The sequence below is a fragment of the Elephas maximus genome, chromosome 20, assembly GCF_024166365.1.
Source record: "Elephas maximus indicus isolate mEleMax1 chromosome 20, mEleMax1 primary haplotype, whole genome shotgun sequence".
NCBI classification, from domain to species: Eukaryota; Metazoa; Chordata; class Mammalia; order Proboscidea; family Elephantidae; genus Elephas; species Elephas maximus.
The window spans coordinates 17,829-306,186 of record NC_064838.1 but is presented as its reverse complement, the minus strand read 5'-3'; the positions used below and the strand labels follow the sequence as shown (position 1 = coordinate 306,186).

The 288,358-nt window shown below is 39.6% G+C and overlaps 2 protein-coding genes across 4 annotated transcripts in view; both read right to left on the bottom strand.

The window, feature by feature from the left end:
* Positions 1-86,031, bottom strand: part of PTPRN2 (protein tyrosine phosphatase receptor type N2) — a 1,957,978-nt gene extending 1,871,947 nt beyond the window's left edge. Inside the window, exons 1-2 of one of the 2 annotated variants that reach the window (XM_049861881.1) lie at positions 85,998-86,031; positions 85,364-85,619 (exon numbers count right to left, since the gene is read on the bottom strand). In XM_049861881.1, the coding sequence (XP_049717838.1) occupies positions 85,364-85,493 (130 nt within the window). In that variant the 5' untranslated portion in view covers positions 85,494-85,619; positions 85,998-86,031. Of the gene's footprint in view, positions 1-85,363; positions 85,751-85,997 lie in introns of those variants that run through there. The other variant, XM_049861880.1, reaches the window with a different exon arrangement.
* A 52,293-nt stretch (positions 86,032-138,324) lies between these two features.
* NCAPG2 (non-SMC condensin II complex subunit G2) lies at positions 138,325-259,206 on the bottom strand. Of its 2 annotated transcripts, none has more exons than XM_049861878.1 (28): positions 258,754-259,206; positions 257,040-257,159; positions 251,360-251,548; positions 250,831-250,945; positions 249,058-249,212; positions 243,685-243,819; positions 241,918-242,012; positions 239,260-239,329; positions 232,207-232,293; positions 230,637-230,732; positions 229,782-229,907; positions 214,466-214,645; positions 212,803-212,955; positions 210,647-210,869; positions 210,308-210,411; positions 191,562-191,735; positions 189,686-189,756; positions 187,850-188,003; positions 186,806-186,979; positions 184,024-184,140; positions 183,790-183,930; positions 183,240-183,339; positions 170,288-170,475; positions 168,333-168,473; positions 155,343-155,446; positions 154,425-154,525; positions 152,904-153,003; positions 138,325-144,316 (listed from the first exon to the last, which is right to left on the bottom strand). In XM_049861878.1, exons 2-28 carry the CDS (start codon positions 257,115-257,117, stop codon positions 144,265-144,267), a joined length of 3,423 nt encoding a protein of 1,140 aa, XP_049717835.1. In that variant the 5' UTR covers positions 257,118-257,159; positions 258,754-259,206; the 3' UTR covers positions 138,325-144,264. The 2 variants fall into 2 exon arrangements, with proteins under 2 accessions (XP_049717835.1, XP_049717836.1); XM_049861879.1 differs by having other exon boundaries at positions 259,118-259,206.
* Between the last annotated feature and the right edge of the window lie 29,152 nt (positions 259,207-288,358).

Genomic DNA, 288,358 nt, shown 5'->3' with positions numbered 1-288,358 from the left:
CGAAATAAGGCAAACTGCAGAAAAAGCCAAGGAACACACTGATAAAACTGTTGAAGAACTCAAAAAGATTATTCAAGAACATAGTGGAAAAATTAATAAGTTGCAAGAATCCATAGAGAGACAGCATGTAGAAATCCAAAAGATTAACAATAAAATTACAGAATTAGACAACACAATAGGAAGTCAGAGGAGCAGACTCGAGCAATTAGAATGCAGACCGGGACATCTGGAGGACCAGGGAATCAACACCAACATAGCTGAAAAAAAATCAGATAAAAGAATTAAAAAAAATGAAGAAACCCTAAGAATCCTGTGGGACTCTATCAAGAAGGATAACTTGCGGGTGATTGGAGTCCCAGAACAGGGAGGGGGGACAGAAAACACAGAGAAAATAGTTGAAGAACTCCTGACAGAAAACTTCCCTGACATCATGAAAGACGAAAGGATATCTATCCAAGATGCTCATCGAACCCCATTTAAGATTGATCCAAAAAGAAAAACACCAAGACATATTATCATCAAACTCGTCAAAACCGAAGATTAAGAGAAAATTTTATAAGCAGCCAGGGAGAAAAGAAAGGTTTCCTTCAAGGGAGAATCAATAAGAATAAGTTCAGACTACTCAGCAGAAACCATGCAGGCAAGAAGGGAGTGGGACGACGTATACAGAGCACTGAAAGAGAAAAACTGCCAGCCAAGGATCATATATCCAGCAAAACTCTCTCTGAAATATGAAGGCAAAATTAAGATATTTACAGATAAACACAAGTTTAGAGAATTTGCAAAAAAGAAACCAAAGCTACAAGAAATACTAAAGGATATTGTTTGGTCAGAAAACCAATAATATCAGATACCAGCACAACACAAGGTCACAAAACAAAACGTCCTGATATCAACTCAAATAGGGAAATCACAAAAACAAACAAATTAAGATTAATTAAAAAAAAAATACACATAACAGGGAATCATGGAAGTCAACAGGTAAAAGATCACAATAATCAAAAAGAGTGACTAAATACAGGAGGCATTGAACTGCCATATGGAGAGTGATACAAGGCGATATAGAACGATACAAGTTAGGTTTTTACTTAGAAAAATAGGGGTAAATAATAAGGTAACCACAAAAAGGTATAACAACTCCATAACTCAAGATAAAAGCCAAGAAAAACGTAACAACTCAACAAACATAAAGTCAAACACTACAAAAATGAGGATCTCACAATTTACTAGGAAAAACGTCTCAGCACAAAAAAGTATGTGGAAGAATGAAATTGTCAACAACACACATGAAAAGGCATCAAAATGACAGCACTAAAAACTTCTTTATCTATAATTACGCTGAATGTAAATGGACTAAATGCACCAATAAAGAGACAGAGAGTCACGGACTGGATAAAGAAACACAATCCATCTATATGCTGCCTACAGGAGACACACCTTAGACTTAGAGACACAAACAAACTAAAACTAAAAGGATGGAAAAAAATATATCAAGCAAATAATAAGCAAAAAAGAAGAGGAGTAGCAATATTAATTTCTGACAAAATAGACTTTAGACTTAAATTCACCACAAAGGATAAAGAAGGACACTATATAATGATAAAAGGGACAATTGATCAGGAAGACATAACCATATTAAATATTTATGCACCCAATGACAGGGCTGCAAGATACATAAATCAAATTTTAACAGAATTGAAAAGTGAGATAGACACCTCCACAATTATAGTAGGAGACTTCAACACACCACTTTCGGAGAAGGACAGGACATCCAGTAAGAAGCTCAATAGAGACACAGAAGACCTAATTACAACAATCAACCAACTTGACCTCATTGACTTATACAGAACTCTCCACCCAACTGCTGCAAAATATACTTTTTTTTCTAGCGCACATGGAACATTCTCTAGAATAGACCACATATTAGGTCATAAAACAAACCTTTGCAGAGTCCAAAACATCGAAATATTACAAAGCATCTTCTCAGACCACAAGGCAATAAAACTAGAAATCAATAACAGAAAAACTAGGGAAAAGAAATCAAATACTTGGAAAATGAACAATACCCTCCTGAAAAAACACTGGGTTATAGAAGACATCAAGGAGGGAATAAGGAAATTCGTAGAATGCAATGAGAATGAAAATACTTCCTATCAAAACCTCTGGGACACAGCAAAAGTAGTGCTCAGAGGCCAATTTATATCGATAAATGCACACATACAAAAAGAAGAAAGAGCCAAAATCAGAAAACTGTCCCTACAACTTGAACAAATAGAAAGTGAGCAACAAAAGAATCCATCAGGCACCAGAAGAAAACAAATAATAAATATTAGAGCTGAACTAAATGAATTAGAGAACAGAAAAACAATTGAAAGAATTAACAAAGCCAAAAGCTGGTTCTTTGAAAAAATTAACAAAATTGATAAACCATTGGCTAGACTGACTAAAGAAATACAGGAAAGGAAACAAATAACCTGAATAAGAAATGAGAAGGACCACATCACAACAGAACCAAATGAAATTAAAAGAATCATTTCAGATTATTACGAAAAATTGTACTCTAACAAATTTGAAAACCTAGAAGAAATGGATGAATTCCTGGAAAAACACTACCTACCTAAACTAACACATTCAGAAGTAGAACAACTAAATAGACCTGTAACAAAAAAAGAGATTGAAACGGTAATCAAAAAACTCCCAACAAAAAAAAGCCCTGGCCCAGATGGCTTCACTGCAGAGTTCTACCAAACTTTCAGAGAAGAGTTAACACCACTACTACTGAAGGTATTTCAAAGCATAGAAAATGACAGAATACTACCCAACTCATTCTATGAAGCCACTATCTCCCTGATACCAACACCAGGTAAAGACATTACAAAAAAACAAAAATTACAGACCTATATCCCTCATGAACATAGATGCAAAAATTCTCAACAAAATTCTAGCCAATAGAATCCAACAACACATCAAAAAAATAATTCACCATGATCAAGTGGGATTTATACCAGGTATGCAAGGCTGGTTTAATATCAGAAAAACCATTAATGTAATCCATCACATAAATAAAACAAAAGACAAAAACCACATGATCTTATCAATTGATGCAGAAAAGGCATTTGACAAAGTCCAAAACCCATTTATGATAAAAACTCTTACCAAAATAGGAATTGAAGGAAAATTCCTCAACATAATAAAGGGCATCTTTAGCCAACAGCCAATATCACTCTAAATGGAGAGAACCTGAAAGCATTTCCCTTGAGAACGGGAACCAGACAAGGATGCCCTTTATCATTGCTCTTTTTCAACATCGTGCTTGAAGTCCTAGCCAGGGCAATTAGGCTAGACAAAGAAATAAAAGGTATCTGGATTGGCAAGGAGGAAGTAAAGTTATCACTATTTGCAGATGACATGATCTTATACACAGAAAACCCTAAGGAATCCTCCAGAAAACTACTGAAACTAATAGAAGAGTTTGGCAGAGTCTCAGGTTATAAAATAAACATACAAAAATCACTTGGATTCCTCTACATCAACAAAAAGAACACCGAAGAGGAAATAACCAGATCAATACCATTCACAGTAGCCCCCAAGAAGATAAAATACTTAGGAATAAATCTTACCAAGGATGTAAAAGACCTATACAAAGAAAACTACAAAGCTCTACTACAAGAAATTCAAAAGGACATACTTAAGTGGAAAAACATATCTTGCTCATGGATAGGAAGACTTAACATACTAAAAATGTCTATTCTACCAAAAGCCATCTATACATATAACGCACTTCCGATCCAAATTCCAATGTCATATTTTAAGGGGATAGAGAAACAAATCACCAATTTCATATGGAAGGGAAAGAAGCCCCGGATAAGCAAAGCATTACTGAAAAAGAAGAAGAAAGTGGGAGGCCTCACTCTACCTGATTTCAGAAGCTATTATACAGCCACAGTAGTCAAAACAGCCTGGTACTGGTACAACAACAGGCACACCGACCAGTGGAACAGAATTGAGAACTCAGATATAAATCCATCCACGTATGAGCAGCTGATATTTGACAAAGGACCAGCGTCAGTTAATTGGGGAAAAGATAGTCTTTTTAACAAATGGTGCTGGCATAACTGGATATCCACTTGCAAAAAAATGAAACAGGACCCATAGCTCACACCATGCACAAAAACTAACTCCAAGTGGATCAAAGACCTAAACATAAAGACTAAAACGATAAAGATCGTGGAAGAAAAAATTGGGACAACCCTAGGAGCCCTAATACAAGGCATAAACAGAATACAAAACATTACCAAAAATGATGAAGAGAAACCCGATAACTGGGAGCTCCTAAAAATCAAACACCTATGCTCATCTAAAGACTTCACCAAAAGAGTAAAAACACCACCTACAGACTGGGAAAGAATTGTCAGCTATGACATCTCCGACCAGCACCTGATCTCTAAAATCTACATGATTCTGTCAAAACTCAACCACAAAAAGACAAACAACCCAATCAAGAAGTGGGCAAAGGATATGAACACACACTTCACTAAAGAAGATATTCAGGCAGCTAACAGATACGTGAGAAAATGCTCTCGATCATTAGCCATTAGAGAAATGCAAATTAAAACTACGATGAGATTCCATCTCACACCAACAAGGCTGGCATTAATCCAAAAAACACAAAATAATAAATGTTGGAGAGGCTGCGGAGAGATTGGAACTCTTATACACTGCTGGTGGGAATGTAAAATGGTACAACCACTTTGGAAATCTATCTGGCGTTATCTTAAACAGTTAGAAATAGAACTACCATACAACCCAGAAATCCCACTCCTCGGAATATACCCTAGAGAAACAAGAGCCTTCACACAAACAGATATATGCACACCCATGCTTATTGCAGCTCTGTTTACAATAGCAAAAAGCTGGAAGCAACCAAGGTGTCCATCTACGGATGAATGGGTAAATAAATTGTGGTATATTCACACAATGGAATACTACGCATCGATAAAGAACAGTGACGAATCTCTGAAACATTTCATAACATGGAGGAACCTGGAAGGCATTATGCTGAGCGAAATTAGTCAGAGGCAAAAGGACAAATATTGTATAAGACCACTATTATAAGATCTTGAGAAATAGTAAAAACTGAGAAGAACACATACTTTTGTGGTTACGAGGGGGGGAGGGAGGGAGGGAGGGAGAGGGTTTTTTTATTGATTAATTAGTAGATAAGAACTGCTTTAGGTGAAGGCAAGGACAACACTCAATACATGGAAGGTCAGCTCAATTGGACTGGACCAAAAGCAAAGAAGTTTCCAGGATAAAATGAATGCTTCAAAGGTCAGCGGAGCAAGGGCGGGGGTCTGGGGAACATGGTTTGAGGGGACTTCTAAGTCAATTGGCAAAATAATTCTATTATGAAAACATTCTGCATCCCACTTTGAAATGTGGCGTCTGGGGTCTTAAATGCTAACAAGCGGCCATCTAAGATGCATCAATTGGTCTCAACCCACCTGGAGCAAAGGAAAATGAAGAACACCAAGGTCACACGACAACTAAGAGCCCAAGAGACAGAAAGGGCCACGTGAACCAGAGACCTACATCATCCTGAGACCAGAAGAACTAGTTGGTGCCCGGCCACAATTGATGACTGCCCTGACAGGGAGCACGATAGAGAACTCCTGAGGGAGCAGGAGATCAGTGGGATGCAGACCCCAAATTCTCATAAAAAGACTATACTTAATGGTCTGACTGAGACTAGAGGAATCCCAGCAGCCATGGTCCCCAGACCTTCTGTTGGCACAGGACAGGAACCATCCCTGAAGACAACTCATCAGACATGAAAGGGACTGGTCAGTGGGTGGGAGAGAGATGCTGATGAAGAGTGACCTAATTATATCAGGTGGACACTTGAGATTGTGTTGGCATCTCTCGTCTGGAGGGGGGATGGGAGGATAGAGAGAGAGGGAAGATGGCAAAATTGTCACGAAAGGAGAGACTGAAAGGGCTGACTCATTAGGGGGAGAGCAAGTGGGAGTACGGAGTAAGATGTATGTAAACTTATATGTGACAGATTGATTGGATTTGTAAACGTTCACTTGAAGCTCAATAAAAGTTAAGAAAAAATAAAAACCAAAAAAAAAAAAAAAAAAAGCACCTGAAATTCTAGCATCCTATCCCCCACTCAGGCAGCCCTCTGCCAGCTCTATCACAGCAAAGAGGTGGCAGGAAGTTCACTGCCAACAAAAGCAGAGACAATCTGCCGCAGTCACTCGGTACCAGACCAGCATTTCCAACCCGATCCTGGGACACTAAGCTTGGAGCAGGGCCAGTCAAAGAGGGAGTGAAATGTGTGTGCCGTCCCAAGTCCAGCCCCTGCACCATGAGTTTGCACCACGCTAGCTTGAAGTGTTTCCTTCCTTTGCAATTCCTGATTCTTTCAAGGAAATAGATGAAAGCACAGTGACTTTCCTCAATAATCTCTCCCTGGGTATGAAACATTGGAACCCAGTAGAGAGAACAGCAAATACTCCAGCGACTACCTGGTAGGTGACTAGCTTCATTAGACTTCATTTATTGTCTAGCACAGATTGATTTACAGCCAAAAAATAAGGATAATGCCTTTACATGTCATTTGTGCTAGTCATACCTCCACATTAGACTGCACTGATCCTTTTCTCTGTTCCTCCTTAACCACCAAACCCACTTCTTTCTGCCAATTAGGTATACATTTTTAGGATGTGATCCAAAAAGACTGCTCATCGATGGGTGCATATAAAGATGCCTGAGTGTGTGCTCCTTGGGAAACTCTCAGGCTCATACTACTCTCAGGATGCCCCTACCCTCCTTCATCAGTGAGCTTCATCCCATTAACACCAGCTCCGTGTCTGAATGATGTTGTTGTTGTTAGCCGTCATAGAGTCAGCGCCAACAGAATGAAACCTTGCCTGTGCCATCTTCATGATCACTGGTATGTTTGAGTCCATTGTTGTCGCTATTGTGTCAATCCATTTCATGAAGGGTTTCCCTCATCTTCACTGACCCCTCTATTCTACCAACCATGATGTCCTTTTCTAGTGGTTGGTCTTTCCTGATGATATGTCCAAAGCCACAGAGCTGGAGTTAGTTCCTCAGAAAAATGGTTGGCTCTCCCTAAACCTGGGTGCTTCATTCAAGCCTAATAATTCCCAAAGGCGAATGTAATGGTCAGGAGACATCTCTCACAGTACAAAGAGTTCTGGATCAGCCTTGGCCATGGCTGTGGTAGAGTCAGCAATGGGTAACCAAGTTGGCTTAGGGCACAACTCGGGAGGGCTGGAGTGGGGTGGGGAATATCTATAAGGTGCAGCAGAGAAAGGGAATGCTCAGTGTTGTCTGATTTGACATCCTGTGAGATTCTTGGGTCTGGGAGGGAGAATGGAATAAAATGCACTAAGTGCTGACTAGTGTCAGGCACTGTGCTCCAGGTCAACTCACATTACTGTCAGACTGCACAGCCAAGACTCAGAGTGTTCCCCCAGGGCCCACTGGCCACTTTGTCTGTTCCAGACACTTGTGAGCCCTGAGAGCCCCAATGATAGGACACGATCTTTACTTCCCTACACAAATGCTCGTTTTTGCCTTTGCAATTTGATTCTGACCCACACACACCACTTTTTACTCCTGGGGGCAAAGAGAAAGAAAAGGGCATACTGCATAGGCATCTTACAAAGCTGCACATGTTTTCCATGGGGAAATGGCTCCTGTTTTCAGTAAGTATTGAGTTTCTTCCCACAGGGCGTGGAAGCATCCAAGGGCCTTCATTCTTTGCCATGTGGACTCACTACTAATTTAATCATATCTTTCCCTCAACCCTAAAATAGTGCAGATTTTAACTCTCCAAAGCCCTTGGACTCTCACATATAAGTCTCGCAACACTGCAGTGAAGAAAACAAATATTCTCACCTCCATAAAGGAGAAGCTGATGCCCAAAGCAATGAAACAATTTGTCTGAGGCAGCCCATGGTAATAACAGAAACAAGAGCAGACCCGTGGCTTGGCCGCAGGCTTGAGCTCTTCCTTTGATGCTGAACCCTCTTCTCAGATCTCTTACTTCCTCTTGGTCAGTGCCTCTTGGCTCCTCTTGGTCTAGTCTCTAGCCACCTGCCACAGCTCTTCTTAACTAGGGTCCCCTCCCTGGTCAATCTCAGCTCCTCTTACAACTAGAACTACTACCTGGACATGGGCAGTATCCCAACCTCTACGTCCAGGTCATAACTCACTCCCCGCCACCACAATGTTAGATAGCAAAGAAGTGAACAGTGTAGGTTTGAAGCCCAATTCCACCACTTGCTGTCTTTGTGAGCTTGGGAAAGTTCTTTAACTTCTCTGTGCCTCAGTTTCCTCATCTGTATATTAGGGATAAGGATTAAATGTGCTGATATATGTAAAGGATTTAAAATAGCATCTGGAACAGAGCAAGCACTGTGTATTAGCTATTTTTTAGAATTATTATATGTCTAATTACCTGCTAAACATCTTTACCTGGACATCCCAGTGACACTTCAATCGATAGTCAAAAATGACCTTTACCATTTTCCCTTCAAACCTATTTCCCCTCCTGTGTCACTCATAATAAGATTCTGCTATATCCTTCTCCCCAATAATTAAATTCTGAGCTTTTCACCCTGAATTAATTGCTCCATGAATAAAACTTTCTTTTTACCTCCCACTTCTGTTATTCACTATTATTTCTCAAGTACCCTAGTAAATATTTGTTAGATGAATGAATAAATGAAGGAATGCCACTGGCCCATCACCTCCTTCCAAGACACTAGCCAGAGGATGAACCTCTTCTCCTTCCACCATCAGCTTACCCTCTCAAATCTGACCTCTCTACCACACCCCAGGACAAGTGGGAACAGTCACCCCGTACTTAAACCTGCTATACCACCCCACCCCACCTCCATTCTTCCCTGGGACTGGATTTAGGTCCATCTCATCTTCTTTTCCTATATGCTCTGCCTGGCATTTCATACTCCAGCAGGACCAACCTACTCATCCTCCCCCAATACCCCATGCTGCTGCTTCTATCTCTGCTGAGAGTGCCCTCCACTTCTGTCTCACCTGTCACTCCACCATCTTTTGAGATTTTCTCAGAGCACCTTCTCTGCTCCCACCAACATCTGTGTAACAGCTCCATGCAACGTAAGAGCCATGAAGGCAAAAACTGTGCTCTCAGCATGGACTATGCCCCATTCATTATCTGTTGACAGGACGGGTTGAATTTTAACTATTCACTAGGGACCATCCTTCTAATAGAACGTGAGCTCAAGCAATAAAAAGAAACAATGGGTTGCTCATCTTCTTGCATCAGCACTCAGCTCAAATCCTGTTTAGTGCTTCTGTTCTACCTCCTAGTTAAATTAAGAAGTGCCTGGGGTCTTAAAAGCTTAAAATGCAAGTGGTATTAAAAGTGCAAGCAGCCATCCAAAGTACAACAACTGGAACTTTTTGCTGTTTGCTTCAGTGGGAAATTCTCCAAAACATTTAGAGAAGAATTGACACCAATCTTGTTTAAACTTTTCCAAAAGATACGAGAAGGAAGGAATACTCCTTAATTCATTCTATAAAGCAGACATAACCCTGATACCAAAACAAAACAAAGACACCACGAGAAAACTATAGTCCAATATCTCCTATGACTATAGATGCAAAAATCCTCAACAAAATACTAGTAGACAGAATCCAACAGCATAATGAAAGAGTCATACGCCATGACCAAGTGAGATTTATTCCAGGAATGCAGGGATGGTTCAACCTTAAAAAAATCAATCAATAAAATTTGCACCACAACAACGGAACAAAGGAAAACAACCACATGATCATCTCTATAAATGCAGAAAAAGCAGTTGGTAAAATTCAACACCCTTTCTTGAAGAAAATCTCAAAAAGATTAGAATACACGGAAATTCCTCAATATAACCCAGGACATATATGAACAGCCAACATTATACTTAATGGAGAAAGACTGAAATTGGGAACAAGACAAGGGTGCCTGCTCTCACCACTTCTATTCAATATTGTATTAACAGTCCTAGCCAGAGCAATAAGACAATAAAAATAAATAAAAGGTATATGGATTGAAAAAAATTACTTTTGTCTTCACGAGCCACATATGAAATCTCCTGTTCAGCTCTTTTACTTCATCATTTCTTCTGTTCACTTTAGCTACTTGATGTTCAAGAGCAAGTTTCAGAGTCTCTTCTGACATCCATTTTGGTCTTTTCTTTCTTTCCTGTCTTTTTAATGAGCTCTTGCTTTCTTCATAGATGATGTCCTTGATGTCATTCCACAACTCATCTGGTCTTCAGTCATTAGTGTTCAATGCATCAAATCTGTTCTTGAGACGGTCTCTAAATTCAGGTGGGATATACTCAAGGTCATACTTTGGCTCTCATGGACTTATTCTAATTTTCTTCAGCTTCAATTTAAACTTTATATTGATGGTCTGTTCCACAGTTGGCCCCTGGCCTTGTTCTGACTAATAATATTGAGCTTTTCCATCTTTGCTTTCTATAGATATAGTGGATTTGATTCCTGTGTATTCCATCTGGTGAGGTCCACATGAATAGTCACCATTTATGTTGTTGAAACAAGGTAAGAAGTCATTAGTCTTGCAAAATTCTATCATGCGATCTCCAGCATCATTTCTATCACCAAGGCCATATTTTTCAACTACCGACCCTTCTTCGTTTCAAACTTTTGCATTCCAGTCACCAGTACTTACCCATTCTGACTGCATGTTTGATCAATTTCAGACTGCAGAAGTTGGTAAAAATCTTCAATTTCTTCATCTGTGTCCTTAGTGGTTGGTACCTAAATTTGAATAATATTCGTATTAACTGGTCTTCCTTGTAGGCCTATGGATATTATCCTATCACTGACAGCACTGTAAACAGAAAATGTTCTTTTTGACAATAAATGCAACACCATTCCTCTTCAATTTGTCATTCCTGGCATAGTAGATCATATGATTGTCTGATTCAAAATGACCAATACCAGTCCATTTCAGCTCACGAATGCCTAGGATATCAATGTTTATGCATTCCATTTCATTTTTGACTATTTCCAATTTTCCTAGATTCATATTTCATACATACCACGTTCCAATTATTAATGGATGTTTGCAGCAGTTTCTTCTCACTTTGAGTCGTGCCACATCAGCAATGAAGGTCGCAAAAGCTTGACTCCATTCACATCATTAAGGTTGACTCTACTTTGAAGAGGCAGCTATTCCCTAATCGTATTTTCAGTGCCTTCCAACCTGAAGGGCTCATCTTCCGGCACTATAACAGACAATGTTCCACGGCCATTCATAAGGTTTTCACTGGCTAATTCTTTTTTTTTTTTTTTTAATTTTTATTGTGCTTTAAGTGAAAGTTTACAAATCAAGTCAGTCTCTCAAACAAAAACTTATATACACCTTGCTACATACTCCCAGTTCCTCTCCCCCTAATGAGACAGTCTGCTTCCTCCCTCCTCTCTCTTTTCGTGTCCATTTCACTAGTTTCTAACCCCCCTACCCTCTCATCTCCCCTCCAGGGAGGAGAAGCCAGTATAGTATCAAGTGTCCATCTGATCTAAGAAGTTCACTCCTCACTAGCATCCCTCTCCAACCCACTGTCCAGTCCAATCCCTGTCTGAAGAGTTGGCTCTGGGAATGGTTCCTGTCCTGGGGGCCATGACCACCAGGGTCCTTCTAGTCTCAGTCAGACCATTAAGTCTGGTCTTTTTATGAGAATTTGGGGTCTGCATCTCACTGCTCTCCTGCTCCCTCAGGGGTTCTCTGTTGTGTTCCCTGTCAGGGCAGTCATCGGTTGTAGCCAGGCACCATCTAGCTCTTCTGGTCTCAGGCTGATGTAGTCTCTGGTTTATGTGGTCCTTTCTTCTCTTGGGCTCATAATTACCTTGTGTCCTTGGTGTTCTTCATTCTCCTTTGATCCAGGTGGGTTGAGACCAATTGATGCATCTTAGATGGCTGCTTGCTAGCTTTTAAGACCCCAGATGTTCACTGGCTAATTCTTCTCAGACGTAGACTGCCAGGTCCTTCATCCTAGTCTATCTTTAGTCTGGAAGCTTAGCTGAAGCCTGTCCACCGTAGATGACCTTGCTGGTATTTAAATACTGGTAGCATAGCTTTCAGCATCACAGCAAAACGTAAGCCCCCACAGTATGACAAAGTGGATTATATGAAGAAGAATGCAACATCAGGATTGGAGGAAGACTCATTAACAACCTGCAATACACAGATGACACAACTTTGCTTGCTGAAAGTAAAGAGGACTTGAAGCACTGACTGATGAAGATCAAAGGCTAAAGCCTTCAATATGGATGACACCTCAACATAAAACAAAAATCCTCACAACTGGACCAATAAAAAACACCATGATAAACAGAGAAAAGATTGAAGTTGTCAAGGATTTCATTTTACTTGGATCCACAATCAACACCCATGGAAGCAGCAGTCAAGAAATCAAACAACACATTGCATTGAGAAAATCTGCTGCAAAAGACCTCTTTAAAGTATTAAAAAGCAAAGATGTCACTTTGAGGACTAAGATGTGCCTGACCCAAGCCATGGTATTTTTGACTGCTACATATGAATGCAAAAGCTGGACAATGAATAAGGAAGAGCAAAGAAGAACTGATGCCTTTGAATTATGGTGTTGGCAAAGAATACTGAATATACCACGGACTTCCAGAAGAATGAACAATCTGTCTTGGAAGAAGTACAGCCGGAATGCTCCTTAGAAGCAAGGATGGTGAGACTTCGTCTCACATGCTTTGGACATGTTGTCAGGAGGGATCAGTCCCTGGAGAAGGCTATCATGCTTGGTTAAGGAGAGGGTCAGCAAAAAAGAGGAAGACCTTCAACAAGATGGACTGACACAGTGGCTGCAACAATTGGCTCGAAAATAACAATGATTGTGAGGATGACGCAGAATCGGGCAGTGTTTCTTCTGTTGTAAACATGGTCACTATGAGTCGGAACCAATTCGACAGCACCAACTAATAAAAACAGACTGGAAGAAAAGAAATAAAATTATCTGTATTCATGGATGATATGATCCTATTTATAGAAAATCTCAAAGAGTCTGCAAGAAAACTTACCGATCTAATACAGGGATTTAGCAAAGTTTCAGGGTACAAGGTGAACAAACAAAAATCAGTTGGGTTTCTATGCACCAGCAATGAGAAATATGAAAGGGAAATTAGAGAAACAATTCCATTTACAAGAGCATCTAAGAGAATAAAATACCTAGGAATAAATTTAACCAGGGATGTGAAGGACTTATACAATGAAAAGGAAACAACACTGCTGAAAAAGATTACATAATACTTAAATAAATGGAAACAGCTCCCATGTTCATAAGCAATAACTCCCATGTTCATACGCTGGAAGAGTTAATATTGTTAAGATGTCAATACTACTCAAAGAAATGTATAGATTCAATGTGATCATGATCAAAATTCCAACAGCCTTCTTTACAGAAATTGGAAAACCAATCCTCAACTTTATATGGAATGGCAAGAGGCCCTGAATAGGTAATGCAAAGTTGAAAGAGAAAAACAAAGTAGGAGGACTCACACTTCCTGATTTTAGAATATATTATACAACTACCGTAATCAAAACAGCCTGGTACTGGTATAACAATAGACACATAGACCAGCGGAATAGAATTCAAAGTCCACACATCTACGGTCAACTGATTTTTGACAAGGGTGCTAAATCCATTTGATGGGGAAAGAAGAGTATCTTCAAAAACTAGTGCTGGGAAAATTGGATTTCCACATGTAGAAGAAGGAAACAGGTTACATGCCTCACACCATACACAAAAACAAATTCAAAATACATTAAAGACCTAAATGTAAAAACTAAAACTATGAAATTCTTAGAAGCAAATGAGAGTGCAGGGCTGTTGGGCCTAGCTTTTAACAATGAATTATCTAATAGCAAAAGTACAAACAGCAAAAGGCTAAATAAATGGGATCTCATAGAATTAAAAATTGTCCATCAGGAGACTTTACCGAAAAAGTGAAAAGACAAGCTACTGACTGGGAGAATATCTTCAGATATATCCAATAACGAAAAAAACCCATTGCCATTGAGTCAATTCCAACTCATAGCAACCCTATAGGACATAGTAGAACTGCCCCATAGGGTTCCCAAGGCTGTAATCTTTAAGGAAGCAGACTGCCACATCTTTCTCTCACAGCGTGGATGTTGGGTTCGAACTACCGGCCTTTCAGTTAGCAACTGAGCACTTAACCACTGCACCACTAGGGCTCCATATAGGGGACAAGAATTTAATAACTAAAATATATATATATAAAACTTTGACAACTTAACAACAAAAAGACAGATAACCCAATCATAAAATGGGCAAAGGATTTGAATAGACATTTCACCAGAGAGCCATCAAACACATGAAAGATGCTTAACATCATTAGCCATCAACCAAATAAAAACCAAACCTGTTGCCATTGAGACAGTTCCAACTCACAGCTACCCCACAGGACAGAGAGAACTGCCCCATAGGGTTTCCAAGATGTGTGTGGTGGATTTGAACTGCCTACTTTTTGGTTAGCAGTCTAACTTTCAGAGAGATGCAAATCAAAATCACAATGAGATACCATTTCACTTCTACTAGGATGGCTAAGATAAAAACAAAAAACAGAAAATAACAAATTTTGGTGAGAATGTGGGGAAATTGGAACCCTTATCCATTGCTGGTGGAAATGCAAACCGGTAAAGCCGTTTGCAGAAAACAGTGTGGCGATTCCTCAAAACACTGAAAATATAACTACTATGTGACCCAGCAATTTCACTCCTAGGTATATATCCAAAAGACTTGAAAGCAGAGATTCAAACAGCTACTTGCATACGAACTTTCATTTCAGCACTATTCACAATACCCAAAAGACGTAAACAAGCTAAATGCCCAAACAAAATGCGGTACGTACATACAATGGGACACTATTCAGCCACCAAGATAAATGAAGTCATGATACATGCTACAGTGTGGATGGAGCTTGAAAACATTACGCTGAGTGAAATAAGTCAATCACGAAAGAACAAATATTGTATAACCTCACTTACAAAAGACAAGAACAGGCAAATGTATAGAGACTAAAATACACTAGCGGTTACCAGGGGTGGGAAGGAGGGGAAAGGGTGGGCTATTTCTTATGGAGCACTGTGTTTCAGTTTATAGTGATAGAAAAATTGCATTGATTAAGGATAGGGTTGCACAATCAATGTCATTGTTGTCAACAGCTTGGACACCTGTAAAAAGTTGAGTTGGCAAAACTTGTGCGACAGATATATTTACAACAACATCAACAAAAACCAAAAAAAGAATAGCTGCTGCTAGGTCATATACAACCAAACACCTCATGGGATTTGGTTCCTTGGTCTGGAGCTTTAGGGTTATGGTTTCATGGGCCATCACAGTTAACTGGCCTAATATTATGTCTACTGCTTCTGTTCTCCCTCCTAGTTCATTGTGTAGTACCTGGGGTCTTAAAAGCTTGCAAGAGGCCATCCAAGGCACAAGGATTAGTCTCTGTTCACCTGGAGCAACAGAGGAAGAAACAGAATCAGGACTAGGGGAAGGAACTGAAATTTGTGGCTAATCACCTCCATCACCAACTACCCCCTTTGCCACGAGACAAGAACTGGATGTGCCCAGCTACCATTACTGAACATTTTGACCAAAGAGTCTACTGAAGAATCCTGACCAAAAGGGGTAAAATGCAGAACAGAATTTCAAATTCTCGTGGACTCCAGACTTTCTGGACTCATGGAGGCTGGACGAACCCCTGAAATTACTGCCCTGAGATAATTCTTAAAACTTAAACCAAAAACATCCCCTGAAATCTTCTTAAAACCAGAGTTTAGCTTAACTAGTGAAGAATGTTTGCTTTGACATTGTGCTCTTTTAAAATCTATCTATATGGGATCAAACTGACAACAGCAACTCTAATGATCAGACAGAAAACTTAGGTGGGAGTGAGTTTTATATTAATGGGATAGGAACAACTTGGAAAAGGAGGTTGAGAACGGTTGCACAACTTGAAGAATGTAACCAATGTCACCGAATCGTGCACGTAGAAATTATCAAATTGGTGTATGTTCTGCTGTGTATGTTCTTAATAACAACCAAAATAATTTTTTTTTTTTTTTTTATATATGATGGCTGAGGGATCCAGGACGCCCAGGTATCCGGAACAGTCTCCTCCTGTATACCCAAAGCTCTGAGCTGGCCACTATACAGGTGCCACAGAAAGTGAACCCATGTCATTGTATCCTATCAGCTAGCATGACGACCCCAACCCGGCCCTCACCACCTACCACCCCAACATAGCCCCAACTCCCAAACTCCACCCCCAAGCTTCTGGTTTAGGTTGGAAACAAAAAACAGAAGCATTTAGTCAAATACCAGATGATATGTAAGCACCAAAGAACCAGCCTCTTTCATTTGGAGATTCCACTTCCCCAACAGTGGCCACTTGCCATCCCCATGTAACCCCTCTGAAAAGTCAGTCAAATCCTATTCTCCAAGGCGACTAGCATGAGATACAGCTTCTGATTGCTGAGCCTGGCCTGTTATTAAATCAACATGACCATGAGCCTCTTTCTGAGCAGCACACGGACTATAATAACAGCAGCAACTTTGCAAGGGCCCTGAGGAGCAATACAAAAAAATAAACACAACAAGGCTCCCTCTTGTTTCCCAGGCAGCCAGGTCTTACCCCTTCACTGCTTGCTTGCCCTTCGCCTCTGAGAGCGATTTCCCTCGGGAGTTGTACTTTGATTTCCCTTACATAAAAAGTTATTTTTTTTTAATGGTGCGTGTACCAGGAAAGCAGAAGTACATAACAGAACACTCATGCCTCACCCTCCCTCCCCAGGAGATTTCTCTCTTCAGATCCAATTCCACTGGAAATCATACAAGGATGATGGATTTTTAAAGGCCAATAAACTTATAGACTATAAGGAAAACCCCAGTGAAGTTTTGTCTGAAACTGATACCTAGACAATGTGCCTGCGTACCAAGACGACGTGCCTGGGTACCAAGATGACGTGCCTGGGTTCTGAGACAGTGTGCCTGGGTACCAAGACAGCATGCCTGGGTACCCAGAGGACGTGCCTGGGTACCAAGATGACGTGCCTGGGTACCGAGACCACGTGCCTGGGTACCCGAGACCACGTGCCTGGGTACCGAGACCACGTGCCATGTTATCAGTTTCAGTAAGAGCATGAAACCAAGTATAAGCAACCAGAGGGGGAAGAGCCAGCTGGGAATGAAGGCAAAATAACTGGTTTCTACCAGGTTCACCAAAACATATGAGTACTATGTTCACAATGCATTAGCATCATGCAGGTGCCAAGAGTCCTGAGGCAGAGATCAGGCTCCAGGCTCTGCTGCAAATTCACCCAAACCAGCAATTACCAAGCACCAACCATGTACCGGGCACTTTGCACAAAGATCAACACAGAGTCCCTGCCTTCCAGAAGCTTCTAATCCATTGAGGGATTTGGAAGAGTATACAGGTAATTACAATTGTGATTAAAATAAATTACAGTTACGACTGACTGTATTTTATTCTCTTTGGCTTCCAAATACCCTATAGTGCCTAGAATGTAGCAGTGGGTTCAAAACATGAGGGGTGGATACACAGATAGATTGAGACAGTCTGTGTCTCACAAAGCCCCTCAAGTGACAGAAAATGGGGAGCCACTCTGGGCGAGAAGGTGGAATGAAGGGCAGATCCATGAGATAGGGGCTCAGGATATGACAAGCCTAGCCTCCCACCAATCACACATTACCCGACAGCCACAAACTATAAGGTAGCCAGCAGGCCTTCTTCACTCTCCATTTCCCCCTCATACTTCTGAATCAGGGTTCCTTAGTTCTGATCAATTTTTCAACAAATCCCCTCCAACCTCTCTGCAATTCTCAGTTTTGGAGGATGGTGGCCACTTGTACAAAAAGTAATCACTCTATTCTTTCCAGCCCGTGGGCTGCTGCCAGTCAGCAACTGCAGGGAAGGAGGCAGAGGCCCCCGCTGCAGGGCCTCAGGGACTTCGGCAATTCCCTCAAGCCTTGGCCTAATCAGTGCACGTGAAAGAAATGCAGAGTTCCCACAGCAGTGTTTTGCTTTCCTAGACTGAACTGTAACGATCCCAGTTGTGCCAAGATGGCTAAGCTTCTAAGCAGGAAATTAAACCAATAGATCAGGAGAAGGAGGTAAAAGTGCTTTAGCATCTCCCTTGTCAGCTGACCTCTCTCTCTTTCTCTCCCCCATCCATCCCACACCCTGAACCCTATACCCACTTCTTGGCTGTACATTAAGGCAGTAGCAGCATCATATTTAAAGTGCCAAGCCATATTGTTCAAATATAACTGGCTTGGGAAAGGTGCTTGAACGGCTTCCATAATTAAGACTGCAATTTCCAAAATAACAGCATCTTTTTTATGCAGGTCAGCTGTTTTACTCCATAGGCAGGTGATCAGGAAAACGTCAGCTTTTCAGGGAGACGACAAGCCCATACCCCCAGCAAGTCTGCGGTGAGGAAGAATATCTTGGAACTTTGCCTGGCTGTGCCTCTCAGATCCTGTGTGGCTTTTGGCAAGTTTCTTGACCTCACTGGGCTTTGTTCCCAGGAATATACCAGTTCTTATTAAGAAAACACGAAAGGAAACAATGAGTTATTTGAAGATGGGTGTAACAACTAATCTTGAAGTATGGTACGCAAAACTACTGGGTCATGCCCTAAAGTGCAAACAGGGAATGTTCAGTCCCATCACACAAGCCTCCACTGGCAAAGGAGCTGTTGTGCCTGAAGTTGGTTGGGGAGGGTGCTGCACTCCTGGCCTCTCAGCCCAGTGTGCTCAACACCCCCCATCCAAGATCAGACAGCAGCTCTTTAGACTCTTGAGTACTAATGCACCCTGACAGAGCCATGTCCAACTCCCTCCTGCAGCAACGCCCTTGGATTCTAACGTCCTTGTTTTTGCAGGAACTAAAAGGATATGAAAGAATAATCCTAAAGAAAAGGCATAATTCTGTTGATGGAGACTAGAACTTAGAAGGAACAATATGAGAACCAAAGAATGTGTCATTACGAACTAAATTGGGTGGTAAGGACAGTACATGCTGAAGCAGTTCAGAGGGAGAAGAGCTCGCCTGTGAAGTGGGCTCCTCCAGAGCAGTCACCCAGCTAGTCAATACTCACTAAACCTGTATGAGGTCCCTCTGAGCTAGGAACAGTGCATACAGGCCTGGTAAGATGTCCATCTCACAGGACGGTTGTGACAATAAATGGAACAACGTATATAAAATGTCTTAGCACAGTGTCTACCACACAGTAAGCAGGCTCCGTAAACATTAGATCTCATCACCATCACCACTGTCCGTTAGCGCTCAGTAGTTCTGCTCCTTGCTAACACACCCTCCTCTGATGCACTCCTGTGTTTGGGATCATTCAGACACTTCTAGCATCACCAACCTTGTTGGTAAATAGGTCTTCTCAAAGAATACCTTGGATTATATACTGTTTAGAAAAATCTAGGCACTGAGCATGCCTGACATACTGTATTCTGATTGCTCCCACGTAGTACATGACAGTCCCTATAAACCATTTCTCAGTATCATCATAGTCATGGTTCTGTCACTAGTTTAGCTAGTCCACGAAATCAACAGACTTGATTTTATCCAAATAAGCTTATACATTCTGGGCTCTGGCCTTGGCTTCTAGTTTTTCTTCATTCCTATTTCTCTCTCTAAATATTGAAAACTGGTATCACCTTCTTGCCTCCCCCTTTCTTATTGTATAGCTTTCTACAGTTATTTCTTTGAGTTTTATATCTTTAAAATCCCACTAATAATCTAGAAAACTACTCAATTAGAGAGACTTGAAAACATTTATCCCTAGAAAATAATAGTACTCATATTTTTCAGTTATACGAAGTCTTTGTTGTTCTTGTTGTTACTTGTAGTTGCCATCAAGTTGATTCTGACTCATGGTGACCTCATGTGAACAAAGCAGAACTGCTCCATAGAGTTTTCAAGGTTGTGACCTTTCAGAAGCAGATTGCCAGGCCTGTCTTCCAAGGTGCCTCTGGATGGACTGAAAATGCCAACCTTTTGGCTAGTAGTTGAACACTTAACTGTTTGCACCATCCAGTGTCTCTACACAGAGCCTAGCGTTAGGCTCACCAAGTACAACAATAAGGATGGTTTGGTATTCTCACATTTATATATGTGAACCTAAATAGCATGTTCTGTGGATAAGCTACCACCTCTTCCATGTCTCCAGTGATCACATTATTTGACAACTTGGTAAATAACCCTCATATAATAATTAACTTTATCCCAGGTACAAACTCTAAATTAATAGACTCAAAATTGATGAAGTTTGATTGTCTTTAAGCTAAAGCCACTGCCTGTTTGTTACACAATTCAGTTCCTCTTCTCTAAATCCTGAAGCCCAAGGGCATGGCATTCTGGTTTAAACTTGTGTTCTCAGTGCACCGTGCCCTGCACAGAGGGTGTCTCTGCAGCAAGCTCAGTCAACCCACCAGCTGGTCCCGATTGAAGGGCTTTGCACCTGCATCCAGAGGAGTCCAGGGGAGGCAGAGAAGTCTCCATCCAATATTTTCAGGCACCAAGTGGCACGCATATCCAAACAAGTGGTACATGTTAGAAAACAGCTGCAGAAATGAGAAGTCCAGCAATAAGGCTTAGAAGTGGAGTTTGTAATTTGTTACAAAAGGGAACAGACTTTCCCTGTTATTCATGCCAACCCAGGCTGAGTTCTCTATCTAGTCCCTTCTATATACATCAATACAAGACCCCCCAAAAAAGAAAAATAGCAATTTCTGGTTCACCTGTACGTTAGACTATAGCACCAAGATATAGGCATCTCTGGGTGATGCAAAACAGTTAAGCAGCTCAGCTGCTAACCAAAAGATGTGAGGTTCAAGTCTACCCAGAGGTACCTCAGAAGAAAGGCCTGGCAATCTACTTACAAAAAAATCAGCCACTGAAGACCTAGAGAACACAGTTCTACTGTGACACACATTGATCACCATGAAATCAACTGGATGCCAACTGGAACCAAGATATGACACCCAGAAGGAAGGAAATAATTTAGTTTGACAAACATCTTTACATACATTAGCTCATTTAATCCTCATGACAAACCTAGCATTTGAATATGATTGTTCTTTCCATGTTTCTGATGAGGAAAAGGGATCACCAGGTCAGGGAGCCACTAGTGTCAGAGCAGCACTACTGGCTCTTAAACCTAGAGCCCTAATGGGCCCACAGCCTAGCCTTGTACTTCCATAGAGCCAAAGGAACCCACAGGGCTGGTACCACCAGCAAATGTCAGCGGGAATTGGTATGGACCTTGAAGATTTTTTTCTTGCATATTTTCTTTGTGCTTAATAATCCCATTAAGAATAAAAATTAATTTCTATTGTTTTTATTACACAATGTTTCATAAAAGAAAAAAGAGAGAAGCAAAAAGAATAAAACAAAGTGTGCAATCAACCCTCTGTATCCGCAGGTTCCACATCCATGGATTAAACCAACCAGGAATCAAAAATATTAAGTTAAAAAACGGAAAGTTCCAAAGAGCAAAACTTGAGTTCACCACCAAGCACTACACTGAATCTACCCAAATGAAGTGACATGTGGGCATCCCCTGCTGCAGCCTCTTACCATCTCACAGATCCTCGGTCTCTCTCCAGCACTGTAATTTGAGCACTGTTCACCTCCTATTCTTTCCTACTTATGTTGTGTACACCCTTTGTTTCTGTTAAGAAATGGCTCCTAAAGATGGTGGAGGACACTTCCAGCAATCCCTCTAACAACAAAGACCAAAAAAAAAACAAGTGAATCAATTATATATATGACAAGCTAGGAGCCCTGAACATCAAGGGCAAAGTTAGGAAATTGGACTGGGCGGCAGGTGGAGGGAGAGACGGTTCAGAAGTGGCAAGGAGTTGCTGGACATGACTCAGTGGGAACAGGCGTCCGTCAGGCACGATCAAGGGTAACTGGTGCCTCCCAGTCCTTCAGCTAAAAGCACTGGGTGCCCATGGACTGGCTGCAAAGCTCACCCACCTATGTGCTCTAGGGAACAGGGACACACTTTCCTCACAGACACTCGAGGGACAGTTGTCAGCCCCCTGCCTTGCTCAGAGCGTGAACCCCTACTGCAACTAAATGCTTGCTCCTACACCAATCACCCCTGCCCCTCTAAGACTGTAGGAGAGAGCCTGTACCACACACTTGGTGACCGACTACCTGGATACCTGAGCTGAATCCATACAAGAAAAGTGAATGGACTCCTAGGCTCATATACCTGGTAACAGCTCTAGCCATCTGCAGACAGAACTTCAAAGGCACAAATAATCAAACTAGCTCACTCAAGAAGCCTATTTGGGTATATCGAAACAAAACAAAGCAAGAAGCTAGAACACAGTAAGCAAGCATAAAATAAATTAAAACGATCACTTATAGATGGCTGGGAGACAACAGTCAATATCTAATCAAATAAACAAGCAGACCATGATCACTTCAACGAGCTCTCAAAACAAAGAATCAAGGAATCTTCCAAATGAAAAAATATGTTCCTGAAATTACTAGAGGTAGAATACAAAAGGTTAATATACAGAACTCTTCAAGAGATCAAGGAGATCAGGCAAAACACAGAACAAGTCAAGGAACACACAGATAAAGCAGTTCAGGAAATTCAGAAGGTTTTTCAAGACCATAATGACAAATTTAATACACTGCAAGAATCCACAGAGACAGCAATCAGAAGTTCAGAAGATTAACAATAAAATTTCAAAATTAGACAGCTCAATAGAAAGTCAGAGGAGCAGAATCAAGGAAATGGAACTCAGAATTAGTGAGACTGAAGATAAAATGCTTGGCACCAATATATTTGAAGAAAAATCAGATAAAAGGATTTCAAAAAATGAAGAATCACTAAGAATCATATGGGACTCTATCAAGAGAAATAACCTACAAGTGATTGGAGTACCAGAACAGGGAGGGAGAACAGAAAATACAGAAAGAATTGTCGAAGATTTGTTGGCAGGAAACTTTCCTCATATCATGAAAGATGAGGAGATATCTATCAAAGATGCTCATCAAACTCCACATAAGGTAGATCGCAAAAGAAAGTCACCAAGACATATTATAATTAAACTTGCTAAAACCAAAGATAAAGAAAGACTTTTAAGAGCAGCTAGGGATAAACAAAAAGTCACCTACAAATGAGAGTCAATAAGCTCAGACTACTCAGCAGAAATCACACAAGTAAGAAGGCAATGAGATGACACATATAAAACACTGAGGCAAAAAAAATGCCAGACAAGAATCATGTATCCAGCAAAACTGTCTCTCAAATACGAAGGCAAAATTAGGACATTTCCAGATGAACAGAAGTTTAGGCAATTCATAAAAACCAAGCCAAAACAACAAGAAATATGGGAGCTCTCTGATTAGAAAATCAGTAACATCAGATAACAACACAAGACTAGAACATAGGACAGAGTAACCAGATATCAAGCCAGACAAGGAAATCACAAAAATAAATCAACATTAAAGAAAATGCTTATAACAGGGAAACAGAGATATCATTATGTAAAAGACGACAACATTAAATCAATAAAGAGGGACTAAAAAATGTACTCATCGATCTTTCATATGGAGAGGACATCAAGGTGATATAAAGAAATAAAAGTTAGTTTAAACTTAGAAAAAAGAAGTAAATATTAAGGTAACCACAAAGGAGAATAACAATCCTACACATCAAAATAAAATACAAGAAAAACATAAAGACTCAGCAAAAACAACAGCAATGAAAAAGAAAACACAGTATATAAAGAAAAACTACTCAGCACAGAAAATTAAGTGGAAAAAAGAAACTGTCAAGAACACACACACAAAATGACAGCACTAAACTCATACCTATCCATAATTACACTGAATGTAAATGGACTAAATCCATCAATAAATAGACAGAGAGTGGCAGAATGGATTAAAAAAAAAAAAAACAAACACGATCCATCTATATGCTGTCCACAAGAGACATACTTTAGACTGAAAGACACAAACAAACTAATCAAAGGATGGAAAAAAAAAAATCAACCAAACAACAATCAAAAAAGAGCAGGCATGGCAATACTCATTTCTGACAAAATAGACTTCAAAGTTAAATCCAGGAGCTTCCAGACAACATGTGCCATAGAAAGAAGCACCATGCTATCCCTCCACAGCAAAGACATGAAAAACTAAGTAAAACAGAGACAAACGGCACTCCTGGAACCCGAAATGTCAAATGAAGAGATAAAGAACTCTGCCAAGGAACAAATGGAATAAAAAAACCTACAGAGACAGAGAGCAAGGAGAGATACATGCAGAGGTTCCCTATCAGCTAATGCAGCACAGACCTGCCGTCTGGACTCCTGTCAGAGATTTGCGGACAGGGAGCACAGGAAAGCAGCTTCTCAGAGCTCCCAGAAGGAGACAGAGCACCCAGGAACCAGCGACACATGCTTTCCCACCCCCACCCCCCGATCCTCTCCCCACTGTTCTACCTTTGAGCTTCCCAGCAGGCAGTAGTGGCTCTGCAGAAGGGGAAGTGCAGCGTCTGTGCTCCCTGGGTTCACCCTGCCCACCTCAGAGATCGGCGGACAGGGAGTACAGGAAAGCAGCTTCACAAACTTCCCAAGAGGAGACAGAGCACCTGGTAACTAGCAATATACCCTTTCCTAACCCCCACCCTTCTTCACCACCACCACCCACCACTCCAGGCCTCCTCTGCTTTCCACCAGCTGCAGTCTCTTGGCCCAGAGGCAACTGCTTCCCCCTGGGCTGCTTAGATTCACCCCACCCACACTGGCAGGCTAAATGAATGCCATTTTTCTGTTGCTGTTTCTTTTGGTTTCTTCTGTGCCTCCCACCACCACCCCCATCCGCTTTGCTCTCGAACACCTGGCTCTGTGTGCCATCTTTGCTTTTTCTTGAAAGGCTGTAAAGCACCGCTCAACTGATAAAACACTCCCCCAGCCCAAGACACAACACTGGTGGGATTCTTGGGGCTTTTTTGGGTTTTTTTTTTTTTTGCTTTGTTTTGTTTTGCTTTGTTCTGTTTGTTTGTTTTCTTCTTCTTCTCACAGCTTGGATGGCCGTTGTAGCCAGGCAGCACTGCACAGCTTAGGAGCCACTTTCGAAGTTGGTGGGATCCCTGAGGGCATTTCTTTCTTCTTTCCTTCTTTTTTTTTTTTGTCCACTTTCTCTTTATTCCTTTCTTTCTTCATTTCTCAGTTCTTGTCTCTCTATACTTACCTTCCTTTCCTATCTCCTGAATACCTAGCACTGTGTGACATCTATACCCCCTCGAGTCAGGCTATATTGCACAGCCTGGGAGCCATTCCCTGGTCTTTACAGCCAAACTGGTAGAAGCTGTGGGGACTTTTCTTTTCTTTCTTTTTTTTTTTTTCCTCTTCGAATTTTTATCTAGTTACTTTTTTTTCTTTTTCCCTTTTGTCTTTTTTTCTCCTTTTTTGTTTTTCCCCACTTCTTGGTTTCTCATCTTTCCACTCTGATGACAAGTTCCCTTAGCACTCTTTTTTTTTTTTTTCAATTGTTTGTTTTTGGCCCCTATTCCTCTCTCCACACTCTCCTCTTTCCCACATCCATATTAGCTCCACATATCACAATATACCCACTCTTTCCTGTCTACCTGCACTGTGCACTGATCATCACACCCCTCAGCGGCACAGGCACAGCCTACCAGATGCTGCCCAGCACTGATTCCCAGCCACCCTGTCAGCCCTAGTATGTGCCACAAACAACCCATCCCAGCCCCTCCCCTTCAGCTGGAACTGCCCTGCTATACCATAGCTGAGTGACTAGGCCTGCCCATTGGATGAGATGAAAACTATCGTGATCACAGAAGCAAACAACAAAGAATGCATAGCCCCCCTGCTCAGACATAACCAAGTAAAACAAAAAATCAAGACGAAATAAACAGATCTACAACCAATAAATCAAGAAAATAACTACTGAATGTCTCAAAGACAGCAGACAATACCGAAATATATTTTTTAAAAAAGGACAAGATGGTTCCAGTCAGCATGCAAAATAAAACACCAGATGACTTTCCAGTAGAAGAAAAGGCACAAGAACTACCTGACAGGGAATTCAGATGTCTACTATTCAGAGATATCCAAGAGCTGAAGCATAATGCAGATGAAAATGAGGAAAAAACAGACAAATCCATGGAAAAGACAGACATATTCATGGAAAATATAGACAAAAACATGTAAAAATTCAGGAAAATAATATACAAACAAAATGCAAAATAAATTCACTATTAGAAATCATACAAAAACAATTGGAAATCCAAAAGATAAAAAACAAGATGTCAGAAATGGACAGTATCATAGAAGGGCTAAGGAGTAGGTTTGAAATGATGGAAAGCAGGATAGTGAAATTTCAGACAAACACATGGATACAATTCTATTTGATGAAAAATCAGAAAAAAGAACGAAGAAATATGAGGAAACCCTGAGAATTATGTGGGATACAATCAAAAGCAAAAACTTGCAAGTGATCAGACTTCCAGAACAGAGGGATAAAATGGAAAACACAGACATAATCATTGAAGAATTGCTGACAGAAAACTTCCCTAATATTATGACAGATAAAAAGCTGACCATCCAAGAAGCTCAATGAACCCCAAATAGAAAGACCCCAAAAGAAAATCACCAAGGCATAATCACACTGCATAAAACCAAAGACAAGGGAAAAATTGAGAGCAGATTGAGAAAAGCAAAAAGTGACATGAACAGGAGACACAATAAGACTAAGCTCTGATTATTCAGAAGAAACCATGAAGACAAGAATGCAATGAGAAGACATAAATAAAACCTTGAAAGAAAAAAATTGCCAACCAAGAAGAGTATATCTTGCAAAACTCTCATTCAAGTATAATGGTGAAATTAGAACATTTCCAGATAAACAGAAATTAGGGGGACATGTAAAAGCCAAACCAAACTTACAAGAATTATTAAAGAGACTCCTTCAGTCTGAGAACAAACATCAGACCACATCCTAAATCTATGATGAAAGACTGTACCAGCCAGATATTAACCTAGGAAATTAACCCTTAAGGACTATCCAAAACCAAAAGAAATACAACAGAGAATCAGACAGATTAATCTGTAAAGGACCACAACATCAGAACAATAAAAGAGGAAATAAACACTATGGATATAGAACTTTCTGATGGAGAGGAAGGCAAGGCAATACCAAGTAATAATAGACCAGTTCAAACCTAGGAAGATAAGGATAAATTTCAAGGTAACAACAAAGGAAGTTAACAAACCTACTCATCAAAATAAAGAAGAAAAACATAAAGTCTCAATAAAAATGAAATCTTCAAAAACAAAATAAATAAAAAGAAATCCACAAACAAAAGGAATTCGGGACAGGAGAGTAAGAATGAAGAAAAAGTCAGCACCACAAAAAAAAAAAAAAAACTACACAATGACAGCAATAAACTCAAACATATCAATAATTACACTGAATGTAATGGCCTAAATTCATCCACAAAGAGACAGAGAGTGACGGAATAGATTAAAAAAAAAAGGATCCACCCATATGCTGTGTAAAAGAGACACACCTTAGAAACAAAGACAAATTTATTAAAAATCAAAAATGAAAAAAATATATACCAAGCAAACAGCTACCAAAAAAAAAGCAGGAGTGGCAATGCTAATGTCAGACGAAATAAAACAAAATCCACCATAAAAGACAAAGAAGGGCACTATACAACGATTAAAGGCAAGATTGATCATGAATACTTAACCATAACAAACATCTACACACCCAATGACAGGGCTCCAAAATACATAAAACAAACTTCAACAGCACTGAAAAGAGAAACTGACAGTTCCACAATAATAATAGGAGACTTCAACCCACCACTCTCAGTAAAGGACAGAACATCTACAAAGAAACTCAACTAATTGCAGAAGACCTAAAGGGCAGAATCAGCCAACTTGACCTCATAGATATATAGAGAGCACTCGACCCAACAGCTGCAAAGTACACATTCTTTTCCAATGAACATAGAACATTCTTGAGAATAGACCACAGCTTATGCCAGAGAGCAACCCTCAAAAATATCCAAAACACTGTAATAATACAAAGTCTCTTCTCTGACTCTATTCCAACTCATAGCAACCCTATAGGACAGAGTAGAACTGCCCCACAGAGTTTCCAAGGAGCACCTGGCAGATTCGAACTGCTGACCCCTTGGTTAGCAGCCATACCACTTAACCACTACACCACCAGGGTTTCCATATAGGGTAGCTATGAGTTGGAATCAACTCAATGGCACTGGATTTTTTTTTTTTTTCTTTTGCTTCTATGACCACTCTGCCGTTAAAGTACAAATTAATGACAGGAAGAGCAAGGAAAAAAAATTAATTACATGGTAACTGAATAACACCCTGCTTAAAAACCACTAGGTAATAGAAGAAATCAGAGATGGAAATGAAAAAATTCCTAGAATCAAATGAGAATGAAAACACATCATACCAAAACTTTTGGGACACAGTAAAGGCAGTCCTTAGAGATAAATTTATAGCAACAGATGCACACATCAAAAAAGAAGAAAGGGACAAAATCTAAACTTTAGCTACACAACTTGAACAAATAGAAAGAGAAAAGCAAAAGAAGCCCACAGCCACCAGAAAAAAGGAAATAATAAATATCAGAGCAGAAATAAATGAAATAGAGAATAGAATAACAGTAGAAAGAATCAACAAAACCAAAAGTTGGTTCTTTAAAAGGATCAACAAAGTTGGCAAACCCCTGGACAAACTGACAAAAGAAAAACAGGAGGGGATGCAAATAACCTAAATAAGAAACGAAGTGGGGGATATTACAACAGACCAAGCTGAAATAAAAAGGAGCATAACAGAGTATTATGAAAAACTATACTCTAACAAATTTGAAACCCTAGAAGAAATGGACAAATTTCTAGAAACACATTACCGACCCATGCTAACACAAAATGATGTTGAAAATCTGAACAGACCCATAACAAGAGAAGAGACTGAAACTGAAAAGTTAAAAAAAAAAAAAAAAAATCCCCTCCCCCCAAAAAAGCCCCAGCCCACATCGCTTCACTAGAGAATTCTACCAAACATTCAGAGAAGAGCTTACACCAGTACTATGCAAACTATTTCAGAACAAAGAAAAGGAAGGGATACTTCCAAATGCATTCTATGAAGCCAACATAACCTTGATATCAGGCAGAGACACCACAAAAAAAGAAAATTACAGACCAATATCTCTTATGAACACAGATGCAAAAATTCTAGCCAACAGAATTCAGCACCATATCAAAAAAAACAATACACCACAACCAAGTAGGATTCATCCCAGGTATGCAAGGATGGCTCACATGAGAAAATGAATTAACATAATCCACCACATAAACAAAAGGAAATAAAGGAATCACATGATCATCTCAACAGACGCAGAAAAGGCATTCGACAAAGTCGAACACCCATTCCTGATAAATAAAATAAAACAGGTATACAGAAGGAAAATTTCTCAACATAATAAAAGGACATCTGTGCAAAACCAATGGCCAACATCATTCTTAATGGAGAAAGGCTGAAAACATTCCCCTTGAGAACAGGAATCAGACAAGGGTATCCTTCATCACCACTCCTATTTAACATTGTGCTGGAAGTCCTAGCTACAACAATAAGGCAAGAAAAAGAAATAAATGGCATGCAAATTGGTAATGAAGAAGCTAAACTGTCCCTATTTGCAGATGATATGATACTATATATATATTTATATATCATAATTTTTATATTGTCTGTGGTTTCTGATGTGTATAAACACTCAGAGTAACACATAAATGTTTTGACTTAGCTAGGAAATAAAACCGCTAAGTGAAAGAGGAACCGATACTTATTGAGAAGCAACTAAGTGCCACACTCTTTAAACAAATAATTTTCTTAATCTCAGATAAGCATGTGAGATTAGTATTACTGATACCAGAGAATGGCCTCGGTTCTTGTCTTTGGTGTAGGAAAGAATTCAAACACTGAGACAAACAGTGCCAAGGAAGCAGAGGTTTATTAGCAAGCAGAGGGTTAGTAGTAAAAGCACACTTGACTAGGAAGTGTCAAGCAGGCTACTCAGGTAGAGAAAGAATCTGAGTGCCCTGATAGTCGTTTTCTTAGGGTTTTATACCCTTCTTGTCTCTTATCTCTCTCTGTTAACGTTGAACAGCCAGGACAGGACCCCCTATGGAGACTATTTCCTTGGCTTAAAGGTTTAATTACCAAGTTAGGGACCTTATCAAGTTAGGGACTTTATCAAGTTAAGGATTTTATCAAATTAAGGACCCCTGTAAGGATCATTTCCTTGGCTTAAAGCTTCACTATGTAGGGACCATCTTATTGAGGAATGTCACCACGCCCGTCTCTTCCTTTGTAGGGACTGTCTTATTGAGGAATGTCACCACCCCCATCTCTTCTTCTGTGGGGACCATCTTACTGAGGAATGTCCACCCCTTATCTCTTCCTCTTCTCGAGTGCAAGCTCTCCCCCTCCCTCTTACCTTACCATCTCCATTTCAGCCATGCAGAAGCTGAGGCACAGGGAGGGGCATAACTTTTCCAGATTTATACAACGGTAAGGGAGGGCACCTGGATCTGATTCCAGATGCATACCCCCAAAACCCACAGCTCTTGCACTGCCACCCTAGTGATAAGGAGATCTTCCATAAGAAAAGGGTCATGTGTACGTGTCATATAACAGGCGTCCCATCTCATAACACTCAGTCTACTAAAAAGGCTCCTCACAGAACTAGAACGCAAGCATTAAACTGCCCAGCGGCATTTTTTTTTTTATTAAGCAATTAGATATGTAGTTTCTCATTAAACCTTAAATCAAAATCAATTTTAATAGTCTCTAGATTCTACCAAGTTTACTTAAAAGCACAGTTAAAACTAATGAAAGGGACTACCACTTAGATTTGCTGAAACCTGCTTTCCAAACTTTATTTTTTACACAATTTCAGGATATGGATAGATTTTCTTAAACACGTCATATTGTTTTATCACTCATTTATTAATCTAACAATTAAAAGGGAACTATATCCACCAGGCACTCCTTGGAAACCCTACGGGGCAGTCCTATAGGGTCGTTATGAGTCGGAATCAACTCAGCAATGGGTGTGGGTTTATATTCAATATGCCAATATTATTTCAAAAATTAATCTTTTAACTGATGTACATGTACTCTACCTTAAGCCCCTTGTTGATAAATTTTGTAATCAAGCAATGTGTTATTCAAACTCTGTCAAACACTTAGAGAGCAATGATGAATAAAAAACGCCTAAGGCTTACGTACAACATGCAAGGTGCTCCTCTAAGCACTTTACAAGGATTATTCATTTAGTCCTCAGAAAAACGTTTTGATGCAGGTACAATCATTAACCTCATTTTGATATGAAGAATTCTACTTTGTGCAAAGGTTTTATTAGGCATCACAAAGCACAAAAATACACAGCTCTACACATGAAGGCATTAGAGAATTAAAATCAATAGGTGCAAACTATATTATCCCAAAAGTTACAGCTGAAAATATCTGGTTTGCCAAAAATATAAACAGAGAGTGGCATCTTCAATCTCATTAAAAGAAATTCAGCTGTTCTAACTTCTGCATCCTCCCAGCTGGGCAAATAACATCAAGACAACCAATTCAGGATTTGTACTAAAAAGGAAATCTCGCCCATGTTCTTCTTTAGGGTGGGGCTGCGCATTGATTAATTAATTCAATTTTTGTTGTTCATCCCTATAAAGAAGGCTCATTGACACATGCCAGTGAAACTGATACATGCCTGGCACACAACAAGCATTCAGTAAATCGTAGCTGCTTTATTTTTTTATTGTGCTTTAGATGAAAATTTACAGAACAAACTAGTTTCTCATTAAACAATTAATACAGATACTGTTTTGTGACATTGGTTGCCAACCCCACAATGTGTCAACATTCTCTGCTTCTCAACCTTGGGTTCCCCGTTTCCATTCAAACAGCTTTCCTGTCCCCTCCTGCCTTCCAATCCTTGCCCCTGGGCTGATGTGCCCATTTAGTCTCCTATATATGGTTGAGCTGTATTTATTATTGTTTTGTGGGCCTGTCTAATCTTTGGCTAGAGGGTGAACCTCAGGAGTGACTTCAGTACTGAGTTAAAAGGGAGTCCACGGGCCATACTCTACGGGTTTCTTGAGTCTCTGTCAGACCAGAGAGTCTGGCTTTTTTTGTGAATCAGAATTTTGTTCTACATTTTTCTTTAGCTCTGTCTGGGACCCTCTATTGTGATCTCTGTCAGAGCAGTCAGTGGTGGTAGTCAGGAACCATCTAGTTGTGCTGGACTCAGTCTGGTGGAGGGAGTGGTAGTTGTGGTTCATTAGTCCTTTGGACTAATCTTTCCCTCGTATCTCTGGTTTTCTTCATTCTCCCTTGCTCCAGACAGGGTGGGGCCAGTAGATGTATCTTCCATGGCTGCTTACAAGCATTTAAGACTCCAGAGACTACTCACCAAAGTAGGATGTAGAAAATTTTCTTTATAAACTATGTTACGTTGATTGAGCTAGATGTCCCCTGACATCATGGTCCCCAGACCTCAGCCCAGTAAATTCAGTCCCTCAGGAGTTCTGGATGTGTCTATGAAGCTTCCATGACTTGCTTTGCTCAAGTTGTGCTGACTTCCCCAGTATTGTGTACTGTTTTACCCTTCACCAAAGTTACCACCTATCTATTGTCTAAACCAAAAAAAAAAAAAAACAAAACTCATTGCCATCAAGTCAATTCTGACTCATAGCAACCCTACAGGACAGAGCAGAACTGTCCCACAGGGTTTCCAAGGAGTGCCTAGTGGATTTGAACTCCTTAGCATTTGGTTAGCAGCCGTAGCACTTAACCACTACGCCACCAGGGTTTCCACATCTATTGTCTAGTTAGTGAATTTTCCCTCATAACCATCAAAGATTGTTTCTTTCTGTGTGTAAACCTTTTAAGTTTTTATACTAGTGGTCTCATACAGTATTTGTCCTTTAGTCACTGACTTATTTCACTTAGTATAATACCCTCCAGATTCGTTCATGTTGTGAGATGTTTCTCAGACTCATCACTGCTCTTTATTGTTGCATAGTATTCCATTGTATGTATGTACCATAGTTTGTTTATCCATTCATCTGCTGATGGGCACTTAGGTAGTTTTCATCTTTTTGCTATAGTGAATAATGCTGCAATGAACATGTGTCTGTTCATTTGACAACCCTTATTTCTCTAGAACATATTCCCAGGAGTGGAATTGCTAGATCATATGGTATTTCTATTTCTAGCTTTCTAAGGAAGCACCATATCATTTTCCAAAATGGTTGTACCATTTTGACTTCCCACCAGCAAGCAGTGCATAAGTGTTCCAATCTCCTCGCAGCCTTTCCAACATTCGTTATTTTCTGTTTTTTTTGATTCATGCCAGTAATGTCAGGGTGAGATGGTATCTCATTGTAGTTCTGATTTGCACTTTTCTAATGGATAGTGATCATAAGCATTTCCTCACGTGAATGTTAGTCGCCTGAATGTCTTCTTTAATGACGTGTCTGTTCACATCCTTTGCCCATTCTTTGGATAATTTGTCTTTCTACTGTGAAGGTGTTGCATTTCCTATAGATTTTAGATTAGACCTCTGTTGGATTTATAATAACAAAGAAATTTTCCCTGTCCGTAGATTATCTTTTTACACTCTTGGTGAACTCTTTTGACGAGCATAAGTTTTAGAAGATCCCAGGTATCTAGCTTATCTTCTGTCATTTCTATATTGTTAGTTATGGTTTGTATCCTGTTCATGCCGTGTATCAGGACCTCTAGCATTGACCCAAATTTTTTCTTCTATGATCTTTATAGTTCATAGTTTAAGAATGATGGTGGTTGTTGGTTTTGTTATAGATGCCCTTTATTATAAGGAATTTCCCTTCTATTCCTATTTTATTGAGAGTTTTTATCAGGAACTGGTGTTGGAATTTATTGAATGCCTTTTCTGTAAAGATTGAGATGATCACATGATTCATTTCTTTTGTTAATCTATGTGGTGGATTACACTGATTGATTTTCTAATGTTGAACCATCCTCGTATACCTATTATGAATCCCATTCAGTTGGGGTATATATATATATATATATATATTTAATATGGTGCTGAATTCTGTTGGCTAGAATTTTATTGTAAATTTTTGCATCTATATTCATGAGATATACGTCTTTTTTTTTTTTTTTTTGTATCTGTGCCTGCTTTTGGTATCAGAACTATGATGACTTCATGGAATGAATTTTGAAGTAACCCTTCCTTTTCTAAGTTCTGAAATAGTTTGAGTAGTGCTCATGTGAGCTCTTCTTCTCTGAATGTTTCTTAGAATATGGGTCAGGGTTTTTTTGTTGTTGTTGTTGGGAGTTTTTTAATTATCTTTTCAATCATTTCTCTTGTTATAGGCCTGTTCAGATTTTCAAATTCAGTTTGTGTTAGTTTAGGTAGGTGGTGTGTTTCTAGAAATTTGTCCACTTTCTCTAGGTTTTCAAATGTGTTGGAGTGTAATTTTTCATAGTACTCGTTACGATCCTTTTTATTTCATTTGGATTTGTTGTACTATCCCTGATCCCATTTCTTATTTGGGTTATTTGCTTCCTTACCTGTTTTTCTTTTGTCAGTTTGGCTAATGGTTTGTCAATTTTGTTCATCCTTACAAAGAATCAACTTTTAGTTTGGTTGATTCTGTTGTTTTTCTATTCTGTTTCATATTTATTATTTAATAATATGAATTGATATTTAATATTTAATAATATGAATTTTCATGAAATGAAAAGTTTATTATTTAATATTTATTTCTGCTCTGACTTGTATTAATTCCTTCCTTCCAGTGGCTGTAGGCTGTTTTCTTCCTATTTATTCGAGTTGTATAGCTAATGTTTGGATTTTTTTCCCTCTCTTCCTTTTTGAAGTGTGCATCTATTGCTATAAATTGACCTCTGAGCACTGCCTTTATTGTGTCCCAAAGGTTTTTGTATGATGTATTTTCATTCTTGTTTGATTCTAGGGATTTTTACATTCCATCTTTGATTCCCTCCATTACCCACGTGCCTGTCAGTTTGTCGTATCGTGGGGGCTTGTGTGTTGCTGTGACGCTGGAAGCTATGCCACTGGTATTCAGATACCAGCAGGGTCACCCATGGAGGGCAGGTTTCAGCTGAGCTTCCAGACTAAAACAGACTAGGAAGAAGGACCCAGCAGTATACTTCTGAAAAGCATTAGCCAGTGAAAACCTTATGAATAGCAGCAGAACATTGTCTGATACAGTGCTGGAAGATGAGCCCCCCAGGTTGGAAGGCACTCAAAAGATGACTGGGGAAGAGCTGCCTCCTCAAAGTAGAGTCAACCTCAATGACATGGATGGAGTAAAGCTTTCGGGACCTTCATTTGCTGATATACCACAACTCAAAATGAGAAGAAACAGCTGCAAACATCCATTAATAATAGGAACCTGGAATGTACAAAGTATGAATCTAGGAAAATTGGAAACTGTCAAAAATGAAATGGAACACATAAACATCGATATCCTAGGTGTTAGTGAACTGAAATGGACTGGTATTGGCCATTTTGAATCGGACAATCATATAGTCTACTATGCTGGGAATGACAACTTGAAGAGGAATGTGTTGCATTCACTGTCAAAAAGAACATTTCAAGATCTATCCTGAAGTACAACACTGTCAGCGATAGGAAAATATCCATATGCCTACAAGGAAGACCAGTTAATATGGCTATTATTCAAATTTATGCACCAACCACTAGGGCCAAAGATGAAGAAATAGAAGATATTTATCAGCTGCCACAGTCTGAAATTGATCGAACATGCAATCAAGATGCATTGCTAATTACTGGCGACTGGAACACGAAAGTTGGAATCAAAGAAGGCTCAGTAGTTGGAAAATATGGCCTTGGTGATAGAAACAATGCCAGAGATCAAATGATAGAATTTTGCAACACCAACGACTTCTTCATTGCAAATACCTTCTTTTACCAACATAAACAGCGACTATATACACATGGACCTCCCCAGATGGAACACACAGAAATCAAATTGACTACATCTGTGCAAAGAGAAGGTGGAAAAGCTCAATATCATCAGTCAGAACAAGGCCAGGGGCTGACTGTGGAACAGACCATCAATTGCTCATATGCAAGTTCCAGCTGAAGCTGAAGAAAATCAGAAGAAGTCCACGAGAGCCAATATATGACCTTGAGTGTATCCCACCTGAATTTAGAGACCATCTCAAGAACAGATTTGACTCATTGAACACTAGTGATCGAACACCAGACGAGTTGCAGAATGACAGCAAGGACATCATCCATGAAGAAAGCAAGAGGTCAGTGAAAAGACAGGAAAGAAAGAAAAGGCCAAGGTGGATGTCAGAGGAGACTCTGAAACTTGCTCTTGAGCGTCGAGCAACTAAAGCAAAAGGAAGAATTCATGAAGTAAAAGAACTGAAGATTTCAAATGACTGCTTGAGAAGACAAAGTAAAGTATTATAATGACATGTGCAAAGAGCTTGAGATGGAAAACCAAAAGGGAAGAACATGCTCGGCATTTCTCAAGCTGAAAGAACTGAAGAAAAAATTCAAGCCTCAAGTTGCAATAGTGAAGGAGTCCACGGGGAAAATATTAAATGATGCAGGAAGCATCAAAAGAAGAGGGAAGGAATACACAGAGTCATTATATCAAAAAGAATTAGACGATATTCAACCATTTCAAGAGGTGGCATATGATCAGGAATTTGATGGTACTGAAGGAAGAAGTTCAAGGTGCACTGAAGGCATTGGCAAAAAACAAGGCTCCAGGAATTTGATGGAATGTCAATTGAGATGTTTCAACAAACAGATGCAGCACTGGAGGTGCTCACTCGTCTATGCCAGGAAATATGGAAGACGGCTTCCTGGACAACTGATTGGAAGAGATCCATATTTATGCCTATTCTCAAGAAAGGTGATCCAACCAAATGCGGAAATTATAGAACAATATCATTAATATCACATGCAAGCAAAATTCTGCTGAAGATCATTCAAAAATGGCTGCAGCAGTATATCGACAGGGAACTGCCAGAAATTCAGGCCGGTTTCAGAAGAGGACGTGGAACCAGGGATATCATTGATGATGTCAGATGGATCCTGGCTGAAAGCAGAGAATACCAGAAGGATGTTTACCTGTGATTTATTGATTATGCAAAGGCATTTGACTGTGTGGATCATAACAAACTATGGGTAACACTGCAAAGAATGGGAATTCCAGAACACTTAATTGTGCTCATGAGGAACCTTCACATAGATCAGGGAGCAGTTGTTTGGACAGAACAAGGGGATACTGAGTGGTTTAAAGTCAGGAAAGGTGTGCGTCAGGGTTGTATTCTTTCACCATACCTATTTAATCTGTATGCTGAACAGATAATATGAGAAGCCAGGCTACATGAAGAACAGGGCATCAGGATTGGAGGAAGACTCATTAACAACCTATGTTATGCAGATGACACAACCTTGCTTGCTGAAAGTGAAGAGGACTTGAAGCACTTACTGACGAAGATCAAAGACCACAGCCTTCAGTATGGATTACACCTCAACATAAAGAAAACAAAAATCCTCACAACTGGAACAATGAGCAATATCATGATAAACGGAGAAAAGATTGAAGTTGTCAAGGATTTCATTTTACTTGGATCCACAATCAACAGCCACAGAAGCAGCAGTCAAGAAATCAAAAGATGCGTTGCATTGGGTAAATCTGCTGCAAAGGACCTCTTAAAAGTGTTGAAGAGCAAAGATGTCACCTTGAAGACTAAGGTGCACCTGACCCAAGCCATGGTATTTTCAATCACATCATATGCATGTGAAAGCTGGACAATGAATAAGCAAGACTGAAGAAGAGTTGATGCCTTTGAATTGTGGTGTTGGCGAAGAATATTGAATATTCCACAGACTGCCAAAAGAATAAACAAGTATGCCTTGGAAGAAGTGTAGCCAGAATGCTCCTTAGAAGCAAGGATGGCAAGACTACGTCTCACATACTTTGGACGTATTATCAGGAGGGATCAGTCTCTGGAGAAAGACATTACGCTTGGTAAAAGAGGGTCAGAAAAAAGAGGAAGACCCTCAACGAGATGGACGAACACAGTGGCTGCAACAATGGGCTCAAATATAGCAACAATCTTGAGGATGATGCAGGACCGGGCAGTGTTTCATTCTGTTGTGCACAGGGTTGCTATGAGTCAGAACCAACTTGATGGCACCTAACAACAAAAACAACAGGTCACTCTACATCTCTTTACGGGTGCATTTCTCCGTTCCATTGCTATCGAGTCAATTCTGACTCACAGCAACCCTATAGGACAGAGAAGAACTGCCCCACAGGGTTTCCAGTAGTGGCTGGTGGATTTGAACCGCCGACCTTTTGGTTAGCAGCCTGAACTCTTAACCACTGTGCCAGCAGGGCTCCCTATGGGTGTATTTAAGCCATTTATATTCAGCATGATTACTGATAGGTGTGAGTTTATCGCTGTATTTTTGTAGTGCTTTTTTTGGTGATGCTAACATTTCCTTTGTTCCTCTTACTCTCCTGTGCTGAATTTCTTTTGTTTGCTGATTTTTTTGTTCAGTCGTTTCTTTCATTTTTGTAGATTTTGTGTTTACTGAGACTTTGTTTTTCTACTTTATTTTGATAAGTAGGTTCGTTAACTTTCTTTGTGGTTACCTTGAAATTTATGCTTATCTTCCTAAATTGAAGCCAATCTTTTATTACTTGATATCACCTTGACTTCCTCTCCATTTGAAAGTTCTAAACCTGCACCGCTTATTCCCTCTTTTATTGTTCTGACATTATTGTCATTTACAGGTTCAGCTCTCTGGCTCACTTTTGTAAATCTTTTAGTTTTCATTAATCCTTGAGCATTCATTACCTAGGTTGGTGTCATGGATTAAACTGTGTTCCCCAAAAATATCTGTGAACTTGGCTAGGCCATGGTTCCCAGTATTGTGTGATTGTCCACTATTTTGTCATCTGATGTGATTTCCCTATGTGTTGTAAATCCTATCTGTATGATGTTAACGAGATGATATTAGTGATAGCTATCTTGAAGAGACTCAATCTACAAGATCAGGTTGTGTCTTAAGCCAACTACTTTTGAGATATAAAGAGAGAAGCGAACAAAGAGACATGGGGATCTAATACCAACAAGAAACAAGAGCCAGGAGAACAGCAGAACCTTTGGGCCCAGGTTCCTGAGCTGACATGCTCCTCGACCAGGAAAGATTGACGGCCAGTGCCTCCCCCAAAAGCCAAGAGAGAGAAAGACTTCCCCTGGAGCTGGCACCCTGAATTCACACTTCTAGCATACCAGACTGTGAAGGAATAAATTTCTGTTTGGCATTTCTGTTATAGCAGCACTACATAACTAAGACCGTTGGTATCTGGCTGATGCTGTCCTGTGTCCTAGATTCAGGCTGTTGTCTAATATTGTTGGTTCTCTATTTGAATGGCTCCCTTTAATAATTTTTGTAAGTTTGGTTTGGTTTTTACATATTCCCTTATTTTCTGTTTATCTGGAAATGTCCTAATTTCACAACCACAGCTGAGCAAGACTTTTGTAGGATATATTATTCGTGGTTGGCATTTTTTTTTTTCTTTAGAGATTTTATATATGTCATCCCATTGCCCTCCTGCCTGCCTGGTTTCTGCCAAGTAATCAGAACTTAGTCTTATTGCTTCCCGTTTGTATGTGTCTTTTCACTTTTCTCAAGCTGCTCTCAAGATTCTTTTGTCTTTGGTTTTGGCAAGTGTGATTACAATATGTCTTGGTGACTTTCTTTTGGGGCCTATCCTATGTGGGGTTCATTGAGCTTCTTGGATGGTCAGCTTTTTATCTTTCATGACATTAGGGAAGCTTTTTGTCAGCAAATCTTCAATGATCCTCTCTGTGTTTTCTATTTTCTCCCCCTTTTCTGGAACCCCAATCACACACAGATTTTTGTTTTTGATGTATCCCACAGGGTTCTCAGGTTTTCTTCATTTTTCTTCATTCTTTTCTCTGATTTTTCCTCAAAGTGATATCCAACAATTTGTCTTCAATTTCACCAATCCTGTCTTCTATTTTTCATATTTGCTCCTAAAACTTTCTATTGCTCTGTACATTTCTGAAATCTTGTTTACCTTTGGGATTTCTAATTGCTGTTTTTGTATGATTTTTAGTTGTTTATTTTGACATCTTGTTTCTGTATTATTTTTCTGAATTCTTCCATTGCTTTTTCTGTGTTTTCCCTGGTTTTGTCTATATTTTCCTTGATTTTGTCTATTTTTTCCTTACTTTTATCTGTGTTTTCCTTCCTCTCTTTCCTAATTCCTTAAAAAAAAAAAAAGGCCCTAAATATCAGGCTTTTGAATTCCCTATCAGGTAGCTCTTGTGCTTTTTCTTCTATCAGAAGGTCATCTGGTGTTTTATTTTGTTTGCTTTCTAGAGCTATCCTGTCCTATCTTTTTATATGTTTTTGTATTGTCTGCTGTCTCCAGGACATTCAGGAATTATTTTCTTCACTTATTTTGTCCTGTTTTTTTGTTTTATTTGGTTATGTCTTGGCAGGCAGGCTGGGCGTATTTGTTGCTTTCTTGTCTGTGGGCACGATACTTCTCACCATCGTTCAGGTGGGCAGGGCCAGTCGCTCAGCTATGGTGCAGCAGAGCAGGTCCAGTGGGGGGAGGGAAGGGCAAGGATGGGTTGTTTGCAGCACAAACTTGGGCCGAGGGGGGGGCTGGGGGCCTAGGTGTCTGCACTGATGTCACTTGGGGGCACAGCACTTGGCACATGGTGCAGTTAGGCAGGAGGGAAGGGAGAGAATGTGATGTACAGAACTAAGTGGGTGAGAGAAAAGAGAGAAACAGAAGCAAAGAAAAGCAAAAAAAGGTAGGAAAATTGCCAAAAAAAAAGTAAATAAAATGGTGACACAGTAGGATTCAGTGGGTGGGAGCACTGCAGACCCAGGAAGGCCATGTGCTGGTGACTCTGTAGCCAAGCGATGTGGCTTGGCCTTTTGTGAAGGGGCGTGGGCAATGCCTGGGGCTAGGTGGGCAGGAGAAAGGAAAGGAAAGAAGGGGAAGACAGAAAAGAAACAAAAATAACAACAATAAATATGGTCTCAAGGAAGCCAGTCACTGGGGGCAGGGTGGAACTGGGGTAGTGTGGTGAGCTGATGTCACTCTTGCTGAGCAGCATGACACTACTCATCAGGAAGGGACGGAGACAGTGCAGAGCCTAGGTGGTAGAGAGAAGGAAAAGGGAGAAGGAGAAAGATAAAGAAAAACAAAAAAAATATGGCACTGAGAGAGCCAGCCTGTTGGAGCAGCACAGACCCAGGGAGGCCATGGTGCACCACACCCACCAAGAAGGGAGGGGGCGGTGTACAGGCTAGGTGGGTGGGACAAAGGAAAGAAAGGAAGAGAGAGAGAGAGATTAACAACAAAAAAAGAAACAAAACATGGCACTGAGTAAGCCAGTCAGTGACGGCAACGCAGACCCAGGGAGGCCATGTGCCAGTGGCTCTTTACCTTAGCAGTGCAGCACGGCCCTTCAAGAAGGGACGGGGGCAACACACAGGGTTAGGTGAATGGGAGAAGGGAAAGGAAGGAAGGGAGAGAGAAGAAACAGAATAACGACAAAAGAAAAAACAATGCAACCAAACTAAAAAAATATGGCACTGAGGGTGCCAGCTAGTGGGGGTAGCACAGACCCACAGAGGCTGTGTGCCAGTGGCTCTCCAGCCAAGCAGTGTGGTAAGGACCTTCAAGAAGGAGCGGGGTCAGCACTCAGGGCTAGGTGAGCAGGAGACAGGAAAGGGAGAGAGAAGGAAGCAATAAACAAAACAAAAACAAACAAAAAAATATGGCACTGAGGAAACCAGCCAGTGGGGGGAGCACAAGCCCAGGGAGGCCTTGTGCCAGTGGCTTTCTAGGCAAGCAGTGCAGCACAGCCCATCAAGAAGGGGCGGGGACAGCACACAGAGCTAGGTAGATGGGAGTAAGGAAAGCAAGAAAGGGAGGAGAGAGAAGAAACAAACAAACAAAAAACATGACACTGAAGGAACCAGTTCGTAAGGGTGGCATGGACCCAGGGAGGCCATGTGCTGGTGGTTTTCTAGCCAAGCAGTGCAGCACGGCCTGTTGAGAAGGGGCGGGGACGGCATACAGGGCTAGGTGGGTGGGAGAAAGGCAAGGAAGGGAGAGAGGATGAAGAAACCAAAAAAAGCCAAAGGAAACAATAACAACAACGAAAGGTGCTGGACGAGTTGGCCAGTGGGGGCAGGGCAGACCTGGGCAGCACTGAGCTGGTGTCTCTCCAGGAGAGCGACCATGGCCTGTGGGAAAGCAGCACAGGCCAAGTAGAAGGAAGAAGGGTGGGGGGTAGGAAAGCATGCATCCCTAGTTACTGGGTGCTCTGTCTCCTGTTGGGAGCTCCGTGAAGTTGCCTTCCCATATTCCCTGTCTGTGTTCCTTGGTGGTTGTAGTTCAAGATGGCGGCTCTGGCCACATTAACTGGTAGCAGACCTCTACTCCGTAGCTCTCTGCAGTCTCTGTTCTGTCAGTTTCTTATTCCATTAAGTGCCTAATCAAGCTCTTTATCCCTTCATTTGACCCTTAGGGTTCCAGGATTGATATTTGTATCCGTTTTACTTATTTTTTCAGGTCTTTGCTGCAGAGGGACGGCATGGTGCTTCTGTCTATAGTGCCATGTTGGCTCCGCCTGTGTACTGCTTTTATTAATATGGTGAAAAGAGCCAAGGTCTGGGAATTGGTAGCCCTGGGTTCTAATTTCACTAAATTTCACCACCCTTGTGAACATGATCAAGTCAATAAATCTCAAATTCAGAGAAATTAAGTGAATGGGGCTTTAAAGAAAACAATTTTCATAGTTTCTTGAGGCCAGAACTATCCAATAATTCTAGAATTAATGAGCCCAACAATTCTGATTAATATTTCAGTGTATTTTTCAAAATTAAACATTTGTAACACTTATTGCTATAGCAGGATCACTGGTGGTGCAGTGCTTAAAAGCTCAGCTGCTACCAAAAGGCTGGCAGTTCAAATTCACCAGCCGCTCCTTGGAAACACTACGAGGCAGTTCTACTCTGATCTATGGGGTCTCTATGAGTCGGAATCGACCCAACAGCAACAGGTCTAGGTTTGGTTTATTGCTGTAGGAAGATAAATCATCTCGGGCCTGAAAAACAATGATTGGCCTAGTAAAATCTGTCCTTGACAATTCTTTGGGGTATGGAATTATCAGTGTAGTTCTTCTGTAATATTAAGAAAATGTCTGCTTCCATCGGACTAAGGACAATCTCAAATATCTGTACATTTTCTCAATGAATACAAAGAGACTGTTTAAAAAAAGAGCAACTGGCCATACAAGCACACACCAGAAGGTTTGGGTTTATTTTATTTTTACCAATCCCCAAAGCAACATGGGGATTTTATTGCTTAGTTCATCAGCTGCAATATTGTCAAAGACCTCGCTACTCTAAGTGTGACCTCCCAGACCAGTAGCACTACCTGGAAGTGTGTCAGAAATGTAGAATCTCAGATGTAAACCCAAATCAGAAACTGCATTTTAACAAGTTCCCAGGTGATTCATGGGCACACTACAGTTTGAAAAGCCCTGCTGCAGGATACAATACTTCTCATGGGGGAGAGAGCACTCCCTTTACACCAGGACCAGACCCCCCTACTAGGTAAGGAAGCAGTCGACTTTCACAATTGCACTGGCTTCCCTAGATACTGATTCTCTGCTGCTACTCCAAAACTTGGGTCATGTTTGCAACCAAATGAGTGAGATCACAAAGGAGTGCTGAACGGAAGCTAAAGTATAGAAATTTCCTTTAGAAATATATCAATCAATTTGAGTCTTTCAATTCACAGCTCTTCTCTTACTGGTGCTGAATGGATTAATAAAAAGACAAATGAAAATGTGTCTTCTAAAATGACAGAAAGCCTTAATGAGATGGAATGACACAACAGCCACATCAATGGACTCAAACACACCAACAATCATGAAGGTGGCACATGACTGGGCAATGATTTTTTTGTACATAAGGTTCCCATGTACACAAGGTAGTTTTGTACGTAAGGTTGTATGTAAGGTTGCCTCAACGTCAACTAACAACAATAGGCGATCTTATGACCTCCAAATAAAGTCTTCTGAATTTGGGGAAAGAGGACATATAGCTCCACTCCTCCATCTTCCCTTAAATAAGAATAATAAAAATGATGACAACAGCAGTAGCCAACAAAATACAAATCGATGCAGTGACACCCCAGGGCCTGTCTGTATTAAGATACCCAGGCTCCATCTCTCACAAATAAATTCAGCGTTGTATTAAAGTTACCTATTATTAATAGTCCACTTAGCATTTAAAAGCTCCAACGGAGATCCTAACACAGATGCCCTATATACTTGCTCGGGAAGCCCGAGGAAGAAGAATGTGTTGAGTAATATACCACGAGAGCTAAAGCTCTTCAATTACCAACCATCCTTAATAATTCATGGTATATCTTCTGTTGTACCACCAAACCCTTGCTGCATTACAAAAGAATTGGAAGGTTGGCAGCTGGCAATTCTGGATCGATGACGTGATAAACACTGCTGGAGGCACGTGTCAAAACATAATGGGACCCAGTACAAAATCCCTTATATGGAAAAAAGTGGATTAACTAAAGACTAACCTGAAGACATAAAAAGTCTTTATTGCACAGAGCACAGTACCTTTAAGGACAAGAAATGTTCTTCCCATCTTTCCCAGCATCAGCAAATGGCAGAGAGGCCTAGAGGTCAGTGTTTTCCACAGCAATAATTTCCTAGCAGGTGCTGGGCAAGCCCACACAGAGGAGCTGAGGAGTAGGCCTCTTGGCTTCAGAGGGATTCTCAAACATGAGCACACCCTTATCCAAAGAGCACCTCCCCACTGCCCTGCAGGCCCACATACGTGCAAGTAAAGGAGGCTTCCATTAACATGGTATGACTTGAGAAGGAAGGTCTCCACCTAAAAACCTGGTCCCCAAAGAGCCTGAAATACCACCATCCCTTTCTACCAAAGCAGAAATTGCAAACTTGCAGCATACAAACATGGGGTTGGTTGTTTGTTCATTCGTTCATTCGTTTGTTCGTTTTGGCCTGACTTGAAAAGGAGAATATGTCATATGAAAATAGAGACATCCAGATATCCAGTGTCTTAGGAACAACCAGGAGATATGCCTTAAATGAACCTATACTCCCTCATGACAATGATCAGCTAGAGGTCAGTGGCTTCCCTTTGGAAAAAGGATTGTATCTTGAGTTAATCTCTTTTGAGATATAAAAAAGAGAATCAAGCAGAGATGACAGGGACCTCCTTACCACTAAGAAAGAAAAGCTGGGAGCAGAGTGTGTCCTTTGGCCCAGGGTCCCAGCACTGAGAAGCTCCTAGACCAGAGAAAGACAGACGACAAGGACATTCCTCCAGAACAAACAGAGAAGAGAAAGCCTTACCCTGGAGCTAGTGCTCTGAACTCAGACTTCTAGACTCCTAAACTGCAAAAGGGTAAATTTATTTTTGTTAAAGACACCCACTTGTGGCATTTCTGTTATAGCAGCACTACATATCTAAGACAGAAGATCTCCCTTGAGTCAGCTATTTATAGCAGGGGCCACAAATTCAGGGCCAGGTACGCACAGCAGGTTGGACAGGGACTATGAGGACCTCGTGAGGGATGTTCCATCTAAAAGGGCTGGTGCTTCTCAGTACTGCCAGGAGGAATGAAGTATCAACGGTGTAAGATCTTCAGGTTTTTCAAGAGAAATCATAAATCTGTGTCTTTAAGTGAAATTTCAAGATGATAAAATATTGACTACTAATTCACATTTTTTAAAATCACTATAAGAATTAAACTAAATGATCAATAGACAACCACTTTGTGAGCTCTGATTCAAGTTTCACATATGGTGGCTGACAGGTTCCACTCCCAGGCATAGTTGTAAGCCACATCACAGACTGTGAAATAGAAGTCTTTATACCTTGTGTACACTGGAGCACACAAGTAAAAGAGAGATGGTCTCAGTTGAGTTGCGTTGGGAGGTTCTCTGAAATTATACCACCTGGACAAGCTTCTTGTGCCTGCATCCTAGCAATTGTGTAAGCTTCTAAAAGTCAGCGATACGTCTTAAAACTTCCTCCCATTAGCTACAGCCTGGTCTCATAGCAGGTGCTCAGCTAATACTCAGCAGATTTCATCAGTACTTAAACCCTTTCTCAGTCAAGTATCCCTTTCTATCCATTAATTGAATAATTAAAAGAAGCAGGCTCAGCACCCCCTGACACTCAAGGAATGTTAACGCAAGTCTTGGGCCTGGGCAGGGTCAGACGACACCAGCTACTTCTCTTCCCTCAATCAGGAGCAGACCATCTGGAGACCCAGACTTGTTTTGCTACACACCTGTGGTGAAAGATCCTCACAAGTCCACCAAGTTTATGTTACAAGCTGAAGCTTGAGAGGTGAGAACCATCTTACTGGCCATCTAAGAAACATCCATTTTAAACCACAGCTGATGGAGCAGATATTGCAAATATGAAACAGGAGATTTACACGTTACAAAGTTAACTCTGGTGGCAGTAATGGAGAATGAATCAAAAGAGGTAAAATCAATAATTCAATAATGAAGATATTGCAATAGTGTAGGCAAAAGCAATGAAGTATGATACAAGAAATTTTGTGAAACTGGGTGTAGGGTGATACCTTTCAATGATAAAGGGAATATGGGAAAAGGATTAGACTTGGGGAAGGATAAGGAATTCAGTTCTGGATATGCTGAATGTGATGTGGATGTGGGTCAGTCAGACGAATGTCCTGTAGACACATGAATAGATAGATCTGGAAGTTATGAAAGAGTCTGAGTTACAGTACAGTTTTGAGACGAGCCAATGCATGCAAGTAACTGAAATCATGGCTTCATATAAGATTGCCAAAGGACAAAGAACAGAGTGAAAAAAATGAAGATGATCAAGTAATCGTGAAAACACTAACATTCAAGACGCAGGGGTGAGAGGATCCAGAGATGAGGACTAAAAGGGTGGGTGGGAGAGAGGGAGAAGGTGAAATGGGGCCAAGCGCTGCTATGGAATCCAAGGGAAGAGACGCTGAGAATTAGAATGTGGTCAACGGCTTCAAATGCCACACGGAAGGCTAGGAAGATATGTCCTAAAAGCATCTGTTGGGTTTAGTGGCTTTGAGGTCATTGGGGGTTTTGTGTGGCTTAGCCAGTTGCTGTCAAGTAGGCCTGACCCCAGGTATGTCAACGTAGAACTGTGCTCTATAGGGTTTTCAGTGGCTGATTTTTCAGAGGTAGATCACCAAGCCTTTCTTCTGAGGCATCTCTGGGTAGACTTGAACCTCCAACCTTTCAGTTAGCTGTTGAGCACGTTAACCATTTGCACTACCCAGGGACTCTTGGTGTGGTTTAGCCTGTAAGAATCACAGGCATTCAGAGAAGGGTTAAGAGCTTTGCCTTGTGTATTCTGAGGTGACTTCCTGAAAAAAGAGAATTGCGTCTATTATTTAGCATTAACACTTTACCAATGGCCTTTTGTTTAAAGTAGAAAGCAGGAAGCACCCAAATGGAATATATATAACGTGGCATCAATAAGGATCAAAAGCATAACAAAATTCAAGGCTTATTTCATACAGCAGTTTGTAAATTGGCTATGATTTTTCATAATCTGAAGTTTGGGTGAGGTGATGTCAATACCCAGCTGGTGCAAGATGAAAAAACAATCAAGCTGGAAATATGACTTGATGAAAAGAATACTTCTCCCAAGCAGAGCTAATCACACAACATTCAGCTGATCCCAGCCCACTCAAATAAATGTGTTTGATGCGCAGTCCTCAAACATTTGGGCTTCCTCCTAAGCTCAGGCACAACCCTTCCTCCAGAGCCCCTCAGCCTGAAATTAGACAGAGCGTGAGCACACGCATGAAGACAGGAGGAAGGGGCCCGTGACCTCCCCTGAGGAATCATCGTAAGGGCCACACAGTCTAACTGCCCTTCCCCTTTATCTCATAATAAATTTTGAAAACATGGATGAGATCTTTCCTAAGATGTCCATATCTTAGTGAATGCTCTCTTCTATGGATGGGATATAAGTATATATTTATTTAAAAACCACAAATGCAGATCATTCTTTATACCTGGATATATACTACAGTGATTAAGAGCTCGGGCTCTGAAGCCGAAGTAGCTGGGTTCAAACCCCAGCTCTACCAGGTACTCTTAATGCTATTTTGGGCAAGTGACCTGACCTCCCCCTGTCTCAGTTTTCTCATCTATAAAATATACATAATAACAGTTCCTAGCTCATAAGGCTATTGTGAAGATTAAACAAGATAATATAAATAAAAGGAGCACACTAGTGCAGACACACAATAAGCTCTCAGTGTTAACTGTTATTATTATTAACCATCTATCTAGAGATTGTTCCATATCACCACATACAGATCCGCCTCATTATTTTTAACAGCTGCAAGATATTCTACAGTATGAGTACAATGATATAGTTAGCCATTATCTTACTTATGAAAAATTAAATTGCTTTTAGTATTATTTTAAAACAAAATAATGCAGCAATAAACTTCCTTGTGCAAACATATTTGCATGTATGTGCAAGTTATCTGTAGGACAAATTCCTAGTAGAATTTCTGGGTCACAAAGTTGCAAATTTTTTCATAAACCAGTGCCAGTTGCAGTGGAGTTGATTCCCACTCACAGCGACCCCACGTGTGTCAGAGCAGAGCTGTGCTCATGGGGTTTTTCAATGGCTGATATTTTGGAAGTAGACCACCAGGCCTTTCTTCCAAGGCACCTCTGGGTGGACTCGAACCTCCCCTTCTGTTAGCAGCCAAGTGCATTACTGTTTGCACCACCCAGGGACTCCTAGATACTGCCAAACTGCCCTACTAAGAGGCTGATCTGGTTTCCACTTCCACCAGCAGTACATAAGAGGCCTGTTTATGCCATGCCCTCTCCAACGCCAGGAAGGTCGAGCTGTGGGGTTGTCATCCCACCTAAAAGCACAGGAGCACACAACAAAAATGAAACATTCCCTCAGCATCCAAGGAGGTCAGTGAGTCAACAAGGAGTGGGGGAAGTAATTGCATGCCAGGGTCATACCCCTAGCTCTCTCTGAATCCAGCCTGTCCACCCTGGTGCCTCTGGAAACATCTGTCTTGATATAATCATCTCTACACTGCATCCTAAATCTCCATTTAGACCAGTCCTGCTTTAGCAAGACAGCTTCCCCTGACACAGGTTTATAATGCAGTTAAGCAATTGTCCGTGATAAGGCACAGCCCAAAAGACCATTGATAGTTCTTCAACCTGAGGAAATGGCTTCATGGCCTAAATCAGCCATGAAAATAAAGGAAAGTGAAAGCCTTGCTGGGGGCTGAAAAAGAAATATGTGTACATCTAGGAAGAATTATGCAACAGGACAAGTAAGGGCTGGTGTCTTCCCTTTTCTGAGTTTGCTTTTTAATGGGATTTGCATTTATGTGAAACTACAGGGAGTCCATTGGTTTGGGCCCGTCTACACAGCATCTTATACAAATTAGAAAAAGTACTTCTTCTGGGCTTGTATGGCCCCAAGAAGGCTGATATGATTTGAGAAATCGTATTGTGGGGAAAGAGTCAAGGATAGAACAAACAGGGCATTTCAGGCTTCTCCTTTATAAAATTATGAGGTTTCTGGGGACATAAGATACCATGTATTGCATCCAGATCTGAATATCAGAATCCAGTTGTTTATGGATGCCTGAGGTTAACTTCTGAGTTGCAACTTAGAAAAGCAGTATTGAGGCTACGTAAACACAAATTATTACAACTAAATAATTTACTTTCCAATACAACTACACCAGATGGGGAACTTTGCAAATTACAATAACATATCATGAGTTGAGGAGGGGAAGACTACAACACAGGTTCACAGAATAGATAGCTGGGCCACTGACCCTGGCATTCTGACCTTATTTGTCATGGCCATTTTGTGCTCTACCTCCGTAAAGCTTGCAGCTTTGGAGCACCACAGTGGGCATGTTGCCAAGAGAAGGGCCTCTGGTTCAAAAGGGCCACAAACGATCTCTGAATGTGAGAACCTCCAATTTGGGCGCCAAACTTCCCGTCTGCATTCTTCAAGCCTCATCAACAGTCAAAACACCAGTGAAAAAGCCCCACTGGGATCAAATTCATTTAGAAAGCAAAGGCACTATGGATTTTGAGGGGAGCGGATGCCTCCATCCATTATTTTATAACTCTGACTTATTTTTTCATACAGTAAACAGAAATAATAATAACATCACTGCTTATTCTACAGAAGAATCCTGGTCAAAAGGGGGGAAATGCAACATGGAATTTCAAACTCTCATGGGCTCCAGGCTTCCTGGAGCCATGAAGGTTGGATGAACCCCTGAAACTGTTGCCCTGAAATAAGCTTTAAACCTTAAACCAAAAATATCCCCTGAAGTCTTAAAACCAAACAATAGTTTAGCTTAACTAGTAAACAATGTCTCCCTTGAGAATTACGCTCTTTTAAGAACTATCTATATGGGATCAAACTGATAATAGCAACTCGAATAATTAGAGGGGAACCTTAGAGGGCAGTGATTGTATGTTAATGCGGGAGGAACAACTTAGAAAAAGATGAGAATGGTTGTACAACTCAAAGGATGTAATCAGTCACTAAATGGTGCATGTAGAAACTGATGAATTGGTATATGTTTTGCTGTGTATATTGTCAACAACAACAAAATAAAAATTTAAATGATAGATATTAAAAAAAATTTTTTTAATATCACCATTTATTGAGCACTTGCTAGGTGCCAGGCACTGAGTGCTGATAGAGTAGGTACATAGGTAGCTAGATGGAGTAAGTAGGTAGGTAGCTGCTGCTGAGCTGACTCCAACTCATGGTGAACTTATGTACAAAAGAACAAAGCATTGGCTGATTCTGCATCAACCTCACAATCACCAAGACATTTGAGTCCATTGTTGTGGCTACCGTGCCAATTCCTCTCACCAAGGGCCTCCTATGTCTTCACTGGCCTTCTAAGTCACCAAACCTGATGTCCTCCTTTAGTGATCAATCCCTCCTGATGACACATCCAAAGCAAATAAGTCAGACAGTGTTCTGCAGTGATCCATAAGGTCTTCATTGGCTAATTTTCAGAAGTAGACCACCAGGCCTTTCTTTCTAGTCTTAGTCTAGAAGCTCCACTGAAACCTGGCCACCATGAGTGACCCCTGCTGGTATTTGAAATACCAGTGGCATAGCTTCTAGCATCATAGCAACACACATGCCACCACAGTACAACAAACTGACAGACAGATGATAGAGTGCTTATAAGGGTAATCTAATTTAAGCCTAACAATGACCCTCTCAGACAGCCACTATTATCAGTCCCATTTTACAAATGAGGAAACTAAGCCAAGGATATGTTATAGTTTTCCTCAGGTCACACAATTAGAAAGCAACAGAGTCTAAGGATATGAACACAGGTTACCTGACCCTAAGCCTGTGGAATTAACCACAATACTATATTCTAAATATCTGGGATAACTAACCAAAAGGAGGAGCCCTGGTGGTGCAGTGGCTAAGAGCTTGGCTGATTACCGAATGGCTGGCAGTTCGAATCCTTCAGCTGCTCCTTGGAAATCCCATGGGGCAGTTCTACTCTGTCCTATAGGGTTACTATGAGTTGGAATCGACTCGAAGGCAGTGAGTTTGGTTTTTATACTTTTTTTGTTTTAGCCATTTTCTTTCCTTTAAAAATCTCTTCCTGAGATTATGAGTAATTTTTATAACATTGAAGATCGACAAGAAAAAAACTTATTTTACGCTAGCAAGCAGCCATCTAAGATGCACTAACTGGTCTCAACCCACCTGGAGCAAAGGAGAATGAAAAACACCAAAGACACAAGGTAATTATGAGCCCAAGAGACAGAAAGGGCTACATAAACCAGAGACTACCTCGGCCTGAGACCAGAAGAACTAGATGGTGCCCGGCTATAACCAATGACTGCCCTGACAGGGAAGGCAACAGAGAACCCCTGAGGGAGCAGGAGAGCAGTGGGACGCAGACTCCAAGTTCTCATAAAAAGACCTGACTTAATGGCCTGACTGAGACTAGGACCCTGGAGGTCATGGTCCCCAGACTTTCTGTTAGCCCAAGACAGGAACCATTCCCGAAGCCAACTCTTCAGACAGGGATTGGACTGGACTATGGGATAGAAAATGATACTGGTGAAGAGTGAGCTTGGATCATATAGACACATGAAACATTGTGGGCAGCTCCTGTCTGGAAGAGAGATGAGAGGGCAGAGGGGGTCAGAAGATGGCTGAATGGACACAAAAAGAGAGAGTGGAGAGGAGTGTGCTGTCTCATTAGGGGGAGAGCAACTAGGAGTATACAGCAAGGTATACATAAATTTTTGTATGAGAGACTGACTTGATTTGTAAACTTTCACTTAAAGTACAATAAAAAAATTTTAAAAAATCAAATGAAATGAAACAACATTTTTATCCTCCGTTGAACTGTAAAATATATATATATATATATATATATATATATATTTGTTTTATCCACAGACATTACAAGGTTCCACCAGCCAAGTTTAGCTCTGCGCAGTTCAAGAAGAGAAAGTAAGAGAGAAGGGTCATGACTGAGGCTGTAGAATCTCTCTCCAAGGAGTCTCCAGGCAAATGGAGCAGTCCTGGGTGGGCCAGAACAAAATCCCACCCACCCGTCACCCCCAACCATGAGCTGTCTATCTTTCACCCCACAGCACCACAAATACAATGTGGTACATGTGCTATGACCTTGGAACGGATAGGGAGCCCTGGCCTAGAGAAACTGGGACTCATTTCTGAATTTGAGTTTTCTTTCTTTAAAGGTCTCCAAAGGAGAAAAGATTTTTCATTTTCTTCATTATCTTTTTCTGGTAGAGAAGAGGATGCAGAAAACAGCTTCCACGGGAGAAGCTTAGCTTGCTGCCTTTCTGAATTTAGTTCTCCACTTTTCACAAGTTAAATGACAGTTCCTGTTAACATGACTCGTCTACTAACAAACATTAAAATCATGAAAAAGATCAAAAATTAAAGGGAGCTAAATTGCTCTCATCCAACTAAATGAATGAAACAGATCTTGCACTGGATATTTATGGTGTTTATTCCAATATTTTCTAGGCAAGAAAATTCTTGAGCTCACCATGGCCCTCCTGTCACTGTGACAAACAGGCTTGATGAGGCCGGGCTGTGCCTGCAGTTACATTTTCCATTCTCCAAACAGAATGCATTAGATATTATGCAGGCAACATTTATTTTTAGTAAGGCTTTTCATTACAGAGATGTAAAATGTCAAGGCTGGAGCTCATCAGGCTCTGTCTAGATCTCCAACATTCACTCATTTATCTAACAATCGTACAGTGAGTTCAGGCCACGTGCAAAGCCCTGTGCTGGGCCACACCTCACAAAGCAGGCCAAGACTGAACATTAATCATTAATTAATTGGGAATAAAATCAGTAAACCAAACAAGCTGCCATCATGGCAACCTCATGTGTGTCAGAGTAAAACTGTGCTCCTGGGGTTTTCAATAACTAATTTTTCAGAAGCAGATTGCCAGGCCCTTCTTCTGAGCCACCACTGAATGGACTCAAACCTCCAACCTTTTGGTTAGTAGCTCAGTGATTAATGCTTTTACCCAACCAGGGACTCCTAAATGTAATACAGGGAAGCAAAGATGAATCAGATATGGATGCAGCCATCAAGGAGTGAACAGTCCAGAAACAGGCGAGAAAGGTAGGGATGTTGTGCTAAAAGGGGTCTAGATAATGAGTTCCAGGGAAGTTCCAGAGTTGCTCTAGGAGGGGAAGGTTACTGGCAGCAAGGAACAGGGGATCAGGAAAGATGTGCAAGGGTCCAAGTCCACAATGCAGGCAGCCACTGTCCCACACCAATGAGGAGAAGGCCGTGGGAACCCAGAGGAGAGAAAAAGAAGACAAAGAGGGGGCAGCTCTAGATCTCCTCACACCCTGTCCTTCGCTGTGCCTTTACTCCTTTTGGGCTACATCTGAGAAAAGGGAAAGCCCCAGAGGTGTGTTGCGACAGGCGAGTCATTCTGACCTCACCAAGTCGGAACTGGGTGCAGAAATAACATGACATGCTACAGGCTACAGTCACAAACTGAGGCTAGAGTGTACATGAAATGTGCAAGGATCCTTCTATTTATTAAAACTATTAAATATTATCATGTTCAACATCTTTATTTCATAAATGAGGAAACTGAGGTCCAGAGAAAGTTGGTGATCCACCCAAGACTCACACAATATAATGAAACCCCTTACTTTTACACTACTCCCAGAGATTGTAAGAGTCCCAGGTTTGGGAGGAAAAAAAAAAAATTGAACCACTTTTAGACCTGATTTCTTTTTGCTAAAATACAGGCATACCTCATTTTATTGTACTTTGCTTTACTGTGCCTCACAGATACTGTTTTTTACAAACTGAAGGTTTGTGGCACCTTGCCTCAAGCAAGTCTATCGGCACCATCTTCCCAACAGTTTGTGCTCGCTTCCCTGTCTCTGTGTCACATTTGGTAATTTTAGCAATATTTCAAAACTTTTTTTTTTTTTATGGTGACCTGTGATCAATGATCTTTGATGTTACTATTGTAATTGTTTTGGGGTACCACAAACCACGCTCATATAAGACAGCTAACTTAATCGATAAATGTTGCATGTGTTCTGACTGTTCCACCAACTGGCCATTCCCTCTTCTCTCCCTTCTCCTCAGGCCTCCTTATTCCCTGACACACAACAACATTGAATTTAGACTACTTGATAACCCTACAGTGGCCTCTAAGTGTTCAAGAGAAAGGAAGAGTTGCACATCTCTCACTTTAAATCAAAAGCTACAGATGATCAAGCTTAGTGAAGAAGGCATGCTGAAAGCTGAGATATGCTGAAAGCTGGGCCTCTGGTGCCAAATAGTTAGCCAAGCTGTGAATGCAAAGGAAAAGTTCTACCAGGAAATTGAAAGTGCTACTCCAGCAAACACACAAGTGATAAGAAAGGGAAACAACCTTACTGCTGATAGGGAAAAAGTTTTAGTGGTCTGGATAGAAGATCAAAGCAGCCACAACATTTGGCTTAAGCCAAAACCTAATCCAGAGCAAAGCCCTAACTTTCTTTAGTTCTGTGAAGACTGAGAGAGGTAAGGAAGCTATAGAAGAAAAATTCGAAGCTAGCAGGGGCTGGTTCCTGCAGTTTAAGGAAAGAAGCCGTCTCCATGGCATAAAAGTGCTGATGTACAAGCTGCAGCAAGTTATCTAGAAGATCTAGCTAAGATAATTAATGAAAGTGGCTATACTAAACAACAGATTTTCAATGTGGATGAAACAACCTTACAGTGGAAGAAGATGCCATCTAGGACTTTCACAGGTAAAGAGGAGAAGTCAATGCCTGGTTTCAAATCTTCAAAGGACAGGGTTACCCCTTTGTTAGGGGTTAATGTGGCTAGTGACTTTAAGTTGAAGCCAATACTCATTTACCATTCTGAAAATCCTAGGGCCCTTAAGAATTACACTAAATCTCCTCTGCCTGTGCTCTATAAATGGGAAATGGAACAACAAAGACTGGATGACAGCATATCTAAATATTTTAAGCCCACTGTTGAGACCTACTGCTCAGAAAAAAAGATCCCTTTCAAAATATTACTGCTCATTGATGATGCACCTGGTCACCCAAGAGCTTTGATGGAGATAGACAAGGAGATTAATGTTGTTTGCGTGACTGCTAACAAATGCAACATCCATTCTGCAGCCCAGGGATCAAGGATTAATTTCAACTCTCAAGTCTCACTATTTAAGAAATAACTTCCTAAGGCTACAGCTTCCGTAGACAGTGATTCCTCTGATGGATTTGGGAAAAATAAACTGAAAGCCTTCTGGAAAGGATTCATCATTCCTGATGCCATTATGATCATTTGTGATTCATGGGAGGAGGTCAAAACACCAACATTAACAGGAGTTTGGAAGAAGTTGATTTCAACTCTCATGGATGACTCTGAGGGGTTCAAGACTTCAGTGGAAGAAGTAACAGCAGTAACAACTCACTGAAGGCTCAGATTATGGTTAGCATTTTTTAGCAATAAGGAATTTTTAATTAAGGTATGTATATTGTTTTTCAGACATAATGCTATTGTACACTTAATAGACTTAAAAAAAAAAAAAAAACCCGTTGCCGTCAAGTCAATTCCAACTCATAGCGACCCTATAGGACAGAGTAGAACTGCCCCATAAGGTTTCCAAGGAGCAGCTAGTGGATTCAAGCTGCCAACCTTTTGGTTAGCGGCCACTTAACCACTGTGCCACCAGGGCTACTAATAGACTACAGTACGGCATAAACATAACTTTTATATGCACTGAGAAACAAAAAACTTCGTGTTACTTGCTGTATTGAGAAATTTGCTTTACTGAGGTGGTCTGGAGTCAAACCTGCAACATCTCTGAGGCGTGCCTATACTGAGAAAATTTGCAGGAAAAGGTTTTCAAATATTGATGTAAATCATATGCCATGATTTATATTGTACCAAGTTGTGAGCTTTACTACAAATATACTAGACAAATATTCCTGGAGAAGATATGGTGGATTTAATAGAAATATTCCTTAAGATGGTGGATTTCTATTTTTTTTTTCAATTAATACACTTTATTTATTTGTTTATTTGTTTATTTATTTTAATTTGGGGGAAACTGGGTGGCATAATAGTTTGCACGTGACTATTAACCTAAAGGTTGGCAGTTTGAACTCACCCAGTGGCACTGTGCAAGAAAGGCCTGGCAATCTGCTTCCATAAAGATTACAGCCAAGAAAACCCTATGGAACAGTTCTCCCCTATAATATATGAGGTCACCAGGAGTTAGAATTGACTTGACAGAAACGAGTTTGGTTTTCTTGGTATATAGGCTTTCTGTCTTAGTCATCTTAGTAACAGAAATACCACAAGTGGGTGGATTTAACAAACAGAAATTTTATTTTCTCACAGTTTGGAGGCTATAAGTCCCAGTTCAGAGTGCTGGCTCTAGGGAAAGGCTTTCACTCTCTGTCAGCTCTGGAAGAAGGTCTTTGTCTCTTTTGAGCTTCTGCTCCTGGATGAACTTCATGTGGAATTACATCTATCTTCCCCATCTCTGCTGCTTTGCTGTTTGTTTAATCTGCTTTTATACATCAAAAACAATTTAAAACACACCCTACATTAATACTGCCTCATTAACAGAAAAAACGTATTCCCAAATGGGATTATAACCACAGGTATAGGGGTTTTTTTTTTTTTTTTTTTTTTTTTTATAGGGGTTAGGATTTACAATACATATTTTGGGGGAACATGATTCAATCCATAAAAGGTGTCAAACCTTTATTTTTTCAATTAAAAATGTTTAAAGCAAAAACAAAAGAAAGCCTATCACCTGTTTTCAGAATCACTTCTTAAAAGAAAAAAACACTAACACCAAAAAATATATATGATCTCAGAGTAATAAGGTTTTAAACTGAATAAATCTGACTTTATTAAAATAAATAAAGACCACCGCACTGTCCTTGTTTCTCTCTGCTGGCTGTGTGCTGGCCCTTGGGAGACTGGCTCCCGGGACCGGAATCCACGGACCAGCCTTCTAACATCCACGTCCTGCTTCTCCCCCCCACCCCCACCCGGCTTCCAGGTCCAGTCCTCTGGAGGAGAGCTCCACACAAATAATGAACACAGGTCATCCCATGGATTCATGTCTCATTAAGCTAAATACTAATATTCAGGTTATATGGTGGGCTTTTTCAAGGGAATGTGAGTTGAATTCCTAGAGCTTGATCAGCACTAGGCGGCCCAGAAAAAAAACAAGTGTGGGCCTCCACAAAGCCAAGGAGGGACCCAGGTGGAGCTCCCTCCTCTTAGCTTCTCTGAGGAGCTAAGGGACCTAGCCAAAGGTTTATCTCTGTAAGGTTAAATGCACACGCAGCTGGGAGAGACCAGAGGTAGAAGCTGGGTGTAATAAGCCTGAGAAATATTAGCATGTGTGTATACATTTTATATATATATACACCCCATTTGCTTACAGAGAAAATATGTGGCCATATACTAATAAAAGGAGACAAAAAATAGCACTGTCAACTATTTACGGCAGGGAGGAGGACAGGTATCAGACTCCCATGTTGATAAATGTGTTTGTTATCCCACGGGGGATGCTGCCCCAAAACTGCCCCTGGCTTGGAAAAAATGTTTATTTTATTAGCAAAAGCCAATAACGCAAGAGGTTTCTGAACTTTTCTGACACTTTCCTGATCACTCCAGTTGGTAGCGATCACTGGATCTGACTTCTGTGGCACTTGCTTCTTTCCCATTCATCAACATAGCAATACTCCTGCCGCTAATAACAACACACAGAACCCTCACCATGTGTCAGGCACTGTGCTAAGCACTCTACATAATGTTTTCTCATTTAATCCTCCCAACTCCACATCATCATTTTATAAAAGAGAATATGAAGGCAATTTGCTCACGTTCATATTGCGGTTAGTTCCATAACTATCTCACAAAAAGAATCTCTTCTTAATCACAGTATTATCTTGTGTTATAACCATTTTCTTTACGTAACAACTCAATAAGTCATGAACTCAGACAGACATGGCTGTGGCCGCATGCTTGTTCGTTTTCCCATTCTCGCCTATTCTGTAATATTCTCTGAGCTTGGGCAGACACGGCTGTGGCAGCATGCTTGTCCATTTTCCCATTCTTGCCTATTCTGTAATATTCTCTGAACTTGGGCAGACATGGCTGTGGTAGCATGCTTGTCCGTTTTCCCACATTTGTTCTGTAATATTTCCTCAGATTCAGGCAGACATTAGCCCTGGCAGCATACTTGTCCGCTTCCCACTTTTGTCTTTTTGAATACATGCCGAATGAAGCTTTCTTTGTGCTTTACTAAACTTTGTGATGTTTTTTACCCTACAACACCTTCCAAGGTCTTCCAGTTGCCTAAAGTCGCAGGCATCTCCTCCATCCATGGCCTGTGTCCCCACCAGCAACAGCAGGCCTAGTGCCTGGGGCCCATGAAAGTCATAATGCTGTACAAACTTGTTGCTGAAAGTTGTGGCTATAGTAGAAGACAGGGTGTCCTGACTTGTTTTAATCTGTCATTAAAATAAATAAATAAATAATAAGGCATGGCCTCCTGAAGGTAAGGACATTTCCTTATACTTTCTTTTGAGTTTGAGTGTCTGGACCCTTGTAAGCCCTCAATAAATATTTGTTAATGACAATGATGATAACGTCCATTTTATCATCTTAAAGTTCTCATCCTAAAACTTCTCCCTACTAGGTAACTGCACAAGAATGCTCTGCTAGGAGGACATGGAAGGTAGACATACAGAAATGTTACACTGCATTTTTCAGCTATGGCAATGAACAGGCAGGGCCAGTGTCACAGCAACGGGCTCTTCCGCACCACTCTGCCCACTGTATCAGAGGTAGGATGCTTACATTTCAGACTCAGATTGCTGTAAATAACACAGGGTACATACTCAGCACTTCTTTTAGTCACGATGAAAACATTACAATATATATCTAGTATATGAAGTTTATTTAAAAGAATCACGCCTCTCTTCAGATTACTCTTTTGCAAAACATGTATCCTCCTGCCTAGCGCTGGCTGGCCCACGGCAAAACTCCCTGGTGGTACTCCTTGAAAATAAGTAACTGAACCTTTCCACTACCTCTTTCTTGTTTTCTTAAGCCTTTAAATAGATCACAGAGGATAAGCTGTTAGTCTAACTCCTCCAATGTCATCTCATACCTTGCACACCTGTCAGGTTCTGTTTATTGTCCTCACACTCTCAGAAAATGCAGAGTGCCAGACACTTGGAAGAGGAGAACAACACTGGTGGAGAGAAATCCCTAGATTCAAAGATCAAGCAGCATTTGGCATGCAATGATCTTTCTTTCCTGTCCTTTGGTTAGAAGGAACATGTTTTCTAGAAGTAGTATACAATGAGCCCAATTTCCAGGGCCTTAGCTGATCATGAATTAGGTAAAACTGATCTTTCTTGACCCTTCCACTTTCCTACTTGGTTACACTCCCCTTCAGCTCCCCAGTATGCCCACACTACTCCACCCAGGTCTTACCATAGGGATGTTCTACCCAGATCTGGAACCCCCTACATGTATGTGCATTGTGGATTCTTTGGATCAGTGAACAAAATGCACAGTTCCAGGCCTCAAATACAATCAAATAACAATCAAGTACTATTAGATCTTTTTGCTACTGTTGTTAGTTGCCATCGAGTCGGTTGCAGCCTTATGCACAACAGAAAAAAATTTACCCAGTCCTGTGCCATCTTCATGATTGTTGGTATGTTTGAGTTCATTGTTGGGGCTATTGCATCAATCCATCTCTATGAGGGTTTCCTTCATTTTCACTGACCCTCTACTTGACCAAACTTGATGTCCTTTTCTAGCGATTGGTCTTTCCTGATGATGTATCCAAAGTAAGCAAGACAAAGTCTCGCCATCCTTACTTCTAAGGAGCATCCTAGCTGTACTTCCTCTAACACTGCTTTGTTCATTCTTCTGGCAGTCTGAGGCATATTCAATATTCTTTGCCAACACAATTCAAATGTGTCAATACTTCTTAAGGGTCCTTAAAGTCTGCCTAGTTCAATTCCCTCATTTCACAGCCATGAAAAAGTGGCCCAAAAAGGTTACCCGCAACTTACCCAGCATCACACAGCTAAGGTGTGGCCCAGTCAGGACAAGACTTCAGCTCTGCAAACTTTCCTTGAATGTTCTTGCCCCTGCCTCACACTACTGAACATGCTGACTCTAGTCAAGAGTCTTTCCTTTTTTATTTTTTCTTTTCTACAAATTTTTCATTTTCAACTTTTCCCAGTTCTTAATTTACAAGACATCCCAAACCAAAACCAAACCTATTACCATCAAGTCAATTCTGACTCATAATGACCCTATAGGACAGAGTAGAACTGCCCCACAGTGTTTCCAAGTAGCGGCTGATAGTTTTTTACTGCTGACCTTTTGCTTTTCAGCTGAGGTTTTAACCAGGGCTCCAAAGAAGAAGGTAAAATTTATCAATTAAAAAAAAAAAAAAGCTATTCAGAGCACAGAGCAAAGAAGATAGATAACAAACTTACATACCCTTAAATTCATCACTAAGTGGCAAAAGACATAAACAGATTGGTATTATTTATCCACAGATGGCAATGGGTTTGGTTTTGGTAAAGACAACAGGTCACATTATTAATGATTCAATGGTGATCTACAGAAACACATTATAAACTGATAAAGAAAAACTGTACTTTGGGCTAAGAAAATAATTCATAGCACAGAACCCTACAGGACAGAGTAGAACTGTCCAATACGGTTTCCAAGGAGCACCTGGTAGATTCAAATGCAAAACACCAGCGTTTCCATAGCGACCCTACAGAGACCCTCAATGAGAGGGTTAGTCAAATCATTACCGGGAACAGAACTCTATTCTCAATCTCTGGTGTAAAAATTGCTTTGGATTTTGTTCTTCAGTAGGCAGTGATTAAACTGATATAGGAACAGCAGTTTCCAAATAGAGAGCATGACACATGTCATTCATCCCACTGATGTTGCCAATATAGTAAGCTTGCAAATATGAGTTTATATTTTCTGAATGGCTTATACTTTATTACAACTGAATAAATAACTCTTACCCACTGACATCTTCTAAGCTGAAGAATAGTCCTTAAGTTATTGTGAAATGTTCTTAGACCGAGAGTACAAATTTAACAGGGCTGTTGCGGAGGTTCACATGACACGTGGTCAACAGTAGTGAGTCTTCTAGTGCTTACAGTTTAGAAGTGTACTTCCTCCCCTCCTTTCACTTTTATAAAAATCCATGGTAGGAATTAATGATTGTTCTCTTGTACAGAATGCCTCATCTGATAATTAACATTCCTTTGTATTTCATTAAAATTTTATACCAAGCTAAAAAACTTGAAATGTTCAGAGAAATTGTGGACTGGGGCATAGAAAAGGGCTCTGCTTCCTGCCTAGTAATGCAGAAAACATCAGCCCTGGATGCTGATGAGATCAGAACAGATTTTCAGATACACAGTCAGGCAATTTTCAAAATGAGATTATGTTATTTGCGAAAATAGTGATTCTTCAGTATCACATTTAAAAATAGTCAACATAAGGGTTTTAAATTCAATCTTAGAGTAACCAAGCTGGAGAAGATTCTCAAGGAATACTGGTTTCTGCCTCCTGACTTCCAGCAAGTGCTTGCCCATGCTCTTTATGGCCGATAATGTTTTTTTTCTTTTCTTGAAGACATCCAGAGCAAAAAGAGGGTTTCCATAGCCTTCCTCAGTTTTTCTCTCTAGTGAGGTTTACAAGACTAAGAGACCCAGGGCATGTCACTTGACATCCCAAGGTCTGAAATTCCTTATTTTTAAGTTCTTTATAAATTCATGAAACTAGACTAGGGAATCTTCAAAATCTTATCCAGCTGTGAAAGTCTATAATTGATTTATTCATTTATTCAGCAAAAAGTAATGAGTGTATTATACACACATACATACAGAGAGAGAGAGAGAGCCCTGGTAGAGAAGCGGTTAAGAGCTCAGGCTGCTAACCAAAAGGTCGACAGTTCAAATCCACCAGTCACTCCTTGCAAACACTATGGGGCAGTTCTACTCTGTCTTACAGGGTCAGTATGAGTAGGAATTAACTTGAAGGGAACAGGTTTTGTTTTGTTTTTTTGGTTCTTTATATATGAAACCCTGGTGGCATAGCAGTTAAGAGCCATGGCTGCTAGCCAAAAGGTTGGCAATTCAAATCCATCAGGCGCTCCTTGGAAACTCCATGTGGCAGTTCTACTCTGTCTTATAGGGTTGCTATGAGTTGGAATCAACTTGACGGCAACAGGTTTAGTTTTTTGGTTATATTGGCCACAACAATGGACATATCACTGATCATGAAGGTGGCATAAGACCAGGCAACCATTTTGTTCTATTGCATATGGGGTCATCATGAGTCAAAGCCAACCTGATGGCATCTAACAACAACAAATGTTAGTTCAGTAGACCATATATACAATTGTTAAAGAAGTATATATACTTAATAAATAAATATATATTTCTGTTGAGATATACTATAAAAAATTTGGACGCTACTGGATTAGAAGTAGAGGGTAAAGCATGGTCAGCAAGAGGGAAGGCTAGAGAGTATGCAGGAAGGAGAGGATGGTAAAGAGTCTTGCATGTGGATTTGGGCCTTACTCAGAAGGCAATGGCGAGGTTTTAAGCAGAAGGGTGATACGATCAAATTTTTATTTATGATAATCACTTTGGCCAGAATTGTAAGATAGATAAGAGGAGAACAAGACTTCTTTCTATTAAAATGTATTCTACTACAATTTAAGCTGATTTCTTCCTCTACACATGTGAAGACCAAGTGTGTGACAACTCCCTCCAAAAACTCTCCATCTACGTCAGGGTCTCTCAACACTGGCACTACTGACATTCTGGGAAGAATAATTCTTTGTTGTGAGGGGCTGTATTGTAGGATGTTTAGCAGCATCTTGACCTCTACTCACTAGATGCCAGCAGCACACCCATCCTCAGTCATAACCATTGAAATGTCTCCATACACTGCCAAATGTCCCCGGAGGGTACTCCCAGTTGAAACCACTGGTTTATACTCCAGGATAATGACACTTCACTCCCTCAGGCTGTAAATTAAAACAACCTTCATTCTTTCTTCACAGGGTGTTTCTATTTCCTCTATTCATTTATTTTTCCCAGCAAAGTAACATCTTTTGATACTCAGGAAGGACCAATACAACATTTGAAATATGATAACAATATACCCACACCTGTAGATTCCTTCAAAATGAGGCTTAGATTTTGGAGATAATACCTGTTTAATCTGACACAGTCTTTGTGAGACATGTTATTTTATACACGATCACCTCTAATGTCTGGAACATTGGTTTTTCCATAGAGTTTAACTTTAAATTTGCCTTGGACATTTGGCGTTCCTCCAAAGTTCCTATGAATAACATTAATCATTGAACCAATACTATTTATATTCTTATCAGTATCAATTGAAACTGAACATACCACATTTTAACATCGCCAACAGACTTGTCAATTAATGTGCTCTACTGTCAATACGACAGCTTACTAGCACCCTAAAACAAGTTTTAAATCTGTATTTCACGTCCTCAAACCCTCTGGAGAAGAAGAACAGGCATAGCTAGAAAAATATACACATTTTCAGCATCGAAGCACATTTTTGTTCTCTCAGCATAGCACTAAATCAAAATGTTCTTTGAGAACTGCATCTCACTCCCAGAGACAAGATAGATGTAACCAAGCAGAGTCTTATTGCTTAAGTTTGATATTCTTTCATCCCTTACACATTTGCTAATTTTTTACTAAAAAGTAAACTATTCCCAAACTATTATTTTAATATTACCCTCATCCTTTCTCCTTGACATTCACTTGTCATATAAAAATCTAAAATTACCTTCTAGTACCTTAGCATTTCTAGTTATTTGATCTGTATATATCCAGCCACAATCTCTATTACTGAGGTAAATTAAAATCTAGGTTCCTTATATGTTAAAAATAGAAAACCATGAGAAATTATAATAGAAATGAAAAAATAATGGATCCTGCTTCTTAGAGGACTAAACTAAAAATCTAATCCTTATTCTTTTACTCAGCGATGAAAAACTCATATAAAAAGGTATTTGCTGGATTTTTAACATTGACATTTGTTGTGACCGTCAATGCTTCCACTTCATGAAGTGCTTGATTCTTGCATCAAACAACACAAAAGCTAATGCAATGACAAGGCCCACGTGAGGGACTCTTTCCTGGTGTGACCACTTAAATGGAGGTGTGTGCTTGGTGATCACACTGAGTGTCTTAATTATCTAGTGCTGCTACAACAGAAATAATACAAGTTGATGTATTCAACAAACAGAAATTTATTGTCTCACAGTCTAGGTGGCTAGAAGTCCAAACTCAGGTGCCAGCTCCTGGGGAAGGCTTTTTCTCTCTGTTGGTTCTGGGGGTAGTTCCTTGTCATCAATCTCCCCTGGTCTAGGAACTTCTCAGCACAGGGACCCTGGGTCCAAAGGACCTGTTCTGCTCCTGTTTCTGTTTTCTTGGTGGTACGAGGTCCCTCTGTCTCTCTGCTAGCTTTTCTCTTTTATATCTCAAATGAGATTGACTCAAGACACAACCTAATCTTATAGATTGAATCCTGCCTCATTAATATAACTAAGTCTGGGGAGCGGAGCCAACACACAGCAAAGACCCAAAAAAAAAAAGTAAAACAGAGACAAACATCAATCCTAGAACCCTAAGTGTCAAATGAAGAGACAAAGAGCTCAACCAAGCACCAAATGGGATAAGAAACTGACAGAGAACAGAGAGTGAGGAGAGGTACGGAGTGGAGGTCCCCTATCAGCTAACATGGCATAGATTCACCATCTTGGACTCCTCAGCCACCAAGAACAGTGGACAGGAAGTATAAGAGGAAAAACTCAAGGAGCTCCCAGCAGGAGACAGAGCACCCAGTAAGCAGCAATGCAGGCTTTCCCACCCCCCACCCTTCTTCCCCCGCTCAGACTCCGCTGCCTCCAAGCAGGCTGCAATTGCTCAGCTGGGGAAACGTCAGCTCTGTGTCACTTGGATTAGCCCCATGGACACCAGCTGGATCCTTCAGTGCCACTTTTTTGTTGCTGTTGTTGCTTTTTTTTGTTTCTTCTCTTTCTTTCACCTCCTTCCTTTCCTTTCTCTCAAACACCTGGCTCCGTATGCCCTCTTTGCTCCTTCTTGACAGGCTGTGAAGTGCCTCTTGGCTGGGAACCACTTCCCCAGTCCATGCTGCCACACAAGTGGGATCCCTGGGGGCACTTCTTTTTCTTTATTCCTTCGTTTCTTGATTTCGTGCCTCTCTCCCCTTTCCTTCTTTTCCTGTCTTCTGATTACCTGGTGCTGTGTGCCATCTCCACGCCTTCTAAATGGGCTTTGCAGTGCTACCAAGCTTGGAAGCCAATTCCTTGATCTGCACCACCAAGCCAGAGGGCTCTCTCGGGGATTTTTTTTTCTTTTCTCAATTTCTTATCTCTCTTTACCATTCTTCCCTTTTTTTCTCCTGAACACCTGGTGCCATATGTGAACTCTGCTCATTCTAGATGGGCTGTGTAGTGCAGTGTGGCTGGGGAGCCACTTCCCCAGTCCATGCCACCAAACCAGTAGGCTCCCTTGGGTATTTTTCTTTTCTTTCTCTCTTTTTTACTCTCGATTTCTTGTCTCTACCTTCCTTCCTTACCCTCCTCCTAAACACCTGGCACCATCTGCCATCTCTGCTTCTTCTGGACAGGGTGTGCAGCACTGCTCAGCTGGGGACCCGCTTCTGGTGGGCTCCCTTGGGGCATTTCTTTTTTTTTTTTTCCTTGGTTTCTTCTCTCCCTACCTTCCTTCCTTTGCTTCCTCCCAACCACCTGTTTTTTTTTTTTCTTTATTTTCTTGGTATCTTGTCTCTCTACATTCCTTCCATTCCTTTCTCCCAACTACCTAGCAGTGTGTTCATTTCTCTTTTTTTTCAGTCAACTTCTTATCTCTCTTTCTCGTGCTTTCTTCCTTTAATTTCTCCTGTCAACCTAGCTGCGTGGGCCATATTTTCCCCGTCCTGATGGGCTGTGCCTCACCGCCTGGCTGAAAGTCACCATCACATAGCTTCCCTGGGTCTCCACCACTCCAGCAGCAGGCTCCCTCAATACTTTTTTTTTTATTCCTGTTTCCCTCTCCTCTTTCTCTTACTTCTCACATATACTTAGCTCTACACATCACAACCTCCTCCTGCCTATCTGAACCATGCACTGAGCATCACTCACACCCCTGAGCAGCACACACACAGTCCACCAGAACCTGCTCTGCACTGTCCCATGACCTTATCCTGTTGGCCCCAGTATGTGCCACAAACAACCTATCCCAGTCCCTCCCCTTCTGCTGGACCTTCCCTGCTCCACTATAGCTAGGCAACTGGCCCTACACATTGTACAAGGTGGTGAGAAGTATTGTGCCCACAGATAAGAGAGCAACAAAATACACCCAGCCCACCTGCTCAGACATAGCCAAATAAAACAAAAAAGCAGGACAAAACAAACAAATCTACAATCAATAAATAAAGAAAATAACTACTGAATGTCTCAAAGACAGCAGAAAATATCAAAAAAAAAAAAAAGGACAGAATGGTTCCAGTAGACGTCCAAAATAAAACACCAGATGACTTTCCAGTAGAAGAAAATGCACTGAAACTACCTGATAGAGATTTAAATCTCTAATTTTCACAGCTATCCAAGAGTTAAAGGAAAAAGCAGCCGAAAAGACAAAATCTTGGAAAAGACAGACAAAACAATGGAAGAATTCAGGAAAATAATACAGGAACAATATATCAAAATAAATTCACAACTAGAAATCATACAAAAACAGCAATTAGAAATCCAAAAGATAAACAAGATTTCAGAAATGGACAGTGTCATAAAAGGTTTGATGAGCAGGTTTGAAACGGCAGAAGACAGGCTCAGTGAAACTGAAGACATATACTTCGAGACCAATTTGTTTGAGGAACAATCAGAGAAAAGAATGAAAAAAAAAAAACAAAGAAACCCTGAGAACGATGTGGGATACAATCAAAAGCAAAAATTTGCATGTGATCAGACTTACAGAACAGGGGGAGATAAGGGAAAACACAGAGAGGGGTCATTGAGGAATTGCTGACAAAAAGCTTTCCTAACATCATGAAAGATGAAAAGCTGACCATCCATGAAGCTCAACGAAACCAAAATAGGATAGACCCCAAAAGAAAATCACCAAGGCATACCATAATCACAATCCCTAAAACCAAAGACAAAGAAACAATCTTGAGAGTAGCTCAAGAAAAATGCAAAGTCACATACAAAGAGGAAACAATAAGACTAAGCTCTGATTACTTGGCAGAAACCAGGCAGGCAAGAAGAAAATGGGATGACATACATAAAACCTTGAAGGAAAAAAATTGCCAACCAAGAATAATATATCCTGCAAAACTCTTGCTCAGATATGGTGGTGAAATTAGGAGATATCCAGATAAACGGAAATAATGTGAGTATGTAAAAACCAAATGAAACTGACAAGAATTATTAAAGGGAGTCCTTCCATTACAGAACAAACACCAGACAACAGAATGACTCTAGGACGCAAGGCTGCATCAGCCAGATACCAACATAGGTAATGAACTCTAAAGGATTAATAAAAAATAAAAGATTTACAACAGGGAACCACAGAAGTTAATCTGTAAATGACAACAACATCACAACAATAAAAGAGGGAATAAATAGGTATACAATTTTCAAATGGAGAGGAACACAAAGCAATAACAAGTAATAAAAGGCTGGTTCAAACTTAGGAAGATAAGAGTAAATTTATCCAAAGAAAGTTAACAAAATACTCATCAAAATAAAGAAGAAAAACATAAAGTCTCAGTAAACACAAACTCTACAAAAACAAAAGAAATGAAAAAAAATCCACAAACAAAAGGAATTGAGCACAGGAGAGTAAGAGGAAAAAAGGAAATGTTAGCACCATAAAAAAAAAGCACTACAAAATGACAGCAATAAACTCACACCTATCAGTACTCACACTGAACATAAATGGCCTAAATACACCCATAAAGAGACAGACAGTGACAGAATGAATTCAAAAACAGGATCCATCAAGATGCTGTCTATAAGAGACACACCTTAGAAACAAAGACATAAATTTATTAAAAATCAAAAGATGGAAAAAAATGTATCAAGCAAACAGCTACCAAAAAAAAGAAAGAGTGGCAATACTAATCTTAGATAATACAGACTTTAAAACAAAATCCACCACAAAAGATAAAGGGGATTCTATAATGATTAAAGGGGCAATCTATCATGAAGACATAGCCATAATAAATATCTGCACACCCAGTGACAGGGTTCCAAAACACATAAAACAAACTCTAACAGCACTGAGAACAGAAATTGACAATTACACAATAATAGTAGACTTCAACACACCACTCTTGGTAAAGGACAGAATATCTCGAAAGAAACTCAACAAAGATATAGAAGATCTAAAGGCCACTATCGGCCAACTTGACCTCATAGATGTATATAGAATAATTCTCCCAACAGCTGCAAAGTACACACTCTTTTCCAAAGCAAATGAAATAGTCTCCAAAATAGACCACATCTTAAGCCACAAAGCAGCCCCCAACAAAATCCAAAACATGAAGATAATACAAAGTATCTTCTCTGATCAAAATGCCATAAAAGTAGAAATTAACAACAGGAAGAAAAAGGGGAAAAAAATCGAATACATGGAAACCCAATAACACCCTGCTGAAAAACAACTGGGTGAGAGAGGATATCAATGATGGAATCGAAAATTTCCTAAAATCAAACAAGAATGAAAATACATCATAAAAAAAAAAAACCTTTGGGACATAGCAAAGGCAGTGCTCAGGTCAATTTATAGCAACAGATGCACACATCAAAAAAGAAGAAAGGGACCAAATCAAAACATTAGCTACATAACTGGAACAAATAGAAAGAGGACAGCAAAAGGAAGTCCACAGCCACCAGAAGAAAGAAAATAATAAAGATCGGAGCAGAAATAAATGAAATAGACAATAGAAAAAATCAGCAAAACCAAATGTTGGTTCTTTGAAAGTATCAACAAACCACTGACAAAAGAAAACAGGAGAGGATGCAAATGACCCAAATAAGAAATGAAATGGAGGCCATTACAACAGACACAACTGAAATAAAAAGGATCATAACAGAGTACTATGAAAAACTACACTCCACAAATTTGAAAACCTAGAAGGAATGGACAAATTTCTAGAAACACACCATCTACACAAACTAACACAAAATGATGTTGAAACTCTGAATAGACCCATAAGAAAAGAGACTGAAAAGGTGATCAAAAAAAAAAAAAAAAACTCCCAACAAAAAAAATCCCTGGCCCAGGTGGCTTCACTGGAGAATTCTACCAAACATTCAGAGAAGAGCTTATACCAGGACTACTGTATTTCAGAACATAGAAAAGGAAGGGATACTTCCAAATTCATTCTATGAAGCTAGCATAACCCTGATACCAGAACCAGGCAAAGACACCACAAAAAAAGAAAATTACAGACCAAGATCTCTCATGAATATAAATACAAAAATTCTCAACAAAATTCGAGCCATTCCTGATAAAAAACACTCAATAAAATAGGTACAGAAGGGAAATTTCTCAACATAAAAAAAGGCATACAAAACCAACAGCCAACATCGTTCTTAATGAGGAGAGGCTGAAACATTCCGCTTTAGAACAGGAACAAGACAAGGATACCCTTTATCAGCACTCCTATTTGAACCCCGTGCTGGAAGTCCTAGCTAGATCAATACAGCAAGAAAAAAGAAATAAAGGACATCAAAATTAGTAAGGAAGAAGTAAACCTGTCCCTATTTGCAGATATGACCTTATACATAGAAAATCCAAAAGACTCCACAAGAAAACTACTGGAAATAATAGAAAGATTCAGCAGAGGAGCACGATACAAGATAAACATACAAAAGTCAATTGGATTCCTACACAACAATGAAGAACACAACAAAAAGAAAGTCAAGAAAACAATATAATTTATAATAACCCACTACCACTGTCGTCGAGTCAATTCCGATTCATAGCGACCCTATAGGACAGGGTAGAACTGCCCCATAGAGTTTCCAAAGAGCACCTGGCGGATTTAAACTGCCGACCTCTTGGTTAGCAGCCATAGCACTTAACCATTAGGCCACCAGGGTTTCCATAATTTATAATAGCCCCTAAAAAAAAAAAATACTTAAGAATAAATCTAACTAGGGATGTAAAAGACCTATACAAAGAAAACTACAAAACACTACTGCAAGAAACCAAAACAGATCTCCATAAATGGAAAAACATACCATGTTCATGGACAGGTAGACTCAACACTGTGAAAACGTCAATTCTACCCAAAGCAATCTAGAAATATAATGCAATCCTGATCCAAATACCAACCAAAATAATAAAAACCAAACCCATTGCCATTGAGTCAATTTCAACACATAATGACCCTACAGGACAGAGTAGAACAGCCCATAGCATTTCCAAGGAGTACCTGGTGGATGTGAACTGCTGATCTTTTGGTGAGCAGCCCTAGCACTTAACCACTACGCCACCAGGGTTTCCCAAATACCAAAAGCATTCTTTAAAAAGATGGAAAAATTAATCATTAACATTACATGGAAAGGGAAAAGCCCCTGGATAAGTAAAGCACTATAGAAGAAGAAAGTAGGAGGATTTGCACTACCTGAACTCAGAACAGCTATGATAGTCAAAACAGCCTGGTACTGGTACGATGACAGATACATTGACCAATGGAACAGAATTAAGAGGCCAGGTGTAAATCCACCCACCTATGATCATCTAATCTTCAACAAGGGCTCAAAGTGTATCAAATGGGGAAAGGACAGTCTTTTAAACAAATGGTGCTGGCAAAACTGGATGGCCATCTGCAAAAAAACAAAACAGGACCCATACCTCACACCTTACACAAAAACTAATTCAAAATGGATAAGAGACCTAAATATAAAACCAAAAACTATAAAAATTATAGAAGAAAAAATAGGATCAACGTTAGAGACTCTAATACATGGCATTAACGGGACACAAAACATAACCAACAACACACAAACTCCAGAAGATATGCTAGATGTCTGGGATCTTCTAAAAATTAAACACCTATGCTCATCAAAAGCCTTCACCAAAAGAGTAAAAAGAGAACCTACAGACTGGGAAAAAAGTTTTGGCTATGACCTATATGACAAAGGTCAAATCTCTAAAATCTAGAGGAAAATCCAACACCTCTAAAACAAAAAGACAAATAATCCAATTAAAAAATGGGCAAAGGAAATGAAGACACTTCACCAAAAAAGACATTCAGATGGCTAACAGACACATAAGGAAATGTTCAGGATCACTAGCCATCATAGAAATGCAAATCAAAACCACAATGAGATGCTGTGTTAGTCATCTAGTGCTGCTATAACAGAAATACCACAAGTGGATGTTTTTAACAAAGACAAGTTTAATTTCTCACAGTAAAGTAGGCTAAAAGTCCAAATTCAGGGTGTCAGCTCCAAGGGAAGGCTTTCTGTCTCTGTCAGCTCTGGATGAAGGTCTTTCTCGTCAGTCTTCCCCTGGACTAGGAGCTTCTCTGTGCAGGAACCCCGGGTCTAAAAGACACGCTCTGCTCCCGGTGCTTCCTTCTTGGTAGTATGAGATCCCCAGCTCTCTTGAGCGATAAAAGGTGGTGCAGGCCACACTCCAGAGAAACTCCCTTTACCTTGGATCAGGGAGGTGACTGAGTAAGAGTGATGTTACAATCCCACCCTAATCCTCTTAACATAAAATCACAAAATGGAGGACAACCACACATGGCCTAACCAAGTTGATACAAGCATTTTGTGGGGGACATAATTCAATCCATGACAGATACCATCTCACCCCGGCATTATTGGCATGAATCAAAAAAACAAAATAACAAATGTTGGAGAGGCTGTGGGGAGACTGGAACTCTTATGTACTGCTGACAGGAATGCAAAATGTTACAACCGTTTTGGAAAACAATATGGCACTTCCTCAGAAAGCTAGAAATAGAAATACCATATGATCCAGCAATCCCACTTGTAGGAATATATCCTACAGAAATAAGAGCCGTTACACGAACAGACATATGCACACCCATGTTCACTGCAGCATTGTTCACAATAGCAAACAGATGGAAACAACCTATATTCCCATCAACAGATGAACGGATAAACGAACTATGGTACATAAACACAGTGGAATATTACACAACAATAGAGAACAATGATGAACCTTTAAAGCATCTCACAGCAGGGATGAACCTGGAGGGCATCACTCTGAACGAAATAAGTCAATCACAAAAGGACAAATATTATATGAGACCACTACTATAAAAATTCATGAAAAGGTTTACACACAAAAAGAAACAACCTTTGATGGTTACGAGGGAGGGACGGAGTGAGGGCAGAAAATCACTAAATAGACAATAGATAAGTTACGATAAAGTAACTTTGGTGAAGGGTAAGACAATACACACTGCTAGGGAAGCCAGCACAGCTTGTCCAAGGCAAGGTTACAGAAGCTCCACAGACACACATAAACTCCCTGAGGGAACCAATTATTGGGCTGAGGGCATAACATAGTTTATAAAGAAAGTGTTCTACATCCTACTTCAATGAGTAGTGTTTGGGGTCTTAAAAGCTTGTGCACAGCCATCTAAGATACTCCACTAGTGTCACCCCATCGGGAGCAAGGTAGAATGAAGAAAACCAAAGACACAAGGGAAAGATCAGTCGAAAGGACTAATGGACCACAACTACCACTCCCTCCACCAGACTGAGTCCAGCACAACTAGACAGTGCCCGGCTACCACCACCAACTGCTCTGACAGGGATCACAATAGAGGGTGTTAGACAGAGGTAGAAAAAAATGTAGAACAAAATTCTAACTCATAAAAAAAGACCAGACTTACCAGCCTTACTAAGACTGGAGAAACCCCGAGAATTACGGTCCCTGGACACCCTTTTAGTTCAGTAATGAAGTCACTCCTGAGGCTCACCCTTCAGCCAAAGATTAGACAGGCCCATAAAATAAAATGAGATTAAAGGGGTACACCATCCCAGAGGCAACCACTAGAAGCAGGAGGACAGAGGAAAGCTGGTAATAACAATATGTGTACTAATTGTTTAATGAGAACCTAATTTGTTCTGTAAACCTTCATCTAAAGTACAATAATAAAAATAAAAATAACTGCCTCTAATTTTGCCTCATTAACATCAAAAAGGTGGGACTCACAACACACAGATAAATCATACCAGATGACAAAATGGTGAACAATCACTCAATCCTGGGAACTGTGGCCTAGCCAAGTTGACACACATTTCTGGGGACACAATTCAATCCATACACTGAGTAAGCAGCATGCCAGGCAGGGCTGGGGTGCTGATCCACTCTGCAGGAGGACCATCCCAGGCTCAGGCCAGAAACACATTTTCAGTCCAGACCTGGTTCTGCAAAAAATGAAAGTTTCTGCAGGATTTGCTTTTGATATCGTGGCTTCTCTATTTCAACTCTGCCTCAAAGTCTTTTTTTGTTTTTAAAGCATGTTCTAGGTCCCAAGGTGTGAAGTAGGTATTAAGGGCCAAAGCCTCAGTTGGTCCGTGTGGAGCAAGTTCCAGGCTTTCCTCCTGCAGCACTGGGCTTTGTGGGCACAGCCTTCATAACTGGAGACCTTGGCCTCTCCTGTCTGACACCCCTCACCCTGGCAACCCAGTGGCACCTCTGCCTGCAGCCTCTTCACAGGTGTCTCTGCTTTTTCTCTGGGGGAGGAATGTGTTGCAGACATCAACAAAAATAAAATAAACACCCATACAACACAAAATTTTACCAACACCAACATAACAGGGAAGGAGCCATCACCTGATGCAATGGACTTTAAACCTGGCGGCCAAGAAAGAAATAGAAGACTCTTGAGCAAGGTGGAAACACATAGGGTGGCTCGGCTTCAACCTCTTTGGAAGAATAACATTAAATAAATGTTAAACAGTGTAGTCATCATTAGTCATTTTCATTATTACAATATAGTCAGGCCTGCATCCTACTTAGGTGCACCTGTTTTTAAAATATGCTTATTAAAAAACATAAATGATATTACTAGTTAATATATAATTGCAATGCTTTTGCAAAAATCTCAACAGTTGATCCAGCTGAGACTTGGACTCTAAAGTGATATTAGTTTCAATAATAACATTTCTTTCCGTCTCCCTACCTACTTCCAGGCACAATGGGAAAAATGTGAAGGTTCCAAGAATAACAACTACTAGGACTTGTGGGGAACTTTTACCATTACAAAGGACTCTCCCATCTCTCTCATTTAGCCCTCTCAAAAACATTAAGAATTTGGTTTTTTGCTCATAGTATAAATTCAGAGAGATTATAATACATGAAGTCCTATCATTTCTATTGATTTCTAATAAGTGCACACTGTAACGATTCCAGGATTATAACTTTTCAGTCAACATACTGCACTAAAATGTTACTATATATTTGTCATGTAATTTAGGCCCTGCACCCACTTCTACACATACCCCACCACGTTTTCAGAAATCATCTGTAGTTTCTACCTCTATTCTCTTTCTATTCAAACACGCCTAGCCCACTTCCTGTTATTAAATGACCAATAGTTACTTGGTATTAAGCACCAGAGCACCATGGCAATATAGGCACAAGGACAGGAAAGCTCTTTCCAAAGAAGCTAATATTTATACTTCCCCAAAGGGCCTTTCAACCATAATGTTTATGTTTCTGCTTATGCAACACTGAGTCAGATGGAAGTTCGATGATCTTAGCCCTTAGCCTACTTTCAGGCAAAAGTAGAGAAAGAGATTCAAGAACCACGGATTTTTTTGTTGTTGTTGTTAACAGTAGATGTGCCTTTGTGGGAAAGAAGAAAGACTTGAGGTGGGAAGGCTTTTGGATGGCCACTCATTCTGTCTCTTCACCTAGATGCCAACCTCTGCCTGCCATGGAGAAATTAAGCTGTCACTGGTGTGCGAGCTCTGGTTCCCTTAAGACAATGCTATTTCAGAGGACATACAAATCACTGAATCGGCTTCAAATCATACCACAGCTTAACTACTGCTTTGAACTGGATGAAAGCCACTGCCTGAAATGGAAGAAGCATTTCGCCAACTTTATCGGCTGCTCCATCCATTTACAAGTTGGATGTATTTTGCTGTCGGAATCAAAATCGACTTGAGCCATTAATATAAGCTACCCTTCCCTTTGGAAATCAGGTCAGCCTTTCTTCGGAAAGTTCCTCCCACCAAACAAGTCATTTCCCAACACATCCTTTGTACTGTATATAGGACATGGCATCAGAGACTGAAAGGGGCTTTTAGAACCACATGGTAACACAGAATGCCCATGTCCCATGAAGGAAATTTTCATTCCTTCTACCTTCTATCTCTTACATACATAAGCTTCTACCAGCATACTTCAGAAAAGAATAACATGTAACTAAATTGAGTCATCCTTTTACCTGTTTGTTACTCTAAATGTCAAGCTCAAATGGCACTTACTCTTAAAGTTTTCTTATGAAAGTAATCCCTCCTTTATTCCTTACCCTGAAGTGGGCCCTTTGTTATAACAAGTCTGATATGAGAGCTAGCTTCTTTGATGTTTGTATTACCACATTAAAAAAAAAAAAAAATCTGATGGAAACACAGCAAGCATTCTGAACATAAGAGTTTTTATGGACATACCAAGCAGTGAATTCTATTGGTGGCATTTTCATTCCCTGCCATTACAGGACGTCTAAAGATGTCCAAAAATAAGTCATCCATTTCCACATATCAAAATTCCCTCTGAGAGGCAAACTAAATAACTGAATCTGACACCCACAACAAAACCCAACTCAGAAAATCAAAAAGACACATTCCCAACCCTTAAATGCTAAAGGGTATTTTAAAATTCTCTTGGAACCAACTAACAATGTCTAGAGGTTCTGAAACTCCATAAGGGAAGCCAATTTGGCAAGTGAGAAAAGTATTTCTGTTCCCTAAAATAGTAAGGAGTAAAAGTTCTTGTTCCTATAGAGTTAGAGAGGTGGTATTCAAAAACATGAATAATCCTTATGCTGGGATTACACCCTAGAACATCTACACCTACCTACATTCTGAAATCCATCTACTTGGGGAAAAAAAAAGGAGAGGCTCTGAAAACCAAGAGACCTCAAATCCAATCCAAACTCTTCCATCTACTTAATGGGTGTGCAATAGGGCATTTTTTTTTAACCACTCCAGCTGAGTTTTTACATTTATAAAATGGAGATAGAAATGCTCATCACTCAGGGTTGTTCTGGGGAAAACTGTAATTACAAATAGAAAGCTCTAAGACTAGTAGTTTCCAGGTGTTAAGGGAATTGGAACAGGAGTATCACTACAAAGGGACAGCACAAGGTAGTTTTGGGAGGTGATGGAACTGTTTTGTATCCTCATAATGGTGGTGGTTATCTGAATCTATACATGTGTTAAAACTCGGAACCATGTTATGGATTGAATTATTGTCACCAAAAAAGATATATCACCCCTGTACTAGCTAGTGAATGTGACCTTGTTTGGATATAGGGTCTTTCTTTGAAGATATTAACAGATGAGTAGTTAACAAAGTCCTATTGTTTTTTTTTTTATCTTTTTTTATCAGAGTAGGGTAAATCCTATTCCCTTCTGAGTGGTATCTTATAAAAGGATAGAACAGACACAGAGTCAGAGTCACAAACGCAGTAAGGCTATGCATCTAGATTCATCTAAAAGGCAAGGAACTAGGGCTTCAAACCAGTTTGAACCAGTTCAGTCATGGACAATGAAGCGAAACCAGAACAATACCAAATTTTTACAATTTGGCTGATCCAGAACCATAACTGGAACAGGAAAAACTACAAGTCGAAGCCCTAAAATGGGAGACTCAGAAGAGGTATACTGAGCCTTTTCAGGAACCTGATGCCTGAAGCTGAATTACTGGAAGCACTGAAGAGAGTGACACACGTTTGAAGCTGCACGGTAGGCCACCATCTTAGAGTGGGTACTGCTGTTTCTGACTCGACTCAAAATCCGAAAGGCAAGAGATTTGGTTGCTATGCAACATGTATGCTGCCCTTGTTTTCTAAGAGGGAGATTAGATTTCTAGCAGAGCTTCGACCCATAATTTTTCCCATTCTAGTTATCATTCCGGTTCACCCAAATTTTAAAAATCTGAGTCTGTTCTGGTTTCGCTTCCTCCGCCATGACTGAACCAGGAAAACTGGTTCAAAGAACTGCAAGGAACACCAATAAATGCCCAGGGCCACCAGAAGCTTGAACAGACAAAGACGGATCTTCCCCTATAGTAGACAGAGAGAGCATGGCCCCACCCGACACCCCGAATTCGGACTTTTAGTCTCCAGAACTATGAGATAATAAATTTTCTTTCAAAACCAAGCAGTTTGTGGTATTTAGATATGGCAGCCCTAAGAAACTAAGACAAATGGTATACCAAAAAAAAAGTCAATTTTACTGCATGATATTTTTAAATAAATTTTTTAAATTCCACAACCTGTTTTACAAATATTAGTTCATCCTCTACCACCCACCCCTATGCCCTTGAATTCACTCTCACAAGCACCGTTACTACTCACAAGTGCTGAAAAGAGAGTATCCTTGCGTTTTCTGAATAACAATTAAAACTACTGGAGGGAAAAGACTAAAAACAGAAAAAGTGAAATGCCTCTCTTATCCACTTCCATAGATGAGAGTTAACACATGGTGATCACTGTAAAACACTAAACCTCTTCCACATTTCTCTACATCATATGCACAAATGCCATTAAAGACAGACGTGGTCCTGATGTTTCGCACATAAACACGTAAAATTCAAAGTTCAGTTTCTTAGACTGGTGTGAGAGTCACCCGTGTCTCAGCTGCAAAAAGTAGACTAACAAACAAGGTATTTAATATGTGAACAAGTAAGTGTTTCCTGGAGAACCTCACCTGTTCTTAGTTCCTGCCTTGGATATTTAAATAGTGGTAGGGCTGTAAGAGATAGCACGAATCAAAAGAAAAAAATTTCTTTCACCTTTCAGCAAACTCTGTTTCCATGCCATTTCCAGGCAGCAAAAAAAACTAGATGGACTGTTTTTTTGCTTTTCAGCTTTTCTGGCCTTCTACCAACCAAGATTTAAAAAAAAAAATAAGTCCAGCTGGCTCTACATTTATGAAGGTCAATTTAGGCTAATGTGAAAACAGCTGCCAGGTGCTTTTATGTGGAGCGGAGGGTTATCAGCCATGAATTCAGCTGTTTGCTTTCTCAGGGAAATGGAACATCTTGTCAGAAAAGATAAGATAGGTTCTTAGTTGGGTGAGTCTCATTTGGTCTTCGTCTACCAGGATACATCTGGATGGAAACTCTTTTTGTCCATTTCTTAAGCTTTTTTTCAACTCCCCACACTTAAAGATTTCTTAAACTAGCAATATTTGCGCCTGCACAGGCATATCTTAAATACCTGTGACCCAAAGTCAGAGAGTTATTTTCAGTTTAGGCCACATTTAGTTACAAACACCTTTTTGTAAGAATTTTGAAATTCTAAAGAAATGCTCCAAGAGGCAGTGATAGTGGAAACCTTTTAAAACAAGGCATTTGTAAAGACGGCTCAGCTGACCCCAGTCTCTCCATCACTCTTTGTTCCTCTTCTCCAAAGAGGAATGGGCGAACAGCTTCATTCACAAATAAGATAACACTACATGGAAAAAACAGAACAATATAAACCCAAGATGCAGAAATGAATGCTCATGTAAAAGGACCAATTATTGCACTGCAGCACTATTCACAATAGCCAAGAAGAGGTAACCACCTAAATGCCACCAACAGAAATGGACCAACAAAATGTGGTACATACAATGGAATATTACTCTGCCATAAAGAGAAATCAGTACATACTGATACATGCTACACATGCATGAGTCTTGAAAACATCATGCTGAGTGAAATAAGCCAGTTACACAAGAACAAATATTGTATGACTCTGCTTAAATGAAACTGGCAAAAGTTCATTAGAGGTGGGAGGAAGTGAGAAAAGGGCAGCCATTGCTTAGGGGCACTGAATTTCTGTTAATGGTGATGGAATAATTTTGAAATATACAGTGGCGATGGTTAATAACATGATGAACATAATCAATGTCACTGAATTATACATGTATAAAATGCTGAATTGGCAAATGTTTTGTTGTATATATTTTTACCACACACACACAAAAAAAGGAATCAATGACTGCTGCAGAATTCATCAAAAGGTAAGCCCCTAGGATAAGGCACCTTCGGTTACATGATACAACCTAACTCAACCTATCATGCTGCTATAACCCTGTTCCTCATGGGAAATAGGGAGTCCAACAAATCTATACATTTCACTACAGAAATTCCTGGCATGTATGCCATGCCTGGAGCCCTGGTGGCGCAGGAGTTAAGAGTTCAGGCTGCTAACCGAAAGGTCGGCAGTTCGAATCCACCAGCCGCTCCTTGGAAACCCTACGGAGCAGTTCTGCTCTGTCCTATAGGGTCACTACAAGTCAGAATCGACTCGACTGCAACAGATTTTGTTTGGTTTTTATGCTGTAACTGGGCCCAACACCACCGCAGAGGAAAGCAGAAAGCAGACGACTGCAGAAGATTCTGCCGATAAATAGAGCTCAGCCCCTTGCCTCTAGAGTGGGTACCAACGAATGATGACTTTCATAACCAGGTGCAAACACAGATCAGTTTTAAGAAGAAGAGTTTTAAGATGTTGAAACGCACAGCTCAGCTTAGCACAGAGAGGAAGCCATTTAAAAAAAAACTCTTATTCCCTGCACTATTCCTTCTGAGCCTGTCACATCTAGCTACCATCTCTGGGCACAGGAAGCAGCCACAAACCTTCCACCACCCCACAATTCCATCCAATGCAACTGGTTTCATGGAGGAGCCCATTGTCCTGACACCTCCTTTACTCTGCAGCTGAGTAAAGCTGTGAGCCTGTCCCCTCTGCACAGGAACACCAGCACCTGAGGCTGGTGAAGACTGAGAGGCCAGAGGAGAAAGAAACAGGCATAGAAGCACTATAGACTGCAAAAGCAGACTGTGGGGGTGGAGGCAGGCTTCTCATGACCATAAAGCCAAACAAAATCAAATGGTCAGGACCCCAAGAAGCAAAGATGGATTTGTGCTTTTGTGGCAGGAAGAATTCTTGATTTAAAAGTAAACAATCACGCCATCCAGTTGACAAAAGCAAGCCCGACTCTTTCTCCTATTTTCTGTTTCTCAGTTCTGTGTGGGCTCACTGGTGAATGAAAAGTATATGTAGGCAAGTTGGGAGGAGAAAACAAGAGAGGAATATAACATGCTACTGTCCTCAAAGCCTGGTGTACTGGCTAACTTAGATTTCAGATTCTCCAAGCAAAATTTTCATGAAAGGTTGACTCTACCCTTTGGCAAATGAAATTCATGGTTCCTTAGCAAAAGGCTTATGAATCGGAATCACCGGCGACAACAACAGGTTTTTTTGGTTTTAGCAAAAGGGGAGAGGCCCCTTTCCGTGGCTGCCCCTTAATGTGAGGACTGTCTGTCCAGCTTTCACAAGCTGGCCTACAGAGAATAGAAGAATGGATTAAAGACAAAAGGCTTTTGTTCAAGTGAGACTTCAGAAAAAATGCTGAGAACCTGGACAAGAGGGTGTCTTGAAATTAAAAAGAAAAGTACATGTGGAGGAGGCTGAGACAGGGAGCAAAAGAAGAAACAAAAACGCCAAGTATAGAAAGAGAAGAAAATCACAAAACTGTCCTGGGCAATGCTGCCTAAACCTCAAAGCAGCAATACTACTTCAGCTGTGCCGTCGAGTCAGTTCCAACCCGTGGAGACCCCACGTGTACAGGGCAGGACTGCTCCACAGGGTTTTCAAGGTTTTCTTTCTCTTTAATCTCAGGGTGGGTTTTAACTGCCAGTCTGTCTGTCAGTAGGTGGGCCTCAGCCATTTGTGCCACCGAGGGTCTCCTTATTTTTATTATAAACAACACTGAATCGTATCATTAAAGGGGGTGCTGTATTTTCCACTCTGTTCCAATCTGATAATTGTATCATAGAGGACACTGGGTGGTGCAAACAGTTACGTGATTGCTAGTAACCAAAAGATTGGTGGTTCAAATCCACCCAGAGGCTCCTCAGAAGAAAGGCCTGGCAACATGCTTCCAAAAGGTCACAGCCATGAAAACCCTACAGCGCACAGTTCTTACTCTGATACACACGGGGTTGCACTGAGTCAGAATCAACCCAATGGCAACAGTTTTTTTTGTTTGTTTTTTTTCATGATCATAAGGGAGACTTTAGTGCCAGAAAGACGCAGGCAGAACGAGTGATTCAAGGACAACATGAAGTGATTAAAGCAGAAAAGAATCCTTTCGAGGGAAGTGTAAAGGAATAAGGCCAAGAGCTAGGTACCTCCTGGCAGCTACAATGCTGAAAACAGAATGTAAATAGTTGTTTTGGAAATAAGTTAGTACCATGACAGTAAATTTAGTCATAGTAGTTTTACTGGCCCTGGGTTTCATCAAGAGCAACTTCACTGTCAAAATATAAGAAGCCCCCTAGCTCAATGCAAGGTGTGCTACACAAAAAGAATTGGTGTCTATGTCTTGGTAACATCTGACTCCTAGCTCTTATCTACAAGGTTCTTTAATGCAAGAAAGGAGAAAAAACAAAACAAAACACTGATCTCCTTGAACTGTATGTGTTCTGAAGACCTTAACCTGATATTGAACGTTAACAGCTAAAAAAAAAACAAAATAAAAAGATTACAAGTGACATCAGTGGCGTAAGATCTAAACCCCATATGCGCATCTTCAATCCTGTACCATGGTTTGGAACAAAATGTACGTGAAGTCTAAGAATAGACAGCAATACTCTGAGTGAAGACAGTTCAGGGATAGAACGCTGGGTGGAGGGGCCCTCAGTTCCCTACCAGCTCATACATGCAGACAAGGCTCCATGCTACCGCAGGTTAGGTTCACAAATGGGCAGACCACACTTGCCATTTGCTATCTCACTATATGGCTGGAGTAGTTTCCAATTATGTGGGAGAAGGTAGCAGGTTATACTTATCACCTAGGTCTCTGAAACAATTCGAATGAAGGCTGGGTCCTTAATGTTAGTTATCTCACAAAAAAAGTGGGTCTATAAGGCTCCCTTACGGAACAGAATGTCCCCTTATCAGAGACACCATTATGAGAGCTAGACAGAGTGGGAAAATGGCACCACCTTTTCAGTGATATGATTCAACATTGCTCAAAGCCAAAATAACATTGCTGCCTTAGGCAGCATTGCCCAGGACAGTTTAGCAATTTTCTTCTCTTTCTATACTTGCCACTTTGGGTTTTCCTTAGCTCCCTCCCTCCTCCTCCTTTCTTTCTCTTTAATTTCAGAAAAAATGCCACCAAATGGCAACTGTAGTAGAAAAGAGTAGTCAAGTACCAGGTTCCACTCACACCCTAAGAAATCTACCCTCCCCAGGAACACCGAGTGGGCCAGTGGCAGTGCAATCCTACTCTCCCTGATCTGTGGCAGGCCTGTGTGTAGATGGAGGGCGGCATTTGGTCAGTCACCAAGCAGCTCTCACATGAGGTGATATGCCATTCAAGCCAGACGAAGGAAAGAATACAACCCCAGCAAAAGTCTTCCTTGCTGATTTGGAGCTAAGCCCAGAAGGTCAGAGGCAGAATGAGCAAGACCCCCAAGTCTCCACAGGGAAGTATGGAATAGTGTACGGTAGCTTGGGGACCCTGACTGTGCACTGACCACCAGTGTGCACAGGGACTCTAGCAACAGCGTCTTGGGGTGTGGGAGACCAGGACACAACACTCCAGCCCAGGGCTCTAAGGCCAGGATAGGATCTCTCCTCTCATGCCCAATTTTCCTTCTGTGGCACCACGCTGCCAACCAGATCAGGGTGTACATGAGGAGACAAAGCAGGGAGAAATTCAGGGGGAACCTGGCCCTGCATTAACCCATGAGTCAAGGGAGACTGTGTGAAGCTGCCTCCTTTCTTGCAGCTTTTCCTTGTTTGGAGCTTAGATGGATTAAGTGCCACTGGTGACAAGAAGGGCAAACCAGACTGTCTACGGCCACTTCCGGAGGCAGGGAGAGAGGGAAGAAGAGACTGCTGGAGCTGAGCCTGAGGTCTTGTCTCAGGCGGAGACTCACTGTAACTGAGGTGCTGACTCCAGCTCTGAACCAACCCCCTTGGACCTCTCTTTGCACTCACTCTTAAAAAAGCTGATTCTAATCTATTAGGTTTAGGAGCGCTGGCATTGAAGTTGCCTATGGAAACATTGGTTTTATGGTAAATCTTCTTGACAAATAGTATTAGCATGGGGGGAGGTGCCTTGGAGACTGAATGTTTGCTGGTTTTCTGTTCGTTTTTCATTCTGATCTCAGAAAGGAAGCTAATTTTGCTCTCCCTCCCGCCTTCCCTCTCAAGAAACATTTCACCACTGCCTCTTCCTTCTGCTTCTGTCAGGGAAGGAAAATGTCAGTTGGTTTTGAATGATACTGATGGAGGGGTTCCTATAATAATGCGGTTGGAGATCCAAGGTTGAGGCTGAGCTATTTGTGGGGAGGAGGGCTGAGGTGAGGTGTAAAGACCAAAAGCGCAAGTATCTCCCCTTCCAGGCTCGCTGGCCCACCGCGAAGTCATCCAGGCACTTTCTCTCCACGCCCTGTCTTTTCCCTGATGCCCGGCCCTCCTCAGCACCTACTCTGAAGCACACGCGCCACAAACACACCATGGGAGAAATGCCTACATGCCCAAATCAAAAAGGAGCGGGGCAAATATCCGTACTCCCAAGGTCTCTAGCACAGCAACGCGGTCCGGAGAAGAGACTGAGTAGTGGGGCTTGTCTCTGAGGACAGAAGCGACCAGAGCGATCCGGGCTGAGCTCGTGGAGGAGGGCCTCGGAAAAGAGGGAAGATGCGACCAGGGAGTGTCTGGGGCTGTCCGCGGCCAGGAGGCGCGCTGGCGGCAGGCAGGGCCCCCGCAGCGGATGTACGAGGCGGTCGCTAAGAAGGAGGCCAGGTCGCCCCAAGAGGAAACTGAGGCAGTGGCTCGAAAAATGCTTACATCTTGCATGAAACGGAAGCGGGTGCCGTGACGGCCGAGGCTAGGGGCTCGGCGCCAGCGGAGGAGCGACGAGCTACCTCGGCCAGACCCGCACCTGTAACACGGAGCTCGCGCCTCCCGGCTCCCCCGAGACCCACTCACCTAAGCGCCCCGGGAGCTGACGGCCGCGGGCCAGGGGCACGAGGGCGGCAGGCGCGACGGGCGGCGGCAGCAGCAGGAGCAGGAGCAGCGGCAGCGGCGACCGTGCCATGGCGCGCGGCGGCGACCCCATCACCGCGGGCCCATCCCAGGCTGGTGCGCTCCGGCTCGGGCTCGGGCTCCGGTTCGGGCTCCGGCGGCGATCAGTCCGTGGATGCGCTCGGGAGCGCGGCCGCGGCGGCGAGCAGAGGGGCGCGGGCTGCAGGCGCGAGCAGGCGGCGGCGGGGAAGGCAGGGCTGAGGGGCGCGCGGCCACCGGCTCCGACCGCCAGGCGCCTATCTCCGTGCTCCTGCAGCAGCCCCAGAGCCCGGCGCCTCAACACCCGGGACAGCGCCGCCATCCCCGCCCCCACCGCCCCTGGCCACGCCTCCCGCCCGCCGCCGCGCCCGGAGGCGCCCCGCCCGACTCCCGCGCCCCCGCGCCCCGCCTGACTCCCGCGCCCGCCTGACTCCCCGCGCCCCCACGCCCCCGCGCCCCCGCGCTCCCCTCCCCGCGCCCCCGCGCCCCCGCGCCCGGCCTGACTCCTGCGCCCCCGGAAGCCCCGCACCCTCGGAGCCCCCACGCCACTCTGCCCCACCTGCCGGCGCTGAGCTCTCCCCTGATCCGGCCCGCCCGCCGTTCCCAGCCCCAACGCCCCAAGCCTAGTCCCGGGGTGCCTTGAATAAGAAAGCTGGGAGTGGGTGTGGCTTTGGAATTCCCAGACCTTGGACACCCTCAAGGTTGTCAGGTTTGGAAGCAGGATTCCTTTCCCTCCATTTAAAATATTGGAGATGGAGGGCTGACAAGCCCAGGAGCGTGCAGAGGCTGCTCTGGGACATTGACACCTCACCACCCTTTAGGACCACCTTGGCAAGATGGCTGACCAGGGTTAGGGGCATGGCGGAAGGCCTTGGCAGAGTTTTCCCTTTTGTTTGGCTTTCCAGTGAGAAGCCTAACTAGCATGTGCCCTAAGGCACTGGAGCGAGTGGTCACACTGTTCCCCGTGGGTCACCGCCTTTGCGGGGCAAACACCCATGTGGGAGTCCCCAGAGTAAATGGTTAAAATTTAAAATGCAGGTGATGGAAACGGCCCAGACTTTTGAGAATCTTGCATGCTCTGGCCTCCTAGGTCAGGTAGTCTACACCTGCGCTGTCTACAGGGCATTCACTAGCCACGTGTGGTTATTGCGCGCTCTGAAATATGGCACTGCACCTGAGGAACCGAATTTTTATTTAATTTTATTTAAGTTTAATTATCCACATGTGGCTAGTGACTACCATATTGGATAGCGCAAGTGTACACTAAAGTCAGAAAGTCAACTGAAGCTTAAGACGGTTTTGTGAAAAGGGACCTTTGAGCTCACACAGAAGGAAAAACTCATTGAAGACCGGGCTTATTTATAGAACTCTGCAGAAGTGCACTACATTCAGAGGGGCAGTGATGGTGGAGAGGTGGGGAGGACCCCTTACCTCAACCAGGAAACAAAAAGCCCAGGAGTCTCAGGTGGAAAAGTCAGCTGGCTACAAAGAAGCCAAAACCAAAAAGCAAACCAGTAGCTGTCCAGTCTCCGGACCCATAGAAACCCTATAGGACAGAGTAGAACTGCCCCATAGAGTTTCCAAGGAGCACCTGGTGGATTCCATCTGCAGACCTTTGGGTTAGCAGCTGTAGCTGGTAACCACTGTACCGCCAGGGTTTCCACAAGGAGCCTGTGGAAGCCAAAAAAGTGCTGCCTACCAGATCACCCCTAGGCAACCCTGGGAAACTTGCGCAGACTGAGTGCTGGGTGGAAGCCCTGACTGAATAATCTGATGCCCTTCCAGGCGGGGTCAGTTCTAGAAAAAATTGTGACATGGGCGGTCTTCCTGGGATCCTTCCATCCTCCCCACAGCCTGTCCCTCTGCTGGCCCTGCCCGTTCCCAAGTGTCTTGGCTCACAGGATCCACTCCCCAGGGAGGAAACAACCCAATGGACTATGGACACTGGCTTCCTGGGGACTTTATGTAATACCCCCTCGGGAGACTTTTTCTAATTTATAAAAAGACCTGGGTCAAAGTCTGTGAGGAGTATTTAATGGTAGAATTTTATACACCAGAAAGGGACTGTGTGTTCACGGTACATGTTATGAATTGAATTGGGTCCCCGAAACTATGTGTTGGAATCCTAACCCCTATGCTTGTGGGTATAATCACACTTGGGAATAGGGTTTTCTTTGTCATGTTGGTGAGACTGTATCAGTGTAAAGCTCGTTTTAAACCTAATCACTTTAGAGATTTAAAAAGAAAGATTAGGCACAGACAGAACCCAAACTGAAGCACTTGTGAGACCCACCATGGAACCCAGGAAGGCCAGGGTTACAAAAGTTGAGACAAGAATCCTCCCCCAGGGCCAACAAAGAGAGAGCCTTCCCCTAGAGCTGGTGTCCTGAATTCAGACTTCTATCCTCCTAAGCAGAAGACCCTGGGTGGCACACAGAATTAAGCACTCAACTACCAGTGTGAAGATTGCTGGTTTGAATCCACCCAGAGGCACCTGGGAAGAGAAGCCTAGCGATCTGCTTCTGAAAGGTCGCGGCTTTGAAAATCTGTGGAGCAGTTCTACTCTGCACACATGAGTTGCCATGAGTCAGAATGGGCTGCACAGCACATAACAATAGCCTCCAAAACTACGAGAAAACATATTTCTGTTCTTTAAAGCCACCCTTTTGCGGTATTTCTGTTACAGCAGCAATAAAACCGTGTACTTCCCTCAAATCGTAACACCTTCTGCCCTGATGTATACGTAACCACTCCTGGGCATCCTGGATCCTCGCTTTAATATTTGACAAAGTGGCCGAGCCCTCCTTCCAACCACTGGGAAAGGTCCATGCTCTACTCTTTCAAGGTCATCTCTCACTCCAGGTTCTCTTTCTGCACCTCACTCCTGCGGTGAGTTTCTTTCTGCCTGCATGCCCTTCATTAACCCATCACTCCCACAGAGGCTCTTCCTCCCATTTCCTTTACCTACACTGGCATAAGTCTGGCTTGTATAGGAAATTTTGTTGGTTTGGAAGTGACAGAAAGGGAATTACATCTCAACCTAGCACATCTACAATTAAAATTGTCCTGAAATTCCACTCCTCGCTGACCTGGAGAATTTTTCGCTGACTTACCCTTCCCTCATCATTCTGATACACCCCTCTTATCTCAGTTCCCAAAGAAAAAGTTTTTCTTTGTCTCACTCTCTCCTCCAGGCCTTCCTTACAAAGGTCCAGAGAGTTATCTCCCTAGGAAAAGAGCCCTCCCAAGTCAGAGGTGAATGTCGCCCAGACCCTAGACATAGCAGAGGACAGTAACTGTTTCCTACGCACCCATTTTTTCTCCTCCTGTTACACATATATAATCAGGCAGGTTTGCAACCTACCAGTGCTACAGAAGGATGGTCAACTGGTTAAGAAAAATGATGGTTTGAGAAATGTTTTAGTAGGTTTTAGGTTTCTTGTTTTACTCATCGCATTATTTTTAGTAGCCTGGAATCTGGGTTATTACAGTGCTACTCTCACCTCAATGGCAAGTGAGAGCCTTTGAAGTAGAAATTATCGATGAGATGATTCATTTGCAGACTCCAAGAGAGGCTACAAGAGACAGTCATTCTTCAGCTTGATTAGAGTAACATGCAAACCAGGGCGTGTGCAAGTTGCGCTTATTCCAAAATGTGGATTACATGGTATGGAGAAATAAGCTTCAACAAAATTGGTAAGGGCTTTGCTGTGAGAGACTAGGCAGACAGCCCTGGGAGAGAGAGAAGCACTATCAGAGGAGAACGAACCAAGGTATGCTTCGATGAATGAATATATTCTCAGAGGTCCTGAAAACCATCTGGTAATAAATTTGGTGACAGAAACGACAGGAGAAGAAAAAAAATTAAGATCAAGTTCAGCTAGTAGAAGGTGAAGTTTATTCTTGACATGATCACAGATGAATCAGAAGCGTCAGGGCAGGACATGTAACTCTTTTAAATAACATTACTTTGTGATTCAGAAGAACCTATTCTCCAATTGTAGTTGGTTGCTGTTGAGTCAATTCCAATTTATGGTGACCCCATGTGTGCAGAGTAGAACTGCTCCATAGGGTTTTCATGGTTGTGACCTTTCAAATGCAGATCACGAGGCCTGTCTTCCAAGGTGCCTCTGGGTGAGTTCAAACCACCAACCTTTCCGCTTAACCGTTTGCATCACCCAGGGACCAGCCTTAATCCTATTTCTCTTTTATAGATGAGGGGTCTAAGTAACCAAACATTGCCTAAATGAGAGTTACTAAATTTACATTGCCTCAGAGTCATGCCTCAATAAAATACGTTTACCCTACAGTCATACTAGCCTAATTGCTCTTTTGATAATTTGGAGGCCATTTTGGAATCCAACCATCTGAAATATCCATTGACATTGGTAGTGGGTATTTGAAGGACCCAGCAAGGGTTTAAGAGGCCACTCTGAGCAGACGTCCTAGAGAACTGTTTATTTTTTGGTTCTGTGGCACGTCCTGTTCCTGATTATAAGCCTTGTTTATTGTTAAACAAATCTTGGGCGGGAAGGGCCTGGGATTATTTGCACTCTCATTGCATGACTGGGAGCTAAAGAGCAGTTTCCTGATCAAGGTCCTGTTCCCCTCGAAGTGCCCTCAACGTGATTTCAAATGCAGGACAGGGGTTCTGACAGCATCCAAGTAAAGAGAGGAAAAACACCCCAAGGAAATTGAAAGCGAAAAATCTCAGACACACAGGAAGAATCAAAGGGAGTCTATCACTAACAAAAGCGCTGGGAAGGAGGCACAGAACCTGCAAGACACTTAACAGACCACGGTATAGGCAGCACTGTCTGCTTCTTTCTCTCCGTTGTCAGGCATTGAGCATTCTGAGTACTGATTCTGCCTAGAACAGATCAATCTTGGGCTTTGCTTCAAATATTCACAAAACCTTAGCTCTGCTAAAACAGTACAAGAAAATAAGGCAAAAAAAAAAAAAAAAAAACAAAGTGTGGGAGGAAGAAAGAAAAATATTATTTACTAACAATAAAGCCCATGCTAGAAGAACTCAGTCTGAGGTAGCCCAAACTTCTGATCTGAAAGAAGGCTATGCACTGCTCCCTCTGGAGCACCAGCCAGATGATCACTGCCTGACACCACACATGCAGAAATGCATGTGGAGCACATACGTGTATATACATACACTGGCACATACACTTGACATATGTATGTGTGCATATGTATATGTATGTGTGTACATATACATGTGGAAACTGGTGGTGTAGTGGTTAAGTGCTATGGCTGCTAACCAAAAGGTCGGCAGTTTGAATCCTCCAGGCGCTCCTTGGAAACTCTATGGGGCAGTTCTACTCTATCCTATGGGGTCGCTATGAGTTGGAATCGACTCGAGGGCAATGGGTGGATTATATATATATGTATGTGTGTGTATATGTACATATGTATGTGTGTATATGTACATATGTATGTGTGTATATATATGTGTGTGTATGTGTATATATGTATGTGTGTGTATATATTGGTGTGTGTGTATATATGTGTGTATATATTGATGTGTGTGTATATATGTATGTGTGTATATGTGTGTGTTTATGTGTGTGTATATGTGTATGTATGTGTGTATATATGTATGTGTGTATATGTGTGTATATATGTGTATATGTATGTATGTGTGTATGTATATGTATGTTTGTATATGTATATGTGTATATATATGTACGTGTATGTATATGTATGTGTGTATATGTATGTGTGTGTATATATTGGTGTGTGTGTTATATGTATGTGTGTGTATACATGTGTGTATATGTGTATGTGTATATATGTATGTGTGTATATGTGTATGTTTATATGTGTATGTGTATATATATGTGTGTATATATATGTATGTGTGTATATGTATATGTGTGTATATGTATATATGTATGTGTGTATATGTATGTGTGTATGTGTGTGTATATACTGATGTGTGTATATATGTATGTGCGTGTATGTATGTATGCGTGTATGTATGTATGCGTGTATACGTATATATGTATGTGTGTATGTATATGTGCGTGTGTGTATGTATGTGTGTGTATATATTGGTGTGTGTATATATGTATGTGTGTATATATGTGTGTGTGTATATATTGATGTGTGTGTTATTGTATGTGTGTATATATGTATGTGTGTATGTATATGTATGTGTGTATGTATATGTATGTGTGTATATATATATATGTATCTGCTGTATAAACAGTTTACTCTTGGGTGTAACCTAAAGGCTGGCAGTTCGAAACCACCCAGTGGCACCCTGGAAGAAAGGCCTGATGATCTGATTCCATAAAGATTAAAAAAAAATCTGTTGCCATCAAGCTGAAGTAGAAATGCCCCATACAGTTTCCAAGGAGCGCCTGGTAGATTTGAACCACCAACCTTTTGGTTAGCAGCCGCAGCACTTAGCTACTACTCCACCAGGGTTTCCCCATAAGGATTACAGCCAAGGAAATCCTATGGAACATTCCCCATAAGGATTACAGCCAAGGAAATCCTATGGAACATTTCTACTCTGTAACACATGGGGTCACCATGAGTCAGAATCCACTTGACAGTAATGGGTTTTCTGTATGTCTATGTACCAAACCAAAATCCACTGCCATCGAGTCGATTCTGACTCATAGCAACCCTATAGGTCAGAGTAGAACTGCCCGATAGAGTTTCCAAGGAGCACCTGGCGGATTTGAACTGCCAACCTCTCGGTTAGCAGCCGCAGCACTTAACCACTACACCACCAGTGTTTCCAGTCTAAGTACAGTCTATGTCTATGTACAGCATTCATAAATGTTCTTATTCCCTAAACCCTTTAGATAGGGAACGTCCCCTATATGTACTTATGCATTGTATCTTTTCACTTGTAAAGTTATTCAATCCATGAGCATCACACTTGCTCATATTTAAATCCATTATACACTTATAGCACACCAGGGTCTTTATACAATATAGTCTTGCAGTTTACAGTGTTTACATCCTCAGGGAAATAAGAACATATCCCTGACATTTGTAATCATGGTTCACTGAATAACTTCCAAAAATATTTTCAAGATCAACATGGCCCATCTCCAAACAGGTCTCCTCTCAAGGAGCTCTCCTCAACCTAAGAAGCCAATTAGAGAATGAGTTCCTGAACTAGATGTTGGATGTCCCGTGGAAAACACAAGTGACTTGGGGTCAGAAGGTCAGGATTCAAATATCAGTTCTGCGGTGTACCAGCTCTGTGACCTTGAACATCGCTACCAAAAAAACCAAACCCACTGCCGCTGAGTCGATTCGAACATGTAGCGACCAATAGGACAGAATAGAACGGCCCAACAGAGTTTCTGAGGAGGGCCTGGTATATTTGAACTGCTGACCTTTTGGTTAGCACCCGAACATTGCCAAATGGTAACAAATACTAAACTGTATTTGTCCACTCAGATGGTGTTATGGATTGAACTGTGTCCCCCAAAATGTGTGTCAACTTGACTAGGCCAAGATTTCCAGTGTTGTGTCATTGTCTACCATTTTGTCATCTGAAGTGATTTTCCTATGTGTCATAAATCCTACCTCTATGATGTTAATGAGGCAGGACTGTTGTTGTTGTTGTTAGGTGCTATCGAGTCAGTTCTGACTCATGGTGACCCTATGCACAACAGAAGGAAACACTGCCTGGTCCTGTGCCATCCCTACAATCATTGTTACGCTTGACCCCATAATTGCAGCCACTGTGTCAATCCATCTCATTGACGGTCTTCCTCTTTTCTGCTGACCGTGTACTTTACCAAGCATGATGTCCTTCTCCAGGGACTGATCCCTCCTGACAAAGTACATAAGACACAGTCTCACCATCCTTTCTTCTAGGCACCCTGGTTGTACTTCTTCCAAGATGGATTTGTTTGTTCTTTTGGCAGTCCATGGTATATTCAATATTCTTCGCCAACACTATAACTCAAAGGCATCAATTCTTCTTCCGTCTTACTTATTCATTGTCCGGCTTCCACATCCATATGATGAGATTGAAAATACCATGGCTGGGGTCAGGCGCACCTTAGTCTTCAAGGTGACCTCTTTGCTTATAGGGTCACTATGCATAGGAATCGACTCGACAGCAAGGGCCTTTGTTTGTTTTTTTTGGTTCTTGCAGCAGATTTGCCCAACACAATGCGCCTTTTGATTTCTTCACTGCTACTTCTGTGGGTGTTAATTGTGGATCCAAGAAAAATGAAATCCTTGACAATTTCAATCTTTTCTCCATTTATCATTATGTGGCTTATTGGTCCAGTTGTCAGGATTTTTGTTATCTTTGTGTTGAGGTGTAATCCATATTGAAGGCTGTGGTCTTTGATCTTCATCAGTAAGTGCTTCAAGTCCTCTTTACTTTCAGCAAGCAAGGTCATGTCATCTGCATAACACAGCTTGTTAATGAGTCTTCCTCCAATCCTGATGCTTCGTTCTTCTTCATATAGTCCAGCTTCTCTGATTATTTGCTCAGCATACAAATTGAATAAGTATGATGAAAGGATACAACCCTGACACACAACTTTCCTGACTTTAAACCACTCAGCATTCCCTTATTCTGTTTGAATGACTGCCTCTTAATCTATGTAAAGGTTCCTCATGAGTACAATTAAGTGTTCTGAAATTCCCATTCTTCACAATGTTACCCATAGTTTGTTATGATCCACACAGTCGAATGCCTTTGCATAGTCAATAAAACACAGGTAAACATCCTTCTGGTATTCTCTGCTTTCAGCCAGGGTCCATCTGACACTAGCAATGATATCCCTGGTTCCACATCCTCTTCTGAAACTAGCCTGCATTTCTGGCTGTTCCTTGTCCATATACTGCTGCAGCCGCTTTTGAGTGATTTTCAGCAAACTTTTGCATGTGATATTAATGATATTGTTTGATATTTTCCACATTCAATTGGATCACCTTTCTTGGGAATAGGCATAAATATAGATCTCTTCCAGTCACTTGGCCAGGAAGCTGTCTTTCATATTTCTTAGTATAGACAAGTGAGCACTTTCAGTGCCACATCCATTTGTTGAAACATCTCAGTCGATATTCCATCAATTCCTGGAGCCTTGTTTTTTGCCAATGCCTTCAGTGCACCTTGGACTTCTTCCTTCAGCACTATCGGTTCCCGATCATGTGTTACCTCTTGAAATGGTTGAATGTCCATGTTGACTAATTCTTTTCGGTATAATGACTCTGTGTATTCCTTCCATCTTCTTTTGATGTTGATGCTTCCCGCGTCATTTAATATTTTCCCCATGGAACCCTTCACTATTGCAACTCGAGACTTGAATTTTTTCCTCAGTTCTTTAAGCTTGAGAAATGCCAAGCATGTTCTTCCCTTTTGGTTTTCTATCTCTAGCTCTTTGCACATGTCATTATAATAGTTTACTTTGTCTTCTCGAGCCGCCCTTTTAAATCATCTGTTCAGTTCTTTTACTTCATCGTTTCTTCCTTTTGTCCTAGCTTCTTGACGTTCGAGAGCAAGTTTCAGAGTCTCCTCTGACAACCATCTTGGTCTTTTCTCTCTTTCTGTCTTTTCAGTGACCTCTTGTCTTCTTCAAGGATGATGTCCTTGATGTCATTCCACAACTCGTCTTGTCTTCGGTAACTAGTGTTCAATGCATCAAATCTATTCCTTAGATGGTCTCTAAAATCCAGGTGCGATATACTCAAGCTTGTATTTTGGCTGTCATGGACTTGCTCTGGTTTTCTTCAGTTTCAGCCCGAACTTGCACATAAGCAATTGGTGGTCTGTTCCACAGTTGGTCCCCATCCTTGTTCTGACTGATGCTACTGAGCTTTTCCATAATCTCCTTCCACAGATGTAGTCAGTCTGATTCCTGTGTTTTCCATCTGGCAAGGTCCAAGTGTATAGTCACTGTTTATGTTGGTGAAAAACGTGTTTGCAATGAAGAAGCCGTTGGTCTTAAGAAATTCTATCATTTGATCTCCGGCATTGTTTCTATCACCAAGGCCATGTTTTCCAACTACTGATCCTTCTTTGTTTCCAACTTCTGCATTCCAATCACCAGTAATTATCAATGCATCCTGATTGCATGTTCGATCAGTTTCATAGTGAAGAAGCTGATAAAAATCTTCAATTTCTTCATCTTTGGCCTTAATGGTTGGTGTGTAAATTTGAATAACAGTCATATTAACTGGTCTTCCTTGCAGGCATATGGATATTATCCTATGACTGACAACTTCAGCATAGATCTTGAAATGTTCTTTTTGACAATGAATGCAACACCATTCCTCTTCAAGTTGTCATTCCCAGCATAGTAGACTATATGATTGTCTGATTCAAAATGGCCAATACCAGTCCATTTCAGCTCACTAATGCCTAGGATATCCATGTTTATGTGTTCCATTTCATTTTTGACAACTTCCAATTTTCCTAGACTCATACTTTGTACATTCTAGGTTCCAATTATTATAGGATGTTTGCAGCTGTTTCTTCTCATTTTGAGTCGTGCCACATCAGCAAATGAAGGTCTCGAAAGCTCGGCTCCATCCATGTCATTAAGGCCAACTCTACTTTGAGGAGGCAGCTCTTCCCCAGTCGTCTTTTGAGTACCTTGCAACCTGGGGGGCTCATCTTCTGGTGTTATATCAGACAATGTTCTGCTGATATTCATAAGGTTTTCACTGGCTAATTCTTTTCAGAAGTGGACTGCCAGATCTTTCTTCCTAGTCTGTCTTAGTCTGGAAGCTGAGCTCAAACCTGTCCTCCACGGGCGACCCTGCTGGTATCTGAATGCTGGTGGCATAGCTTCCAGCATCACAGCAACACACAAGCCCCCACAGTACAACAAACTGACAGACACGTGGCGGGAGGCAGGATTAGAGGAAGTTATATTAATAGGCAGGACTCAATCTACTAGATTAGGTTGTGTCTTAAATCAATCTCTTTTGAAATATAAAAGAGAGAAGCAAGCAGAGAGATGGTGGAGGGGCTCATACCACCAAGAAAGCAGCAGCAGAAGAACAATGCTTCCTTTGGACCCAAGGTTCCTGTGCTGAGAAGCTCCTAGACTAGGGGAAGACTGATGACAAGGACCTTCCCCCAGAGCCAACAGAGAGAGAAAGCTTTTCCCTAGAGCTGACACCCTGAATTTGGACTTCTAGTCTCCTAAACTGTGAGAGAATAAATTTTCCATTGTTAAAGCCATCCACTTGTGGTATTTCTATTACAGCAGCATTAGGTAACTAAGACAGATTGTTTGTTGTTTTTGGTGTTGCTAGGTGCCGTCGAGTTGCTTCCAATTCATAGCAACCCTGTGTGAAACAAAACGAAACACTGCTCAGTCCTGCGCCATCCTCACAATTTTTGTTATGCTTAAGCTCATTGTTGCAGCCATGTGTCAATCCATCTTGTTGAGGGTCTTCCTCTGTTTTGCTCACCCTCTACTTTACCAAGTATGATTTCCTTCTCCAGGGACCGGCTCCTCCTGATAATATGTCCAAAATATGTGAGATGAGGTCTTGCCATCCTTGCTTCCAAGGAGCATTCTGGCTGTACTTCTTCCAAGACAGATTTATTCATTCTTCTGGCAGTCCATAGTATATTCAATATCCTTCACCAACACCATAATTCAAAGGCATCAATTCTTCTTTGCTATTCCTTATTCATTGTTCAGCTTTCACATGCCTATGAGGCAATTGAAAATACCATGGCTTGGGTCAGGCACACCTTAGTCCTGAAGGTGATACCTTTGCTTTCCAAACACTTTAAAGAGGTCTTTCGCAGCAGATTTTCCCAACATGATAGACACATTGCCTGATTTCTTGACTGTTGCTTCCATGGATGTTGATTGTTGATCCAATAAAATGAAATCCTTGACAACTTCTATATTTTCTGAGTTTATCAAGATGTGCTTATTGATCCAGTTGTGAGAATTTTTATTTTCTTTATGTTAAGGTGTAATCCATACTGAAGGCTGTGGTTTTTGATCTTTATCAGTAAGTACTTCAAGTCTTCTTCGCTTTCAACAAGACTGTGTCATCTGCATATTGCAGGTTGTTAATGAGTCTTCCTCCAGTCTTGATGCCTCATTCTTCTTCATATAATACAGTTTCTCAGATAATTTGCTCAGCATATAGACTAAATAAGTACAGTGAAAGGATACAACCCTGATGCATACCTTTCCTGAAGTTAAATCATGCACTATCCCATTTTTCTGTTTGAACAATTGCCTCTTTGTGTGTGTAGAGGTTCCTCATGAGCACGATTAAGTGTTCTGGGATTTCTATTCTTTGAATGTTGTCCATAATCTGTTATGATCCACACAGTGAAATTCCTTTACCCAGTCAATAAAACACAGGTAAACATCTTTCTGGAATTCTCTGCTGTCAGCCAAGATCCATCTTATATCAGCAATGATAACCCTCATTCCATGTCCTCTTCTGAATCTGGCTAGAATTTCTGGCAGTTCTAGTTGATGTACTGCTGCAACCCCTTTTGAATGATCAACAGCAAAATTTTACTTGTGTGTGATATTACAATATTGTTTGATAATTTCCGCATTCTGTTGGATCACCATTTTTTTGGAATGGGCACACACATGGATCCCTTCCAGTCAGCTGTCCAGGTAACTGTCTTCCAAATTTCTTGGCATAGACGAGTGAGAGCTACCAGGGTTGCATCTGTTTGTTGAAACATGTCAATGGGTATTTGGTCAATTCCTGGAGCTTTATTTTTCGCCAGTGCCTTCAGTGCAGCTTGGACTTCTTCCTTTAATATCACAGGTTCTTGATCATATGCTACCTCCTGAAATGGTTGACTGTAGACCTATTCTTTTTGGCAGAGTGACTCTCTGTATTCTGTCCATCTTCTTTTGATGCTTCCTGCATCATTTAATACTTTGTCCGTAGAATCTTTCGCAATTGCAACTTGAGGCTTGAATTTTTTCTTTGGTTCTTTCAGCTTCAGAAATACCGAGCATGTTTTTCCTTTTTTGGTTTTCTAAGTCTAGGTCTTTGCACATTTCATTATAATACTTTACTTTGTCTTCTCAAGCTGTCCTTTGAAATCTTCTGTTCAGCTCTTTTAATTCGTTCTTCCATAAACGTTAGCTTCTCTACGTTCGAGAGCAAGTTTCAATGCATCAAATCTATTCTTGAGATGGTCTCTAAATTCAGGTTGATATACTCAAGGTTGTGTTTTGGCTCTTGTGGACTTGTTCTAATCTCGTTCAACTTCAACTTGAACTTGCATGTGAGCAGTTGATGGTCTATTTCGCAGTTGGCCCCTGGCCTTTTTCTGACAGATAATATTGAGCTTCTCCACTGTCTCTTTCCACAGATGTAGTCAATTTCGTTTCTGTGTATTCCAGGTGGAGAGGTCCACGTGTATAGTCGCTGAGTCTGATGATTTACACCATATTAATCAGTTGTCCAGATTATATCACAGTTGATCAGTATAACTGTGGCATGTAGTGAGCACCTTAAATTCTCTGTGTTAAAAAAAGAAAGTCACATAGGTGCAGAAGGACGAAATGAGATAGTGTACATGAAAGCCCTGGAATATAATAGGTACTCAATTAACACTCTCTGAGCCTAACCATGTTTGCTCTTTATTGTGAATTCCCAAGGCTTATGCTTTGTCAAATAGTGTCAGTTATTTCCTATATTGTTTTTTCCTTTTTCAAGTTGAAGGCTAGGGTTTTGATTTTTTATTTTTAGTGCCCACAGTTGGAAATATTCATTTGATCAGGAATAGCTCTATGAAGAAGGGAGAGATATGAGGTAAACTTTTAAGGCAAGCAGAGAGATAGTTTTGGCAAGCTACATGTATGTTACCAAAGGAGTCTGAACATATGCTAGCATACCTACTCAAAATTATTCATTTTAGACATATTTTGGTAATCACTAATTGACATAATAGTTCCAGTCAACTGTGATGAAATTTGGGTAATTGATTAAAACAGTCAAAACTGCCAGATTGGCCATCTTAAATTGGATATTTTTCATCATTCAAACACAGCCTGAGTATCAATTAGAATGGCAAACTAGGATATTAGTCACCTAGTAGTCTAATTCTATCCCATGAGGTGGAAACTGGGCCATCAAAACACCACTGAGAAGGACGTTTCCTGAGTGGGTCAGTCACTTGTCAGCTATGACATTATTGAGCCCAATCTAGAGAGGGGAGGGAGCAAATTTTTCCCTACCCTTACTGCTACAGAGAACAGACCACTACCACTAAATATTCCCACTTAGCAAAGAGAAGTCACTCAGGAAATGATTCACCACTCCTTGCAGCCTTGTCACATTGTGGAAATTGCCTAAATTCACCTGTGTAGCCAACACAGTTTAAAAAGTGTAAAAAGCAAAAATGTCACTTCAAGAAATAAGGTGTGCCTGACCCAAGCCACAGTGTCTTCTATCACCTCATATTCATGTGAAGGCTGGACAATGAATAAGGAAGCCTGAAGAATTGATGTCTTTAAGTTATGGTGTTGGCGAAGAGTACCAAATATACCATGGACTGCCAGAAGAATGAAAAAATCTGTCTTGGAAGATGTACAGCCAAAATGTTCCTTGGAAGCATGGATGGTGAGACTTGTCTCACATACTTTGGACATGTTATGAGGAGGGACCAGTCCCTGGAGAAGGACATCATGCTTGGTAAGGTAGAGGGTCAGTGAAAAAGAATACCCTCAACATGATGGATTGACACCATGCCACAAGACAAGGCGGTGTTTGGTTGTGTGGTACATAGCATCACCACGAGTTGGAACTGACTCTACAGAACCTATCTTAGCTCTCTAGTGCTGCTATAACAGAAACAGCACAAGCGGATGGCTTTAACAGAGAGAAATTTATTCTCTCACAGTTTAGGAGGCTAGAAGTCCGAATTCAATGTGTCAGTGGTAGGGGAAAGCTTTCTCTCTCTGTTGGCTCTGGGGGAAGGTCCTTGTCATCAGTCTTCTCCTAGTCTAGGAGCTTCTCAGCACAGGAACCTTGGGTCCAAAGGACACATTCTGCTCCTGGAGCTGCTTTCTTGCTGGTATGAGGGCCCCCTGTCTCTCTGCTTCCTTCTCTCTTTTATATCTCAAAAGAGATTGATTTAAGACACAACCTGGTCTTTTAGATTGAGTCATAGAGGTAGGATTTACAACACATAGGAAAATCACATCAGATGACAAAATTGTGGACAATTACACAATACTGGGAATCATGCCCTAGACAAGTTGACACATATTTTGGGGGGACACAATTCAATCCATGACAGCACCTAACAACAAGACTCACAGAGCACACTGAGCCAAAAAAAGAAAAAGAAAAGTTCTGCCTACCTACCCAGTACTTTCTTTATACCAAGCTCTTCTTTATACCAAGAATATCTACAGGCTGGGCTTCATCTCAGTTCTCTAACCTGTTCTCCTCTGGACCAGTTGAAGCCAACCATTTGCAACCTGAATGTGTCCTAAATGCGCCAGTTAAAGCCTCTTTGGGACACTTTCAATTAGATTAACTATGAGTGCCGCCATCTGAATTTCAGAACCAGAGTTTCCACAAAGCAGGGACTCATTGTGCTCATTTGCAATGTAAAAGCCTCCTCATTTACAATTTGTCTTTCAACCTGAGGACTATAAGGAACCAAACAAGCCTTAATTAATTAAACTATGGCCCCCTTTGGAGAGGCAAGTATCTCTCGGACCAAATGTAAAAGAGTTAGACCACAGGGTATGGTCGATTAAAGCTCCAAATCAGAATTCAAATGATGCTCATTGGCTGAGCCAAACTAACGCAGTTTTCCATCTGACTTGAACTCTTCATTCCCAGTGTGAAACATTTCAGAATCGAGTAACTTTGTGGGTGGGTGTCATAGTCATCTAGTGCTGCTATAACAGAAATACCACAAGTGGTTGGTTTTAACAAAGAGAAATTTATTCTCTCACAGACTAGCAGGCCACAAGTTCAATTTCAGGGCATCCATTCCAGGAGAAGGTTTTCTCTGTTGGCTCTGGAGGAAAGTAATTGTCATCAATCTTCCACTGAACTATGAGCTTTCCCTGGTCCAAAGGATGAGCTCTGCTCCCGTTGCTCCCTTCTTGGTGGAATGAGGTCCTCAGTCTCTTCTTGCTTCCCTTTCCTTTAAATCTCTTGTAAGATAAAACGTGGTGCAGGCCCCACCCCAGGGAAACTGACTTTACATTGGATCAGTGATGTGACCTGAGCAAGGGCGTTACTTCTCACCCTAATCCTCTGTAATCACAGGCAGAGATTACGATATATAACACATAGGAAAATCAGAAAATGGAGGGAAACCACACAATAATGGGAATCATGACCTAACCAAGTAGACACATAATTTGGGGGGACACAATCCAATCCATGACAATGGGGCATAAAGGAAATTCCAATTTGAGTCTCATGAAATCTTACTCTCCACTTAAAAACATTAATATTACTTCCCTGTAAACCACTTTAGTGACCACAGCCGTCTGTAAGTTATCAATGGTAAGTGGTCAGGATGCTTCTACTCAGCAAAATATTACAGTGGATATCAAGAACTATCCTCTGAAATATGGAAAAAGGAATATATTTGTTAATGCCTCTCATTCCAGGTGCTTCACATCTGATACCCTGTTAATGTGAAATGAGTATTATCCATTCCAATTTTGGAGATGAGGAAAGTGAGTTTCAGAAAGTGTACATAACTTGCCCACACCTCACAAGTAGTAACATGCTAAACCATAATTTTAACTCAGATTTTTCCAAATGCCCATGTCCTATGGGGCAGTTCTACTCTGTCCTATAGGGTTGCTATGAGTCAGAATTAATACAAAGGCAATGGGTTTGGTTTTGTTTGTTTGATCTGTTAAAGATATATACCTAGATATTAGGTGAAATTAGGCAAAGTCTAGAATTTGCTATAACATAGTTCAAAAGCAACAACAACAACAAATTGAAGATTAATGAGGTTTGTTGTACTATTCTCTCAACTTTTTTAAGTTTTTAAAAATAAGTGCTTTAAATGAACTAACTGGGGCAAATAAAATGATTAGCACACAATAAGCTCCAATTGGAGTCCCTAGGCAGCACTGAATAGTTAACTGAGTGTTAATGGTTGGATGTTTGAGTCCACCCAGAGAGGCCTTGGAAGAAAGCCCTAGAGATCTAGTTCTCAAAGATCACAGCCATTGAAAATCCTATGGAGCACAGTTATACTCTAACACATTGGGGCACCATGAGTCAGAATTGATTTGATGGCACCTTTGTTTTATGCTGTAAATAAACTCTAGCCTCTCTGGCTGGCAATAAAAAAATAATAAGTGCTTTAAGATTGAAAAAAAATTATGACCAAGGAGATCCTTTTCCCAGAAATGAAAGGGTAGCTCAACATTTTAAAGTCTATTGATAGAGTAAGTATGATAATTCTTAGAAATAGCATTCAGGTGCTCATAACAGAAAACAAAACGACAGCCTTATTGTTAGTTGCCAGCAAATCAGCCTCCAACTCATGGGGACCTCATGATGCCCAGTCCTGCGGCATCTTCATGATTGGTTGCAGATCTGATTGTTGTGATCCAAAGGGTTTTCACTGACTGATTTTCAGAAGTGTGTTGCGAGGTCTTTCTTCCAAGTTAACAGTAGCTTAAACAAATTAGGAATTTTATTTTTCTCATGTAACAGAAGTCTGGAAGTGGGCTGGCATGCTCTCCAATGTCATCAGGGACCTAGATTCTATTGATCTTTCCATTCCATCAACATTAATCTATGCTTGTTGCTTGTGTTCACAAGATGGCCAGTCTATCTCCAGCATCAAGTGCATGTTCTTACATGGAAGAAGAGTAAAGCAAAGTGTGTAACGGAATGTGCCAACTGAACCAGTCCCTTCTAAAGAGCTTTCCTACTAGACATTCTGTTGCTTCCCACTCACGTCTTATAACTGTTTCAAACGACTGGCTCTACCCTAAGGGAAAGCTGGAAAACGTAGTTGTTTTTTAGCTATATACATTACCACCCTAAATAAAATCAAAAGTCTCGAGGCGGGGCCAAGATGGCGGACTAGGTGGACGCTACCGCGGATCCCTCTTGCAACAAAGACTCGGAAAAACAAGTGAATCGATCACATACATAACAATCTACAAACTCTGAACAACAAACACAGACTTAGAGACGGAGAACGAACAAATACGGGCAGACAGCGATCGTTTTCAGAACCAGGAGCCAGCTTACCAGCTGATTACCTGGAAAAACTAGTTTCCCAGTGATGGCTCGGAGACAACAATCCATATCAAACCACATAAAGAAGCAGACCATGACAGCTTCTCCAACCCCCCAAACAAAAGAATCAAAATCTTTCCCAAATGAAGATACAATCCTGGAATTATCAGACACAGAATATAAAAAACTAATTTACAGAATGCTTAAAGATATCACAAATGAAATTAGGCTAACTGCAGAAAAAGCCAAGGAACACACTGATAAAACTCTTGAAGAACTCAAAAAGATTATTCAAGAACATAGTGGAAAAATTAATAAGTTGCAAGAATCCATAGAGAGACAGCATGTAGAAATCCAAAAGATTAACAATAAAATTACAGAATTAGACAACACAATAGGAAGTCAGAGGAGCAGACTCGAGCAATTAGAATGTAGACTGGGACTTCTGGAGGACCAGGGAATCAACACCAACATAGCTGAAAAAAAATCAGATAAAAGAATTAAAAAAAATGAAGAAACCCTAAGAATCCTGTGGGACTCTATCAAGAAGGATAACTTGTGAGTGATTGGAGTCCCAGAACAGGGAGGGGGGACAGAAAACACAGAGAAAATAGTTGAAGAACTCCTGACAAAAAACTTCCCTGACATCATGAAAGACGAAAGGATATCTGTCCAAGATGCTCATCGAACCCCATTTAAGATTGATCCAAAAAGAAAAACACCAAGACATATTATCATCAAACTTGCCAAAAACAAAGACAAACAGAAAATTTTAAAAGCAGCCAGGGAGAAAAGAAAGGTTTCCTTCAAGGGAGAATCAATAAGAATAAGTTCAGACTACTCAGCAGAAACCATGCAGGCAAGAAGGGAATGGGACGACGTATACAGAACACTGAAGGAGAAAAACTGCCAACCAAGGATCATATATCCAGCAAAACTCTCTCTGAAATATGAAGGAGAAATTAAGATATTTACAGATAAACACAAGTTTAGAGAATTTGCAAAAACTAAACCAAGACTGCAAGAAATGCTAAAGGAGATTGTTCGGCCTGATGACCAATAATATCAGGTACCAGCACAATACAAGGTCACAAAACAGAATGTCCTGATATCAACGCAACTCAAATGGGGAAAGCACAAAAACAAACAAATTAAGATTAATTCTAAAAAATGAATAAATAAACAAAATAATACACATAACAGGGAATCATGGAAATCAATAAACAATCACAAGAATCAAAAAGAGGGACTAAACATAGGAGGCATTGAACTGCCAGATGGAGAGTGATACAAGGTGATATAGAACGATACAAGTTAGGTTTTTACTTAGAAAAATAGGGGTAAATAATAAGGTAACCACAAAAAGGAATATCAATTCCATAACTCAAGAAAAAAGCCAAGAAAAACGTAACGACTCAACTAACATAAAGTTAAACATTATGAAAATGAGGATCTCACACTCTACTAAGAAAAACGTCTCAGCACAAAAAAGTATGTGGAAAAATGAAATGGCCAACAACTCACATGAAAAGGCATCAAAATTACAGCACTAAAAACTTATTTATCTATAATTACGCTGAATGTAAATGGACTAAATGCACCAATAAAGAGACAGAGAGTCACGGACTGGATAAAGAAACACAATCCATCTATATGCTGCGTACAAGAGACACACCTTAGACTTAGAGACACAAACAAACTAAAACTCAAAGGATGGAAAAAAACATATCAAGCAAATACTAAGCAAAAAAGAAGAGGAGTAGCAATATTAATTTCTGACAAAATAGACTTTAGACTTAAATCCACCACAAAGGATAAAGAAGGACACTATATAATGATAAAAGGGACAATTGATCAGGAAGACATAACCATATTAAATATTTGTGCACCCAATGACAGGGCTGCAAGATACATAAATCAAATTTTAACAGAATTGAAAAGTGAGATAGACACCTCCACATTTATAGTAGGAGACTTCAACACACCACTTTCGGAGAAGGACAGGACATCCAGTAAGAAGCTCAATAGAGACACGGAAGACCTACTTAACAACAATCAACCAACTTGACCTCATTGACTTCTACAGAACTCTCCACCCAACTGCTGCAAAATATACTTTTTTTCTAGTGCACATGGAACATTCTCTAGAATAGACCACATATTAGGTCATAAAACAAATCTTTGCAGAATCCAAAACATCGAAATATTACAAAGCATCTTCTCAGACCACAAGGCAATGAAGCTAGAAATCAATAACAGAAAAACTAGGGAAAAGAAATCAAATACTTGGAAAATGAACAATACCCTCCTGAAAAAAGACTGTGTTATAGAAGACATCAAGGAGGGAATAAGGAAATTCATAGAAAGCAACGAGAATGAAAATACTTCCTATCAAAACCTCTGGGACACAGCAAAAGCAGTGCTCAGAGGCCAATTTATATCGATAAATGCACACATACAGAAAGAAGAAAGAGCCAAAATCAGAGAACTGTCCCGACAACTTGAACAAATAGAAAGTGAGCAACAAAAGAACCCATGAGGCACCAGAAGAAAACAAATAATAAAAATCAGAGCTGAACTAAATGAATTAGAGAACAGAAAAACAATTGAAAGAATTAACAAAGCCAAAAGCTGGTTCTTTGAAAAAATTAACAAAATTGATAAACCATTGGCTAGACTGGCTAAAGAAAAACAGGAAAGGAAACAAATAACCCGAATAAGAAACGAGAAGGACCACATCACAACAGAGCCAAATGAAATTAAAAGAATCATTTCAGATTACCACGAAAAATTGTACTCTAACAAATTTGAAAACCTAGAAGAAATGGATAAATTCTTGGAAAAATACTACCTACCTAAACTAACACAATCAGAAGTAGAACAACTAAATAGACCCATAATAAAAAAAGAGATTGAAACGGTAATCAAAAAACTTCCAACAAAAAAAGTCCTGGCCCAGATGGCTTCACTGCAGAGTTCTACCAAACCTTCAGAGAAGAGTTAACACCACTACTACTGAAGGTATTTCAAAGCATAGAAAAAGACGGAATACCACCCAACTCATTCTATGAAGCTACCATCTCCCTGATACCAAAACGAGGTAAAGACATTACAAAAAAAGAAAATTTTAGACCTATATCCCTCATGAACATAGATGCAAAAATCCTCAACAAAATTCTAGCCAATAGAATCCAACAACACATCAAAAAAATAATTCACCATGATCAAGTGGGATTTATACCAGGTATGCAAGGCTGGTTTAATATCAGAAAAACCATTAATGTAATCCATCACATAAATAAAACAAAAGATAAAAACCACATGATCTTATCAATAGATGCAGAAAAGGCATTTGACAAAGTCCAACACCCATTTATGATAAAAACTCTTACCAAAATAGGAATTGAAGGAAAATTCCTCAACATAATAAAGGGCATCTATGCAAAGCCAACAGCCAATATCACTCTAAATGGAGAGAATCTGAAAGCATTTCCCTTGAGAATGGGAACCAGACAAGGATGCCCTTTATCACCGCTCTTATTCAACATCGTACTTGAAGTCCTAGCCAGGGCAATTAGGCTAGACAAAGAAATAAAGGGTATCCAGATTGGCAAAGAGGAAGTAAAGGTATCACTATTTGCAGATGACATGATCGTATACACGGAAAACCCTAAGGAATCCTCCAGAAAACTACTGAAACTAATAGAAGAGTTTGGAAGAGTCTCTGGTTATAAAATAAACATACAAAAATCACTTGGATTCCTCAACATCAACAAAAAGAACACTGAAGAGGAAATAACCAAATCAATACCATTCACAGTAGCCCCCAAGAAGATAAAAGACTTAGGAATAAATCTTACCAAGGATGTAAAAGACCTATACAAAGAAAACTATAAAACTCTGCTACAAGAAATTCAAAAGGACATACTTAAGTGGAAAAACATACCCTGCTCATGGATAGGAAGACTTAACATAGTAAAAATGTCTATTCTACCAAAAGCCATTTATACATATAACGCACTTCCAATCCAAATACCAATGTCATATTTTAAGGGGATAGAGAAACAAATCACTAATTTCATATGGAAGGGAAAGAACCCCCGGATAAGTAAAGCATTACTGAAAAAGAAGAAGAAAGTGGGAGCCTCACTCTACCTGATTTCAGAACCTATTATACAGCTACAGTAGTCAAAACAGCCTGGTACTGGTACAACAACAGGCACATAGACCAATGGAACAGAATTGAGAACCCAGATATAAATCCATCCATGTATGAGCAGCTGATATTTGACAAAGGACCAGTGTCAGTCAATTGGGGAAATGATAGCCTTTTTAACAAATGGTGCTGGCATAACTGGATATCCATTTGCAAAAGAATGAAACAGGACCCATAGCTCACACCATGCACAAAAACTAACTCCAAGTGGATCAAAGACCTAAACATAAAGACTAAAATGATAAAGATCATGGAAGAAAAAATAGGGACAACCCTAGGAGCCCTAATACAGGGCATAAACAGAATACAAAACATTACCAAAAATGATGAAGAGAAACCCGATAACTGGGAGCTCCTAAAAATCAAACACCTATGCTCATCTGAAGACTTCACCAAAAGAGTAAAAAGACCACCTACAGACTGGGAAAGAATATTCAGCTATGACATCTCAGACCAGCGCCTGATCTCTAAAATCTATATGATTCTGTCAAAACTCAACCACAAAAAGACAAACAACCCAATCAAGAAGTGGGCAAAGGATATGAACACACATTTCACTAAAGAAGATATTCAGGCAGCCAATAGACACATGAGAAAATGCTCTCGATCATTAGCCATTAGAGAAATGCAAATTAAAACTACGATGAGATTCCATCGCACACCAACTAGACTGGCATTAATCCAAAAAACACAAAATAATAAATGTTGGAGAGGCTGCGGAGAGATTGGAACTCTCATACACTGCTGGTGGGAATGTAAAATGGTACAACCACTTTGGAAATCCATCTGGCGTTATCTTAAACAGTTAGAAATAGAACTACCATACAATCCAGAAATCCCACTCCTCTGAATAGGACCACATGAACCAGAGACCTACATTATCCTGAGACCAGAAGAACGAGTTGGTGTCCCGCCACGATCGATGTCTGCCCTGTCAGGGAGCACAACAGACAACTCCTGAGGGAGCAGGAGACCAATGGGATACAAGAGCCTTCACACAAACAGACATATGTACACCCATGTTTATTGCAGCTCTGTTTACAATAGCAAAAAGCTGGAAGCAACCAAGGTGTCCGTCAACGGATGAATGGGTAAATAAATTGTGCTATATTCACACAATGGAATACTACGCATCGATAAAGAACAGTGACGAATCTCTGAAACATTTCATAACATGGAGGAATCTGGAAGGCATTATGCTGAGCGAAATGAGTCAGAGGCAAAAGGACAAATATTGTATAAGGCCTCTATGATAAGTTCTTGAGAAATAGAAAAAATGGAGAAGAACACATACTTTTGTGGTTACAAAGGGGGGAGGGAGGGAGGGAGGGAGAGGGTTTTTTATTGATCAATCAGTAGATAAGAACTGCTTTGGGTGAAGGGAAAGACAACACTCAATACAAGGAAGGTCAGTCTAATTGGACTGGACTAAAAGCAAAGAGGTTTCCGGGATAAAATGAAAGCTTCAAAGGTCAGCGGAGCAGGGGCTGGGGTCTGGGGAACTTGGTTTGAGGGGACTTCTAAGTCAATGGGCAAAACAATTCTATTATGAAAACATTCTGCATCCCACTTTGAAATGTGGCGTCTGGGGTCCTAAATGCCAACAAGCGGCCATCTAAGATACATCAATTGGTCTCAACCCACCTGGAGCAAAGGCAAAGGAAGAACACCAAGGTCACACGACAACTAAGAACCCAAGAGACGGAAAGGGCCACATGAACCAGAGACCTACATTATCCTGAGACCAGAAGAACGAGTTGGTGTCCCGCCACGATCGATGTCTGCCCTGTCAGGGAGCACAACAGACAACTCCTGAGGGAGCAGGAGACCAATGGGATACAGACCCCAAATTCTCATAAAAAGACCATACTTAATAGTATGACTGCAACTAGAGGAATCCCGGAGACAATGCTCCCCAGACCTTCTGATGGCACAGGACAGGAACCATCCCTGAAGATAACTCATCAGGCATGAAAAGGACTGGTCAGTGGGGGGGAGAGAGATGCTGATGAAGAGTGAGCTAATTAAATCAGGTGTGTTGGCAACTCTTGACTGGAGGGGGGATGGGAAGATAGAGAGAGAGGGAAGATGGCAAAATTGTCACGAAAGGAGAGACTGAAAGGGCTGACTCAATAGGTGGAGAGCAAGTGGGAGAAGGGAGTAAGATGTATGTAAACTTACATGTGACAGACTGATTGGAATGGTAAATGTTCACTTGAAGCTTAATAAAAATTAATTTAAAAAAAAATCAAAAGTCTCTTAGTATAGAAGAAAAGAAAATTGACATTGGATAGACAGCTAGCAGTCTCTGTCACAATTACATATATTCAGTGGAACCTTATGAAAGTTCTGATATTTAATCGTTTTGACCTACAAATGTTTATATGAGTCAATCTAATATAGCAGATTGAAGAAGAAAAGCAACATATTGGGTTGGCCTAAATGAAATTGCATCATTGTAGGTCAAAAAGAAGCTGAATATTGGCAATTTCACAAGATTCAAACTATTAAATGTCACCAAAAAATTAACAGAATCAACTGACAAACAATTGTAAGTAATAAGAGATTTCACTAATTAAGCTGGATACAATATTGGCATATAAACATATATATTGTTGTTAGGTATCATCGAGTCAATTTCAACTCATACTGACCCCATGTGACAGAGTAGAACTAACGCATTGGGTTTTCTAGGCTGTAATCTTTACAGGAGCAGATCTTCAGGTTTTTCTCCCATGGAGCTGCTGGGTAGGTTTCTGGAACTGCTAACCTTGTGGTTAGCAGCTGACAGCTTAACCATTGCACCACCAGGGCTCCTAAATATGTATATATATATATAAAAAAAAGTTAATTAATAATAATTAATTAGAAATAATAAATAAATAATTAGAAATAATTAATTAGAAAGCAAAATAGAAAAGATTCCACTCTCAGTTTAAAAAAATGTAAATATAATGTGCTTAATAATAAACATAACAAAATAGAAAGACATCTATGGGGAAAAAAAGCAAAAAACATAGGACTTCCTTGAAGCAGATTTGCCTTAGTCATCTAGTGCTGCTATAACAGAAATACCACAAGTGGATGGCTTTACAAAGAGAAATTTATTGTCTCACAGTCCAATAGGCTAGAAGTTCAAATTCAGGGTGTCAGCTCCAAGGAAACGCTTTCTCTCTCTGTCAGGTCTGGAGGAAGGTCCTTGTCATCAATCTTCCTCTGGTCTAGGAGCTTCTCCATGCAGGAAACTCAGGTCCAAAGGGCGCACTCTACTCCTGGAGCTGCTTTCTTGGTGGTATAAAGTCCCTCTCTCTCTTTTACATCTTTTACACTTCCCTCTTTTACATCTCAAAAGAGATTCACTTAAGACACAATCTAATCTCCTTGATTGAGTCCTACTTCATTAATTTAACTGCAGCTAATTCCACCTCATTAACATCATAGAGGTAGGATTTACAACACATATGAAAATCACATCAGATCAAAAAATGGTGGACACTTTTGCTGGTGGGTGGGAAATTTTGCTGATCCAGGGGAAGCATCTGAGAGACTGGCCAGTACCTTTGACAGCCTCACATAGTTAGAAGAACAAAAATTAGCTTGGAGCCCCCAAGGGCAGGGAGGAGGGCAGTCCTAGTAAATCCCTCTTACATGGACTACAGCCTGGTTTCAAATTATCTGAGTGGTCCCAAAAATCTCAAACCTTGAAATGATATTAGAACATTCTTGGATTGCTAGTTTCCTAGGGAATAAATATCCTCTCTAAAGGAAGATATCATCCTAGACAGCAAATATTTTTCAAAGACAATACTCAGCTCAAAATCAAACACAATCTGACCATGAGGAGACAGGAAACATGAACAAGAACCAGCATTGAGAATGAACAGAAATAGACCTACAGATAGCGTAATTATGCTCTAACAAATTTGTGGTACGGTAAATTGGAGTAACATGGGAAACAGGAGCCAGGGAAGCCATGAAAAGTAACTAGTTTTATTATAGTCACAGTTCTCAGATACAGGAAGGCACAGCATGCCATGACACGAAGACAAGGTAACAACAAACTGAAATTGTAGGATACACTTATGTACAGCAAGCAGAGCGGAGTTAGCTAGATTCCTGGGGACTGGCCATTTTGAGTAATTCAAGCTCAGGAGCCTTAAGGACTGTCCCTAGTTGTTGGGTTCCTGGCCCTGAGGCAAATAGGATAGGTGGCATACTGGCCAGGAGTGTGAGATCCTGATAAGGGGAGTGGGTGGAGAGTTGACTTAATATGCTGCTCAGTAAGGGAAATGGGTCAGCCTACAGAGATACGGCCTCAAAACTGTCAAGACAGCATTTTAAGAAATTGTATTACAAATTACCAGATGAGATTGTTGTTGTTCTAACAATGCTTATTATTCTTATGGAGATAAAAAATAGAATTTCACATTTTCAGCAAGGAACTAAAAACTACAAAAAAAAAAAAAAAGATATTGCATATCAGAAAAAAATTATAAATTCTTGAAATGAAAAATACAACTGCAGTTAAGAATCCTGAGGCTAGTTTGAAAAGGTTAAACACAGGTGAAGAGGTTATTCATGAATTGCATGACTGTCAGAAGAAAATACGTAGAATAAAACACGGGCAGGTAAAGGGTGTAAAAAATACAGGCAAGTAAGTCCAGAGATAGGTCCAGAGAGAAAGTCTAAGATACACTTCATTAGAATCCTAGAAGGAGTGGAGACACTGAATGGATAAAAAGTATTTTGAAAAAAATAATGACCCAGAATTTTCCAAAACTGATGAAAGGCATATATCCACAAATTTGAGAAACCCAAGGAAACCCTAAAAAGATTAAAAAAGAAAATCTATACCTAGACACATCATAGAGGAACTGCATAAAACCAAGGACAAAGAGAACATCAAAAAAAAAAAGTAGCAGGGGAATGAGGTAGAGGTAATGGGAACAGATTACCTTCAAAAGAGGAACAGATTAAACAGATGGCTTGTCAACAATACCGATGGAAACTAGAAAACAGTGGAATATATCTTCAAAGTATTGACAGAAAACAATTGCCAGCCTAAAATCCTATCCCAGAAAAAAGATATCCCTTATGAATGAAATAAATATTTTTATATAAACATCAACAACTAAAACAGAGAATTATCACCCACAGACCCACACTAAAAGAAATACTAAAGGATTTTTTCAGGCAAAAGGAAGATGGTCCCAAATAGAAGATCATAGATGCAGGACACAGTGAGGAGCAATTAAAATAGCAAATATATGAATACCTATAAAAACACTGAATGCATAAAGCAATAATAATAATACCTTGTGAGAGTTAATGTAACATAGAATCAAAATAAAATACAAGGACAGCACACAAGTCAAGAGGGTGTTGGCTAAAGAGGCCTAAAATCTTTCATCTGTCCAGGCAAAGGATAAAAGTACCAATCATCACTTTCCTAAATCAAGAGTGTTCATTGTAATTTTCAGAAGAAACTTTTAAAGAAGATATAACTTCCAAACTAATAGGGGATAAAATGGAATAATAAAAAGTAATAAATCCAAAGAGGACCAAAAGAAAAAAAAAAGAGCATAAAGAAAGCATGCAGTAAGATGATATTTTTAACCCTAACTATTATGAGGAAGGAAACCCTGGTGGCATAGTGCTTAAGTGCAATGGCACTGGGTTTTTGGTTTTATTATGAGGAAACCCTGGTGGCATCGCGGTTAAGAGCTACAGCTGCTAACCAAAAGGTTGGCAGTTCAAATCCATGAGGCGCTCACTGGAAACTCTATGGGGCAATTCTATTCAGTTCTATAGGGTTGCTATGAGTCAGAATCAGCCTGACAGCAATGGGTCTAACTATTATCAATATGGAGCCCCGGTGGTGCAGTGGTTAAGAGCTTGGCTGCTAACCAAAAGGTCAGCTGTTTGAATCCACTAGCCTCTCCTTGGACACCCTATGGGGCAGTTCTGCTCTGTCCTATAGGGTCATTATGAGTCTGAATCAACTCATGGGCAATGAGTTTGAGTTATCAATATTACATCAAATTTAAGTAGCTAATTATTCTAGATGAAAACATAAGTGGATAAAAATCAGATCTTAAAAACATAGCAATATGCCATTTTTAAGAAACATATCTAAAATATGAGGATACAGAAATGTTGAAAGTAAAAGGGTAGACAAAACAAGCACTAACCAAAATAAAGCTAGTCTTACTATATCAATAGCAAAAATAGGCTTTAAAGCAAAAAGTGCTACTAAAAATAAAGACAATAGAAGATTTATATCACCAAATAGATGTAACAATCCTAAAATTGCATGTACCTAATAACAGATTTAAAATATATAAAGCAATTAGCATAGAGTTTGTGTTGAGTGAATCTCTTTTAAGATATAAAAAGAGCACATTAAGCAAGGAAGAAAAGAAGATGGGGGAAGGTGGATGCCACACTACATGAAGTTCACCAAGAAGCAAAAAAATAGAAGCTGTAGAGACAAGGACATTCCCCCAGAGCTGACCAAGCAAGACTGCCTTTCCCTAGAGCCAGTGCCCTGAATTCAGACTTCTAGCTTCCTAAACTGTGAGAAAATAAATTTGTTTGTTAAAGCCAATATTTGTATATACATATATGTATATAGGAAACCCTGGTGGCGTAGTGGTTAAGTGCTACGGCTGCTAACCAAAGGGTCAGCAGTTCGAATCCACCAGGTGCTCCTTGGAAACTCTATGGGCGCAGTTCTACTCTGTCCTATAGAGTCTCTGTGAGTCGGAATTGACTCGACGGCACCGGGTTTGGTTGGTTTGGTACAGAGAGAGAGAGAGCCCTGGTGGTGCAGTGGTAAAGAGCTTGGCTGCTGACCAAAAGGTCAGCAGTTTGAATCCACCAGCTGCTTCTTGGAAACCCACCCTATGGGACAGCTCTACTCTCTCCTATGGGGCCACTATGTTTCAGAATCAACTCGATGGCAATGGGTTTGGTTTTTTTGATATATATATATATATATATATACATGCACACTCACACATACACACATATATATATACACACACATACGTATCTATAGCAAAAAATAAACTAAAATATGAAAAAGAGAAGAAGCATAATGGTAGATTTTCATACGTTTGATTGATAGAACAAGCATACCTCATGTTGCCCTTTTATAGTCATACCTACTTGCCTCCTGCCTCCTCTCCCTTTCCTCACCCCCTATAATTCCTGACAACTATTAATTTGTTCTTCATTTATTATGCATTGAATTGTGTCCCCCCAAAACATGTGTTGTAAATCCTAACTTCTGCCTGTGGTTATAATCCCATTTGTGAATGGGTCATGTTTGTTATGTTAATGAGGCAAAATTAGGTTATGTCAACAAGGATTAGGTTATGTCTATTATGTTAATGAGTCAGGATTAGGGTTAATCTCTTTTGTGATATAAAAGAGGTTAAACAAGCAAGTGAGAGGAGCAGAGATGGGGAAAAAGAGATGCCAAGCCACATGAAGACTGCCCAGGAGCAGAAACTCAAAGAGACAACGACCTTCCTCTGAGCCAACAGAGAAAGAAAGCCTTCCCCTAGAGCTGGCACCCTGAATTCAGACTTGTAGCCTCCTAAACTGTGAGAAAATAAAATTGTTTGTTAAAGCCACACACTTGTGGTATTTCTGTTATAGTAGAACTAGATAGCTAAGACAAAATTTGTACCAGGAGTGGGGTGCTGCTCCAACAGATACCTAAAATACGGAAGTGGTCTTGCAATTGCATAATGGGTAGAGGCTGGAAGAGTTTTAAGGCGCCTAATAGTAAAAGCCTAGATTGCCTTGAAGAGACTGTTGGTTGAATTACGAACATCAAATTCGAATCTGATGAGGGCTCAGAAGGAAGCGAGGAGAGCTATACAGAAATTCTCCATTGTTCTGGAGAATATATATGGTGCCAGCAACAGAAGGTTGCTAGAAATGCGGATGTTAAATGTTCTTCTGGTGAGGCTTTAAAAGAAAACAATGAACATGTGATTGGACAATGCAAGAAGGGCAATGCTTTTTATCCAGTGGCAAAGAACTTGTCTGAATTACGTTCAAATGTTCAGTGGAAGTTAGAACTTGTAAGTGATGAAATTGGATATCTGGCTGACAAAATTTCCAAGTAAGATCTTAAAGGGGTCTCGTGGTTTCTCCTTGCTGCTTATGGTAAAATGCAAGAGGAAAGAAATGGACTTAAAAATGAACTGTGCAAAATGAAAACAAAGCTTAAAGATTTGGAAAATTCTGTTTTACAAACTAAAGATATGTGTCCTAGAATTTTCACCAAAGATGTGGCTACACAAGCTTTTGTTAAAGAGATTAAGTCTGTGACTAAATGATCTAGCCAACTACCACAGCAGAAAATCCATCAGTTTAGACTGAAGGGACAGAGAAAGAATGAAAGGAAAGAATGCTGTCTGCCTCTTGGAACTCTACGGGCAGGAAAAAATCAAAAGAGTTACATCTGTTGTCCTCTAAGAAAAGAAAAAGGCCATCCCTGGAGCAGCTCAGAGGTCAGCAGAACTGTTGGAAGGAGCACAGAAAGCAGGGCTGCCTCAGTCTCATAGAGTGAGACCATGGCCTCCGGGGTTTCAAAGGTCAGGGCCAATGTCTCCTGGTTCTCAAAGGATGGGGCCACAGTTTCAAAGAGTAGGATCTTTGCCACAGTTTCAAAGAGTAGGATCTTTGCCAACCCTGTTCCAGAATATGAGGTTGCCGTTAAACTGTGTCAGGGGGATGAGGCTGTCACCCAAAGCTGAGGGGCAGAACTGCCATGCCCAAGAGGCAAAAGAACAGGGCCTGCTAGGGCTGAGGGAGTGGAGGTGCCTCTCAGATAGACTAGGATAATGGAGCCACCCAAAGGCAAGGGAGCAGAGTTGTGGTTCCAGTGGGCATGGAAGGTGGAGCTGAAGCCTAGGGCTGAGGGGCCTCCACCCAGAACCCAGAGAGCTTGGCCAACATCCAAAGTCTGGAGGGCAGGGCCATTGCCTAAATGGTCTCAGAGAAGAGAGGATTTTTTTCATGCCTTGAGAGCTAATGTAATTTTTTTCCGCTAGGTGTTAGACTTGCATGGTGTCTGTTATTCCTTCTTTCCCTCCAACTCCTTCCATTTGCAGTGGAAATATCTACCTTATGCTTGTTCCACCATTGTATTTTGGAAACAGATAACTTGTAGTCTAGATTTCTCAGGTTCACAAAAAAGAAATTTCGACCCAGGATGGAATGCACCTAAAATCTCACCAAGGTTTGATTTAGATGATTCTGAAGATGAGATTTTGGACTTGGAGTTGATTTAAGACTTTTGGGATGATGTGATGGGGTGAATGTGTTTTATGTGTGGCTAGGACATGAATTTTGGGGGGCCAAAGGGTGGAATGTTGTGGACTGAATTGTGTCTCCCCAAAATATGTGCTGGAAATCCTATATACTGCCTGTGGTTATAATCCCATTTGTGAATGGGTTGTGTTTACTATGTTAATAAGGCAGAATTAGGGTGTACCTTGAGTCAGTCTCTTTTGAGATATAAGAGATTAAACAAGCAAGGGAGAGAAGCAGAAACGGGGGAAGAGTGATGTCAAGTCACATAAAGACTGACCAGGACCAGAAACTCAAAAAGACAAGGACCTTCTTCTGAGCGGCAGAGAGAAGAAGCCTTCACCTGGTGCCAGCACCCTGAATTCACACTTGTAGCCTCCTAAATTGTGGGAAAAAAAATTTCTGTTTGCTAAAGCCACCTACTTGTGTTATTTCTGTTACAGAAGAACTAGATAACTATCACACCATTTATACAATGTTGTCATTTCAAGAATGTTATATAAATGTAATCACATAGTATGCAACCTTTTGGACTGGCTTTTTCATTCAGCCTAGTTCCCTGATGATTCATCCAAGTTGTTGCTTGTATTCAAGTTTGTTTGTTTTGACAACTAAGTCATATTTCATGGTATGGACAGACCACACTTTATCCATTCATCTCTTGACAGACATATAGGTTGTTTCCATGTTTTGGCTAATACAAATAAAGTGATTATAAATATTTGTGTACAGGTTTTTGTATGAATATATGTTTTCATTACTCTAGCATAAATCCCAAGGAGTGCACTTGCTAGATCATATGGCAGCTGCATGTATAGTTTCCAAAGAAATTGCAAAACTGTTTTCCAGAGTGACTGCAGTTCCTACATTCCCACTAGCAATGTATCAATGATCTAAATTCCAGCATCCTTGACAGCATTTCATGTTGTCGCTAATTTTTATTTTAGCCATTCTGATAGGTATGTAGTGATATCCCATAGTTATACATTGCATTTCCCTAAAGCCTAATGATGAACATTTTTTCACACACTTATTTGCTATAGATCTTCAATCATTCCATCACTATTTGTTAAAAAGTCTATTTTTTCTTCATTGAATTGCTTTCAGACCTTTGTCAAAAATAAGTTGAGCATATTTGTGGGGGTTTATTTCTGAATTCTCTATTCTATTTCATTGAGTTATGTGCCTATTTTCTGCCAATACTATTCAAGACTAATAAATATTGGAATTGAGTAGAATGAATCCTTCCACTAATTTTTATTTTCCAAAATTGTTTTACCTTTTCTAGTTCTTTGCCTTTCCACATAAATTTTAGAACAATTTTACCTATATATCTACAAAAATCTTGCTAAGATTCTGATATGAATTTGCGTTGAAACGATATCGATTTAGGGAGCACCGACATCTTTTCTATGTTGAGTCTCTCGATCAATGAAAACAATATGTCTCTCCAGTTATTTAGTTTTCCTTTGATATCTTTCATCAACACTTTGAAGTTTTCAGTGTACAAGTCCTTTAGGTTTTGTAGATTTTTTAGTAATTACAAGTGGTCTAGTATTTTTTCATTTTGTTTTCCATGTGTTCATTGCTAGTATATAGAAATGGAATTGATTTTTGTATGTTGATATTATGTTTCCAAGAAGACCTACCAATCCTATGTCTTGCTGAGCTTATTACTTCTAGGAGTTTTCTTGTATATTTCTTGGGTTTTTTATTTATTTTTTATTGTGCTTTAAGTGAAAGTTTACAAATCAAGTCAGTCTCTCACACAAAAACCTATATACACCTTGCTACGTAGTTGCTGAAAGTGAAGAGGACTTGAAGCACTTACTAATGAAGATCAAAGACCACAGCCTTCAGTGTGGATTACACCTCAACATAAAGAAAACAAAAATCCTCAAAACTGGACCAATGAGCAACATCATGATAAATGGAGAAAAGATTGAAGTTGTCAAGGATTTCATTTTACTTGGATCCACAATCAACAGCCATGGAAGCAGCAGTCAAGAAATCAAACGATGCATTGCATTGGGTAAATCTGCTGCAAAGGACCTCTTAGAAGTGTTGAAGAGCAAAGGTGTCACCCTGAAGACTAAGGTGCGCCTGACCCAAGCCATGGTATTTTCAACCACATCATACGCATGTGAAAGCTGGACAATGAATAAGCAAGACTGAAGAAGAGTTGACGCCTTTGAATTGTGGTGTTGGTGAAGAATATTGAATATACCATGGACTGCCAAAAGAACGAACAAATCTGTCTTAGAAGTACAACCAGAATGCTCCTTAGAAGGATGGCGAGACTGCTTCTTACATACTTTGGACGTGTTGTCAGGAGGGATCAGTCCCTGGAGAAGGACATCATGCTTGGCAGAGTACAAGGTCAGCGGAAAAGAGGAAGACCCTCAACGAGGTGGATTGACACAGTGGCTGCAACAATAAGCTCAAGCATAACAATGATTGTAAGGATGGCGCAGGACCAGGCAGTGTTTCGTTCTGTTGTGCAAGGGTCGCTATGAGTCGGAACCGACTCGATGGCACCTAACAACAAACAACAGCAACACATACTCCAAATGCTCTCCCCCTAACCAGACAGCCCACTCCCTCCCTCCACCCTCTCCCCTTATGTCCCTCTCACCAGCCTCTAACCCCCTCTACCCTCCCATCTCCCCCCCGCCCCAGGAAGGAGATGCTAGCACAGTCTTAAGTGTCCATTTGATCCAAGAAGCTCACTCCTCACCGGCGTCCCTCTCCAACCTATTGTCCAGTCCAATCCCTGTCTGAAGGGCTGGCCTTGGAAATGGCTCCTGTCCTGGGCAAACAGAAGGTCTGGGGGCCATGACCACTGAGGCCCTCCTAGTCCCAGTCAGACTATTAAGTCTGGTCTTTTAATGAGAATTTGGGGTCTGCATCCCACTGCTCTTCTGCTTCCTCAGGGGTTCTCTGTTGTGGTCCCTGTCAGGGCAGTCATAGGTTGTAGCTGGTCACCATCTAGTTCTTCTGGACTCAGGATGATGTAGTCGCTGGTTCATGTGCCCTTTCTGTCTCTTGGGCTCCTAATCACCTTGTGTCCTTGGTGTTCTTCATTCTCCTTTGACCCAGGTGGGTTGAGACCAATTGATGCCTCTTAGATGGTGCTTGCTAGCGTTTAAGACCCCAGACGCTGCTCTCCGAAGTGTGATGCAGAATGTTTTCTTAATAGATTTTATTATGCCAACTGACTTAGATGTTCCCTGAAACCATGGTCCCCAAATCCCCGCCCCTGCTACGCTGGCCTTCGAAGCATTCAGTTTATTCAGGAAACTTCTTTGCTTTTGGTCCAGTCCAGTTGTGCTGACCTCACCTCTATTGTGTGTTGTCTTTCCCTTCACCTAAATTTAAAGTAGTTCTTATCTACTAATTCGTGAATAACCTTCTCCACCTCTTCCTTCCTCCCGCCTCTTGTAACCATCAAAGAATACTTTCTTCTCTGTTTAAACTATTTCTTCAGTTCTTATAATAGTGGTCTTACATGATATTTGTCTTTTTGCAACTAATTTCACTCAGCATAATGGCTTCCAGATTCCTCCATGTTATGAAATGTTTCACAGATTCATCACTGTTCTTTATTGATGCATAGTATTCCATTGTGTGAATATACCATAGTTTATTTATTTATCCATTCATCCATTGATGGGCACCTTGGTTGCTTCCACCTTTTTGCTATTGTAAACAATGCCGCAATCAACATGGGTGTGCATATACCTGTTCATGTAAAGGCTCTTATTTCTCTAGGATATATTCCAAGGAGTGGGATTGCTGGATTGTATGATAGTTCTATTTCTAGCGTTTTGAGGAGGTACCAAATCAACTCCCAAAGTGGTTGTACCATTTTACATTCCCACCAGCAGTATATAAGCGTTCCAATCTCTCCACAGCCTCTCCAACATTTATTATTTTGTTTTTTGGATTAATGGCAGCCATGTTGGAGTAAGACGGAATACCACTGTAGTTTGATCTGCATTTCTCTAATGGCTAATGATCCTGAGCATTTCCTCATATATCTGTTAGCTACCTGAATGTCTTCTTTAGTGAAGTGTCTGGTCATATTTTTTGCCCATTTTTTAATTGAATTGTCTTTTTATAGTTGAATTTTTGCTGCATCATGTAGATTTTAAAGATCAGGCGCTGACTGGAAATGTCATAGCTAAAAAATTTTTCCCAGTCTGTAATCTTTTTACTCTTTTGGTGAAGTCTTTGGATGAGCATGGGTGTTTGATTTTTAGGAGCTCCTAGTTATTTATTTTTCTTCTGCATTGTTCGTAATGTTTTGTATACTGTTAATGCCATGTATTAGGGCTAGTAACTTTGTCAATATTTTTTCTTCCATGATCTTCATCGTTTTAGATTTTATATTTAGGTCTTTGATCCATTTTGAGCTCATTTTTGTGAGCTCAAATAATTTTTGTGAGTGAGGTATAGGTCTTGTTTCATTTTTTTGCAGATGGATATCCAGTTATGCCAGCACCATTTGTTAAAAAGACTGTCATTTCCCCATTTAACTGTTTCAGGACCTTTGTCAAATAACATCTGCTAATATGTGGATGGGTTTATGTCTGGATTCTCAATTCTGTTTCATTGGTCTATGTATCTGTTGTTGTACCAGTACGAAGCTGTTTTGACGACTGTGGCTGTATAATAGGTTCTAAAATCAGGTAGAGTAAGGCCTCCCACTTTGTTCTTCTTTTTCAGTAATACTTTACTTATCTGGGGCCTCTTTCCCTTCCATATGAAGTTGGTGATTTGTTTCTCCATCTCATTAAAGAATGTCATTGGAATTTGGATGGGAATTGCATTAAATCTATAGATCGCTTTTGCTAGAATAGATGTTTTTACAATGTTAAGTCTTCCTATCCATGAGCAAGGTATGTTTTTCCACTTATGTAGGTCTCTTTTGGTTTCTTGCAGAAGTGTTTTGTAGTTTTCTTTGTATAAGTCTTTTACAACTCTGGTAAGATTTTTTTCCTAAGTATTTTATCTTCTTGGGGGCTACTCTAAATGGCATTGATTTGGTGATTTCCTCTTTGATGTTCTTTTGTTGGTGTAGAGGAATCCAACTGATTTTCGTATGTTTATCTTGTATCCCGATACTCTGCTGAACTCTTCTATTAGTTTCAGTAGTTTTCTTGAGGATTCCTTAGGGTTTTCTGTGTATGAGATCATGTTATCTGCAAATAGACATACTTTTACTTCTTCTTTGCCAATCTGGATGTCCTTTATTTCTTTATCTAGCCTAATTGCTTTGGCTACGACCTTCAGCACAATGTTGAATAACAGCAGTGATAAAGGGCATGCTTGTCTGGGTTCCAGATCTCAAGGGGAATGCTTTCAGGCTTTCTCCATTTAGGATGATGTTGGCTATTGGCTTTGTATACATGCCCTTTATTATGTTGAGGAATTTTCCTTCAATTTCTATTTGCTGAGAGTTTTTATCATGAATGGGTGTTGAACTTTGTCAAATGCCTTTTCTGCATCAATTGATAAAATCATGTGATTCTTGTCTTTTGTTTTATTTATATGATGGATTACATTAATTGTTTTTCTAATGTTGAACCATCCCTCCATACCCGGTATGAATCCCACTTGGTCATGGTGAATTATTTTTTGGATATGTTGTTGAATTCTAGTGGCTAGAATTTTGTTGAGGATTTTTGCATCTACCTTCATGAGGGATATAGGTCTGCAATTTTTTTAGGGGGGGGGTGTCTTTACCTGGTTTTGGTATCAGGGATATGCTGGCTTCATAGAATGAGTTTGGGAGTATTCCGTCCTTTTCTATGCTCTGAAATACTTTTAGTAGTAGTGGTATTAACTCTTCTCTGAAAATTTGGTAGAACTCTGCAGTGAAGCCGTCTGGGGCAGGGCTTTTTTTTTTTTTTTGTGTGTGGGGAGTTTTTAAAATTACCTTTCAATCTCTTCCTTTGTTATGGGTCTATTTAGTTGTTCTACCTCTGTTTGTGTTAGTTTAGGTAGTTCTTCAAGTTGTAGAGTTAGGCTGTTGATTAGAGATCTTCTTTTTTCATTTAGGCATTTATTGATGTAAGTTTCCCTCTGAATATTGCCTTTGTTTCATCTCATGAATTTTAGCATGTTGAGCTTTCATTTTTCTGACTCTAAGAAATTTGTGATTTCTTCCTTGACCCATTGGTAGTTTAATTTTGTCGTTTAATTCCCGTATCTTTATTTTTCAGTTTTTTTGTTACTGATCTCTAACTTCATTCGATTGTAGTCAGAAAATTTACTTTGTATGAATTCAATCTTTTTAAGTTTATCAAGACTTGCTTTGTGACCTTATATGTGGCCTATCCTGGATAATCATCTATGTGCACTGGAGTAGAATGTCTATTGTGCTGTTGTTGGGTGGAGTGTTCTGTATATGTCTGTTAAGTCTAGTTAGTTATAGTGTCACTCGGATCCTCTGTTTCCTTGGTCTTCTTTCTAGATGTTCTGTCCAATATTTGAGTGGTATATTGAAGTCTCCAACTATTATTGTATTGCTATCTATTTCTCAGGTATTCTGATGTTGGATGCATACATATTGATAGTTAAATCTTCTTGAATTGAATGTCCATCTTTATCTCTTCTAATAGATTTATCTTAAAGTCTACTTTGTCTAATATTAAAACTGCCATCCCAGCTCTCTTTGGATATTATTTGCATGGAATATTTTTTCCCCCATTTCATTTTCAACCTATTTGTGTCCTTGGGCCTAAAGTATGTCTTTTGTAAACAGCATATAGTTGGATCATGTTTTTTCAATCCATTCTGCCTCTCTCTGCCTTTTAATTATAGCATTTAGTCCATTTACATTCACTGTAATTACCAATAAGAAGTGACTTCTGCCATTTTGTTGTTTTTTTTTTGTGTGTGCCTTTAGCCTTCTGTGTCTTTGTCTTTTACTGTTTGCTTTTATGTTTAGTTGGTTTATTGTAGTGAGCCATTTTGGTTCCTTCTGCTTTCCTTTTGTGTGTTTTTATTTTGATGTTTTGTTAGTGGTTACCATGAATATTACATTTAACGGTTTGTATATATAACTTCCTAGGGTTAATTGGCACCAATTTAACTTCAGTAACATACAAGAGATTCTATACCTATATCATTCCTCCTCTCTCCCTCATTTTGTTGTTGCTATCACTATGTCTTTATATTTCATGTGTCTCATAACACAATTTCATCCTTGCTTTTTATTCATGTCATTAAAAAGCAAAAAGGACAAAACAATTAGAATTATCAAGCTGAATACCTTATTACTAGCCCTTATACTTGTCCATGTAATTCCCTTTATTAGGGACCTCTTTTTATATATGGCTTTTAATTACTTTCTAATATCCCTTCCCTTTTCATCTGCAGAACTCCCATTAGTATTTTTTTGTAGGGCCAGTCTGGTGGGTATGAACTTTCTCAGCTCTGTTTGTCTGGGAATGTTTTAATTTCACACACATTCTTAAAGGACAGTTTTGGTGAGTATAGTATTCTTGATTATTTTTCACTTTCAGCTCTTTAAATATATCATTCCATTGTCTTCTGGCCTCCAAGGTTTCTGAGGAGAAATCAGCACTTGATCTTATTGGGGATTTTTTGTATCTGACTGTTTGTTTCTCTCTTGCTGCTTTCAAGATTCTCTCTTTATTCTTACTTTTTGAGAGCCTGACTATGTTGTGTCTCATTGTATATCCCTTTGGGTATATCCCGCTTGGAGTTCTTTGAGCTTCTTGGATTTGTAGATTCATGTCCTTCATCAGGTTGGGGAAATTATCTACAATTATTTCTTCAGATATTCTTTCCATCCCTTTTTCTCTCATCTCCTCCTGAATTACCATAATGCATGTATTAGGTCCCTTGATGTTGTCCCATAATTCAATTAAACTGTGGTCAGTCTTCTTGAGCCTCCATTCTTGTTGCTCTTCAGCCTCTGTAATTTCAACTATTTTATCCTTTAATTCTCTGATTGCTTCTTCTGTTTTATTAAATCTGTTAATTCCTTTCATTGTGTTTCTCATTTCAGTTATCGTCCCTTTCAGTTGCAATATTTCAGTTTAGTTTCTTTTTATCTCTTTTTGAAGATCCTCATTTTGTTCTTGCATTGTTTTCCTTATTTTAGGGCTTTGTCTATGTGTTCTCTTTACTCTTTAATTATATTTAATGCTGTCATATTATGTTTTCCCATTCTTTTCATTATTTGATCTTCCTTAGAAGCACTTTCGCTCCATCACGTTCATTTGGATGGGCCATCGTTTCTCTTTTTTTGTGTGTCTTGTGGTGTTTTGGGGGATATTAGAATTTCTGAGGCTGTTAACTATCTCAGTTCTCCCCAGTATTTGCCTGCAGTACTTCCTGCAAAAAACTGTTAGGCTAGCAGAGCCTTTGTTCTTTGCTCACCGTTTCCTCTCTTCTGCGATAGCTCCTTCTCCCTCCTTGGCTTAATTAGGATTTGAAAGTTCCAGATCTTGGCTTTCAACTTTCAACATCTCTCAAACACACCACAGTACATGCTGTGATCAATCTGTCCACCAGCGGGCACTCAGGTGAGATACCGCGCACTAATCAATCTATTCACCTGGAGGCACAGTCTTCTGTCTCTGGTTATTACTTCCTTTCTCTGTTTCTGCAAACATGTTTTCCATTGGAAAACCCACACCCAGTGAGCCTCCTTCAAGGCTGGTTGTTGCCCTCTAGTTTGGCTCAAGGCTTCCTTCCCTGCTCTGTGAGGCTGCTTATATCTGAGCAGACATTTAGGGGAAGCACAGACTTTTCCTCATTTCAGGAGGAGGAGGGACTGGCACTCCCTAGGACTTCCAAGAGATCTGTCTTGTTGGTTTCAGAGCCCCAGTGGCCCTGTGGTGGCTGGGGAGCAGTCTCCACATAGGTAGGTGACTTGTTACCTGGCTCCACTGTAGGGAACCCTCTGTGGGAGTTCGAATCAGTCCATGAGCTAACAGCTATCAGGTTGGGGAGGGGTTGTCATGCTCTGAACGGACTCCCAGGATGGTCTGTCTGCCTTGTTGCTATCAGAGCCCTCTCCCCACCCAGTGTAGTATGTTGGCTGTGGGTGTAGCCTCCACTCAAGACACCCGCTTCCTAGCACAGAGCAGCTTCAGTCAGCAGTCCTCATGGCCAACCAGAAAGGGGAACAGATACCCAAACTGATCCCCAGGAAGTCTGTCATCTTTGATACACCTGCCTGGGACATGGGGTGCACAGGGAGGCAGGAAGAGTGCTATGGGACCAGACTCCACTGCAGGATGCCTTCTATAGTAATTCTCAGCAGTCTGGCAGCTGCCCATGACTGGTGGGTGGAAGATCTGTCACACTTCAATTGGACTCCTAGGGAGGTCTGCCTTGTTGCTATCAGAGCCCGCTGATAGATTGTTGGCTGTAAGTGCAGCCTTCACTCCACTCTAGACACACTTCCTAGCACACAGCAGCCTCAGTCAGTAGTTCTCTGCACTGACCAGAAGGGGGTACAGATCCAAACAGACCCCCAGGGAGGTCTGCTCTGTTGATTTGGGGGGCTTGAATTACAGGGTGTGAACAGAGGCAGGTAGAGTGCTGCTTATGGAAGCAGACTCCACTTCAGGGGACCTCTGCAGCGATTTGCAGCAGCCTGACAACTATTAGCTACCAAATAAGGGAGGGGCTGTCATGCACCTATTGGATCCCCATGGAGCTCTTAACATGTTGCTATCAGAGCCCACTCAGTAGCTTATTGGTTTGTGAGGGCAGCCTCTACTCGACACCTGCTTCCTAGCACACAGCAGTCTCAGTCAGCAGTCCTCAGCACCGACCAGAAGTGGGGGCTGATGGATCCCACCTGACCCCAGGGAGGCCTGTGCTGTGGTTTTGAAGGCCTGAGTCGTGGGGTACACAGGGACACAGGTAGAGTGCTGACTATGGGAGCAGATTCTACTGCAGGACACCTTCTGCAGCAACTCGCAGTAGCTTGGCAGCTGGGTGGGGGAGGAGCTGTCACACTCCAAACAGATCCCCAGGGAGGTCTGCCTCTTTGCTATCAGTCCCCATCCCCCACCCCGTAGTATGTTGGCTGTGGGTGTAGCCTCTATTCAAGATGCCTGCTTCCTAACAGAGCAGCCTCGGGCACTAGCCCTCAGTGCTGACCAGAACTGGGGGCAGACTGACCCCAATGGACCCCCAGGGAGGCCTGAGCTATGGGTTGTGCAGGGAGGCAGGTAGTGCTGACTAGGAAGCAGATTCTGCCCTAGGGTGCCTTCTGTAAGAATTAACAGCAGCTTTGCAGCTGACAGGTCTGCGTGGGGAAGGTGTGGCATGCTCCCAACACATCCCTGGGGAAATCTGCCTTGTTGATTTTAGAGCAGAAGCTTGGGGTCCTGTCTCTGTACAGGCAGGGGGTGTGGTGGTTAGGGAAGCAGAGTCTTTTGCTGGGGTCACTTTCCACTTCACAGCAGCAAGTGGTCTGCGTGGCCTGGGGGAGGGGCAGGGATGGTGGGAGAAGAAATGTTCCTACCACATGTGACTTGTTGATCAGTTAATTCTTGTCTGCCTGCAATTACCTGTTGCTTGTCCTCTGCTCCCGATTCAGAGTCCCTCACGGCTGAGCAGCGTTTTGTTGAATTTTTGTTATTTGTGGGGGAGGGTCAGAATGCTGGCCTGTTTATGTTGCTATCTTCCCAGAATCTATTTTTTCTAAGTTTTGAAGTGAAGTGTGGAGGAACTGGAACCGCCATCCTTTGCCTAAATTATGAACATAGACAAAATTTGTGATGCTTTCAGCAGAGAAAAAGTTCCTTATGGACTCTGATTAAAGAAGGACGAATCAGGATTCAAACAGGTACTTGTACACCAGTGTTCACTGCGAACAGCCAAAAGGTGGAAACAACCCGGGTGTCCATCAACAATGAATGAATAAATTGGTATATACAGACAATGGAATATTACTCAGCCATAAAGAAATGAAGTCCTGATACATGCTGCATGGATGAACCTTGAAAACATCATGCTGAGTGAAATAAGTCAGACCCAAAGGGACAAATATAATACCATTTATATGAAATATCTAGAGTAGGCAAATGCAGTGCCAAAAACCTATTGGTGGTTACCAGGGACTGGGGGGGGGGCAAGGTTGGGACAAAGAATGGGCAGTTACTGTTTCAGGGATACTGAGTATCCACAGTGGTTAGAAGCTCAGCAACTAACCAAATGGCTGGCAGTTCAAATCCACCAGCTGCTCCTTGGAAACCCTATGGGCAATTCTACTGTGTCCTGTAAGGTCGCTATGAGTCGGAATTGACTCGACAGCAGCGGGTATGGTTTTTGGTTTGGAATTTCTGTTCGGTGATGAAAACTTTTGAAAATAAATGATGGCAATGCGTGTACAACATGATGAATCTAATTATTGTCACTAAACTGTACACTTAAAAATGGTTAAAGTGGCAAATTTTTGTCATATATTTTTACCACACACACTTTAGGTGGATTGAAAGAGGTCTAACAATTCCATACTTCAAAATAAAAACCAAGGTAAACATAACGGCTCCACAAAAATAAATTCAACTACTATGAAAATGAGGAACACACAATTTACAAAGAAAAACTTCTCAGCACAAAAAAGTGGAAAAATGAAATTGTCAACAACACACAAAAAAAGGCATCAAAATGACAGCACTAAACTCATACTTATCTATAATTGCACTGAACGTGAATGGACTAAATGCACCAATAAAGAGACAGAGAGTCGCAGACTGGATAAAAAAGCACGATCCGTCTATATGCTGCCTACAAGAGACACACCTCAGACTTAAGAGACACAAACTAAAACTCAAAGGATGGAAAAAAATATATCAAGCAAACAACAATCAGAAAAGAGCAGAAGTGGCAATATTAATTTGACAAAATAGACTTTAAAGTTAAATCTACCACAAAGGATAAAGAAGGACACTACATAATGATTAAAGGGACAATACACCAGGAAGCTATAACCATATTAAATATTTATGCACCCAATGACAGGGCTGCAAGATACATAAAACTAACAGAATTGAAAAGATAGACACCTCCACAATTATAGTAGGAGACTTCAACACACCACTTTCAGTGAAGGACAGGACATCCAGAAGAAGATCAACAAAAACACAGAAGATCTAATTGCCACAATCAAACAACTTGACCTCATGGACTTATGCAGAACACTCCACCCAAAAGCTGCAAAGCATACTTTTTTTTCTAGTGTACATGGAACATTCTCTAGAATAGATCACATATTAGGTCATAAAACAAACCTTTGGAGAATCCAAAATATCGAAATATTACAAAGCATCTTCTCAGACCATGAGGCCATAAAAGTAGAAATCAATAACTGAAAAATCAGGGAAAAGAAATCAAATACTTGGAAACTGAACAATACCCGCCTGAAAAAAGACTGGGTTATAGAAGACATTAAGGAGGGAATAAAGAAATTCATAGAATGCAACGAGACTGAAAACATTTCCTATCAAAACCTCTGGGACACAGCAAATGCACACATACATAAAGAAGAAAGAGCCAAAATCAGAGAACTGTCCCTACAACCTGAACAAATAGAAAGAGAGCAACAAAAGAATCCATCAGGCATCTGAAGAAAACAAATAATAAAAATTAGAGCAGGATTAAATGAATTAGAGAACAGAAAAACAATTGAAAGAATTAACGAAGCCAAAAGCTGGTTCTTTGAAAAAATTAACAAAATTGATAAACCATTGGCCAGACTGACTAAAGAAATACAGGAAAGGAAACAAATAACCTGAATAAGAAACGAGATGGGCCATGTCACAACAGACCCAACTGAAATTAAAAGAATCATACCAGATTACTATGAAAAACTGTACTCTAACAAATTTGAAAACCTAGAAGAAATGAATTCCTAGAAACACACTACCTACCTTAAACTAACATGATCAGAAGTAGAACAACTAAATAGACCCATAACAAAAAAAGAGATTGAAAAGGTAATAAAAAAAAATTCCCAAAAAAAAAAAGGCCTGGCCCGGACAGCTTCACTGCAGAGTTCTACCAAACTTTCAGAGAAGAGCTAACACCACTACTACTAAAGATATTTCAAAGCATAGAAAAGGATGGAATACTGCCTAACTCATTCTATGAAGCAAGCATATCCCTGATACCAAAACCAGGTAAAGACACCACAAAAAAAAGAAAATTACAGACCTATATCCCTCATGAACATAGGTGCAAAAATCCTCAACAGAATTCTAGCCAATAGAATTCAACAACATATCAAAAAAATAATCCACCATGACCAAGTGGGATTTATACCAGGTATGCAAGGTTGGTTCAATATTAGAAAAACAATTAATGTAATCCACCATATAAATAAAACAAAAGACAAAAAACACATGATCTTATCAACTGATGCAGAAAAGGCATTTGACAAAGTCCAACACCCATTCATGATAAAAACCCTCAGCAAAATAGGGATAGAAGGAAAATTCCTCAACATAATAAAGGGCATTTATACAAAGCCAACAGCCAACAGCCAACAACATCCTAAATAGAGAGAGCCTGAAAGCATTTCCCTTGAGAATGAGAACCAGACAAGGATGCCCTTTATCACTGCTCTTATTCAACATGGTGCTGGAGGCCCTAGCCAGAGCAATTAGGCTAGACAAAGAAATACAGTGCATCCAGATTGGCAAGGAAGAAGTAAAATTATCTCCATTTGCAAACATGATCTTATACATAGAAAACCCTAAGGAATCCTCAAGAAAACTACTGAAACTAATAGAAGACTTCAGCAGAGTATCAGGTTACAAGATAAACATACAAAAATCAGTAGGATTCCTCTACATCAACAAAAAGAACATCGGAGAGGAAATCACCAAATCAATACCATTTACAGTAGCCCCCAAGAATATAAAATACTTAGGAATACATCTTACCAAAGATGTAAAAGACCTATACCAAGAAAACTACAAGATACTACTGCAAGAAACCAAAAGGGACCTACATAAGTGGAAAAACTTACCTTGCTCATGTATAGGAAGACTTAACATTGTAAAAACGTCTATTCTACCAAAAGCCATCTATATATACAACGCACTTCCGATCCAAATTCCAACAATTTTCAATGCGATGGAGAAACAAATCACCAACTTCATATGGGATGGAAAGAAACCCTGGATAAGTAAGGCATTACTGAAAAAGAAGAACGAAGAGGGAGGCCTCACTCTACGATTTTAGAACCTATTATACCACCACAGTAGTCAAAACTGGTACAACAGACACATAGACCAATGGAACAGAATTGAGAACCCAGATATAAATTCATCCACGTATGAGCAGCTGATATTTGACAAAGGCCCAGTGTCAGTTAATTGGGGAAAAGATAGTCTTTTTAACAAATGGAGCTGGCATAACTGGATATTCATCTGCAAAAAAATGAAACAGGACCCATACCACACACCATGCACAAAAACTAACTCCAAATGGATCGAAGATCTAAACATAAAGTTTAAAATGATAAAGATCCTGGAAGAAAAAATAGGGACAACATTAGGAGCCCTAATACAGGGCATAAACAGAATACAAAACATTACTAAAAATGACAAAGAGAAACCAGATAACTGGCAGCTCCTAAAAATCAAACACCTATGCTCATCCAAAGACTTCACCAAAAGAGTAAAAAGACCACCTACAGACTGGGAAAAAATTTTCAGGTACAACATCTCTGACCAGTGCCTGATCTCTAAAATCTACATGATACTGCAAAGACTCAACCACAAAATGACAAACAACCCAATTAAAAATTGGGCAAAGGATATGAACAAGCACTTCACTAAGGAAGACATTCAGGCAGCTAACAGATACATGAGGAAATGCTCAGGATCATTAGCCATTAAAGAAATGCAAATTAAAACTACAATGAGATACCATCTCACTCCAACAAGGCTGGCATTAATCCAAAAAACACAAAGTAATAAATGTTGGAGAGGCTGTGGAGAGACTGGAACACTCTTATACACTGCTGGCGGGAATGTAAAATGGTACAACCACTTTGGAAATTGATTTGGCGTTTCCTTAAAAAGCTAGAAATAGAACTACCATACGATCCAGCAATCCCACCACTTGGAATATATCCTAGAGAAATAAGAGCCCTTACACGAACAGATACGTATACACCCATGTTTACTGCAGCACTGTTTACAACAGCAAAAAGATGGAAGCAACCAAGGTACCCATCAATGGATGAATGGATAAATTATGGCATATTCACCCAACGCATCGATAAAGAACAGTGAGGAATCTGTGAAACATTTCATAACACGGAGGAACCTGGAAGGGATTATGCTGAGTGAAATTAGTCAGTTGCAAAAGGACAAATATTGTATAAGACCACTATTATAAGATCTTGAGAAACAGTTTAAACTGAGAAGAAAACATTCTTTTGTGGTTACGAGAGGAGGGAGGGAGGGAGGGTAGGAGAGGGGTATTTCCTAATTAGATAGTAGATAAGAACTACTTTAGGTGAAGGGAAGGACAATACTCAATACAGGGCAGGTCAGCACAACTGGACTAAACCAAAAGCAAAGAAGTTTCCTGAATAAACTGAACGCTTCAAAGGTCAGCGAAGCAGGGGCAGGGGTTTGGGGACCATGGTTTCAGGGGACATCTAAGTCAATTGGCAAAATAAAATCTATTAAGAAAACATTTTGCATCCCACTTTGAAGTGTGGTATCTGGGGTCTTAAACGCTAGCAAGCGGTCATCTAAGATGCATCAATGAGCCTCAACCCACCTGGATCAAAGGAGAATGAAGATCACCAAGGACACAAGGTGATTAGCAGCCCAAGAGACAGAAGGGGCTACATGACCTAGAGACTGCATCATCCTGAGACCAGAACTAGATGGTGCCCGGCCACGAGCAATGACTGCCCTGACAGGGAACACAACAGAGAACCCCAGAGGGAGCAGGAGACCAGTGGGATGCAGACTCCAAATCCTGATAAAAAGACCAGACTTAATGGTCTGACTGAGACTAGAAGGTCCCCGGCAGTAATGGTCCCCAAACCTTCTGTAGGCCCACGACAGGAACCATTCCCGAGGCCAACTCATCAGACATGGATTGGACTGGACAATGGGTTGGAGAGAGATGATGATGAGTGAGCTACTTGCATCAGGTGGACACTTGAGACTATGTTAGCATCTCCTGTCTGGGAGATGGTAGGGGGTTAGGAGCTGGCAAAATGGTCACGAAAAGAGAGACTGGAAGGAGGGAGCAGGCTGTCTCATTATGGGGAGAGTATTTGGGAGTTACGTAGTAAGGTGTATATAAGTTTTTAAGTGAGAGACTGACTCGATTTGTAAACTTTCATTTAAAGTACAATAAAAATTATTTTAAAAAAAGGTAGGTGGATTGAACATAAGCAGTTACATCTTTACCATGTAAATATTTTACATACTTTGAAAATACAGAAAAAATTGATGGTAAAATTAAACAAATATAACTGATTATACATCCAGTATGATCAGAATCAACTTGACAGCAATGGGTTTAGTTTATTTTGGTGGCAAAATAGTCACACAGAAAGAACTTTGTCCTCCTCTAATATACATACCTTAAGGACAAAAGAACTGCAGCGAAATGTTAAGCTATTTTCAGGAATCATTGTTGGTGATAGTGTGACTCAGGTGGGTGTATTGTTGGTTCAATTAAATGAGAAATCATATTGGTGTCATTAAGAGCTCCAACTTTTGGCCTGGTTGATAGGATATACATACATAAGATCAAGGAGGTTAAGTTAAAATCCTGAATTTGAATTGGAATGACACATATGAACTCATATGGTTATCTTTAAAAAATATATGCATCCATATATATATATTTACATACACACACACGCAAACATATGTATATGTATTGCCCGCTCAAAGGAAGTAGAAATTCTCAGAAAAATGACTGATTTCAAGTTAGGAAATATGCAAGATGACCCTAGAACTACTTGTCACATTAGAAAGCAGGAAAGCAAAAAAATTAAGAAGCCAACTTGAATGAGTTCTTACTGGCTTGCTGGTGAGAAAACGTGAGCATCAATATGGATAATAACTGCAATGGGTTGAAACACATCAAATGATACTATTAAAAACAATCTCATTAGCTAAGTGACCAACTTCAGTATTTTGAAAACTGAATAGAGGGATAAAACTCAGCATTTTCCCTTTTCTCAATCTATACAACCAATCTAATCAAATGAAATATTCCAGCTGATGAAAAAAGGAATACTAGAATTAGAGTATTAGCTTTTGCAGTCTGTTATGAATTAATATCTAGGCAATTACCATCCATAGCTAATAACATCACAAAAACAGACCCTCCAACAGTATGCACATCCTAAAGGAAGTACCCAATATCACTGTCGTAGTTTCTTCAGGTTGCCATAACAGAAATACAACAAGTGGGTGGTTGTAAAGAAGAGAAATTTATTTTTCCACAATTCAGGAGGCTAGAAGTCCAAATTTAGGACACTGGCTGTAGGGAGGGGTTCTTTCAGCTTCTAGTAGCAGCCAGCAATTCTTGGAGTTCCTGAGCTTGTAAACTTTTTGCCTCTTTTGTCTTCAGATAGCGTCTGTCTTCCCCGTGTCTGCTTGCTTGCTTCTGTTCCTAATTTCCTCCTTTTATATCTCAAAAGTGATTAGGTTTAAGACACACTCTACACCAATATGGTCTCACTAACATAACTCCTTATTTCCTAATGGATTACATCCATGGTTAAAATTCCAACACATATTTTTGGGGACACAATTCAGTCCCTAACAACCGCCTATGAAGCACCTTACCAAAGAAAAGAAAATCTGAATCTTATCAAGCTTCAAGACCTAACTACAATTGAGAGGAACAAACATTAAATGGTGCCACAGGGATGCAATGAGCATTCCTGTAACACTACAAGACAAACAAGAAGTGTACATAGAAATTTAAATGAAAAGATGGAGGGGGAAACTACTGTATGACCCAGCAATTCTACTCCTAGGTATATATCCTAAAGACTTGGTGCAGGGACTCAGAGACTCCCACACCAATGCTCCCTGCTGCACCAGTCACAGTATAGGCAGTTCCCAGGTTACGAGCGAAATCTGCTCCTAAGTCTGTAAGTCCAATTTGTAGGTAAGTTGGAACAGATATAGATACATACCATTCATATTTAGCTTACCATCAGTTAATCAAATGCTTGTCTTAGTATATAGTATATATTCTACCTTTCTATGCATATAAAACATTTAAGAAACACTCCCAAATACACTAAAACATCTTAAACATAATAGGGTAGTACATAATACAGTAATAAAACTACATACAGTACTGTACTGAAGAGAATCTGTGTGTCTGTTGATATGCAGTACTGTAAAAAAAAAAAAAAAAAAAAAGAAAGAAACAGGGCTTAAAAGTTTAAATAGAAAAGACCATGATCAACAGTTAACAGAGCTCTCCTTCTATCAATGTCCTGCATGGTGGAAGGGGCATTCCTGAGGTAAGATTATGATACCGTTAGTAAGCGGATGATGCAGATGACAGATGATGGGCCTGCTCCTGGGTGGGAGGGGGTGGTGGTGGTTCACTCCTGGAGGCAATTCCTTGAAGTAGGCATCAAGGGAGGTTTGCACAGAGCTTTCCTTTTTCTCGACATAAATGGCCTTGTAGCAGGTGATACCCTTGGTAACTTTACGGCAAACTATGGTGAACCTCTCTGAATTAGGATCTTGCTCCTCTAGCTCTACCATCCCTGCTTCAACGAGACGAACAACTTCAGCTCTTTCATCGTTTTCCTTCTCTTTGATGTATCACCAGTACTTGCATCGGATTTACGTTTTGGAGGCATGGTTACAAGTTAAATAAGAGGGAAATCGAAGCCAAATACAAAGTTACACACTCAGCAGAGTTACTGGCAACGTGATCTGACTTAAAATGGCAGATGGCGTTCTCCTGCCTTGAGCCTGCGAACCACTGAAGCCGTGCAATATTTTCATGGGTGTCACAAAGGAGTGTTTGTTATTACGAAGGAACCATTGTGTTTACCTCAAATTTTAAATACAACATGCTTTATGGCAGTCATTCTTAAGTACAGGTTGTCTGTAAGTCGAATGTTCTTAATCCTGGAACTTATTGCAGCCAAAATGCAGAACAACCTAAATATCCATCAACAAATGGATTAAAAAAAAAAAAAAAAGTGGTATATACATACAATGGGATACTAAGCAGCCAGTAAGAGAAATGGAGTCTTAATGTATGCTACAATATGGATGGAGCTTGAAGACATGCTGAAAGAAGTCATTCACAAAAGGACAAATATTGTATGACTTCACTTATATAAAAAGACAAGAAAAGGCAGATGTATAGACCAACGTTTATTAGTGGTTACCAGGGGTGGATGGGAGAGGGGAAGGGGGAGGTTATTGCTCACAGAGTACCGAGTTTAGGTTTACAATGATGGAAAAAAGGCATTAAGGGTAGGGCTGCACAGTCAATTAATGTAATTACTGTCAATTAAGTTGTACACCTGTACAAAGTTGAATTGACAAAAGTTGTATGACAGATTTACAACAACGTTATAAATTGAATTGTGTCCCCCCAAAGATATATGTTGTAAATTCTAATCCCATTTGGGAATGGGTTGTTCTGTTAACGAGGCAGTATTAGTGTAGCATGTGTCGTAAGTCAATTTCTTTTGAGATATAAAAGAGCAAGATTAAGGAAGCAGAGAGGAAAGCAGAGATGGGGACAGATAGCTGCCATGACACATGAAGACCACCAAGGAGCCAAGGATCAGAAGCTGAAGAGACAAGGACCATCCTTTCCCCCAGAACTGACAAAGAATGGCTTCTCCTGGAGCAGACACCCTGAATTCAACTTCTAGCCTCCTAAACAGTGAGAAAATAAATTTGTTTGTTACAGCACCCATTTGTGGAATTTTGTCATAGCAGCACTAGATAACAAAGACAAATGAAAAAAAAAGAAAAAGAGTAGCTGATGAGGCTCATGGGTAGTTTGTGCTTTTGGTGTCCTAAGAATGCTTTGCTTACCCTGAGACTGTGAAAAATTTTCTCTTATGTTTCTTTCAGAAATTGTATAGTTGTAGGACACAAAAAGCACAAACTATAAGAAGAGACTTCAGAAATAGACCCACACATGGATGGTCAACTGAATTTTGACAAAGGTGCAAGGTACTTCCATGGGAGACAGGATAGCCTTTTCAAAAAATGGTATAGAACAACTGGATAATTGTGTTAAAAACACACTCACATAAACTGAACCTTGGCCCTACACTACACCATACACAAAAATTAAAATGGATCACAGGTCTACTCATGAGCTAAAACGGTAAAACTTCTAGCACGTTTTCTCATCATCACACTACTAACATTTGGGGCTGGATAACTCCTTGGCGGGGGGGCGGGGGGAGTCCGTCCTGTGCATTGTAGGATGTTTTGAAGCAACTCTAGCTTCTACCCATCAGATGTCAGTAGCACTCTCCCCTCCCATCCCCCGCCCCCCCAGCCCAGTTCTGACAACCAAGATGTCTCCAGACATTTGCAAAATAAGTGCTAAAGAGCTCCTAGTTGAGAACCACTATTCTAGATGAAGGCACAGAGCCACAGGTGTGTCATGCAGTTAATTAACAAAAATACTATGTTCTAAAGGTACAGAAGGAGCCCTGGCTAAGTGCTTGGCTGCTAACAGAGAGGTCGGCAGTTCGAACCCGTCCAGCTGCTCTGTGGGAGAAAGATGTGGCAGTCTGCTTCTGTAAAGCTTCCAGCCATGAAATCCCTTGTGGCAGTGCTACTCTGTCCTATAGGGTCACTACGAGTCAGAATTGACTCCATGGCCGTAAGTAATGGTACAGGGACTACTGGCTACTGTACGGCAAAAATCCAACTCTACCCTTACCTCATGTCATACAGAAAAATTAACTTGAAATGGATCATGGACCTAAACATAAAAGCTGAAACTAAAATTTCTAAAAGAAACACAGGAGAAAAAAATTTCACAATTTGGGGTAAGCGAAGAATTCTGAGGACACAAAAAACACAAATCACAGAACTATAAACTGATAAACTGGACTTAATTTTTTTTTTTTAATTCTGGTTTTTGAAGGACACCATTTAAATAATGAAAAGGCAAGCCACATACTATAATACATTTAACTTAAGAAGGCTTGTATTCAGAGCATATAAAGAAGTCTTACAACTCACTAATAAAACAAGGCAAAAAAACATGAAGCAAAAAACGGACCAGAGATTTGATTAGTATGTCACCAACAACGATACACAAATAGCGTAGTGTGCAATGCTAGTCATCATGGAAATGTAAATTAAAACTAGAATGAGTTGCCATTACACACCCAAAAGAATGAATGAAATGAAAAACACTGAAAACCATTTTGGGGGAAAATGTGTAGCAACTGATAGGAATGTAAAATGTTACAACCACTGTGCAGAATAGTTTGCTAAAAAGTTAAAGGTGCACTTTACACATTACATAGCAATTCAACTTCTAGAAATTTACCCAGGATAAACGGCTACAAGAGCTGTATACATGAATGTTCGTTCATATCATCTTTACTCGTAATAGCTAAACAACCCAAATAGCCACCAACAGGTGAATGAATACACAGAGAACCATGTACGAATCTCAAAAACATGCTGAGTGATCAGTTAGAGGTGGGGCCCAGCAATCTGTATGAACAAATGGTCAGATAATTCCGATGCATGCTGAAGTTCGAGAACAGTGGATCCAGACAATTGGAACTTAAATTACAATTATTGCCATTTCTTTTGGCCACCCTGCATCGGATTATCTTCTTGTTTGGAGGATCTCCCCACTTGAGTCTTGGTGGGTGACAGAATGTCTTCATTATAGTAATTTAAATGCTAGATATTTGCTTTCCCAGCCATACAAAGTTTGTTAGACTCTGACGTAAGTCTAAAGCAGTCTTTGACATAAGTTAATGGCACAAATGGGAAGGGACAGATCTGTTTTCAGTAAAGGACGGGGCAGCAAGGTAGTATAGAAGTGATATTGGTGCTGGAAGTGAGAACACAGCAGTAGAGAGGAGTTTGAGGCAAAAATGCTAATTAAAATGTCAAGTGCCCGATTGTGATGGCAGGGATCCATCGTCAGACTAGTTCAAGTCATGCTTCGGGACTTATTTTACGCCCAATTCTCTAGGTCTCCCATAGATAAAACCAAAAACCATACCCATGGTCATTGAGTTGATTTTGACTCATAGTGGCCCTTTAAGACAGAGTATAACTGCCCTATAAGGTTTCCAGGAAACCCCGGTGGCATAGTGGTTAAGTGCTACGGCTGCTAACCAAAGGGTCGGCAGTTCAAATCCACCAGGCGCAATTTGGAAACTCTGTGCGGCAGTTCTACTCTGTCCTATTGGATCACTATGAGTTGGAATCGACTTGACGGCAACGGGTTTTGTTATAGGGTTTCTAAGGAGTGGCTGGTGGATTTAAATTGCCAACTTTTTGGTTAGTAGCCATAGCACTTAACCACTGTGCCACCACAGCTCCCCTCCCATAGATATTGGGGCATTAAAAAATGTCAGTGTATAAATGTAGAAATCCAGATTCCCTCTAGCTCAAAACTATACTGTCTGTATGACGTGGTCTTATCTTCACAGTCCAATATGGCAGCTAGAGCTTGATAACATTTAATTTTACCTAAGCCCTGTAATCATGGAAATAATCCCACTCTGGTGTTCTTGAAAACGGCTGAGCAAGACAGCCAGCACTGACATTCCCCTTAGTTAGACTACACTTTAGGCAGGCTTCTTCCTGACTCTAGGCCTCAGATCTCTCTTTGGCCTTTACAGATCTAGATGGAACCTGTCCATCCACTCTTAACAGTAACTTCAGGGGGTAACTCCATGTGATCAACATACCCCACTGCTTAATCTCCCCTAATAGTATTTTTCTACTCACACACTTCAGCCTTTAAAACTCTTCTTGGCTTCTGCTTCAGTGGAGTAGGAACTCAGTTCTGGTCTCTCTCCCCACTGCAATGCTCTTTGCTTCTCCTCCATTACCATAATCCTTTTTGTATAGACTATCCTTATCTGTTTTAACATTGTCCAGCAAAATTTTTCCTTGACAAGCTCCATCTACCACAACCCCATTCCAGGCAGAATGTTAGAAAGGCGAAGATGATATAACGCGTATCTTTTAAGTTGCCACATGACACTTTTGCTAACATCTTATTGGGAAGCATTTAGATACGAGATCACACTAGGTGCAAGGCTGAGAAATGTGGTTTTTTTTAAAAACCATGTACCCAGTCAAAAAGATCAGAGGTAGTTACTTCTATGGAAAAAAAGGAGAATGAATAATCGGAACAACTAGTAATCTCTCCCTCAAATATTCAATTAACTGACAATCTTAAATGAATACAAATCCTAGCAAAATGAATTTGATTTACCAATAGTGGCAGAAATGTATATCAATATCATTTACTAATACGGAATATGTTTTAGTTAGCAAAGATTCTTTAGTTATATTTTCAAAATTAGCTGAAATAAACTGCAATAATAATCCATATTCCACTTCTCATTTCCCAGATATCCCTTGGTAAAACCTTACTCTTAATACTCATAACTACATTAAGTAGTAGTCCATTTCTTGTACCTTCCTAGAGGGAAATATACCCGTTGCCGTTGAGTCGATTCCGACTCACAACAACCCTATCAGGCAGAGTAGAAGAGCCCCACAGGTTTTCCAAGGCGGCTAGTGGATTTGAACTGCCGATGTTTTGGTTAGTTAGCAGCAGAGCTCTAGGGAAATATACATATATACATATATAAAACAAACCCATTGCCGTCGAATCAATTCCAACTCATAGCAACCCTTTAGGACAGGGTAGAACTGCCCCAAAGAGCTTCCAAGGAGCGCCTCGTGGATTTGAACTGCCAACCTTTTGGTCAGAAGCTGTAGCTCTTAACCACTATACCACCAGGGTAACACAGGCACTGAAAAACGGGCATTTCTTTACTTTTTGCTTAAGATCTGAGGACAGAATGAGAGAATGACCATGAGATTTCAATAGCACTGACCTTCCATCTGTTAAAAGGGCCACAGGTTGCAGAATCTGCCAGGTAATCACAGGGTGGGAACAATGGGGCCACGGGTGATACACAGAGAAGGCCTAGACCCCGTTCCTCCTTCAGCACCCTGGCGCCTACTTTGTCTTCTGTAACTGCGACAGCTCTTAGAAATGAAAGATAAAATAACAGAAATGCTTCAGGCTAAACTAATTTCTTTGCTACTCACATTTATAGCCACAGGACCCAAGCCTCAATATCCAATAAAGGCATCATTAAGACAAAAACGGGAGTGTGCCACGTTATTTTTTGGAAACTCTGGTGGCAGAGTGATTAAATGCTATGGCTGCTAACCAAAGGGTTGGCTGTATTCAGGAACACAATAAAAAGAGCTGCCTCTGAGCTCTCTCTCTTGTGCGCCTAGCATCAGCCTCTCTGCTTTTGCTATCTACTTTATTCTCCTTCTACACAAGATAGGTTTAAAGATACAGGATTAATCTAAGAATCAATCTTTGCCCCTAAAGGGAAAGACACATATTAATATTTTGGAATAAAATATAAATAGATGTGCCGTTGCTTTGTTACTTAGAGTTTGCAAACAATACATATATGACGACTACCGGTACCATACTTATTTAATCTATACGTTGAGCAAATAATCTGAGAAACTGGACTGCACAAAGAAGAATGCAGAATCAGGATTGGAGGAAGACTCGTTAACAACCTGCAACATGCAGATGACACAGCCTTGCTTGCTGAAAGCAAAGAGGATTTGAAGCACTTACTGATGAAGATCAAAGACTAAAGCTTTCAGGATATGGATTACAACTAAACACAAAAACAAAAATCCTCACAGCTGGACCAATAAACATCATGATAAACAGAGAAAAGATTGAACTGGTCAAGGATTTCATTTTACTTGCATCAACAATCAAAACCCACGGATGCAGCCGTCAAGAAAACAAATGACACATTGCATTGGGCAAATCTGCTGCAAAAGACTGCTTTAAAGTGTTCAAAAGCCAAGATGTCACTTTGAGGACTAAGGTACACTGACCCAAGCCATGGAATTTTTAATGTATGCGGAAGCTGGAGAATGAATAAGGAAGAGGGAAGAATTGATGACTTTGAATTATGCTGTTAATGAATAATACTGAATTTACCATGGACTGCCAGAAAAACGAATCTGTCTTAGAAGCATAGCCAGGATGCTCCTTAGAAGCAAGGACAGCAAACTTCATGTACTTTGGACTTGTTATTAGGAGGGACCAGTCACTGGTTCTGCACGCTTGGTAGAGGGTCGGTGAAAATGAGAAAAGCCCTCGGCGAGATGGATTGACAGTGGCTGCAACAATGAGCTCAAGCACAGCAACGGCTGTGAGGCTGGCACAGGACCTGGCAACGTTTTGTTCTGCTGTAGGTAGGGTTGCTCTGAGCCACAGCTGATTCCATGGCACCTAACAACATATACAGGTGTCACTTTATCTCCAGGACAGTTCTGTGAAATAGGACATTGTGTGAACACCTGGGTCAGCAGCGCACAGGGGTCCTGGGTGCATGGCCTGGGGGCCACTGTGGGGCAGACGGCCTGGGCAGCTCCCGCTTTCTAAGCCTCCAGTGAAGGCTCTTGGCTGGGTTCACCTGGTGCACACCCCCACAGCCTGTTAAGGTCATGGAGGGGAGACTCTAGGTGTGGGCCTGGGAGCAGGGTAGTGATCTTAGTGACTGACCTGGTGTCTCTGCCCTGGCCAGGCCTGGGATGCCTGCCAACCCTGAGTGCTTAGGGGCAGGATCGGGCTCCCGCTCCTCCCAGTGGCAGCGGCCTACCAGTGGGTAAGGGGCGGCAGGGTGGGTTCACTGCCAAGTGGGGCCGTGGGAAGGTGTTCAAAATATTAGTATGTTTAAATTGTCAGGGACCCAAAGTTGTCACCCTAAAGCAAATACAAAGCCAAGGGAAAACGGAGAAACAAACCACTCAGGGCCAGGGTGACCTAATGCACACCAATGGTTTTAGTCATTTATGGCTAGGCAAGATTAGTGACTCGGTGCCCCAGAACTGTGAACTGAGCACGAAACAGCAAACATTGGCTCTTTACAGCATATTGTAGTGGCGCAATATGAAAGGACGGGCCGGACTATAAGAGGCGAGAGTCAGCCACAAAAATCGCTTGCCGGCATTTTCTCTTCAAACTGGCCTGGTTAGATACGGTATTTGAAGAAAGAAGGCATGGGTCAATAATCAACCTGCACTTTCTCCTCCACACTGCTGACACAACTGTTGCCATTCTGCTAAGCCAGCAGCAGGGAAGGCTAGCTCTCCCGTGAGAGCCTGCCCGGTGAGGGTAAGGTGTAAGCCAAGGCGGCCAAGGGTGCCCGAGCCAGGACCGTGGTGCCTGGCGTGCATACATTTCCACTAGCACCCTACAGGACCACACCAGCAAAAAATGGGGATGAGACCCATCGAGTCGCAGGAGCCTAGGGGGACCAGGGTTGGGAGTCTGGGCCTGGGACTCCATCACAGCAGACTATGTGGCCTCCAGGCTGCACACAGCAACTGGGCAGAAATGGGGCTCTGACCTCAAGACGAGGGGTCTGGCTCTCAGACACACAGACACATAGATGTTAAGCTATGTATATCTCTCTGTGTATGTGTGTGTATATGTATATATATATACATATATGTCATTTTAAATAACCAAGTTTTCTAGGAAAATCTGTCCTTTTTGTTTGCACCATTGATTTCTGCACCACTGATAACCATCTGGGCTCTTATACATTAAATAAACAATTTATGCAGGTACCAGGCAAATTTTAAGAACTTTTGAATTTTCTACTAAAAGCTTCTCCCCAATACCCACCAAAAATCCCACCCCTTCCCTGTTACATGGCTTATTAAAAACACTAGGAAAATAAACATTCATTTCAAATATTTTCTATAAGTCCTTTTTCTCTAGCTCTACATGTCCGAAGATGTTTGCTTGGTTATGAATTCAAAAGTTCACCCAATGTTTTCGTTGATGATTCATACAGAAATCTAAAACATAAAGAAAGAAAAAATTAGCTACTAGAAAAAAAAAAATGTAACCTAATTATCCAAATGTACTTTTTCACAAAATACAATCTAAAATTGGTTTTCAATCAAATGCACTTAAAAGAAAATTGAAGTAACTTGTAATTACTTCACTATTTCTCACATGTAAAAGGGAATAAAACATTCTATCATCGCAGGGTTGTTATAAGGTGGGAATTAGGTAATACACAGACAACATGTAGCATAATACACAACACAGTTACTGAGCAAGCCCTCAGTAAATGGTGACTATTGTCATCTTCCCCGTGGTTATCATGACTAGCAAGAATATGAGATGTCTTTCCATTTATTTAGGTCTTCTTGAATTTCATTCGGCAATGTTTTATAACAAGTCCTGTGCCTGCTTGAATTTGTTCCTAAGTATTTTATTCTTTTTGTTATTATAAATGAAATTGTTTTAATTTCCTCTTCAAATTGTTCATTGCTAATTTTTGTGTGTTGACGTGATCTTACGGGAAGCATACTTTTAAATGAACTATAAAAGTAATCCAGTATCAAATGTATTTTTAAAAAAATTGCACACACCAGAATAAATGAAAACATATTTCTTAACAAAAAAAAAGGGGCCAATTTTTCAAGGAGTACTGCATTTCTTCAAGGCCTGATAACAAGGTTTAATGTTGATGACTGTATTATACTACTACTAAAGTTGCCTATATAAACCTGAACCAAACCAGCTGCCATCGAATTGATTCCAGCTGACAGTGATCATATACGACGGAGTAGAATTGCCCCACAGGCTTTCCAAGAAGTGGCTGGTAGATTCGAACTGCTGACCTTTTGGTTAGCAGCCAAGCTCTTAACCACTGAGCCAATAGGACTCCTGCCTATATATAGGTGTAATTAATACTGGCAAGTAATCCAATTATAATATGACTATAATTCATTTACTCAGTGAGAAAAATTCACGACGTAACTCAAACTTAAGAAACATTAACAAATACCTACAGTTCTCTTAACTTCAAATTACAAATTTATTGCTATCTTTAAAAGTAATAAATATAACATGTTTGACATTTAAATGCACTGGTGAATTCGTCCTGTTCCTCATGAGAAAATACACTCAGTTTACAATATGTTATACTGGGTAAAGAGATTCAAGTGCAATGAAAGCATTTTTTAAAATTTATCACCCAACAGTTCAGTCAACAAAATGCTAACTCAGCTGGAAAGAAAAGTAGATTAATTGTTAAGAAAACTTTTGCTTCTAAACTAATGCCCCATTGCCTGAAAGATTAATTGTCCCAAGGGGTTCCCAGAGTCTTAATGTTGTTTTTCTTGCTTTAGAGTCTCATGCCCAACATTAAATCAATAATATTTAAAAATACAGCCTTAAATCCTAATTGTTTCTCTTTCATTAGATTGATTTTTCAGACACTGGTTTCTCTACAGTTTGCTTCTTGCATATTTAAGCAAAAGCCAATATTCCAGAGTCCTACCCGATCATTTTTCAGGTTGCCACCTCCTTAAAGGGAAGAATCTCCCCCAATCTGTGCACCAGTGTAGCAGAGAGGATGGCACAGTTGCAGAATCAACACATAGTTGTAGAAACAATGTACAAAAAAAAAAAAAAAAATACATGCCTCGTTTTAAATCCTTTTCTTTCCCATAGTGTAAGTTTTGAAATCCTCAACCCATTTTCTCTCAACATGAACTAATATACTTCAAGTACTTACCTTGAAACTATGTGCAAGTAAAAATGAAATTCCTAACAAGAAGCAAATGTCCCTCTTTCCTTATATCTTCAGAAAAGCATGCACAATTCTACATCCAAAGAAAAAAACTGTTCTTGCAAATATTATTTCTAACAAGAAATCTTATAAAATGCTTGGACTTCTGAGATTGCCACTATGTCCTGTAAAAATAACTTACGATTTACATAGTTGGTAATTCCGACTGATTTTCTTATTCAATAAGTTGTTGCCTGGTAAAACATTTTAAATTCCCATAAGTTTTCTGAAATGTATAAAAACTTCCTACTTTTCTTTAAAGTCAGAAGAAGAGCGCTGTTGCCTCCCTCTTCTCTCACGTGCCTTTTTTCCCCCACACACTCACAACCTTGGTACATCCAAATCCTACCCACCTACTTCAAGGCCCACTTTCCCTATTTCATCCAGGTAAGAGGTTAAGCCTTGTCTGTAGAGGGCACTGGTGGGACACTGGAGGGGGCAGGGGTTGTCTCTTCCAGGTTCTGGTTCCCGCAGAGTGTATTTTTTTGTCCACCGTGAGGCTCTTAATGCTAGGTTCCTGCAGAGCACAGCTTTCTCCAGCACTTGGCTGCCCCCTTCCTCTTGTACTTGACTCGGGGCATGGCAGCAGTCCCAGTCAGCACAGGTATGCTCCCCACACCTTGCCCTTACTTCAGTTCCAGATGTGCATGTGCACAGCAGGGACCCTATAGGGCTGGCTGTTCAGAGGGCAGCCACCAGGAAGTCATACAGAGAAATACACTGGACTCCTAAGGAGGGTTCTAGCAATGCGAGGCAGCCAGAAGCTTCCTCCAGCATCTAGCTAGTTCTGAGGCACAGCACATCTCCCTGTGGACTGCCTTTCCCAACACCCCAGAGAGCAGATTTGAAGCAAGTCCCACCAGCAAGGCACCTCAACAACTTCTCTATCCAGACAGCCAAGGGGGTCTGGATCTCGGCCCTGGCGGGGTAGGGTGTGGTTGTGTGGGGGTATTCTTCTGGGGAGGCAGGGGAAGGTATCTTCCTTGGGTGCTCTATCTCACCCTAGGAATGGGGCTGCTTCTCTTTAACTCTTGTAGCCAATTCTCCATTACTACAATCCCCTAGATTTGAACACAAATCTCTTTGTAACAGAATGAAAAAAAAAAAAAATCAGTAAGGATATAGAAGATTTGAGGTAACACAATGAACTTGACCTAATTGACAAAGAAGACAGCCCTCAACGTCTACAAAAGACATATTCTTTCCCAGTGCACATGGAGTATTTATAAAAATTGGCCATATGCTCAACGAAAACAATAAACAAGGAAGAATGTTTTGCTACAGGGAAAAACATGGATGAACTGCATAAACACAATGTTGGATGAAAGAAGCCTGACATAAAACAACACTCCTCTATACTCCGTTTACACAAAGTTCCAACAGACAAAACTCATCGGGTTAATAGGTACTTTCAAGGGTTAGAAAGGAGTCGGTACTGGGCGATGCATGTGGGGACTCCTGAGATAATGTATTTCTTGATTTGGGTGGTGATTACATTTTGGTCATTAATTAAGTTGTACATTTATTATTTACTTACCTTTCACATGTAATTTTAAATGAAAAAATTCTATTTAAAATTAAAATTAGAAAAAATACTTTAAGCTACATAATGCTAAGAAATTTGAAAATCTAAAAAAAATAAAAATTCAAAATCTGGATCAATGTATAATTTTATAGGAAAATATAAATTACAAAAATTTATTCGAGTAACAGTAGAAAATCAGACCAGGCTAATAATATGAAAGAAATGGCTGGGGCAGGGAGGTGTTTTTTCAGGTACTTTTCAACAGCTTCAAAACACAAATACAATCTGTGAATTTTCTGTCACACTGGAAATGGGAGAAAGCTATCAGCTAATGCCGACAGCAAAACAGATGCAGGTTCCCCACATCACACACATAAATCAAAACAAAACAAACAGCAAATAAAAAAAAACTATTAAAAAAAAAACCCAGACCCGTTACTGTAGAGTCAATTCCGACTCATAATGACCCTATAGGACAGAGAACTGCCCCATAGAGTTTCCAAGGAACACCTGGCAGAAAAACGAAAAACAAAAAACTATAGATCAATCTTACTTCAAGTGTAACTCAAAAATTCTCAAAATATTAGCAAATAAGATACAAATGATATTTTATAATAATAGAACCCACTAAATTATGCTAACAACGTTCAGCATTAGCAGATTAACAAGGACTCTTTCATACCCCTACCATCAAATACCCCATAAATTTACATATCCAAAGGAGTTCCAGCTTTCTCATAGCTCATGTTATTGAAAAACATTTCTGGAATTCTACTGGAACTGCTTCCAAAGTTAGCTGATAGCTATACAACAAAAATTAGTCTCATCGTTTTACAACTCAACTTGTCTACTTAGTCTTCTTCTCTTCCTCTTTTCCTGTTATCAACGCACTTGGGTTACAGCGAGGTTCTACTGGGCCTCGTCTGAGAATCCAGAGCCCTAGGGACAAAGAGGCTAGGCACCGGGAGCAGGCCTGAGGCAGGGAGAGGAAGATGCACACAGAGCTCAGCTGAGTAACTATCTGTATGCCAGTGTGAGTGTATAGCCCAGAGAGGTGAATTTGTCTAACACAAGACAGGCTACACGGCTTTACTACTGATACACAAGGTGACAGTATTACCCATAGCTTAGTACCAGTTTTTACATAACACACAATAGTAATTCGGGTGTTTTGCCCGTGATACATGTTCAAATTAAAATATCACATATATATTTTGTTTCGTTCTGTTGTGTATACGGTCGCTATGAGTTGGAACCGACTCAACGGCACCTAACAACAACCAATTTTCTAAGCTCTTAACAACTGCGTAAAAGACTAAATGATTTTTTGGTTTCTTTTACTTTTGAAATAAGTTGTAGTTAAAGAAAGTAGGTTTTGTCATTTAATTTTTAAGAAGCATTCACAGTAAACAAAAGGTTGGCAGTTCAAATCCACCAGGCGCTTCTTGGGAAACATATGGGGCAGTTCTACTCTGTCCTACAGGGTCGCTATGAGTCGGAATCAGCTTGGCGGCAACGGGTTTTGGTTTGGATTCACAATACTGCTAAGAAGGTCTAATTTCACTAACAAAAAGATTGATTACAACTAGGATAATAGGTGATTAAAATGCAAACAGCAATCCTTCAGTAAACAAAAATTTCCTAGTAAAGAAAGCATTAAATATATCTGTGCCTAAACACAAGTCAACAATCTATAAAAAGCTACACTTTACAAATTTATTCATAAATTAGCAATTTAGGATTTTGAAAGCCTTCTCCAAAGGAGAAAGTAGTTATAGAATGTGGTTTGCCAGGTATATATAAAACAACTTTTTTTTTTTTTTTTAATAAAACAACTAGTATTAGCTTACCTAGTTCCATAACACTTAACCTTATTTAGCCCATAAAACAGCAAGAAAAAAATTGTTTTATGGCTAATCTGAGAGTCGAACACAATTTATAAGAGTTCACAGGAAAATACATTGCATGTCAAAACCAGTGCATAGCAGCAGAAACACCTGAATGGAAAAGTAGCTCAAAGGACACATTCCTAGCCAGCAGTACCTGTGACAACAATCTGCCACCCAGAAAGAAAGAAAGAATATTTCTTCTGAGGCTCTGGAGGGTACTTACCTTTCCTATTCCTGATGCGGATGTTTGTCAACTAGGTATTTATATCTTAGGAAATGCCTACGGTTACAAAATCATAACTAATCACAAAAAATATCTGTCTGCTGTTGTTAGGTGCTGTCTAGTCAGTTCTGACTCACAGTGACCCTATGTACAGCAGCACAAAACACTGCCCAGTCTTGCACCATTTTCACAATTATTGTTATGCTTGAGTTGATTGTTGCAGCCAGTGTGTCAATCCATCTCACTGAGGGTCTCCCTCTTCTTCACTGACCATCTACTTTACCTGACAACATGCCCAAAGTATGTGAGACAAAGTCTTGCCATCCTTGCTTCTATGGAGCATTCTGGTTGTACTTCTTCCAAGACAGATTTGTTCCTTCTTCTGACAGTCTGTGGTGTATTCAGTACTCTTCACCAACACCATAATTCAAAGGCATCAATTCTTCAGTCTTCCTTATTCATCGTCCAGCTTTCACATACATATGAGGCAACTGAAGACACCACGGCTTGGGTCAGGTGCATCTCAGTCCTTAAAGTGGCATCTTTGCTTTTAAACATTTTAAAGAGGTCTTTCACAGCAGATTTGCCCAATGCAATGCATCATTTGATTTTTTGACTGCTGCTTCCATGGATGTTGACTGTGGATCCAAGTAAAATCACTGACAACTTCAATCTTTTCTCTGTTTACCACTATGTTGCTTACTGGTCCAGCTGTGAGGACTTTTGTTTTATGTTGAGGTGTGATCCAGACTGAAGGCTGTAGTCTTTGACTTTCACCAATGAGTGCTTCAAGTCCTCTTCATTTTCAGCAAGCAAGGCTGTGTCATCTGCATAATGCAGATTGTTAATGAGTCTTCCTCCAATCTTGATGCCGTGTTCTTCTTCATTCAGTCCAGCTTCTTAGATTATTTGCTTTGCATACAGATTGAATAGGTATGGTGAAAGGATACAACCCTGACACACACCTTTTCTGATTTTAAACCCTGTAGTATCCCATTGTTCTGTTCCAACGGCTGTCTCTTGGTCGATGTACAGGCTCTTCCAGTTGATTGGCCAGGTAGCTGTCTTCCAAGTTTCTTGGCACAGATGAGTGAGTACTTCCAGCGCTACATCTGTTTGCTGAAACATCTCAAAAGGTATTCCATCAGTTCCTGGACCCTTGTTTTTTGCCAATCCCTTCAGTGCAGCTTGGACTTCTTCCTTCAGTACCATCAGTTCTTTATCATATGCTACCTCCTGAAATGCGTGAATGTCGACCAATTCTTTTTGGTACGGTGACTCTGTGTATTCCATCTTCTTTTGATTCTTCCTGCATCATTTAGTATCTTCCCCATAGAATCCTTCAATATTGCAACTCGAAGGTTGAATGCTGAGAGTGTTCTTCCCTTTTGTTTTTCTACCTCCAGGTCTTTGCACATGTCATTATAATACTTTGTCTTCTCAAGCCACCCTTTGAAATCTTCTATTCAGCTCTTTTACTTCATCAAGTTTCAGAGTCTCTTCGGACTTTCTTTCCTGTCTTTTTAATGACCTCTTGTTTTCTTCATGTATGATGTCCTTGATGTCATTTCACAACTCATCTGGTCTTCGGTTGTTTGCGTTCAATACGTCGAAGCTGTTCTTGAGACGGTCTCTAAATTCAGGTGGGATATACTCAAGGTGGTACTTTGGCTCTCATGGATTTGTTATAATTTTCTTGAGCTTCACCTTGAAGTTGCATACAGGCAATTGACGGTCTGCTCCGCAGTTGGCCCCTGGCCTTGTTCTGACTGAAGACACTGATCTTTTACATTGCCTCCTTCCAAAGATGTAGCCAATTTGATTCCTAAGTATTTCATCTGGTGAGGTCCACCGTGTATAGTCGCCACTTGTGTTGCTGAAACAGGGTATTTGCAATGAAGAAGTCGTCGGTCTTGCAAAATTCTATCATGTGATCTCTGGTTGTTTCTATCACCAAGGTCATATTTTCCAACTATTGTTCCTCCTTCTGTTTCCTGCTTTTGCATTCCAATCAACAGTAATTATCAATGTATCTTGACTGCATGTTTGATCAGTTTCAGACTGCAGAAGCTGGTAAAAATCTTTAATTTCTTCATCTTTGGCCTTAGTGGTTGGTGTGTAAATTAAAATAATAGTTGTATTAACTGGTCTTCCTTGTAGGTATATTGATATTATTCTATCACTGATAGCATCGTACTTTAGGATAAATCTTGAAATGTTCTGTTTGACGATGAATGCAACTCCACTGCTCTTCGAGCTGTTATGCCTGGCACAGTATACCATATGACTGTCCAATTCAAAACGGCCAATACACAGCCATTTCAGCTCATTAATGCCTTGGACATTGATGTTTATGTGTTCCATTTCATGTTTCTTCATAAAACCATATAAAATAAGTGTGTACGCCCTTAATTTTTCGAGAGCAGAATTTTGCAAATGACCATTTTGTTTCTGAAGACAGAATTAGTAAGTCAGTTAAACACATACTGCAAAGGCTTTTTGTAAACAGAAACATTACTGTCTTTATGTGATGGCTAAAGTTGTATGTCAGCTTGGCTGGGCCTTGATTCTCAGCGGTTGGCAGTTATGTAACGATGCAGTCATCCTCCATGATGTGACCAGCCAATCAAGTTGTCCGGGGAGTTTCCTGCATCCAATAGATAAGTGTGTGTGTATATACAAGTGTGCATATATATGTGTATAAAGTTCTCTTGCTTTGGATCCTGCATCCTTCTCATCACCATCTTACCTCTGATTCTTGGGACTTGAGCCAGCAGCCTGTTGTATCACCTGCCGATCTCAGGGTTCTGCAGCCCGTGAGCCAGCAGCCGAATGCCTTACTGTCTGATCTTGGGTTCATTAGCTCGTGTGGCTACGTGAACCTGGAGAAAGCCTCCAGCATTACACCTAATCCACGGACTTGGGACTTTCCAGCCTCTACAACAGCATGAGCCGTTTCCTTGCGATAAATCTCTCCATACATGTACGCTTCACTAGTTTTGCTTCTCTAAAGAACCCAGCCTAAGACACCTTAAAATCTTCAAATTTTCTAATCACCTGGCTGTAAAAAGCAGAGTGAAAACTCAATTTAAAATATACTTAAGCAATAACCACTTTGCGGATAATTGCACTACTTTGCTACATAATTTATTTAGCTCTTTACCTTTCGATGCTATCCTCTTGCAAAGTTATTTCCATGAATGTCTTTAGTTTTTTCTGAACAATGGCTCCAACCTCCTTCACTTTTGAACTCTTATGTTTGCCTATTGGAAAATTATATTAAAAGACAGAGAAAAGATTTTAATGAAAAACAAACATACTTTCCATACATTTGGATACAATTTCTATAAAGCTGAGCTTCCTTATACTTCCCTTTTGAGTTAACCTATCTATTGATCTGTGGAGTAATAATCAGCTCCTTCACAGCGATGTTGTGAAAATCAAATGAACATATATGAAAATACCTAATTGGCTGTCAAGTACAGTTCAAGTGTACATTATTATATCAAGTTATTAAGAGAATCTTTCTGTTTATGCCATCACAGACTTAACGCTCATGTATGCCTCTATCAGAAAACGACAACTACTACTTCAGAGTCATTCAATTGTTTGGGAAATATTTATTAAGTACCTATTAAGTCCTAGGTACTCATTTGCATCCCAACTACCATGTTCACATCTTTATCCTTTTTCACTCATTCTTTAGATATAAACTCAGTGGTCATGCTCTTAGGAAAAGTTTTTCCTGATGCCCTATCTAGGTCACTCTAGTTAAAAAATGTTATCAGAAATCTGCAGACATGCTACGTTATCAGGATTATGGAAAGAGCTTGTTTCTGTAAGAGTACCATCATCTGTATTACCTTAGAAAGTATTTGCCAACATCAGCAAAACTGAGCAAAATATATACAAACTTAAAGGTAGTCAACCTGCAAGATGTTACTGTATCTTTCACCAAGGTGAACGTTTTTAGGTACCTCCAACTGTTTTTCCAGTACTATTTCAACTGGCTGTGATATGCAGAATAGCCAAGGTTAAGGCTTAAAAGAAACAGTAGTTAGATTAAATATTACCACCAAAACATGTCATCATTAGCAAAAATAAAATCAAGATTTTAGAACACAGGTATGACAGATCAATAGAAATTCAATGCACCAGCAGAGAATGGAGATACTTATACAGATCCAGTGAGGAAAGAAGAAAGAAAGGAAACGCATTCCAGAAAAGCTAGCGGTATGGAAACAAGTACAGAATTAGTCAAGTAAGGGAAGCACAGGTAGAATGCACTATGTTCAAAGAACATGAAGAAGCACGGTTTGTGAAAGGAATTTTACGAAGCTTGGCATGACTGGCGAGTCAAACAGGGAAGCAGTCAAACATAAGGAGTTGAGTTTCCAAACGCTCCATGATAGTTTTGTTTGAGGTGTTGTTGTGTACCACTGAGTGGATTCCAACTCACAGCAACTCTACAGGACACAGCAGATCTGCCCCATATGGTTTCCTAAGTTGTAACCTTTAATGGAGCAGACTGCCAGGTTTTTCCTCCCACGGAGCCACTGGGTGGATTCGAAATGCCAACATTTTGGTTAGTGGCTAAGCAGTTAACTGTTGTACCACACCAGGGCTCCTTGTGTGAGGTATACCTAACAATATCTCAGATTATATGAGAGAAAAGTTTACCAACCTTTATTAATAACCAAAATAATATGCATAACAGCTGTCAGACATACAATGCCTTCAATATCATCAGAGGTAACACAGGCCTTTAGTTCATCTAAAAATGACCTGTAAAAAATTAACAAATACCTGAAATTAATGAATAGTATATGCCTTAATACTTTATAGAAAGATAAATAATAGCCAAGGTTCAGCAACATGAGATGTTGATTAAACTCTTTCCATACTTTTCACTATAAATGTGCCTAATCATATAGGTAAGATATTAAAATTAGCTGATGTTACTAGAAAGAGAGCAGGAATGTACTGGTAAGTAAATAACCAAACCTTTACACCCCACAATACACACAAAAAAGGATTTAATATATTGCTGAAAGATAATTTTCATAGTTACCAAAGATGATGCTTTTAAAAATTTTAATTGAACACATTTGCTATTAAACTTTCAAAAGTGGTTAGATAGCCACAAAACTATTCAATTTATAATCAGTCAGTCCTGTATGGCCACAAAAAAAAAAAGCTACAATTTTAGTCAAGTGGTATATGGTTCAAGAAATGAATAAACAGTTCTGTGTTGAATGATTATACTGGTGTTTAACCTAGTTACGTGTTTTGAGGGTATACATAATAAGTATTTTACTGCACATCAACATTTTAAATGTTTCCCTCTAACTGAATGCTATAGGATGATAAACACTAATCAGAGAGTATTCAGATGAATATATTTTATAGAAAATTAGAATTTCTCTTTGTATAATTTTAACGTAAACAGATTGGTGATGAACTGAGAAAAAATTCCATGAAATATTTTTCCCACAGAATTGAACCTTTAAAAAATATTAAGAGTAAAAAGAATAAATAAAGCAAAGTTGCTGAGAGGGTTTAGAGCCAAAATAAGTCTTGGGACAGTAAAAGTGAAAACTACCTGACCACATTCGAAGTTTTTATTATTATTCCTATTAAACATCTTGAAAATGGTGGAAGGTCTGCAAGACACTCTGGTGGGGTAAGCTCTTCGATATCAGAGGCCTAAAAAGAAGTTTCAAATCAATTATTTGCAATCAGAGACTGGGTCAATTACTCAGTTTACACTGCTTTGGGTTTTCTTCAACACTTGAGAAAGGTCTTCTAGAAACTTAAAACAATGCTCTTTATTAACTGTTCAAATGGTCACAATAATTATGAATAATTTATTATTATATTGTGATTTTACACTAAGCAAATTTAACAGGGTTTCTTAATCAAGGCATTAGTAACATTATGGGCTGGGTACTTCTTTGTTATTGGAGCTATCCCGTGCATTGCAGGATGTTCAGCAGAATCCTTGGTCTCTACCTACTAGATGCCAGTCATGCCCCCCGAGCTATTACAACCAAAAATGTCGCCAGACACTGTCAAATGTGCGGTGGTGAGAAAAATAGCCCCCGGTTCCTACTGCTGGTCTAGATTCAAAGGATGTACTACTTGGATCTATACTCTTTATTACAGACCTTACAAAATTATATAGGTTGTTCATTATTTATGAATGAACTTCACATACAAATGTCTCCTGGAAAGGTCTAAATCCAGAATTCCTGTTCTAGGAGGAGGATTATATCTTGTTTTCTAATTCATAATACCTGAGGAGTATGTGCATCCCACTCTCTCATATCTCCACCATCTTTTGCCTAATTCTTGGTTATTTTAGGTAAACCAATCACATAGCCATGACTAGACAATACTTCTAATAAGCCTTTTATTATATTTCTAGGGTTCATAACACAAATCTGAATAATCAAGTCAACTGTCATATTATATGTGAAACTAAACTAAAAAACAAAACAAGCAGTTGCTGCTAAGTCGACTCTGACTCGTGGTGACCCCATGGTGCTCCACAGGGTTTTCGTGGCTAATTTTTGGGAAGCAGATCACCAAGCCCTTCTTTCAAGGCAACTCTGGGTGGGCGCGAACTTCTACCCTCTCAGCTGGCAGCTGAGTGTGCTCACGGTACCACCAAGGGGCTCCGTATGTGAACTACGATTCCCTTAACGGTACCACCGAGAGGCTCCGTATGTGGACTACGGGATTCCCAAACACATGAAACTAAAATCGACAGAACTCAAAGAAAAACAGACAAATCCACAACCACAGTGCGAAACATCTATTGACAGAGCAAATAACAAAAAATCGTCAGAGGATAGAACAGAAGTTGGCAAACTTTTTCTGTAAAGTCAAAGAGCAAATATTTAAATAAAATAGTAAATATTTTATGCTTTGTAAGCAATACAGTCTCTGAAACAACTATTCAACCCTGTTGTGGCACAAAAGCAGCCACAGACAGAACACAGATGAATGAGCGTGGTCGTGTGCCAACAAACTTTATAAAAACATACGGCTGGTCCCTAATATCGGCGATCTGAAAAACGCTACCGATCACCGTGACCTTGCAGACATTTACACAACTCCACCCACGAACGGCAGGATGCACATTCTTTGCGAGTGAAACTTTCACCACGGAGGACCATACGCCAGGCCAAAAAAGAAGGAACAATAAATTTAAAGGATTGGCATTAAATTAGAAAAAAATAACGAGTTAACCAGAACATTCTCCACAATTAAGAAATTACACGACATACTTCTAAATAACCCATGGGTCAAAAAGAAGTCATAAGGCAAATTTGATCATAGTTTAAACTGAATGATAGTGAAAACATGTCATGTCAAAATATGTAGGGTGCAGCTAAAGAAGACCACAGGGGCAAATGTGTACATTTAAATGCCTATACTAAAAAGAAGACAAAAATTGTTAATAGTTTATGCCCTCACTTTAGGGAGACAGAAATAGAAATGAAAATTAAATCCCAAATAAGAAAAGAGGAAATAATAAAAATAGCACAAATCAATGAAATACAAAACAGGCAAAAAATAGAGAAAATTAAAGTCAAAAATTGGTTCTTAAAAAAAGATGAAATTGATAAAACCATAATGAAAAATAATCAAGAAGAAGAGTAAATACAAATGACCAAGTTCAGAAATGAAAAGGCAACATCACTATCTTACAGGCATCATAAGGAAATAAAGAGACAATATGAACAACTTTATGCCAACAAATTTGTTAACATAAATGAAATGGACAAATTTCTTGAAAAATACTATGTACCAAAACTGACACAGGATGAACTAGAAACCTGAAGAGCTCTATTATTTGTTAAAGAAATTGATTTTATACTTTTAAAATTTCCCAGATCTAATAACTGGTGAAATCCGTCAGCCATTTTAACTACTTTTATGTGTATAGTTCATTGACAACTGCATTCACCGTGTCATGCAACCATCACCACTATTTGTTTCTAAAAGGTTTTCAGTACCCTGAACAAAAACTCAACACCCCTTAAACCCCCCCCTCCAAGTCCGTTAACTCAATAAACTTTTGTCTCTATGCATGTGCTTATTCTATATATTTCACACAAGTAGGATCATACATGATTTGGCTTTCGTGTGACTTATCTCACTGAGCATAATCCTTTAAAGTTTCATCCATGTCGTCACATGTATCACTATTTCATTTTTCTTTATACCTGAATAACATTCCACCGTATGAGAGACCACATTCTGTTTATCCATTTATCTGCTGATGGACACTTGGGTTGCTTCTACCTTTTGGGTATTGTAAATGATGCTGTAAGGGACACTGCTGTACAATTATCTGCTTGAGTCTCTGCTTTCACGGCTTTGGGGTATATACCTAGGAGTGAAACTGCTAGGTGCTGTCAGCTTTTCAACGAAGAAATAATACCAAAGTTAAACAACACTTTCAGAAAATTTTATCAAGTTCTATTTTATGATATCAGCATAACCTTGACACCAATACCAGACAATGAAATTATAAGAAAAGATTACAGAGAAATCATCCTCATAAACATAGAACCATAAATCTTTTAAAAATTTTGACATATCAAAATAGCAATTAATAAAAAGGTAATAAATATGTCATGACCAAGTGGGATTTATCTCAGGAGTGCAAAGTTGGTTTAACAAATGAAAATCAATCAGCGTAATTCACTGCATTAATGGATTAAAGTAGAAAAATCACACGATCATTTTAACACCTAAAGAAACAGCATTTTGGCAAAATTAAATATTCACACACACACACACACAAAACTCATTTAACAAGAGAAGTAAGCATCTTCAACCTGATAAAATGAATCTACAAAAAAACCCTTAATGTATACCACACTTGATGGTGAAATACTGGATACTCTTCTAAATGGGAAGGTCAGCAGTTTGAACCCAAGCTGCTCCTTGGAAACCCTATGGGGCAGTTCTTCTCTGTCCTATAAAGTCACTATGATGCAGGATCAATTCAAAAGCAACAGGTTTGGTTTTTTTTTTTTTTTGGTAAATGGGGAACAAGGCAAATTTGTCTACTTGCCCCACTTCTATTAAACCTTTCACTGGAGGCTCTAGTCAGTGAAATAAAGCAAGAAAAATGAATAAAGGGCATACAGATTGGAAAAGCAGAACTAAAACTGTCTTTCTTCTCAGAAGACCTGATTGTGTATGAAGAAAATTCTAAGAAATCTATATGAAACTACTAGAATTCATAAGTGAATTTAGCAATGTTGCAGGATATAAAGTCAATATACAAAAATCAACTGTTTTTCTATGTCATAATGGTGAAAACCTGAAAATTAAAAATTTAAAAGTATCATTTATAATGGCATCTAAAAACAAAATATTCAGGGATAAATTTAACTAACAATCTCTAAGAGGTCTATACTGAAAACCATAAAACATTGCTGAGAGAAATTAATAAAGGCTTAAATAAATGGAAAGGTATACTATTTTTACTTATTAGTAAACTCAGTAGAATTTCCAGGGGGCTTTTTGCAGAAATTAACAAACTGATTCTAAAAGTTATATGCAAGTGGCCAAAAGAGTTAAAACATCTTTGGAAAAACAAAAACAGAGCAAAGTTAAGTTACACTACCTGATTTCAAGGCTCACTTTAAAGCTACAATAATCAGGACAACGAGGTTTGGTAAAAAACTGGATAAACAGATCAATGGAACTGAACAGACCCAAGAAATTAACCCCCACATACACAGTCAAAGGATACTCAACAAGGAAGTCAAAGCAATTCAATAGGGGAAAGGACATTTAACTTTAAAACTTACAGAAGAAAATACAAGAGAATATCTTCATGACACTGGGACAGGTAAACTTTTTTTAGAGAAGGCACAAAGTATTAACCATAAAAGAAAAAATGATTAATTCATCTTCATGAAAATAAAAGCCTTCTACCCATCAAAAAAAAAAAAAAAAAACCTTTAAATGAGTAGTACTGAACTATAACTGAGAGAAAATATTGCCACACATGTTATCTGACAAAGGACTTGTATGCATAATTCATAAGGAATTCCTATAACTCAATAGTAAAAAGGCAATAACACAATTAAAAAAGGGTAAAATACTTGACTGGGCAACGTTTCGTTCTGTTGTACGCAGGGTTGCTGTAAGTTGGAACCGACTTTACGGCAGTTAACAACAACAAAATACTTGAACAGATACAAAAGAAGTACCTGAACAGTCGATACGCACATAAGATGTTAAATATTATTATTCAACAGGGACATACAAAATAAAACCACAGTGAGATGCTACTACTACACACCCACTTGAATGACAAAAAATTAAGATGACTAAAAACAACAAACGTTACCAAAGATAAGGAGCATATGGAACTCTCACATGATTAATAAAGTGTAAGACAGTAAAATCACTTTAAAAACTGGTGATTTCTTTAAAAATTACATATACATGTATCCTTATGCTACAACATGGGTGAACCCTGAAAACATCACGCTGAGTGAAGTAAGTCAACCACAAAAAGAACAAATATTGTATGATCTCACTCATTGAAATATCTAGAATAGGCAAATGTAGAGACCAAAGTCTATTAGTGGTTATCAGGGTGGGAGGAAGGAGGAAAGAGGGAGTCATCCTTTAGGAAGTCATGTGTTTCTGTTTGTGGTGATGGGAAACTGGGCAAAAGATACTGATTACGGTTACATCACACGATTAATATAATTGATGTCACTGAGTGATACGCATGGAAAATGTGAAACTGACAAATGTGTGATACGCATATTTGCAACAATAAAAAATCATATATACATGTATCCTATGATCCAACAATACTACTACTTGGTATTTACCCAAGAGAAATGAAATCACATGTCCACATAAAGGACTATTTGTGAATATCATAGGAGCTTTATTCATACCAGCTAAAACCTAAAAAACAGCCAGGTACCCCTCAAAGGAAAATGTATAAACACATCATATATATATAAATAAAAATTCAATGGAATATTACTAAGCAATAAGAGGAAAGAACTATTTATACATACTGAAACATGAATGACTTAATACCATTAAGTTGAATTAAAGAAGCTAGACACAAAGAGTACTAAGAATACTGCATGATTCTATTTATACGAAGTTTTAGAATAAGCAAAATTAATCTATAGTGATATAAAGTAAAACAGTGTGGTTTTCTTTGGGTAGAGCGCAGGTGTAAGAAATTGACTGGAAGGATCAAAAGGGAATTTTCTGGGGTGATGGAAATCTTCTGTATCTTGATAAGATATGGGTTAAATGAATATCTGCATTTGTCAAGGTAAATAAACCACTGATGTTACTAGGTGCCGTCAAGTTGGTTTTGACTCATAGCCATCCTAAGTACCACAGAACGAAACACTGCCCGGTCCTGCGCCATCCTTACAATCGTTGTTATGCTTGAGCCCATTGTTGCAGCCATTGTGTCAATCCACCTTGTTAAGGGTCTTCCTCTTTTCTGCTGACCCTGTACTTTTCCAAGCAAGATGCCCTTCTCCAGGGACAGAGCCCTCCTGACAGTCTGCCATCCTTGTTTCTAATGAGCATTCTGGTTGTACTTCTTCCCAGACAGATTTGTTCGTTCTTTTGGTAGTCCATGGTATATTCAATATTCTTCACCAACACCACAATTCAAAGACGTCAGTTCTTCAGTCTTCCTTATTCATCATTCAACTTTCACATGCATATGAAGCTACTGAAAATACCATGGCTGGGGTCAGGCGCACCTCTGCCATCAAGGTAACATCTCTGCTCTTCAAAACTGTAAAGAGGTCTTTCGCAGCAGATTTGCCCAATGCAATGCGTCTTTTGATTTCTTGACTGCTGCTTCCACGGCTGTTGATTGTGGATACAAGTAAAATGAAATCCTCAAAAACTTCAATCTTTTCTCCGTTTATCATGATGTTGCTCATTGGTTCAGTTGCGAGGATTTTTGTTTTCTTTACATTGAAGTGCAATCCATACTGAAGGCTGTGGTCTTTGATCTTTATCAGCAAATGCTTCAAGTCCTCTTCACTTTCAGCAAGCAAGGTTGTGTCATCTGCATAACACAGGTTGTTAATGAGTTAATGAGTTTTTCTCCAATTCTGATGCCTTGTTCTTCTTTACATAGTCCAGGTTCTCGGATTATTTGCTCAGCATGCAGATTGAATAGGTATGGTGAAAGGATACAACCCTGACGCACACCCTATAACCTTCCTGACTTTAAACCACTCAGTATCCCCTTGTTCTGTCTGAACAACTGCCTCTTGATCTATGTATAGGTTCCTCATTAGCACAATTAAGTGTTCTGGAATTCCCATTTTTCTCAGTGTTATCCATAATTTGTTATGATCCATGCATTCAAATTCCTTTGTGTAGTCAATAAAACACAGATAAACATCCTTCTGGTATTCTGTGCTTTCAGCCAGGATCCATCTGACATCAGCAATGATATCCCTGGTTCCACGTCCTCTTGTAAATCCAGCCTGAATTTCTGGCAGTTTCCTGTCAATACACTGCTTTAGCAAAATTTTGCTTGCGTGGGATATTAATGATATTGTTCTATAATTTCCTCGCTCGGTTCGATCACCTTTCTTGGGAATAGGCATAAATATGGATCTCTTCCAGTCAGTTGGCCAGGAAGCTGTCTTCCATATTTCTTGGCATAGACAAGTGAGTACCTCCAGTGCTGCATCCATTTGCTGAAACATCTCAATTGATATTCTGTCACTTCCTGGAGTCTTGTTTTTCGCTAATGCCTTCAGAGCAGCTTGGACTTCTTCCTTCAGTACCACTGGTTCCTGATCATATGCTACCTCTTTAAATGGTTGAACATCGACTAATTCTTTGTGGTATAATGACTCTGTGTATTCCTTCCAACTTCTTTTGATGCTTCTTGTGTCGTTTAATACTTTCCCCCACAGAATCCTCCACTATTGCAACATGAGGCTTGAATTTTTTCTTCAGTTCTTTCAGCTTAGGAAATGCCAACCATGTTCTTCCCTTTTGGTTTTCCATCTCCAACACTTTGCACATATCATTATAATACTTTGTCTTCTCAAGCCGCCCTTTGAAATCTTCTATTCAGTTCTTTTACTTCATCATTTCTTCCTTTTGCTTTAGCTGCTCAACATTCAAGAGCAAGTTTCAGAGTCTCCTCTGACATCCATCTTGGTCTTTTCTTTCTTTCCTGTCTTTTCAATGACCTCCTGCTTTCTTCATGTACGATGTCCTTGATGTCATTCCACAACTTGTCTAGTCTTTGGTCATTAGTGTTCAACACGTCAAATCTATTCTTGAGATTGTCTCTAAACTCAGGTGGGATATATTCAAGTTGTATTTTGGCTCTCGTGGACTTGCCTGAATAAACCATATGGCACTTAAAATCTGTGCATTTCACTGGATGTAAATTATACAGGGATCAGTCCCTGGAGAAGGACATCATGCTTGGCAGAGTACAGGGTCAGCGGAAAAAAGGAAGACCCTCAACGAGGTGGATTGACACAGTGGCTGCAACAATGTGCTCAAGCATAACAACGATTGTAAGGATGGTGCAGGACCGGGCAGTGTTTCGTTCTGCTGTGCATAGGGTCACTATGAGTCGGAACCGACTCGACGGCACCTAACAACAACAACAAATTATACCTTAAATATTTTTTAAAGTGAGAAAAAAGGTAGTAGTTGTATTTATTATGTACATGAGTGAGATTACTAGATTTCAACATTATGAGGTCCTGGGTTTTCATCATGGAGTATTATTACCTTTGTCAGTGAGACTGTATTTCCCTATTTCATTATGCTCATTACTGTAGGTGATACATCATTAAAACAATCTAAAGTGTTGCTTTTAGGACACATATAACAGGCATTATTCATAAAAATGTAGATTACTACTACTCAGTAATTAATAACTCCATCACTTTTTTGCATAAATTTCAATGAAATAGTGAGCAACTCTTATTCAGTAGTAGGCTAAGGCAAACTATAGAGAACCATGATTGCTAGGCTTAGGGCTCTATGCTCAGTTAAAAAGATTATTTCCACTTTGTGACAAGAAAAGCGTACTCTGAAGTTATGAGAGAAGTAACGACAGCCACATGAAAGAGTCTGATGAGAGCATATTCCTCTTGTAGAGGAGCTGATCTTAACTAGACTAGAAATAATTATTAATATGAGGTTAACTGGAAGAAACAATTTGGTATAAACATATCAAATTAACAGTAAAAATAAAACCAAACCCACTGCCATCAAGTCAATTCTGACTCATAGCGACCCTATAGGACAGAGTAGAACTACCCCAAAGAGTTTTCAAGGAGTGCCTGGTGGAATCAAACTGCCGACCTTTTGGTTAGTAGCTGTAGCACTTAACTACTACGCCACCAGGGTTTCCAAATTAACACTAGTATTAAATTTTTATTCTCAGTTAGAAGGAAACTAATTTTCATATCATATGTACGACAGCCTATGTAAGTGCTCAATAAGCATGTCTCCATGAACAGCTGCCTCCTTTGACACGAGACTAGACTGAGACTCCAGACTTCCTAGAGCCATGAAGGTTGGAAAAACACCTGAAACTACTGCCCTAAGATAATCTTTAAATCTTAAACCAAAAAAAAAAAAAAACCATTGCTGTTGAGTTGATTCCGACTCATAGCAGCCCTATAGGACAGAGTACAATTGTCCCATAGAGTTTCCAAGGAGCGCCTGGTGGATTTCAACTGCTGACCTTTTGATTAGCAGCCGTAGCACTTAACCACTACGCCATCAGGGTTTCCCTTAAACCAAAAAAATATCCCCTAAAATCTTCTTAAAGCCGAACAATAGCTTAACCAGTGAATAATGTCTACCTTGAGAATTATGTTCTTTTAAGATCTATATCAGATCAAATTGATTAACAGCACGTCAAAAGATTAGATGGGAACCATCTGGGGGCAGTGAACTTACGTTAATGGAAGAGGAACAACTCAGAAGAGGAGGATGAGAACGGTTGCAGAGCTTGAAGAGTGTAATCAGTGTCACTAAATAAACAGTACATGTAGAAACTGCTGAATTGGTATATGTTTTGCTGTGTATATTCTCAACAACAAAATAAATAAAACTAAAAAAAAAGTTAACTGAAGGCATAAATCAGTCTCAGAAGAAATAAAACGGGGATGCTCCTTAGAAACAAGGATGGTGAAACCTGGTCTGGCTTACTTTGGACATGTGTCATGGATTGAACTGTGTCCCCCCAAAAATATGTATCAACTTGGTTAGGCCATGATTCCCAGTATTGTGTGGTTGTCCTCCACTTTGTGATTGTAATTTTATGTTGAGAGGATTAGGGTGGGATTGTAACACCACCCTTACTCAGGTCACCTCCCTGATTCAAGGTAAAGGGAGTTTCTATGGGGTGTGGCCTATACCACCTTTTATCTCGCAAGAGATACAAGAAAAGGGAAGCAACCAGAGAGTCGGGGACCTCATACCACCATGAAAGCAGCACCACAGGCAGAGTGCGTCCTTTGGACATGGGTTCCCCGCACCTGAGAAGCTCCTCGACCAGGGGAAGATTAAGGACGAAGACTTTCCTCCAGAGTCGATGGAGAGAGAAAGCCTTCCCCTGGAGCCAGCAAACTGAATTTGGACTTGTAACCTACTAAACTGTGAGGGAATAAATTTCTCTTCGTTAAAGCCATCCACTTGTGGTATTTGTTATGGCAGCACTAGATGACTAAGACAGTCTGTCATCAGGAAAGACCAATTGCTAGAAAAGGACATCTTGTTTGGCAAAGGAGACAGTCAGTGAAAACAAGGGAAACCCCCAAAAGATGGACTGAGAGAATAGCCACAACAATGGGCTCAAACATATGAAAGATCACGGAGATGGTGCAGGACCAGGCAAAGTTTTGTTCTGTTGTACATAAGGTCACCACGAGTCAGAGACTACTCAGTGGCAATTAACAACACTAACACTTCATTAAAAATTAACCAAAGGCATAAATGACAGCAGACAGACTCTCAAATCTTGTCAAGAATGTTTTTGTTGGTGTTTGCTGTCAGGGCATACAATATTAATAGCGTCGCAATTTTAAATATCACAAAGAAGCTGAGACTTGGAAATACTTAGTTTGCTGGGTGTTCCTCACCCATTCATGTAACACTTCAGGATCTTTACCTGTTCTTTTGTGACATCTTTAGCATCACTTTGTATTCTGAGAGTTTTCAATTATCCTTAAACAGTTTTAAGGTATAAGCTATGAATTTGATTTTTACCTTGATTTAGAGAGAAAAATATTTCCATTTATAAGCAAAAGCTAAACTACAGCTCAACATTAATGATTTTAATATCTCTGAGCAAATGGGGATACATACCTACTCTAAATATATTTATCTAGAGCTTTAAAAATTGATTCTAAAAACCATTTCATAAAGTCAAAAGTTACTGCCATAAGGTGAAATAAATTCTAAATCTGGAAAGTCCATTCATAAAGCTTCATATGTAGCATTTGTACAGGACTACTTAACACCAACACTAATACTGGAGTTAAACACGGTATCTCAGAGATGTCAGTTATAAAAGAACTGACCTTAGGAAAAGGTTCTGAAATTTATCTAAATAGTTATCTTGGTGTATTTATTAGTGTTATACCTCTCAACTTTTGCTGAAATTCAATACCATAAAATACAAAGAACAATTCTGCACTTACTATAAAGCAGTTTTTGAAGACATGATTCATCATGTTCTTCATGTCAATAGTTTAAGGAGCCAAGCAACAAATTATTTCAGAATGTACCACCATAAAAGTGTTACTCTTTCCTCAAAAACTGGTGTACATAGTCCCATTAAATACTGAAAATATGTAACTTTTCACCTTAACTACAAACAAATTAGTGTTCAATTGACAGTAAATGAAAATCGCTGTATTACCCCAGGTATTTTATATATTCTTTCCTCATAAATGATTTTTTATTCATTACAGTTATTTTATATGTGAGCAAATCTAAGTTACTTTTGGAAGTAGGTATTTAAGACGATAAATAACAGTATACCACCAGACTACTTTTTGACATGTAAGAATTTTAAAATGTAAACTATCCTTTATTAAAGAACATTAAATAAACTGAGTATTACGTGATATTATGGAATTACTGTTAATTTTGTTAGAAGCAATAAACAGTATTGAGGTTTGCAGGAAAAATGCCTTTAGTTTTTAGAAAAGCATACTGAAGTATTTATAGGTGAAATGTTACGATGTCTCTAATTGCATCAAAATACTTGGTCAAAAAAAGAAAAAAATAGGGCTAAATGTTAATAACTCAAGTTTAGGTGAAAGACAAAAGGTGTTCATAGTGTTCTCTCTATTGTATACTAGAAAATGTTCATAATAAAAAGTTTTATATAAAAAAAGCATTTAAATTGTATCAGTAAAAATGAACATGTTTCCAAATCTAAAATATGAATGTATAAAATGCTAAACAGGTTGGAGCAAGTGGGCATTTTTACTTTATTACTATTGACACCAAAAGGTAGCCAATACTCGCTTCCCCATAAGAAATCATCACGGATCTAATGCATTTGCATTGTATAAACCAGGGATCAGCAAATTGTTTTTTCTAAAGGGCCAGATAGTAAATATTTTAGGCTTTGCAGGTCCTATTGTCTATGTTGCAACCATTCAAGTCTGCTGTTAGAGCACTAAGTCAGCCATATGTAATAAATAAATGGGTGTGGCTGTGTCCCAATTAAACTTTATATATAATAACAAGTGGCAGGCCAGATTTGGCCTGCAGACCTTAAACTGCCTTGGTCTAAACCATTCATTTATTTACAGTTGTTAGCTATATAGCTTATAGGAGTAAATAAACACTAATCTTTATATTATGTATTGACCAATTTAAATCTGTACAATATCGCAAAAAGAAATGTTCACAATGTAAGGACCAGTTTGGTTTTAGTCATAAGTGATGACGGCCTTAATATATTTTACACAATGGTCGTAAGACTGTAAAATAGAAATCAGCTATCAAACTTTGACGTACCCATTAACATGTTGCCGTGGAGTCAATTTCGACTCATAGCAGCCGTATAGGACAGAGTAGAAGTGCCCCCAGAGGGTTTCTAAGAAGCTGCTGATGGATTTGAACTGCTGACATTTTGGGTTAGCAGCCAAGTGTTTAACCACCCACTGCCATCGAGTCGATTCCAACTCATAGCAGCCCTACAGGACAGAGTAGAACTGCCCTGTAGGGTTTCCAAGGAGTGCCTGGTGGATTCAAACTGCCCACCCTTTTGGTTAGCAAGTGTAGCTCTTAACCATTATACCACCAGGGTTTCCACTCCACCACCAAAAAAAAAAAAAAACCACCAGGGCCCCTAAAATACAAACTAGTTATTAAACTTTGAGGTACGGTTGCTAGAAAAAAATACCACTTCGAAAATTGTTTCACTCAACTTTGAGTTCTTTGGAAATATTTTGAAAAACTTAAAAATGTCCTAGTAGGATACAGAATGTTGTATAGTCAAAAAGAGGAAAGAACTACACAGTAATTTCACAATCAATATATTTACCTTTCGCAGTTTGTGACTTATCTCCACCACCGGTGCAGCAATCAGAGTAGAAAGCACTCCCCGGTGAACGGGCATATTCATGTGCCAAGACTGAATGGTGGTTATAAACTCATGCAGAGGTGTCTGGACAGAATAAAGTAGCTACAACAAAACAGATTAGTCATTTTGGTGGCGCTGTAAGTCATGGTTAAAAAAATAAACAAACTTTAAGAATGAGGATCCCTAACCCCTCTCAGGGTTCAAGCATTTATTAATCTCATTTGCCTATTACCAGTGCCCACTGCTTTCCTTTCTGCTGTGGAATTCAAGCTGATTCAAATCTCAGGAGCACCACGGCTAGAAGAAGAAAGAAATGACTAAAGCCCGCTGACTGGTAATTATCAGTACAAATATTCTTTCCCCCAAAACAAAATACCCCCCCCAAAAAAACTCCTCAAAAAAATAGAATTAAAAAAAAAAAAAAAAGAAAGAAAGAAGGAAAAACAAACATGAAGAAACATCAATTACATTAAAAAAAGACAGCAACTGTGAAGCAACGTGTCCTGAATAAAGACACACAGTCAACGGTGGCTCAAATTACATTATAAAGACAGACGATAGACTCTTGAAACAAACAAAAGCAAAACCATTTCAAATTAACTCAAATATGAGCTAGGCTATGGAAAATATGGCCACTAATCTTCAATCACCTCTATCAGTAAAGAATACAATAAAGTTGAAAGTCTTCAATATTTCAAAAACTTCCATTTAAGCATTTTAAAAAATCCTCATTAAAAAAGAATAGCTCATTCATATGTTTAAACAACTACTTTAAAAAGATAATGGCTATGATGACAATATGGTTTTGTTCAGGAATTTACATGACACTGAGGAGTATAAGCATATCTGGCAAACAGGTCAATATTTTTATATGAACTAGTTACTCAATAAGGGAACCCTGGTGGCAGAGCGGTTAAGTGCTAACCAAAAGGTCGGCAGTTCAAATCTACCAAGTGCTCCTTAGAAACTCTATGGGGCAGTTCTACTCTGTCCCATAGGGTTGCTGTGAGTTGGAATCAACTTGATGTTAACGGGTTTTTTGGTTTAGTTACTCAGTAAGTTCAAGTTACTTAATAATAAATTCACATTAGCTTTCAATCAGCAAAGGCAAACCATTGGAGTCCTTTCATGCTCTGCGACTATCACTTCCAATTAGCAGAAGGTTAATTAACATTTTATCTGTGGAAAGTCTTTGTTAAACTGAAGCCTGTTGTTGTCGCTGTGTGGATTCCAACTCACAGTGACCCTATAGGACAGAGCAGAAGTGCTCCATAGGGTTTCCTAGGCTGTAATCTTCACAGGAGCAGACTGTCAGGTCTTTTCTCCCACGGAGCTGCTTGTGGGTTCAAACTGCCAACCTTTTGGTTAGCAGCCAAGTGCTTTAACTATTGTGCTACCAGAGCTTCCAAACTGAAGCCTACACACTACAAATAGGCAAAATTAGCACCCTCAGAAGTATATTTTATTTGGAAAATTCTGTAAAATAATAAAATAATACTCATTAGCCTATTAGTAGATGTACTCTCTCACTTCTGGCTTGTTAAGCTGTACTAGTAAAAAACTGATTGGAAACTGACAAAGATATGCACCTCCTTGGTCCTCAGGGCAGGTGGGTAGTCTAGAACAGCTAGACCTGTTGGTCTTCCTTTGCCTCCAACCACAAGTAAAATATTACCATTTCTCTAAGCATGTCATGTTATGAAAAAGATTGGAAAGCACTACCTGAAATGATACCATAAAGGAATTATTTCTTATACCATAACTGCATTTCATAAAACAGCCTAACATCATAAGCGAAAGCTAACTTAAACTCTAAGCAGACTTTACTTCAGTACAATTTAGGCTACAGAATTGAATCATTATTTCCATCAAATGAGTAATTTTCATTTAATTATATTGCATAAAGCAGTAAATACCCGCAGGCCTTCTTCTGGTTGCCTTTTGAAGCCCCGTGCAATACATTCCAACATATTCTGAAATACTTTCTGGACGGTGTCAAAAAGTGTTACAACTTCTTCATTTGAATCTGGTTTCTGAACTAGGGAACTTCCACTTATCTCTTTCAGAATGCCAAGAAGTAAGGAAACATAAAAAAATCCCTTCACTGGAAAGAAAATTCAAAGTATCAGTTATCTTGTCATGCAATTAGTTGAAATTATCATGCATTTTTCACTAACACTTGTGTATGACAGTAGTTTAAAAGAATATGGTATTACTGATAAGCCAATACCAAGAAAAAAAAAAAACCCAGGTTGATCAGATTCATTTAAATGCTATAAAAATAAACAAAACTTTTACTCCGCTTAAGTATTAGCCCAATACGTTCAATAACACTAATAGTGTATTTGACTCAGTCACTAAACTAAGAACTACGTCCACTTGCATATGTAAAGAGACAGCAAATTAACGGTGTGACTCCTTCAACACATGAATTAAAGAACATGTCCTATTTTCTCATATAAGTCAAACTGACAACCAGATGTATTATTACAAAATGACAGAAGTGGCCTCAGATTCGTCACAACATAATTTGAGAGCCTCCCAGGCTAACTTTGTTAAATTTCCAATACTCTGTAGTAGTTTATTGGTTATCTTTCTTTTCTGAATCTTCTCCATTACTGTTACATCATTTTTGTGAAGTTTATTACTGAATTAAAGCCAAATCATAGAATTCATCCTTGAGATCTTAAATTTTTTTACTTCCAACCAACCTTGTTTGTAAATTAAGCTATAAAAAGTAATACAAATAAAAACACATTATCAAAAAACACAGTTTTTTATGAATAAAGCCCAGTGATCTTGCTCTCCACTGAGCTTCTTTGGCATTTAATACGCATTCTTGTACCTCTCGTTGGACACTTCATTTTGCTCAGGCGTTAATTAAGCAGTAGGCATGTGTATACAGATTGCCTCCCCATCTACACAGTATACTCTTCCTGTGTGGGAACCACGTTGTATGATTCTCTTTTTACCTTCTACTGTTGTATAGGTTCGCTATGAGTCGGAATCAACTCAACGGCAATGGGTTTTTTTGGCTGTTGTTGTTAGGTACCATTGAGTCAGTTCCGACTCACAGCAAACCTATGCACAACAGAACAAAGCACTGCCCGGTCCTGTGCCATCCTAATAATCGTTGGTATGGTTAAGCTTATTCTTGCAGCCACTGTGTCAAACCACCTCGTTGACGGTCTTCCTCTTTTCTGCTGACTGTACTTTGCCAAGCACGATGTCCTTCTCCAGGGACTGATCCCTCCTAATAACATGTCCAAAGTATGTAAGATGCAGTCTCGCCATCCTTGCTTCTAAAGAGCATTCTGGTTGTGCTCCTCCCAAGATAGATTTGTTCGTTCTTTTGGCAGTCCATGGTATATTCAACATTCTTCACCAACACCGCAATTCAAAGGCGTCAATTCTTCTTTGGTCTTCCTTATTCACTGTCCAGCTTTCACATGTATACGATGTGACTGAAAATACCAGGGCTTGCATCAGGTGTACCTTAGTCTTCAAGGTGACATCTTTTCAACACTTCTACGATACTTTTCAACACTTCTACTATACATCAGAAAAAAATTTATAATATGAAAAAGCAAATCTGTAAGCAAGAAAAAATGCTCCTCATTAAGAGAATGTTTTCCCAAAAGCTCACTGGCTGACATTCTTTTCTGTCTCTTTGCCCATGTCCTGGAGATGTGCCTGCATCAATCATTGACAATGGCACCAGGATACATTAGACCTGCCTGGGTTAGAAGAAGCAACTTTATAAGCAAGGAGATAAACTCTAAAATTGCACCAAGAAGATCTCTTTTGAGCTGGCAGCTCCTATTTACTCATTCTTCTTTGAAGAAGTGTTTATTGAGTGTCACCATGTGCCAATGGTGGCATGCTTAATTCCCTTCCCAACCTCTAAGGGATGGATAATCAGACTCCACATTTTCTGGCCAAAAAAGTTATATAACTAATTTGATGAGTTTATCTGTCTCGCTCATTTGAATGTAGCAAATCTGACAGCAATATTGGAATAAATCTAGGTAACAAATAGGTGATTATAATCATATGATTTTATATAGGAAACGGAGATAGTAGGCGAAGTACTTTGGTTTCTAAGACAGTTTACGAGGTACAGTAAGCTCTGTTTGAGACAAAAATAAGAAACTAACTCAAAACCCAAATTTACCTCCTAAAATAAGTAAAATAAATTGTTACACTCCAGTTGATTTTACCCCTAAAAGGTCTGTGGCTCTACCAGCATCATAAAAATTGGTAAAATCATTAAAAAAGAGGACTTTCCAAGGGGATTACTCTCTCTATTTAAAAGAAGACGTAGGCATAAATTCTTCACATACGTAGGTCATATGAAAAACTGCCAATGAATGGAATAGGAGATAACTGAATGCTGACCTATTTAAAGAGGAAGTACTAACAAGTCAGAGAAAGATGATGCCCTGAAGATCAAAGAACCCTGACAAACAAGAGGGTCTGCAAAGGGGAAAGTGTTGATCTGGGAGAACCACACAGGTAACTAGTATCTAATACCTACCAACAAAACTCTGAAAAGTTAAACACTTCAGTTGTGCCTTAGAACCAAATATACATAGACACTACTTAAGTAAAATAAGATAAATTGAATTTTTAAAATGTCAGACTTCACAACAATGTAAAATAGAAGACACTGATTGTGAAAGTTTCACAAAGTTGTCAGTCTAACACTTACCTCTTTGAAGTGAATTACTTCAAAAGCAATTGGTATATATGGGCATAATTATCAGTATAATGCAGAAAGAGAATTGGTTTATGACAAAATCCTATATGAACTCTTATATCTGCTTATTAGAAATATAAAATCCTTTTTAATTGCACTGGTATGGTTTAAAGATTTTCTTTTTGTGTGTGCTTTAAGTGAAAGTTTACAAATGAAGTCAGTCTCTCATACAAAAACTTATATACACGTTGCTAAAATAAGGAAAAAAAATTTTTTTCTTATGTACTCCTAGTTGCTCTCCCCCTAATGAGACAGCACACTCCTCTTCTCCACCATGTATTCCCCCTGTCTATTCAGCCAGCTCCTGTCCCCCTCTGCCTTCTCCTCTCACCTCCAGACAGGAGGAGCCCACAGTCTCAAGCGTCTGCTTAAGCCAAGAAACTCAGTCCTCACCAGTATCATTTTCTGTCTTATGGTCCAGTCCAATCCCTGTCTGAAGAGTTGGCTTTGGGAATGGTTCCAGTCTTGGGCTAACAGAAGGTCCGGGGACCATGATCTCCGGGGTCCCTCCAGTCTCAGACAGACCGGTAAGTCTGGCCTTTTTACAATAATTTGAGGTCTGCATTCCACTGTTCTCCTGCTCTACAGGGATTCTCTGTGATGTTCCCTGTCACGGCAGTCAAGGGCTGTAGCTGGGCACCATCTAGCTCTTCTGGTCTCAGGCTGATGTAGTCTCTGGTTTATGTGGCTCTATTCTGTCTATTGGGCTCATAATTACCTTGTGTCTTTGGTGTTCTTCATTCTCCTCTGCTCCAGGTGGGTTGAGACAAACTGATGCGTCTTAGATGGTCACTTGCTAGTGTTTAAGATCCCTGACGCCACTCTCCAAAGTGGGATAGATAATGTTTTCTTAATATATTTTGTTATGCCAATTGACCTAGATGTATCTTGAAACCATGGTCCCCAGACCCCCGCCCCTGCTATGCTGGCCTTTGAAATGTTTGGTTGTATTCAGGAAACTTCTTTGCTTTTGGTTTAGTCCAGTTGTGCCGACCTCTCCTGTACTGTGTGTTGTCTTTCTCTTCACTTAAAATAGTTCTTATCTACAATCTAATCAGTGAATAGCCCTCTCCCTCTCTCCCCACCCTGTAACCATCAAAGAATATTTTCTACTTTGTTTCAACTATTTCTTGAGTTCTTATAATCGTGGTCTCATACAGCATTTGTCCTTTTGCAGCTGACTAATTTCACTCAGTGTGCCTTCCAGATTCCTCCATGTTATGAAATGTTTCACAGATTCATCATTGTTCTTTATCGTTGCGTAGTATTCCACTGTGTGACTATGACAATAAATTTGCCCGTTCATCTGTTAATGGGCACCTTGGTTGCTTCCATCTTTTTGCTATTGTAAAGTGCTGAAGTGAAAATGGGTGTGCATGTATCTGTTCACGTAAAGACTCTCATTTCTCTAGGATATATTCCGAGAAGTGGGATTGCTGGATCATATGGTAGTTTTTTTTCTAGCTTTTTTAAGGAAATGCTAAATTGATTTCCAAAGTGGCTGTACCATTTTACATTCCCACCAGCAATGTTTAAGTGTTCCAGTCTCTGCACAACTTCTCCAACATTTATTATTCGCTGCTTTTTGGATTAATGCCAGCCTTGTCGGTGTGAGATGGTATCTCACTGAAGTTTTGATTTGCATTTCTCTAACGGCTAATGATCGAGAGCATTTCCTCATGTATCTGTTAGCTGCCTGAATGTCTTCTTTGGTGAAGTGCCTGTTCATATGCTTTGCCCATTTTTTAAATTGGGTTATTTGTCTTTTTGTGGTATCACGTAGATTTTAGAGATCAAACGTTGGTTGGAATTGTCATAGCTAAAAACTTTATCCCAGTCTATAGGTAATCTTTTTACTCTTTTGGTGAAGTCTTTGGATGAGCATAAGTGTTTGATTTTTATGAGCTCCCAGTTATCAAGTTTCTTTTCTGGGGTTTGTACATTGTTAGTAGTTTTGTATACTGTTTATACCATGTATTTGGGCTCCTACTGTTGTCCCTATTTTTTCTTCCAAGATCTCTATCGTTTTAGATTTTATATTTAGATATTTGATCCGTTTTGAGTTAGTTTTTGTGCATGGTGTGAGGAATGGGTCTTGTTACATTTTTTTGCAGATGGATATCCACTTATGCCAGCACTATTTGTTAAAGAGACAGTCTTTTCCACATTAACAGACTTTGGGCCTTTCTCAAATATCAGCTGCTGATATGAAGATGGATTTATGTCTGCATTCTCAATTCTTCTCCATTAGTCTATGTATCTGTTGTTGTACCAGTAACAGGCTGTTTTCACTACTGTGGCAGTATGGTATGTTCTAAAACCAGGTAGTGTGAGGCCTCCCACTTTGTTCTTCTTTTTCTGTAATGTTTTACTTATTCGGGGCTTCTTGCCCCTCCATATGAAGTGAGTGATTTGTGTCTCCATTTCATTAAAAAATGTCACAAATTTGGATCAGAAATGCATTGTATCTATAGATCCATTTGGGCAGAATAGACATGTTTACAATGTTGAGTCTTCCTATCTTTGAGCAAGGTATGTTTTTCCACTTATGTAGGTCTCTTTTGGTTTCTTGCAGTAGTATCTTGTAGTTTTCTTTGTATAGGTCTTTTACCTCTCTGGTAAGATTACTAAGTATTTTATCTTCTGGGGGCTATTGTAAATGGTATTGATTTGGTGATTTCCTCTTTGAAGTTCTCTTTGTTGGTGTAGAGGGGTCCAACTGATTTTTGTATGTTTATCTTGTATCCTGATGCTCTGCTGAACTCTTCTATTAGTTTCAGTAGTTTTCTTGAGAATTCTTTAGTGTTTTCTGTGTGTAAGATCATGTCATCTGCAAGCAGAGATATGTTTAATTCTTCCTTACCAATTTGGATGCCCTTTATTTCTTTATCTACCCTAATTTCTCTGGCTAGGACCTCCAGCACAATGTTGAGTAAGAGTGGTGATAAAGGACATCCTTGTCTGGTTCCCATTCTCAAGGGGAAATGCTTTCAGACTCTCTCCATTTAGGATGATGTTGGCTGTTGGGTTTGTATAAATGCCATTTATTATGTTTCCCTTGCATTCCTATTTTGCTGAGAGTGTTTTTGGGTGTTGGACTTTGTCAGATGCCTTTTCTGCATCAATTGATAAGATCATGGGGTTCCTGTCTTTTGTTTTACTTATATGATGGATTACATTAATTGTTTTTCTAATGATGAACCACCTCTCCATACCTGGCATGAATCCCACTTGGTCATGGTGAATTATTTATTTTTTTTATATATTGTTGAATTCCACTGGCTAGAATTTTGATGAGGATTTTTGCATCTAAGTTCATGACGGATATAGGTCTGTAATTTTCCTTTTGTTGGAGTCTTTACCTGGTTGTGGTATCAGGGATACGCTGGCTTCGTAGAATGAGTTGGGCAGTATTCCATCCTTTTCTATGCTCTCAAACACCTTTAGTAGTAATGGTGTTAATGCCTCTCTTTAAGTTTGGCAGAATTCTCCAGTGAAGCTGTCAGATGCAGGGCTTTTTTTTTTTTTTTTGATGGGAGTTTTTAAATTACCTTTTCAACGTCTTCTTTTGTTATGGGTTTATTTAGTTGTTCTACCTCTGTCTTAGTTTAGATAGGTAGTGTGTTTCTAGAAATTCACCCAGTTCTTCTATGTTTCTAAATTTGTTAGAGTACAAATTTTCATAATAATGCGATATGATTCTTTTTATTTCAGTTGAGTCTGTTGTGATATTGCCTATCACATTTCTTATTTGGGTTATTTGCTTCCTCTCCTGCTTTTCTTTTGTCAGTTTGGCCAATGGTTTATCGATTTTCTTAATTTTTCCAAAGCAACAGCTCTTGGTCTTGTTAACCCTTTGAATTGTTTTTCTGTTCTCTATTTCATTTAATTCTGTTCTAATTTTTATGATTTGTTTTCTTCTGGTGCCTGAGGGTTTCTTTTGTTGCTATCCTTTCATCTGTTCAAGTTGTAGGGATAATTCTTTGATTTTGGCCCTTTCTTCTTGTTGTATGTGTGCATTTATTGCTATAAATTGACCTCTGAGCCCTGCTTTAGCTGTGTCCCTAAGGTTCTGATAGGAAGTGTTTTCACTTTCACTGGATTCTATGAGTTTCTTTACTCCATCCTTAATTTCTTCTATAACCCAGTCCATTTCAAGGAAGGTGTTGTTCAGTTTCCAAGTGTCTGATTTCTTTTCCCTGCTTTTTCTATTATGGATTTATGGTCAGAGAACATACTTTGTAATATTTTGAATTCTGTTAAGGCTTGCTTTGTGACCTAATACGTGGTCTATTCTAGAGAATGACCCGTGCAGATTGGAAAAGAAAGTTTACTTGGCTGCTGTTGGGTGCAGTGTTCTGTATACGTCTACAAGGTCAAGTTGGTTGCTTGTGGCAGCTAGGTCTCCTGTGTCTTTATTGAGCTTCTTTCTGGATTTCTGTCCTTCACCAAAAGTGGTGTTTTGAAGTCTCCTATTTTTATTAGTATTGTGGAGCGGTGTATCTCACTTTTCAATGCTGTTAGTTTGTTTTATGTATCTTGAAGCCCTGTCGTTGTGTGCGTACATATTTAATAAGGTTATATCCTCCTGGTGTATTGGCCTATAATCATTAATCCTTCTTTATCCTTTGTGGTGGATTTTAAAGTCTATTTGTTCAGAAATTAATATTGGCACTCCTGCTCTTTTTAGATCGTTGTTTGCTTGATGTATTTTTTTCCACCCTTTGAGTTTGTTTGTGTCTTCAAGTCTAAGGTATTTCTCTTGTAGGGAGCATATAGATGGATCGTGTTCTTTTATATATTCTGCCACTTTCTGTCTCTCTTTATTGGTGCATTTAGTCCGTTTACATTCAGCATAATCACAGACAGGTATGAGTTTAGTGCCGTCAATTTGACGTATTTTTTTTTGTGTCGTTGACAGTTTCTTTTTCCACTTAATTTTTTGTGGTGAGTAGTTTTTCTTTATAGATTGTCTTTTCCTATTATTCGTTTTCACCGAGTCTTTATGTTTTTCTTGTATTTTATTTTGATGTTTAGGATACTTAGTCTCCTTTGTCGTTACCTTAACATTTACCCCTATTTTTCTAAGTTTAAATAAAACTTTTATTTCTTTATGTTGCCTTTAGTTACTCTCCACATGAAAGATTTATGATTATATTTTTTAGTCCCTCTTTATTGATTTAATGTTGTCATCTTTTACATTATGACATCACTGTCTCCCTGTTTTAAGCATTTTCACATCTTGATTTATTTTTGTGATTTCCCTATCTGGGTTGATATCTGGTTGCAGTGTCTTGTGTTCCAGTTTTGGACTGATATCTGATGTTATTAATTTCCTAACCAGAGAACTCCCCTTAGCATTTCTTGTAGTTTTGGTTTGGTTTTTGCAAATCTCCTAAGCTTCTGTTTATCTGGAAATATCCTAATTTCACCTTCATATTTGAGAGACAGTTTTGCTGGATATACGATTCTTGGCTGCCAATTTTTTTCCTTCAATGCTTTATATATGTCAGTCCATTGCTTTCTTACCTGCATGGTTTCTGCCGAGTAGTCCAAGCTTATTCTTATTGACTCTCCTTTGTAGGTGACTTTTCATTTATCCCTAGCTGCTCTTAAAATTCTCTCTTTATCTTTGGTTTTGGCACGTTTGATTATAATATGTCCTGGTGACTTTCTTTGGGATCTAACTTTTGTGAATTTCCATGATCATCCTGGATAGGTATCTTCACATCTTTCAAGATATCAGGGAAGTTTTCTGCCAACAATCTTCAACACGTCTCTCTGTATTTTCTGTTCTCCCTTCCTGTTCTGGTACTCCAATCACTTGTAGGTTATTTCTCTTGATAGAGGTTCTTAGGGTTTCTTCATTTTTTAAAAGAATTCTTTTATGTGATTTTTCTTCAAATATATTGGTGCCAAGTGGTTATAGTCAATCTCACTAGCTGTGATTTCCATTTCCTCAATTCTGTTCCTCTGACTTTCTGAGTTTTCTAATTCTGAAATTTTATTGTTAATCTTCTGAGTTTCTGATTGTTTTCTCTCTATGGATTCTTGCAGCCTGTTAAAATTTTCATTACTCTCTTGAATAACCCTCTTAATTTCCTACACTGCTTTATCTGTGTATTCCATGGCTTGTTCTGTGTTTTGCCTGATCTTTTGAACAATTCTGTAAATCAGTCTTCTGTATTCTGCCTCTGGTAATTTCAGGAAGACCTCTTCATCTGGAAGATTCCTTGATTCTTTCGAGAGCTTGTTGAAGCGATCATGGTCTGTTTATGTGATTTGATATTGACTGCTGTCTCCAAGCCATGTACACATTACCTTATTAATTTATTTTGTTTGCTTACTGTATTCTAGCTTCTTTCTTTGTTTTGTTTTGATATGCCCAAACAGGCTGCTTGAGAGATCTAGCTTGATTTTTTGTGCCTTTGAAGCTCTAAAGTTCTGTCACCAGCTGGCTAGAGCTATTACCAGGTATATGAGCCTGAGAGTCAATTCACTTTTCTTGTATGGATTCGGCTTAGGTGTCCAGGTAGTCGGTCACCAAGTGTGTGGTGCAGGCTCTGTCCTACAGTCTTACAGGGGCAGAGGTGGTTTGTGTAGGCACAGGTAACTGGTTGCAGCAGGGCGTCACGATCTGAGCAAAGCAGGGGGCTGACAACCGTTCCCCAAGTATCTGTGAGGAAAGCACATCCCTGTTCCCTAGGGAGCACAGGTGGGTGGGTTTTGCAACCGGAACATGGGCACTCAATTCTGTTGGTTTTGAGGACTGGGAGGCACCACTTATCCTTGGACCCCTGTTGCTGGTGGCTAGGTGGTGTGGGTGTAGCCACCAGTCCTTATGGCCCTGATGAGGGTACATGAGGACCCTGTTTAATAGGCAGAGCGGTGTCAAATGTCAAAAACCCACGTCTTCACCGCACAGCTAAAACAGTTAAAGTCTGATCTCAGGCACATACCTCGCCGCAGTCTGCGAACAAGGGCATATGCTCCTGAAATGGGCCCACACAGGTGCATGTAGGGGTGAAAGCATTCAAAGTCCATGGATCATTTTTGTCTGGACTAGAGCATCTTCTGCCCTGAGTTCCCAGCTTAGGGGACCCAGCAGATTATTTTTTCCCCCAACTGTTAATTTATTCCTTCTCCAAGTCCGGGAGAATGGCTCAGAGCACATGGCAGGACCTATCTCAGGCCCAGTGAAATCGATCACCACTGAAGCTGGCCTGGAGGCTGAGGGCATGGTAAATTAGATGCAAGTACTTGGCTTTTGCTGACAGTGCTGTTCTCTGATTCCGGAGGCATGAGTAGACAGTGCAACTCGCTGTCTCTTTCTGAGGAACTCATGTCCTGACCGCTGCTAGCCTAGCTGAGGTCACACCAGGGAATCGTTGACTGAGGGGCTCCAGTTCCCACCGAGCCAGGTCTGGCAACTCCTCGCTGCTTCTGAACCATCTCTCCCTCCCCTGCCGCTCAGTCTGATTTTCTAACTTTGCTTTTGATGTTCACAGCTCCTTACTTGTTATATACATAATTGCTTCACTTGTTTTTTCGGGTCTTTGTTTTAAGAGGGATCATCAGAAGCATTTGACTACTCCACCATCTTGGCCCTGCGTTTAGATTGGTATTTTCTTAATGCTCTGTTTCCTAGCACAGAATTTTAGTAGTCCACCCCAAATCTTTTACCACAGGCTGTTAATTTTATTGCTGATTTTGCAGAATACACGTTTTTTTTCCAAAACATATTTTTTGTGTTATAGCAGAAACAGCTACATTTTGTGGGTTTGGATTTTTACATTTGGGTTATACAAGGGGACTCAGCTGTATTCTTTTCTTTAGTACCCACTTCAGAACAAATAATACCTTACTTAAATATCAATAATATAAATATATACTATTTCTTTTAATTAAAACTGTTTACTGGGACTCTTTCAAGTAGTGCAAAAAACCCACAGAACAACACTCCAAGTCTACCTAGCTAGATTGCCAAATATAATCCTATGATACATTTGTAACAAGTCTGAAAAATAATTTCATAGCTGATTCTATCCTAGGAAATCCTGATTATCACAATGCCCAAATACAAAGATCATTTCAGTTGGGGAACAGGCAAAGTCAGTAGCTTAGGGCCTTATTCTCGGGGAAAAGAGGGAATAGATACCCCTACGTGATGAAATTGTCTATATTGGAAATCTAAATTCTAACAAGCTCCTCATTAAAGTAAATTTTATAAATACTAAAATAGATTCAGTCCTTAAGGGAAAATAATCCCTAAATGATAAACAAAGTTAAAACAGTAAAAATGATTTTTTTTTTATTGTTAACTATTAAGCCTAAAATGCTGTTTTCACAATAGAAAGTGAGCATTACAAAGGATTACACAAAGAAAAAAGGCTAAACCTTACAATAAACAATGTTGAAACTTAAGTTGGATATTTTAAACATGGTATAATCTCATTTGTAATTAAAGATTAATTCAAGGACGTGTAAACACTAGAGCAGAGTGACCAACATCCCAGCTCCAGTGCAGTCAAGCACCAACTTGAGTAGCAGATTCATGAAAAAGACTCTGAGTGAGCATGCTGAGAGACAAAGACTCCTCTATAGTCTACCACGAAGCTATTTAAGACTATGAGAATAAGACCATAGAGAATTAACTATAAATTTAACTATGAAACTAATAAATCTAATTTTCAAAACTTAATGTTGGATTTACTAAAGGATTCTATCAAATTATTTGCAATTTCTTTTAGCAAACGTCTGGGCTTAAAGAAATTTAAGTATTAATTTTTCAAGTTTCTACAGCTCTCAGGAAGCCCTGGTGGCATAGTAGTTAAGTGCTAATGGCTGCTAACCAAAAGGTTGGCAGTTCAAACCCACCAGGTGCTCCCTGGAAACTCTATGGGGCAGTTCTACTCTGTCCTATAGGGTCGCTATGAGTCGGAATTGACTTGACAGCAGTGGGTGTATAGCTCTCAGAAACAGCCAAATGTAGGGTAGGGATGTATAATATAATTTACTCTTCTTTGTCACAATCTGTTCTCACAAGGGTAAAGGAGACATGGGAATGCCCTCCAAGATGGAGATGCTCTCCTATGTCACATCTTCCCACACATCTCCCTACCATCCACCTGACGTGGGCTGCAGGAACCTGGCCCTCAGGACCCATTCACATGATGCTCCAGATAACCAGTCAACAGTCTGGCTCAGTGCTGACCTCCTCTCAGCTCCACCAGACCACTTGGAAGAAGACTGACTTTCCATTTATCCCTTGAACAAATTTTAATCTCTGTAGCGAACTTAAACACTCTTATTAGTCCTTCTTACCTGCTTAACACAGCTGAAGGAAACAAGCTTTTCTCCCAGTTCTACTAAATAAAGATCTCCATTTAAATAAGGTATGACTATAAATACTACCCTTCTTAACAGATACTTAAAGTATCTTAAAGAAAGCTTGTGGGAACTTAAATTGCTACTGTGAGCATGCTACTTTGGTCTGCCAATATCCCTTTCCTTGAGGTAACAGTAACTCTCCATATGATCCTCGTAAGGCATTAAATAACAACTCCTGATTTACCCACCACCCCACAACAGCAGCCCATGACCAGGACAGAAGCAGTGAGAACTCTCCTGTGAGATGTGTTCTGAATCCCAGAAGAGAGATGGTCTCTCCTTTTTGAATAAAGAAATAGGCTCAAGACTTCCACTGGGCATCTTGCCTAGTACATGGGAAAAGTGTGTCTGACAATAAACAAACCACAGAGAGAAGCAGAACTCCAAGGATATAATTAGAAACTCTGAATTTAGCAATGTCTGATGCCAGAAACATCTTTGAACTTCCTGATTGCATCAGGCGATAAATTCCTTTCTTGGCATAAGCTAGTCTGCCTTACCTACCTTTCACTTAAAAGCTAGCGTCCTGAGCAGCAAAGGAAGTAAGGGAGGGAGGCCAAAACGAGGGAGAAAGAGGGACAGGGAGGGAGGGAGGTAGGGAGGAAGACTGAAAAGAAGGCAGGAGGAGGGATAGAGTGAGAGAGGCAGAGAGGAAACAAGGGAGGCATGGTTTTGAATACTAATTGCTATAAAACAGTCCTTTAATAAATGAAGTATACCTGTATGCATGATTCTAAGGCTTCGTTGTAAAAGTTGTATCTGAAACTTACAGTCACCAAGGCCAACCATCACAACATCTTTACACACAGTCAGATAGGTCTGCAAAAGAAACAGATGTACTCAGGTGATATATCAAAAATGGCCATTAAAAAGAGAGAGAGAAAGAAAGAAATCCAGCCTTGGAAAGCTTCTAGTATCGGATGGACTAGTTGTCTTATAAAGCAGATATTTATAAAGATGTTTTATAAAGGAATTTCCACGGAAGTATATTAATTCCCATTTTTATTTCCACAAGAAATCTAGAAACATATATTATGCAATTTCATAAACATCATGAACACCTATCACATGCAAGGTATAAAATTACATTAAAATTGTGCAGTTTATGCTTTGCAAAAAGACAAATTCAGATATTTAAATGTCACTGTTCTGTATGTAAGAAGAGCAAAATTAATGTCTAAAATTACAAATTCAAGATAGAAAATAAAATCCTAAAGCACTTAACAAACTTGCTCAAGAGAAAAGTTTCTGTGTCTTAAGACTTCTAACCTGGATGATTTGCTGATAAATGACCCTATGGAGCTTCAGATGTTCTTCTTCTTGATCTTGGATAAAAGATAAAACTTTGTTTTCTAACCAAAATCCAGTGTCTTCCAAAATGGACAGATAAACTTTTTCTTCTGAGCAAAACTGTCCAATGACCACAAAAAAGAGAGAAATTAACAGTGAAAACAATAGCAATGTTATTGTTAATCTAATACAGACACAGAAAATAAAATTCACCTTGTGCTGAAGGTGAATACTTAATCGACAATGGAGACTAAAAGCTTGCAGGGCTGTTGCTTGATTGAAGTTACAAGGTTTTTCACCTGATGACTGCAAAATTGATTCTAGATCTGTCTGTAAGATAATAACATACAAGGACCATATTCTGATTAATAAATCATCACAACATTCTATCATAGTGAATACAATCTGAAGCATCTGCAATTGCAATTCAATACCAAAAAGTAGAGCAACTGAGGTGAATTTAGTAACGGGGTCAAAGCTTTTTGAAAAATTTAAAATACTTTCCCTACCTCACCTACCATATGTGTCCTCCTTCCTAAGGGCAAATAAAAATACTCTTAAGAGTTATTATTTAAGGATGCATCAACGATAACACTGCGTATCAAATATGGGAGCCATCAAGATCAAGTATTTTAAAGCTTCTGCTCCAGGATAGTTTCTGGATAAGGTTCTGAGCAGGGGTGTTATGGCCTGAAAACTCAGAGCCTTGTCCAGGACTTGCCAAAAAGAAAAAAAAGGAAGGCAGCCTCAACCAAGGAGTGAAATGACTAGACTACTCTTCTGCACCAGAGTAAAGTTCACCTTATTTCGGCAACTCTGAGACCCTTTTGCTTGCTGCCCTCTTCCTAACCACAAACCCTACAATAGGAATAATATGGTAGTATTTGGAAATGTGTGGGAGTGGTTTTTTTTTTTTTTTTTTGGTAATCACAACGGAGGAGGGCGTGCATTCAGCACTTAATGAGCGGTAATACCCATAGTAGGAACCCTGGCAGCGCAGCAGTTAAGCACTTGGCTGCTAACCAAAAGGTTGGTGGTTAAAACCCATCAGCCACTCGGTGGGAGAAAGATGTGGCGGTCTGTTTCCATGAAGATTAGTCTTGGAAACCCTACAGTGTGACTGATTACTTTTGTACGTGCCCTTTCTAGCTACGGTCTTGTAACTTCCACCCAGGTAATTGGTTGGGACTGTGTAATAGGGTAATCGTGGCCCACCAAAAGGATTAGTCAGTTTTGCCTTAAAAGAGAATCAATTCCAGAGCAGAGAGGAGGATCCTACCACCACAAAGGAAAGGGGAGACCAGCAGGACAGACCCGACAGCAGGAGATGACGTGGGCTTCCCAGCCCATGGAGAGAGAGAGCTGAGTGCTTTTGGGTACAGGCTGAGGGCCAGGGTGAGGTGTGCCTGAGAGCTCCGCTGGGAAGAAGCTATCCTAATGGAAGAACTTTATCCTGAGTGTTCCTGAGACTAAATTTTAACTGTTACTCCCCTAATAAACCCCATAATTTTGAGTATTGTCTGTGAGTTCTGCGTGGTCATTGCAATGAATTATCGAACCCAGCAGAGAAACAGTGCTGTGGGAGGGATGGTTGGTGTCAGAATTAGTAAAGGCGGCAGAGAGAGGAGGCTTGTCTGGCCTCCACCTCATGGAAGTCAGCCTTATACCGTTGATCTTAGTTCTCCTTCCCCTTTGTGAGATTGGAGGAGGTCAGATACTGCCCCCGCGCTGTTTTACAGGGCACTTCTACTCTGTCCTGTAAACCAAAAAACCAAACAAACCTGGTGCCGCCGAGTTGATTCCGACTCATAGCAACCCTACAGGAGAGAGTAGAACTACTCCACAGGGTTTCCAAGGAGCAGCTGGTGGATTCAAACTGCTGAACTTTTTGGTCAGCAGCTGAAAGCTTGGCAATGGGAATATCAATTGTGCTCCTGGTGAGAAATAATTGGCCATCAGAGAAGCCTGCCTGTGTACATGCCTACCCATTTTACTTAGAACCTGCAGTCAGCCCTACCTTTAAGAAAGCAGTACACGGGAGAAACACTTACACAACCATGGCAGGTACCCAGCTTCGTCACCTCTACCAATCAACACAGTCCACTGGCAATATCCTAACTCTAGTGAGCCCACATCTCTGCCTGTTCACTGCCTGTACATGAGCCAGTGAACGGGCCCGAGAAAATGCACAGCCATGATAATTAGGCTCACTTTAAATTCAAGACCCCAATCGACAAAAAGGGCCCTTTCCTGGAAATCTTATACTACCCTAGTCAATTTCCTCTCTTAGATGACTATCTTACACCTTCTCTTTCCTCAAACCTCCAACCCCTTTACCTCCACACTTCAAGGCAGGGCTCTGATGCATAACTAGCTTTGCCTTGGGCACAATGAAACCCTTAATAACAGCAGTGATCAGAGGTTGTTTCAGCATGGGTAGCTCCTGGAGGTGATGAGGGAAGAAAGGCAGAACAGGAGAGAAGGAAAAGGGTGAATTCTACCTGGTAGCTGAGAACACTGAGTTTGTGAATTCACATGAAACACTCTCCAGAGACTCCTAGAAAGAATTGCCAAAGACTTTGAGGGGAAGTTAGTATTTCTACATTAATGGGTAGGAGCAGAGCAAGAGAACTGCTGTTTAACAAGTAGTTTTACTGCCGACTGGTATGTTCTGAGAAACATGGATTATACACCTAAGTCCCATGTCCCTAATCAGATCGGACAAAAAACAGACTTGTGAACACTTTATTAGAAAGACCAGAGTGAGGAGTTTTAACATCAGTCCCAATCTTGCCACTACCAGTTAAGTCACCTGTGTCTGAGTGTTCTTGCCTACAAATTGGAGGAGGCAGACTAGAACACTTTCAATTCCCTTCTGGTTCTAAAAATTTGATAGTAGTATAAATATGTAAAATTTAAATCTCACTTCATCCTTCCCACTATAACAGGGAATTACTCAATTTTCACGGCATCCATGTGTGGTCTACAAAGTTACCTTTGACGTGTCAAGCACTTTCAAAAGATGGTTCAGTTTCTTTCGGGGAACAGACAGCAAGCATTCTCTATTCTTTGAATGGGTCAGCAAATACTCTATGTAAACCAAGGCTAATTCAGGTTTTACTGGGCGTGTATCATGAATTCGCACTTTTCGTTTAGAGGCTGAATTACTCTGAAAGAAAGGGGGATAAACTGATAATTAAAACATGTTCCTAGAAAAATTCAGAACAGAATTTCAAATTCTCATAGAATCCAGATTTTCTGAAGCCATGGAGGTTGGATGAACCCCTGAAACAAGTGCCCTGAGATAATCTTTAAATTTTAAACCAAAAATATCCCCTTGAAGTCTTCTTAAAACCAAAAAAACAGTTTAATTTAACTAGTAAAGAATGTCTGCCCTGAGCATTGTGCTCTTTTAAGATCTATCTAGATGGGAGGAACCTGAAAGATGATAGGAACCTGAGAGGCAGTGAGTTTATGTTAACGGTAATGGGAGAGGAACAATTAGAAAAGGAGGGTGAGAACGGTTGCTCAACCTGAAGAATGTAATCATTGTCACTGAATTGTACATGTAGAAATTGTTGAATTTCTGCTGTTAAACAGAAAATTGTTGAATTGGTATTCTCAACAACAAAATAATTATAAATAAATATCCCCTGAAGTCTTCTTCAAACCAAAAAATTATTTAGTATAGAATGCCTTGAGGACTGTTCTTTTTTAAAGAACTATCTATATGGGATCAAACTGACAACAGCAACTTGAAAGGTTAGACAGGAAGCTTAGGGGACAGTGAGTTTATGTTAATGGGGAAGAACAATTCAAGGAGGGTGAGAATGGTCACACAACTTAAAGAATGTAATCAATGTCACAAATTGCACATGCAGAAATTGTTGGATTGGTATATGTTTTGCTGTGTACATTTTCAGCAATAGAAAAATTATCTTGGGTTAGACAAAAAAAATGTTCCTGGAAAAACAAATAATTTCTAACATACAGTTATACTCATTCACCAAAATTTTAAAGAAACATTACACAAATATACCTTGCTTTGGGGCTGTTCCTCTGGTAGCCAATCATAAACGAGCTCCAGGATATGTCCCACTTGTCCCCAGGAGCAAAGGCAATCTAACAAAGTGCAATAGTTCTTATCTACAGCTCCTTCTTCCTGATTTCGTAATGTGGAAATAACACCACAGCTAAAAAATTCAAATATGTAAAATCAGTTGTAATATTTCAAAAACAATTTCCCATTTGTCTAAAAGATGAGGAAAATCAAGATGTTAAAGCCTGAAGGTACATATGCCCTTGTTATATTAACATTTCAACATTTTCCAGTGCACGAAAACGTGTTATTTTTCCATAACTAGCGTGTGAGTACATTCCAACACAAATTATTGAATTTGAAAGTAGCTTTGGAAATAGTAAAAGTAAAAAACCATAAATTCCCTTCCTCTTTTTTTTTTCTTTTCATGTCATCTTTGTCAGACTTTAGAGCAATAATTCCTAAATTTTTTGGAATTCCTAAATATTGAATTTGAAAGTAGCTTTGGAAATAGTAAAAGTAAAAAAACATAAATTCCCTTCCTCTTTTTTTTTTTTTCTTTTCATGTCATCTTTGTCAGACTTTAGAGCAATAATTCCTAAATTTTTTGGAATGGTTTTTGTTACTGCCAAAACAGTAATTTTTTTCCTTAGTTAATAAAAATAAGTAATTCTTACTGAGATAATAACCAATCCTATAAAGCAATGCTGTCCGATAAAAACATAATGCAAAACACAGAAGTGAGCCACATTTGTAAGTTAAAATTTTCTAACAGCCATATCTACAAACATAAAAAAGCAGGTGAAACTAATTTTAGTAATATGTCTGATTTAACTCAACTGAAAAAGTTGAGGCCTGATCTGATCTAACTCAACTTTTTTTTTTATCTAAAAAAGTTGAGCCCTGATGGCGCAGTGGTTAAAGCAACTGACCACTAACTAAAAAGTCGGTGGTTTGAAACCACCAGCAGCTCAGCAGGAGAAAGACGTGGCCGTCTGCTTCCACAGAGATTCACAGCCTTGGACATTCTATGGGGTCACTATGAGTCGGAATTGTTGTCTGGGGGCATACAGCTCAGTGGTGTAGCTCAGTTTGGCATGTATGAGGTCCTGGGTTCTATCCCTGGCACCTCCACGGATGCTTCCCTGTGGAGCCCTGATGACTCAGTGGTTAACACCTCAACTACCAACCAAAAGGCCAGCAGTTCAAATCCACCAGCTGCTCCTTGGAAACCCTATGGGGCAATTCTACTCTGTCCTAGAGGGTTGCTATGAGTTGGAGTCAACTCAACAGCAATGGGTTTGGTTTTTTTAGTTATCTAAAATATTGCCATTTTAACATGTAATCGATATAAAAAAACTACTGAGACGCCTTATTATTCTTTTTATACCAAGTCTTTGAATCCACGTGTAGCTCCATTTTAAATAACATCTCAACTCAGACCAACCATGTTTCAAGTGCTCAATAGGCACATGTGGTTAGCAGCTGCTGTACTGGACAGTACAGCTGTAGAGTATCCTAACACTTATTAAATAAAGCTTAATAAAAACAACTCCCCCAGATTTTACAGTGGAATAATTGTTTAAGCCCTACATAGTGTCTTCTTTTATTACTGAGGAACTACAGAGCCTGCTGAAAACTTGCAACCTGAGGTTCTCCCTATTAAAGGGAGAAGGAAAAGCAGAAGCAGCAGCTTACAAATTATATAAGCAGCTATTAACATAAAGCTAACACGTGACATGTTAGAGACAGTCTGCTGAATTTCAAAGTAACTACTAAGCAGAACAGTGACTGAATTCCTCCTTTACCATTTTACTGAAAAAATACAGATAATACCTGAAGGGAGGGACAGCAGAGGCTGGCACAAAGGACATGAGCATAAATAAAGGAGTCTTGCAGCGATCATCCTGAAAGCGTGAAAGGAAAACAAACGGTGTATTTAAATAATATGAACGTCTGAAAGCCTCTCCATATAGCTTCCTAATAACCCATTCTCAAAGCTGTTTAGTAAAACTAATAGTAACTCTTTTAACATTCGAAGAAAAATTTAAACCTATTTGTAAATCATATTTCTGAGTAGAGAAAATTACTTGGTAAGTATTCGCAAAGTTTGACATAACGTTTTATTACTTGCGTAATGTATTATTTTATGCAAATATTTATTAAGCACCTACTGTACAGGCGCCAGTCTAAATCTTAGAGATCTATTAGTAATCAAAATAGACAAAATCCCTTGCTATCATGGAACTGACATCTATTTTGAAAACAATCCTGGTGAAAGAAAAAAATTTAACCCCATACGCTTTATGATCTGAACATAAATTTAAAGAGAATAAAACTATTCAGAGAGAATTTTATAAAACTAATTAGAGTATCTTTAGGAAGATAGTATGATTTAATGCAAAATAACACAGGCTCTGGAGCTACCCAGCCAAACCTGAACCCAAATCAGATTCTACAACCTAAGTAGCTGGTACAACACACAGAGAAAGCTGGTTAAACTCACTGAGCCTTAGTTTCCTTTTCTGCAAATTAGGCATAGGGGAGAACTAAATAAAACACATAAAACTCTATTGCAGGACCTAGTATATGGTAACTGCTTAATAAAGTTCAGCTTTATTATTATAATCACAAGAAGAAAGTAATCAGTAGTCTAGATTCGATCAAGGAAAAAGCAGTAACAACTTTCCTGAAAATATAAATGAAATAGAAACAAAAGGAAAATTAAGATTTAATCTGTAATTATTTTGCATCAGTTAGAGTAGATTCATCCTTATCCCCTGCCAATAAAGAAAATATTTTCCCAATGCTAAAAGTAAACTGATAATTAGTGCTGATTCCACTTCATACGTGCCTTATTTATTACTTACCACGCGACGCCCACAACATTCCCTGAGCCATGGAGGACAGGGTGACTCTCTTGCCAGAATCATTCAGAATTTACGGCCTTTCCCAAGTTCCTGATGCTCCAGGCTGCCCTGCTCATCTACTACCTCATTCAATGCCCTGTGGGCTACTTTATCTTTCGAGATTTTTGACACGATGTTGGTTTCTCAAACCAATGTAACTAAGTTGTTAAATGTACTAATAAATTCAGCAGATTATATTAGTACCCTCGTGGATAAGACATGTTTTCACCTCAGAGGCAGGATGAAGCTGAGAGACTTGACAGTCACAGAAACAAGGCTCACAAAAGCTAAGTGGTCCAACATCACGTGAGGTGTTAGCACAAGAGCCAAGAGTAAAGTTTAGGATGACAGGGTTGCTTTCTTTAGTTGGGAATAAATTTGTATTTTTAGCTATTAGCACAGAGAGATATTTGTCTACAGTATGCTTTCAAATGCATAACTAAAACTTCCCACAAAACGTAGTGCTACTTTTTCTTCAGGGTCACAAAATCCTTTCTCAAATCCCAGAAAATCAAATCAGACTCTAAAACAGTGTCTCAACCCATTAGAGATGGAAACATTGAATGCTTACATTAGACGTTTCTCTGAGCACTGGGGGTCTGAAACAGAAAGGTACAAGGTCTCTGCCCTCAAGAAGGATAAGAGACTATACTACAAGATGAGTCCTAGTTCAACCTTCCCATTTTACAGATGGGAAAACAGATCCAGACAGGTAAATATGTTCACAAACTTTTGCTAAATTCTAAACAAATGAAATTCTAATACACCTTGCTTACAGCTACCAAGTGTAGTTCAGTGCTTACCGTAAACACTTTCAGATACTGTGGAAGCGCAGCGGCAAACTTGTCAATGGTGTACGCTTTGGCTTCTTTATTATTTTCCATACTCCTGGTAATACTTTTCCAGAGAATTACAATGATTTCTAATAAACCTGCCATGGATGCAACATCATTTACTGACAGTGTTTGGTCCAGAACCTGAGATACAAATAACTTTATTGTGAAAGAATCAAAGTATAACAACTATTAAAAGATAACAGCACCATCTTTAATAGAACATTTCAAAATTATAGACCTAAAACCATAACGTAAAGGATATCAAGTCTATTTTACGTCATAACGTTACTTTAATCTCTATTCAAGAAGCTCGACTGTAAGTAAATCTGTTATTTTTAAAAGTCCAACCAAGAAATAAATTCTAAAATAACCCTACATCCTTTAAACTGAATTTAAAGTCCTCTAAAAATCAAAATGTTTAAACTATTGTCTTCATACAGTTTATTACGCCAAAGAACATAACATGCTAGTAAAAAGCGGCATTTTCTTTTACTGTATCTTTCAATTTGTTAAAGTAAGATGTTACTTTCCACCACAAACCTCAATGTGAATAGACTAGGGAGAAAATGATTATAAAACCTAATTTTCTTAAATGTGATTATTATTACAGATACAAAAGCTCAACCTATCAGATCACACACATCACACCACTCTGTGGCCGACCATCTTTATTCCATTGGGCCTGGCAGAACACAGCTCTAGAGGCTCTGATATTAATGGCTGATTGTGATCAACATACGACCCAGTCACAGGCTACACTACGCTGTTTTAAAATAAATATACCTATATATATTTTCCTGAACATCGCTTACCTGACTGTTCAGACTAAATAGATCATATTAAACCACAAATTCCTTCTAGTAAACTCCTCTTATACACAGAGCTGGAGGTCCTAAACTACCACCAGGAATCCACCGCTCCTTACGCTTACATGTGTATTATGGTTGTACATCAGTGACCAGAAACACCCATCATAAATCAGCAAGCACACACACTGATTCTATATGCTAACAAGCCTACTGAGGAGAACTGTCATGTGACTATAACAAAGTCTAATAATTTGCTAAAAAACCAATATAGACAATTTCTGGAAGGAGACTACCTTGAGATACAAAGGATGATTCATTTCAGGCTTGGCATTTTTGTGCTATCTACTCAAGCATAATGGAAAAAGATACCAGGAGGAAAATGAATTTGATTAATAAGGGTACACAGAAAAAATAAAAGCAGCTTCTATATAAAGTTAGATACTTCAACAGGTGATAATGTTTTGAATGAATTATGGCCAAATTTACAAAGCAATAAAACCGCTAAACACTTAGAGATTACTCGAAAAACTATACAAATAACAGGTTGATAAAATTTTTCATCCTGTACTTAATCTTACTTTTATTGTCCTGGTGTTTAGTACAGCAGCCTTATCATTAATGTTTCATCAGAAATATACCACTTCTTCCTCATAATTTGAAAAGTCTGCTGAATTCCTAAGTAATATTTCATGACATATAAGGCCAACATTTTATTTTCGCAGAGAATATCTTTGGTTTTTAGTAGACGGCAACGAGAAAAAGTAAAAGCCACTTTTAAAAGTTTTGCTTTTAGCTATATATAGACATTCTTAGAATAACTATTTGTAAAATTATATTTTTTCTAGCATAGGTTACAACAAAGCTACATAACTCTAAATCCATTTTTTCTAATTGTACAGAAATTAACCTAAAATGTTATAAAATGCAAGCTTTCACAATAACTTCTAGGTTATTAATAAAGGGGGTGGGGTGGAAGATTCCTTCAATATTTAAAAAATGTAATAGTCTCTTAACTACTGTATTACAAAACACGTTCTGGTCTTTTGCTAAAACATTTCCATCATCAGTATGGGTTTGCAAGGAGAGCCCAGAAGAGACTGATTTCTCCTTAATACAATACATTCAATTTATTGTTCATCACCTCAGCCTGCTTCATATAGTGAAGTTCTGCATAGTAGCCCTGCTTAAAAGGACTGAAAATCACTATCCTACCATCTCCACCTAAGGTTTCCTAAGATATATCAGCAGCTATGGGATCACTTCCTGGAAAAGTTCTGCCTACCCAATTCATATTTTGAGGCAAAAGTCCTGAAGAGGAAGAACTCAGATTCCACCAAAACTAAGCACAGAACCAATTCGAATGCTCTCACACTAGATTTTCCTAAAACTTGGATGAAAAAACAACCTGAAGCCTATAAGCCGATAGAAACTTCCAGTCAGAGTTAAGCCATCTTAAGGTAAATTCCACAAACTCATTCCTTTTATGCTCTTTCCTCTGTTTATTCCACTTGTTTCCCTTGCTTTTTCGGTAAAATTCCTTTTGAACAATTTCAATCTATCTTAGCTGTCTAAAAGAACAAAATGAAAAGGGAAACATTTAAACAGAGCAAATTCCTTCTAGGACTAGGTATGGTGGTGACAGTGACAATCCCATCAAAGTGCAGGCAATCGGGTAGAGGTGCGCATCAGAGTGAGAAGTTTGCTGGAGTTACTGTGATTACAACTCCTGTGCTTCTTTACATGCGGACAGGCAGACATGGGACTAATAAAAAATAAATCCACAAAGAATAAGCAAAGTCACAACTTCCTCATGGAGAAAATGTTTTGTAAGGCCACTCCTTAAGAGGCCAAAGCCTGTGCCACAGTTACAGGAATAGAGTAAGTTTAGTTAGGATCAGATTAAGAAAGCCCTCAAGTGTAAGAGGAAACCCTGGTGGCGGAGTGGTTAAGTGCTACAGCTGCTAACCAAGGGGTCAGCAGTTCGAATCCGGCAAGTGCTCCTTGGAACTCTATGAGGCAGTTCTACTCTGTTCTATAGGGTCGCTATGAGTTGGAATCGACTCGACGGCACTAGGTTTTTTTCAAGTGTAAGAAAATTTGGATTTTACTTTTTAAAAATTTTTATTGTGCTTTAAGTGATAGGTTACAAATCAAGTCAGTTTCTCATACAAAAACTTACATACACCTTGCTATATACTCCTAGCTGCTCTCCCCCTAATGAGACAGCATACTCCTTCCCTCCACTCTATTTTCGGGTCCATTCAGCCAGCTTCTGACCCCCTCTGCCCTCTCATCTCTTCTACTGAAAGAAGCTGCCCACATAGTCTCATGTGTCCACTTGATCCAAGAAGCTTACTCTTCACCAGGTATCATTTTCTACCCCATTGCCCAGTCCAATCCCTGTCTGAAGAGTTGGCTTTGGGAATGGTTCCTGTCTCGGGCTAACAGAAGGTCTGGGGACCATAACCTCTGGTGTCCTTTCTGGTCTCAGTCAGACCATTAAGTCTGGTCTTTTTACGAGAATTTGAGGTCTGCATCCCACTGCTCTCCTGCTCCCTCAGGGGTTCTCTGTTGTGTTCCCTGTCAGGGCAGTCATCGGTTGTAGCCAGGTGCCATCTAGTTCTACTGGTCTCAAGCTAATGTACTCTCTGCTTTATGTGGCTCTTTCTGCTTCTTGAGCTCATAATTACCTTTTGTCTTTGGTGTTCTTCATTCTCCTTTGCTCCAGGTGGGTTGAGACCAATTGATGCACCTAAGATTGCCACTTGCTAGTGTTTCAGACCCCAGATGCCACTCCCCAAAGTGGAATGTAGAATGTTTTCTTAATAATTTTATTATGCCAATTGACTGACATGTCCCCTGAAACCATGGTCCCCAAACACCCGCCCCTGCTACGCTGGCCTTCGAAGCGTTCAGTTTATTCAGGAAACTTCTATGCTTTTGGTTTAGTCCAGTTGTGCTGACCTCTCCTGTATTGCGTGGTCTTTCCCTTCAACTAAAATAGTTCTTATTATCTACTATCTAATTAATTAGCAAAAACCCCTCTCCCTCCCTTCTTCCCCACTCTTGTAACCATCAAAGGATATTTTCTTCTCTGTTTCGAATTCTTATAATAGTGGTCTTATACAATATTTGTTCTTTAGCAACTAATTTCACTCAGCATAATGCCTTGCAGATTCCTCCACATTATGAAATGTTTCACGGATTCATCATTGTTCTTTATTGATGCGTAGTATTCCATTGTGGGCATATACCATAATTTATTTACCCATTCGTCCGTTGATGGGCACATTGGTTGCTTCCACCTTTTTGCTATTGCAAACAATGCTGTAATCAACATGGGTGTGCATACATCTGTTCGTGTAAAGGCTCTTATTTCTCTAGGATATATTCCAAGGAGTGGAATACATTCCCACCAGCAGTGTATAAGTGTTCTAGTCTCGCCACAACCTCTCCAACATTTATTATTTTGTGTTTTTTGGATTAATGCCAGCCATGTTGGAGTGAGATGGAATACCACTGTTGTTTTGATTTGCATTTCCCTAATGGCTAACGACTGTGTGCATTTCCTCATGTATCTGTTAGCTACCTGAATGTCTTCTTTAGTGAAGTGCCTGTTCATATCCATTGCCTGTTTTTCAATTGGGTTGTCTTTTTGTAGTTGAGTTTTTGCAGTATCATGTAGATTTTAGAGATCAGACGCTGATCGGAAATGTCATAGCTAAAAACTTTTTCCCAGTCCGTAGGTAATCGTTTTCTCTTTTGGTGAAGTCTTTGGATGAGCATAGGTGTTTGATTTTTAGGCACTCCCAATTATTTAGTTTCTCTTCTGCATTGTTGGTAATATTTTGTATACTGTTTATGGCATGTATTAGGGCTCCTAGCATTGTCTCTATTTTTTCTTCCATAATATTTATTGTTTTAGATTTTATATTCAGGACGTTGATCCATTTTGAGTTAGTTTTTGTGCATGGTGTGAGGTATGGGTCTTGTTTCATTTTTTTGCAGATGGCTATCCAGTTATGCCAGCACCATTTGTTAAAGAGACTGTCTTTTCCCCACTTAACTGACTTTAGGCCTTTGTCAAATATCAGCTGCTCATATGTGGATGGATTTATGTCTGGATTCTCAATTCTGTTCCATTGGTCTATGTATCTGTTGACCAGTACCAGGCTGTTTTGACTACTGTGGCGGTGTAACAGGCTCTAAAATCAGGTAGAGTGAGGCCTCCCACTTTGTTCTTCTTTTTCAGTAATGCTTTACTTATCCGAGGCTTCTTTCCCTTCCATATGAAGTTGGTGATTTGTTTTTCCATCTCATTAAAAAATGTAGTTGGAATTTACATTGGAATTGTGTTGAACCTACAGAAGGTTTTTGGTAAAATAGATATTTTTACAATGTTAAGTCTTCCTATCCATGAGCAAGCTACGTTTTTCCACTGATGTAGGTCTTTTTTGGTTTCTTAAAGTAGTGGCTTGTAGTTTTCTTTGCATAGGTCTTTTACATCTCTGGTAAGATTTATTCCTAAGTATTTTATCTTCTTGGGGGCTACTGTAAATGGCATTGATTTGATGATTTCCTCTTCAATGTTCTTTTTGCTGGTGTAGAGGAATCCAACTGATTTTTGTATGTTTATCTTCTATCCTGATGCTCTGCTGAACTCTTCTATTAGTTTTAGTAGTTTTCTTGAGGATTCCTTAGGGTTTTCTGTGTATAAGATCATGACATCTGCAAACAGAGATACTTTTACTTCTTCCTTACCAATCTGGATGCCCTTTATTTCTTTATCTAGCCTAACTGCTCTGGCTAGGACCTACAGCACGATGTTGAATAAAAGTGGTGATAAAGGGCATCCTTGTCTGGTTCTCATTCTCAAGGGGAATGACTTCAGGCTCTCTCCATTTAGGATGATGTTGGCTGTTGGCTTTGTATAAATGCCCTCTACTATGCTGAGGAATTTTCCTTCTATTCCTATATTGCTGAGAGTTTTTATCAAGAATGGGTGTTGAACTTTGTAAAATGCCTTTTCTGCATCAATTCATAAGATCATGTGGTTCTTGTCTTTTGTTTTGTTTATATGCTGGATTACATTAATTGTTTTTCTAATGTTGAACCATCCTTCCATATCTGGTATGGATCCCACTTGGTCATGGTGAATTATTTTTTGGATATGTTTTTGTTGAATTCTATTAGCTAGAATTTCGTTGAGGATTTTTGCATCTACCTTCATGAGGGATAGAGGTCTGTAACTTTCTTTTCTTGTGGTGTCTTTACCTGGTTTTGGTATCAGGGATATGCTGGCTTCATAGAATGAGTTTGGCAGTATTCCATCCTTTCCTATGCTCTGGAATACTTTGAGAAGTAGTGGTGTTAACTCTTCTTCGAACGTTTGGTAGAACTCTGCAGTAAAGCTGCCAGGCCAGGGTTTTTTTTTTTGTGGGGAGTTTCTAAAATTACCTTTTCAATCTCTTCCTTTGTTTTGGGTCTATTTAGTTGTTCTATCTCTGTTTGTGTTAGTTTAGGTAGGTAGCGTGTGTCGAGGAATTCATCAATTTCTTCTAGGTTTTCAAATTTCTTAAGAGTACAATTTTTCATAGTAATCTGATATGATTCTTTTAATTTCATTTGGGTCTGTTGTAATATCACCCATCTCATTTCTCATTTGGGTTGTTTGCTTCCTCTCCTGTTTTTCTTTTGTTAGTTTGGCCAGTGGTTTATCAATTTTGTTGATCTTTTCAAAGAACAAGCTTTTGATCTTTTTAATTCTTTCAATTGTTTTTCCATTTTCCATTTCATTTAGTTCTGATCTAATTTTTTTTTTATTAACTTTTATTAAGCTTCGAGTTAACGTTTACAAATCCAATAAGTCTGTCACATATAAATTTACATACATCTCACTCCCTACTCCCACTTGCTCTCCCCTTCTTGAGTCAGCCCTTTCAGTCTCTCCTTTCGTGACAATTTTGCCGGCTTCCCTCTCTCTCTATCCTCCCATCCCCCCTCCAGACAAGAGTTGCCAACACAATCTCAAGTGTCCACCTGATATAATTAGCTCACTCTTCATCAGCGTCTCTCTCCCACCCTCTGACCAGTCCCTTTCATGTCTGATGAGTTGTCTTCGGGGATGGTTCCTGTCCTGTGACAACAAAAGGTCTAGGGACCATGGCCGCCGGGATTCCTCTAGTCTCAGTCAGACCATTAAGTTTGGTCTTTTTATGAGAATTTGGGGTCTGTATCCCACTGATCTTCTGCTCCCTCAGGGGTCGTCTGCTGTGCTCCCTGTCAGGGCAGTCATCGATTGTGGCCGGACACCAACTAGTTCTTCTGGTCTCAGGATGATGTAGGTCTCTGGTTCATGTGGCCCTTTCTGTCTCTTGGGCTCTTAGTTGCCGTGTGGCCTTGGTGTTCTTCATTTCCCTTTAATCCAGGTGGGATGAGACCAATTCCTGCATCTTAGATGGCCGCTGGTTAGCATTTAAGACCCCAGACGCAACATTTCAAAGTGGGATGCAGAATGATTTCATAATAGAATTATTTTGCCAATTGACTTAGAAGTCCCCGGAAATCATGTTCTCCAGATCCCCGCCCTTGCTCCGCTGACCTTTGAAGCATTCATTTTATACCCCGGAAACTTCTTTGCTTTTGGTCCAGTCCAATTGAGCTGACCTTCCATGTATTGAGTGTTGTCTTTCCCTTCACCTAAAGCATTTCTTATCTACTGATTAATCAATAAAAAACCCTCTCCCACCCTCCCTCCTTCCCCCCCCTCGTAACCACAAAAGTATGTGTTCTTCTCAGGTTTACTATTACTCAAGATCTTATACTAGTGGTCTTATACAGTATTTGTCCTTTTGCCTCTGACTAATTTCGCTCAGAATAATGCCTTCCACGTTCCTCCATGTTATGAAATGTTTCACAGATTCATCACTGTTCTTTATCGATGCGTAGTATTCCATTGTGTGAATATACCACAATTTATTTACCCATTCATCCGTTGATGGACACCTTGGTTGCTTCCAGCTTTTTGCTATTGTAAACAGAGCTGCAATAAACATGGGTGTGCATATATCTGTTTGTATGAAGGCTCTTGTATCTCTAGAGTACATTCCCAGGAGTGGGATTTCTGCATTGTATGGTAGTTCTATTTCTAACTGTTTAAGATAACGGCAGATGGATTTCCAAAGTGGTTGTACCATTTTACATTCCCACCAGCAGTGTATAAGACTTCTAATCTCTCTGCAGCCTCTCCAACATTTATTATTTTGTGTTTTTTGGATTAATGCCAGCCTTGCTGGTGTGAGATGGAATCTCATCGTAGTTTTAATTTGCATTTCTCTAATGGCTAATGATCGAGAGCATTTTCTCATGTATCTGTTGGCTGCCTGAATATCTTCTTTAGTGAAATGTGTGTTCATATCCTTTGCCCACTTCTTGATTGGGTTGTTTGTCTTTTTGTGGTTGAGTTTTGACAGAATCATGTAGATTTTAGAGATCAGGTGCTGGTCGGAGATGTCAGAGCTGAAAATTCTTTCCCAGTCTGTAGCTGGTCTTTTTACTCTTTTGGTGACGTCTTTAGATGAGCATAGGTGTTTGATTTTTAGGAGCTCCCAGTTATCGGGTTTCTCTTCATCATTTTTGGTAATGTTTTGTATTCTGTTTATGCCTTATATTAGGGCCTCTAGGGTTGTCCCAATTTTTTCTTCCATGATCTTTATCGTTTTAGTCTTTATGTTTAGGTCTTTGATCCACTTGGAGTTAGTTTTTGTGCATGGTGTAAGGTATGGGTCCTGTTTCATTTTTTTGCAAATGAATATCCAGTTATGCCAGCACCATTTGTTAAAAAGGCTTTCTTTTCCCCAATTAATTGACACTGGTCCTTTGTCAAATATCAGCTGCTCATACGTGGATGGATCTATGTCTGGGTTCTCAATTCTGTTCCATTGGTCTATGTGTCTGTTGTTGTACCGATACCAGGCTGTTTTGACTACTGTGGCTGTATAATAGGTTCTGAAATCAGGTAAAGTGAGGCCTCCCACTTTCTTCTTCTTTTTCAGTAGTGCTTTGCTTATCCGGGGCTTCTTTCCCTTCCATATGAAGTTGGTGATTTGTTGCTCTATCCCCTTAAAATATGACATTGGAATTTGGATCGGAAGTGCGTTAAATGTATAGATGGCTTTTGGTAGAATAGACATTTTTACTATGTTAACTCTTCCTATTCATGAGCAAGGTATGTTTTTCCACTTAAGTATGTCCTTTTGAATTTCTTGTAGTAGAGCTTTGTAGCTTTCTTTGTATAGGTCTTTTACATCCTTGGTAAGATTTATTCCTAAGTATCTTATCTTCTTGGGGGCTACTGTGAATGGTATTGATTTGGTTATTTCCTCTTCGGTGTTCTTTTTGTTGATGTAGAGGAATCCAAGTGATTTTTGTATATTTATTTTATAACCTGAGACTCTGCCAAACTCTTCTATTAGTTTCAGTAGTTTTCTGGAGGATTCCTTAGGGTTTTCTGTGTATATAATCATGTCATCTGCAAATAGTGATAACTTTACTTCTTCCTTGCCAATCCGGATACCTTTTATTTCTTTGTCTAGCCTAATTGCCCTGGCTAGGACTTCCAGCACGATGTTGAATAAGAGCGGTGATAAAGGGCATCCTTGTCTGGTTCCCGTTCTCAAGGGAAATGCTTTCAGGTTCTCTCCATTTAGAGTGATATTGGCTGTTGGCTTTGCATAGATGCCCTTTATTATGTTGACGAATTTTCCTTCAATTCCTATTTTGGTAAGAGTTTTTATCATAAATAGGTGTTGGACTTTGTCAAATGGCTTTTCTGCATCAATTGATAAGATCATGTGGTTTTTGTCTTTTGCTTTATTTATGTGATGGATTACATTAATGGTTTTTCTGATATTAAACCAGCCTTGCATACCTGGTATAAATCCCACTTGATCATGGTGAATTATTTTTTTGATGTGTTGTTGGATTCTATTGGCTAGAATTTTGTTGAGGATTTTTGCATCTATGTTCATGAAGGATATAGGTCTATAATTTTCTTTTTTTGTGATGTCTTTACCTGGTTTTGGTATCAGGGATATGGTGGCGTCATAGAATGAGTTGGGTAGTATTCCGTCATTTTCTATGCTTTGGAATACCTTCAGAAGTAGTGGTGTTAACTCTTCTCTGAAAGTTTGGTAGAACTCTGCAGTGAAGCCGTCTGAGCCAGGGCTTTTTTTTTTGGGAGTTTTTTGATTACCGTTTCAATCTCTTTTTTTGTTATGGGTCTATTTAGTTGTTCTACTTCTGAATGTGTTAGTTTAGGTAGGTAGTGTTTTTCCAGGAATTCATCCATTTCTTCTAGGTTTGCAAATTTGTTAGAGTACAATTCTTCATAATAATCTGAAATGATTCTTTTAATTTCATTTGGTTCTGTTGTGATGTGGTCCTTCTTGTTTCTTATTCCGGTTATTTGTTTCCTTTCCTGTATTTCTTTAGTCAGTCTAGCCAACGGTTTATCAATTTTGTTAATTTTTTCAAAGAACCAGCTTTTGGCTTTGTTAATTCTTTCAATTGTTTTTCTGTTCTCTAATTCATTTAGTTCAGCTCTAATTTTTATGATTTGTTTTCTTCTGGTGCCTGATGGATTCTTTTGTTGCTCCCTTTCTATTTGTTCAAGTTGTCGGGACAGTTCTCTGATTTTGGCTCTTTCTTCTTTCTGTATGTGTGCATTTATCGATATAAATTGGCCTCTGAGCACTGCTTTTGCTGTGTCCCAGAGGTTTTGATAGGAAGTATTTTCATTCTCGTTGCTTTCTAAGAATTTCCTTATTCCCTCCTTGATGTCTTCTATAACCCAGTCTTTTTTCAGGAGGGTATTGTTCATTTTCCAAGTATTTGATTTCTTTTCCCTAGTTTTTCTCTTATTGATCTCTAGTTTTATTGCCTTGTGGTCTGAGAAGATGCTTTGTAATATTTCGATGTTTTGGATTCTGCAAAGGTTTGTTTTATGACCTAATATGTGGTCTATTCTAGAGAATGTTCCATGTGCGCTAGAAAAAAAAGTATATTTTGCAGCAGTTGGGTGGAGAGTTCTGCATAAGTCAATGAGGTCAAGTTGGTTGATTGTTGTAATTAGGTCTTCTGTGTCTCTATTGAGCTTCTTACTGGATGTCCTGTCCTCCGAAAGTGGTGTGTTGAAGTCTCCTACTATAATTGTGGCGGTATCTATCTCACTTTTCAATTCTGTTAAAATTTGATTTATGTATCTTGCAGCCCTGTCATTGGGTGCATAAATATTTAATATGGTTATGTCTTCCTGATCAATTGTCCCTTTTATCATTATATAGTGTCCTTCTTTATCCTTTGTGGTGGATTTAAGTCTAAAGTCTATTTTGTCAGAAATTAATATTGCTGCTACTCCTCTTCTTTTTGCTTATTGTTTGCTTGATATATTTTTTTCCATCCTTTTTTTTTTTTTTTGAGTTTTAGTTTGTTTGTGTCTCTAAGTCTAAGGTGTGTCTCCTGTAGGCAGCATATAGATGGATCGTGTTTCTTTATCCAGTCCGTGACTCTCTGTCTCTTTATTGGTGCATTTAGTCCATTTACATTCAGCGTAATTATAGATAAAGAAGTTTTTAGTGCTGTCATTTTGATGCCTTTTTATGTGTGTTGTTGACAATTTCATTTTTCCACATACTTTTTTGTGCTGAGGCGTTTTTCTTAGTAAATTGTGAGATCCTCATTTTCATAGTGTTTGACTTTATGTTAGTTGAGTCGTTACGTTTTTCTTGGCTTTTATCTTGAGTTATAGAGTTGTTATACCTTTTTGTGGTTACCTTGTTATTTACCCCTATTTTACTAAGTAAAAACCTAACTTGTATTGTTCTATACTGCCTTGTATTACCCTCCATCTGGCAGTTCAATGCCTCCTGTATTTAGTCCCTCTTTTTGATTATTGTGATCTTTTACCTATTGACTTCCATGATTCCTTGTTACGTGTATTTTTTTTAAATTAATCTTAATTTGTTTGTTTTTGTGATTTCCCTATTTGAGTTGATATCAGGACGTTCTGTTTTGTGTCCTTGTGTTGTGCTGATATCTGATATTATTGGTTCTCTGACCAAACAATATCCTTTAGTATTTCTTGTAGCTTTGGTTTGGTTTTTGCAAATTCTCTAAACTTGTGTTTATCTGTAAATATCTTAATTTCTCCTTCATATTTCAGAGAGAGTTTTGCTGGATATATGATCCTTGGTTGGCAGTTCTTCTCCTTCAGTGTTCTGTATATGTCGTCCCCTTCCCTTCTTGCCTGCATGGTTTCTGCTGAGTAGTCTGAACTTATTCTTATTGATTCTCCCTTGAAGGAAACCTTTCTTTTCTCCCTGGCTGCTTTTAAAATTTTCTGTTTATCTTTGGTTTTGGCAAGTTTGATGATAATATGTCTTGGTGTTTTTCTTTTTGGATCAATCTTAAATGGGGTTCGATGAGCATCTTGGATAGATATCCTTTCGTCTTTCATGATGTCAGGGAAGTTTTGTGTCAGGAGTTCTTCAACTATTTTCTCTGTGTTTTCTGTCCCCCCTCCCTGTTCTGGGACTCCAATCACCCTCAGGTTATCCTTCTTGATAGAGTCCCACATGATTCTTAGGGTTTCTTCATTTTTTTTAATTCTTTTATCTGATTTTTTTTCAGCTATGTTGGTGTTGATTCCCTGGTCCTCCATGTCCCAGTCTGCATTCTAATTGCTCGAGTCTTCTCCTCTGACTTCCTATTGCGTTGTCTAATTCTGTAATTTTATTGTTAATCTTTTGGATTTCTACATGCTGTCTCTCTATGGATTCTTGCAACTTATTAATTTTTCCACTATGTTCTTGAATAATCTTTTTGAGTTCTTCAACAGTTTTATCGGTGTGTTCCTTGGCTTTTTATGCAGTTATCCTAATTTCATTTGTGATGTCTTGAAGCATTCTGTAAATTAGGTTTTCATATTCTGTATCTGATAATTCCAGGATTGTATCTTCATTTGGGAAAGATTTTGATTCTTTTGTTTGGGGGGTTGGAGAAGCTGTCATGGTCTGCTTCTTTAAGTGGTTTGATATGGATTGTTGTCTCCGAGCCATCACTGGGAAACTAGTTTTTCCAGAAAATCCGCTAAAAAAAAATGCAGTCAGATCCCTATCAGAGTTCTCCCTCTGGCTCAGGCTATTCAGATGTTAATGAAGCCGCCTGGGGAGGGTGGGGGAGGGAACAGAGAGATAGGAGAGTAGCACCTCAGAATATAGCCAGAGTTGCTTGTCTTGCTTGGAATGACTATTATATCTGAGATTCCCGCGGGGCGCGTCGCCTGTGTGTGCTGGCTGTGTGGAGATTGCCCCCGGGGGGTCTGGCCCGCTGGAGTCAAGGTCAGATCCTCCGCTTCCAGCCCCACGCCCAGCGTCAAAGCTCCCCTACTGGGACGGTGCACTCTCGACTCCAAAATCAGTCGCTGCCTCCCGGGGACTTCTCGTCCCTCCAGCCGCGTTGCCGTGCCGCCTACGCGAACCAGTTGGGCCGCCTCCCGGGGTTAGTTCAGGTGAGTGGAGCAGCTCCCCGTGCTTGTGCCGTGACCGAGTGTCCCGGCTGGGACGCTGTTCTCCCCGCTCCAATACCAGTCGCTGCCTCCCGGGGACTTCTCCTACTGGCTGCGTCCCACACCGCCCGCGCAACCCAACTGGGCCCCCTCCCGGGGTTAGTTCAGGTGGGTGGAGCAGCTCTCTGTGTTTATGCCGTACCTGTATCCAGTCCAAATCCCAGCGGGATGGTTCCCCGGCTGGGACGCTGCTCTCCCCGTTCCAAGACCAGTCACTGCCTCCCGGGGACTTCTTCTACTGGCTGTGTCCCACGCCGCCCGCGGAACCGGCTGGTCCCCCTCCTGGGGTCAGTTCAGGGGGGTGGAGCAGCTCTCTGTGCTTGTGCCATACCTGACTGGTACGCTGGCTCCAGGCTCTGAAAACAATCGCTGCTTCTCCGTATTAGTTCGTTCTCCATCTCTAAATCTGTGTTTGTTGTTCAGGGTTCGTAGTTTATTATGTATATGATCGATTCACTTGTTTTTCCGTGTCTTTGTTGTAAGAGGGATCCGAGGTAGCGTCTGCCTAGTCTGCCATCTTGGCTCCGCCCCCCGATCTAATTTTTATTATTTGTTTTCTTCTGGTGCCTGTGGGTTTCTTTTGTTGCTCTTTCTGTTTGTTCAAGTTGCAGGGATAATTCTTTGATTTTGGCCTTTTCTTCTTTTTGTATGTGTGCATTTATTGATATAAATTGACCTCTGAGCACTGCTTTTGCTGTGTCCCAAAGGTTCTGATAAGAAGTGTTTTTATTCTCATTGAATTCTATGAATTTCTTTATTCAATCCTTGATGTCTTTTACAACCCAGTCATTTTTAAGCAGGGTAGTGTTCAGTTTCCAAGGTTTTGATTCCTTTTCCTGCTTTTTCTGTTACTGATTTCTACTTTTATGGACTTAGGTTCAGATAGGATGTTTTCTAATATTTTGATGTTTTCGATTCTGCTAAGGCTTGCTTTATGACCTAATATGTGGTCTATTCTAGAGAATGTTCCATGTGCATTGGAAAAAAAAGTATACTTGGCTGCTGTTGGGTGGAGTGTTCTGTATATGTCCATGAGGTCAAGGTGGTTGATTGTGGCATTTAGATCTTCTGTATCTTTATTGAGCTTCTTTCTGGATGTTCTGTCCTTCACTGAAAGTGGTGTGATGAAGTCTCCTATTGTAATTCTGGCACTGCCTATCTTACTTTTCAATGCTGTTAGAGTTTGTTTTATGTATCTTGCAGCCCTGTCACTGGGTACATAAATATTTAATATGTTGTATCCTCCCTTTAATCATTATAGAGTGTTCTTCCTTATCCTTTGTGGTGGATTTAAAGTTTATTTTGTGAGAAATTAACATTGCCACTCCTGGTGTTTTTTGATTGTTGTTTGCCTGATGTATTTTTTTTTCCATCCTTTGAGTTTTAGTTTGTGTCTCTAATTCTAAGGTGTATCTCTTGTAGGCAGCATATAGGCAGATCCTGTTTTTTATCCATTCTGCCACTCTTTGTCTCTTTACTGGTGCGTTTAGTCCATTTACATTCAGCATGATTATGGAGAGGTATGAGTTTAGTGCTGTCATTTTGATGTCTTTTTTTGCATGTTGTTGGCAGTTTATTTTCCCCACTTAATTTTTAGTGCTGAGTTGTTTATATATTGTTTTTTCCTCTTATTCATTGTAGTTGATTTTGTTTCTGGTGAGTCTGTTTCTTTCTTATATTTTATTTTGATGAGTAGGATTGTTAGTCTCCTTTGTGGCTACCTTAATATTTATCCATATTTTTTTAAGTTTAAACCTAACTTTTATTTCTTTATATCACCTTGTCTTCCTCTCCATATGAAAGATCCATGACTACATTTCTTAGTCCCTCTTTATTGTTTTAATGTTGTCTTCTTTTACATAATGGCATTGTTGTTTCCCCATTTTGAACGTCTTTTTATCTTGATTTATTTTTGTGATTTCCCTATCTGGGTTGTTACCTGATTGCTCTGTCTACTGTTCTAGTCTTAGGTGGATATTTGATATTATTGATTTTCTAACCAGAGAACCACCTTTAGTATTTCTTGTAGTTTTGGTTTGGTTTTTATGAATTTCGTAAACTTTTTTTTTATCTGGAAATGTCCTAATTTCAGTTTCATATTTGAGAGACAATTTTGCTGCATCTGTTTCTTGGCTGGGAATTTTTTTTCTTCATTGCTTTATGTAAGCCATCCCACTGCCTTCTTGCCTGCGTGGTTTCTGCTGACTCTCCTTTGTATGTGACTATTCGTTTATCCCTAGCTACTCTTAAATTTCTCTCTTCATCTTTGGTTTTGGCAAGTTCGAGTATAATATGTCTTGGTGACTTTCTTTTAAAATCTACCTTATGTGGAGTTCGTTATGCATCTTGGATAGGTATCTTCTCATCTTTCATGTCAGGGAAGTTTTCTGCCAACAAATCTTCAACGATTCTCTCTGTGTTTTCTGTTATCCCTCCGTGTTCTGGTACTCCACTCGTAAGTTATTTCTCTTGATAGAGTCCCATATGGTTCTTAAGGTTTCTTCATTTTTTAAAAATTCTTTTATCCGATTTGTCTTCAAATATACTGGTGCCAAGTGCTTTATCTTCAGTCTCATTAATTCTGCCTTCCACTTGCTCAATTCTGCTCCATTGACTTTCTATTGTCTAATTCTGTAATTTATTGTTAATCTTCTGAATTTGATTGCTGTCTCTCTATGGATAAAAAAAAAAGCTTGCAGCTTATTAAAATTTTCATTATGTTCTTGAAGAACCTTTTTAATTTATTCACCTGCTTTATCTGTGTGTTCCTTGGCTTGTTCTGCATACTGCTTGATCTCCTTCCTGATCTCTTATTAAAATTTTCATTATGTTCTTGAAGAACCTTTTTAATTTATTCACCTGCTTTATCTGTGTGTTCCTTGGCTTGTTCTGCATACTGCTTGATCTCCTTCCTGATCTCGTTCTGGATGTCTTGAAGCGTTCTGTATATTAATCTTTTGTATTCTGCATCCAGTAATTCCAGGAATGCACCTTCATCCACAAGATCCCTTGATTCTTTGTTTTGAAAGCTTGTTGAAGTGATCATGGTATGCTTCTTTATGTGACTTGATATTGACTGTTGTCTCCATGCCATCTATAGTTATTATATTAGCTTATCTTATGTTTGCTTACTATATCATAGCTTTTTGCTTTGTTTTGTTTTGATATGTCCAAAGGTTGCTTGGGTGAGCTTTCTTGATTATTTTTGCCTTTGAAGCTCTATCATCCTGTCACTAGCTGGCTAGAGCTGTTACCAGGTATATGAGCCTAGGAGTCCATTCAGTTTTCTTGCATGGATTCAGCTCAGGTGTCCAGGTAGTGGGTCATGAAATGTGTGGTACAGGCTCTATCCTACAGTCTCAGAGGGGCAGGGGTTATTGGTGTAGGTACCGGTATTTGGTTGCAGCAGGGGGTCAAGCTCTGAACAAGGCAGAGAGTTGACAACCATCCCCCGAGTGTCTGTGAGGAAAGCATGCCCCTGTTCCTTAGAGTGCACAGGTGGGTGCGTTCTGCAGACGGACCTTGGGCACCCAATGCTTTTGTTTGTGAGGACTGGGAGGTATCAGTTATCCTTGGACCCCTGTCACGGGTGGCTGGGTGACCTGAGTGGAGCCACCAGTCCTTAGGCCCCTGATGTAGGTAGGTGACAACCCTGTTTAATAGGCAAAGCAGTGTGAAACATCAAACACCCACCTCTCCACCACACAGCTGAAATGGTTGAAGTCTGCCAACGAGGGCCTATTCTCTTGAAATAGGCCCACACAGGTCCATGCAGAGGGGAAAGTATTCAAAGTCCATGGACCGTTTATGCCTGGACAGGAGCCACTTCTGTCCTGAGCTCCCCAGGTTAGTTGTGCTGGCAGATTTCCTTTTTCCCAATAGTGAATTCACTTCTCCTCCAAGGTCAGGAGAATGGCTCAGAATGTGGAATAGGACCTATGTCAGGCCCAGGGAAATCAACAGCCACAGAAGCCAGCTTGGGGGCTGGGGGCACGTTAAAATGTACACAAGTACTTAGCTTTTGCCAAAAGTGTGGTTCTTCTCTGGTTTCAGAGGTTTGAGTAGGCTGTGCCACTGGCTGTTTCTCCCTAAGGAAACTGTGGCCGAATGCTACCACCAGCTCACTGCTGCCTGAGGGTTCCCAGCAATTCAGGTCTGGCAACTCCTCTCCACTTCTAAGCCATCTCTCCCTCCCTCTGCTGCTCCATTCGTTTTCTAACTTTGCCTTTAATGTTCAGGGCTTCTAGCTTGTCATAAGGTTAATCACTTCACTTGTTTTTTCGGGTCTTTGTTGTAAGAGTGTTTGCCAGAAACATTTGACTACTCCGCCACCTTGGCCCCGTTGCTTGGATTTTCCTTTGTAGTTAACATACTAATATCGTATTTCTCCAAAACGGTAAAAATTTTTTTAAAGATCAGTTTCATAATTCAGTTAGGCAGTATAAACTACCTAAAATTTTACTTTATACATACATAAGAGTTTGTTTATAAGTTTAAGATACTGTTTATAAGAATGATATAATTAATTACTTTGGATTCTGAAGGGATAGCAGCTAAACAGTTTCTTTAGTAAATTACAGCTTTAAAAAGATAATTCTAAATAAAGCTCTCATTCACAGAATTTAACCCCAAAACGTTTCTGGTAGAATCTTACCACATTTACTATGAGTACCTCCTCAGGAACACCACCACTCGTCTAATTATATAATAATGATAACTTCCAGAACTCAATTATTATGCTATAATAAACCAAAAAACCAAACCCGTTGCTGTTGAGTCAATTCCAAGTCACAGTGACCCAAAAGGACAGAGTAGAACTGCTGCATACGGTTTCCAATGAGCAGCTCGGGGATTCGAACTGCCTACCTTTTGGGTTAGTAGCCTAGCTCTTAACCACTGCGCCACCAGGGCTCCGAATTGTGTTATACCCAGGCTACATTAAAATATGTAGGAAAGTTTCAGGTAAAGAAAATCTGGGGCAAGGTGTTACCAATAACAATTTTTCATCTACATTAAATCCTACCAGAAATCTAACATGAGCGAAAAAGGATATATGGCAAGTTTTCATTTTCATTATCTTGTAAAATAATTAGTTTAAATATCAATGCTAGAGGGATAAATGGAAAATAAAAAAGTCCTAACATAGCAGTCAATAGAAATGAAACGTTTAAAGTTTTGTCTTTCTGTAAATAACATGAGGGAAAAGTGCCCAATCCTAAAGTCATTAAAATAACTTTGTTCCAGTTTCAGAACTGGGCTTAGTGTCACATTCCACTTACGCTCACATTCTCCTTTTCCCTTTCTTCATCATCCTCTTCATACTCTCTTACTGCTTTGTGGATGCAGGCATTTAAGCAACGACGGATAACGTGAATCAGCTTTGCTAGAATTTTTAAGATAATCAATAATCATTTGTGTTTCTCCAACAAAATTATCTTTCTAAAAGTTAAAATTATAACCCCAAGTAATTAAAAGTATTATTTTAAGGGTAATTATTAAGAAATGCTGTAACACATGAAGCTTATTTAAATGAGAAATACTGAACACATATGATATTATGCCTTAGAAAGAATAAAAATAAATAAAACAAACGTTAAGCAATACGTAGAGTACCAAACCTATGTTAGTGCAGGCAGTGTGTTCATGGGCATACTGATAGAACCTCCGGGCAGCTGCATGGTTCATCTGGATCAGGGTGACACAGCGCTCACACCACACTTCCTCTGGCTGATTCACAGGCAGGAAAGAATTGAAGATGAGGTTCACCAGGCGCCGAGTCACAGGCCGAGAATCGGTTTCCAGACGAACCAAAATATGTTCCATAGGGCATATTTTCCAAAACTACATGTAAAGCATTTATGCGGGGGGAAAAAAAAGTTCCTATAATCTTGAAAACATTTTAAGCTAAACTTCCAGAGCATAAAAGAGAAAAAAAGATTTTAATATTTGAGAATTCATTTCAAACGACTACACCAGAATTTTAATTTTCTGTAGAGAAATTAGAATTTATAAAGTATACCTGCATAGTAGGTATCTAAGTATAAGATTGTCGGGGGAACTAATTATAATTAATTAGTATCATGCTTGATACATAATAAACTAAAATGGCAGCTATTATTATCAGTGTAATAACTTTCAAATTTCTTAAAACAGTGTAATTTTTGACCCATTACTGTGAAAAGTGAATTAAAAAAAATTAGAAGAGTTTTGACATAGAAAACTGAAGTGCTACACCCCATGGTCTACCTTAGAGACATAAAAGCATCACTCTTTTGGCAGGGACTTGTGAATAAAATTTATCCAACATCCCACTGGTTAGCTGTCCCACCCAGGCCACAGCTACACTCTCTCCTGCATCACTCCACTCCTCGCCCTGTCAGTGCCACTCCATTAGGCAAACTCTCCTGCATTCCGCCTAGATGATCACGATGCCTGCTCTCTGCCTCCCATTACTCCCTCCTCTAGGCCACTTCATGCACTGCTGCTAGATAACCTGTAGAAAGAAGAACTGGCCATACTGTTCCTCCATCCAGAAGTATTCATAGTTGTCTACAGGGTAGGGGCTAAACTTCTAAGCCAGAAACTGAAGAGAAAAATACTATAGAGTAAGTGAAAGAAAATAGATTTTAATGCCAGAATGTTCAAATCCTGTTTCAGCGGGCAATCTTGTGAAAATACACTCTAAACCAGTTACCTCATCTGTAAACTGGGGAAAATATCATTAACCTTATATTTTCCTCAAGAAACTTGCTCTAATGGTTAACCCCTTTATAGAACTTTCAACTGGATTCTTTCCACCAGCATTTAAATATGTTCATGTCAGTCCAATCTTCAAAATAAATAAATAAATAAAACCCACACCATTATGCTTTCCTTCTCTGCTCTTGCCTCTGTACCTTTAAAATCCAAACTCTCCAGTCAGTCCTAAGACCTCTGTCACTCTGTCTTGCCTGGTACACACACAAACATACACACACACACACGCATATTTCCCAGTTTATATAGCTGATACCATACTACCTACACTTCTACACTTTGTTTTTATACTTATGTATCTTAGAGGTATTTTCATATAAGCACAATAAAAAGCTTCTCTTCATTCTTTTCTAGAGCTACGTGAATGTACCAAAAGTACAGGTAACTGATTCTATACTGATGAACATTATAGGTTGTTTCCAAACCCTCTGCCATAACAAAACAATATTTTTAGAGTAAATTTTAAAAAAACTATTCTGTGGAGGAAGGAACTGTAGAGTTTTATCAAACAAACAAAATTAAAAACATCATAATTAACATTTTTAGCTAAAAGTTGAATAGAATTAGAGTTAAAAGAGAATAGTCTCACTACAATAGGATGTCAAAACGTGTATTTATCACAAAGCAAATATCTGCTTCCTTCTTTTTGTGAAATGCAGGGGGAGGGAAAGCTCATAATCAACATTGTCCGAAGTACTCACTATGTGCCAAGTATTTAAATATTTCATCAACTATTTCAACAAAATTTTTATACATAAGAAAAAAATATAAGGGAGGGGTTGTTACATCAATGCCTTTAAAACACACACACACATACACACAGATATTTCTAGAACTCTTAATGAGAAACACAAAACAAATAAAAATTTATAATGCAAACAACTGGTTAAACATACCAGCTACTGATTTGTTGAGAACGTGATTACTAAAACTCTTCCAATGAAAATGGCTGGTCTGTTTGATGAGAACAACTTACTTATTTCATGTCTGAAATTAAGAAACATTCTATTTCTCCCACCTTGGCAGCCCTCACAGCTTTAATTTTCAGCAGCATATCAACAAAAGCCACTCTCACTTTCTCAGCATTGTCATGAAGACTGTATTTCAGTGTTGGCAAAAGCTGTTCTAATAACGGGTGGCTTAGTTTATTATCCAGCACTATTGGCAGACACTACAACAAAAGAGAAAGAAAACAGTTCAAAACCAGAACATGCCAATGAAAAGCCAGGTAAGAAAAATTCAGTTAGATAACATTCACTTCCATCTTTATGAGAACTATTAGCAAAATAAACCTACAGAAAACACATTTTTCTAAAATAGTTTTATATAAAAAGCAATTTGCTAATAAACTGATACAGTTTCAATGCCCGATAATCAGTTCGTCCCTTGTTTTGTTCAAACGAGATGAAAGCAGTTAATTCTCTCGGCTGAGTTTTAGGTTTTCAGTGTTTAAGGAAACACAGAACAACAAACAACTGCTGGAGAGTGGTCTCCAGATCCAGCCGCATCTAAAGTTGGAGTCCAGGAATTTTTTTTTAACAGCCCACACACTGACTGTATTTACTGACAAGACACAACGTCCATGGTACACTGAGTGAGAACCAGAGGGTACACAGCGATCCGTTTTTGCTAGACTCATGCTCTCCCACTTTTTCTTCACTAGTCTGAGGCCCTCAGGAAAGTCTTTAAATTTGTCTCTTTTAGAGCTCCCCTCTTATAGACACTCCAAACACAACTTCCAAGAGTATCTACCATTTTAGCCTTGATAATCTTCTCTCTGGCTCTCAACCACATCTACACACTTCTAATTTTATCACCAAAGTTGGCAAAAAAAAAAAAAAAACCCAAAAAACATAATGACCACTCTCCACTACCACCTAAAGTCCAAATTATAATTTTGTAATTTCTACATATCTACTTGGTTCAGGTTGCTTAAAAAATAATGTGAGCTATTCTTGCAAAGTTTCAGTTTCTACTGGTGATGGTGAGGTAGGCAGTTATTTAAAAAAAATCACTCAAATAAATCCAAATATATGCACGAGGTTCTATACAGAGCATAAATATCATCTGGAAAGGCAGTAAAGAAACTTAAAGCAAGCCTTATTATGTTGCCACATTGATTGGTGGTTCTCAAATTGGTGTGCACCAGAATGACCTACAGAGCTAGCAGAAACAGAGGTCAGGCTCACTGATGTAGGGGAAGGTGTGTGTCTCTGTACATGTGTCAAGTTCTCAGGTGATTCTGATACCCATCAAAGTTAGAGAACCACTGGGTTAGATCACATTTCCCTTAGCATCGAGGTCATGAGTTCAAGCCCCCAAGGGCACAATCTGTATCACTTTATTTATATCTACAGATTGCACCAGCTGGGGCATGCGTCATGTGTCTCAAAGACACTGCACAAAGGGACAAAGCAGGAAAAATTCAGGAACAATACAGCAATGGGGGAGCCAGGCTTGTTCCACCTGTACACTAAAAACTGGCATTGCTTTAAGTAGACTTTTTTTGGTAGAAAACACTTTCAATTTGCTTTTTAAAAATCTTACTCTAGATATACAACAAAATGTCAACAGTGGTTATATCTATGGGTGAGTTTTTAAAATCATTTTTTCTTCTCTATATAGTTTCTGACAATTCTACAATGACAAAATACAGCTTATATAATTTTTAAAAATCTTACCTTAAAGACAGAACAACGAACTTCAGCTGAGCTTGTATCAAAAGCTAGTTCCCCAGTTACTTTCTTTAGAAGATCAATAAGAATGGTTGGAGGCATCATTTCCCAGTATTTGGATGTTATTTTACAAACGCCAAGGATCCCTGTGGAACGGACCATTGGATAAGGGTCTTCCAAAAGGCTCTACAAATAGAGGGGGGAAAAGTAAAGTATTTTAAGAGGAAAACATAGAAACAGCTGGTGCTTTATTTGCTTTATCCCATTGTGATGGTAATTTTATGTGTCCACTTGGCTACGTCATGGTGCCCAGTTGTTTGATCAAACACTAGCCTTGATGTTGCTATAAATGTATTTACATGTGATTAACATTTAAATCAGCTGACCTTAAGTAAAGCAGGTTAACCTCCACAATGTGGGTGGGCCTCATGTAATCAGTTGAAGGCTTTAAGAGCAAAAACTGAGATTCACCAAGGGAAGATTTTGCCTCAAGACTGACTGCAAATAGACATCTTGCCAGAATTTCCAGCCAACCACCTGGCGTACTGATTTTGGACACAAGACTGCCAATGTTTCCAGCCTGTTACCTGACCCATGAATTTTGGACTTGCCAGCCCCAACAATCACACGAGCTAATTCCTTAAATCTCTCTCTCTATATCTATACATATAATATGTACATACACACACGTATATACATTGTATATATGCATGTATATACATACACATATATACATACCCACATGCATGCATACATTATGTAGCCTGATGGAAGTACACATCACCACCTATGAAGTAATCTAACAAAACAAATGAAACCTCCAAAACATGCATATGATCAACCCTTATATTTAACTACCAATTTATGGAAATTACAGAGGGCAGAGAAAGCTACTAAAGACACAAAAGGAAGATTCTATAAAATCCAGACTGTAAGAAACTCAATAGAATAATCCAGTTTCTTCAACAGCAAGAACAACAAGGAGCAAGCAAAAAGAAGAGACAGAGAACTTACAGTCTAACAGAGTTAAGCTATGTATCAACTAATCACCACATATGAATCTTATTTAAATATAGATTCAAACAAACTAAAAAATTATGATGGGAAAATGTGAACAATGGGTATTTAATGATATTAAGGAACTCATTATTCTTTTTTCTATAGGCGTGATAATGGTATAAACCAAAAAAAACCTAACCCAGTGCCGTCGAGTCGATTCTGACTCATAGGGACCCTATAGGGCAGAGAAGAACTGCCCCATAGTTTCCAAGGAGCGCCTGACGGATTCAAACTACTGACCCTTTGGTTAGCAACCGTAGCACTTAACCACTACACCACCAGGGTTTCCGTGATAATGGTATAGTCATATTAAAAAAAAAAAGAATCCCTATATTTTAGATTTACCTAATGAAGTATTTACAGCTGAAATTATTTGTCTGAGATCTGCTTTATAATAAGGGAAGAGAAAGAAATCATATTAGTTTTGAGTTAGTAATAATTGAGATTAGGTGATACGTACATAATGGTTTATTAGACTAGTTTATTTCTATTATGCTTGAATTTTTCTATTATAAAAGTGTTTAAAAAATCATTCTCCATAATTAGAAAAAAAAAGGCTTCCAGTTCAGGTGCATAAGCATTTGCCTCCTCTCCTTCCCAAAATCCCATCAAAATGACAAATAAGGTAATAAAAGTCCTTAGCAATGCTCAAAACAAAAAGTCTAAGAATTTCTCTAAGAAAGAATGCAAATAAGGAACAGATTCACGGAGAAAAGAACAGAAAAATCAGTAATGTAAAGCATTCTTAGGAGAAGGCTGCTCGAAAGATAGACAGCTGTGTACTAAACAGAGCTAAGACAAACTCCAAGCCCAGGGGGAAGACTACAAAGAGCAGAAGGCTGAGGGTAGTTTATAAGTGGACTGCAAACAACCTCCTTGCAGACAGAGAGCAATCATTGGAAAAGTAAGAATTTGCTCCCAGGATAAAGCCTTAAAATAGCTTCTAAACACAACAAATAATCTATCAGGGAAGAGTTCCTGAAAAAGATACTGGTGAATAGAGAGAGAAGCACAAAAGACCCACAGATAATGCCAAAATCTCCAGAGGGAATAAAAAAAAGGAAAAGGAAACAATGTCATCATGGAGGGAAGGACATCTCCCATATGTGGGTGACTGTCAGGATGACCAGCCTGTCTATTTCTCATCTACGTTTCCTAAAGGGGATTCTACCTGTTGACAAGCCCTGCTAATATGCAAACTCCAATGCCCAATTTACTACTCAAGGAAGAAGCCTGCTGAAGACAAACTCCCCACAATTAGATAGAAACACATCAAAAGAATCAAAAACACATCAAAACAATCCTTACTCAAAATAGATTGGAAAAGCAAGGATGAAAATTCATGTGTGAAAAAAACAGGAAAAAAAATGATAATTGAGAAAGAAGCATCAGAAATCAAGACCACCCGAGATTAAAGTATAGAAAGTCACGCAGACAATGTAGCAGATTCATGGGAATTCGAGGGCCCATCCTTGGAATTCACAAGGTGTATGTTGTTGTTGCTGTTAGGAGCCATCGAGCCAGTTCTGACTCTTAGCAACCCTGTGTACAACAGAAGGAAACACTGCCCGATCCTGCGCCACTCTCATAACTGTTTTTATGCTTGAGCCCATTGTTGCAGCCACCGCGTCAATACATCTCATTGAGGGTCTTCCTCTTATTCGCTGACCCTCCAGTATACCAAGCATGATGTCCTTCTCCAGGGACTGATCCCTCCTGATAACATGTTCAATGTATGTGAGATGTAGTCTTGCCATCCTGACTTCTAGTTGTACTTCTTCCAAGACTTGTTCATTCTCCCATCCCATGGTATAGTCAATAATCTTTGCCAATACCACAATTCTTCTTTGGTCTTCCTTATTCACTGTGCAGTTTTTCATATGCATATGAGGCAACTGAAAACACCATGAATTGGGTCAGGCACACCTTAGTCTTCAAGGTGGTATTTTTGCTTTTTAATACTTTAAAGAGGTCTTCTGCAAAAGATTTGCTCAATGCAATGTGTCATTTGATTTCTTGACTGCTGCTTCCATGGGTGTTGACTGTGGACCCAAGTAAAATGAAATCCTTGACAACTTCAACCTTTCCTCTGTTTATCATAATGTTGCTTATTGACCATTTATTTTCAATAACATCCTTTTAAACTAACAAAAACATTTTCTGGGTAATCTGGGTAATCAACTCATAGTCACATACTCTCATAAAAGTTCAGAGTCCATATCTATGTTTGTGTTTCCAATCACATTTTCACCAAATAATTACTCAAAATGATAGTGTTTAACTTGTAATGCTGTTTCTACAAAGAGAGTTCTTGGCTCCCTAGATCTATATTCATGGGGGTCCTCAACTTTTTATCTTTTAAAAAAGGTCTTCATATTACTTAGTTTTGAGAAACACAGAGAAAAAAGACATCACAAGTATGAGAGAACAGTTAAGGGGTACTGAGGATACTAAAATAATAATTGCTATTATTTATTTATCATACTATCTCATTTATCAATTCTCAAGAGACTCATTTCCATTTTATAGATTGAGTTAAGAGACTAAAGACGCTAAGTAACTTGTCCAGTAAGGTCATGAACTTTTAATCAAGTGTTGGCAAAATATAACCCACAGGCCATATCTGGCCCACCATCTGTTTTTGTGTGGACCACAAGTTAAGAATGCTTTTCACATTTCTAGATGTTTGAAAAAAATCAAAGTGTAATATTTTGTGACGTGAAAATTACATGAAATTTAACTTTGTGTTCATAACCAAAATTTTGGTAGAATGTAGCCATGTTCATTTGTTTATGAATTATCTATGGCTGCTTCTGTGTTACAATGGCAGAGTTGAATAGTTATGACAGAAACCATACAGCATGCAAAGCCTAAAATATATATTATCTGGCCCTTTACAGTAAAGTTTGCCAAACCAGCCCTTAACTATTACATTGACTCTTAAAAAGAGATAGGAAAGAGTAGATATTGGAAAGAAGAAAATACATTATGAAGAAAACTTCTGAAAGAACTGGCATCGAAGAGAAGAAAATTAAAACATTATTAAGAAAACTTCCTTAAAGACTGAGACTAGTAGGCTGAATTCATGGTATACCAAACATAGAGGGGAAAAAAAGCAAAAGGTAAAACCATCCTAAAAGTTTCAGAAACCCCGATGCTAGATGACAATACAAATTATTTTGACAGGCCTGGGAAAAAAAGATTTTGAAGATAAAATTCTACACTTGGCTGAGCTATAAATAAAGTATGAGGATAAAATAAAAAACCATTTTGGAAATCTAACATTCACAGACACCTCCCCAACTCTAGGATATACTGCAGCAAAATAGGACTGACTAAAAGTTTTTGAGCTCATAATATTTACTGGCTATAATCATTCCCCATGATACGTTTATTTTATTCTCAAAAGTAATTAATGGTTGCTTACACATACGTTGCTTACATACGAGCCTTTCCCTAATTAAATTTCCATCCTAAACACAGAGTTGAAACGTTGCCATTGTTGTTTCTAATTTTAAAAATACATTTAAAAATCTGTTTTGATAGTGATATTTTTGTGAGACTGTTGACTAAGTTTTACCACTTGAAAACATAAACCTATCTAAAATAAATGTAGTTTTAAAAAGCAACCTGTCTTAGCCATCTAGTGCTGCCATAACAGAAATACAACAAGTGGATGGCTTTAACAAAGAGAAATTTATTTCCTCACAGTAAAGTAGGCTAAAATTCCTAATTCAAGGCATCAGCTCCAGGGGAAGGCTTTCTCTCTCTGTCGGCTCTGGAAAAAGGTCCTTGTCCTCAACCTTCCCCTGGTTGAGGAGCTTCTCAGCTGCAGGGACCCCGTGTTCAAAGGGCGTGCTGGGCCCCTGGTGCTGCATTCTTGGTGTTGTGAGGTCCTCAACTCTCTGCTTGCTTTCCCTTTCATTTTATCTCTTGAGAGATAAAAGGTGCTGCAGGCCACATCCCGGGGAAACTCCCTTTACACTGGAACAGGGAGGTAACCTGAAAAAGGGTGGTGTTACAATCTCACCCTAATCCTCTTAACATAAAATTAGCATCACAAAATGGAGGACAACCACACAATATGGGGAATCATGGCCTCATCGAGTTGACCCGTATTTTTTGTGGGACACAACTCAATCCATGCTATTGTCATTTCTAATTTTGAAAATAGAATTTTTTAAACAATCTGTTTTGATAGTGATATCTTATTTTCATGAGACTGTTGACTAAATTTTACTGCTTGAAAACATAAACCTATCTACACATCCATACATCTACAAATCTACATATTTTATATGTAATTTTAAAAAGCAACCATAACATCAGTGTTTTCAACAACCTACAATTTTTTAAACTTTGAGAAATGTTTTAGAATCTAGTATTTCTTCTTCAGAAGAAGCATTTAACTGATTTCAGCAATTAATTTTTTTTTGTTCCTTTAAATTTTTCTTCCCCTAGATTTCTTTAATTTACAATTATTATAAAGAATATTAATGGAATAGAAATCTAAGCATTAAAAGAGAGACTGAGAAAGACTTTATTAATTGGTCAGTAATCTAAGTATATCCAAGATATCAAGAAAATGACAATTATCATCTACATTTCCAAGAGAACTGTGATACCTCCTGTCAGGCTGGGTGCTCTAGAGAAGCAAAACCAGTGAAGACTCTCTCTCTCTCTCTCTATATGCATATATGTGTATATATATACACACACACATACATAGAGAGATTGATTGATTTATATCAAGGAAATGGCTCATGCAGTGTAGAGGCTGGAGTTTCAAGTCTGTGGGTCACGCTAGAGGCTTCTACTAACTCACGGAGGTACAGGGGCTGATAAACCCAAGGTCTGCAGGTAAGACGGCAGGCCTCTGGCTCACAGGCTGCAGAGACCAACAAATCATAAGATCGGCAGATAAGACAACAGGCTGCTGGCTCACAGGCTGTAGAGGTTGACGGATTCCAAGATCAGCAGATAAGCGGCAAGCTTAATTTCCAAAAACTGGAAGTCAGATGACAAGCCAGATGCAGGATCTAAAGAGAACAAAAGCCAGCAAGCTTTGCCAGAAAGTCCACATATATTGGATGCATGCCACACTCCCAAGGAAACCTGATTGGCTACTCAAAGGAAGATCTCAGTACAGAGGTGATCATATCCAATCTTACTATGAAGATGATTATATTACTACATACCTGCCAAACCATAATGGCCAAACCACGGAGAATCATGGCCCAGCCCAGCGGACACAAAACCTTAACCATCCCAGTCCACCCTTGTCAACTTGGAACTCCTACAAATCTCCTTAAACCACAAACAACCTCTAAATAAAGATAATTATAAAGTCATTACTACACCTAACATGATAAAACATGTGTAGAACTAAAAGCACATTAGTCCTGTTTAAACCTTGTATTTCATAAGTAATGAAAACAAAAATATTTTATGCACACATACAAGGAAGAAATATTCATAACAATTAGTCCTCATTTCTGCAACTGGTCACATGGCCGAAATTGGTGTTTAGAACTACCTTCTTCCACCACCCATTCCACATTCTCTTTACCCTCAGCAAGCATCTCAGCCGATTGTGGTTCTTTGCCTGGTGGGGTGACCCAAACCTTCATTCCTGAAGGGTCTGGGCCATTAATAGTCATGTTGGAATTGGGATGCTGCAGTTTCCCGCTGACTTTAATCACAGGGCATGGAAGTACTGAGAGATGTCCAGACATACTCTTTACTTCCACTATATAATATCAATCTGATTTCATCCTGGTAATCAACATCAATCACACCAGCCAATACATTAACTCTCTTCTCTGCTTGTTGATTCAGAGGCATAAGGAGCCCAAAGTGGCTGGGATTCCAGTTCAGTGGAAGAAATGATATGTCTCCAGATGGGAGCATTCCTCCCTTTGGAACTAAGATCCCCAGACCCACAGAGCATAGGGTCCTGGGGACAGGTAGCAAAAACTTTGTGGTGGGTCACTAGGGGTAGTAAGTGAATGTTGCCATTCCTATTTCCACCAGTTCATTCCTGGACCAACGAATCCTGGCTATGGGAGAAACAGCACCATATACTGTATGCAGATTTACAGCATATAGAGCTTCCCGGAAAACACTGCCCCAGCCTTGCAAGGTATTGCCATGTAAATACCATCATAACTGTGTCTTTAAAAGGCCATTCCATAGTTCTATCGAGCCAGTTGCTTCAGGATAGGGAACACAGTAAGACCAGTGAATTCCATGAGCATTGGTCCAAAGCTGCACTTCATTTGCTGTGAAGTGAGTCCCTCGACCCAAGCTGATGCTGTGTGGGTTGCTGTGATGGAGAACAAGGTATTCTGCATGTCCACAGAACAGTTTTGGCAAAAGCACTGAGTGCAGGGAAGGGAAATCCATATCCAGATGAAGTGTCTATTCCAGTAAGAACAAAATGCTGCCTTTCCGTGATGGATGCAGTCCAATATAATTGGTCTGCCACCAGGTTGCTGGCTGATCACCTCACAGAATGGTGCCATATCAGGGACTCAGTTTTGGTCTCTGCTGCTGGCAGACTGGGCACTCAGTAGTGGCTGGAGCCAAGTTGGCCGTGGTGATTCGAAGTCCATGTTGTTGGACCCACGTACAACATCCATCCCTGCTACCATGGCCACTTTGTTCATGAGCCCGTTGGGCAATGACGAGTGGCTGGGGTAAAGACAATGACTGGTTTTCACAGAATGCGTCATCCTAACCACTTGATTGTTAAAATACTTCTCTGCTAAGGTCACCCTTTGGAGAACAGGCACACGAGACAAAAATATCTTCACTTCTCTGGCCCATTTAGAGAGGTCTATCCATATGCCTCTTCCCCATACTTCCTTGTCTTCAATTTTCCAATCCTTCCAACTCCCTTACCACCCAGCCAAACCATTAGCCACAGCTCATGAATCAGTATACAATCACGCATCTGGTCATTTCTCCTTCCAAGCAAAGTGAACAACCAGGTGTACTGCTCAAAGTTCTGTCCATTGGGAAGATTTTCCTCCCCCACTGTCCTTCGGGCAGGTCCTAGAAAGGAGGTGTAGTGCCACTGTCCACTTTGAGTGGTGCAGGCATATGGCACAGAACCATCTGTAAGCCAGGCATGAGTTTTCTCTTCCACAGGGCACTAACCATAAGGAACTCCCCGTGAGGCCATAGGTGCAGACTGGGAGAGGGCAGTTAATGTGACCGGAGTGGAGACCATGGACATCTGGGCCACTTTCGCATGCAACTTACTTGTGCCTTCATGTCATGCTCGGGCCCGATCTCATATATATCAGTTCCATTTAATGACAGAGTGCTAATGTGCACACGTGACTTCATGACTCTGTGGATCAAACAACACCCAGTTCATGACGGGAAGCTCAGGCAGCATGGTGACTTGGGGGCCCATAGTTAAGCACTCAGTCTTTACTAAGGCCCAGTAACAAGTCAAAAGCTGTTTCTCAAAAGGAGAATCATGATTTTCAGAGGATGGCAGGGCTTTGCTCCAAAACACTAAGGGTCTGTACTGTGATTCACCAATAGGGACCTGCCAAAGACCCCAGACAGCATCCCTATCTGCCACAGACACTTCAACCTCCCTTGGATCTGCCCGATCATATGGCCCAAGTGGCAGAGCGGCTTGCACAACAGCCTGAACATGTTGCAGAGCCTTCTCGTCCCGGGCCCCACTCAAAGTTAGCAGCTTTCCAAGTCACTTGATAAACAGGCTGGAGTAGCACATCCAAATGAGGGATATGCTGCCACCAAAATCGAAAGAGGCCCACAAGGCATTGTATCTACTTTTTATTTGTGGGAGGTGCCAGGTATAACTTATCCTTCCCTTTAGAAGGAATATCTCAACACGCCCTGCACCACTGGCCCCCTGGAAATTTCACTGAGGTGCATGGTGCCTGAAATTTTGTGGGATTAATTTCCCACCCTCTAGGATGCAAACGGAAACCCTGATGATGTAGTGGTTAAGAGCTACGGCTGCTAACCAAAAGGTTGGTAGTTTGAGTCCACCAGGTGCTCCCTGGAAACCTGCAGGACAGTTCTACTCTGTCTCATAGGGTTGCTGTGAGTTGGAACGAATTGACAGAAATGGGTTCGGGTTTTTTTTTTTTTTTTTTAAAGCATGCAAATGTTTACCACTAAGTGCAGAGTCATAGGCAGTTCTTCCTTACTAGGTCCGATCGGTATGTCATCAATGTAAGGACCAGTGTGACATCTTGTGGAAGGCAAGGCAATCAAGGTCCCTACAAACAAAATTGTGACTTAGGGCTGAACAGTTCATATACCTCTGACGTAGGACACTGAAGGTATACTACTGGCCTTGCTAGGTGAAGGCAAATTCCTTCAGGTGGTCCTTCGAAACAGGTATGGAGAAAAAGGCATTAGCCAGATCAATAGCCACAAACCAGGTACCAGGAGATGCATTAATTTGCTCAGGCAATGAACCACATCTGGAACAGCAGCTGCAGTTGGAGTCACCACCTGGTTGTTTTTGATAATCCACTCTCATTCTCCAAGATCCGTCTGTTTATTGCAGAGGCCAAATGTCCTTGATGGTGGCAGTAATCTCTGCAATCACTCCAAGAACGTGGTATTGTTTTTTAGTTTCCTATTTTCCCAGGCCGGGTCATTTCTAATGACTTCCACTTGGCCTTTCCTACTGTAATATCCCTTACTCCACTTGTCAGAGATCCAACGTGAGCGTTCCACCCGCTGCGGAGCATTCTCTGTTACAATCATGCATTCTGGAACTGGAGAAACCACTGCAGGATGGGTTTGGGGACCACCAGACCTGCTGTGAGACAGACATGAGCTGATTCCATTAATAACTGGACCTCCATATGTCCCCACTCTGACTGCTGAGCCACAGTGACATTTTGCTTCTCCTAGAATTTTTAGTGTCAATTCAGAGTCAGTATCCAGTAATCTCTGAAAAGTCTGATTACTTCCTTTTCTCCAAAAGACAGTAACTATCAAAAAGGCCATAGATCCTTTTGGGCAAGACCTGGAGGAAGATTAATTAAGATAAACTTCTGGCAGTGTAGTGAGGTCTTTTCTCAAGGGGGCCTGTCTGCCTGTTCATTCAGGGAGTTGTGGGTCTATAAACTGGATCAAGTCTGGGAATTAACAGACAGGCCATGACACTTTATTCTGGCAGTTTGATTCCAACTGCCATTCACTTGACCTAGAATTCATCTGCTTGTAGAGATCAAGTAAATATTTAGCAGTTCCCATCTATTTCACTCCTAGGGACACCATGACTAAGTAGCCAACGTCATAAGTCCTTAAGTCAGACCATTCTGGTTACTGCTTTGACTGCACTGTCCACTACAGTGGCCACGCCCACCTTGCCTTTGTTGATTCAGTGCCACCACTTGGTCCCTCCCACCATGGGGTCCAATCAGCCCCATTGTAGTTAGGTGTCTTAATTCAGTTAGAGCAGTTCCCACTACCAAATCTGACTCACATAAAATGCAATCACAGCAGTCTTCAAGGATGCTGGAGCTCCCTTCACAAATTTGTTCCTCACCACTATGGTAAAAGGCATGTCCTCTGGGCACTCCACGTGTGGGTCTGTGGGTCTAACCTGATAAATGCACTCTAACATGCCAATTTCCCTAACCTTTGGATTCTTTCTTTTATTGTACACCAAGGCAGGTCTGGTACTTCAACTTGATTTAGTGCAGGCTACCATGTAATCCATGCTTCAGTGACCCAACCAAATAAACTATTAGATATTTTCCTAACTTCTTGCACTGAAACACTGAATGAAGAATCTGTGCTTAAGAGGCCCGTATCAAAAAACTCAGACTAATCCAACTTTATGTTTCTTGCACCATTATCCCACACCCTTAACAGCCATTCCCACCCATATTCCCCAAGTTTTTGTTTGTATGTATAAGAAAACTCAATAAGTTCTTTTGGAGTGTAGTGTACTTTCTCCTGGGTCATGCTTTGTCTCCACCTTTTGGGGCTTGCTGTGGCTTAAGTCTAATTATAAGTCTAGAAGTCAAAATGGGTGGTAGGGATGTGTTCTGAGGACCCTCCGCAATGCTTGTAAATCATATGCCTCAGGCGATGCCTCAAGCAATGACTCAGATGCCTCCCCAGGGGACGATTCAGACAAGGCTCTTCAGTCACAGCTGAGTTAATCACATCAGATGGGGGTGGACGGGCAATGGTTTTACTGGGGAGGATGGTTTAGCAGACAAAGATGGAATAGTCTCTTCAGACGGGAGTGAGAGAGCTGACTCTGTTGGCAGGAGTGATTTAACGGAATTTAGGGGCTCACTGTCTCCAGTTTCCTGATTATCTGCCCGTATGTCCCAATTCCAAGTTTCAAGATCCCATTTCTTCCCAATCAATGCCCTCATTTTAACTTTAGACACCACTCAAGGTTGGGAATTTAACTGCCACTGTCATTCAGCCACTCTGTCAATTAAGATTCTGGTTTTAGTTTTCGGCAATATCAGCACCGTTACTACAAGAAATCAGACTTTCCTTCAAGGCACAAGTGGAAACTTGGAGGTTGTTTATGCTGCTCTTAATCTGTGACTCTGAAGCCCTAAGTTTATCTCTTTCTATCACCACTTTGTCTAGTGACTGTAGAACCAACCAACCAGTTTCCTTATACTTCTCATTCTGAACAAACTGTAGAAAGGTATCAAACATGAGATCACCTCTCACCAACAGCTGATCTATTGGTGGTGATATTTTGCATATTTCCATTGCCCCTCATGCCATGGATTAGTAGTAGCCTCTTTACTACTGGAAGCAGAGTCACCAACATCTTTAAGACTAACCAGACTTGAGAATGAATTTAGAAAACTCATCCTTACAATTTTGTTTCTCTAGAACCACTCTTGGTGTGAAATGTCTTAGGCTGGGTTCTGTAGAGAAGCAAAACCAGTGAAGCGTATATATTCGTGTATGTGTATATGCATGTATATATGTATATGTAGAGACAGATAGATATTTGTATCAAGGAAATGGCTCACACAGTTGTAGAGGTTGGAAAGTCTCAAGTCTGTGGGTCAGGATGGAGGTTTCTCCTGACTCACATGGCTGCAGGGGCTGACAAACCCAAGATTGACAGGTCAGATGGCAGGCCTCTGGCTCACAGCCAGGGTAGGCCCATGAATCTCAAGATCAACAGGTAAAATGGCAAGCTGCTGGCTCACAGGCTGCAGAGGCTGACAAATCCTAAGGTCAGCAGGTAAGCTGCTAGCTCAAGTCCCAAGAACTAGAGGTCAGATGACACAAGCCAGATGCAGGATCCACAGCAAACAAAAGCCAGCAAGCTTTGCCAGAAAGTCCAAATATACTGGATGCAGGCCACATCCCCAAGGAAACTCCCTTTCAACTGATTGGCTGCTCATAGCAGATCTCATTAGGGAGGTGATTATATCAGATATTATTATGAAGATGATTACATCATTACATAGCTGCCAAACTACATCATAACTGCCAAACCACTGAGAGTCATGGCCCAGCCAAGTTGACACACAACCTTAACCATCACGCCATGCTACACACCTTTCGTTTTGTAAATTAACACTAAACTCACCTTTCTAGAAACTCAATTCATTTCTAATAAATGACACAGAAGATTTACTAATATATTCATAATATTATATTAGATTATTATATCACTTTATATATTTTAATCTTCCTATGGGCAATAATAACCAACTATTTTAGCACTAGGGGTTGTGCTAAATGTTTTATATACAATTTTTCATTTAAACCTTACAGCAATCCTATAAAACATTATTACTTTTCTCAGTTTTACAGAAGAAAACTGGATTAAAGAGAAGTTATAACAAAGATTACACTTATTAAGTGGCAGATCTGGGATTCAAAACAAAATTTGTATGACACCATGCTTTTATTCAGTACACTACACTGCCTCTCAATCTACCCAGCAAGTGGTTTATAATTTCCTAACCACATATATTCAGTTCAGGAGCAACAAATACAAATGCTCTACAGGGCTAAGCACTTACTAAAAGTGAGTAAGATAATTTTTGTTTCAATAAGTTTCACCTGATAGTAGTAGGGAATGGTGGCAAAACTGGCGGCACATAGTTCATCAATGTTCAAAAAATTGGTTTACAGTTTGAAACACGTAAGTTGAAAAGAGCAAAACTTTTGATAATTTTTTGCTAAAAGCTACTGAAATCTAGTTCTGCTTTGTCCAGCAACGTTTTCCCCACAAACTTTGTCATGATCAGCAAAGTAATTACAGATAAATGTACATGTGGATAACACAAACATGGAAAAGTACCAGTAATTGTTCATTTTATATGATACCCAAAACCCAGTAACCTTGAGTCGATTCCGACTCATAGCAACCCTACAGGACGGAGTAGAACTGCCATAGAGTTTCCAAGGAGCGCCTGGTGGATTCGAACTGCCAACCCGTTGGTCAGCAAACATGGAAAAGTACTAGTAATTGTTCATTTTATATGATAGATATGCAAATACACATTGTACTTTAACTTTATGCTTAAAGTTTTTCTTAAGTCAGAAAACAAAGAAACACACGGGTATTTTAAGGCATGCCATTGGTAACCACCATTATCACTGTGATCTTGCTAATTTTGTTTCCCCAAATTTTATCCTATTAACTATAACAATAAATGGAAAACCTGGTGCTGTAGCGGTTAAGAGCTACGGCTACTAACCAAAAGGCTTGAAGTTCAAATCTACCAGCCACTCCTTGGAAACTCTATGGGGGAGTTCTACTCTGTCCTGTAGGTTCACTGTGAGTCAAAACTGACTCAACAATGAAGAGTTTGTTTTTTTTTTTTTTAATAACAATAAATAATATTCATTGATTAACTTTTGTTAGAGAACCCTAGGAAACCCTGGTGGCATGGTGGTTAAGGGCTACAGCTGCCAACCAAAAGGTCAGCAGTTTGAATCCGCCAGGCACTCCTTGGAAACTCTATGGGGCAGTTCTACTCTGTCCTATAGGGTCGCTATGAGTCGCAATCGACTTGACGGCAGTGGGTTTGGTTTTTTGGTTTAGGGAACCCTACAAATGCTATTATGGAAATGTGAATAGAGAAGTAAAGGCTAGCACTCTCCAGCTAGAAGAAAAAGATCCACAAGAGCCCTTTGAAATATACATTGCATCCTAATAGCCTAAAAGGGAGCTCTGGTGGTGTAGTGGTTCAGTGCTCAGCTGCTAATTGAAAGATTGGCTGCTGGAATCCACCCAGTGTCTCTGTGGGGATAAAAGACCTGGTGATCTGCTCCCATAAAGATTACAGCCTAGAAAAACCCTACAGGGCTGTTCTACTCTGTCAAATCGGGTTGCTATGAGTCTGAATCAACTTGAGGGCACCGAACAAAAATGTCCTAAAGAACTCCTTGGGTGATGCAAACAGTTAAGTGCTGGACTACTAAATTAAAGGATGGGAGTTTGAACCCACCCAGGGGCGCCTCGAAAAACAGGCCCGGTGATCTGCTTCCAAAAGGTCACAGCTTTGAAAACCTCATGGAGCAGTTCTACTCTGCACACACAGGGTCACCGTAAGTTAGAATTGACTCAACAGCAACTAACAACAACAACGTCCTAACATCTCATTTAAAAAAACAATCATTTGAAAATTCAATTGAAATGAGCATTATTTGTAGTCTCGCCTTGAAATATAACTAGTGTTTGCTCATTCATTCTACCCAACCTTATGGCAGACAATGTCACAATATTCATTTTATAGACAAAGACACAGAGAAGTTGAGTCACACATAAAGTTACATAGCTATGAAGTGAGAAAACTGGAATTCAAACCTAGGATATCTGACCCTAGAGTGTGTGTTCTGAACCACTATGTTATGTTGCCTCCCTTTTGGGAAGACAGGAATACATGTAAAATGAATAAAACTACGTAAAGCAACAAATAATTAAATGTCCCAAAGGTAGTGTTGAGACGGCAAATTTTTTAAAAAAATACATATTTACCACATTTAAAAAAAATTAGCTTAAAAAAAAGTGACTAAGAAGAAAAAAGGACATCATGGATTCACATTATTACACAAAACATCAAGGAAGAGAACGAGTGTTTCTTTGATGAATGCTCAAGACTTGGAAAAGCATCCCAGTTAGGGATCCGAGTACGAGTAGAGTCAGAGAGGGAGAGATGGTCAGGTTATACTGACAAGCAAGCAGTAAATATACCCGCCTGGACCGAGCTGAAGTTGGCAGGGTTCAACCACATGAAATACATACATAGAGTTCCTCGAACTGTTTCTGGATTTCACTATCCATTTCAACAGCATTAAAGTTTGGATCCCTGATAGGAAATGCTTCAACAAACAACAACGCAGCATTTGATCGAACTTCAGAGTTTCTGGCCTATAATAATAAAAAAGAGTATTTCAGATCTCAAAGAGATAACATATGAAGCCTGCAGTCTAGTGTTCCTAAACACATACTTCTATTATGTCAACACAGACTTATTTACAAACAAATTTCAAAAGACATTTAAATCGAGCAAACTTGTGAGACCTTCCTTAAATTAAGCCAAACTCTCAATGTCAATAGCTATCAAAAGAAAAAATCGGTTGCCTTACTTCAAAAGTCCCTTCGTATGTCAGTAAGAGACATCCACCATCATATCCTAATTGCTGACACCAGGGTTATCTGTATTGAAATATACTCACGAGTTAATCTGAACACTCGTTAAGGGTACTTTCTATCATCTTGTTCCCCAGCTACCAACACACCTGGGAGGCATGTAAACTGCAGATTACCTAATCGTGGGCAACTAGCCATGGCCCAGCCTGCAGGTATTGTTGTTTTTAATACATGTTGCTATTTCCCTTCACTGACATAGTTATTTAAAAAATGACTATGTAGTTTTAGCACTAATTAATTCAGATTTCCTGTTGAATGGTTCCAAGAAATGCTTTTAATAAAAGAAAAAAAATTCACTAAAACATTCATCTCCAAATTTCACAAAGCACTCACTCAGCCTCCAATCTCATTTTTATTGCCTTAATACAATTTTGAATTATGGTATGCTAAATCCAAAAGCATGATCAGTACATTCTAAACATGAATTATATTTTTTGAAATCTGTACCTTTAATCCTCTCCAAAGGATAGGTTTATACAATCTGTAAAGCATCTCTTCCACTCCCTGTCGAACTTTCTTTTGATGGTGAAAATAACTCAGCACCTAAAGGCAAATAAAAAGCATTTGAGGAAGAAGCCATAGTTTACCTGGAGCCCAACAATACATTTTACAATCTAATATTCTTTCTTTTAATTCCTTTTCTGCATTTTCCCATAAATTTACCAAATAGTGATGTTTATAATATCTTAATTAATTAAACTACCAAAGCAGAAAATAAGATATGGAAAAAATAGTCTTTAGTTATTTGGTACCAGGAGTAAAGCAACTATATCAAAATTTTGCACAGTTTAACATGACGCCATTCTTTACTACTATGTAGGATTCGAAACATCAAAAAATTTATGTGGAAGAAATAACCCAAACTGATCTACAATTTCATAAATCGCACCAAAATTAGGGGAGGGAATCCACTGTTTACATAATTTATATTATGTTCTAAACAACATTTATACATTCTATTTATTCTTTAACATAGTTGAGTTTAAAAATCAATCTTTATTTTAAATACATGACATCACAATTTTTAAAGCCCTCTAGAAAACTTAGTGGTCTAGATAAATCTCCAGGTTTCCAGGTTCTTTATCCTTCTGTTGTTACGTGCTGTTGAGTCAGTTCTGACTCATAGCAACCCTACAGGTCAGAGTAGGACTTCCCCATACGGTTTCCAAGAAGAAGCTGGTGGATCTGAACTGCCGACCTTTTGGTTAGCAGCCGAGCTCTTAAACACTACTCCACCAGAGATCCTCTTTATCCTTGGGTAACTCAAATTAAAACATCAATAATATAAAGAAAAGTAATTTCACTATATAAAAAAGCAAAGAGGTACTCTTTGTTTACTTAGCTTCTTGATACATGGTTGTCAAAACTACAACAAACAAAAACAGAAATTATCCTGTGGGTTAGAATGCTGACAGACAGCATCCGCCTAACTTAACCAAACACAGAGATCAAATTTTCCAGTTCCTTCTGCCAGGATCCTGATGATGAATTAAACACCTATCAGAGAAATAACAACACTGACAGCAGCGCTCTATTAAGTCAGACCACTTACAAATATAATGATAAAATTCATATGTGAATTTTAAAAACAAAGTATCAATCTTATCAAAAGAAACTACCAAAGCATTTGTCCATTTTGATTTGCAGAATACTGAAATAGAATTAAGTATATAAAAGTAAATAATAAAAACAAATCATAAATACCCTCTAGAAATATGGTAGTGGCAGTTAAAAGAATGATGATTTTGGAAATTTTTATGTCAAAGAATGTAATTAAAGCTTTCTCAATTAAGTTCTGAATGTCTTAACAATAGTACACCTTTTCTCATTAGTCTTGGGAGCAGTAATAACACGGCCAAATACCAAATATCCAGATTCTTAAAAATCCTTCTGACTGCCTGTGAAAGCTTAACCTAATCTTTAAAATTTAATCAAAAAAATGATCTAAAACAAACAAAAAAATTACTTGAAACATAATTTGTATAAAATTCATAACATTAAGCTATGCCTTACTTACCTCTCGTACTTTTGAATGCACTGGGGACTTTCTCTGAAGATTGATTCCGTGATACATGAAGTCCTGAACGCAATCATTCTCAATTGTCTGAAATAAAAAACATAATACGAGGCACCTGACACGGGTGTGTATGTGTACACATATATATAACATGATAGTACAACATTCTGAATACAAAAATAAACTTGATCTTTTGATGACATATAAAATCTTTAATCAAGTTTTTTATTTTAACTTTACATCTCTTGGATTTCCTTTTAGCTTCTTCTTTTATCTTATTTGACGAAATAAAATTTGTGTTAAATGGCAGAGCAAGCTTCCACCTACCACTAGGGTTTACTCCAAATCCAGACAAAGTTTAAGGATATAAGTGTAGTATACCCACTCCTCACTTATCAACATGATTAGGTTCCAGAGACCAGGTTGTTATGCAAAAAGCGGTATTATGCAAAAACGGAGGATGACCACATCAGATTACAAAATGGAGGATGATTACATAACTGCTAAATTACATTATTATGTAACTGCCAAAGCACTGAGAATCACAGCCAAGCAAAGGTGACGCGTAACCTTAACCATCAAAGCCAGAATCACTCTTGTCTTGCACGTTGGAGTTCATTATTGCCAGACACACATTGTTAGTGTGTAAAATAGCCAACAGATTTTTTATTATTGTTGTAAATGTAAAATGCCAGAAAACGAGATAGTCGATAAGTGAGGAACAGGTGCAGTGTGACAAAGACCTCTTCTGAGTCATCCCTGACCAGGACGACCTTCAGAAGATAGGATCTGTTCCAAGACTCTGAACTACTTCTAAGGTACAAGCTGGGCTTCCAAACTGACTGAAGGAAGATCCTTCAGGAGTGCCGCTGAGAAGCAGCAGGGGAGGAGAGGGAGGTGTTCAGTGTTCCTCAACTAACCCCTTATATTAAAGTTCCTCCAGATGGGAATGGCTGAAGAAAAACCAAGCAATCAAGAGTAGCCAAGAACTCCAACAGACCATCCCCTGAACATTCCCAGCCCACCCCCCTCCACATACCAGATTCCCAAGGGTTTAGGGAATAATGCTCAGTATAAGGAAACCTTACTATTAATCACTGACTCAACATCTTTGAAAATGTTTCCTTCACCTGAAGCCACTAATAAAACTCAGCATCACTAAATGAGGGACAACCAGATTTACCTGCCATGTGATGTGATGAAATATGAGACACACAGCACTACCTATGAAGTACTTGTGCCAAAAAAGTTGAATCCAAACCTTTAGAGCTAACTACCAGAATATGGCACATTCTATAGGACAACTAACCTGGATTCTTAAGCATACTACTGCCATAGGTTTATTAAAAAAAAAAAGAAGACGAAATTGTACAGCCAGCTGATGTAACCAAACGTACACGCATACAGGGTGAATTGGCAAATGTTGTGTGGTATGTATTTTTACAATAAAAAAATATTAATTCAAAGAGAGACAGAAAGTGTAGCTGCCGATGCTGCTGGCGAGCAGCCAAGTGCTTCATGGGTTTTGGTTTCTTGGTTTGAAGGTTCAGAGTCATGGTTTCATGGCCCATCCCAGTTAGCTGGCCTAATATTTTGTTTAGTGCTTCTGTTTTATCTCCTACTTCACAGCATAGTGCCTGGGGTCTTAAAGTTTGCATGCGGCCATCCAAGGGACAACAATTGGTCTCTATTTGCCTGGAGCAGCAGAGGAAGAGGGACAGTCAGGAATAGGAGGAAACAGAATGTGTGGCTAATTGCCTCCTATGCCATGAGACCAGAAGAACTGGATGGTGTCTGGTCACCATTACTCAATGTTTTGATCAAAGATTCCATAAAGGAATCCTGATCAAAAGGGGGAAAATGTACAACAGGGTTTCAGATTCCCATGTGTCATACACTGAACTGTGTCCCCCAAAAATACGTGTATCAATTTGGCTAGGCCATGGTTCCCGGTATTGTGTGATTGCTCACCATTTTGTCATCTGATGTGATTTTCCTATGTGTTGTAAATCCTACCTCTATGACGTTAATAAGGTGGGATAGGTGGCAGTTATATTAATTAGGCAGGACTAAATCTACAAGATTGGATTGTGTCTTGAACCAACATCTCTTGAGATACAAAAGAGAGAAGTGAGCAGAGACAGGGGGACTTCATACCACCAAGAAAGCAGTGCCAGGAGCAGAGTGTGTCCTTTGGACCTGGGCTTCCTGCACGAAGAAGCTCCCAGACCAAGGGAAGATTGATGACAAGGGCCTTCCTCCAGAGCTGACAGAGAGAGAAAACCATCCCCTGGAGGGACACCCTGAATTCGGACTTCCAGACTACTAGACTGTGAGAGAATATATTTCTATTTGTTAAAGCCATTTACTTATGGTATTTCTATTAGAGAAGTACTGGATAATTAAACATCATGGAATCCAGACCTTCTGGAACCATGAAACCCAGATGAACCCCTGAAACTACTGTCCTGAGGTAATCTTTAAACCTTAAACCAAAAACATCCCCTGAAATCTTCTTTAAACCAAAAATAGTTTAGCTTAACTAGTTTTTTTAGTAAACAATGTCTGCCTTGAGCATTATGCTGTTTTAAGGTCTATCTATATGGGATGAAATTGAAAACAGCAACTCAATAGATACGAAATGTAGGGGGCAGTAAGTGTACGTTAATGGAGGAGGAACAGTTTGAAAAAGAAGAGTCAGTATGGTTGCACAACTTGAAGAATGTAATCAACGTCACTGAATCATACATGTAGAAATTGTTGAACTGGTGTATGGTCTGCTATGCATATTCTCAACAACAAACATTAAACAAATTATACATACATAAAAAGATTCTATAGAACAATCCTGACTGGAGGAGGTACAGAGAGAATTTCAAATTCTGGTAGAATCCAGACTTTCTGGGGCATGGAGACTGTATGAACCCCTGAAACTACTGCCCTGAGATAATCTTTAAATCTTAAACCAAAAATATTACCTAAAGTCCTCTTAAACGAAACAATAGTTTAGCTTGATTGGTAAAGAATGTTTGCCTTGAGCATCCTGCTATTTTAGGGACTCTCTATATGAGGTCAGGTTGACAACTACCAACTCGAACGGTCTGAGAAGGAATTTAGGGGGCAGTGAGTTTATGATTGGGTGGGACTATGCAAATAAGGTGCTTGTGGCCCACCAAGGGGAATGGACAGCTTGCTAATAATGCAAATAAGGTAGGTAGAACCCTTGCGCTTATGGGACCATGAAAATAAGGTGTGTGGAATCCTACAAGGGGATTTAGTCAGTTTTGCCTTCCTGCTAGGCTTAAAATGAGCCAACCCAGAGGCGGAGAGAGGGAACCCCACTACCACCAAGAAAAAAGAGCTGGTAGAGGAGCGTGTCCTTTGGACCCCAGCTCCCTACGTTGAGAACCTCCTAGACCCAGGAGACAGAGATCTCTAACACTGGAAACAGCAAGAGATGGCAAGTAGCAGCAGCAGGGAAATGGTGACAGAAGAACCAGGAGATTGGCAGGAGATGGCGCAGTGGGCTTTCTTACGGAATGAGAAAGCTGACAGCCCTCGGGCAGGGGGCTTGCTGGTGGAGTGGGATGCCCCCAGGAACTTGTCATTAGAGCTAGGCTTGCTGAGCCACAAAGCTAGAGAGCTCAGCACCTCCAGGCCAAGGCTTACTGGCAGAGTGGGGTGCCTCTGAGCACTTACTGCTAGAGCTAAAGAGCTCTGTAACACTTGCCTGAGCAGGACACAGGCCAACCCAGGGGCTGAAGGGCCAAGATTCTGGAAAAAGGCCTGCCTGTGGGCACAGCTGAGAAGAAGCTGTTCAGATCAAAGAACTGGATTCTGAGTCGTTTCTGATCCCAAGTTATATCCCGTTACTTCCCTAGTAAACCGCTTAACTCTAAGTACAGTTTGTGAGTTGTTTGGCCATTGCAACGAACTGTCAAACCGAGCAGGGAAGTACTAGGGATCGATGGCTGGTGTCAGAACTGGTAAAAAAGTTGGAGAGAGGAGGTATGACTAACTAACCTCCGCCCATAGGAATCAGCCTTGAGCTGTTGATCTTGATCCTCCTTCCCCCTTATGAAGTTAGATGAGGAGGAGGTCTGATGCTGCTGCCACGTAATTTTTAGAGCATTGTATAAACACATTATTTAGAGATGCATACTGAAGTACACAGAAGTGAAATGACATGCTTGGGATTTGCTTTAAAATACTTGAAGGGATAGAGAAACGAAGTAAAATTGAGAAGTACAAAATGCTGATACTAATTTGGAACAGATTTAGTCAAATAATTAAGTTTTTAGTTACAAATACCTATTTTTAAAACCACTATAGAAGATAAACTGCCGACCCTTGGGTACTGGATAGAAGAAAAGGGGACACAGGACTCTAAAGACAAGTATTCCTTCCTGTGAATAAGCTTTATGCAGTAATAAAACAATACAAAAAAGAAAATCATAATATCTTGGTTTTCTCAAAAAAAAAAAATATATATATATACACACACACATTATAAAACCATTTGAAAAGCTATGAGCAATAAATAGTAATTTTTCGTTTCTAAAAGAAGTCAGTGGCAAATTATAGCATGTAAATAAGCTTAGCGCTGGACATGAGAGCAGAGTCAACAGAAGTTGAAGCTCCAAACATAAGGAGGCTCTGTCTCCAACCCTGCAAACTGCAACTCCACCTTCTGGTTCCTGGTTGGTTCTTCCAAAGAAAGAAAAAACGTCAGGGTGAAAGAATGGATTGTGGAAGACCCCTTTCTTACTTGTTCGGAATAAAAATTTTACTCTCAAAGGAAAAGAAAACACATTCAGAACTCAGTGCATACGAGAAAAATATAAGGAATATCAGAATTCCTTTCGATTTTTTCCCCCCAAGAAGGATTTTTTTAGAATGTTTCATTGTGATTGTTTTCATAAAATAAAGGTTATAGACAGAAGAACTGATGCCTCTGAATTATGGTATCAACAAAGAATACTGAATACACCATGGACTGCCAAAAGGATGGCCAAATTTGCCTTGGAGGAAGTACAGCCAAAATGCTTATTAGAAGCAAAGACAAAGATAGCAAGACTTTATCTCACATTCTCAGGACATGTTATCAGGAGGGGCCAGTCCCTGGAAAGGGACATCATGTTTCGTAGAGGGTCAGCGAAAAAGAAGACGACCCTCAGTGAGATGGACTGACACAGTAGCTGCAACAATGGGCTCAAGCATAACAACAATTGTGAGGATGGTGCAGGACCGGGCAGTGTTTCGTTCTGTCGTACATAGCGTCGCTCTAAGTCGGAAGCAACTCGATGGCACCTAACAACACCAACAGTCATTACAGGTTAGCCATATTGAAAATGAATGTAATTTCTTAAAATTCTCAAAAGCAATGTAACTAAAAGAGGTGCCTAAGAGTCTCAAGCTGCGCTGTCCAACAGAAATACAATGCGAGCCAAAAATGCAATTTAAAATTTTCTAGCAGCCACATTGAAAAGACACAGGTAAAATTACACAAATAATATATTTTGTTTAACCCAGTATATTCAAAACACTATAATTTCAACATGTAATCAATATTTTTAAAAATATTGAGATATTTGTCTTTTTCTCTGTACTAAGTCTCTGATAATGTTGTGTGTATTTTATACAATAACAAAAACCCAGTGCTGCCAAGTCAATTCCGACTCATAGTGACCCTGTAGGACAGAGTAGAACTGCCCCACAGAGTTTCCAAGGAGTGCCTGGCGGATTCAAACTGCTAACCTTTTGGTTAGCAGCCGTAACACTTAACCACTACGCCACCAGGGTTTCCTAGATTTATTTTATACAATAAATTTATTTTATACAATAGCACATCTAAATTTGGACTTGACACATTTCAAGTGACCAATAGCCACATATGTACTATCATATCTAGTTCAAGTCTAGGATTACAAAAATGATAAACAGCAAAATCTTGATGTAATTCACTCAAACTACACATCTCAATGAGTAATAAGAATCTTAGGGGGTGTGTATAACCACATACCCAAAAAAAAACTAAACCCACTGCCGTCGAGTCGATTCCGAGTCATAGCGACCCTATACATAAATGAACACAAATGAGGACAAGTACTATACTACATCTGTCACATAGTTTTTTATTTGACTTTTGACAGAAGCATCATTAACACAGGTTTTAAATAACTCTTCCCAAACCACTTGTTTAAGCATCCCTGGTGAGCAGTGATTGAGCGCTTGGCTGCTAACTGAAAGGTCGGTAGTTTGAACCCACCAGCTGCTCCATGGGACAGAGCTGTGGCAGTCTGGCTCTGTAAAGATTACAATCTTGAAACTGTCTATATGGGGGATCAAACTGACAACAGCAACTCAGAAGATGAGACAGGAACCTTAAGAGCAGTGAGTTCATGAAAACGATGAAGGAACAACTCAGAAAAGTAAGGTGAGAATGACTGCACAACTTGAACGCAATCAACATCACAAAATTGTACGTGTAGAAGCTGTTGAATTGGTGTATGTTTTGCTGTGTATATTCTCAACAACAACAACAAAGTAAATAAAATTTAGAAAAAAAATTAATGAGATTAGTTATATACAGGAGGGATGAATAAGGAACAGGGTGGAAAGGATGAGAGGATGGAAAATGGTGGGAGGGAGGATTGAGAATACTTTTTTCCATAGTTTTGCCTTTGCACCTTACATACTCAAAAAAGACAAAAAACAAGGATAGGGAAAGTCCAAAACAGAATACAAAGAAAAATGAATGAATCTAATTGTGTTAAAATATTATTCATAACCACACAGAAGGGGGAAAAGCTGTATTTCAACTGTAATCTTTAGAATAAAGACAAAAAGAACTGTGAACAACAACAAAATATTACCATCTTAGAAACCCTATGGAGCAGCTCTACTGTCCTGTAGGGTCAGAATCGATGGCAACAGGCAACCATCTATTCAATAACTATTATTGTTAGTTGCTGCTGAGTTGATTCAACTCTTTTAATAACTAGAATACAATAAAAATAAGTGTTAACATTTAATAAAATTAAGAGCAAATACCTCCAATATTTTCCCTGAAGCCTTTTTCCAAGCTCTGAAATAGATTTCTGCAATGTGTACCATCAAAGATCTGTCCCCGGGGGAAAAAAAAAAATCAAAATATTTTTAATGCAAATTCAAAGAATCATACTTTTAATGTGTATCATTTTAGTTACTCCCCTATTCTAGGGAAGAAGAAATTCAAGTTGAGAATAGTGGTTTGAAAAGATATGCTATCTACCTGTTGCAGCAACCAGGAAAAAAAAAAAATTTGAGAAGGCGGATTGGAGTGATAAACCGCTTCCTTCTTCCTCCGTCAAAGCTTTACCAGAATCTTACTATTTTCTGTGAAACTTTGAGAACATGGTCCAGAACCATATTTTAAAGTCAAATATTTTTTTAAATATAAATACATTTTTGGACTTGGAGTCCTTTTGGATTTTCTAGGCTCCTGATTCCCTCAGGTACAGAGGGTCCTAAAATACCAGAGCTGACTCCAGAATCACAGAATTTTAGAAATCTATTAGTTCAACTCACTCAAATATAGAGACCCAGAATCAAATTCCAACTTGGTACACACACAGATGGCTGACATCGGGACAGTTAATAACCAAAGCCCGCCTCAGCAGATGATTGTGCGGGTTGAACTTAAAAATGCAGATTAAGTATCTAGCACTATATCTACTGTACAGGAAACATTTGCTGTGTTAGGTGTGTTGTTGTTGTTAGGTGTCATCAAGTCAGTTCCAACTCATAACGACCCTATGCAAAACAACAAAATGCTGCCCAGTCCTGTGCCATCCTCACAATCTTTGCTAACCTTCAGCCCAGTCGCAGCCACTGTGTCAGTCCATCTTATTGGCGGTTTTCCTCTTTTTCACTGACCATCTACCTTACCAAACATGATGTCCTTCTCCAGAGACTGGTCCCTCCTGATAACATCCAAAGATGTTAGACGAAGTCTCGTCATCCTTGCTTCTAATGAGCAGTCTGGCTATACTTCTCACAAGACAGATTTGTTTGTTCTTCTGGCAGTCCACGGTGTATTCAATATTCTTCACCAGCACCACAATTCAAATTCAAATCAATTCTTCTTCTGTCTTCCTTATTCATTGTCCAGCTTTCACGTGCATATGAGGTGACTGACAACAGCAAGGCTTAGGTGAGATACATCTTAGTCCTTAAAGTGACATCTTTGCTTTTTACCATTTTAAAGAGGTCTTTTGCAGCAGATTTGATTTCCTGACTGCAGCTTCCGCGGACACTGATTACGGATAAATGAAATGAAAGCCTTGACAACTTCAATCTTTTCTCCACTTATCATGATGTTGCTTATTGCTCCAGTTGTGAGGATTTTTGTTTTCTTTATGTTGAGGTGTATGTAATCCATATTGAAGGCTGTAGTCTTTGATCTTCCTCTGTGAGTGTGCTTCAAGGCCTCTTTACATTCAGCAAGGAAGGCTGTGTCATCTGTGTATCGCAGATTGCTAATAAGTCTTCCTCCAATCCTGATGCCCTGCTCTTCTCTTCATATAGTCCAGCTTCTCGGATTATTTGCTCAGCATATGGACTGAATAAATGTGGTGAAAGGATACAACACTGATGCACACCTTTCCTGATTTTAAACCATGTAGTATTCCCTTTTCTGTTCAAATGATTGCTTCATGATCTATGTACAGGTTCTGCGTGAGCACAATTAAGTGTTCTGGAATTCCCATTCTTTGCAACGTTATCCATGATTTGCTATGATCCACACAGTTGAATGCCTTTGCATAGTCAATGATATCCCTGGTCCCATGTCTTCTTCTCAATCCCACTTGAATTTCTGGCAGTTTCCTGTCAATGTACTGTGGCAGCCACTTTTGAATGATCTTCAGCAAAATTTTACTTGCGTGTGATATTAATGATATTGTTCAGTAACTTCCTCATTCAGTTGTATCACTTTTCTTTGGAATGGGTACAAATATGGATCTCTTCCAGTCCATTGACCAGGTAGCTGTCTTCCAAATTTCTTGGCATAGATGAGCGCGTACTTCCAGTGCTACATCTGTTTGCTGAAACATCTCAAATGGTATTTCATCAATTTCTGGAGCCTTGTTTTTTGCCAATGCCTTCAATGCAGCTTGGATTTCTTCCTTCTGTATCATAGGTTCTTCACCATATGCTACCTCCTGATATGACTGAATATCAAGCAACTCTTTCTGGTGCAGTGACTCTGTGTATTCCTTCCATGTCAGGTATGACCATTAGCATATTCAAAGAGCTTGCAGAGCTAACACTAAAATGTACATCTCTAGATTCCTATATTGCAGAGCTCCTTCTACCAAAATCACGTAATTTAGTCCATATTATATTCAAAAAGACACATTGTACTCAAAATGTTATCGAAAATAGTAGTGATACAGCCTTTTTAAAAATTGTTGAGGTTGAGTTTTAACTGGTCAAATAATATAACTATTTAAAGGACTACCACAAATTAAAATCTTAATTCAAGTGGTCACTACTGAAAAGGAATTATTTTCTAAAGAAGGGAAAAAAAAAAACCTATCCAGTTACATAATAAACAATATAACAGTTAAAGGTTCCAATACTTAAAAAAAACTTAAAAAATTAGGTCAAATAGAATCTTACAAAACCAGATTAAGATGGCACAAAATATTAATTACCTTTAATACTTACTTTTGTAATCCCTGTAACTGGTTTTTAATGGTCCCATGGATCATTTTAATAAAGTTTATATTCCAGTTGAAGAGAGAACTAAGAAATCTTCTTCCCTATAGATAATAAAATAGGATAATATTAAAACTGCATCAAAATAAAAAGCTTCCAATAACTAAAACAAAAGAACAATTTTTGAAGGTTTAGTGACTTTAAAAATTTGCTATTCTTAACAAAGTAAATATAAATAATAATTTAGAACATGTACATTAAAAATCAGTTGGGGGAAAATGCCTCAAGTGGCAGCCATTTTAAGATGCGGGTGCATCTGAGGATGGGCTGTGGGGGTCTTGGAGTTACGGAACCCGGGAGGAACAGATGAAGGGAAGGAGAGCTGTTTTCCGCTTTGACTGCCAAACATCAATTACCACTGAATCCCTTTTCCCTTGTGTAACTACAAGCATATGAATAGAAAGACATACAGACAGGTATGGTTTGTGACATTTACCATGCTATCTAGCAATTAAATGGCCCATAAACACTTCATTTTTACTGTCACAAATGTCTATATAATCAAAAATTTAAAAATGCTTGAAGCCATAGTATTTTATGGTTAGAATGAAATTAGACATCAGTTCATTTCACCTTTTATTAACGAGAAAACTGAGGACTTGTACAGTTAAGAAGATAATTGTTTGCTAAGTTACAATTTTCAAATACATATCACCTCCGAGTTGCACAGGGGTTATAAATATATCAAGTAATGTTAATTTATGTGCATGCTATAATATTACACATACAAAATTTTGAATATTTATATTCTATAGAGTACATAAAATACATCTACCAAGAATGATCCTAGTGAACACCACTCCTGACTCTACATTGTACCTATACACATTCTCTAGATTCCTATAGAAATGCCAACACACTTTGACACAAATGGCAGGTTAACTATGCTTGGAACAGACAAGTGGGAAAAATAATAGACAGTACTGAAAGCAATTTGCCAGAAGAGTACAAGATGTCTATGGTTTACCTAGAATGACAGGAACCTGACCTGATCAAATTTAAGTTTTCCTAAGTTTAGCTTTTTTTTTTTTTTTTTTTAAGTTTAGCTACCTTGAATTCAAAGGAGCACAGAAAAAAAAAGGGGGGGGGAGTTTTAACACATATACACATTTATATCTGTGTTATATGTAAGTCAATATAAATAATTTGTCCAAATACAGTATTAACTTCTTTACTCTCCAAATTTCAAACAATTCTGAAAATACTTAGGGCACAGGCCACGCACTCAGCATCTTTTCCAATAACGACAAGGTGGGTGCTAGTTAGAGCGCAGTTGCAGCAGTATTTCCTGAGTGCTTGTTACATGCCAGGCAGTGTGCGGACGGTTTACAGGTACCGCCTCATTTGTTCCTCACAGCAATACTGTGAAACAGCAGTTCTCATTCCTACTTTACAGAAAAGAAAACTGAGATTTAAAACGGGTAAGTAGTTTGTCCAAGGTTATTCATTTACTGAGTGAATGAACAGGGATTTGAACACAACCTTTCTGACCCCAGAAGCTGAAATTCTTACTCTTAAACATATATGGCCTTTTAACCTAGCTGGCTACAGGCTGTACAGTAAGTAACGGGCAAATTATGTGAGTAGTTCTTTATAGCTAAGCTGACTTTATCATTAAAATAATGAAAATAGTACAAATAGCAACCACACGAACTTAGGAAAAATACATATTAAAAAGCAGCTGTAAAAGAGACCAAAAAAGAAAAACCAATTTACCTCTTCTTTCTTGATGTAATTAACACTTATGAAGCACTCAAGTAGCATATCTTTAATTTCTCTACTTTCCTCCAAATCATAATCAAAGCAATATAAAGCTTGGTGAATACGCCAAAGCCGACACATGTCCGCACCCTACGGATGACATAAAAAAGAAAAACGTTATACTAGGGTGCTTTTCTTTATAAATGGTAAGGTTACATCTCAAATGAAATATAAGAATATCTTATAATCATTATTCTAGGTTATTTATGAAAGGAGATAGTAAAAAGTGAATAGGTTTTAAATCTGCCAAGTGTCACATAGCTCTAGAGAACAATTTTTAAAAACATGGGCAAAAACAACCAGAAATATTGATAGAGAGCACCCTTAAACAGAAACTCCTGTGATGATGAAAATGTTCTATATCTGTATGGTCTGGTCCAGGAGCCACTAGCCATGTTCTATATCTGTACGGTAAGATCCAGTAGCCACTAGCCATGTTCTATATCTGTACGGTAAGATCCAGTAGCCACTAGCCATGTTCTATATCTGTATGGTCTGGTCCAGTAGCCACTAGCCATGTTCTATATCTGTATGGTCCGGTCCAGTAGCCACTAGCCATGTTCTATATCTGTACGGTAAGATCCAGTAGCCACTAGCCATGTTCTATATCTGTATGGTCTGGTCCAGTAGCCACTAGCCATGTTCTATATCTGTATGGTCTGGTCCAGTAGCCACTAGCCATGTTCTATATCTGTACGGTAAGATCCAGTAGCCACTAGCCATGTTCTATATCTGTATGGTCTGGTCCAGTAGCCACTAGCCATGTTCTATATCTGTACGGTAAGATCCAGTAGCCACTAGCCATGTTCTATATCTGTATGGTCTGGTCCAGTAGCCACTAGCCATGTTCTATATCTGTACGGTAAGATCCAGTAGCCACTAGCCATGTTCTATATCTGTATGGTCTGGTCCAGTAGCCACTAGCCATGTTCTATATCTGTATGGTCCGGTCCAGTAGCCACTAGCCATGTTCTATATCTGTACGGTAAGATCCAGTAGCCACTAGCCATGTTCTATATCTGTATGGTCTGGTCCAGTAGCCACTAGCCATGTTCTATATCTGTATGGTCTGGTCCAGTAGCCACTAGCCATGTTCTATATCTGTATGGTCCGGTCCAGTAGCCACTAGCCATGTTCTATATCTGTATGGTCTGGTCCAATAGCCACTAGCCATGTTTGCTGACTGAGCTACTGAAATGTGACTAATGTAACTGAGGAACTGGATTTCCAGTTTTTGTTTTTTTAACTTTCAATTAATTTTTTTTAACTTTCATGTCTAATAGCTACTGTACAAACAGCACAGGTTTCCGATGTTAGAAGACATTAAAAATAAAATTGATACAAGAGGAAATAAAATTGAAAGGAAAATGGATTTTTAAAAGATAAATCAATGCTGGTGTAAGGATAAATGCTGACACAAAATAGGTTTGTCAATCATTCCCATGGCTAGCAGGAAAAATCAAATAAGCTGAGGATATAGTCAAAAAAGGTTTTTTTTTTTTTTTCCCTTATAAAACTTACTGCTCCTTGGAAAGGGTACAGTGAAATAGGCCCTCAGACAATGCTGGTAAAAATATAAACTGGTATAAAAGTTTCTAGAAAGCGATCCATAATATGCATCAAGATTCTTCAAGTTCATAGCCAATGACCTAGTAATTGTATTTCTAGATATCTATCATAAGTAGAGAAATGAAGGTGAAAAAAGTCGGAAAGAAACACCTTACAATAACAACAATCACCTTGGATGGCAGAATTATGAATGACTTTTATTTTCCTCTATAAAAACAAAACCAAACCCTTTGCCATCCAGTTGATTCCAACTTATAGCAACCCTATATTTGACTACTGGTGGTACAGTAGTTAAGAGCTCAGCTACTAACCAAAATGCTGGCAGTTCAAGTAGACCAGTCGCTCCCTCCTTGGAAATCCTATGGGGCAATTCTACTCTGTCCTATAGGGTCGCTTTGAGTCAGATTTTCTCCTATAGTTTTCATCAACTCCCCAATTACCTAAATGGATATAAGTATCTCTTGTTGTTTCTTCTTGACTTCTGAACTGTATACTAAAGATTACAGTATGGAAACAGCCCTAGTTACATCTAACTTTCAAATACTCCAAAAGTAACTCAATCTTTAAATACTGTGGTAGCAAGGAAGGCACGGAAATACATCCCTTGGATCTTCAGGACAACCTGCGGTGGGGACACTGCTGACTGGCTGCCCCACTGCTAGCCATTTGGTTCCACCACCACGTTCATACCCAGGTCACCGAGTGACTAATCACGGCAGATGAACTTGTTGTCATTAGAAGTAGACTCGGTTCCCACTCACAGGGACCCTATGTACAACAGAAAACACCACCCAGTTCTGTGCCATCCTCACAAATGCTGCAGCCACTGTGTCAATAATCCATGTTGTCGAAGGTCTTCCTTTTTTTTCACCGCACCTCTACTTTACCAAGCATGATGTCCTTCTTCAGAGACTGGTCCATCCTGATAACACGTCCAAAATATGTGAGACAAAGTCTTGCCATCGCCATCCTCACTTCTAAAGAGCATTCTGGCTATACTTTTCCCAAGACAGATTTGTCCGTTCTTCTGCAGTCCATGGCATAGTCAATATTCTTCGCCAACAACACAATTCAAAAGCATCAATTCTTCTTCTGTATTCCTCATCCATTGTCCAGCTTTCGCATGCATACAAGGTGATAGAAAATACTATGGCTTGGGTTATCCACACTTTAATCCTCAAGGTGACATCTTTGCTTTTTACCACGTTAAAAATGTCTTTTGCAGCAGATTTGCCCAATACAATGCTTCGTTTGATTTACTGACTCGCTGTTGATTGTGGATCCAAGTAAAATGAGATGCCTGACAACGTCAGTGTTTTCTCCATTTGTCATGATGGTCACTATGAGTCGGAATCAACTCGATGGCAGTAGGTTTGGTTTTTGGTTTTTTATCATGATGTTGCTCATTTGTCCACTTGTGAGGACTTCTGTTTCCTTTATGTTGAGGTGTCATCCATACTGAAGGCCGTGATCTTTGATCTTCATCAGTAAGTGCCTTAAATTCTCTTCCCTTTCAGCAAGCAAGGTGTGTCATCTGCATATCGCAGGTTGTTAATGAGTCTCCTCCAATCCTGGTGCCCCGTTCTTCGTATGGTCCAGCTTCTCAAGTTATTTGCTCAGCACAGACTACAGAAGTACGGTGAAAGGTTACAACCCTGACACACACCTGTCCTGATTTTAAACCATGCAGTATCCCCTTGTTCTGTTCAAAGGACTGCCTGTGGTTTATGCACAGGTTCCTCATGAGCACTATAAAGCATTCTGAAATTCTCATTCCTTCAGATGTTATCCATAATTTTTTAGGATTCACATGGCAGAATGCCTTTGCACAGTCAATAAAACACAGGTAACCATCTTTCTGGTATTCCCTGTTCTCCCTGACAGCAGCAATGATGTCCCTGGTTCCACATCCCCTTCTGAATCCAGCCTGAAATCTCCAGCAGTTCCGTATCGATGTACTGCTGCAACTGCTTCTGAACGATCTTCAGCAAAGTTTTACTCGCGTGTGGTATTAATAATACCGTTCAATAATTTTTGCATTCTCTTGTTATCACTTTTCTCTGGAATGGGCATAAACATGGATCTCTTCCTGTCGGTTGGCCACGTAGGAGTCTTCCAGATTTCTTGGCATAGATGAGTAAGCGTTTCCAGCACTGCATTCATATGTTAAAACATTTCAATTGGTATTTCATCAATTCCTGAAGCCTTGTTTTTTCACCTATGCCTTCAGTGCAGCTTGTACTTCTTCCTTCGATACCATCAGATCTTGATCATATGTTACCTCATGAAATGGCTGAATGCCAGCAACTCTTTTTGGTACAGTGACTGTGTGTACTCCTTCCGTTTTCTTTTGATGCTTCCTGCGTTGCTCAGCTGCTAACCAAAACGTCAGCTGTTCAAACTCACTGGCTGCTCCACAGGAGAAATGCCTAGGATATCTATCTTCAAGCATTCAATTTTATTTTTAACAACTTCCAATTTTCCTAGATTCATACTTCATACATTTCACATCCCAATTATTAATGGATGTTTGCAGCCGTTTCTTCTCATTTTAAGTCTTGCCACCTCAGCAAATGAAGGTCCCAAAAGCTTTATTTCATCCATGTTATTAAGGGTGACTCTACTTTGAAGAGGCAGCTCTTCCCCAGTTGTATTCTGAGCACCTTCCAATCTGAGAGGCTCCTGTTTCAGCACTATATCAATGTTCCACTGCTATTCATTAGGTTTTCACTTGCCAATTTCTTTTAGAAGTAGACTGCCAGGTCCTTCTTCCTAGTCTTAGTCTGAAAGCTCCACTGAAACCTGTCCACCATGGGTGACCCTACTGGTATTTGAAATAGTGATGGCATAGCTTTCAACATCACAGCAACACATAAGCTACCATACTATGACGAACTCACAGACGAGTGGTGGGCAGAAGTACTACTGCCTGTCTATTCTTTCTCAATGCAGAACTCCCTCTAATAGGCAATTTTGGCTTAGAAGATTCTCCCATAGCCTAGCAGAAACTTTCTTAGAACTGTGTTATAGTTTGAGACAATTCCAACTTAATCCTCCTTCCTTCCCCTCTCCTTTCATAGGTGCCAGACCTGGATCATGGTCTGAAGGCTCTTCCTGCCAACTCCTGCTCCCTCCCCTTTATCCTCTACCAGCGTTGCATATTCAGATATATCTTGCTGTCTGCCTCTTGGAGGACCCACACCAATACAAGTAGACACTGCTAGTTGCCTATCCAAATATCTCATCCCTTGTTCCTTGCTTAAAAAAAAAAAAAAAAAATCCCCTATTTTTTTAAGGTTGGCAATATAACTCATTAAAAACTCCATGTTCTAGCCTCTCTCCATTTTCCAGCAGAAAGAGGCAGCTGTGTGGCATAGTTCTGGCCACTGGTTAAGCTGAGAAATTTCTGAGATTTGGCCCTTTCTTTCCTCTGCTTTTTCTCCCTGTCTGGGATGAAAACAAGAAGTTAAAGGTGGAATAGCCATCTTGTAACCATAAAGTAAAAAGGAGGACAAAAAGAAAAAAAAAAAAACTCCACATACCAAGGGTGGTACAGGAAAACGACTGGGTTACTGATTACAACATGAAGCCACCACAACAACCCTTAATGGCTAACCTCTGAATTTTTTATAGTTAAGAGAGAAAAATTCCCTAATTGATAAAGCTACTATAGTCAGGTCTCCGTTACTCACAGCCAAACAATTCCTAACTGATAGAAATACATGTACTTTTAAAATATATTTAAAAAAATAAGCATACTGTTTTAGTCTCAAGACTCTTCCTTAATAACATGATAAAAGCAGTTTTTCCCATATCTTCTTTGGCAGACAGGCCTTTCTCCCACCAAGTAACACACAAATCCTGAATGGAACTCCGCAGTTTTTGTTCAGATTCAGGTAATGCGTATAAAATACCTAAAATAGAGTATAGTAATTTTTCAAATAGTAAAGCAAATTTTTGTTAGTTAGATTCAATAGTTTACAATATTATGATTTTACATATTAAAGTTTAGCAGTGGTTAAGAGCTCAGGCCGCTAACCAAAGGCTGGCAGTTCAAATCCACCAGCCTTTCCTTGGAAATTCTATGGGGCAGTTCTACTCTCTTCTATAGGGTCACTATGAGTCAGAATTGCCTTGATGGCTATGCGTTAAGCAAATATTAGTTTATATTTAACTTGTTAAAGATTTATATACATTATTTATAAAATGCAAGGGATGTTAATTAAAAAATTTTTTAATTATTTTAACAAAACAGACCCAATAGAACAGAGGACTTTAGAACTGGAAGATTTGGAGAGATCATATTGCCTAAAACCCCTAATTTTAGAGAGGCAGAAATTGAAGCCATCAAAATTTAAGTATAATGTCCAAGGTAACACTGATAACACCGGAGCCAAATCAGGCCTACTGATCAACCATCTCTAAATGTGCTAGTCTCAAATTTTTGGCTAAAGAGGTGAAAAAGAGTAAGAGCAACTATTATAATTAGTACAAACACTACAGTGTTTTTATTAACAGTAAAGTTGAAGAATTAAATTAATAATGTGCTCATAATTACAATCTATAGATACCTGAATTCCACGTTTATACCTATACACAAAAAATTCTTAAATTTACTGGCAAGTTGGTAGCAACTACAATGCCAGCACTAATCATTTTATCAAAGAGTTATTCAGACACTGTACCAAACCGGTAGTATAGTCACAAAGCATTTGGGAGCTATTTTTATACTGATTAGGGGTGACATTTTAATAATGTATTTCAGGCAAAAATTCAAAATAAAAGAGCATACTAAACAGATATATAAATCCAAGTGATGCTGAGAATGAAAAGCTTGATGAATCCGTCATATGAAACTAATTATACTTATATCGTAAGGGATAAGGGTGCTGGAACTTGGAGAGTTTTCTTAAAAATCATTACTTGAAATAAAATTACTTTTATATCTTAAAATACTTTTATATAAACTTTTATAATTAGATCTTCTCATTATTTCAGACTAGTACTCCTCCTAAATTAACAACACTTTTTTCTAGTTTAATTACAACTTGAAAAGTATCGTAATTTAAATTTTAACACTGTAAAACTTCCCTAGGAGTCAACAATTATTCCTCAGATTTATGTCCATAAAATATTTACAAAATAAAGTTAAATGCCACAAACTCTGGTTAAACTGAAACTATCTAGCAATAATCATAAACTGAGAGATTTATATAAGGATATTTCTCCTTTAACAACCTCTTGATCATGAGTCTAGTAAGTCAAAAAAGACATTTAAAAACCCCAGAAACAGCGGCAGTTAAGATGCTCAGTAACACGTATCTTCATGATCTTAAATTAAACTAATTATTCAGGATAGCCCATAAAAAATAGTCAGAGGCTCCTTTTCCAGCTGAAATAAAGGAGCTTTATTAGAAAGTTATGCCCTGATACCAATTGTCCCTCTACATTAAGACAAATAAGCATCTTTTCCAAAGTATCATTTCGATAGCCTACTGTGAAAAATGCCACATTATAACAAAGGCAACTTACCATTTAATATGGTGGCACATTCTAGTAAGGCTTCATACTTCTCATTCTCATTTATTACAGATATACAAGTAATAACCACGGATGTAATGGCATGAATTATTTCTATGTTTTTCTTCTACAGATAAAAAAATGAAAGCACCAGTGAATTAAAATCACCAACTTAAACTCAATTTTAAAATAAGTTTAAGAGTTAGGTTTAGAAATTTAGAACTCAAATTTATTTTTAAAAATCTAATTTAAGATAAAATAAATTAGTAACTCTTTAAATTTATTCCATCTTATTCTAAGAAGTGAATTAAAATTGAAAATACATAACATAGTTGTCTTAAAAGAATAGTAACACTGAGTACTAAATTAAAATATGGGATAGAAAAGTAGGTTAAACCACAAAGTTTAGTTTCTAAAATTCTTGTCTTCTAATTTCAAAGTTCTGCTAAAGCCTCATCTTAAAATTCAATTATACACACTAACAATTATTTTTTAACAAATAAAAGAGAGAAAATTATCTTTTTTTAAAGACCAATACTACCATTTTCGAATCATATTCTATTTCCATGTCATCTTCACACTTGATTTCTACTATCTGCCACCCATCCACTGGGTTTTCTAACAATGCTTCTGTTAATAAATTCTTGAGCCTTTGCCATAGTTCTTCTTTCTGTTTCCTTGATAATTCATCCAATAGCTCATTTAGATTGAAAGGGTCAGAGGCATCTTTCTGTAAAATAAATACCAAGTGTTACATCTCAACACAAATTTAGTAACAGTTGTGAGGATGGTGCAGGACTGGGCAATTGTTTTGCTCCATTATACATAATGTTGCCTGTGACTCAGAGCTGACTTGATGGCACCTAACATTGAAAGAAAAATTTTAAGTGCTAACTTAGTCACTATGAGTCAGAATCGACTTGACAGCAGTAGGTTTTGTTTTGTTTTGTTTGTTTTAACTTAGTTACGTGTTCAAGACTTTGGCTGTAGTTTTCAAAATCCATATAAAAGGGGAAAAGTGTAGGAATTATCAAAAGGGAAGTAGTAAACTCCTCCTCCATATGTTCTTCCCTAGTGTTCTAATCTTAGAAGTTGAAAATTTCATCCACTTAGTAAAGCCTTCTCTAAAATCAATCCTAATGTCTTCCATCTCCAGGCCTATAATTAGCTTACAAAATTACACTACAGTTAAAAAATAATTATAACAACAATAATAATGTAACCAGGAAGACATCCCACTCTAAGTTTATGGTCTCCAACTCCAACACCAGCCTTCTAGTCTTCTCTAGACATCATTCTTTCCGATTAGCCAATAAGATTATTTCAAATCTTTGCAATAATTTTCAAAACCCATGAGCCAACAGCCACTTCCTCTTATTCACAGCAGATGACCTCAACTACTCTTTGATACAACAAATAAAAGCCACTATCAAAACGGCAGAGAAGTTAGCTCAAATGGGCCCCGGCGGCCAAATCTGGGACAATGTGAGCACCAAAATAATGACAGTAATGGATTATAACCCACTGAAAAAAATAAGAACCACTGAGTCCAGCTGATACTTACTAAATAAATAATGGGGGAAATATCTTACAGTAGAATGTCAACAAAAAAATATAGAAGGAATAATGGGTTAGGAAAATCGCAATTTTATAGCTAATCATCAGGCAAGAATCATCAATGGACGCGAAAACTACTGGCTGAAAGTTTGATGAGGAACAGGGTATTTACATAACCTCAAAGTATTTTCCCACAGATTACTTATTAAATGCAAAGGTGAAAATAATAGCTTTACAGTAGATAAACCTATTTATCGGACACCCACCCTAACCAAATGTTCAAAATTAACATCACCAGCCAGACAAACTGACACATGCTTCCTGACATGACTCCACTGAGAACGTAACATTGCTTACATAGTTTGTGACAAAATGCATGAACTGAATCCAATCAGGAGATCACCAAAAAAATGCAAATTGAAGGATATGTCAAAAACAACTGACCAGCACTCTTCAAAACTGTTAGTGTCATGACAAATAAAGTAGGGTTGAGAGACTCTTCCAGATTAAAGGAAACTAACAAGACACATTTTTTTGGGTCCCCAAAAAAAAAAAAAACCGCTATTAAGGGCATAATTAGGGCAATTGCAAAACTTTGAATCTAGACAGCAGATTATAGTATTATATCAATGTTAAATTTCCTGACTTGAGAATTTCAGTGTTAAAGAGGCACTATGTCTGCAACTTACCCTCAAATGATTAAAAAATATATATATAAAGAATGATAAAATCTGACAAACAGTAACAATTACTAAATCTGAGTGTAGAGTATTCAGGATTTCTTTGTACTCTTCCTGTAACTTCTCTGTATAAGTTTGAACTTATTTCAAAGGTTACCCCCCCAAAAAGAAAGAAAATAGAAGCCACTGAAAAAACAATTCCCTCAACACCCTGCCATCAAAATTGATAGTCCCTATCTTTTCTTCCTACCCTCCTGCTACAATTCTGGAAGTATTCAGCCTTCTTAGTACAAAACTATCTGTGCTCCAGTGTTTCCCAAAGACCTTAAACTCACCACTATGTCTCCTCTCTATTGTCCACTTCATCTTCTAATGACTCTTCCCATCAGCATTTTCTTTCTGGTAGGTGATCAAATACCACCTCCTCAGAGACTTTCTCTAGCCACCCCAGTTAAAACAGTAGCTACCTCCCATATACCTATCCTTTTACCCTGCTTTTTTATTTTTTCATTTACTTGTTTCTCTTTCTTCACCACTAGAACATAAATTCCACGGAGGTGTAAACTTTGCTTTGTACACCACCCTATCTCTAGCTTCCAGAACAGTGCCTAATACATAAGGCACTTAAGAAATATTTGCAAAATGACTAGAATTTTCCTTACTCCCATCTCCTCCTATTCCTCTGTCAGTGATTCTCAAAGCATTATGTATGACCTTAATGGTACAGTCATTTCTGCCTTATGATGCTTCTTTTAAAACACAAAGTTGTTCCAACACATTGACATATTAGGAAACAATTTGAGCATGGCAAATTTCTCATTTGCTTATGTGGGGGTTCAATCACAGGAAACACTAAGTGACTGCAGCAAACTGCACCCAGCTGAACAGAGCCCCACCGGATTACGCTAACACACATGCACACACATACACCTCAAACATCTACGAGCATGTGTTCTGAGCCACATCCATCCACATGTGGTCCACCTGATTTCAGAGAACCCTCATTCCTCCACTTCACAATACTTCACAAGCTGCAACCTTCCAATGGCCACCTGGATCACACCCTGTCCTCTCAGCCCAGTTTGTATTTTTCATCTCTGTTCTCTTTGTCTCTTTTCTCTCACTCTCTATCTCTCTTTTGTTCTCTTTCTCTTGCACACAAGTTTGGCAAGTGGGCTGGTGGGGGCACAGGCACCCACTTCCACAAGCAGACTTCAGGTCTCTTTCAAGGTAAACTATCATATTTATTGTATTATTATGTATTTCCTAGAGATTTAACATATATAAAACGGTGCTAGGAAATGGACTTGATGGCACCTAACATCTTTTTATAATGTGTCACTGGCAAAAGTTTTGAGTGTTGTGCCCCAACCCCATTTGCTTCATAAGCCTTGTGGCTTGTATCGTCCATTTTGCATAGCACAATGACTTTTAGGAATGCACGTGTTACGTTAGAGCAGAACTGACTGTATTTGGCGAGGTCCACCTAACAGATCTCAAATTAACTTAAAAGTCTCTTCTTTAGTTCTCATCTGATTGAACTATGTGAAACTGCCATTATTCAACCGTTCTGACTTACAAAATGGCATTTCATATAGTTCAACGCAATATAGCCAAGTGAATATATTTTCATTTTTATGTTTAACTTAGGGCTATATGGTGACTTTTGGTACTAAGTTGAATTATTAAATGTTAATAAGACTTGTTATTTATAAACTAAAACAAACACCTTATTAGTATGAAAACTAACTCTCCCACAAAGATATCTATTGCCAAGGAGAGGCACTTTTGAATTAAGGCCCTTGGAAGGATACTGTCATCAGTATAATACCAGCGTTACCTGGAACTGACTGTGCTACCTAAATGTTGCGATTCTTGCCTTTCATATTAATACTAAGTTAGCGCAATCATCATCAATTTTGCTTGTTACTGATTTTCGTTAAATTTATAGCATATGGTTTGCAAGAACAGTCTTTAAGACTTTAAAACATATGTGTTACAGTTCTAATATGAGACATTTATACTTCTGACACAGAAGACATTTATAACATCTAAATAATTTGCTCTTATACACACTGCTTTGGTGATGTAATGCCTATGAATTTGTGCTGGAAACTCTGGTGGCGTAGTGTTTAAGAGTTATGGGTGCTAACCAAAAGGTCAGCAGTTCGAATCCACCAGGAGCTCCTTGGAAACTCTATAGGGCAGTTCTACTCTGGCCTGCAGGGTTGCTATGAGTTGGAATCAACTTGATGGCAATGGGTTTGGTTTTTCTCTACTTTTTTTTTTTTTTATATCGCTAATTCAGTTTTCATTGCATGAACAAGTGAGGTAGATGGGCTTGGGGGGGGGGGGTCTTGTGCCCCAAAGGTAAAAATATTTTAGAGCCAGTGCCTCAAATGTTGGGGTTCCTTAGAGTTCTGTCCTAGGCCCTTTTTAATACTTCATATACCACATCAACAACCCCACACATTTCCATGACTTTAATTTCTACCTGTACACTACTGATGACCTGAATTTCTATCTCCAGCCCAGATTTCTTTCCTTTCCTCACTTTGAAACAACCGTATCCATTTGCCTACTGATCATCTCTGCTTGGATGGCCCACCAGCAGTCATTTAACACATCCAAACTTGAACTCATCTTCTCCTTCCAACCTGACCCTCTTTCTACGTTCAGTATTGCACTGCCAAGTCAGAAACCTAAGGATCTTCCTTGACCCTTTCTCTCCCTTCCCCCACATTCAATCAATGAACGAGTGCTATCATTCCACCACTTAGAAGTTCTCTAATGCATCTACATGTTCCAATTTCTACTTCCTATACCATCATTATTAACAACATAGACTCTTAATTATTCTCCTTGCCTCTTGTTTTGAACTCCTTCACTCTATTCTTCATATCCGGTCAGAGAGATATTGCTAAAATGGAAATCAAATTTTTCTCCCTTCATCACCCTTTTGTCTATTTTTCTCTCCCTCTGTTTTGTTCTCTTCCTCTCTCACATAAGGGTTACTCCCTGCTTAAAGTTATTTGATGCCACCTTCATTCCTCTTAGGACAAGGTCTAAACACCTTTAAATGGTAAAGAAAGCCTGATATAATCTAGCTCCTTCACCCAGTCATATCTCTTGGCCTTCCTCACCATGCATTTCTACACTCTAGCCCTACCGAACTTCTTCAAGTTCTTCAAACACAAGTTGTTTTATCTAGCCTTTAGAGTTATCCCCTTTGACTACAACAATCCTTCTCTACTTTCCTCCGACTGTCTAACTTCTATTTATCTTCCTCTTTTACATCTTAGCTTTTATATCATTTCACTGGATGGAAACCATTCTATGATAGGATTTGCCGCTCCTATTACCCCTGTGTACCTTCTTCCATCTTGGTGTTTATTGCACAGCATTTATAATTGCTTATTTACTAACCTGAATCCAGCACAACCCTGTGAAGGTAACCTAGAAGCAAAAAAGCATCAATCTTCCTCACGATAAATGGCACAAAGCAAGAAATCAATAAATATTTGTTAAGTAAATAAAATCACATTGCATTAAATCACTTAGCATCCTTACAATTTCTCACTTAAAAGAAAGCAGAAAACAAAATTTGTCAGTGGTTGCCCATCAGCAGGTCTATTAGATTATAAAGAGTTTTTTGTTTTGTTCTTTTTTATATAAAAGGCATTGGTCCCTACGATTCACATAAATTATGACTACAATGTATTTGGGGCTCTAATATGATGGTGTACTGGTTAAGTGCTCGGCTGCTAACTGAAAGGTAGGGGTTTGAACCTACCCAACTGCTTCAATGGGAGAAAGACCTGGTGATCTGCCCCCATAGAAAACCCTATGGGCGGTTCTACTCTGTCACATGGGGTCACTATGAGTCAAAAACCAACTCCACAGTACCTAACAACAACAACTATTTTCAAAAATTATTTCATATTCACAGTCAATATCACAATAAAGCTAAAACATAAAACTTACATGAAGGTGAACAAATTGCAAAAAGTCTTCAACGAACTCCTTAGACACTGCTTGTACAAATGTCTCACGTTTTTCCATGGCAGATGAAACTGGTTTTCACATGTCATTTATTTTGTAACCCTAGTGGAAAACACAACCAGACCATAAACTGCATTTATAAATAAACATATCTTTTCCTACAAAGTTTAATTTGGCATTAACAACCAAAAACTGTAAGAAAATTTCTGCACCATCTACAGTAAACAGCTTCTAAAAATATTCTGACGTAGAAAAGTTGTAAGCTACATTATTTTTTACGGAGGATATTAACCCATTGCCATCTAGTCAATTTCGACTCATTGTGACCCTATAGGACAGAGCAGAACTGCCCCACAGGGTTTCCAAAGAGTGGCTGATGGATGCAAACTGCCAGCCTTTTGGTCAGCAGGTGAGCTCTTAATCACTGCACCACCAGGGATCCACTGAGAATATGATCAACACAATATTATGTTGTTATCAATTATTAGTGAAGTTTCCAACTAAGGGCAGAGAAATCCAAATGGCTCGTGTAGGCTCACTTTCTCCTCCTTTTTGGTGCTCAGGCAGATTTGAGTTAGCTCAGCAAGAGAACAGGCCCCTAAGAACCCAGCTGCCAAACTCTGAAGACTCCCTTTACATAGCATCATTCCTCCCTGTTATTCAAAACATGATTGGAAGAGCAGCACTGGTGTCACCTGGGAGCTTGTCAGATTGTGCTGCAGGATGCCCAACTCAAGCACCCTCCTCCCACACATGTGGCGTAGCGAGAACACAGGTGATTGTGTTCATTTCACTTTCCTGGCGTGTTTCTCCCAATCAAGCCATCCTAGTCTACATTCACACTGCCTGGTGCTAGTGACATCAATGCCCTTTTTGAAAAACATCAACCCAAAGATGAATAGCAAAATCATGGAACACAGTTGCTTTGAAATAAATATATAAAAATTAAAACCTCCTGCATCATTATGAACAGAGCGATATGGAAAATTACTGGTACAGATAGCAATATTTACTAGGCTAGGGAGACTTCTTAAACATATAATCCCAGACCTTAATTTCTAAATTAAACAAACAAAAGCAGAAAATAACCTCAGTTCAATGACTCCCCAGTAAGTAGCAGTGAAGTCTAGCCACCTCACTCCTCAATTCAAATGGCTGAGCTAAGAAATATAACTTCCTACTGGCCAAGAAAATGGGGAGGAGGCAGGTGGGTGGTTAGCAACAAGCATGACGACTTTATTATGTACAATTTTTTAAAATAAACAATAAAGTGCAATCAAGTACAAAGAAATCATACATCTTAAACTGCAAGCATATGAACCCTCTGCTTTTTCGTAATGCTGGTTGTCTCTATTTCCAAGTGCACCCCTTTGTTTAGTCTTGCACATATACAATATTAACCTACTACCAAATTTTATATATACTCCCTATTTTTTTCCTACACCAGAGATTATAACTCCTTTAGTGGTTACTAATTTAATTTTTTTAACTTAATGTGCACTGACTGTCTGAAAACGGCAACGCTTTATGCTCCATATACTGTTTGTACACAAGACGTCCCCCTGCCAGCCAGAATACCTTCCAACGCCAAGGACCATCTCACTCGGCCAGTTATCCATTCCGACAGCACGCCGCTTTTCACACAGCAAATGCACCAATATTGGCTGAATTGAGATAAATACTAAAGAGTTCAAACCTCTGTCGCCGCGTCGCCCGCCGATGTGAGTCCTTCGTCCCCTCCCGTCAAGAGAGAAGAGGCACGCCGAGGGCCAGGTCCCCTGGGTTCGGGCGCTCGGGGAATTCTCCTCAAGGCGGAGAGAAAAACAAAGGGCGTCGGCCCCGGGCGGAGGCAACGCCCGAGCGTCCCCTCGGGGTCGGCGTCCCGTCTCAGGGAGGCTCTCCAGCAGCGCGGCTCTCCTCAGATCGGCCCAGACGGCGGCCAAGTGTCGCCGTCGAGACCCCAGCCCCGCGTGGCTCGCGGCGCGGGGTGTCTGCCTGGCCCCTGCTGCTCCCGAGCCCCCTGCTGCGAGCCAGGCCCCGGCCAGCACCGCCAGGCTCACCTCGTCGCCGGGACCAGCCGATTCCCGCTCTCCGACCAAATTCAAACGCGCCCGCCAGCGCCGGGGCCACCGCTCGAACCTCGCTTTCAGGAAGTCGCGCTCTCGCGAGAGCTGGGGCGCGCCTGAGGCTGGGCCGCCTCAGAGGGCGCGCGCCGCCTACGCCCTTCCCGTCCCGCCGGCGCCGCCTTGCGGCGCCCGGGCGCCTCGCACCCGTCCGCTCGCTGTTGTGTCTGCGCCACCGGCTCGGGCCGCCCGCGCGCCTTCTCTCCTCCATCTGCTTCGGGGCCCGTTTATGGAGCTCTGGATTCAGCCGAGTCGGTGTCTCCTCCCTGCGCTCGGGTCACCGTCTGCCCTCCTCTCCCGGGCGTGGCCTCGCCTACAAAGGTTCCGAAACTGCCTTGGCGCCCGAAAACAGACCTCGGCGGCCAGTTGTGGCTGCGCTCGGCCGTCCGCGCGGGTTCTGGGAAGGTGGGGCCGGGGTGTTGTGCTCTGCGAGCGATTTTCCGTGCAGCAGGACAAGTCTGAACGATAGACATCCTTGTGCTTCCTTGGTTTCTGCCATGTCGTGGCCATCCCTTACCAGAGGTGCCCACATAACTGAAGGAGGAATCGGATTTTTTATGCTTTTTCCTTGTGTTTCACCGTCCACTTAAGCTCCTTCGGGTCCGTACTGATGACGCTGAGGCGCAGAATGTACCGTTATCCTCGCAAAGATAAGGAAGTCAGGCCGTCTGGAGTTGCAGTTGACTCAACGGAACAAGTTTGGTTTTTGTGGATTACCCACTAAAACATTTTTAAAAACATTCTTAGCTTGACAACTAAAAAAAAAAAATTTTTTTTTTTACATTAGACATAAATGATTGGAAAATATGCAAACTCTGACAATTGTTGATATGAAGTGAGCAAACTCGTGTTTTAGGAGTCTTGGTCCCGCTATTCCTAAGCAACGTAGAGCCATTCAATCTTCAGTGTTTTTCATACCTGTGAAGAACTTGGCATTATCCATTCAAGAAGTTACTTTTTACCTCTAAGTGAGGGCTTGAGGACAGCAAAAAAATTAAAATCATGATTACTATATTTTTATAGTTTTTTTTTTCCCCCACAGCTGGTATGTTTCAGGAAGTCCTGGAATAAGAAACTTGCCCAAAGAGATGTGTCTTATTGAAATTGGGCCCAGGTGATTTAACCTCCCATTGACCTTTGGAATTAAAGCCCATTCTCTGGCTTGCCTGGCGCCAAACTGCATGCCAACTGCCTCACTCTCCCAAGTGTTTTAACTGTTTTCTTCACGGGTTGTTTTGCCCTCTTAGGAGGTCACCAAAAAAAAAAAAAAAATCGCTGTCCAGTCAGTTCCAAAACTCATGGTGATATTATAGAGCACAGCAGAACTGCCCCATAGGGTTTCCAAGGAGCAGCTAGTGGATTTGAACTACAGACCTTTTGCTTAGCAGCCAAGCTCTTAACCACTCGGCAACCAGGGCACAGACCTACGTTATCTCTTTCTTATGTCAGACTCCTTCAAGAATTTGTAAGGTACCATCCATATGTACAGTATTTTGTAAACAAAAGTAATAATATGGTAAATTGTAATTATGTAAAATGAGCAAGTCTTTGAGGTGGGAAGAACCTTTGTTCTTGTGGTTACTTGTGGTTCATGTTGTCCTCCCTGCTGCACAATTGGCCTTGTCTTTCATGTTTCCTTGCCAAGGGTTTGCTTCTGCTTTGTCATATCTTATTATTATTTGCTTGAAACATAACTTCTACTGGTATGCAGATTTACTTTGGCTTAGTCCATCAAGAATTTATCAGTCCAGGGGAAGTCAGCACTATTGGACCAAAGCCAAAGCTAAGAAGTTTCCTGGACACATCCAAACACTTTGAGGGACAGAGTAGCTGGGGCTGGGGCCTGAGGACCATAGTTTTGGGGAACATCTAAATCAATTGGCATAACAAAGTTTATTAAGAAAATGTTCTGCATCACATTTTGATGAATTGCATCTGGGGTCTTAGAAACTTTTAAGTGGCCATCTAAGATGCATCAATTGGTCCCATTCACTTGGAGCAAAGGAGAATGAAGAAAACCAAAGCCACAAGGAAAACATTAGTCCAATAGACCAAGGACCACATAAACCGGAGACTCCACCAGCCTGAGACCAGAACTAGGTGGTGCGTGGCTACAACCAATGACAGCCCTGACAGAGAACACAACAGAGAGTCTCCGACAGAGTGGGAGAAAAGTGTGGAGCTGAACTCAAATTCAAATAAAAAGACCAGACTTAATGGTTTGACAGAGAGTGGAGGAATGCCCGAAACTATGGCCCCCGAATGCTATGTTAAACCACAGCTAAAACCATTCCTGAAGCCAAAGATTAGACAGGCCTATAAAACAAAAAAATAATACATATGAGGAGTGTGCTTCTTAGTTCAATCAGATACACGAGATCAAATGAGTGGCTCCTGTTCAAAGAAAGGAGAGAAAACAGGAAGGGACAGGAACTGGTCAAATGGACTTATGGAAACCAGGATGGAAAGGGGGAGCATGCTGTCACATTCTGGGGATTGCAACTAATGTCACAAAACAGTATGTGTATAAATTTTTGTATGAGAAATTAGCTTGAGCTATAAACTTTCACCTAAAACACAATTTAAAAAAATATGTAAATAAAAATTTATCAATCATTTACAATATGACTTTATGGGATACTATGGGAAAGACTCCAAAATCTTATTTGATATTTGATGTAGCCTCTGCCCTTGAGGAACTTAGGAACTAGGGGATGACTTTTCTCAATATTCTTCCATACTTATCTAAGCCATGAATATTAGAAAATTACAAGGAATGTATTAATATTCCCTATTGAAATATTCAGTATCTCTCTGGGTCTTTCCCCTCTTTGCATATCTACAAGAGAGACAGGGCTTTGTGTGATTTAGGTCTTGTGTGTCTGATTTGAATATTGATTATAGTGAAAGCTCACATTGCTGCTTTCTTGAAGTCTGGTGGTAAATATGTGATTTATTCCATCCATTCTTCTAATTGTCCTGATTTCTAGGCTAGACGTGGAGATGCCTAGTAGGAGTTGATCCATAAAACCCTAGAAAGTAATGACTGATTTTATCTAAAATGTTCTATTATAAAATGCATTAAAACATTTCAGGCTGAAAATGTTAAATTCTTACTCTATGGCCAGCTTTGATGCTCACAAATATCCTCACAGTTGGTATCTTACTGCTTTCCTCATTTTATAGATGAATAAACGAAAACATGCAAAGTTATGCAAATTTCCCAAGACCCAAACTCCGTTGGTGGCAGAGCTGGGATTTGAACTCAGCTCACGATGTTTTCTGAACACACTTTTACTCTCAACTACTGTGCTAAACGTCCTTGCCCTCAAGGGGCACTAAACAGAGACATATGGAGAGAGAAACAAGTGGTTAGGTGACTTGATTTTATTTGAAGGCTTAATAATTATTGACCCATGTAAACTTAGCATTTTTAGGTTCCTGATTCACGTATTTATTTAGGGAAACTTTGGGTTTTTTTTTTTTAATGAGGAAAGATCCATAATTTTTAGGGTACTTGGGAATGGATTAAGGCAGTATACCCAGCCATGAATGTGACTTCAGAAAGGCCTCTGATGTACAAAAGAATGACCTATAATGACAAAAACTTTAATCTTCACAGTTTCATGTCTTTATTTTAAGGTATTGTTATTGTTGCTGTGGTTAGTTGACATCAACTAGATCCTGGCCCATGATGACCCCATGTGTTACAGAGTAGGTTTACTATGTAGAGTTTTCTTGGCTGTAATTATTAATACCAGTTAAAATGCAAAATGCCTTAATAGATAGGTGAATATACTGAAATATTCAAGCAGGTATTTACAGAACTTCACAAGTAGAGCTTGCCAAGTACTCTAACAGAAGCATCTTGGATCTGGTTTCCTCAAAGCAGAGTCTGAGATGAGGTTCTTCTGTAAACGGTGTGGTGCATGGATGCTCTCAGAGGCAACTTGTGAGGGAAGCCAGGCGAGAACATGGGAAGGAGAACCTCAGTCTGATCCCATGGACGGGTTCTGGAGCAAGAAAGGCTCTAAGGAGTTGAGGAAAGAGGTTGGTTTTTTGCATCCTAAATAAGCCGGTCATTGACTCCCCCTTCTAACTCCTGCCTCTATCCTGCCTGTGTAATTTGGAATGTCCCAATCTCAGGGGTTTCCAGTTGAGTTGGCTTTCAGTGCATCAGAGTAAATACTGGGAGAAGTTACATTTGTGAATGATCAGCAGTCTGGTGCATAACAGCTGAGGAGAAGGAGGACTGCATCACCATTACCATCTACTACAAAAAACTGGGACAAAAAGCTCTGAGGAAACAGAAAGGAAAAAGATTTTCACCTGATGGAGAGGTAATTTTTTAGTCATTAACACCATAATATGAATAATTACTCAAAAGTTAAATTTTATAAAGGAGTGTAGGAGAGGGGAAGGAAGAGGGGTGGAGAGAGCAAAGGAGAGAAAGTATCAAAGGGAAAAGGAGGAATGGAATGGATTAAACAAAAACCAAACCCATTGCAATGTAGTCGATTTAGACTCACAATGACCTTATAATACAGACTGTACCTTCTCCATGTTTTCCAAGGCTGTAATCTTTTTTTTTTTTGAGTTTTTTTTTAAATTATTGTACTTTAGATGAAGGTTTACAGAACAAACTAGTTTCTTATCAAACAGTCAGTGCACACATTGTTCTGTGACATTGGTTAACAACCCCACGGCATGTCAACACTCTCCCTTCTCAACCCTGAGTTCCCTATTACCAGCTTTGCTGTCCCCTCCTGCCTTCCAGTCCCTGCTCCAGGGCTGTTGCACCCCATTAGTCTTGTTTTGTTCCATGGGCCTGTTCAATCCTTGTCTGAAGGGTGAACCTCAGGAGTGACCTCATTACTGAGCTGAAAGGGTTTCCGGGGGGGCATACTCTTAGGGCTTCTCCAATCTCTGTCAGGCCAGCAAATCTCGTCTTTCTTTTTGAGTTGGAGTTTTATTCTACATTTTTCTTCGGCTCTGCCTGGGACCCTCTAATGTGATCCTTGTCAGAGCAGTCAGTGGTGGTAGCCGGGCAACATCTAGTTGTACTGGACTAAGTCTGATGGTCTTTCTTTTCGAGTTAGAATTTTGTTCTACATTTTTCTCCACCTCTGCCTGGGACACTCTAATGTGATCCTTGTCAGACCAGTCAGTGGTGGTAGCCGGGCACCATCTAGCTGTACTGGACTCAGTCTGGTGGAGGCCATGGTAGATGTGGTCCATTAGTACTTTGGACTAATCTTTCTCTTATATCTTTAGTTTTCTTCATTCTTCCTTGCTCCCGAAGGGGTGAGACCAGTGGAGTATTCTAGATGGCTGCTCACAGGCTTTTAAGACCCCAGACGCTACTCACCAAAGTAGAATGTAGAACATTTTCTTTATAAACAATGTTATGCCAATTGAGCTAGGTGTTCCCCAAGACCGTGGTCCCCACAGCCCTCAACCCAGCAGTTCGGTCCCTCAGGGAGTTTGGATGTGTCTATGGAGCTTCCATGAGCCTGCCTTGTAAACAGGTTGTGCTAGCTTCCCCAGTATCGTGTACTGTCTTACCCTTCACCAGAGTTAAAACCCATAAAAAAAGTTACCATTTATATATTGTTTATTTACTGTTTTTCCATCCCTACCCCTCCCCTCCCTCATAACCATCAAAGATTGTTTCTTTTTGTATGTAAACCTTTTCATGAGTATTTACAGTAGTGGTCTCATACAGTATGTGTCCTTTTGTGATTGACATTTTGCTCAGCATAATGTCCTACAGATTCATCCATGCTATGAGATGCTTCACAGATTCATTGTTGTTCTTTATTGTTGCGTAATACTCCATTGTGTGTATGTACCACAGTTTGTTTATCCATTCATCTGTAGTTGGGCATCTAGGTTGTTTCCATCTTTTTGCTGTTGTGAACAATGGTGCAATAAACGTGCATGTGCATATGTCCGTCCGTGTGATGACTCTTATTTCTCAGGATATATTCCTAGGAGTGGGATTACTGGATCATATGGTATTTCTATTTCTAGCTTTCTAAGGAAGTGTCATATCATTTTCCAAAGTGGTTGTATCATTTTGCATTCCAAGGCTGTAATCTTTACAGAAGCAGACTGCCACATCTTTCTTCCACACAGTTGCTGGTAGGTTCCAACCGCCAACCGTTTGGTTAACAGCCAAGCAGTTTACCACTGCACCACCAGGGCTCCTATGGAATGGCTTACCTACGTCAAAATGTGCTATGGTGCTTTGAAAGCTTATTGCGTAGAGTTTTATAATCACTGATCAGAACAGGAATAAGTAACATTGATATGGTGGCTTGATTAGTTACATGTGTTTTCCCCCTAAAAAGTTAACCTGTTGCTGTTGAGCTGATGCTGACTCATAGTGACCATATAGGACAGAGTAGAACTGCTCCATAGGGTTTCCAAGGAGTGACTGCTGGATTCGAACTGTTGACCTTTTGGTTAGCAGCTGTAGTGCTCCGTAGCTCTTAACCACTACACCACCAGGGCTTTGGGGCTTTTTAAAAAAGTAACTTTGTGGCATGTCTTAGTCATCTAGTGCTGCTAGCATAGTGATAGGATTTACAACACATAGGGAAATCACATAAAATGGTGGATAATCACACAATACTGGGGCTCATGGCCCAGCTAAGCTGACAGATATTTTGGGGGAACATAATTCAATCCATGACATTCCACCCTTTGGCCCACAAAAATTCATGTCCTTGCCACATGTAAAACATATTGAACCTATCATATTACAGCAAAAGTCTTATGTCAACTCCAAGTCCAAGATCCAAAAATTCCTCTTCACCTGTGAAATCCAGAAGACAAGTTACCTGCTTCCAAAGTATAATGGCAGAACAAGCACAAGCTAGACGTTTCTATTACAAATGGGAGAAATTGGAGAGAAAGGAGGCATAGGTACCAAGCAAGTTAGCAGAACACATTACATTAGCACTCAAGGCTTTGAAAATAATCCTCTGTTCTCTGAGACAATTTATACAATAACCCTGCCCTCCAGATCTAGGTATTAGTCCCTGGATTCTGAGTGGAGGCCCCTTAGCCCTGGGCTTCAGCTCTGCCTTCCAGGCCCACTGGGACAGCAACTCTGCTCCCTCAGCCTTAAGTGCACCATTCTCGTAGTCCATCTGAGTGTCAACTCCACCCTTACAAACACCAGAGGCCGTGGCTCCACCCTTTGAAACCCCAGAGGTCCTGGCCTAACCTTTAGAGACTGAGGCAGCTGGGCTTCATATGTTCCTTGTATCTTCAGCTTCTGCTTCCTGGTTTTGTGGCCTCTTGGCTCTTGGTCCTCACACCCACATCTGCCCTGCTGGGGCAAGTGTTCCAAAGCTCTGTAGCTCCACTGATAAGTGCCTGGAGGTACCCCCCTCCGCCAGGAAGCCTCTGGGACACAGGCACTCAGCTCTCTTGCTCTGTGAGTTGGCAAGCGTAGCTCCACTCATAAGTGCCCGGAGCCACCCCACTTCACCAGGGAGCCTCCTGTGCACAGGCACTTAGCTCTCTCTCCATGGGTCAGCTCCAGTGCTGTCCAGCACTGGTCTCCTGGTTCTGCAGCTGCCGGTTTACCGCTGCTGCCACTGGTCCTCTGCTGCTGTTTCTCACCATCTGCGCTTTCTCCCGTGTTAATGGTTCTCCTCACTTCCTTCTGAGTCTTCTATACATTCACAATTTCAAAACCACTTCCACATTTTAGGTATCTTACAGCAGCCCCACTCTCCTGGCACCAAATTTTGTCTTAGTCATCTAGTGCTGCTATAACAGAAATACCACAAGTGGTTGGGTTTAACAAAGAGAAGTTTATTCTCTCACAGTCCAGTAGGCTAGAAGTCTGAATTCAGGGTACCAGCTCCAGGGGGAGGCTTTCTCTCTCTGTCAGCTCTGGAGGAAGGTCCTTAGCATCAGTTTTCCCTTGGTCTGGAAGCGTCTCAGTGCAGGAACCTCAGCTCCAAAAGACGCACCCTGCTCCTGGCACTGTTTTCTTGGCAGTAGAAGGTTCCCATGTCTCTCTGCTCATTTCTGTCTCTTGTATCTCAAAAGAGATTGGCTTAAGACACTGTCTAATCCTGTAGACCTCATCAATATAACTGCTGCTAATCCACCATATTACATCAAAATGATAGAATGTACAACATAGGGAAATCACATAAAATGGTTGACAGTCACACAACACTGGGACTCATGGCCCAGCTAAGCTGACAGATATTTTTTGGGAGGTAATTCAGTCCATGACATGGCCTTAGCCTATTAAACACATCTTAAAACTGCAGGCTATCGTATGAGAGGTTGCTATAAGTTGGACAGTGTCCTCTTCGTAAACTTCTAAGATCAACCATCATGACAGGCAAATATTTTCCTGGGGGGTATGGCAGGCAACGGTAGACATCATTGGAAATCTACCTGGATAAAATTTCCACTAGCTTTGTAGATAAATAATCCTATGAAAAAGGTCATCTTTCCACCAGTGCTGGTAAATCAGAGCTTTTGGGCACAAGTATTTATTTAAAAAATGTTTTTGATTTAAAAAATTTCTCCATTTTTCACTGATTCTACCATCTGGTCCCACACATACCAGGGCAGTATTAGCATAAATAAAATTAGTACTTCTCTATCTCATCTTTGTTTTGGCATGTACTATAAATAATGCATGCATTTTTGAGGAACATTAAATTTTGCCAAGCGTTTCTAAAATTACATTAATTTATTCCTTATCAATTTAAATTGATATAATTAAAGGATGGGCCCCTTAGAGATCCTAATGACTTTTTCAAAGGGAAAGCATAAAAACTTGCCCAAATAGCAAGATGGTTATTATTACTGTGATGTTGTTTTGTTTTGTTTCTTTTTTCCAAACATGGTGTCTTAGTCGTCTAGTGCTGCTGTAACAGAAATACCACAAATGGATAGCTTCAACAAACAGAAGCTTATTCTCTTACAGCCTAGTAGGCAAGAAGTCTAAATTCAGGACATAATCTCTGGGAGAAAGCTTTTTCTCTCTGTCAAATCTGGAGGAAGGTCCTTGTCATCAACCTTCCCCTCGTCTGGGAGCTTGTCTACGCAGGAACCTCAGGTCCAAAGGATAGGATGTGCTCTCCTTCCAGCACTGCTTTCTTGGTGGCATGAGATCCCCATGTCCTGCTGCTAACTGCTCTCTTTTATGTCTCAAAAGGGATTGGCTTAAGACAAAATCTAATCCTGTAGATTGAGTCCTGCCTCATCAACATAACTGCCACTAATCCCATCTCAATAATATCATAGAGAGAGGATTTACAACACACCGGAAAATCACATGAGGTGCCAAAATGGTGACAATCACACAACACTGGGAATCATGGCCTAGCCAAACTGATACACACATTTTTGGGGGACACAATTCAATCCGTAACACATGGGTAAATTAAATTACTGTAAGGTTGCAAAAACTATGAATAAACTGATGAATTTCAAGGTTACTCCTTCAAGTACTCATCAAATTCCAGGCACTGGGCCTGCCTCCCTGTGTAGCATTTGTGATCTGTTTTCTCCTGCCAGATATCGTGTTTTTCCCTCTTGTTTTGCTCAGCACCTTAGGAAAATCATGGTTTGAATTATGTACATCATTTTGTAAAATGATAAGGTTCAGCAATTCTTTTCTTCAACGTAGTAGCTACATATTTCTTCCACAAAAAATGCCACCTCCTGTATCATAATATCCATAATTATGGCAGTGGGACAATTGTGAGCTTTATCTCAATGACTTGGCTTGGCTAGAGCTTTAGTTTTTGAACCAGAATGATAATATTAAGTATCTTATATGAAGGGCAGATAAGATATTAATGTGAACAACATTTAATTTTTATAAGTGTTTACTCTGTTTCCTCAAATAAAACATCAATAGCATTCTGGCAGATATAAAATTATAGGAAGTGAAGAGTCTTCATCCAATTACTCTGAAACAAAAGTGCCCCTCAAGTGTAACGATGTAGACTTTCTTTGTTGAAAAAAAGTCTGAAATCTATCTACAAAATACAAAGTAGGGTTGTTCCACTTAAACCACCATCTTGATTCTAATTCCCACTGTTACTAAGGCACCATGACTCTATTCTTCCCAATTTCTCTCCAAATGTATTATGTGATGTATTGTTCAGTCAATGTTGCCACTTGCTTGTCTTCCATCCACACTCTGGTTCTGGCTCTGGATGCCTTTCTGATAACACCATTAATCTTCTAATAGCTTACTTCAGTGACTTCTCTGCACACTGTGTGATCTTTCACCTCTGGGAGCTTTGACCCAGTGGATTGCCCCATCTCTCCTTCCCACCTATCCCCAAACTTTCTTCTGGTTGGGGGCAATTCTCTTAAGTCTCCATTTCCTTCCCTACATTTCTCCTGTGCTAACTTCTGCTGACTTCCCTTAAATAGGAACATTTCCTAAGCTGCTTCTTCAGGGTTTTTTTTTTTTTTAATTACCTATGCAGTGAAGGAATTCAGAGCATTGCAGTCAGAAAAAAAATGTAGGTTTGAATCCGGATTCTGCTAATTACTAGCTGTACAATTTGGAGAAATTTATTTAAAATCACACAGCCTCCATTATCTTAACTATAAGTTGAAGCTGTAATATTTATTCCTTATTTAACAACAGTAGAATTAAGTGGTTTTTTGGGGGAAAAAAAAAACTTCATATAGTGCAGGCATTTAGAATTAACTCACCAAAAATGGTAGTTATTATTTTTTTAAATCTCTGGATAAACACATCTATATTCACTAGGATATTCACTAGGTTGTAAACTTCATGAAGGCAGTGATATTTGTTTTATTTCAGAATAAGTGCATGACATAAAATAAGCACTCACTAAATGGTTGCTGAATGAATGAATGGATATCCGAAGAAAAACTTCCAGTGAAATGTGGTTGTCAGCTCTTGTGAAGTTGGCCCCGTGTACAGCCAAATAAAATGCTGACCAGTCCTGCACTATCTGCACAATTAATTGAAGATTGGACCATTGTGATCCATAGAGTTGTTGTTGGCTGATTTTCAGATGTAGATCTCACAGCCTTTCTTCCTAGTCTGTCTTAGTCTGCAAAAGCCACTGAAACCTGTTCACCAACACAGCAAAACACAAGCCTCCACTGACAGGTGTTGACTACACATGAAGTGCATTGTTGTTGTTAGGTGCCGCCAAGTCTTTTCTGAGTCATAGCAACCCTATGCACAGCAGAATGAAACACAGCCTGGTCCTCCACAGCCCACATAAACATTTTTATGTTTGAGCTCATTGTTGCAGCCACTATGTCAATCCATCTCTTCAAAGGTCTTCCTCTTTTTTGCTGATCCTCTACTTCACCCAGCATGATGTCCTTCTCCAGGGAATGGTCCCCACTGATAACATGTGTGAAGTACACGAGATGAAGTCCCACCATCATTTCTTCCAAGGATCACTCTGGCTGTACTTCTTCCAAGATGGATTTGTTCATTATTTTTGCATTCCATGGTATATTCGATATACTTCCCCAAAGCCGTGATTTAAGGGCATCAATTCATCTTCGGTCTTCCTTACCCATTTTCCAGCTTTTGCATGCATATGAGGCGATTGAAAACATCATGGCTTGGGTAAGTTGCACGTTAGTCCTCTAAGGGACATCATTGATTTTGAACACTTTAAAGAGTTCTTTTGCAACAGATTTGTCCAATGCAATGTACCATTTGATTTCTTGACTGCTGCTTCCATGGGTGTTGATTGTAGATCCAAGTAATATGAAATCCTTGACCACTTCAATATTTTCTCCGTTTATCATGATGTTGCTCATTGGTCCAGTTGTGAGGATTTTTGTTTAGTTTTTGTTGAGGTGGGACACCCTGGTGGTGTAGTGGTTAAGTGCTACAGCCGCTAACAAAAAGGTCAGCAGTTTGAATTCACCAGGCGCTCCTTGGAAACTCTATGGGGCAGTTCTACTCTGTCCTTTAGGGTTGCTATAAGTCAGAATCGACATGACAGCAATGGGTTTGGTTTTTGGTTTTGGATTTTGTTGCGGTGTAATCCATACTAAAGGCTGTAGCCTTTGATCTTTATCAGTTAGTGCTTCGAGTCCTCTTCACTTGCAGCATGCAATGTTGTGTCATCTGCATATTGCAGGTTATTAATGGGTCTTCTACCAATTCTGATGCTATGTTCATCATATAGTCCAGCTGCTAGGATTATTTGCTCTGCATACAGATTGAATAAGTATGGTGAAATGATGCAACTCTGACCACACCTTTCCTGATTTTAAGCCATGCAGCATCCCGTTTTCCATTCAGAGGACTGATTCTTGGTCTATGTACGTTCTGCATGAGCACAATTAACTGTTCTGGAATTCCCGTTCTTCACAATGTTATCCATAATTTGTTAGGATCTACACAGTCAAATGCATTTGCATAATCAATGAAACACAGGTAAACATCTTTCTGCTATTCTATGCTTTCAGCCAAGATCCACATGACATCAGCAATGATATCCCTCCTTCTACACCGTCTTCTAAATCTGGCTTGAATTTCAGGCAGTTCTCTGTTGATGTACTGCTGCAACCAGTTTTGAATTATCTTCAGGAAAATTTTACTACAAATAAGATACAAAAGCAGGAAACAAGCTATGGTCTCCTGCATAAAAGGTGAGAGCTCTGTCACTGAATGACCAATGCCCCTTGAAATGCCCTATATCAGTGATGTTTCTCAAAGGAGCCCTGGTGGCATAGTGGTTGAGAGCTAGACTGCTAACCAAAAGGTTGGCAGTTCAAATCTACCAAGCCACTCCTTGGAAACCCTATGGGTTTGCCCTATAGGGTCGCTATAAATCAGAATCAACTTGAATGCACCTGACTATGACTATGACTAGTGATTCATAAATTTAAGTATCTATCCTGATTTCTCATCTAAATTCTAAACCAGTATTTCTAAGCATTTTTCTGTATCTTTCTGGATATTCTATAGACTTTTCAAGGTGAACATGCACTTTCCCCAACCAATGCCTCCTCTCCTTGGTATGGCACAATCCATTAACTGGATGCCACCCTAGTCTATTGTTCTCTCTGGCATTCCATATCTAGCTGGTTCCCAAGTACAAATTATCTTTAAAATTTACCTCCTCTACTAATTCTTTTATGTGAATGGTAGTGTAGATGTGGAATAGAGACAGGAGAGATATGGAATAGTTGTGGAATAGACATGGAATAGATGTGGAATGGAAGTGGAATAGGCATGGAATAGATGATGTGGAACTGAAGTGGAATAGGTGAGGTGGACTAGATGTGGAATATATATGGGTAGATGTGGAAGAGAGATTGAATAGAGGTAGAATAGACATGGAAAAGACATGGAATACAGGTGGAATAGACTTGGATTAGATATAGAATCATGAGGAATAGACGTGGAATAGACGTGGACTAGATGAGGTAGAATAGATGTGGAATAGAGTTGGAAAAGATGTGGGATAGAAGTGGGATAGATGAGGTGGAATAGAGGTGGAATAGACATGGAATAGATGTGAAATAGATGTGGAATACAGGTGGAATTGACTTGAATTAGACCTGGAATGATATGGAATAGATATGGAAATACGTGGGATAGATGTGGAATAGGCATGAAATAGACATGGAATAGATGATGTGGATGGAATACACATGGAATTGATGAGATAGAATAGATGCGAAATAGAGGTAGAAAAGATGTGGAATAGGCTGGAGTAAATGTGGAATAGATGTGCAATAAAAGTGGAATAGATGCAGAGTTGATGTGGGATAGAGGTAGAATAGATGTGGAATAGACATGGAATAGATGAAGTGGAACAGGTGTGGAAAAGATGTAGAACTGGTGTGGAACAGACGTGGCACAAATGTGGAATACACATGGAATAGATGCAGAATAGACCTGGAATTGACATGGAATAGACAAACATAGAATAAACAAAGAGTTGTCATGGAATAGATGTAGAATAAAGATGGAATAGAGTGAAATAGACTTGGAATAGATGTGAAATAGGTGATGTGGAATAGACACGGAATACATGATGTGGATATATGTGGTATAGATGTGGAATAGATCTAGAATAAACGTGGAACTGGTGTGGAATAGATGTAGAATTAATATGGAATAGGTACAGATGTATGTGGAATAGCAGTGAAAAAGATGTGGAATAGATGTAGAAAAGATGTGGAATAAACATGGAATAGAAGTGAAATAGATGTGGTGGAATAGATGTGGAAAAGATATGAATAGATGTGTAATAGATTTGGTATATATATGAATAGATGTGAAATATTCATGGAATGGACATGAATAGATGATACGGTATAGATGAGGAACACGTGCAATACATGTGGAATACGTGTGGAATAGATGTAGAGAAAACATGGAATAGACATCAGATAGATGTGGACTGGAGATGGAATAGGCGTGGATTAGATGACATGGTACAGACTTGAAATAGACATGGAATAGTTGATATGGAGTAGATGTGGAGTAGATGTGGAATTTCGTGGAGGAGACATGGAAGAGATGATATGGAACTGATCTGAAATAGATGATGCAGAATAAATGTTTAATACATGTGGAATAGATGGTGAATGATGTGAAATATATGTGGAACAGAAGTGGAAAAGACGTGAATAGAGGTGGAATAGATGGGAAACACATGTGGAATAGACGTGGAATAGCCACGGAACACATGTGGAATAGATGATGTGAAATAGATGTGGAACAGTTGTGTAACAGATGTGGAATAGATGTGGAGAGGGGTGGAATACAGGTGGAAAAGATGTGGAATAGAGGTGGCATAGATATTCAATAGACGTGAAATAGACCTTGAATTAACATAGAACAGATGCATAATACATGATGTGGAATAGATGACGTGGAATAGATATGGAAGAGATGTGGAATAGTTGTGAAGTAGACATGGAATAGACATGAAATGGACATGGAGTAGACATGGAATAGATATGAAATAGATGTGGTATGAAATAGACATGGAATAGACCTGGAATAGTTGTGGAATAGGCCTGGAATACATGTGGAATAGACGTGAAGTACACATGGAATAGTCATGTAATACACGTGGAATAGACATGGAATAGATGATACGTGGAATACATGTGTAATTCATGTGGAACACGTGTGGAATAGTTGTAGAAAAGACACGGAATAGATGTGAACAAGATGTAGAATAGGAGATGTGGAACTGACGAGGAATAGATGGAGTTGAATAGATGTGGAAAAGATGTGGAATAGATGTGAAATACATGCCAATAGAGGTGGAATAGAGATGTAATAGACGTGGAATAGATGTGGAATAAAACAAACAAACATAAAGAAACCAAACCTGTTGCCATCGAGTTGATTCTGACTCATAGTGACGCTATAGGACAGAGTAGAACTGCCCATAGAGTTTCCAAAGATAGATGATGTGGAATTGACGTGGAATAGATGAGGTTGAGTAGATGTGGAAGATGTGAAATATGTGTGCAACGGAGGTGTAACAGAGTTGCAATAGATGTGGAACAGGGGTGTAATGAAGAATTGACGTTGAATAGATATGGAATACATGAGGAATAGATGTCAAATAGATGTGGAACAGGTATGGAACAGAGGTGGAATAGATGTGGAACAATCAGGGAATAGACGTGGAATAGATGATACGGAAAAGATGTGGAATAGATGTGGTATAGACGTGGTATAGACATTGACTGGATGTGGAATAGACGCATATAGACACAGAATAGATAATGAATAGATGATGTGGAATAGAAGTGGGGTAGATGAGGTAAAATAGATTTGGAATTATGTGGAACAGAGGAGTAAATAGATGTGGAATACAAGTGGAATAGACAACGTGGGATTGACGTGGATTTGATGAGGTGAAACAGATGTGGTATACATGTAGAATAGAGGTGAAATAAAAGTGGAATAGATAACGTGGAAGTGAAGTGGGATAGATGAAGTGGAATAGATGTGTAATAGAGGTGGAATAGATGTGGAATACACGTGGAATAGACATGGAATAGTCATAAAATAGATGTGGAATACACGTGGAATAAACATGGAATCGTCATTAAATAGACATGGAATAGATATAGAATAGATGATGGAGGTAAACATCCTTCTGTTCGATCTGTTGTGCATGGGGTTGCTATGAGTCGGAACTGACTCGACGGCACCTAACAACAAAAACAACAGATGATGCAGAATAGAGGTGGAATAGACATGCAACAGCCATGGAATAGATGTGGAATAGACATAGAATAGAGGTAGAATAGATGATGTGGAATATATGTGGTATAGACATGGAAGAGATGTGGACTAGACGTGGAATAGGTGTGAAATACACTGAAATAGACATGGAATAGAGGTTGGATAGGCGTGGTAGAGATGTGGAGCAGACGTGGAATGGATGTGGAATAGGTGTTTAATAGATGATGTAGAAGTGATGTAGGATAATCGATGTGGAATACATGTGTAATAGATATAGAAAGAATGTGGAATAGATGTAAATTATATGTTGAAAAGAGGTGGAATATAGTTGGAATAAACATGGAATAGAGATGTACTAGACGTGCCATTGACATGCAATAGACATGAAATAGATGTCTAATAGAGGTGGAATGGAGGTGGAATAGAGTTGAAATAGATGTGGAATAGAATGGAAGGAGTACAGGTGGAATAGATATGGAATAGTCATAGAACAGATGTGGAATAGACTTGGAATAGATGATGGAGAATACATGATGTGCAATAGATGTGAACTAGGTGTGGAATAGAAATGGAATAGACATGGAATATATGTGAAATCGACGTTGAATAGACGTGGAAGAGATGATGTGGAATAGACTGGAATAAATGATGTGGAATATACATGAAATAAGTGAGGTGGACTCCAAAAGGTTGTGTCATCTGCATAACATAGGTGGTTATTTAAAAATGATCTTGTAAAATTAGATGATTTTTTGGAAGAAAGTACTTTGTACATTTTAGCATGTAGAATAAACACAAAAAACTGTAGGTTTTTTTTTTTTTTTTTACATATATATACCTTTGGATAAACACATCTATATTCACTAAGTTGTAAACACCATGCCTGCAGGGAAATTTATTTTATTTCTTTTTTTTAGACATCATATATTTTTGATTTAAAGTCAGGAAAAGTGTGTGTCAGGGTTGTATCCTTTCCGCATACCTATTCAATCTATATGCTGAGCAAATAATCCCAGAAGCTGGACTATATGAAGAACAGGGCATTAGGATTGGAAGAAGAGTCATTAACAACCTGCGTTATGCAGATGACACAACCTTGACTGCTGAAGGTTAGGATGATTTGAAGCACTTACCGATGAAGATCAAAGACCACAGCCTTCGGTACGGATTACACCTCAACTTAAAGAAAACAAAAATCTTCACAACTGGACCAATAAGCAACATCATGATAAACAGAGAAAAGATTGAAGTTGTCAAGGATTTCATTTTACTTGGATCCACAATCAACACCCATGCAAGCAGCAGTCAAGAAATCAAAAGACACATTGCATTTGGGTAAATATGCTGCAAAGAACCTCTTTAAATCATTGAAAATGAAAGCAAAGTCTGAGATGGGATTCTTATGTAAATCGTATAGTCAGTGGATGCTCTCAGGTGCAACCTGTGAGGGAAGCCAGGACAGAACATGGGAAGGAGAACCTCCAGTCTGATCCCATGGAGTGGCTCTGGAGCAAGAAAGGGCCCAAAGAGTTGAGAAGAGAGGTTGGTCTTTCTTATACCAAATAAGCCGGTAATTGACTCTGCCTTCTAACTCTCACCGCTATCCTGCCCCTATAAACTGGAATCTCATAATCCCAGGCATTTCCAGTACTGTCTGCTTCCAGTACCTCAGAATAACTCCTGGGAGAGGTTATAGTTGCGAACGATCAGTGGCCTGACTCACAACAGCTGAGGGAAAGGGGGGCTGCTCCGCCATTACCATCTACTACAAAATACGTGGACAAAATGTTCTGAGGGAACAGAGAGAAAAAAAGGTTATTTTTTCCCTGGTGGAGACATAATTTTTTTTGTCATTAACACCATAATATGAATAAAGTACTCAAGAGTTAAACTTTTACAAAAGAGTGTTGGAGAGGGAAGGAAAGAAGGAGAGAGAGAAGGAAGGAGAGAATGTGAAAATATAAAAAAGTGGCAATAATTACATTCCTTATTAATTTAACCTGAAATGATTGAAGGATGGGCCCTGTGAAAATCCTAAGCATGTTTTCAAAGGGAAAGTATAAAAACTTACCAAACATCAAGCTTATTGTTATGACTGTGGTGGTGTTTTTTTTTTTTTTCCAAAACACGGGTAGATTAAGTGGCTGTAAGTTTGCAAAAACAATGAATAAGCTTGTGAAGATCAAGGTGACACCTTCAAGTGCTCATAAAAATCCAGGTTTGGGGCTGCCAACTTGTGTAGCACTAGTGATCTGTTTTCTCCTGCCAGAAATCATGTTGTATTGTCTTCTTTTCCTCAGCATCTTAGGCAAATAATGGTGTGAATTATACACATCATTTCATACTAATGATAATATTCACCAGTTCTTTTCTTAAAGACACAGTAGCTACATAGTTCCTCCACAAAGCACACCACCTTCTACAGTGCAAGACATAATTACGGCAGTGGAACACTCAAGACCTTTGTCTCAACTACTTGGTTTGGCTACAGCTTAACACTTTGAACCAGAGTCATAGTATTAAGTATCTTATAGAATGGTCACATAAGAAATTAACGTGAACTACATTTAATTTTTACAAGTGTTTACTTTGTTTCCTCAAATAAAACATCAATAGAATTCTGGCAGATATAAAACCGCAAGAAGTGAACAGTCTTTATCCAATTACCTTGAAACAAACATGCTCCCAAAGTGTAGCAATATGAAATTTTATTTTTTTTAATCTGGAATTTCTCCACAACATCCAAAGTAGGCTTATTCCAGTTATACTACCATCTTGATTCTAATTCCTCCTGTTACTAAGGCAACGTGTTTCTACTCTGCTTGCCAAATTCTCTCCAATTATATTACTTGATATATTCTCACAGTCAATGTTGCCGCTTGCTTGTCTCCCATCAGCCCTCCATTTCTGGCTTGGGCTGCTCTCTAATCACACCATCGACCTTCTAAGAGCTGACATCGGTAGATTCCCTGCATAGTGTGACCTCACACCTCTGGGATCTTTTGACCCAGAGTATTGTCCCTTTACTTCCTTCCCACCTGTCCCCAGTGTCTTTCTTTTGGTTGGGGGCAATTCTGTTTCCTTTTTAGTCTCTGATTCCTTCCCTATGTTGCTCCTGGGTTGTCTTCTGCTGGCCTCCTTACATAAGAGCATTTCCCAGGCTGTTTCTTCAGGGCTCTTTTATTATGTATGCAGTGTAGGAGCTAAGAGAGGGAGAGGAAAAAAAAAAAAAACTAAATTTGAATTCTGATTCTGCTGACTACTGGCTGTAAGGCTTGGAGAAAGTTATTTAAAATTTCAAATGCTCTATTATCTTACATACAAATTGAAACTGTAGTATTTATTCCTTGTTTAACAATGGACTCGTAGAATTAGAAGCTTTTTTTTTTTTTGAAGATTACTTTGTACAGTATTAGTATGTAGAATAAACTCACAAAATGGTAATTATTGTTTTTATGTCTCTGGGTAAACATGTCTATATTGACTAGGTTGTAAACTTCACAAAGGCAGGGATAGTTGTTTTATTTCCAGCACCAGAATAAGAGCATGGTATAAAACAAGCAAGCAAACAAACGAACAAAAAACCTAAACTCACTGCCATCGAGTCAATTTCTCCTCATAGCAACCCTATGGGATGAAGTAGAACTGCCCTCTAGGGTGTCCAAGGAGCACCTGGTGGATTCAAACTGCTGACCTTTTGATTAGCAGCTTTTTTGGGGGGGGGGGGGGGCATTAAAAAAACCAACCACTAATTGGTTGCTGAATGAATGAATGGATATCCAAAGAAAAAACTTTCAGTGAAATTTTGTTAGCTGTTTTGGAGTGTGCCCAAGGTACAATTGAATGAAATGCTCACCAGTTCTGCACTATCTCCACAACTGGTTGAAGATTGGACCATTGTGATAGATAGGACCATTTTTGGGTGATTTTCTGATGTAGATTGCTCAGCCTTGCTCTGTAGTCTATCTTAGCCTAGAAGAGCTGCTGAAACCTGTTCTCACCATCACCGCAACATACAAGCCTCTCCTGACAGGTGTTGACTACACATGAGGTACATTGTTGTTGTTGTTAAGTGCCATTAAGTCGCTTTTCTCATAGTGACCCTACGTACAACAGAACAAAACACTGCCCAGTCCTGCACCATCCTCATAAATGTTATGTTTGACCCCATTTTTGCAGGCACTGTGTCAATTCATGTTTTCAAAGGTCTTCCTCTTTTTCTCTGATCCCCTACCAAACACAATATCCTCCAGGAAATTGTTCCTTCTGATAACATGTGCAAAGTGCATGAGAACAAGTCTCGTCTTTTGTTTCCAAGGAACACTCTGGCAGTACTTCTTCCCAGACAGACTTGTTCAATCTTCTCGAATTCCATGGCGTATTCAATATACTTCGTCGATATCCTAATTTTAGACATCGATTCATCTCTGGTCTTCCTTATTCATTGCCCAGCCTTTGCATGCATATGAGGCGATTGAAAATACCTTGGCTTGAGTCAGGTGCAACTTAGTCCTCAAAGAGACATCTTTGCTTTTGAATACTTTAACCCTACGGGAGAGTTCTACTCTGTCTTTTAAGGTTGCAATGAGTTGGAATCAACTCCATGACCATGGAGTCTGGGTTTCTGTATATTATTGCTAATTTATATGGAACTAAAAAGAGTTTGAGATGGGGATCTACACCAGTGCATGAGAAGTGATTAATGGCTTTGAATAGAAACTTGGAAGAAATAAGATTGGAGGCCAAGGCAATTTGGGGAATCATTTTGCAACGGAATTGCCCAATGCAATAGGTTGTTTGATTTTTTTGACAGATGCTTCCATGGGTGTTGATTGTTTATTCAAGTAATATGGAATTCTTGACCATTTCAATATTTTCTTTCTGATGTCTCTCATCGGTCCATTTGTGAGGATTTTTGTTTTCTTTATGTAGAGCCAGAATCCGTACTCAACTCTGTGTAGTCTTTGATCTTCATCAGTAAGTGCTTCAAGTCCTCTTCGCTTGCAGCGTGCAAGTTTGTGTCATCTGCATATCACAGCTTATTGATGAGTCTTCTACCAATCCTGATGCAAAGCTTTTTGTCAAGCTTCACAGATTATTTCCTCAGCATACAGATTGAATAAGCATGGTGAAAGGGTACAACCCTGACCACACTTCTCCTAATTTTAAAACATGCGGTATCCCCTTGTTCTGTTCAAATGACTGCTTCTTGATCTACACACAGGTTCTGCATGGGCACAATTAACTGTTTTGGAATTCCCACTCTTCACAATGTTATCCATAATTTGGTATGATGCACACAGTCAAATGCCTTTGCATAGTCAATAAAACAAAGGTAAACATCTTTCTGGTATTCTCTGCTTTCGTCCAAGATCCATCTGACATAAATAATGATATCCCTCATTCCACACCCTTTTCTAAATCTCACTTGATGAGATTTGTTGATGCATGGCTGCAAACATTTTTTAATTATCTTCAGGAAAATTTTACTACACATAAGGTACATTAGCAGGAACAAACCCTGGTCTCCCAGTTAGAAAGTGAGAACTCTATCACTGAACCACCAATGCCCCGTTTCAGTGAAATAATGACATGGAAATTTAACAGCAATTGTTTTTTTTTTTTTTTTTAAATAGATTATTACTCAGAGTCTATCAGGGAGACAGTTGCAGAGTTGAGTACAGAAATAAAAATTTTTTTTCATTCATTTTAATAAGGCAAGTTCAAAAAGCTCTTTTGCCCTTTCCGTTAATTCTTCTTTAAATTTTATTTTATTGTGTTTTAGGTGAAAGTTTACAGCACAAAGTAGTTTCTCATTCAAAAACTTATACACTAATTGTTTTGTGACGTTGGTTGAAATCCCCAGGATGTGTCAGCACTCTTTCCCATTCCCTTCCTACCTTGAGTTCTTCGTGTCCATAGATCTAGTTTTCTTGTCACTTTCTGCCTTCTGGTCTTCGCTTTGGGGCAGATGTTACCTGTTCGGTCTCATATACTTGACTGAACTAAGAAACACATTCCTCACGTGCGTTATTTTTTGTTTTATAGGCCTATCTAATCTTTAGCTGAAAGAGTGACTTCTGGAGTAGCTTCAGTACTAACTTAGCATGGTGTCCAGGCCCATATTCTCAGTGACTCCTCCAGTCTCTGTCAGACGAGTAAGTAGTCTTTTTTTTGGTGAATTTGGATTTTTTTCTACATTTTTCTCCTGCTCTGTTACCCTCTGTTTTGATCCTTGTCAGAGCAGATGGTGGTGGTAGCCTGGCACCATCTAGTTCTTCTGGGCTCAGGTTGGTGGAAACTGTAATTCATGTGGTCCTTGAGTCCTTGGACTAGTATTTTCCTTGTGTCCGTCTTTGGTTTTCTCTATTCTCCTTTGCTCAGAACTTCATGGGACCAGTAGATGCATCTTAGAAGGCCATTCGCAAACTTTTAAGACCCCAGACTCTGCTCACCAAAGTAGGGTGTAGAACATTTTCTTTATGAACTATGTTATGCCAATTGCCCTAGATGTCCCCCGAGACCATGACTCTAACGCTCATTCCTGGTACCTCGGTCCCTCAAGGTGTTTTGATGTGTTTAGGAAGTGTCTATGATTTTGCTTTGATCAAGCTGTGCTGGCTTCCCTTATATTGTGTGTCTTTCCCTTCACCAAAGTTAACACTTGTCAGCTATCTAGTTAGTGATTTCTCTCCTCCCCATCCTTCTCCTTACTCGTAACCATCAAAGATTTATTTATTTTTTTCTGTGTGTAAGCCTTCGGTTTTTATAGCAAGATCTCATACAATATTTGTCCTTTTGTGATTGATGTGCATAACGCCCTCCAAATTCATCCATGTCGTAGGATGTTTCACAGACTTATCATTGTTCTTTATCATTGCACACTATTCCATTGTGTGTATGTATAATAATTTGTTTATCCATTCATCTGTTGATGGGCACTTAGCTTGTTCCCACCTTTTTACTATTGTGAATAATGCTGCAAAGAACATGGCTGTGCATATGTCTACTCGTGTGATGGCTCTTATTTCACTAGAACATATTCCTAGGAGTGGAATTGCTGTATTGTATGGTATTTCTTTTTCTAGCTTTTTAAGGAGGAACCATATCATTTTTCATAGCGGTTACACCATTTTACATTCCCACCAGCAGTGCGTAAGAATTCCCATCTCCTTGTTTTTATTAGTGCCAGTAATGTCTAGGTGAGTTAGTGTCTCAGTATAGTTTTTTTTTTTTTTTTTTTTTACATTTCTCTAATGATTACGAGCATTTTCTCATGTGTCTCTTAGGTGCCTGAATGTCTTCTTTGGTGAAGTGTATGCTCCTATCCTTTGCCAATTTTTTAATTGGATTTTTTGCCATTTTGTTATTGAGGTGTTAGTGTATAGATTTAGAAGTTAGAACCTTGTCAAAAATGGCATAGCCAACAATTTTGTTCTAGCCTGTAGGTTCTCTTTTTTCTCTTATGGTAAAGTCTTTTGATGAACATAAGTTTAATTTTTAGGTGCTCCCAGTTATGTAGTTTATCTTCTGGTGTCTGTACATTATTAGTTATGGTGTATATTCTCTTTATACCTTGTATTCAGTCCCCTATTGCTGTTCCTATTTTTTCTTCCATGATCTTTATCTTTTTAGGTTTTATATTTATGTGTTTGATCCATTTTGAGTTAGTTTTTGTGTACAGTGTGAGGTATGGGTCCTGTTTCATTTTTTTATAGATGGACATTCAGTTATGCCAGCTCAATTTGTTAACAAGACTATCTATTCTCTAATCAATAGGCTTTGGCCCTTTTTCAAATATCAGCTGTTCATAGATGGATTTACATTTGGGTTCTGGATTCTGTACCATGGGTCTATGTGTCTGTTGTACAAGTACCAGGTTGTTTTGACTACCTTGGCTGTATAATAGGTTCTGAGACTAGGGACTGTGAGGCCTCCCGCTTTGTTCTTCTTCTTCAATAATGCTTTCCTTATACAGGGCCTCTTCCCTTTCTGTATAAACTCGGTGATTTGGTTGTCCATGTCTTTAGAGAACACTATTGGAATTTGGATCAGTTGTGGAATACTGCTGTTTTCATAATGTTGAGTCTTTCTTTCCATGAGCATGGTATGTTTTTCCACTTAGATAGGTCTCTTCTGGTTTTTTGCAGTAGTGTTTTGTAGTTTTCTCTGTATAGGTTTTTTACATCCCTGGTTAGGTTTACTCCTGAGTATTTTATCTCTTTGGGGGCTACTGTAAATGGCATTGAATTGCTGAATTCCTTTTGGAAGTTCTCTTTGTTGGTGTAGAGGAAGCCAACTGATTTTTGTATATTTATCTTGTATCTGACTACTTTGCTGAAATCTTCTATTAGTTCCAGTAGCTTTCTCTTGGATGCTTTGGGGTTTTCTGTGTATAAGGTCACATCAACTGCAGATAGGTGTGGCTTTACCACTTCATACCAATTTGAATGCACTTTATTTGTTTTCTTGCCTTACTGATGTACCTAGGACTTGCCGTTCGATGTTGAATAAGAATGGTGATAAAAGGCATCCTTGTCTGGTTCCCTTTCTCAAGGGGAATGATTTCAGTCTGTCTCCATTTAGAATGATGTGAACTTTTGGTTTTGCGTAAATGCCCCTTATTATGTTAAGGAATTGCCCTTCTATTCTTATTTGAATGAGAGTTTTTATCAGGAATCGGTGTCAGACTTTGCCAAATGCCTTTTCTGTGTCAATTGAAATGATCATGTAATTCTTTTGTTTTATTTATGTGGTAGATTACTTAATTGATCCACTTGGCTAGAATTTTCTTGATAATTTTTGCATCTATATTTATGTATTCTTTTTTTTCTGGTGTCTTCGCCTGGCTTTGATTCCAGGGTTATGCTGGCTTCACAGAATGAATTCAGGAGTATTACTTCTTTTTATATGTTTCGAAATAATTTGAGTTGTATTAGTATGAACTGTTCTCTGAAAGTTTGGTAGAATTACCCAGTGAAGCTGTCCAGGTCAGGGCTTTTTTCTTGTTGGTGGTGGTAGGAGATTTTTATTATTATTATTATTACCTGTTCAATTTCTTCTTTTGTTATGGGTCGGCTTAGTTTTTCTACCTCAGTTTGTGTTAGTTTAGGTAGGTAGTGTGTTTCTAGAAATTTGTCCATTTGCTCTAGATTTTCCAATTTGTTGGAGTACAGTTTTTCATAGTATTCTGTAATGATCCTTTTTATTTAGTTGTGTCTGCTGTGATATCACCTGTCTCATTTCTTATTCATGTTATTTGATTGTGGCATTTAGATTCAGTATCTTTATTGAGTTTCTTTTTAGCTGTTCTGTTCTTCACTGAAATTGGTGTGTTGAAGTCTCCTATTACTATTGTGGAATTGTCTAATTCTGTTTTCAATGCCGTTAGGGTTTGTGTTTTGTATTTTGGAGCCCTGTCATCAGGTACATATATATTTATTACGGTTGTATCTTCCTGGTGTATTAGTCATCATAAAGTGACCTTCCTTATGCTTTATGGAGGATTTTGCTTTAAAGTCTATTTTACCAGAGGTTAATATTGCCAATCTTCCTCTCTTTTGGTTATTGTTTGCTTGAATATTTCTTTCCATCCTTTGAGGTTTAGTTTGTTTATGCCATTGTGTATCAGAGGTGTCTGTTGTGTACAGCATATATATAGATCTTTTTTTTTTTTTCCTTAATCCATTCTGCCAATCTTTGTCTTTTAGTTGTACATTTAGGCCATTTACATTCAGTGTAACTATTGATCAGTATGAGTTTACTGCTGTCACTTTTTTTTGTGGTGCTGACAGAATCTTTGTTTTGCTTAATTTTTTGTGCTGAGTTCTTTTTGTTTATGGACTTTCTTTTCATTTCTTTCATTATTGTTGATTTTGTGTTTGCTGAGTTTTCATGTTTTTCTTTTTTATTTTGATAAGTAGGTTTAGCATCTTTTGCAGTTACCTTGAAATTTTTCTAAGTTTAAGTCAGATCTTTTATTTCTTGATGTCACCTTGACTTCCTCTTCATATGGAAGTTCTATGCCTACACAGTTGTTTTTCTTTTTTGTTCTAACATTGAGGTCATTTACATATTGATGTCTCTGGTTTCCTTTTTTTTCAGTATTTTAGATTTGTTTTATTTTTGATAATTCCCAAACTAGGTTGGTATCTGGTTGATCTGTCCTGTGTCCTAGTCTTGGGTTATTGTCTTGTTGATTCTCTAACCAGAAGTCTCCCTTTAATATTTTTTGTAATTTGGGTCTTGTTTTTGCATATTCCCTTAATTTCTATTTATCTGGAAACCACCTAATATAGCCATTGTATTGGAGAGAAAATTTTGCTAGATATATAATTTTTGGCTGGCAATATTTTTCCTCCGAAGCTTTATATATGTCATGCCATTTCCTTCTTGCCTGCCTGGTTTCTACTCAGTAATCAAAGCTTAGTCTCATTTGTTCTCCCTCTAGTTGCCATCAAATTGATTCCAACTCACAGAGACCCTACAGGACAGAGCGGAACTCCACCCATTGGGTTCCAAGGAGCAGCTGGTGGATTTGAACTGTGTTTATTCAAACTGACTGCATCGTTTAATATTTTCCCCATAGAATCCTTCACTATTGCAACTCAAGGCTTGAATTTTTTCTTCAGTTCAAGCTTGAGAAATGCCGAGCGTGTTCTTCCTTTTTGGTTTTCCATCTCCAGCTCTTTGCACATGTCATTATAATACTTTACTTTGTGTTCTTGAGAGGCCCTTTGAAATCTTCTGTCCAGTTCTTTTACTTCATCAATTCTTCCTTTTGCTTTAGTTGTTTGATCAATTTCAGACTGCAGCAGCTGATTAAAAATCTTCCATTTCTTCATCTTTGGCCCTAGTGGTTGGTGAGTAATTTTGAATAATAGTCGTATTAACTGGTCTTCCTTGTAGGCGTATGGATATTACCCTATCACTGACACTGTTGTACTTCAGGATAGATCTTGAAACGTTCTTTTTGACGATGAATGCAACACCATTCCTCTTCAAGTTGTCATTCCCAGCATAGTAGACTATATGATTGTCTGATTCAAAATGGCCAATACCAGTCCATTTCAGCTCACAAATGCCTAGGATATCGATGTTTATGCATTCCATTTCATTTTTGACGATTTCCAATTTTCCTAGATTCATACTTCATACATTCTAGGTTCCGATTATTAATGGATGTTTGCAGCTGTTTCTTCTCATTTTGAGTCGTGGCACATCAGCAAATGAAGGTCCCGAAAGCTTTACTCCATCCACGTCATTAAGGTGGACTCTACTTTGAGGAGGCAGCTCTTCCCCAGTCATCTTTTGAGTGCCTTCCAACCTGAGGGGCTCATCTTCCAGCACTATAACAGACAATGTTCTGCTGCTATTCATAAGGTTTTCACTGGCTAATGCTTTTCAGAAGTAGACTGCCAGGTCCTAGTCTTTCTTAGTCTGGAAGCTCAGCTGAAACCTGTACTCCATGGGTGACCGTGCTGGTATCTGAATACTGGTGGCATAGCTTCCAGCATCACAGCAACACACAAGCCCCCACAGTACGACAAACTGACAGACACGTGGGGGAGAGGTGGAATAGAGGTTAAATAGATGTATCGATGTGGAATAGACATGGAAGAGGCATGGAATAGACTTGGAATAGACTTTGAATAGATGTGGAATACAGGTGGAATAGACATGGAATAGAATTGAAATTGACGTGAAATAACACGTCAAATAGACATGGAATAGATTTTGTGGAATAGACATGGAAATGACAATGTGGAATAGACATAGAAGAGACGTCGAATAGATGATGTGGAAAGATGTGGAGTAGATATGAAGTAGAAGTGGAAAGAGGTAGAATAGATGTTGAATAGATGTGGAATAGATATGAAATAGATTGAAAATAGATGTGGAAAAGATGATCTGAAATAGATGTGGAGCAGATGTGGAATGGAGGTGAAATAGATGTGGAATAGGCAAAAAACAAACAAACCCAGTGCTGTCGAGTCGATTCCAACTCATAGCGACTCTATAGGACAGAGTTGAACTGCTCCACAGGGTTTCCAAGGAGCGCCTGGTGAATTCAAACTGCCGATCCTTTGGTGAGCAGCCGTAGCACTTAACCACTACACCACTGGGGTTTCCGTGGAATAGATAATATGCAATAAATGTGGAATAGGCGTGGAGCTGACGTCGAGTTGATGTGGAGTTGACAAAGAGTTGATGTGGACTAGGTGATGTAGAATAGAGGTGAAATAGAGGTAGAATAGTCACAGAACAGGTGATATGAAATAGATGTGCAATAGATGTCAAATAGAAGTCGAACAGATGAGGAATAGACATGGAATAGATGCTGTGGAGTAGACAAGGAGTAGATGATGTGGAATGGACATGGAATAGACATGGAATAGATTGGAATAGATAATGTGGAATAGGCGTGGAATAGATGCTGTGGAGTAGAAATGGAATAGATGAGGTGGAATAGATGTGAAATAGATGTGGAACAGATGATGTGGAATAGAGGCAGAATAGAGGTGAAAAAGAGAAGGAAGAGTGGTGGAATGGATGTGGAATGGATGTGGAGTGGATGGGGAATGGATGGGGAATGGATGGGGAATGGATGGGGAATGGATGGGGAATGGAGGTAGAATAGATGATGTGGAATAGATGATGTGGAATAGATTATGTGAACAGACGTAAAATAGATTATGTGTGATAGACATGGAATAGGTTTTGTAGAATAGACGTGTAATAGACCATGTGGAATAGATGTGGTTTAGCTGTGGAACAGATGATGTGGGACAGAGGTGGAATAGATGTTGAATGGACATGGAATACATGATGTGGAATGAATGGGGAATACATGAGGCGGAACAGGTGTGGAATAGATAGGAATAGACATGAAATGGATGTGGAATAGATGTGAAGTGGTTATGGAATAGGAGTGGACTAGATCTGCA

What these genes read in the sequence shown, in the direction of transcription:
- NCAPG2 (XM_049861878.1), bottom strand. Translation starts at nt 257,117, where the DNA reads ATGGAAAAACGTGAGACATTTGTACAAGCAGTGTCTAAGGAGTTCGTT. An exon ending in CTTCAGGGAAAATATTGGAG is followed by an intron (nt 232,294 to 239,259) that starts GTATTTGCTCTT and finishes TTTTTATTTCAG; the next exon opens with ACAATTGAGAATGATTGCGT. An exon ending in AGTATCTGAAAGTGTTTACG is followed by an intron (nt 189,757 to 191,561) that starts GTAAGCACTGAA and finishes TCACGCTTTCAG; the next exon opens with GATGATCGCTGCAAGACTCC.